A 288,358-nucleotide genomic window follows, 5' to 3' on the forward strand; every position below is an offset into this window, starting at 1 on the left:
TATGAGACCACTAAATCTGGCCCCTTGCCACATTTCCCCATACCTCTGGGAGAAATATTTCTCTGCAAGCAACGAGACTGTAAATGCCGTTTCCTTTATTGATAATTTAACAAATCTTCCCACTTGGCCACCTGTAACCCAAAAAGAAATTATTGATTTGATTGCTAGCTTGAAATCCGGCAAAGCTCCTGGACCTGATAATATACTCTCTGAAATGTTGAAAGCGCACCAAGCTTGGTGGGCCCCTCTTCTAGCAAATTTCTTTACTCTGATCAATAACTCTGGATGGTTTCCTGAGTCTTGGCTCGAATCCATAGTTATCCCTATATTTAAAAAAGGGAACAATGAGGACCCAGCAAATTACCACCCAATTAGCCTCCTCTCCATTATTGGCAAACTATATGCCTGCTACTTAAAAGAGAGACTCTCATCTTGGTTGGAGGAGGATAATATCCTTGGGAGGGAGCAGGCAGCTTTCCGGAAAGGTAGGTCTGGGATAGAGCACTGTGTGATTTTAAATCACTTAGCTGAAAAATACAAGAACCGCTGGGGTAACGGCCTGTTTGTTGCCTTTGTCGACTTGAAATCGGCTTTTGATTCCATCCCTAGGGAGATACTATGGGCGAAATTTGCAAAATCTACGATTGACAAGAGGCTCCTCTTCTTAATTAGCCGTCTGCACCACCACACATCCTTTCGTGTTAGATGTAGTCGTGAAGGACATCTCACAAACCCCATTACTACAACAAAAGGAGTCAGACAAGGCTGCATACTAGCCCCACTTCTATTTAATTTTTTCATGAATGATCTGTCCCTTTATTGTCAATCCCCGGACTTCCACCCTCCTAAGTTAGCGAACCTGCATTGTCCTCTGTTATTGTATGCAGATGACGCTGTTCTCCTTTCTGTTTCTAAAGTAGGACTCAAACGCCTAACAAAAGCTTTTATGAGCTTCTGTCATGATAACAAACTATCTATAAACTTTTCCAAAACTAAGATCTTAGCTTTTGCCAAGCACTCTCCTGCTCACGTATGGACAATCAATACCCATAAAATAGAACAGGTTTCTCATTTCAAATACCTTGGTATACTATTTCATTCCTCTCTGTCCTGGACTCCCCATATCCGAGGGGCTATTTCTACTGCTCGCAACTCAGCCAGTGGTATTCGAAGGTTCTTCTTTACTAAAGGAGGACAATACATTCCGGCAGCCCTAAAGGTTTTTAGATCCAAAACTATTTCTCAACTTCTCTACGGGGTACCTTTATGGATTGGCGCCTTCAACTCTTCTGTGGAGGCAGTTCTCTCTTTGTTTCTCAGACAAATTTTTGGTGTTCCCAGGTGCGTTCCTGCGGCGGTCCTTAGGTTAGAATCCGGCCTAGTCTCACTTGAGTCTCAAGCGTGGATGGCCGCCCTGAATTTCTGGCTTAAAATGTCTTATGAAAAATCCACTGGCTATCTCCCTTTACTCTGGGAAGACTCTTTTACCTCGAAATGGGCCCTAACATTTACAAACTACCTCGCAAGTATTGGCCTCTCAATTGAACATCTGATGTCCCACGCTCCAGAGACAGTTAAACTTTCTATCCGGACTCCTATCAGCGATATGGACTTCCAACGCTCCATTACCGCAGCCACCTCGACCTGTTCTCCTATTCACTTTGGTCTGAGCTTTGCGCCTATGCTCAGTGCCCCTTATCTGGAAACTCTCACGATCCCCAAATATCGTCTAGCCTTCACAAAGGCTAGATTTAACTGTCTTACCTCTGCCTTACTTGAAGGGAGATTTAAACGTATCCCGTATGCAAACCGATTATGCCTTTGCGGTGTCAGTGCCATAGAAACTCTCACGTCATCTTTGAGTGCGCCCTATATGATGATATTCGCTTCAAATTCATAACCCCCATCATAAATAAATACCCCTACAAACCGCTTGACTGTTTACTTTTCCATCTTTTGTCAGCGGCTAATAAGGATACTATCTTGCCAGTCGCTAAATACATTTCCGCGGCCCAATCAATACGGAGGGCATCTATCCCTTCAGAAGCTTCCGTTACCTTATTGTAACTGTTTCCCTTGTTGTTCTATTGTTTTATTGTTTTAACATGACTGCATCTTTGTAACCTTTTGTTATAAATGTACGTAGTTTTATTTACAAATGTTTTTGGTCTATGACTGTATCAATAAAGATTGATTGATTGATCAATATAGCAGGAGTAAGGTGGCCATGTGTCCTGCTTCTACAGAGGACAGTCCTCTGTTTGAAGGTGTCCTCTATTTGTAGGGCTGTCCAAAGATAAAGAACCCTAATGTGCCTAGTGGTAGTTAGCATTAGGCCAGCAGACTGAGCAAGTACACAGATAATCTGATCAGTTTTCCCCACTATGGACAGATGACTTGTATTTTTGTTTAATTATAGTAATTCTAAATTTGCTATATAAATTAGCATGTGCAAATTTAACGCAAATCTGCTGTCCTCTTTTTTGCATTTCCTCTTGTTTGTCAATGCATTATTAGCCATGCTAAACGGGAGATAAAGTAGGAAGAACAGGAAATGTGAAGGAAGGAGAACTACCTGGGCCTAGTTGATGTGGGTAAAGGAGCTTTGATGTGGAAACGGTCTCAGACTGAGAAACTGTGTGTGAGAATACATTTCAAATTCCATGCAAAATAGGATGGATTTCAACCTTGTAACTTACAAAATAGACAGAAGGTATCGGGGTGGGAGAGGTGGCACTTTGGGGGTATCTGATTTGAATAAGCTTCACTAAAATTGTGCCAAATCATATATTTTGGCTGCAGTCCAGTACATGTCTAGAAATAAGCTACATTGGGCTCAATGGGACTTACTCCCAGGAAAGTGTTTATTGGATTGCAGCCTTTGTGTGTTGGGACACATTTCTTCACAAAATGGCACAGGTTTTAAACACAGGTTTTAAAGTCTCCAAGTTGCTTAATAAGACTCTTGCTTTCTTGAATACACATACAAAAGCCTATTAAATGTTACCCTATACAAAGAGTATAGATTATATCTTGCACTCTTTTTCTGCCTCCTGTCAGTGTGGATAAAAAGCAGTGATTTAAAAAACAGTCAGCAAAACTATTTTTTTAAAAGTCAGATTTGTCTTGGTTCCCCCTTCCCCGCTTAGTTTAAGCTATAATAATTTGTCTTTTAAAAGTATTATCATTTAAAATGAATTTAATGCAAACATAATTCCATCTAATCTAGGCTGTGAATGACATCGCTTAGGTAGTCAAAATGGTACAACTCCCCACAAGAGGGAGATACTGCAAACCTTCGGGTTTCTTCAAACCTGCAGAAGTACAAAAGATTTTAAGAGAAAAAACCCGTAAGAGGTGACCTCCACCCCCCAAAAAAACCTAGCCCAGTGAGGACTGAATATGTGCAATGGGGAGGGGGAACAGAATGGACTATCCTGTAAAGGAGCATGATTACAACCCTGAAAAGAGTATTCCATACTGCACCATTTTATTGCAGGTCCCAATTGAAATCTCACAAAACTGAATTCATGAAGCACTGATTTTCTTTGTGTTAAAAAAAATCTATGGGAAAACAAGCAAATAGTTCATACTTAAATTATGTCTTGAAACTGTGGCCAAGGACTTAACAAGTCAACATGGATGCTATCATCCAGGTGATTCCATTCTCTGCCTCGACAAATGATTGTTCACTGAGGCGATGTGGATGCTCTTACATAGAGAATAGGGAATATATTGGCTCGCTTCAAACTTTAATGAGAATCCATCTAATTTGCACTTTCTGAACCAATATGGGGACTGAAACACAAATATCCTTTGAAATTTGCACTTTTCTTAATTGTATAATGCAATTTTTTAACCAAAATGCATACAAAAAGTGTATTTTAGGAGGAAGTGTATACAAATATGCATATACTTCTGAAAATAACAGAAAATGCATTATATTTGGGGAAATAATATATGCATTTGTAGATAATTTTGCTCTAAAATTTGTATAGGGTAAAATTGTGTGTGCATTTTCATTTAGACTTTAAAAAAAATCAAACTCATGAGAAATGGGACGATCTGAGTTTAAGAGTGGAAAAATGAGAAATGAAAATTCACAGATTCAACCATCCCTGCTTTTGCTCTCCTATTTTCTGTCCAACCATCTGAGCTCTGTAGTGTGTTCAGTTCTGAAATTAATGTTTATGTTCCATTAATAGACAGCATGAACAATTACTTTCCAGTTGATGGATGGAAATCACTGCCATTCTTAGTTTCTGAAAAGTTCTGGAGACTTGAAACAGTCTTATGCATGTTTAGCTGAAAGTCCCACTGAGCAAAATATCTTTTTTTTCCCCAAATAAAGGTTGCATAGGACGGAAGCCTTAGCTTTCCGATAAATGATCTTGCTTAATATCTTTGCATGTGCACCCACCAGGTAGCCCAGAATCTGAGCTTTTTTATATATATATTTAAGTAAGTCTGTAGCTCTCCTAGAAAGAAAGTTATGGAGCAAAATATGCAGATACCCTTCTAAGCTATTAATGTGAAATAAGCCAGCCTGGTTGCTCCTGCCTGTCAGTGTTATTAGCCTGTGAGAGAAGCCAGAGCTGTGACTGATAAGTGAGTTGTTTGGACACTAGGCAATAAGTATTTCTGCGGTCCTAAACAGCTGCTGTTTTGACCTCCTCATAGTGTACTTTTCCTGCCTTGGTCTTATTTTATAGTAGTCCTTAGAATCTCCACCGTTTGCCCTTCCTTTTTTCCTGGCAACCAGGACGCATCTTTCCTGTGGTGGGTTTGTCTGAGATGAGGTACTCCCCTTTCGTTATTTTCTATAACTACTACACAATAAGTGCAGGTGGATGTCGAAGAATCCCCTCCCCAAATGGCAAATGCAAAATGTGAAAACTTTGCAAAGAGGCTTAGGCATGTCTCTTGCTGTGCAGGAGAGATGTCCAAGTACTCATTAAGAACTCACTGTATAGTTAACTTATAATACAGTGATATACATGTCTATTTCAGAAGTAAGTCTCCTTATGTTTAATGGGACTTACTCCTAGCTAACTAGGTACAAGATGGCAGCCTAAGCTTTGGTTTATGATTGGCATTGGGGAAAACATGGATCTTGTGCCTTTAACAGTTGTATTCCCCCAGTCAGAACCAACAGGACATAGCTGCTGCTGTTGGAGTGGGGTGGGACGGGAAGCAGCAGCTATGTACACTCTCTAATTTTGTGTTATGCCATGCCTATAGATGTGAAGGGCCAGAAAAAAACCAGAAAAAATAAGGAAAAGAACTGGTTTTTTTCCATTTTTTTCCTGAAGCCTTTTTTCTTTTGTTTTTGTGAAAAATTGGGGGGAAAATTGAGAAAAATGGATTATGGAATGTTTTATTTTAGCATGATGAATACAGTGTTTCATTGAATCTTGGTCCCCCCTTTTTCTCAGTTCTTTTTATGGGAATGGATGCTTTATGTCTGCTTGACACTGTCGAGGACTAGCGGAGACATAAATAATTTTCTTTGTTATTAATGTTGATGGTTTCTTCTGTTTTTTTAAATTGTCTTTTGCCTGCTCCTCAGAAACTGGCAAAGTGAAAGAAGTTCCTTACAGTTCAGGTGTTCCTTACAGTACAGGATCTTGTAGATCCATTTGTTACAAAAAAAAGTAAAAATTTAAAAAAGTAAATTTAATTTGTAATAATAATAATAATAAAAATAAAATGTACTTTTAATATACCAAAATGTGATAATTTTCTGCCAAACCAACTTGTACATAATGACATTTTATGTTCCTGAAGTAACAAAGTGACTTTCAATCTGTAAAAAAGTGCTAATATTGCCTTTTTTCATTTTTTCATTTTTTCCAAAAATTTCCATTTTTTCCAGAAAAAAAGGAAAAAAAACATTTTCCCCCCAGGGCTTCAAAATTTCCAGAAATTTTACATCTCTAGCTATGCCCCCATGGCAGCCATTTTGTGTTATGCCATCCTCTCATGGCAGCCATATTATGACTGGCATCCTCACTCTCTCAAAACTCTGCCCTCTGAACCAAAAAAGGTTGGTGACCCCTGCTTTACATAGTGACTTCTGGCAGACTGGATATATTACTGGTGACTTACATAACTATTTTTGTGTGTATGTGCGCGTTTTCTTCACTGACAAGATTTGGTATAGTTCCTCATAGCAGAGTTGAGTGATTGCGTTACTCTGACTGAATGCTGCCATCATCAGAAAACACAGGTATACATTTTGAACAATATAAACAAGCCAAACTATTACTGTGAACATATAGTATACATTCAATCAAACATACATAAGAATAAGAGATCATGAGCAATAATTCATTCTGTCTGAGAATTGTTCCATGTAGTTCATGTAATAGCATAAGAAGAGGCTGTGGAACAGACCAAATGTTTACCTAATCCAGCATTCAGTTCTCACAGCAGCCAACCAAATGCTTATGGGAAGCCCAGAAACAGGACATGAGCACAGTAAATCTCTGAAATACTGTAATCCATATATCCTGTTGACTCTGTAAAACTGATACAGCAGCTCCATGCACATGCTATAGGAAACTTAATTCAGTGGGGCCGGGTTAAGTGTTGCCATCAACTTTTCTTCTGAAGACCCATCTGAGAATGTTAATATTTTCCAGCTATTGCTTTCAATCCCTGCTTAAACTTCACTGCCATCTCTTGTGAAATCAGTTGAAAGTGTGTGCCGTTTAGTTGGATAATTGATTAAGAAGCAATGGTGAAAGTGGGAGAGAAGCAACAGATGTGGAGTCACAGGATAACATTTCATTCATATTCACCCTGGATTTATCACTATCTTATGTAGTGGTTAAGGTGTTGGGACTATGACCTGGGAGACCAGGGTTCGAATCCCCACACAGCCATGAAGCTCACTGGGTGACCTTGGGCCAGTCTCTGCCTCTCAGCCTCAGAGGAAGGCAATGGTAAACCACCTCTGAATACCACTTACCATGAAAACCCTATTCATAGGGTCCTGGTAAGTCGAAATCGACTTGAAGGTAGTCCATTTCCATTTGAGTTCTACAAAAACAGGTAATGCCACCTTATCAGTGCTGACAGGTAAGGTTGGGCTCTTCTTGCAGTGACACCCTTCAGCTCTTTCCTGTAATCTTAGAAAAGCACTCACTTATGGATCTTGTGTGCATAAGGCATGTGTCATGTGATGTTTGTTTAAAGTGTTTGTGCACAGGAAAAACCCATATATCTCTATTTTTGGAGAAAAAGTTATTATAATCTGATACGCAGAGCATCATGACTTTCTGGTATGCAGATATGAACAACTGAAAGGGACTATACCAGTAATATAACATGTGAAGTGTCTCACTGAAGGTTTAAATCAAAATCAAACCCTTAAGAACACTGAGGGGGAAAATAGGGAAAGGTTGGGCTCAGCACAAAATATATTGCTCAAGTCAAGATGCTCCCTTTTTAATGGGACACGAAAGTGACATGAGTCACTAGTTGTATGACAGATGTGGAGGTGGGTGGAAAATGTAGAAAGATGGATTAAGTAATCCCATAGTAAATCAGTGTCTGATGTGAGAGGAGTTTTAAGGAGAAGACACAGAAAACTCCTCCCCCACTCCCTATACCAGCTGTAGCTGTCAGCAATTTGTCATATCTACATGTCAAATGCAATGAATAAATAAAACATATAACAAATAGAGCACCTAGACGAGGAGGTACATCCCTAATGTGACCCAGACACTGTAGGTTTAGGATAAACATAGTGATGCAGTTGGGAATTTGCATTCAGTAAATGGAAGCTGTTTTGCATGTTGATATCTTTTGCTTGATTTGGGCATCTCTTGGTCTTTTTTAAATTGCACCTATACTATTAGAAAGACATTCAGTGTATGGAATGTTCCAGGACATTGTGTTAAATGCATCAGTCTAGAATGGGGTGAAGAACCTTTTTAAAAAAAAAAAAAAAACTTTTTTCTCAAGGCCCTCATTCCTGTATTCCTTTGGGACCAATCTACAGAGGCCAGCATGCTAGCAATGGGCAGGGCCACAGCCCAAAGTGGGTGAGGTCGCCATAAGTCGTAATCGACTTGAAGGCTCATAAAAACAATTCAATTTTTCCATTGTGGCTCTTGTTTAACCTTTTTTTAATAATTCAGAGTCTTGAGACATTTTATGCATGACATATTTTATTATGGCATAATCTTTTCTCAACTAGAAACCACTTTCTCAGATGCATGAAGCTCTGTCCTCAGTTGGCAGGTATATTGTCCAGACATTGTAAACGGCAGGGTCAAATGGCTGTGCAATGCAAACTGTCCAATTAAAAAAAGATTTCTCCAAAGGATATATGTAAATAAACTCCACACTGAAATGATCAAGTGCAGACTTGTGACTGCATTTAGCCATATTTTTTCTTTTCCCCACCCCCACCCTTTAGTTAACATCAAGGCTGAAGAAGAGTTCTGGATAACTCGAAAGCTTGCTCCCTCTTTTGACATTTTGCTCGGTCCTAACAAAGTTATTGTCTTACTGGGTTTTTCTCCCCTAAAGAACCGATGCGCTTTGTCTTTTTGTTTGCGCGTCATATGGTGTCCTATAGGAACAGGACTGTCGTACTGAAGGAGGACTGTCACTTTTAAGTTCAAACTTGAATAAATTAATGACCTTCCCGCCTCCTTATGCATATTCAAACTTAGAAGGCGGACTCGGAGGGAGGAGATTGCCCCGCATGCTAATGAAAGCTGCTGATCGCTGATGCACCATCACACCACGAGCCGCTCTGTCAGCTGATTGGTCGGCGGGGACCTGGTCTCATTGACAACAAGCCCAGGCCGTGGTTCCTCACAGGTGGATGGGCGGAGTAAATGAAGGCTAGTTCAAGATGGCGCCGCCTGGGGCTGCGAGTGTTGGGAGGCTGAGCTGAGGCAGCGCAGTCTGGTTGGGAAAGGGTTAATGCGCTGGGTGTCGCCCTCCGCCGCTCCCTCTGACGGGCTGACTCGCGGTGGTGGAGCCGGGTGCGCCTCGCCGGCAATGGAGAGCGGCGAGGTGAGCAGCATGGAGACCATGGAGACCTTGACGGAGCTCGGCGACGAGCTCACGTTGGGCGACATCGATGGTGAGTGCGCGCAGCGCAGGCGCTCGGCTGTGCCCACTACCGCCCCCCACAGATACAGCATTCGCGGAGGAAAGGGAAAGGCGCACCGTGTCGCAGATGCTCCTGGCCTGTCGAGGGGCGTAAGAGCCGCCTCGTATACTTGCCTCTCTGCCACTGAAAAGGGGTACAGTATATAGCAACAGTGGTGCCACTTCCTCCTCAGAGTTGAACCGGGAAGCGTCTGGACAACAGGATAATCCTCGGGCTAATTCAGCGGGATGAATTGGCAGATGTCGCACAAGATGCGGGGCTACACCGTAGTTGCCCCCCCCCCGACTCAGAATGAGGGAAATACTCATTTGTAGAATACACACAGGAAATTTTTGATAAAATTACTGTGCATCCTTTGCATGTTTACTTGTAAGGCCCGCAATATAATAAACACTTAAATTCAGGATTGCAGCCTGGCATACACAGTTACCTGGGAGAAAACCTTCTTGAATTTAGTTGGCCTTACGTCTGAGTAGACATGGCCACGATTGCCCTGTTAAATCTGTGCCACCCATAGACACAGCGGACTGAGTGAGAGTCTGTTACTTGCATATTGCACTTACGATGCGGTCTAGATCCGGGTTGGGCGGAAGGTAGATCTGGATCTGCTAGAGGGACTCTCCGCGATTTGGACAAATTCCTTGCCTCGGAATTCTTTTAAGTCTGCGTTGCCTGTCTTTTTCACTTGGCCCTAGTTGGTGGATCTTGGGGTTCTAGCAAAAAAACAAAACAGACCCAGCAAGCCTGAAGTCTCTTCATCCCTCATCTAGGTGATGTCTGTCTGAAGCCCCTGCTCCTTCTCTCATGTATCATTATAATCCAGAAGGTACTGATACAAGTTCATTCATATTCATTGGCAGATGGCGTTGACATCTATGTAAATAGTGTATCCATCTGATATGTGGCAAAACATTGTGTGTGGGTGCCTGGATTTGGAGAGTGTTAAGGAGAAGAAAGTCATACAGAGGTATCACTTTTTCTGGAATTTGGCATTTTAGGAACGCAGTCTTGCACAGTGTGTGGAATTCTTTTGGTTTTGGTGCCAACAGAGTTGAGACTTGCCTTGATTTGATATGGTAAGTGTGTGACAAATGGGAGGCAGTTTCTGGCTCTTGTTGTCACTTGAGTACAGTTTCTGTAAGTAAAATTTTTTTTTAGTTCATGCCTTGCTGTCAAATGAGGCCACGGAGTGTTCTGATCTTAAACACATTTACTTACTCTCCTTGCCCCCCCAAAAGCTTAATGATCTAGATTTGTAGTTCAGTCCACAGAACAGTGAAAAACTTTAAAATATTCTGCAGCCAGATTTACAGTAATTTATATGTTCAGAAACGTTGAAAGCTGTGAAAAGATCTGATAGTACAATTCCCCTTGTCAGAAGATTGTCAGGGTCCTAATGCCCACTGGGCGATATATCCAGTTCAGAGATGACACTATCAGGGACCCAACAAAATGGTAGCCAGGTTTGTCTGAACTGGAAAAATTACTCTCTGCTTGAGCATCTTGCAAAGAAAGAGGGGAGTAACAGTGGGATAGGGAATTGGCATCAAAATCATGATTATTGAGGTGTAGTTGAGTGACCATAGATTTCTGTTAAGCAAAAACCTGCTCTCTGAGGTAGTGAGAAGCTAGTGTTCTGAAGGCATGTTTCAGCAGAGGACTCCTAAATCCTTCCCTGAAATGTAAATAAAGGGATGTTATTTAAAAGCAGCTGGACACTACAGAGTTGTAGAATGCCTGCATTTGAATTGTTCTACTATTTACTATGTACTACTTGCCAGTGCTTAAGAACTTCAAAAATTAGTTAGCTGTGTTGGCCCATATGAAAATAAAATCATATTTTTTTACTTAGAAAGGATGGTTTTCCCCCCACTGTGATAGGCCACTGAGGAATAATCCTGCTTTACAATCCTGGTTATATCACTAACCATTACTTGCTAATATAAGTAATTCTGGCTCAAGATGTGTCCAAACACCAGGTTCCACTTCTCCTGCTTTGCTGTTGTAGTGCATAGTTGGAAGCAGAAGAAGAGGGCACCGCTCAGAGTAGAATACATGCTTTGCGTACAGAAGGTCCTTTATTCACTCTTCCAAATTATTGCTTTGAGAGACCTCTGCCTGAGATGTTGAAGAGTTGCTGTTATTTGGAATAGAACTATGCTGTGTTAGATGGGCAAATGGTATGACACAATATGGCAGCTTTATGTTATCAAGTGTCCTGTGGCAAAGTAGGTAGCTTTCCCCTAGAACCACTGCAGTTAGTGTGGACTGCAGAGCCTGCAGGTACTTCTCATGCTGATCTGGTCAGCTTTTCTGACTTCGTGTGTACAGCTTCCTGGAATGAGAGTCAGGTGGAGATGCCTTTTGTCTGATTAAAATCATTTATACAGGTATCTCATCTTGAACTTGAGTGTTTGTCTGTTCAACTCCCATGTTTCTGCTTTTTATACCTTACATTTTCCCACCAACATTGTAGATATTAAAAATAGTTAATGGGGAAATTACTGCAGTCCCTCTTGCCCCACCTTTTAAAAATGCATTCCCTTTTCCTGTCTCTTTTTAACATGACTCAAAATAATTAAGTCTTTCAGCATATGCCTGGAAAAGATACATTATACAGTACCTCACTGTTGGGAAATACTGGTCAGCATTTCAAATTTCCTTTACTCAATACACGCCTTATACACACTGATTCACCTTTGCACATTTTGAACATTCTAGTTTCACTTCATGTAATTATCCTGATTGGGAAAACATTTTGTTTGCCAGAAAAAATGCTTTCTTTGAGATTTATCTCTTAAAAATCAGAGTGTTTGAAATAACTGTCTGAATAGAAGTGGTATTTAAAGAGTAGATATGTCAGACAAGTTATTCAAGGTTGCACAGTATGTTCTGCAAGCTGTCGAGATTAGGAAATAATTTGTAAATTATAATTCAATGGCAAGAGTGATAAATTGGCTTGATTTTGATTATTGTGTTCTTAAGTTTTTAGTCAAGTCTATAATATTGGGATGGTTTTGGTTGCAGAATAAATTTGAATGATTGAAGATTTGCCATTCAAGAGGCAGCTGGACAGTCATATGTCGGGGATGCTTTGATTTGGATTCCTGCATTGAGCAGGGGGTTGGACTTGATGACCTTATAGGCCCTTTCCAGCTCTACTATTCTATGATTCTATGCCATTATTGTCTGGTATCATTGTATATATTTTGTTACTGCCAACCAGTAACTTTGCAAGCACTTTTACTAAGAATCCTAAGGTGTAATTTTTGTCTTGTTCTGGTACTACCTTTTAGAGTAGCTTCATGCTTTATTTGGCAAACATGATTGCTGTGTATACACAGCCATTAGTAGGCAATCTGTTGAAGATACACAGCTGTGTGCAGGCACTTTTAAACACCTATGCAGGAACTCTGGGCTAGGGTTGCCTTGTGTGTGGATATAGTGTTTAAAGAAGCATGCATGTGGATGTTTGTCTTCCACACTTATGTAGCTCTAGTGGTCAGGCAGAAATTATATTGCTGCATGAAGTATGGAACTGTCCTTTAGTCCTATTATCTTACTGGCAAGCCTCTGTCCATACTTAATACTTCTTGTGCAGCAGCATTGTTCCAATAATGATTATGAGTAAACTAGTGACTGCTTCTACAAAGTGATAATGGGCTCTCTTGTCCACAATAGTACTCAACGTCTGGGAACTTTGAGGAAATACTTGGATAAACTAGAGAGGATTCAGAAGAGCAAGAGAGATGTAGGATGAAATGTGGTCTAGAAAAAGTATTTCAGATGTCTACCATACAACATAAATATTTTAGGCACTAGCCTCTGTTCTTAGTTGAATTAAATTCCTAGGTGTTGCTGTTAGATCCTTATTACTTCTAGTGCCTGAGATCTTTCAGCTCTGATAAAGCCTTTGAAATGGAGAGAGATCCTTAAGCAATAATTGCTGCCCAAGGCATCCTTTCCTAACCTTTGGGTCCCCAGCTGCCATTGTACTACAACTCCCATCAGGCCCAGCCATCATGGCCAGTGGCCAAGAATGATGGGAATTGTAATCCAGCAACTTCTGGGGACCCAAAGGTTGGCAAAGGCTGGCTAGAAGAAAAGTTTTAAACCGCAAGGTTTAATTTAGGTTATACCTTAAGAGATGTTTCTTCACAGTAAAGAACAAGTTGCCCAGAGAAAATGTGGGATTTCCTCCATTGAAGGATGATTTAGATCTAGTGACTTGTGGCACAGAGTGGAGGCATCACTTAAGATACAGGCTGTACTTAGGGTGCACTGGAGTCTGGCAAGGTATTGTAAGCTTTCCATTTAATCTGTTGGGTGTTCTGGTTCCTCCATCCCCCTCCCAACATGTCTGTGGAAAGGAGGGCCATATGGAAGGACTGAAGTTTGTGCATGGGCCTCATTTCTATCAATGTTGAATTTGATTGCCCCATTCCTTCATAAAACATGAAGCAGTGTTGAAGATTGGAGAACTGAGAACCAGCATCGATGAAAATTTGATTTTTCCTTAAGTAATGTTTAAAAATTCAGTTATATGAAGTGTCCCTTAATTTATTTATTTTATTTTATTTAATTAAGCTTATATACCGCCCGACTAGCAACAGCTCTCTGGGCGGTGAACATTAAACATTAAAAATACAATAAAAATAACACAAAACTGTACACAAAACTGTACAGTCTAAAATCAAAATATAATAATTTACAATTAACAGGAATTAAAATGCCTCAGAGAAGAGAAAGGTTTTAACCTGGCGCCAAAAAGATGATAGTGTCGGCGCCAGGCGCACCTCCTCGGGGAGACCATTCCATAGTTCGGGGGCCACCACTGAGAAGGCCCTAGATCTTGTCACCACTCTCCGGGCTTCCCTATGAGTCGGAACCCGGAGGAGGGCCTTTGTAGTAGACTGTAGTGTACGGGCCGGTTCATATCGGGAGAGGCGTTCCGACAGATATCGTGGTCCCGCGCCGTATAAGGCTTTATAGGTAAGTACCAACACTTTGAATCTGGCCCGGAAGCATATTGGAAGCCAGTGCAAACGGGCTAGCACAGGTGTTATATGCTCAGACCGCTTAGTTCTTGTTAGCAGTCTGGCTGCCGCATTTTGCACTAGCTGTAGCTTCCGAATCGTCTTCAAAGGTAGCCCTACGTAAAGCGCATTGCAGTAGTCCAGACGCGAGGTTACCATAGCATGTACCACTGATGAGAGGTCCTCCTTACTCAGATAGGGACGTAGCTGGGCTACCAACCAAAGTTGGTAGAACGCATTCCGGGCCACCGAGGCTACATGAGCCTCAAGTGTGAGGGAAGAGTCTAAGATGACTCCCAGACTACGCACCTGTTCCTTTAGGGGGAGTGTAACCCCATCCAGGACAGGGTATATATCCACCGTCCGATCAGAGAAACCATCCACCAACAGCATCTCAGTCTTGTCAGGATTGAGTCTCAGTTTGTTAGTTCTCATCCAATCCATTGTTGCAGCCAGGCAACGGTTCAGCACGTCGACTGCCTCACCTGAAGAAGATGTAAAGGAGAAGTAGAGCTGCGTGTCATCAGCATACTGATGACAACGCACTCCAAAACTCCTGATGACCGCCCCCAGCGGCTTCATATAAATGTTAAAAAGCATGGGAGACAGAACCGAACCCTGCGGGACCCCACATTGGAGAACCCACGGTGTCGAGCAATGTTCCCCAAGCACTATCTTCTGGAGACGACCCGCTAAGTAGGAGCGGAACCACTGCCAAGCAGTGCCTCCAACTCCCAATTCCGCAAGCCTCTCCAGAAGATTACCATGGTCAATGGTATCAAAAGCCGCTGAGAGGTCAAGGAGAATCAACAGAGTTACACTCCCTCTGTCTCTCTCCCGACATAGGTCATCAAACAGGGCGACCAAGGCAGTCTCAGTGCCAAAACCAGGCCTGAACCCCGATTGAAATGGATCTAGTCTGGCTTGAAAAAGTATGAAAAGAAGCACATTTAAGAGATAACTCTAGTACAAAATCATCTCTCATATTTAATTAATTAATTAATATATTCTTTCTCCCATGAGGAGCCTGCTTTTCTGTGTAAATAAATGGAACCGGGGAACAAACTTGACTTTGAAGTCATTATAAATATGACAGAGTATGTTGTGATTTATTGCTATTCAAATTATGAATATTTACAACCAAACAACATGGAACATTTACATGTGCATGTTCCTTTCTTAAGGGTTGGTTTACATAAGATGCCAAATTATGGTTTGGTGTAACATTCTGAGCTCTGTGATTGCAAAGCTCCTCCTTGCCCTTTCCTTATGTGCGCTACTTTAATGAATTGTTTTCTGCTTTAATGAGTTGTTTTCAAACTCTGATTTGTACAAGCCTTTCAAATCAGGATTGTAAAGCAGAATCAAAGCATGTGCATTTTCATTTGGAAGGCTTATGCAAATCACAGCTTGCTGGTTTGGATGTAATGAAAAACTATTGTTTCCACAAAAGTGGAAGTAACTCAATAAAGTAGTGGTATGGAAGAAATGGTAATATCAAAAATCAGAGTAAAGCTAAAGAAGAACAACAAAGCAATCATAATGCCAAAATACAATTTAAATAACATCCCAGAAGAATATAAAGATCAAATAAGGAACAGATTTGAGGCTTTAAACTTAGTTGACAGAGAACCAGGAGAACTATGGAGTGAAGTCAGAGACGTGATCAGGGAAGAATGCAAAAAGACAATACCTCTAGTTAAAAAGCGAGAAAGACCTCAATGGATGACTGAAGAAACTCTTAAAATGGTTAAAGAGAGAAGGAAAGCAAAAGCAAAAGGAGATAGAAACACGATTAGAACCCTAAATGCAACAATACAGCAACTATTACGTAGGGACAAAGAGAACTATTACAATAGTTACTGTATAGAAATAGAAGAGGACAACAAAAAGGGTGGAACAAGAGCCCTATTCCAAAATATTAGAGAAATGAAAAGGAAATTTAAACCAAGACTAGGGATGTTGAATAATCAACGGGGGAACACACTGACTGACCGAGATGAAATAAAAGGAAGATGGAAGCAATACACTGAAGAACTCTATAAAAGAGAAGCCAGGATGACAGATTCATTCACAGAGGAACCGCATGATGAAGAACCAGAAATTTTAGAATGTGAGGTGAAAGCTGCTCTTAAAATACTGGGAAGAAACAAATCACCAGGAACAGATGGCATACCGATAGAGTTGCTACAAGCTACTGAGACTGAATCTATCCAAATTTTGACAAAAATCTGTTAAGAAATATGGAAAACTATACAATGGCCCACAGACTGGAAGTGTTCCATATACATTCCATTGCCAAAGAAAGGGGTTCCCGGGGAATTCAGTAATTATCGAACTATTGCCTTAATATCCCATGCAAGTAAACTAATGCTCAAGAGTTTACAACAAAGGCTCTTGCCATATATGGAGCGAGAAATGCCAGACATCCAAGCTGGATTTAGAAAGGGAAGAGGCACCAGAGATCATATTGCAAACATACGTTGCATAATGGAACGAACCAAAGAATTTCAGATTAAAATCACCCTGTGCTTTATAGATTACAGCAAAGCCTTTGATTGTGTGGATCTTGAAAACCTATGGAATGCTTTAAAAGAAATGGGGGTGCCACAGCATCTGATTGTCCTGATGTGCAACCTATATTCTGGACAAGAGGCTACTGTAAGGACAGAATATGGAGAAACCGATTGGTTCCCCATCAGAAAGGGTGTGAGACAGGGGTGTATTTTATCACCCTATTTGTTTAATCTATATGCAGAACATATCATACAGAAAGCGGGATTGGACCAAGATGAAGGTGTGACAACTGGAGGGAGAAATATCAATAATCTAAGATATTCAGACGATACCATACTACTAGCAGAAACCAGTAACGATTTGAAACGGAAGTTGATGAAAGTTAAAGAGGAAAGCACAAAAGCAGGACTATAGCTGAACGTCAAGAAGACTAAATTAATGACAACAGAAGATTTATGTAACTTTAAAGTTGACAATGAGGACATTGAACTTGTCAAGGATTATCAATATGTTGGCACAATCATTAACCAAAATGGAGACAATAGTCAAGAAATCAGAAGAAGGCTAGGACTGGGGAGGGCAGCTGTGAGAGAACTAGAAAAGGTCCTCAAATGTAAAGATGTATCATTGAACACTACAGTCAGGATCATTCAGACCATGGTATTCCCGATCTCTGTGTATGGATGTGAAAGTTGGACAGTGAAAAAAGCTGATAAGAGAAAAATCAACTCATTTGAAATGTGGTGTTGGAGAAGAGCTTTGCGGATACCATGGACTGCGAAAAAGACTAATAATTGGGTGTTAGAACAAATTAATCCAGGACTGTCACTAGAAGCTAAAATGATGAAACTGAGGCTATCGTACTTTGGACACATAATGAGAAGACATGATTCACTAGAAAAGACCATAATGCTGGGAAAAACAGAAGGGAGTAGAAAAAGAGGAAGGCCAAACAAGAGATGGATTGATTCCATACAGGAAGCCACAGACCTGAACTTACAAGATCTGAACAGGGTGGTTTATGACAGATGCTCTTGGAGGTCACTGATTCATAGGGTCGCCATAAGTCGTAGTCGACTTGGAGGCACATAACAACAACAAAATATATTTATTTGATTAAAATTTCTGAACAAGAAAATTTTTCTAAATTCCTATTAAAGTTTGTACTTTGAAGTCGGAGTCAGTACATGTCTACCGACTCCGACTCCACCCAAAATTGCTTATGACTCCGACTCCACAGCCCTGGTTGAAGCAGAAACAAAGAAATATGGTAACGAGTTAAGAGTAGTGCATTTCTTTCTGAAAAGGAAGGAGATGTGATGAAATATGAAGAATCTCCTTCTACCCTATCAGACCAGTGGTCCATTTTGTAGCCCACTGCTGTCCATCCAGAAGGGTAGTTAGTGGCTTTCCAAGGTTTCAGGAAAATATCTTTTCCATGCCAGTCATTATACCTGGATCTTTCTGTGCAAAGCATGTGAGCTATATATAGTACCTTAATATTTTGGTTACTTAATTTTCCTAGGGTCTTGGGGCCAAAGTGCACATGTTTAAGCAAGCGTGCTTAACTAGGCCACTTTCATTTTGAGGAAAAGAGCAGTCATGGAACCTGTCTGGAACGTGCTCCTGACCCAGACCAGGGCCCTACACTGCTGAAAATCACTCTCTACCTTACTTCTTTCAGGGCAGAAGGCAGCCAGGAGGGAACCATTTTCAGCAGATAACCAGAGTGGGGCCCTAATTAGAGAATATTCTGGATTGGGGTCCCTTGGCTGCTTTTTCTCCAAAATAAAAGCAGCCATGGAAAGCACACTTGTATGAGTCCTCAGATGCCTTTGTTAATGAGAGCTGTATCAGAAATGAAGGGATTCAGTTTCACAACATTCTAGTCTTCTCCTTGTGATGAGTTGACTATGCCACTGCTTTGTACTAATTGTGTCTTGGTCCTTGTCTGCCTCCCAAGAGTGTTCAGGTGCATGTGATACAAGGTTTTTATCATTCAGTTGCCACCTACTGGCAGCCTTCCATATTCCTGATAAAGTGTGTGTATGTGGTGTTTTTGTTAGACCAAAAGCGAGGTGTGATATAGACCCCCTCCCATGACCATTAAAAATGGGTTTTAGAAGGAATGTGGGTTATCTGTCTTTTGTGCTTTTATTGTATGTGATTTTATTTTTGCATTTAATTCTTCATTTTGTTTCTACCTGTAAATCTTTACAATTCTGGCTTAAGTTTATTGTGTCTCCTTTCCTGAAGTTCACTGCTTGATTTTTAGCATAAGGAAACGCCAGGTGGTGGGACTAGGCTTTGTTTACATTTGATTATTTTAACTTTAAAAGCTGTATTTACATACTGGGTTATAATTCTTATATACAATTTTAAAATAAGATATCTGCGGATTTCTTTTTTATTCAGGAGCTACAATATAGGGAATAGGAGATTTGGTGGTGTTGATCTGCTGGCCATTTGCTCTGTTATAATCTGTTGACTAGCGGTCAGTAAACCTTCTTTGTCTTCAGATTTCTATTCTACTTCCAATAAATGCACTTGTCAGATGTTTCTAAAATAGGTTGAAGAGTTTGTTTGTATTTTGCTGAATAGTTAGGTCAAATGCAAGGATCATAGGCAGATACCAGTGTATTTCAAACATTGTGGTGTCAAAGGAAAATGGCTCTAGGGTTAGAGAGAGGAGCAACAATTAAGGTTTAATTGTGACCCAAGGGCTGTGAGATGGAAATTGTAACCTATCATATGGGCTCCCTCAGGCACTAGCCTCTATACAGCTTCCCAGGCTTGGCTGGTGAGATCACTCAGCAAGGGAGCTCAGTAGCTCTGAGATCATTATTCTATATTTGCCCTTGCTAAAGTAGACCAGAAAATCTGGTGAATTCTTTTTTTTACTAGGTTTTATTTACACACAAGCATGCACACACACAAATTTTTGAAGTATTAAAATAAAAATGAAATAATAAATCCTACCACCAGCCACTTAAGTTGTGGTTCTTGGGCTTAATACAATAACATATATTCTTTAAATGGGAATAATTTTATTTACAAAGTTTATAGCTAAAAATATCTGTACTCCTTGAATTCTTTTGAAAAAAATGTTAGTTAAGTATGGTAGGCTTGCAGAGACAATTATTGTGGATCAACTTTTGCCAACCTGGTATCCTCCAGATGTTTTGGACTACAAATCACATCAGCACCATCCAGCATGACTGGTGCCAGTGTGGTGTAGTGGTTAAGGTGTTGGACTACGACTTGGGAGACCAGGGTTTGAATCCCCACATAGCCATGAAGCTCACTGGGTGATCTTGGGCCAGTCATTGCCTCTCAGCCTTAGAGGAAGGCAATGGTAAACCACCTCTGAATACCGCTTACCATGAAAACCCTATTCATAGGGTCACCATAAGTCAGAATCGACTTGAAGGCAGTCCATTTCCATTTTTTCATCAGGCTGGCAAAGATTGTTGTAGAGGTTTTTCTTAAAGAGGATTACTTGTAAAGTGAGATGGATCTTTGTAAGAGGCAGGCCCGATGCCAGGGTGGGCCCTGGCTGAGGGCCCTGAGGGCTCCCTCCTTAGGGTGTGGGTGTGGGGGTGGAGCCTGCTCCATGATCTGCAGCAGCGCCAGATCATGCAGATCACAGAGCTGGAGCTCTCGGGCACCCCCCCGAGACAGGTGGCATGGGCTTAAATAAGCCCACCTGCCTCACCTACCTGACATGTTAGCTCATCAGTATGTGCGCCTTGTGTGATGCATGCGCATGCCTGCCATCACCAACGATGGCGGTGGGGGTGTCCGTAAGGGGTTGATGCTCCCACCGCCATCTTGGGTGATGGCAGGCATTGTGTGCAAACTGAAGGCAGAGGTAGGTGGGGCAGGTGGGCCTATATAAGCCCTGCGCTGCCTCTATCAGGATGGGATGTCGGGGTGAATGGCGCTGTGGCCCCGAGCAGGCTAATGCCCAGGGGCCCAGGCACACCTTGTGCCGGCCCTGGTAAGAGACATGGGAACTTGTTGGGAAGGTATGAGCTTTTCTTTGACCCTCTTTTAGTGAATAACTTTAATTTTGGGAGCATTTCAACCTATTGCTATTTTCTATCTGAACTATTTCTGACCCCAGTATAGATTATAATTGGAGGTTAGCATCTTCACTTTTCCAGATGTGTACAGCCTCTTGTTCCTCAAAAGAATCCTTAAACCTTTCTTTGGATGTAAGTGGTCCCATCCTTTTTTATCCCTTCACCTTTCACCTGAGCTCTGCCAAATGAGTATAGTATTTCCTTGTTTTTAGAAGTCTGACCAGTTTTCCTTGCCAAACAGGTTTCTGTACATACCAAATCCTGAAAGGGGTCTTACCCCTTATATACCCAGTCAGTCACTGTACTCTGCAGGTGATGGCCGCCTGCAGATATCTTATCAGGAGGTCCGTTCCACACAACATACAGAGCGGACCTCTACTGTTGTAGCACTTAACCTATGGAATTCCCTCTCCTTAAATATTAGACGGGTGCCATCTCTGTTACCTTTCCAGTGCCTGCTAAAGACCTTCCTCTTTCAACAAGCCCTTTAAGTAGAAACCTTATCCCAGTCTGTGTCTTTTTTGGAAATTCTTTTAAAGATGTTTTTAAAGATGTTTTTAAAATATGTTTTTAAGATGTTTCAGTTTTAAGATGCTTTTAGTGTTTTGTTTGCTGCCCTGGGCTCCTTCTGGGAGGAACAGCGGGATAGAAATGTATTAAATAAATAAATAATAAATCCTGTGCCCCACCACTGTTCAGCTGGACTGCCCACTGTAGCCCTAATCTTGGGAGTAGCTCATCAGCCACTAACTTGATGGAGGCTGCAGAATAAAAAGGAAACAAAGAGGCAGAGCTTCTTGCTTGTGCTATAAATAGTTTATTTATTTATTTATTTGATTTGATTTCTATCCCGCCCTTCCTCCCAGCAGTAGCCCAGGGCGGCAAACAGAAATGCTAAAAACTAAAACATCATAAAAACAGACCTTAAAATACATTAAAACAAAACAACGTTAAAAACATTTTTTAAAAAAGCTTTAAAAACATCTTTTAAAAAAGGGTTAAAAACATTTAAAAACATATTAAAAAGCAATTCTAACACAGACTGTTCTTAGTTTTCTACAGGCTTTTGGGTTTGATTACTGCTTTCTAAGCTTCCTGCTTGGAAAATTGGAAAGTGCTCGTGCTCTCTGCAGAATTCCAAGCTCACCTGCCCCCAAGCTGGAAAGAAAACTTTGAGTATGTTAAGAATGGTACTCTTTTTAACATTAGTGTGCCTCTTTGATAGCATGTGGTTGCAGAAATGTCGTGCTGTTACATAGGAGTGTAGCGAGACAATTTTCATTGGGTGGGCAGAGAGAAAAACTGGGGAGGCAAAAGGATCGGGGCATTGGTCACTATAAAAGAGGTTTTGGGGGGAAGTGTTCATAGGTAATGACAAAAATAAACTCCAATTTATGCATTTTAATTAGGAATTGACTTATGAAACTTGCCAAAAAACCCACAAGAAATCAATTTTCCACATGCATAGTAGTTGTGTAAACTAAATATCAGTGACTAGGAAGTAAATGTATATTGTGCAAGTCATCCTATCATGATGATCCAAACTGTTAATAAAGTCTAATTCACCATGATTTCTCTGCAAACTTGCAGAGGAACTGTTCACTTGAAATTCCTTCAAATAAGTTACTTTCAAAAGCCATGATTACTAAGTTTGTTTTTCTCTGACGAAGCATTGAACACCTGTATCGCGTCAGCACATGTGCCAAAGTTAAGAATGAATTTTCACACACAGCTATAGATGCACCAAAGGTGAGTCCTTCAGCATACAAAGTGTACATGCATGGAAAGGCTTCCTTGTACAGGTACAATGTTTTAATAAGCTTCCAAACTGTGAATTCAGTTCTTCTGAGACAGCTGCTCCCCAGAACTAACTACCTTGGTCTCCTTTGCCATGCCAAGGAAGCAATTAAGAGATGTTTCACTTTCAAAATTAAATTAATACCTATAAACATCGCTTCTTAATTTTATTAGGCAACCTGATATCAAGAGACAAGCCCTGAGAAATCTCATTCGGTTTGAAGTATTGTTATTTAATGTGGAAGACTTGGATAGTGGTTTGGTGTCCTGAATATATGCCCTCCTTTTACAGAGGGACATGGGTTCTGCAGATAGCTTAAGGTGAATGTGGGAAATGGAGTGGGAAATGAAAATTGAGGAGGCAGAGTGGAAATCTACATGCACTAAATTTCCATATAACACTATATCTGCAGTGACAAAAGAATTGATGTTAAAGGTGGTTCAAAAATTGTATCTAACCCCTGTAAAATTATCCTATATCTCTAAGACTGCCTCCTCTCTTTGTTGGAGGGGTTGCACAGATAAAGGCTCTTTCATGCATATGTGGTGGACCTGTAGTGAGGTTATGAAGTTCTGGGATATAGTGTTTTCAGAAATAGAAAAGATTACAAATATATATATATATAGAGCTCCCAAATTGGCTCTACTAAATTTGCTTCTAAATGAAAATTTGGCCCTAAAGGATAAGCAAGTAATTAAGTTTATGTTAGTGGCAGCCCGGTCTCTTATGCTTGATTTTGGAAGGACTTGAAGGGCATCTCCATCCTCTTGTGGTACAAACTTTTTTGGCAGTTAGCATTAATAGAAAAACTTACACAAAAGATAAAGATTGAAAAAGGCAGAAAACGAAAGGACACATTTGTCGCAGAATGGTGGAGTTTTATTTCCTACACTAATGAGGCAAACAGCAATATAAAAGTTCCCAAGGTTTTCTACAACCTATGGATTTTGTAAAGGTGATTTTTTTGGTCTGTACTATATCCTTTTTCTTTGTATCTAGGTGCATAAAAATTGTATTCTCTCTCTCTCTCTCTCTCTGTCTCTCTCTCTGTCTCTCTCTCTCTCTCTCTCTCTCTCCCTCTCTCTCTCTCTCTCTCCCTCTCTCCCTCTCTCCCTCTCTCTCTCCCTCTCTCTGTGCAGTCAATATATTTTTAATTTCCTGTTTGTGTACCCAGCTGTTTGGGTTGTACAATAATAATACATAAAAGAAAAAATCAATATCTATAAACATCACTTTTCATAAAGAAATACTTGACAGCATGTTACATAGGAACTGTATGTCTCTCCAAACTACAGGTGCTAGAATTAACAGTACAAGCACACAACCTATGTTCTATAGAAAGGCCCTGGGCTAGCCTGCTAATATGGCTTCTAATGGCTCTACCAGCAAATCTCACACACCCTATTTTGGTAGTATAAGTTCACATGAGAAAAGTTAAACAAGGTGAATTATTTATAATGATCTTTCACACAATTGGGTGGAGGTCTAAGACTCTATAGCAACCTTACACTCTTCAAAACCATTTTGAAATGGAAGCAGCTTAAAAGGATTGAAAGGATATATTTTTCAACTTTTTTAACAAACTAGGGAAGAAATGCCCCCCCCCCCAATATTCCAGCTCCCCATTGTCTGGGCTAAATTAGTAAGATCCCATTAGGCTTCCTGGACCTTGGACAGCCAGCTCACTCAGCTCTCTGCTTCTTCTCATATCCTCCCCTGGACTAGACTAGGTTAGGCTGCTGCTCAATCTATGCCCAAAAGGCTAGGCACACCCACCAGATGCACTAAAAACACCCACCACCTACAGAAGCTGGCTGAGCGCTACAGGGGATGGGGAGATGCATTGCAGTGCATAACAGTACTGTCCTTCCCACCTTTCCTTCCTCCAATTGCAAATTCTTAGGTTTGCCAACTCCCTCCCCTGTTCATCAAGATTTGTGTTCACTTCATTCACACTTTTAACTCTTATATTTGCGGTGTTCACATTCCCTAGGTAACTTTGCCCTGCCCCTCTCTTAGGCTGCCTAAACAGTATTTGTAAAAGCTCTACTGAAGTTTTAACCTATTACAATGCTAGAAATTTGGGGACTGAAAGAAAATTTAATTGCGGGGGCAGAATTATCATTGGGGGTAACACCCTCATTTCCCACCCACCCCTGATTGCTACACCCCTGCTGTTGCATTTTGGCTGATCTGTCTGTACGTGCTGGGGGAATGGCCTGCTCATAAATTGGATTCTGAATTGGATAATATAATATGGATCTTGGTCTGTACCAAACTGCCGATGTTGCCTGACTTAAGTTCTAAGGACCTTTTCTCAGTTGCTTTGATAACATAGCAGTTGTAATGCTGTCCTAGCTAGAGCTTTTCATGAAAGCAACACTCGTCAGCCAAGACAAATGTATCCACTATTAAATGGAGCCTTGTAGAAGGAATCACCAGTACAATGCCAGTTTACTACTTAGTGAAAAATTGCAGATAGCTGCAATCCAGAAGTAACTACAGTAGGGCCTCACTCATACGGCAGGTTACGTTCCAGGCCTCCGCCAAAAAGTGAAAACCACCGGAAAGTGGGGCCCTACTGTATTCCACCCATTGCACTCCAGCTGACAGCGATCAGCTGGAGCATGTGAGCTCCCTGTGCTACAGCTGATTGCGTGCTACAGCTGTAGCATGGGGAGCTCCAGCCGCTGCACTACAGCTGACAGCAATCAGCTGTAGCGCAGAGAGCTCTTGCCACCACGCTCCAGCTGACAGCAATCAGTTGTAGCACGTGAGCGCTACACTGATTGCGTGCTACAGCTTATCAGCTGTAGTGCTGGGAGCTCGCGCGCTACAGCTAGTTGCTGTCAGCTGGAGCACGGTGGCTGGAGCTCCCCGTGCTGCAGCTGATTGCCCTGCTGAATAGTAGAGTTGGAAGGGGCCTATAAGGCCATCAAGTCCAACCCCCTGCTCAACCTCCTACTGGTGCTGCCGTATTAGCGAAACGCCAAAAAGCAGGGCTCGGGGGTATATGTTAATATCTTTTATTTTTTATCTTTTGTTAGCATCACCTAAAATAGAGTAGTGGGTTGTATCCCCCTACTGTTGCTTCTTAATGGAGTAAACCATGCCTTTGTTCTTCAATCTTAGAATGAAATTACCATCACACTTTGGATGTGTCTTGCTTTAAGCATGCACTACTAAAGTCTGTCAAATTGTTTGTATAAATATTGTGTGTCCATAGGGCACATACTGTACATGTTCTGGGTGCTCGTTAAATTATACTGGAATGCTAATAGGTGATTACTATCTGATGTCTGTGTCTGCTAAAAAGTAGCAATTTTATTACTGCTTCCATTTTTAATGTTTAGTGCCATCTCTGTGCAGGTACCAACTGAACATATTTACACAGTCTCTGCCCTGATTGCTGATTTTTGTTTCCTTAGCTAATTCATATCACTGATAAGAATTGTAGAACTTGTTATAGTGGTGCAAGGAGAAACTGAAGCAGGCTCCTGTTGTGGAACTCTTGCAACCTGATTCTGTGCTTGTTTACTCGATAGTGTTCAGGATCAAGCTACATGCTATACAGGATCTCTCAACATTTTTCTTTTTTAATGAAAGCTCACTTGAGCAGCATTGCTGGGGAGAGCAAATTTGAACTCTTCCCTCCTCCATTGCTGTTTTCCCAATCAGCATCACCTCCCCCCCCCCCCCGGTGCCCAGCTGCTGCTTCACATTGAGGGGAGATAATACCGTTAACCATGTTTTTTGCTATTGTGAAGCAAGCAGCATCTGGTGCATGGGTGTCGTTTTTATAGTGGAAGATAGGAGGGGGAAAGGGTTCAACTGGTGTTATCAACATTGAGGCAGTGCTCCCCCCCCCATTATTGCATTACATTAAAAGAGAAAATATTGAACTATCTGACCACTGATGTCCTGTGTAGCCTGTAATTTAGTCCATAGTGCAGTGCTTATTCCCAAATACAAATATATCTCTGGCTTAAGCTTTATTGGAGCTAAAACACCAATGTTATGTAGTCTTTTGCACTTTGACCAGGTATTATCTGTAAAATATTTATATTTATCGACCCTGTCAGGGTGTTCAGGGCAACTTACAAGATGACAAAATAAAAAATCTAATGTAAAAACAACACAGATGGAATGCAAACAACATGGAACAATTCAAATGACAGTAAAAACAAAAGATACCATCAGTCTTCAAGAACAAACAAAACTATGGGTTTCTGTTTAAATATTTATAAACCACACTTTGTAAAAATACATGGCAGCATACGCCAAACAAAAATTACAGCAATAAAAACGTAAGTAAAAACATCCATAAATACTGGTTGATTAAAAGAAAATTCACGTTTCAGAGACCTGTCTAAATAACACCATTTTTAGGCAATATCTAAAAGATGGCAGGGATGATTCTTTATGAACTTCTACTGCCAGGAAGTTCCACAGGGCAGAGCCTGCCACACTAAAGGCTTCATCCCTAGTAAAGGCTGACTGAATCTCAGGAGTGTGGGGACCCACAAGATTCAGCGATTAAAGTGGAACACAAGGGTTGTATCTAGTGCTAGTCCTACTCAAGAGTAGACCCATTGAAATTAATTGCCATGGTAGATTTCATTCCATAAATATCAGTGGGCCTACTCTGAGTAAAACCTAGTCGGATGCAACTCAGTATTTTTCAAATCTTAAACACTGGGTGCCGAAGGCTTGGCTGAATGTCAAAGACAAAACTAGCAGTCAAAAACTTAGATGCCTGGGAAGTAACTTGGGCTGTGTGAAGAGTTCCAAAGTGTGAGTGTACTACAACAGAAAAGGCCTTGTTTCAAGTAACTAGCCACGTCACTCCTTCAGGAGGGAACCTGAAGTGGCGCCTCCGTGGATAATCATGTAGGAGCTTCAGGAGCTGTTCTGTTTAAGGCTATAAAGTTTAAAATGAACATTTTGAATTGTGTTTGGAAACAAACTAGTGGAGATTTTTATTGTTTGGCATACTTGTGCACCACCTACTAATCAAAGTTCTCGAGGTAGCATACAGTATATTTAAATACAAAGAAATAAACAAGAGTTACAGTGGAGAGGCAAAAGTGTATATCAGTTTTGCCCTAAGCTGTTCTAGCTGCTGTTCTGCTTCTGAATATCTGTGCTATGGCAGATCTTGAAGTACATGGTTGCTGTAGCAGCCTCACACAGGGTGGGGCTTCTTCATCTGGCGGCTGCTGTCTCTTGCAGTTTTGGCCCTGGTGGTAGATGCAAGAAGCTCTGGGGGAACAAAGATGCTTACAAACCTCCCAAGCCTTTAGATGTTCCAGCTGCTGCTGTGCTTTGCTTTTAAGCACTGGGCTGAATATGACCAAATTTTCAAGCCCAGATGAATAACCAGGCAGCCATGTTTTGAGCCATTTGAAGTTTGCAAACAGTCTTCAAACGCAGGCACACATATAGCATGTTGCAGTAATCTAACTGGGATGTAGCTAAGGCATGGGTAGCTGTGGCAAGATCTGGTTTTCTCTGGAATGGCTGCAGCTGACCAAAGTTGATGAAAGACACTTTGAGCTACAGACTCCACTCTAAAGGTATCCTCAAGCTGAGGACCTGATATATCAGAAGGGAGTGTGTCTGCATCTAAAACGGACCCATGTGCATATTATATCTTTAGTTCTATTCCTAGGATTACCTGAGTTGGCTGTTTCGTCAGTCTACATGCTTGTTACTTCAAGGATGTTAATGATAAATCATACCATTTCACTTGTTTTCCTTGTCTTTTTGCAGAGATGCTACAGTTTGTCAGCAACCAGGTCGGAGAGTTTCCAGATCTGTTTTCTGAACAGTTGTGTGGATCCTTCCAGAGCAACAGTGTATGTAATGGTGGAACGTCAGATCCTTCATCACAAAGGCCCTACAGCCAGGGTCAGCTACAGTCCTTCTCACCTAATGCAGCTTCTCCCCAGCTTCAGACTGTGCAAGTGAAGGTGTCTCAGACAACTGCTGCAGCACCTCCTCCTCAGCGAACTGCACCTGCTCTTCAGCCTCGTCCTCAGGTTCAGCCTCAGCTCCATCAACAGACTGTGATGATTGCTCCAACTTTCAGCTCTGCTCCACAGACCCGGATCATTCAGCAGCCTCTAATATATCAAAACGCAGCCACAAGTTTTCAAGGTAACTTGTAAGGGCATCATAGTATCAAGCAGTATTATGTGTAGGTAGCCATTAATTGCTTGCCGTCATCTTCAAGCAAAGCTAAGAGCGTCTGGATAAACAGCAGTATTTAAAGACATTGCTCCTTAGCGGAAGGAGCATTAGAGAAGTTTCTAATAATGCTTGAAATGTTTCTAAACGTGTGTGAGTTTGCTAGGATCTCACTGGCAAATTGGAGAAGCTTGGCATTTGAGAAGATGAAGGGCATTGGGGGACGGCAACACCAGGGAGTAGGGATTGATCTTAAATAGGGTGGAGTAACGCATAGGAAGCACTCAGAATAACTATGTGAAATATATAATTGCAAAGTAATGTGTAATTACACAATTTGTCATTTACCTTTATCACTTCAAGTGTTGGAAGTATGAGAAAATAAACACGTGGAGGAGACAGTAGGGACCCCACCATCACTACCCCTTCCTGTTGCAGAGTTCTAAAATGCGTGGGGAGCCTCCATGGATATAAAAGGCCTCCATGCTTCAGGCAGTCACCTTTCATGAGCTGGAAGGCGATAAACAATGATGGGGGGCAGGACTAGCACACTTGTCCCACTCACTCCTCCCCCCCCCAGGGCTTATGTGTTTACATTCCTGATTTTTTAACGTCTAAAGAAGGCTTATGAGTGATCCCTGGGCTCTTCTGTAAGAGTGTGACAGTTTCTCATTCTTGGCTGTCTCTCCAATATTCTCATCTTCTTTATTTGTTTATAAAAGTATTTATAAAAACTTTTTAAAATAAAGAATATCTTCCTCTTGTTCTATTTAAAATATTCTGTATTGGTTTTGTGGCTTTCTAATCTTTATCATATTAATGATACGTAGAATTCTCTAAGAATAATCAATTAATTTAGTTCATAAATTCTGATTTTATTTGTATCTTGTACTCCATGTTGCCTCTTTGCAGCAGAACATCCAGCTGGTGTCTTCCTGTGCTTCTGGTTCAGTCCTGTATTACATGTCTGGGACTGTGGAATATTTTATTTATGTTTGAAATATATCTCCTGCCAGCACATCTTTAATCAATGAAACATCATAATAGTAAGCTATCATGGGTGGATCCAGACCTTACATATACAGAGCTCAGCTAGAGGGATGCTGTGCTGGTGGAATGATGGAGTTAATTTTTTGTCAATTCCTCCTTATCCCTGCAGACCCTTGTGTTCCCTGGCAATCTGCTCTGGAGGATTGGGAGACTCCTGGTACAGCACAGGAGACAGTCCTAGGGGCTGTAGGGGGAAGAGGGAACTGGTAAATATTGCCTTCCCCTCCCTCCCTTTCTCCAGCAGTTGCCATAGAAGGACATGTCTTGAGCCAACCCCGTATATTTAAAAACGTCCCAAACTAGAACAGTAAAAATTACTTTTAAGAACATGTAACAGCTGCAGAAATGTTCACTGACACTTCAGTAAGATTTGGGCAGTTACAAGACATTTCCATCTGTTCACTGGAACAGAACTGCGTCCACTAACTTCATGAAGGCCAGCACTTTCAGAAAATGCTCTGACCCTTGTGCCATCCATCCTTATTTGAAGTGTTGCAAGTGCTATGAGTGTGGTCCCCTCTGATCTCCCCATTGCATCAGGAGGCTCTCTGAAGCTACTAGAAAAGACTAGGAAACTCTTGCAAGGAACATGGGAAGCCCCTGTTAACCAAATGGACCGGACAAGTTTGGGTTGAACTACCATGCGTGACTAGACTGGGAACTAGAAATGCTGAAGCAGTATTCTTGATCTCCAAAATGAGAATCATCTGGATGAACCCTTTTTTTAATCTTTAAATGTATATCCAAGGATAGAAAACTTTACAAGGGAGTGGGTTGAGTGTTCAATGAGAGTTAAAGTATTGAACGTAGTCTTTATTTCTTTATTGTGAGCAACATCCCTTTCAAGGAAGTTTATTTAGGGAATGATTGATGTGAATTTATTGTAGACTTTTTTTCATTGTCTTGTGAACTTGCAACAGAAACTAAATTTATGATTGACAGTAAGCACATCTACTGGGAAGTAAATTTACAGTGCCTTGCAAACGTACTCAGACCCCTGACCAATGCTCTCATATTACTGAATTGCAAATAGTACATTGTAATTTCGTTCTGTATAATATTTTATTTTGAAACACTGAAACTTAAAATCAATTACTGTAAGGTGGCATTGGTTTTATGTTGGGAAATGTTTGTAAGAAACATAAAAAAACTGAAACGTGTTGCTTGCATAAATATTCAACCCCTGTGCTGTGGAAGCTCCCAGTTTACACAGATGAAAGAAATTGCCCTATTGAGGACACAGTTACCTTACCATTGGCCTCCACCTGTGAACCATTAAAGTTGCTGTCACATTGTCAGGATAAAACCCCCACTGTTGAAGGATCATTGGTCAGGCTGTGGATCTGAAGGAAAATGGAAACCAAAGAGCATTCTACAGAAGTGAGAGATTATGTAATACAAATGCATAGATTAGGAAAAGGGTACAAAATAATATCCAAGTGTTTGGATATCCCAGGGAGCACAGTGGGATCAATAATCAGGAAGTGGAAGCTGCATCCCACCACCCAGGCACAGCCAAGAAAAGGCCGTCCCTCAAAACTCAGCACGCAGAACAGGAAGAAGACTTGTGAGAGAAGCCACAAGAGAGGCCAACAATCACTTTGAAGGAGCTACAGAGTTCAGTGGATGGGAGTGGAGTAATGGTGCACCAGTCAACCATATCAGGAGCTCTGCATAAAACTGGCCTGTATGGGAAGGTGGCAAGAAAGAAGCCGTTACTCCAAAAGTACCATCTGAAAGCACGTCTGGAGTTTGCCAGAAAGCATGAGAGTGCCCCAGGTGCGATGTGGGAAAAGGTTTTGTGATCAGATGAGACCAAGGTAGTTTTTTGGCAAAACTCAAAGCGCTGTGTGTGGTGAAAACCTAACACTGCCTATGCCTCAAGCCACACCATCCCTACAGTGAAGTATGGTGGTGGAAGCATCATGCTGGGGGGATGCTTCTCATCAGCAGGGACTGGGCATCTTGTTACAATTGAAGAAAGAATGGATGGAGCAAAATAAAGGGTAATACTTCAAGAGAACCTGCTTCAGTGCACTAAAAAACTGAAGCTTGGGAGAAAATTCACTTTTCAGCAGGACAATGATCCCAAGCACAAGGCCAAAGCAATGATGGAGAGGCTCAAGAACAAAAAGGTGAATGTCCTACAGTGGCCCAGTCAAAGTCCTGATCTCAATCTCATTGAGAATCTGTGGTGCTCTTTGAAAATTGTGGTCCACAAGTGACATCCAACCAACCTGAACAACCTGGAGCGAATCTGCCAAGAAGAGTGGACCAAAATTCCTCCGACACTGTGTACAAAGCTGATACATACCTGCCCCCAAAAAATCAAAGCTCTTATTGCAGCGAAAGGTGGCTCTACCAAATATTAATGTGTGAGGGTTGAATACTTACGCAAAAAACGTGTTTCAGCTTTTTTGTTTCTTACAACATTTCCCAACATTCCCAACCAATGTCACCTTACTATAATTGATTTTGGTTTCAGTGTTTCAAAGTAAAATATCATACAGAACGAAATTACAATGTACCATTTGTAGTTCAGTAATATGAGAGCAACAGCTGCTTTAGCACAGTGGGGAGGAGAGCCTGGTGGGAGTCCAGAGTCTGTGAGTTCAAATCCCCGCTTGTGTCTCCTGGGTGTCAAGGGTCAGCTAAAGATCACCCCATAGGGAGTGGCTCAGGGGTTACATGCCCTGCTTACCTGTGCAGCCGTGGGCAAGCTGCATAGTCCCAAGGAGCCCAGTTGCCCCCCAGCTAGCAGTTGCGGACAAGGAAGGGGCTGGCTTGTGCAGCTGTGGCAAGCTGAGCAGGCCGTAGCCAGCTGGGGAGGACTAGCCTCAGAGGGAGGCAATGGTAACCCCCCTCTGAATACCGCTTACCATGAAATCCCTATTCATAGGGTCGCCATAAGTCAGGATCAACTTGAAGGCAGTCCATTTCCATTTCAATATGAGAGCATTGGTCAGGGGTCTGATTACTTTTGCAAGGCACTGTGATTGAAATCAATAGGACTGGTTCTATGTAAGTGTGTCTAGAATTGGGTTGTAAGCTAAAATGAGATGCTGATGCTAGCAGTGTTTAAAAACCCCCACAACAGCTGGTCCAAATAAATGTGACTGGGGCTAGACAATATTTCTGGATCTGTTTTCCTGTGACTGTTCCACTTGCAGCTGGTTTTTAAGTTCTTCACAGATTGCTTTGCTGGATCTGTTGTTGCTAAGAGGAAGTATCGGTGAAAAACTTACAGCAGCTTATGGATAGGGACCTGGTAGAACACTGGCCATGAATGAGAGATCAGGGATTGCAATTTAGCATTGTGAGAACTGTGGCCTTCCTTCAGCATAAGCCTGTTTAGGCAGTTTCTCAGATTTTTCTTGTTTTCCTTTTAGTGCTGCAGCCCCAGGTTCAGAGTCTGGTAACTTCCTCCCAAGTTCAGCCAGTCACCTTCCAGCAGCAGGTGCAGACCATGCAAGCTCAGAGGGTATTGACACAGACTGCCAATGGCACCATCCAGACATTGACCCCGGCCACAGTCCAGGCAGTAGCTGCCCCTCAGGTCCAGCAGGTTCCAGTGAGTAGTTTTATTTTGCACTGTTCTTTGGGAAGGATTAGTTTTGTGCATGTCAGAGACATGTATGTTTATGTAGGAACTTTCCTTTCTTTTCCAAGTCAGGAAGTAACACTTGAGATTAGGAGGCCATACTATTGGTGAAGTCCCTTAGGTTTAGATCAGTGATGGCTAAATTGTGGGATAATATAGCCATAGAAAAATGAAGAGCAGTGAACTGATATCAAAAGAAGGTCAGTGAAGGATTTGGGGGGGGGGAATAGCCAACTTTTTCAAACTACGAGATGTAAAGCTGTACTTATAAAACGTTGGGTTTTGAAAATTTTGTTACGTGCCAGCTACAGTTAAATGGAAGGGGAAAGAATTTGAGACAATAGGATATCCCTTGTTTCACTTCTAGCAGATGCACTTTTTAGAACTGTCTCCATGACCTCAGGTGTTAGAACTTGCTCTTTGTACAGAAAGAAAGAAGGGATCAGATTGATGCACCGGGTGCCACAGTGGAATCCAGACTCATTATTGATGGCACAGCTGTTGCCATACAGTTACTAATGTTCTCAAGGTCTCCCATAATGTACTGGATCGGCTCATTGGCAAGTTCATCTTGGCCTTGGCATTTGCAGAAAGGAGTATGGGGTGGAGATATATTGAAGTAATAGTTACAGATACATTGAAACTTGCAAACTGGGACTCCATGCAGTCACACAGAAGTCTGTTATAAATTTCCCCCCCAGTTGCTTCAGTGTTTCAGTAGTGCTTTTTTTGCTGTGCTAAATTTTAACTGTCTCTTCTGCTAGGTCCTTGTCCAGCCACAGATAATCAAGACAGATTCTCTTGTCTTAACAACACTGAAAGCTGATGGCAGTCCTGTTATGACTACTGTTCAAAATCCAGCCCTCACAGCACTGACGACGCCTATTCAGACAACAGCCCTGCAGGTGTTGTGGGATTCTTTGCTTTACCTTCCCTAATATGCTCCTTCCTTTTAGGGTTCCTTTCCATAGGGCCTTTTTAAAAGTACATGTAAGGATTACAGTAGGCATGCCCATCTTGGAAAGAAGACTGTTGTATGACAGAGATCTTTAAGTGGCTGTCAACTTCATGAGTTCTTTGTCCTTTCATTGCTCAATAAAGATCCTTTTTACTTCCCAAGGTCTTTTAAATCATGTTATCGTTTTTAATTCAGTTTTTGCTTCGTGCTACCCAGGTTATCTCTAAATAACTTCTGTAAGTGAAATTCTATTACATGTAGTAATGTCTGGAGAGGTCCATCATATTTCATGGTAACAGCAGATCCTCATAACAAGGGAATGACCTCCTGTAATGGATGTAGAAATGCGCAGTGTGGTGTGCTTCTCATATGGACATTTTTTGGCTTTGATTTGCCCCCCACATAGTGATTAGTTTAGGGGCTCTTTCCAATATTCAGTGCAGATGTTTTTGTGGTGTGTGCTATGTTTGTTCCTCTTCAGATTCTGAAACAATTCTATTTGCTTAGTGTGACAGAGAGGACAAGAAGTTTGACACCACTAAGAAGAGTTATTTGGGCCAGAGGAGGCTTGGTCTCTTGACTCTTTTTTTTTTTTTTACCTTAAAAACAGACTTGATACACTTGAATGGTTTCATGGCTTACAGTCCTACAAATGGAAGCCCTTGTCAGTCCCTGTAATGTCTATGGGTGACTGTTGGGGCAAGAGCAATGCACTGCCAGATATTTGTACCTAGTGGTGGTGTTACTCCAGGAAATTGTCCAGAAATGCTAATGAATTCTTAAGAACATATGAAGGTGCTTTTGTAATGAATTAGATGCTTGGTTCATCTAGTCTAGGACTGGAGAATCTGTGACCCTCCTGATGTTGCTGGATTATGTCTTACATCATCCCTGACCATTGGCCATGCTGGCTGTAGCTGATGGGAGTTGGAGTCCAATAGCGTCTGGAAGGTCAAAGGTTCCCCACCCTGATCTAGCCCCAGATTGTCTACCCTGACAGAGAATGGATTTCCAAGGTCTCGAGTAGCTTAGATATCTCCATGTGAGTTTAGCTCCCCCTATTGTTCAAAGGCAGGAAACTCTTTTGGAAGCATCACCCTCTCCTGATTGAGATGGAATATGAGCTGAGAGTTATTGGCATGTTGAGGACACCATGGCCTAAATCCCTGAATGACAGTTCCCAGTGACTTCATATGATGTAAAACATCAAATCAAATCTTTATTTACAGTCGATAGACCCATAGGAGAGGATGATACAAAAGAAAGATAGTACATAATGATGAGCATATAATATAACTTTAGGAAGGCTGTTGTTAACAGAATTTGAAGATTAGTGCTGGGAGAGGCCCTTACGTTTCTGTTGGATTGAATAAATATATTTAGCAACTTGCATGGTGTTTTGTTTATCAGTACCAGATAGTAGGTATGCAACTGATACTTCTGGAGACTTATGGGAAATTTTTAGCAGTAGATCTTTGAGATATTTGGATCGAAGTTGTGAATACAGGGGGCAAGCAAAAAGACTATGGGAGAGAGTTTCTATATCTATACCACAAGGGCATATGCGTTGTTCATATGAGATCCCCTTGAACCTCCCTTCGAGAATCGCTGAGTATAGAACATTGAATCTTGCTTTTGAAAACGCTTGTCGAAATTTGGGGATTGTGAGGTGATCTAAGTATATACTTAATTTTTCAGGGGGGAGATTCAAATTCAGATATAGTGGAGAACATCTTTTAGACGCTTGGGTAAATGTTATCTGATAATCGATGTCCTTGATTCTTGAGCGGATTATTGTTAATGCGTCTTTAGGAAGTTGAGATCTTAAATACTCTTTTGAGAGGCCTATATGGCGTAATTTCGATTCCAGTTTGGAATTCCATTTGGAATGGCAATTGTCATTCCAGAGTAGAGTTATTAAATTGGGCGTGGATTCGGATGAAATTCTAACCCAGTAGTTAACGGTTATCAGCCAAGCCTGACATTCCATTGATAGAAAACCGCATTCCAATCTGAGAGCTGCCGAGGGCACGCATCTGGGAACTCCTAATAAACGTCTTAAGAAGAAAGATAGAATTACTTCAATTGAGGGGTCCCAGGAGTGAATCCAAATTGGGGCTCCGTATAGAATTTGTGGGATAATTTTACTTTTAAATATTTGCAAAATCGCAGGGATAAATTGCCCTCCTTTATAATAGAAAAATCGAATCAAACTATTTAGGGAATACTTTATTTGCCTTAAGGTTGTTTTTATATGGAAAGCCCAATTCTTTGAGGAATGGAAATTTATTCCAAGATATTTGTAATGTGAGACTTGTTCTATAGAATGATTATTTACAATCCAAAGTGGAGTACTTATTCGCTTGGAGAAAACCATAATTTTTGTTTTGTCAAAGTTGATTTTTAGATGATTCACTGCACAGTACGACATAAAAGCCTTTAAAGTGCGTTTTAAACCTACTTTTGACAATGAAAGGAGCACGGCGTCGTCAGCATAAAGTAAGAGGGGACATCGCACATCTGCTAGCTTAGGGGAATGAAAATCGTGGGAAAGGCAGCTTTCGTTCAGATCATTTAGGAACAGGTTAAAAAGGAACGGCGCGAGTATGCAACCTTGTCTGACCCCTTTTTCAGTGGGAATAGAATTTGATAGCCCTCCCTCTTTTCCACAACGGATACGCAAGGAAGTTTGTTGGTGAAGCTGGAAAATCAGAAACAAAAGTCTTTTATCAATTGAAGAGTTGGATAATTTTGCCCAAAGAATATCGCGGGGGATTGAATCAAATGCCGCCTTTAAGTCTATAAAGGCAACAAATAGTCCATTTCCCTTTTGTTTACTATATTTTTCAGCTAGGTGTTGTAGAATCAAGCAGTGGTCCAGGCTCGAAGAGCCTTTTCTGAATCCTACTTGTTCCTTGCCAAGTATATTTTGTTCGTTCATCCATTGCTGGAGCTTTTCTTTCAGATATGACGCGTAGAGCTTGGCTATTACTGGTAGGAGGCTTATTGGTCGATAGTTAGATGGATCCTCTCTATCGCCTTTTTTAAAAATAGGGATAACAATAGCCTCCTGCCATGAAGATGGAAAAATGCCTGAGTCATTGAGGCTGGTGAAGAATTTTGCTAGTAAAGGGGCCCACCAATCTGGAAAATTTGTTAAGAGTTCGGGGAGAATGTTGTCAGACCCAGGGGCTTTGCCAGATTTTAATCCAGCGATTAAGGTCTTGATTTCAATTGGGTCAACTGGTGGCCAGGATGTGAGTGACTGCATATCTAGGGAAAAGGAAATGTTAGGTACTCTGGGGGGGGCGTTTTTAAATAAGGTCGAGAAATAGCTTTCCCATGTATACGAGGAGATATTACAGAATACTGGACGGGAGGGTCTGAAAGCTTTCGTAACTATAGACCAAAACTTTTTGGAATTTTTTGTCCTTGATGCTCTAATTAGATTATTCCATTCCTCTCTCTTTGCATTGTTTTTTTTTTAATTTTTAACATCATAGGGGACAGAATAGAACCCTGCTCGGCCCACAACACAAATGCCAAGGGGCCGAGCAGGAGTCTCCTAATGCTGCGTTCTGGTGGTAACCTGCAAGTTAGAACAGAACCACTGTAATGCAGTGCCCACAGCTCACAGAGCCAAATTTATTTTTAACTTGGTTATTGCTGTCTTTTTAGACTTTAGTTGGTGGTAATGGTACCATCTTGACCACAATGCCTATGATGATGGGAGGGCAGGAGAAGATGCCCATCAAACAGGTACCTGGTGGTGCCAAGCAAGCAGAACCACCGAAGGAAGGAGAGAGGCGAACAACTCATAATATCATTGAGAAGCGATATCGATCATCTATAAATGACAAAATCATAGAACTGAAGGATCTGGTCATGGGAACAGATGCCAAGGTAAGAGTTGCCTAGTGGCTGAAATCAAGAAGACTGCTGTGATTTCAAACCCGGTTGACAATATGCTTGTAGTTGGCAAGTGATAATTCTTTGCTTCTTAGTGAGATCAGCTGTTGCTGAGTCAGTATGAACATAAGAAGAGCCTGCTGGATAAGGCCAGTGACCCATGTAGTCCAGTATCCTGTTATCACAGTAGCCATTTAGATGCCTATGGAAAGCCTGCAAGCAGAATTTGAGCGTAACAGCACTCTCTTCTCTTTCAGTTTCCAGCAACTGGTATTCAGAAGCATACCGCCTCTGACTGTGGAGATAGAGCATAGCCATTGTTGCTAGTAACCATTGATATTCTTATCCTCCATGAATTTGTTTAATCCTATTTTAAAGCCATCCAAAATTCATATGGAATGTTGGTCTCCTGTGATAGATGCCAGATGCATTTGAATCTAATCACTTGGGTTTTCTTCCCCATAATTGGGTAAATCACCACAAATTTGATTTATAAACGTGCTGAAAGAGCATTTGATGGCACTATTAATAAAAATATTTATTACATTATTCTCTTTAAAGTGTGCAAATTCTTTGCAGATGCACAAGTCTGGCGTACTGAGAAAGGCCATTGACTATATTAAATACCTGCAGCAAGTTAATCAGAAGCTGCGACAAGAGAACATGGTCCTGAAGCTGGCTAACCAGAAAAACAGTAAGTGGTTAGAACAGAAGATAATGCGGCTATTTAAGTGCTGTTTGATCCCCAGCTTCACCATTTGATAATGTGTATTATTGGTTGCCCAGTTTTGTGTGGACAGGTGAACTGAGCAAGGGAAAGCATGTGGTAGAAGAGTGAATGACAGGCAGCATTGTGAATGTGAGTAGTTAATCTTTGCAATCTCTGGTCTTTACAGAGCTGTTGAAGGGGTTTGACCTAAGCAGTCTGGTGGACAATGACGTGGATCTGAAGATAGATGACTTCAACCAAAATCCTCTGTTGATGTCTCCTCCAGCCTCTGATTCAGGGTCACAAGCAGGCTTTTCTCCTTACTCAATTGATTCAGAACCAGGAAGCCCATTGCTGGATGATGCAAAGGTAGTTAACATTCTAAAGCATAATACAAAGGGAATCGCATATAAGGGTTGTGTGTTACTTTTGGACAAAGGACCCATTGGTGGTATGCATGCTGGCTGAGATTCTGATCATGTGCTTGACATGAAAAAGCTGTAATTAACTATGATTTTGGAAGAAGACATGATTCAGAAGACAAAGATTAATCAGCTCCATTACATTATCATTACCTGCCAGACTAGGCTATCAAAAAGCCTAATAAAAGACTTAGTCTCACAGATGTTTTACTAAAAAGGTTGAATTAACTCTATCTTTTCTCCTCTTTTCTCTTAACAGAATACAAAAAATAAATATTACACACAATTCATAAGCATGCAACAGTAACACGAGCTTGCCATCTGATTCATCACCACTCAAAAACATATTTAGACATGATAGCAGAGATTAATCTCATGACAGTATTTGAAATAAGAGGTGATAATGATAAAATGTGAACATTTAAATGATTAATTGTTATAAAAACATACTATGTGGAGAAATAAAAATACAACCACAGTGCAATTTTCATGCACTGAAAAATTGGCAGTGCTTTTTCCTCTCATCTGTGAGGATGCGTTAATAAAGGCAAATCTGGCAGAATAATTTTTCACTCTTTGGATCAGTTCACTGTAAAAAAGATATCTAAGATCAGCCTTGTGAGGGTGGGAACAATTATCTTCACTGTTTCACAATTCTCTCTCTCAAACCAATCTCCCTCCCATCCTCTACTACCCTACTACCATGGTCTAGGTTAAAGATGAACCTGACTCTCCCCCTGCTGCTCTTGGAATGGTTGATCGCTCGCGGATGCTGCTTTGTGCTCTTACGTTCCTCTGTCTCTCCTTCAATCCTCTAACATCTCTCCTCGAGGGTCAAAGGACATCTGACTCTGATAGCTCTGTACAACATGGCCTTGGGAGGAATATGCTGACAATAGATTCAGGTACTGTCAGAAACCCAGACTTTCAGTATATTTACCTACATCTCCAGAGATATTTGTTTGAAGTGTTTGGAGTTCCATTGTTTTTAAGGGACTCCCAAGCAAATTTCCATAGGGTTGAAGCCATAATCTGTTCTGAGCTTTATTAGTTCATTTTACAACCCCATCTTTATAACACTTCTGCAAGCCATGGGAATTACAAAATAGGAATCCTACAAGAATTGCAAAGTGTAGCTACGTTGTGAAGTCATTTTTATGTCTGAGCAAAGTTCTCAATCTGGTTGAGCCAATATGGACTGAGTTGTTCATTTTGAACATATGCTATATATGTAATACACACAAACATGGGAACCTTGCTACAGTACTGAATTGTGTGCAGCCTTGATATTGCTTAGCTTTTAAATTGTATTTTATTTAAAACATTTCTATACTGCACGTCAATTAAAAAATTCCAGAGTGGTTTAAAAAAGGTAAAGGTGTCCCTGCACTTATAGTGCAGGTTGTTTCCGACTCTTAGGGTGACGTCTTGCAACATTTACTAGGCAGACTGTATATATGGGGTGGGATTGCCAGTTCCTTCCCCGGCCTTTCTTTAGCCCACAGCATATGCCGGGTACTCATTTTACCGACCATGGATGAATGGAAGGCTGAGTGGACCTCGACTCCTTTTACCGGAGATTCGACTTCCTCCTTCCGTTGGAATTGAACTCCAGCCGTGAGCAGAGCTTCGGCTGCATTACTGCCGCTTACCACTCTGCGCCACGGAGGGTCCTCCAGAGTGGTTTACAGTAACTCGAAAAACACAGAGGCAGTTATAGTGGAGCAGAAATACATGGGAATTTAAGAGCCTGGAAAAATAAATGTCTTTTCCTGGCAGCTAAAAGACAGTACCGAAGGGAAACATAAGAGCCTGCTGGATCAGGCCCCATGTCATCTAGTCCAGCATCATGTTTTCATAGCGGCCAACCAGTTATCCATGGGAAACCTGCAAGCAGGCGCTGAGTGCAAAGAGCACTCTCCCCTTCTGTCCCCTTCTGTGGTTTCCAGCAACTGGTGTTTGGAAGCCCACTGCCTCCACCTATGGAGGCAAAGCATAGCCATAATGGCTAGTAGCCTTTAATAGCTTTTTCCTCCATAAATTTGTCTAATCTTTTAAATCCAGAGTCGCCCTTGAGCGAGAAATCCACAAGCAGGATGCCACATCTGAAAAGGCCCTCCCTCCCATGGACATCCGTAGTGTGCAGGCAGATTTGTGCTTTTATTGGCTCCCTTGTGCCAACTAAGCATGACTTTTCTAGTTTGCACTTGTACAGTTCCTCAGGCCAAAGCCGGAAAAATTCAGACAACATTCTCTAAATGTTTGCTTACTGTAAAATAGACTGAATGAAGAGAGAAATTTATAATCCCAATGTAGTTCCTTTTGGAGTCAGGGCTAGTACACCCACCTTTTTATTGCACACTTTTTTTTTTTCACAGTCAAGATTCACCGCCGGTTTTATTAGCCTAAAATGTTAACTTTCATTTGTCTTTTCTTGTCTGATTCATATCTCTCTTGGCACCATCAATTCTTCCCTCTCCCATTAGGCTCTGGTGGCTGGTTTGGCTGGATGATGCCCACTCTGATCCTATGGCTTGTGAATGGTGTTATTGTCCTGAGTGTGTTTATAAAACTTCTAGTGCATGGAGAGCCAGTGACCCGATTGCACTCCCGCTCTTCTGTTACCTTCTGGCGGCATCGGAAACAGGCAGACCTGGACTTGGCTAAGGTAAATCAGTTCCTTGCTTCAGAAAGCCAATTTTATTACCTTCCCAATGCATTTTCTTGAGCAATAGTGAATTCAACCAAATATGTGTGTGCTAAAAAGCCAGCACCACATAATGCAGAGCAACTCCCTAGAAATGCTCTGCTTTTGAGATTACACACAGTTGTCCTACTGTTGGAACACTGGCATGGTAAAGATCCTGGAGCTCTTTAGTTCTCTACTCTTCCCCTTTCAGAAATCCCTAATAAAATCTTTTTGGATCATCACTATCAACTTTAGCTCTCAACTTTCAAGCAAACTTCGTTTTTGCTGTTGGTCTGGGATAAGTTTGAATTTTGCAAAAGTTAGAGGTAATTCCACCAGTAATTTTTTTTTCTTTTTTCTTTTCATTAGATTTTATTTATACACACAAACAAAAATAAAACCAAAACAAAAATAAATTATTGAAGTATTAAAATGTTTATAATTCCCAATAAAATATTTTTTAGGGTATAGCTTATGACACTGAGGCCGCCTCCGTGGGGGAGATGTGGGAAGCAATGCTTATTCCATCAGCAATGCTGGAAGACCACATCCATCAGACCTCTTCTCCCTCAGCTGTCAACTGGCAGCAGCCATTCCACCAGGCTGCCTCTGAGGGAGAGATGGGAAGCAGTGATACAAATACACACATACATACATACAGTAGGGCCCCACTCATACAGCAGGTTACGTTCCAGGCCCCCGCCGAAAAGTGAAAACCACTGGAAAGTGGGGCCCTACTATATTCCAGGTGCTGTGCTCCAGCTGACAGCTATCGGCTGGAGTACGCAAGCTCCCCGCGCTACAGCTGATCGCTGTCAGCTAGAGCACGGCTGCTGGAGCTCCCTGCGCCATAGCTGATCGCCCTGCTGGCGCCGCTGTATTAGCGGAACACCAAAAAGCAGGGCGCCGAAAGGCGGGGCCCTACTGTACATATTTGAAGATGATAGAGGGGGAAAAAGACACTATGAAAGTTACTGTCAATTTGTAAAAATAAATAGTTATAAGTGGCGATCAATAGACTCTCTTGAGATCAAATCTTTGGATCCAAGACACTGGGTGTTTAAGGCTAGGCTGAGGTGACTGATTGATGGTGCAATTTTCCACCATACACACTCTTGAAGAATCTTTGAAGTCACTATACTCTCAAAAGTCTTCTCTGCAACTTCAGCTTTTTTGTTTTCTTTTTTTGTCTGCAGGAAGATTTTGCTGCTGCTGCATCAAACTTGCAGACCTGTCTGTCTGCCCTGGGCCGAGCCCTGCCTGCCTCTCGTTTGGATTTGGCCTGCAGCCTGTCCTGGAATGTTATCCGCTACAGTCTCCAAAAGTTGGGACTAGTGCGTTGGTTGCTGAAGAGGACGTCACGGCAGAGACGAGCGACAGAAGCCCCTGCTGGCTTTGAAGAAGAAGCCAAAACTAGTGCACGTGATGCAGCTCTAGCATATCATAAGCTCCATCAGCTCCATATCACAGGTCAGTGAAAAGGGGAGGAGGAGGCTGCTTCTGTGAGCTCCTGGTGTAATTACCAAGACCAGGGGTTCTCAAAGGGTGGTCTGCAGCATATCTGTGGATTTGTGTGGAAGATGGGAGACAGCACACCCATCGCATTAAATAATGTTATTGTTTTAAATTGTATTTTCATTGCTGCTTTAATTTCTTACATTGTATTTTATTGTATTATAATTTCAATTCAATTACAATTTTATTGTAATACAATATAATACAGTATGAGAAAGAAACAAATAAAATACAATTAAAAGTCATACAGTATCTAGCACAGTGCATTGCAATTGCTACCAGAGGTCTGCTCAGATGCTCAGCAATTTTCAAGTTGTCTTGGGGGGGAGTGAGTTTGGGAACTACTGACCTAGACTTACCTGCTTATTTTGACTATGTTCAGTGAAGTATCTTAAAAACCTAGACCTGCAGAGAGTGCTTCATTCTAGCTTGATGATACAAGTAGTGAAATGAAGATTAGTTTTTTTACCTGGCCTAGATGACAGAAGATGATATATAGCTCTTGGAATCTGCTTAGTTGAATTCCAAAGTTCAAAGATAAAATTGTTGATATAAATCAAAGATTTGCATGGCAGGACATTATGATGCCTTAACTATAATGTTTGAATAGAACAGAATATTAGAAGGTGAAATGGCTAACCTTTGAGGTGCTGCAAGACTCTCTGTCTTTATTGCGTCTACCATGGCTACCCCTCTGGAAATTGTTATAAGGGAGATGACTCTCTTTGTCCTCTGCTTTGTGATACAGGTAAGTTACCATCCAGCTCTGCCTACTCAGGATTACACATGGCTCTGTGTGCTGTGAATCTAGCTGAATGTGCAGAGGAAAAGATTTCACCAAGCACGCTGGCAGAGATTCATCTGACTGCTGCGGTTGGCCTGAAGACTCGCTGTGGTGGCAAGCTGGGCTTCCTGGCAGTGAGTAGACCTCTTTCAAGTGTCCCATCAGAATTTAGAGCAAGTGTGTATTGTGGTTTCTGGTGTCTTGGAGAAGTTGACCACTAAAGTGTGACTGTTTGGCTCCAGTCCTTCCCTGCAGTGGTGGTGATCAGATTAAGATGGACAGCCCTAGGAGACTAATGGAATCCACTGGATTCCTGAATGCCTTGGGGAGTTCCCCGTACATAGAGCAGGTGACCCTGTTGAAGCCTTTGTCATGCTGTGGAATAAAGAGGCTCATCGGGATATTAACACAGTTGCCCCTGAGCGCCCTCTCCAGCATTGTGGAGCCCAGTTTGCACTTTGATACACCAGTGAAGTAAGGACAATGAAACAGACTGGACGATGGCTAGAGAGCAAGTGGCAATATTGTGAGGCTGATCAGGCATGAGCAAAACATCATAACCGTGCCTACTTTATGGCGGTGAGGGCTGCAAAGAAGGCCCACTTCTCTGCCACCATTGCATCCTCAGGTAGCTATCCAGTGGAGCTTTTCCATCAACTGCAGGAAATGGAGTTTTGGACTCTTCAGAGGTCCAGTGTGAATTGTTTGCAAAGCACTTTGAGGGTAAAGTTGCTCGCCTCCATAGCAATCTTGATGCCCCATCCACATCTACTGTAGTCCCCAGTGAGGTGTCCAGTGCAACGTCTGCTGCAACTTCTTGGGATCAGTTTCAGCTGATGCGGTCTGATGACATGAACAAGGTGCATGTGACGGTGTGGCCAGCAACATGCCCTCTCAACCTATTAAAAGCTTGCCCAGGGGGGTTGACCAAGTGGATCCAGGATGTGGTCAACACATCATTGTGGGAGGGAGTGGTTCCAGCCACCCTAAAAGAGGCAGTGATCTGATCTCTCCTGAAAAAGCCCACCCTCGACCCATTGGTTCATGACAACTACCGCCAGGTCGCAAACCCCCTCTTTTTAGGGAATGTGACTGAGAGTGTTGTGGCACAGTAATTGCAAGTGCTCTTGGATGAAACAGATTATCTTGATCATTTCAATCTGTGTTCAGGCCTGGTTATGGGTCTGACTCAGCCTTGGTCGCCCTGATGGATGACCTTTATCAGGAGAAGGATGGGGAGTGTGACCTTATTAATTCTTACTTGATTGCTTGGCAGCTTTTGTTACTATTGACCATGGTAACATTCTGAGCTGACTTAGTGAGATGGGTTTTGGAGGCACTGTTTTATAGTGGTTCTGATCCTACATCCAGGGTCATTTTCAGAGAATAGCATTGGATGATTGTCTTCTGGCTCCCTGGCAGTTGTGCTGTGGGCTGCCACAGGGTACTTTCTTGTCCCCATGCTGTTTAACATCTATATCAAGCCCTTGAGAGCGGTCATCAGGAGATTTGGGGCAAGGTGTCAGCAGTATGCTGATGATACCCAGCTCTATTTCTCTATAACATCTGAATCAGGAGAGGCCATACAAGCCCTGGACCGCTGCCTGGACTCGGTGGTGGGCTGTGGATGAGGTTCAGTAAACTGAGTCTGAATCCTAGCAAGATGGAGGCGCTGTGGGTTGGTGGTTCCCAAGTTCTGATAATTGGTCAGTTGCCTGCTTTGGATGGGGTTGTACTCCTGTAGTCTAGGGGTGCTTCTGGATCCATCTTTGTTGCTAGAGGCCCAGGTGTGGCTAGGAGTGCCTTTTACCAGCTTTGTCTGGTAAGACAGCTGCAGCCGTTTCTGAACCAGGATAGCCTGACCACTGTTGTCCATGCGCTGGTAACCTCCAGGCTGGATTAGTGTAATGCGCTCTATGTGGGGCTACTCTTGAGGTTGGTCCGGCAGCTGCAGCTGGTGCAAAATGCAGCGGCGAGACCGCTCACTGGGGCAGGGTATTGCTAACATGTCACCCCACTGCTGAAAGAATTGCACTGGCTACCCATTAGCTATCAGGCTAAGTTCAAGGTTCTACTTTTGGTATACAGCTTGAGACCAGGATATCTGAAAGACTGTCTTATCCCTTATATACCCAGTCGATCACTGAGCTCTGCAGGTGAGGGCCTCCTGCAGTACCATCTTATCAAGAGATCCGTTCCATACAACATAGGAAATGGACTTCTAGTGTAGTGGCACCTACCCTTTGGAATTCCCTCCCTTTAGAATATTATACAGGTACCATCTCTGTTATCTTTTTGGCGCCTACTGAAGACCTTTCTCTTAAAACAAGCCTCATTTATTTATTTATTTATTTATATCCCACCCTTCCTCCCAGTAGGAGTCCAGGGCGGCAAACAAAAGCACTAAAAACACTTTAAAACATAATCAAGACAGACTTTAAAATATATTAAAACAAAACATCTTTAAAATCATTTTTTAAAAAAGCCTTAAGAACATCTTTTTTAAGAAAGAAAAGGTTTAAAAACATATTAAAAAGCAACAGACACAGACTGGGATAAGGTCTCAACTTAAGGCTTGTTGAAAGAGGAAGGTCTTCAGTAGGTGCCGAAAAGATAACAGAGATGGCTCCTGTCTAATATTTAAGGGGAAGGAATTCCAAAGTGTAGGTGCCACTACACTAAAGGTCCATTTCCTATGTTGTGCAGAATGGACCTCCTGATAAGATGGCTGCGGCCAAAGCTGGTAGCGCTCCTAGCCACTGAGGTCACCTGGGCCTCTAGAGACAGAGATGGATCCAGGAGCACCCCCAGAGCACTTGAGACCTTATCCCAGTCTGCGTCTGTGTTGGAATTTGTTTTTTAAGATGTTTTTAAAGCTTTTTTAAAATGATGTTTTTGAAGATGTTTTGTTATAATATATTTTAAAGTCTGTTTTTATGATGTTTTAGAGTGCTTTTAGTGCTTTTGTTTGCTACCCTGGCTCCTACTGGGAGGAAGGGCTGGATATTAATTTAATAAATAAACATTCGGGGGACAAATAAAAAAGACAAATTTTAGACCATTTGGTTTTACTTTATTGAACAGATAGGAAGATTGGGAGATCCCAGTAGAATAGCAGCATGGTATGGACTTGTATGGAACTAACAAGTCTTCAGAGTCCACATACATTTAATGGACACAATAAGTCATGATTTAGGAGACATTCTCGGGAAGCAACAGAGAGATAACGATTCTGTATTTCCTTTTTTGTTTAATTAACATTTGTTGTTGTGATGATTATCTTATGTATTGTGAAAAGTGGTCCTGGAAAATGTTTCTTCTAGTTGTCTGTAATCATACTTTTTTTGGGGTGGGTGGGGTGGGTGGGGTTAAAAGTATTGAATGAAATGAAACAAATGTGTTTATGGCATATTTAAATTACCTCATGGTTTTGCATGTGAATGTTGGAGTAGCTTTTATGTTGGCTTACAGTTAATTTTATCCAGAATTACTATCCTTGAGCCAAACACTTGCATATATTTCCTTCAGCACCGTATCTTACCTTAGCACTTTTTTCCTTCCCAGAGTTATTTCTTAAGTCAAGCCCAGAGCTTGTGTAGTTCAGAGCGCAGTGCCATCCCTGACTCCTTACGCTGGCTGTGTCACCCATTGGGACAAAAGTTTTTTGTGGAGCGGAACTGGACAGTGAAAACTGCTGCCAAGGAGAGTCTGTATTGCACTCAGAGGAACCCAGGTGAGAGCCAGAAGGCTTGTGGATGAGTTGACTTTAAGTCTCTCGTCTGTATTACAGGACAGTATTGTGCATGTGCATGCTCACTCTTTCCAGCCAGTTTCTTGTTTGAAAGGTGTTGGAACTTTCAGTAACTTGTGTAACGTTGAGTAGACCACCAGGAGGACAATTTCCTATATGATGGGATTCTTTCTGCAAAGTAGTTCTCTGCCTAAACACATAACATGGGAAGGGTTTGTGTATGATTTGTTTCTGATGGATACCTGCATATTACCAAATGTGGAGAAGCAGCCCTGAATCATTTGTAACTTCTAACTTTGTGATGTGCCATGTTGCCAGAGAAAGCAAGCTGATTGTTTTGTCATCTGCAGCTGATCCCATTGCACAGGTGCACCAGGCATTCTGTGAGAACCTGCTTGAGAGAGCTGTTGAATCCCTTGTGAAACCTCAGGTCCCAAAGGGGGCTGCAAGCCACGATGATGAAGAGCCCTGGTAAGCTGCAATTCTATCTGTCTATTGGCATTTTTGCTCAGATGTGAGCAGGCAATTCTGACTGTCAGTTCCTGTAACCTAGCATGTGGGAAGAAGGGTGGCAACATAGATTTCACCTCTTCAGTAGTAGCAGTTGTTTCTTAGACTTGTTAATTTCTTGTTACCCAAAGGTCTCCAAGCAATTTACAACATATTTAAAAACCATTAAAAGAATTCATACAAACACCTGCAATTCATTTACACATACTTGCACACAAAACCTTTGCTCGCCCAGTTGGAAGCAATGCATATAACATTCTTGACGTAATGCAGACACTTGGATTAAATCCCTGCAGTGCTGATTGGATATGTGCTAAAGCACAGTTTCTCCTAGCAATTTGTAGCTGAATTGCAATTAAAGGATTAGTGCAGGCACAGCCTGAAGTATTAAGATAAGAACTCATACCTGTCATTGGAGACCTTCATTTTCAGCACTTGTGCCCAACAAGGTCCATCAGTAAATTATTTCTGTTCCGGTGAAAGGAGCACAGAGAAGTACTGTGTATGATGCTGGATTGGTGAGAGTTCTGTGATAAAACACAGTTCCCCAACAGAACTTGAATGAATATCATAGCAATTCTCAAAGCAAGGAGAGGGCTGATAGCAAACCAGTGAAATCTGAACCAAGACACCTTTATTGAGTAATTTAAGTTACACACATTAAACTGAGTAATTGTAGAAACATGTTGCATTATCTTAACAGTAAAAGTCTGATTTCTGCTTGTGCTTGCAGTGAATTATCTAATGCTTTGGAATACTTGAAGTTACTTAATTCTTTTGTGGACTCTTTGGGAATTGGAACACCACCTTTCACTGGAAATTCTGTGTTGAGATCTGCCCTGGGTAAGTGAAAGGTGCTTTTTGGTTTCCCATATGATTCAATTTCATCCTGGAGATCTGCAAACATTCACTACTGAGCTACTGTTGTGTTAATTTCCTTTTTTTAAAAAAAATGCAAGTCTTTTCCCCTACATAAATATGTAAACGTAGTTTAACTGTAACGTTAAGAAATGTAATCCAACGAACACACCATTTCACCAGACACCATCATTGATCAAAAGTGTATCAGTCAGTGATATTTCTCTTAAGTGCATCCTTTTCCAGTGCTTAGCACTGATTATCTCCCTCTATCCCTTGTGTTGTTTTTAAAAACATATATGTAGTAAACTTCAGCAGGTGCATGGAATGTGTTGTAGTTGTTACTATATTGCTGTAATGTTCAAACGGATATTAAATGTTGTCCAGATAAGAACTGGTAATACAAAGAGATAAAAATGTAATTAGTAGAACTTTCCTGATATCCTGTGACAAGTCTCTGTCACATGTCTTGCAGAGAGAGGGGAATTCTGCCTTTTAGGACAAAGACTGCCATTGCATTTCAGTGGGCCAGGATAGTATTTTACCTTAAACACGGTTAGATCTGAGCAGCAGTTAAATAGAGACCTCTAGGAGAACGTTCCGGGATTCTGTTGATTTTATTTTCTCCTCAAAAGATGGCATCTTAACAGATAGTCTTCTCAGCTGAGATCTCAAAGTGGATATTTTTGATCGCTTGTCACCTTTAGAACACATTGCGAGAGTTGGTAACTCAGCCAAGAGGTTGATGAGTTTTGTAAAATCTGGTTAGTGACTCCATTCCCAAGACTGAACCATTGTAAATGAGATGTTTATGATGGCAGTGTGGTATTTAGCAGCTTACCTCTGATCATTGTTGTCGTTCCCTACTACTTCAGTGAATGGGATTCTCTGGCAAGATGCTTGCTTTTGCCCTCTTTCATCAGTTGGCCAAACAGCCAACCTGTGTATCAGTAGTGGCAGCAGGTGTATGGAACCTTACTCTGCAGGTTGAGATTTGCTAATGTGCCCTAGTCTGAGCAAACAAGGGAGTTTAATCACTGTATTCTTGTCCCAAACTTCACACATTTTCAACCCCAAATGTAGTCTCATTTGGCTCCTTCTGTACCCACAGTTTATCCCAGTAATCAGATCCTATACCTTTTGAACATCACAGCCTGGAAGTCTTGCGAGACTTGGGACAGGTTTACTTCAAGGAAGGGTGCATACAGAAGTGTTACTCTGGTGGTATCATGCTGCTAACCTCTTTTCCCTGCCCGTTTTCCCAAGTCAGACACTGACCCTTCCACAGGAGCTGCTTAAATCACATCTGGGCAGGTTTAAGCGACCAGTGGCAGGAAACTGTTCTGCTCAGTATTGTCCCTCTTGCAAGAGTCCTCCTATCAGCAAGCAGCCTCCCACCGTTCTAGTTCCTTGTAAGCTCATTCTCATTATATAGAAACGTATACAACTGTAACTGAGACCTGATGCCGTTTTTCAAAATGAAAAGACTATTGAAGAGGGAAATTTGAAACAGAGAAGAGATGGTGTGTGTGTGTGTTTATAATTTTTCTCTGCCTACCATTTCCTTACTCGAAGTTGCTCTTCTCCAGTGGCTCCCCTTCCCAGCAGCAGCGTTTCAGCATGTTTGATTGAATGCACTTTTGTAACTTTTCAGAAGTGATATGGTGGGAGGGGAGGAGCTTGAAGTAAAGAAATGGGGTGGGGAGGATTAAGTGCACCTTTCTCCACCATCAGTCACCTCTCTGCTCTAAATTCCCTTGTCCCAAAGCTGCTGTCATTCAAACAGAACCTTTTGGGATTTGCATGAGTGAGAAACATGCAGTTGTCCTAAGAGGGCCTCTCTTTTTTTTGTCTTTGCATACCTAGGACCTGATGTGGCGTGCAGGTGGTGGACATCTGCAATCACAGTGACAATCAGCTGGCTCAGGGGTGACGATGCAGCTGTGAGAACCCAGTATACCAGTGTGGAGCGAATTCCTAAATGCTTTGAGATGATGGAGTATGTGGCCTTTTTACATTATCCTCCCAGCTATTACTTTCTGGATCTGAATTTTAAGATGCATGAAAAAGTGGGAAGTTTCCTGAGCGTGGTGCTCATTCATGATGGTCGTAGACAGAGAACAGAACTATGTCTAGTGCTGTGGAATTGAATAGCAGTTTATCCCTTCAATCAGCTTTCAAGCTGGAGCTTTTCAACATTATATGGTCCAAAAGGACCTGTTACGGGGCATTGGGATGGTGGATGAAAAGACTCTTTTACATATTAAATACTTGTTAAAGCCACAATACCTGCTCTTGATAGAGGTGTACCCTTATATGTTTCATTTCCCAATAAAGCATGTTAGTATTTTATGGTAGTGCTAGAAACAGCTGTAGCACTTACCGCTGTGGTAACCACATAGTTATTATGTGCAAGGTAGAGTAGAAAAAGCCATGTTACTCTTCAATACCCAGAATCCAAGTGCTGCTTAAAAGTGTGCATACAGCAAACCACTTTTTTAGCAATGTGGATTGGTTGTGATTCCTCCCCATGTGTTTGCTGCCACATAAGTTATAGAATGACTCTTTGCCTTTGGTATTCTGCAGTTGATATTCCCCACCCACTGTCTGTCTGTGCAGAACCTTCTCTTTCAGCTGCAGGTTTCTACCAGCTAGAACCCTTATTCCAGGTTTAGGTGACATGCTTGGGTCTTTGGGAAGGGGCTGGAGAAGAAGTCAACTGATTTGGGTTCCTCAGTAATATTTTTAGGGCTTAGTAAGTGAAAGGCTTTATGCACGCAGCATCTGGAGGTGCTTTCTCTTTAAAGCAGTGTTGGTCTGCACCCCCAGTGCATTAAAGGCACTGACCTTGTTCCTGGCTTGCTTTCTGTCTCTTCTGCCCCCCCCTTTCAAGGAATGCCCTTGTGAAGGCTGTTGTCCATGTGTGCAAAGCCATGAATGCCTCATTGTCAAGCAAAGCAGATGGGCAGCAGAGCTCCTTTGGCCATTGTGAAAGAGCCAGCACTCATCTTTGGAACAGCCTCAACATGAGTAGCGGACTCTCAAGCACAGGTCTCAATAACGTAAGTATAACTGGCGGTTATGCCTTTTCCATCCTTTCTTGAATCAAGGCATGTGAGTAAATGTTTCATCATCGGTCCACGTGGATCTGAGGTCAAATAGGTTCTTAGTTAATCTCTTTCCTTAATTCATGGTTGGAGAGAAAGAGAACATGCCTTCTCCTCTGACCTGTCTGTGTGTGTTAACTAGAGCTGCAGTGTTCCTTTTCCCAAAGTAGTTCTTGAGGAGTGCATGTGTTTCCAATCCGTTGGCCAGGATGAGTTCTTGTTTGGTCTTTTTCCTTGTTCTTTTTAATTATGCCTTCTGGGTGAATTGTTCCCACAGAAGACACCATGTCTAGTCTCCTGTGTGTGAGAACTATGCTAAATCCTTGCATCAGGGAGTCAGCACCTTCATGTTCTTGTTTCTTTGTGAAGCTGGGGCCTTCCAACTTCTAGCATGACAAGATACTGAGTTCAAGCCTCTTGTTCATCACTGCTGGGCGGCAGCTGTAGTGCATTGTAGTTGCATTGCATGTTCTGACAGTACTCGTGCAATGTTTCCGCAGTGCAGTACAGAGGTACACCCCATCTCTCTGTTACAGGTGGAATCTCCTGAGCTTGACTGGATTGAACACTATTCTTTCAGATTCAGTGATTTAAGTGACATGGTAGTAACTTCTTAGGGATATTGAATTTGAATTGGAAGGGACCAAGAGGCCATTTTATTCAACCCTCTGCCCAAAGGCAGGACTAGTAGTTTACCAGCCCCATATAGATTAATCTGCACAATCAAGACCAAATTGTGTTGCAAGCAGAAAGTAAGCATGAGAGATTTCTACGGAGCACATAGGTGGAAAGGGGTCAAAGAAGCTATACATGGAAATGTAAAGCAAACAAAGTAAAAATGTGCCCACCATGGGTTTCTGTTTTGCTTAGGGTTTGTATTTTGCATAAGCAGAGTGAGTTAACAAAATGTGTTTTTCTATAGTTTGAATAGATAATGGAGCAGAGTTTTGTTTTGTTTTTTTGCCACCAGAGGGCACACCAAAATCATATTCTGTAGATGTTGATTTGTTATGCTCCTTTTTATCCCCAGGGTGCATTTTCAAGATTACATTGCTTTATTTTACTTCTGGGTAATTGTTGGGTCCCTGCCCCCCTTTAGGTCATATTTTCAAGGTCACCTTCCTAGTCAGAGTCCCACTGTCATTGTTCTGTTCCTTGGGTGCTTAAGTGTCTAGTTGGGGTGGCTAAGGTTGTGTCATGGATAGCAAGGTCAGGTTACACAAGTGAAGTCCAGTCAAGATAAGTAAAGGCATGTAAAAAAGCTCTTTTATGCAGAGGGCAGACAAAACGGTCTTGGACAGCTCCAAAAGCCCTCTGTTGGCTGAAGCTCTTCTACAAAGGTAGCTATAGAAAGATGCTGTCCCAGCAGGTTGCTAAAGCCAATTGAAGCCTTCTGTAGGTTGATAAGACCTGTACTGTAATTGGCTCTGCCTCCCTGGCTGTGAGCTAGTCGGGTTGTTAAAGGACCTTTGCCTGATTTTGCAGTCTCATTTCTGCAAGGGTGGGAATATTGAAGTAATGCAGCAAACTCATCCTCTTGAGTCTGCAGATGGTAACAGGGCTGTGTCCTCCAGTTGGGAGATCTCTGAATGAGGTACAGATTGTCTCCCAGAAGTGGTCTGAGCCTCGTACTAATAAGTCTGCCACCATGCACTGAAAGGTCCTACGGTTAGGGGTCATGATGGTCATGGTGGCTAAAATCAGAATGGATGTGTATCTTCCCCCTTCCCATCTTGTAACAGAGTCTTCTGTGAGGGGATCTTCAATTCCAGGTTGATACAATGTGGTGGTCTCAGTATTACTTCATATGGCTTAAATTTCCATTTTAAATGATTAGAATTCACACATAAAGCACATAGTAAGCAAAAAGATGAATAAAGTGTATGACCCTCCGTGGCGCAGAGTGGTAAGCAGTGGTAACACAGCCAAAGCTCTGCTTATGGCTGGAGTTCGATTCAAACGGAAGGAGGAAGTTGAATCTCCGGTAAAAGGGGTCGAGGTCCACTCAGCCTTCCATTCATCTGTGGTTGGTAAAATGAGTTCCCGGCATATGCTGGGGGGTAAAGAAAGGCCGGGGAAGGAACTGGCAATCCCACCCCATATATATGGTCTGCCTAGTAAACGTTGCAAGACATCACCCTAAGAGTCAGAAACGACTCACACTACAAGTGCGGGACACCTTTACCTTTTTACCTTTTAGGGTTAACCAGTTCTTGTTAGGTGATTCTTTAAATATGCACTGTGTTTGATGTTGTTGTGTCAGTGACTTGACAGTGGTAGGTTATTCTGACCCACTGCACAAGGATCTGTGATGATTCTGTCATGATTCTGTCGAGTTTTCTGAACACAATTATAGGTGCTAGTTTTGACCTATAAAGGGGAACAAGATACTTAAGGGGTACCAATGCTATACTCTCCACATGTTAGTGGACTACAGCTCCCACACTGGCTACCTGTGAATTACCTGATTGGCCTCTCTGTCTTGGTGTCGTGCCCTTCACAGAGAATACACTCTTGGTTTCACCACTGGACAGCAAGTAATTGAGTGTTCATGCTGGGTGACCTTTTGAGAAGAAATGGAATTTGGTCAGAGAGCTGTCAGTCTGATACCTTTCAGCAATGTGAGATCTCTTCTTAAAAGATTTTATAAAAACAAATGTCTAGTTCTGCTAGTGTTGTTGGATAAGCCCAAGAAGCTTTTCGCCATCTGCATGCTGCTTCATCCAGTTATTGATGATGATGGTGGGATACTCTTGTAACTGACTGGAGCTGTCTCCTTGCAGATGATACAGCTGCTAGCCTGTGACCTACTGTTGTCTCTACGCACCACTCTGTGGCAGAAACAGATGAACTCCAGCCAAGCTTTGGGAGAGACATACCATGCTTCCGCTTCTGAGCTGACTGGATTCCAGCGTGACCTTGGCAGCCTGCGAAAACTGGCCCATAGTTTCAGGCCTGCTTATCGAAAGGTAAGACCCTGCCACTTGTGCTGGGTGAGGAGATATGGCTTCCTGCACCTGTCCATTGAGTTCCTGCATGCTGTTGTAGGCCAAAGGAACAAATGGCCCAGGGGCTAGACCAGAACATGCTGTGATTCAAATTTCTAGCAGTGTATTTACATTTCTGATTTCCTGCCAGATAAGTCCTTACTATTGCAGGTTTTGCACTTAAGCAGCATTAGGTGGATGTTGCTGTTTCCCTTGGATTTGAAGTAATGTGGCATTTCTTGAGTGTTCAAAGCACCATATAGATTATTTTAGTAATCCTTAAAACAACCCTGTAATATATGTCAGTCATACATGGACAGATATCTGCCTGATTCCAACCCCCCTGTGGTCTCAATTGAGATATTTTTTGCCTGCCCCAGTCTACAGCCTATCTCTTGCCCTGTGGTGTGGCACCTCCTCTTCCTGTTCCTCCACTGCAGTTTGGCCCTGCTTGGAGAAGGTGTTACAGAGGCATCTGCTGTATTGTTCAGCCGGGGGGGGGGCTCCTCTCCTGCCTCCTTCTCCTTGGTGGTGACAGATTGGAGGGGGCCGCCTGTATAAAAACTAATGGGACAGTGTCCCACCAGGAAGACACACCTGCATATGGGGGGTAGAACTGAGAAAAGACAAGGTTGCCTATACCACATTGTTTTTATGGTGCCTGTGAGATTTGACCTGAGTCTCACAGTCTTAATCACTGATCTTCACTGGTTTGTACAAACAGAGCAAAGAGGATTCTGTGGCAGAGTATAAATACATCTGCTTTGCTAGTCAGAAATTGTTTGCTGGCATGCCCCCTTTTTAAAGGGCACATTCTCTGCACACTGTGGTTCAGCAGAAGGAAACAGGAAAGTGTCTCAATGCCAAGGGATGGAAAAGAGTGGCTAATAAGCTTATCCAATAAAGGCATGTGCCCAAATCCACAGCACAAGGTGGTGAAAGGATACTGAAAGGTGAGAGGGTATTCCTTGTCCCCTGCTCTTTGCTAGATAGTGCTGGAGGACATTCCTCAGTAGGGATGACTCCTCCTACTGGTCGTGACAGGCAGGGTCTCTAAGCTTCTTTGTATCCTCTCCTGGGGGAGGAGTCGTCCCTCTCTCCAGACCAGCCCTGCCTGCGGTCAGTGAAGGTCTGGAGTTAATCTCTCCTCTCTATCTAGAGCTTCTTTCTTTCGTTTTCTGCTTCTCCCTCTTAGCGTCTTTTCTTATGCTAATCTTCTCCTCTCCTTACGTTTGTTTTATTTCCTCCCTGCCTGTTTCCTTCTCCTCCCCTACCTTCACTCCATGGGTGTGGGGTTTGTGAGGCTAGGCTGAACCCGGCTGGGTTGACAGGCGTCGGAAAGGAGGCCGAAGAAGGGCGGAGTGCGGCTAGCTGCAGCGTACCAGCAGAGCAGCAGCCGCCCAGACGGGAGTCTCTCGCCTCGCTCCGCGGAGCCGCGTTTCTGCAACCCTCGCGTTCAGCGGGATCACGGCTCCTGGTTCCCCCCCCCCTTCACCAAAGGCTTGCCTCGTCACGGGAGAACGTCTCAGCAGGGTGTTGAGCGGCGCCCGCTAACACGGCTTGCCTGTAAAGTGACTTCCCGCGCCTTTCCCTCAGCGTCAGGGAGTCAAGGCCGCCATATTATGGCCTCATCCGCTTCCTCTCCGCCTTCCCGCCAAGAGCCCTGCCATGTGGGGGAGGCAAGGGACCTAGAGGACTCACAGCAATCAGTCTTCTCTGCGTCCCAGAGCGTAGACAGCAGGGGGATGAATCTCCTAGATGAAGGTATGGATGTTTTTCCCCCCCACTCGCAGTTTCTCAAATTTATGACCTGGGTTAAAGAGCTCATTGCTTCTGAAGTCAGTGGCTCTCTCTCACACGCACGTAAAAGTAAGAAGCGCAAACATTCGAGGAAGCGTTCCCACAGGGCAAAGCGGAGGCGCTTATCCTCCTCCACAAGCTCCAGCAGGGAGGACGGGCATGGCAGCTCACCTTTGAGAGACAGCCATTCCAGGTCCTCTTCCCTTTCCAATCAAGCCATGAGGCGGGGGGGCTCGCCCCCACCCTCCTGCATTTTACACAGTGAGCCGGCTAAGGATGCACCAAGGGGTGACAAGGAGCCCCCTGGTCATAGCGCGTTGGGGGGGGTAGCAAGGCGATCGTCCTCACAGACTCATGCAGGTCCCTCATCCTCTATGGCTCGGACTCGGCAGGCGCAGGCACAGTCGCCCAGGCAGGCTCCTGTTCCACAGGTGGTACTGTCAGATTCTGAAGACCTACTCGAGCAGGACAGGGAAGAGGGGGAGCTTTCTGGTGAGGAAATAGAGGTCACCCAGATGCAACCCAGACTCTTTGCTCCAGAGGTTTTTCAGCCGCTCCTTTCCAAGGCCCGCAGAGTGCTGCAACTGCCAGAGGCTGAGGCGGGAGGCGATGCACCCACTTAGTCAGCCTCGGCAGGTGCAAAAAAGGCCTTCCCCTCCATGGACACTAAGCAGGTTTCAGTTCCCTTTCCCCAGGCGTTTGATGACGTGTGGGATGCTGAATGGTCATCACCATGCAAACCAAAGCCACCTGCCAAGTGGGCAAAGAAACATTACGTCTTTGCCGACAGGATCATGGCAAGACTGCGTTTTCCCACAGTGGACCTGCCTATTGCTGCTTGTACGGATGGGGGGCTCACCTGGACCACAATTAGCCCAGGGGACATGGTCTGCAATGGAGGCGGAGCTCAATATAAATACACTGGAGTTATGGGCCATCAGACTGGGCCTACAGGCCTTCGCCCCAGAGATCAAGGGGAAGCATCTCATACACACCGACAACTCATCGGCGAAATCTTATGTCAACAGACAAGGGGGCACGAGATCGAAGGGCCTAATGCTCGAGGCGGAGCGCTTGTTCAAATGGGCGGAGAGGCATCTTGCCTCTCTGAAGGCCGAACACCTGGCGGTCACAAACAACTTTGTAGCCGTCTGTCTCAGCAGGACAGCCATCAAGGAGGCAGAATGGCAACTGAACCCAGAAGTTTTCCAACAGGTGGTGCGCAGGTGGGGAGAACCAGTAGTGGATCTCTTTGCCACACCCGCAAACACACAGCTAGACAGGTTCTTCACAAGAAATCCGTGTCACCAGGCTCAGGGCACAAATGCACTAGTCACACCGTGGCCACAAGGCCTCCTGTACACCTTTCCTCCGTTTGGGCTGATACAACGCACGATCCAGCGGGTTTGGACATTGAAGGCGGAAATTATTATAGTGACACCCTATTGGCCTCGACGTCCCTGGTTTCCAGACCTACTAAACATGTCAGTCGAGACACCCTGGCAGGTACCCTCTCGAACGGATCTTCTGATTCAGGAACTAGTCTGCCATCCTCGACCAGAGCTGTTCCGGCTAACAGCTTGGAGACTGAGCGGTTGTGGTTGAGCGGTAAGGGCTTTAAGGGGAAAGTGCTCGACACGCTACTGGCCTCGTGTAGACAGTCCACGAACCGGGTTTACTCGCCCATGTGGAAGGTTTTCTTGTCCTGGTGCTCTGCAAATACAGTGGAACCTTGGTCTCGAGACGTTAGGGGTCCCCTAGGGTTCCTCCAATCAGGCCTAGATAAGGGTCTGAGCACAGCCGCAATCGAGAGACAAGCTGCAGCTCTTAGTAGCATTTTGTTATGCCTGGGGCGCCCCCCGCTTTCCTCCAACCCATTCCTTAAACGTTTTTTAAGAGGGGTGACGCTGGTTTCCCCACCAATGATTCACAGGTTTCCAAACTGGAACCTTACCTGGGTGCTGATGGCGTTGACAGGACCGCCATTTGAACCGATGGCTACCTGCCCCCTGAACCTCTTGACATTCAAAACAGTTTTTCTGGTTTCCATTACATCGGCACGCAGAGTTTCCGAGTTGGGGGAATTATCTTCGGACCCTCAACTGTACGTGTTCCACCAGGACAAGGTTGTCCTCCGACCAGACCCGGCGTTCCTACCTAAAATCAATTCTGTTTTCCATAGGTCGCAGGAAGTGGTTCTCCCTTCATTCTGCCATGCTCCCTCCTGTGCCCAGGAGCGTAGGTGGCACTCACTTGATGTGAGGAGGGCCCTTCATTTCTACCTGGATCGTACCTTAGAGTTCAGGAGGTCTGAGGCCCTCTTTGTGGGCTTCTCTGGGAAATCAAAGGGGTGTAAGGTGACAACCTACTCTATCTCACGCTGGCTCAGAGCGGCTATAGCACGTGCATATGAAGCTCTGGGTAAGGAACCTCCATTCGGTACCACAGCACACTCAATTAGGGGGGCAGCGGCTTCAGCAGCGTTTAAGGGGGGGTTCCCCGTAATGGATATCTGTAGAGCGCTACATGGGCTTCTCCACACACTTTTATCAGGCACTATAAAATAGACTCATTCTCATCAGCCGATGCTGCATTTGGCAGGAAGGTGCTCCAGAAGGTGTTGCCTCCTAGCTAGAGGAATCCCACCCGGAGTCCTAGTACACTGCTCTGTCATATCCCTACTGAGGAATGTCCTCCAGCACTATCTAGCAAAAATGGAAATTTTACTCACTGTGAATTTCTATTTGTAGATAGTGCTGGAGGACATTCCACCCACCTCTCATTCCTCTGCTTCAACCTTCTGGAGCGGGAGGGGGAGTGGGGGAGTTAGGGCTTCTGCCAGTGCCTTACATTTGCACACGTTGTTTAGTATTGTGTGTCTTCCTTCATGTGTGACCTGTCCTCCAGCACGTTGGTTCTGTGTTGGTCTGTCACTTTTCTTCAGCTATCTCCTGGTATAGGCTTCCACTTTAGGGACGTCTGAAAAGCTGTGGATATGGGGCCTGAGGAGTGTTCCTGGCTCTGTCAGTTCGGTCTGGAGAGAGGGACGACTCCTCCCCCAGGAGAGGATACAAAGAAGCTTAGAGACCCTGCCTGTCATGACCAGTAGGAGGAGTCATCCCTACTGAGGAATGTCCTCCAGCACTATATACAAATAGAAATTCACGGTGAGTAAAATTTCCATTTTTTCTTCCATCCAGGTGTTCCTGCATGAGGCCACTGTGCGCTTGATGGCAGGAGCCAGCCCCACACGCACTCATCAGCTGCTGGAGCACAGTCTGAGGCGTCGAACACCCCAGAGTACCAAGCAAGGTCAGTAAGCTCATGTGTCCTTTCCTTCACTGCCCTGAACTGGGTCACCACCACCTATGTATGTTAATCCCACAGTTCTGGAGACCTCTGGAATCCTAAATAATCGTAAGCATGGCACACATGGTTTTGCTGTGATGAGGACTTGTTAAGCTTTCCTACCTACCTTATTTATTCTACTTCCACCCGCCAAATCAGATGATCTCAAGCAGGGCACGATAAAACTAACGAAGTTTGGCAAAGCTGCTGTGCAATTCTGATTTTGAAATACAAAATCTTGCAAAGCTTTGTGAACCTTACTCTACAATATTTGTACCATATTATAGACTGCAAATTGTAGTGCATTAAATAAATCAAGAGACTTCTTTCAGACTCTGAATTTAATTAAAAACCTGCAAGCCTCCAAATTGTAGACTTGTTTAAGTGTTCAGTTATCTGAAGGGTAAACCTTCAACATTTCATTCAAACTTCATTTTATTTATGTAATACATCAGAATTAATAAATTAGAATAATAAATAGAAACTGTTTGAAATGTGATGGTTAGAAAACAACCTCTGAATAATCAAAAGGCCTTTCCCCTTCCCTCTGTTATGGTCCCATACTGTATGAACAGTTTCATTATGAACATGGCCAGTTTCTTTGATGGATGAAACTAGGGATAGCTAGGGTTGTAAAAATAAAAGCTAATGTTGCGAATCAAAAAACATCTAATGGCTTGGATCATAAGATCTGTGAACGGAAGGAAGCTTTGACTCTGGAGGGTCAAAGGATCCCTCCTGAGCACAGTGGAATAGGACATCGTGAACTGATTGAGGAAGAGTGAATTGCATGAAATCAGGCAGAGGGAAAACTTTTTTCCATCTGTGAACATTCTTCTGTTCATAAATCGTAGTATCTTAGCCAGTATGTTTCAGAAGCAATGGTATAAAGAAGTTCACTAGCTGACATTTGAAGCTGCTAATTTGAGGAAAACAAAGGCTTGTAATGAAGAGAGCAGGCCTTGCCCTCCTGTGGAAATGTCATATTTATTACCAGGATAAGGCTGCTAAGTCTGGGATGCTGGCCAGGTCTCAGCTTGGGACATCTCTGCCTCCAGATTAAATTACTGCTTAGAGTTTCAGTGGGAGTTCATTGGTTTGTTTCTTGCATGCATCTGGATAGCAAACATTGTAAAACAGTCCTTGCTCACCCCACTGTAGTATCTGTTTCATTGATTTATGTGATGCAGTCATGGCCATCATCAATGTGGCCTTTATTGTGATGCCTCCTCTTTTCATACTTAGGTGAACTGGATGCTCTTCCTGGCCAGAGAGAGAGAGCTACAGCAATTCTCTTAGCCTGTCGACACCTCCCCCTCTCCTTTCTATCATCCCCAGGCCAGCGAGCTGTCCTGCTGGCAGAAGCAGCCCGCACGCTGGAGAAAGTTGGGGACAAGCGTTCCTGCAATGATTGTCAGCAGATGATTGTGAAGCTGAGTGGGGGCACAGCAATTGCCGCTTCCTAACCCTGGAGGATTGAAGCCTTATCACCCATTGAACTGGATTCTTTCCCCCTTCATGTCCCCCTCCTCCCTTCTTGAACACTGTCCCAGGTTAGGACCATTATGCTAGCCAGGGTAGGATCATCTTGTAAACCAGCTTTTGTGGCTGGTGATTTGCCTTGAGGTAAAAAGGATGCCCACACTAGAGCTAGAGAGTGGTTTTGTTTCCCCCCCCCCACTGACAAGAGTCTGCAATATCTTGGACAAGCCCCTTTGAGGAGGAGGGGTTGGGTTCAGGAAGATTGGTTTTTCCCCTCTTTACAAAACAATCTATAACAAGAATATCTTTTGAGGAGGAGGTTTGCTAGAGAGTGAGAAGACCTGCCCTAAATCTTTTTACTAGCATCTGTGATTACTTGATCTGTCCATCAAGTGCCGTATATTTTGGGCAGTCCCAGAGAGAATCTGGCTGTGGTTAAAGTCTGGTTCTCAGTAGATTGCATAGAAGCCTTTCTATAGATCCTGCATTCTCTGAGAGCCTTTGAAGGTTAGGCCACCTCTCCTAAGACAGTGCATCACAGTTTTTTATGCAGTTTGGTTTTTTTATAGTGATTTATGGATTTACAAGCTCTAGAGGCAACACTTAGGACTCTCTTCCCTCTCCTGTCTTCCATCTCTCACTTGTGTCTCTCCCTCCTGGCAGCCTGCAGAGCCACATTATCATTAACCTAGGAGTTTTCTTTCCATGTCCTGGCTGATGGATAACAGAAAAGAGGGGCAAGGATGAACTAAGGGCTGAACAAGATGCGGATTTAAGCTTGTGATTCAAAAATGTGTTTAGACAGGCCACATCTCTTTGCTTATTAAAAAAACAACCTGCTGGAGCCCCAGTCTGGATGAGCATCACAGGGAGGGGCTTAAGTGTTACTTCTAGGAGTGTGTTGCTACTGAAAAGCTGCTTTGCCTTCAAAGCTGCTATTTTCTGTGTTTTGTTAAAAAAATGGGACAAACCACAGGTTGGGGAAAAGTTTCAGCGGGAAAAAATAGCACTGGGAGGAAGGGTTAAAAACTCCCCTCCCCTCCTATCAGGGCCCCTGCTGCTGCTTTTTGTACATAAAGAGACAGTCTAAGCACATTTTTTAAAATTACATGCTTAAAGTCAACATTGAGTTTTACCTTAAAAACATGTTTGGTTTTTTTGGTAGCTGCATCCATAGAAGTACATTTAGGATAGCAGTTATCAGAGAGAGTCTTATGACACTAGCAATAGCTATCTTCTGTCTTTCCCAGGATTCTTTGGAGAAGCTCTGATGGTCAAACAGGTTTTTCACATGGTTTACATATGTAGTATTGTAGATGTAGCTGTAGGCCTTGGAGAAAGAGGAGTCACTGTAACTGGGCCTTCTTGTTGGAAGAATAGGTTTTAAGAAAAGAGGTTTTATATTACATAATTCAGAGTCTCACAAATCACATTTGTCTTCTCTTTTGCCTTTGCACTATCTCTGTTCTAGCTATGTCTCACATTTCATATCCAAATATATAGCAATTCCTATCCGACACACATGTACATCCCAAATAAATAAATTTGGGAACACTTACTTCTCTGGGAAAGCCCACACAACTGTGCATTGCATTGGCGCTTGAAACTATTCTGCCTGCCATTGGTTAACCCTTTATTATACAGCTGAACATGATTGCAGAACTAGGACTCTCCATTTAAAAACAACTATAATTTCTACTCTAAACCTCTCGTTGACAACTTTCAGTTCAAACGAAGGTATGTGTGTCCCAAGGTGCATGCAGTCCTGGGTGAGGGGATTTTCAAACACTGCAACAATTACCTATTTATAGGAATGTGGTCCAAAACTGCACAGATAACAGATGCATATCATATAATCACATTTTTAAAACCATCCACAGAGTGATCCCACAATAAAGCTTTGGTTAACTTCCATTTTGAAGACCTTTTCACAATCTTAGTGAATATCTTGGAACTAATAAAAAGTGTAATTTCATAAAAATTCCAAATTTTCCATTGGAACATGTGAATGGATGTGCGCAAAGGTTCCATTTGAGTATCCTGCCTCGTTTTGACTCCAGAAGCACACAGTGAAAATGAAAGTACTGTGGGATACTTGGAAGTTGCTTTGTTAAGGACCAGTTCATAGGGGTGAGGTAGGGAATCTCTATATTTCATATCACGTGATCATATGGATCCTCTTGGTTGTTTCTCCTGTAACCCTAGATAGCTACCATAGTATAAAGTCATGCATTGCTGATCCATAGGCGGTCATTTGAATGGGCAGGCTGAAATCTGAGTACCATTTTGTTTTTTTAAGGGTGCTTCCTAATGGCAGCTTTTCCAGTGATGGTAGCAGCAAAACAGAAAGGGTAACCAACTACCTCAGTGGAACGGTATCTGCTAGCAGGATGGTGGAGTGTTTGATGCTACCATTGCTGGTTTAGTTCCACAATTGTTCTGCCACCCATGCAAATTGTTCTGGTCTGTTTGGAGTGGCAGCAGTCAGCTTTGAATTAACACAAGGGCCTGTGTGAATTGTGAATGCAAACTGATTAAGCATGCCTGACACAAACCTTTCCACCTGGAAGCTGTCATTCTGTGTGATTAACTTTTGAAGTTTAGTTAGTGTAGATCAGAATGCATCTCTTACTGACACTGTGGAACACTGGGAATCTCACAGTTCTATGGATTTGAAGCCATGAAAGCCGTTCATACTGTCAGGCAGGAGGAAATACTACAGCCAAGAATGGGCATTGCAGTCAAGGGTAAAAGCCTCATATTGTACAGCAGTAAGAGGCATTGAGGGTGGGACTGCTAGCTTGTGGAATGATGTTTGTGTAGATGGGACCACCACAAGAGAACCACCCTGACTTTCCATGTACTTTGAGCATTTTTTTAAGTACACTTCATTTATTTATGGGTTTGTTTATCACCCAGGCTATCCCTATATTATTTTTGTGTATATAGTGTAACTTTGTTTTTTTATATATGATGTGAAAAGTGTATTTATCCCAATAAAATTAGGCATAGGGATGCTTTGCTGTAAGATGTGGCAATTATGTGACAGGGTGAGCATTTCTGGTATTTGTCCCAATTGTGACCCTCTCTTGGGGTTCATTGTGCGACTTATCTAATAAAAACAAATTGTACACAATGTCTGGTATTTTAAAGAAGCTTCATTAAGAAGAATGTTTTGTCCTGGGTCAAAAGTAATGAATATCTAAACCTTTCTCCCACAAAATGTTCTTGTACACAGATGGTACTATAATAATAAAAAATGATAGGTGCTAAAGGATTGTCAGAATGCTACAGTGCCCAGTGGCTGAAGAGAATTGTTTAGGTTTTGTTCTAGGCTAAATTGTCAAATGTTTCCTTTGGCACACAAGTTTATTAAAGAATAAGGTAAGAGTGATTCAAGGGGAGCTTAGAAGAGATTAGAAGCCTTATAAAATTATTTATTATTTGATTTATATCCCGCCCTTCCTCCCACCAGGAGCCCAAACAAACGCTAAAAACACTTTAAAACATCATAAAAAAACCTTAAAATACATTAAAACAAAACATTAAAAACATCTTTAAAAAGCTTTAAAAAGAACTTTTAAAACAATAAAAGGGTTAAAAACATTATTAAAGAAAACATTAAAAGCAGTTATAACACAGACACAGAAAATGAAACTTGGGGGCTAACTGAATATAATAAAAGTAACTGAAATGATTGAAAGTAGAGAAAAATATATATGGAAATTATAAGGAGTTGGAATTTGGCCACATGATACGTAAACGAGTTAGAAATCTCAGGACAAGCAGTAGATGGTTTGCTTCTTTGAAATTAGCAGAAGCAGTACTCTCGCTCTGGATTATTACTTGTAAGTTAATATTCAGTACAGTAGGGCCCCACTCATACGGCGTGTTACATTCCAGACCTCCGCCTAAAAGTGAAAGCTGCCGAAAAGCAGAACTCCATCAATAAAATGGCGCCCGATGCCCGAAAAATGCCTTAAAAGCGGAACAAGCGCTGTATGAGTGGGGTCTTACTCTAGTTGAAAGCCACCGTATTAGCAGAATGCCGAAAAGCAGGGCCCTACTGTATTTTATATTTATACATATTAAGGCATTGTTAATCTTAATGTGTACATTAATAGCACATATCAATACTAATAGTTATATATATGAAATCATATATATTCACCTTGTTATATGCCCTTTAAAAAAACCAAGTTGTAATTATTTAAGAAGCAATATTTGTATAAAATGAAATTTCACAAATAAAGCAATGTAAAAATTATTAGTAACAGTGGCAAGTAGTAGCGAGATTGTACAAGCTTCAGGTCCAGTGGTGGCTTTGCCTTAACAGACAGAACTTGTGTTCATGCAGGTTAGGGAGTCTTGATTTTCATGGGGGGCCAACCTCTAAAAAGCTGCTGCTGAGAAAATACGGTGCAGAGGTCTGCAGTAGGTAGGTGGCATCAGCAAAAGTCAGAGGTGTCCTGACTTGCGCAAGCAGAAATGCTTTCCACTAAGGCAGTATTTCTTAAAGTGGCCTGGGATCCATCAGTAGGTTTGGGGCCACTTTCGCATGGGCTTCAGTGCCTCAACGTCTCTGGTGCCTCCTCACTTGCATGCTGTGCCCCTAATCATGCGCTAGCCTTTTGGTTGCACTAATGCTAGCACCAGGAACTCCTTGCATGCTATGCAGAGGTGGCCTGGAGACAGAAGTTTTGGGAGTGGAGGAGGAGGGAAGAAAGGAAAGTCTCTCTGAGGGGAAAGGACCCAGGGAGGTGTTGAAGGCAATTAGAAAGCAAAGGGAAAGAGTAATACTAAAAACAAAAATAAACAAACTGGAAATGGAATATGATTGGGAAGCTGTTATAGAAGGAAGACGTGAATGTAAAAGGGCCAGGAAAGAGGGATGAAAGAAGCTGGTGGTTTACAGGGTGGCAAGGAATACAGTACATGTTGAGTGTGAAAGAAGAACAGGAGATTGGCAAAAATACTTTGAGAGGTGAGATGGAAAGGGGAAAAAGAAAAGAAAAGGCTTCCAGTTAGAGCCTCTGGATCAGAACTGAACTATGCAACTCCTTGCCACAGGGAAAAGGCTGTGGCAAAGAATTCAGCCCTTTCCAAAGATAGATGAGATGTCGGTAGAAAGTGATATCAGTAATTACTAGCTGATCAGGCCAAACTCTGCCTCCATATGCCTCATCTGCCTCAATTTCATGACTGGCTCTGTCCCTGCACCACCATTTTGTGACTGGCAGACCTCAGTAATTTTCAGCCATCTCAAGTGGCCCTGGGGGTAGAAAGTGTGTGAACCCTGCACTAAGGCAAAGTTATCCATGGATACAACCCTTCATGTTTACCTTCCAAGTGCTATCTCCAATGTGTAACTCTGTTGAAAAGGTAGCATTGTTGTGGCTCCTTAAACATAAAAAACCCTTCATTGGCGCATGAGCTTTTATTGGAAGCAGCCTCCATTAATGCATTGTGAACTTTAAAAAGCGCTTAATATATAGATAGATATAGATATACCACACAACACACTGGAAGCGCAAGATGAAAACAAAATGTATGCAGAATCTGCTAGAATACAGGACATGAATATTAAATGTAAGCTGAACTGGAACATCAAATATGAACAGTTGCATGGAACGTTAATACAATGCATCACCAACCCAGACACTGTCTATTAAGCTTAATACATCCCAACCCACCCTAGAGCCTGTTCTTTAAATAGTTTTAAGTCTCTTGTTTTCAACATATAATTGCAGCCATGAAAGTAGCTATATAGTAGTATTTCTGACTTTTTCAGTGATCTAACATAATAGGACAAAATTCTATTTATAAAAAAAATCAAGGTGTTGTGTTTTGTCAGTCTGACATTTGGTATGGAGACTTTGGTCAACTTTCAGAAAAGATGAGACTGGTTCACTGACAGGACGTCATCACAAGTGATTCCCAGTATGTCCAGATTTTTATCACAGAACTTCTTCAGCCAGGTTGCCTTCTTACTGTTTGAAGCAATGTAGAGGGCTCTGGAATGGTCACACCATATTTCTTGTTTAAGGCACATAGTCTATCCACCAACAAAATGTACAGCTAGTTGGTCCTTTTGCTTCCATCAAGGTTGTGAGCCTGAAGGTTCATGAAATCCATTGAGTTTCTTCAGGATGGCTGTGGCAAGGAGTGCAGTACCAACATGCGTAATGGCAATTCCCTATTTTTTTTTTACAGGGGGGTATATATCACATCTCTGTATTTGTAAGTTTTAGAAGGAAGTGTCCACTTACTTGGGACTTAAATGCAATGTTTACAAGCCTTGACTCAGGCCATCCTTTGAACTCAAATTACCCTCAAGGGTAATTTCTTGATGGTTGGAACAATTCCCAGTGATGCTGGGGTGGAGCAAGTCAATCCCTTCCCCATTATATATACATAAAATGGCATGCTGAGGAACCTTGTAAATGCCAGTGGTGGATGTAGATCTTGGATGATGAACCTGTGGTTTTCCAGATACTGAGATTCCAACTCCCATCAACATCAGCCACCATGGCCCATGGACAGGAATGATGGGAGTTATAGACTATACACAGCATACATTTAAATCACATGCTTCCCCCCCAAACATTCCTGGGAACTGTAGTTTACCCCTCACAGAACTACAATTCCCAGCACTCTTAACAAACGGCACTTCCCAGAATTCGGGGGCAGGATGTGCTTTAAATGTACGCTGTGTACACAGCCCCAGTCTAACAATATCTGAAAGGCCACAATTTCCATATCTCTAGATAGTTTGAGTCTTGTAGGACATCCTTCTTTCCAGTTACTCTAGTTGTCTCATTGATGGTTCATGTTTCTGTTGATTTTTGGTCATGTTTATTATTATTATTATTATTATTATTATTATTATTATTATTATTATTATTATTATTATTATTATTATTATTTTATTTTATTTTATTTTATTATTGTTGTTATTATTTTATTATTGTTGTTATTATTTTATTGTTGTTGTTATTATTATTGTTGTCTTTATTTATACCCCGCCATCCTTCCAAAACTGGAACTCGCGGCGGCTTCCAGATAAAAAGCACATAATTAAAACATACTGAGTCTAGATTAAAATAAAAATAAACTAATTCCAATATTAAAACCATTCACACTTATAGCTAAAAGAGAATAAAAAAACCAGATTAAAAATGGAGGAATTAGGCATTAGCAATGCAGTTCCCGTCAAGCCTTATCTTTAGCAGCCGTCAATACCAAAGGTTTGTTGGAATAGAAAGGTCTTTGCTTGATGCCGGAAGGACTGCAAGGAGGAGGTCATTCTTACATCCCTAGGAAGGGAATTCCAAAGCCTAGGGGCAGCCACCGAGAAGGCCCTATCACGGGACTTCCGGGAAGGGTGACTTAGCCTGTGCCTGCTTTTGAGACGGGCTCCTGCCTCAAAAGAAGCTTATTCAGATATATCAGTCAGTTTTTTCTTTTTTTTTTGACTGATTAAACTTCTCCCGGGTAGGGAGAAACGAAGAGATTAACCTCAAAGCCTATTTTTGTTGGGACGACCAGATCTCATTAATTTATGGGACGAGGTCCAGCCGACGAAGGTGGGACGGATTTTCAACAGCAAGCTCTATCTGTTAAAGCGAACGTTCATCTTATCTTCTAAGAGAGAACGCACTAACAGGCAAGCACCCTTCTTTCTATATTTTTCTTTTACTTGACTTAAATTGTTGCTGTTTAAAAGAGATTTGCCAGATTGATCAGTTTTTGACATTTCACTGGGGAGCCGTAACTTCTCTCTGCTACGCACTAATTAATAGCTTATCTCTGTTTTTGTTGCAAAAAGCTGTCCTGGATTTGCATTCTAAAGATATACACAGAAGAGGGATTTCTATTCCAGATTTTTATTTTGAAAAATATTATACTGTTTTGAGACTACTCTCTTTTTGGTCTATTTTATTTTGACGAATCTGTTTCTTGACGATTGCCATTAATTGTTTCGATCCTGGGAACTGCATTTTGTTTACTTAACTATTGGAGAGATAAGGCTGTCTGCTCTGTTTATACTGTGATGTCACCAAGTTTGGAGTATTAACCCAATTGTTGCTGAAATAAGAAGTGGTTTTCCTATATTTTTCTTTTAAAATGGCAATTAAGAAAGTGGCTGAAAATCTGGAAATAACTATGTTTCAGAAAATAATGGATGAGATTGAGATAATGAAAATTGAATTGAGTAAAATGAAGCAGGAGATTAAAGATATAAGGGTCCCTGTGAGAGAGGTGACCCTGGAGACTGGAATAGGGGTCCCTGTGAGAGAGGAGATCCCGGAGATTGGAACCAACGTGGAACAGGAACAAGATTTGGAGTCTATGGACTTTAGAAATAAAATCTATTGTTTGGAACTCAATGTTATCTCTGAAGAAATGAATGAAGATTCTAGAGATAAAGTTATCAATGGCATGGATAATCTTTTGGACTGGAATGATGTGATGGAGCCCAATATAGAGAAAATCTATGGAATTAACTGCAGCCATGTGACAATGGAAAAACTTTTAAGAGATGACCCAGTGTATTTTGAAAAAAAGAACAGAGATATGATTTTACAGCAGTATTTCAGCAACCTATTCAGAATGGATGGCAAGAAAATATTTGGGATAGAGGTAATCCCCATCAGACTCTTACTATATGACTATGGCTTTGACAGCAAGATTATTATGGAATACTGATAATGGAAGATTGGATATTGAAATTACTGGACTTAACAAGACTACTGAAGATGGAAGATGGAAAATGGAACTAATAGAGATAATAGAACAATGGCTACTGAAATTATTGAACCTAACAGATTCTGATGTGATGGATTAATTGAAATGTTTATTTTGACTATGGTTATGACAATAAGATTATCATAATTAGTAATGAGATGGATTAATCGATATGCTTATCTGGAAAAAAAAATTGATAGATATATTTCTTAAAGAATTGAAACCTCTCTTTGACTTTTTGTGGAAAGAATAAAGTAATGTTTATGAGATTTGATGATTAAGTAAGATAACTACTGGAGGAAAGTGATTTTATAATATGACTTAAGAGACAGGATTGTTATATATTATAGACTTATAACTGATTTGATCTTTGACAAATGGGAAGTCAATATTTTACTCTTTATTTTTTATTTTTGTTTTTTTTTTCTTTTTTTCTTTTTGTTTAACTATTTTTGATTTTGTTTTTTGTCTTTGAATGTTTTATGATTTTGTCTTGTATGTTTTATGAAACTCTGAATAAAAATTATTGAAAAAAAAAAAAAAGAGAAGGCCCTATCACGCGTCCACACCAGTCGTACTTGAGAGGGAGTGGGTATTGAGAGAAGGGCCTCTCCTGAAGATCTCAGGGCCCGGGCAGGTTCATACAGGGAGATACGGTCTGATAGATAGCCTGGACCTAAGCCGTATATGTTCTGTGTTTGAGATCGGTTTCCAATTTTCTTGATACGGCTAGTGGAATTCAGGGCTTTCTCCAGGCTCTAGCTATGGTCTGGAAGCTGAGGAGAAGCTTTTCCTCCTCTTGGTGCCATTCTGCAACATGCCTAAGAGGAGGTGAGTACCAGTCAATGGAGTCTGACACATCCCAGGAGAGGAATTCACAGGTAAAACCAACTTTCCTTATTTCCATTATTCACATACTGACCAGCGCACCACAGCAGGGACAGGCTGTTTTGTTTTTTACTTTTTTATTGGCCAGGAGAGGGCAGAAGTAACTCAGTAAAATAGTAATGCTATTAAATTCAGTTGACCCGCATTTTCAACATTCCCATACTGGATCATTCTATGATTCTATGAGTTCTTGGATGGAGATAGGTTGGGTTCATAGCACCCCAATTTGAATGTATGTCACTAATGTGTAACCTGAAAGAGTGCCTGTATAGAAAATGGGAGTCTATTTTGGGTTGGCTGCCATCTTTAGCTGCACAAATAATACCCCTGCCTGCAATTCTTATGTCCCGGTGCTCTGTTTTTTGCCTTTCCCATATAGATGCATTTTCTACTCCCTCAATTGTGGCTGATGTTCTTTTGATAGATTAAAGAAAACAAAGGCATATCCAGGACATGTGCATTTAATTGGGCAAAAACAACAACCCCAAAAAAGGGCACAGGGAGAGGTTAAAGCATCAAAAGGATCTCCCTTGGATAGCATCATGATACCAGTTGGCAAAGTTAATAAGTAATCCACACCCATAAAAAAGAAGGAACTATTCAGTGCTACTCATACTCAGGGCTTATCCAAACGGAGCGGGATAATCCACGGTTTCCATGTTCGGTTTGTCATCTGATAGTCCTTACTTTGCCTTTTAGTTCGCTCTTTCCCAATTAAAAAAAAGGTTTTTTGCACCCGCACACACAGTGGTAAGATCCCTACATTCTTTTTGCTTTTTCCAAGCTCCGCTTCTAAAACCTCCCTCTATCAACCAATTGGTCAGCAAAAAAATGACGTATGCTCCTCTCCCCCTTTGCAACGAAGCACAATATGGCTGTAAAGGAGTTCTCGCCTTTGGAAGGAAAGGGAGAAGGAGGGGGGTGGTCGGTTTCAGCCTGCCTCCAGAAAGCTTTGTCAATTTCATTCTACTTGCTGGAGTTTTTGTTTCAAATCATTTTGTGGTAGGAAGGAAAGGGAGAAGGAGGGTGTGTGTGATACGTTTCTTGCTTTTTTGGAGAAATAAGTGCAATTGCCAGTGTGTGTATCTCGCACTTATTTCTCCAAAAAAGCAAGAAAGGTGTCACACACCCCTCCTTCTCCCTTTGCTTCCCCCAGCGAAATGATTTGAAACAAAAACCCCAGCCAGTAGAATGAAATTGACAAAGCTTTTGGAGGCAGGCGTGAAACCGACCAGCAGCCCCTTTCTCCCTTGCTGTGCATTGCAGATCTCACCCAGAGCGGCCGCCCAGTTTGCAGGCTGGCAAAAAATACAATGCATCTGCGCAGTAGTTGCAGAACCCCCCCCAACACCCCACCACTGCGATGATTGGTTCAATTTTCCCGGGCTTATTCTCGCACATGCGCAAAAGTGCAGATACGTGATTGGCTGGAATGAGGAGAAGGGGCAAGGGGAAACACCCAAGAACCACCCATCAGCTGTAAAGTCTGCGGTATTGCATCCTACCTCCTGAAGGCACAGCGGATGATTCCCGATTTTAAACAGCAAATCTCATTTTTGCCAGTATTGCAAGGAGTGGATTTAACCCGCAAAAATGCGTAACAGCGCGAGACATCATTTGGACGACCGAAAAATAATGAACACACATAGCGGGCGTGTCACACATTTTGCAGTCATCTGGATGAGCCCTCAGAGTAGACATGTTGAAGTTAATGGACATGACTGATTTAAGTTCATTCATTTCAATGGGTCTACTCTGAGTAGAACTTAGTTGAATACAACCCAGTATATTAAGAGGGTTTATTGTACAGGTAGATGCATGCAAAATCTGTTACACATTTTAAATAAGAAAAAACAACTGCAATGGAAGATATATTAAAGTAATACTAATAATAAAGTAATAGAGATATTACTTAAACTGCAAGATAACTTGTGTGTATATATGCTAATGAGAGCCAGTGTGGCATAGTGGTTAAGGTGTTGGACTACGACCTGGGAGACCAGGGTTTGAATCCCCACATAGCCATGAAGCTCACTGGGTGACCTTGGGCCAGTCACTGCCTCTCAGCCTCAGAGGGGGGCAATGGTAAACCCCCTCTGAATACCGCTTATCATTAAAACCCTATTCATGGGGTCACCCATAAGTCGGGATCGACTTGAAGGCAGTCCATTTTCCATATATGCTACTACTGGGTTTAACGTAAGTCCTACTCAGAGTAGACTGGAAATAGCTGTCTATTAACTTCAGTGGTTCTACTCTGAGTAGGATTAACATTAAATATATCTCCATTGACATCTTTCTTATGTTTTAGAATACATTTTTGTCTGCCTACCTTATGCAAATATGATATGTATTTAAAGCAAATACAGTTTATTTTAAAAAAAACCCTCTTGGGAGTTTAAAGCTTGCCAGTTCAACATGACTTGAAACCTTCGGCCCCAAAGATGACTGCAGTTCTGTGACAGATGAGGGACACCCACCTCCATGCTGCATTCTCCACAAACTGCTCTGGAATGCAATATGCTTTGAATGGTCCCTGCCATCCCATCTTTCTTTTTCCCTCCCCACGCACCCCTCTCTAGAAGCAAAACCAAGTTGGCAGAGTCTTGGAGGTGGGCCTGTTCCTGTTCTGCTATTCAAGATTAATCCTCTGGTGGGATTCCCAACATAGGATGCTAGAATAAGGTCATTCTGCTCTGGGCATCAGCCATGTTCTCTCTTTGTCTTCTCATCGTGTCAGAGTGTTATGTGAAGGCAGAATAATTTTGTCTTGGAAAGTGGCAACAAAGACAGGACGTCTGAGCAATAAAATGGAAGGCAGAGGTGATATTGCCTTTAAGGAAACCCCTGCTGCTGGTAGACATAAAGTGTGTCATGGCCCTGTCAGAGGACTCCTCAGATGAGGACGACTCGGGAGTAACAGCAGCAGACCCAGGAGCAGCAGGAGACACGGAGGAGCCTCCTGAGAATCCAGCTCCTTCTGCCCCTCAGCTGCAGAGCACCCCAGGGACAGCAGAGGCCCTGCAGCCAGACACAGACAGTGAACAGGATACTCCCCCCTCGCCTGCAGAACGTAGACAGCAGAAGGTCAGGCAGAAGAGAGGCAGGCCTGTCTCCTTAAGGCCCAAACGCTGAGGGCTCACACCTGCTGTCCATCCTGCTCTTTATAAGGCACACCTTGGCTGCAGCTTGTTGCTGACTGCAACATCAGGCGTGGCTTTGTGTAGACCTAGTTTCCCTGCAGCATCTCTTTGACTGACCTCCTTGGCAATTGATCCCGGACCTCCACTGACCTCGCTTCTAGACTTCTGACTCGGCAAGTACGCTTCGGATAGGCCTGGCAGATTTACAACCTGACTGCTGGCTAAGGACTTTCCTTCCCTGCCAAAGACCCAGGAATTTCCAGCCCCCCCCTGACACTGCTGCTGCAGTGTAGAGCTGACAAAGTGTATGTTGTTAAAGCTTTAGAACTGCGCCAGTGAAGTTATGTGTCAGTGCACCTGATTGACAGATTATTTTCTAAAGCCAAATAGTTTTCACTCTCCTTACCTCTTTAGGGTTGCCAGGTTCCTGGCCTGAGACTGATCCTGTATCTTTAGGAGAAGAGAAAGTCAGCCAAGTGCAGGTGTTCTTGCAACCCTGTAATGAGAAAAACCACAAGGTGGAATTCTCCCTCCCCCCTGCACAACTTTTAAAGATACAGAAGACCTCTTGGTTGCCAGGCTCAAGGTTGCCATGCCTGCCTCACCCACCCATAACAGAGTCCCCTTGTTAGTTTCCTGCTCAGGAAAGAAGGCATGAAGAGCTGCTTAGGGAGTTGTCATTCCAGCAAAGGCGCAGGCGACTGGGAGGTTTATATCCTCTTAGGCAGCAGCTCCTCCCTCTTTCTGGTCATCTGCTGGGTCCCAATGCACACTTGGCCCTTGTCTGGCTTCTCCCTCCTCCTGAGTAGACCCTTGTGGTTGCCAGGCAAGCACTCTTCTACCAGCTCTGGATTTCTTGCTGGGCCTGATGCTGTGTCTGCTCTGAGGGGACGGGGGTGAAGGAAGAGTCTGGGTTTGAGAGAGACGGGTTCAGGTGTGGTATGAGGAGTTGTTGGGGGGGCAGGCAAAGTGTCACTAGGTCTGGATATCCTGGGCTGTTTTTGACAATGGCATTTTCAGGGTCCCCAGTGGCACTGGAGGTCTGTGCAGTCTCATTCTTCTCCCTGGAAGGAGATCTCTCCGTCAAGTCATGGTTGGGCTGGATGCTGGTGTGTGCACACACAAGCGTATTCTGCACACAGCCCAGCTCTAAAGGACTCCTCTGTCTATTCTGTGTGGTCTCAAAATAAGAGGCAAGAAGAGCAAAGGGTGTGCGGGCATCGTTTAATTATTTGATTGTGATATGGAGAGTGGGTGAGAGCCCTGCTTTGCCTCCATGATTCTCAAGCTGGATCTGCTCTCAGTACCAAAGCGTAGTCCAAAAATATGTAGATGCCTAATATAGAAGAGGATGCTTGTGAAACACACAATATGTTTACCAACAGAGGCTGCAACCAAGCGTCATGCATCTCCGATTAGAGGAGGGGTGGGGAAGCTGTTCCCCCTAGATCTTGTTGAACTATAGCTTCCATCATTCCTAGCTAGCATAGTCCAACAGCATTTGGAAGTCAACATCTTCCTCAGCCCTGGATTAGAAGCAGCAGCAGAGAAGGGATGGCTTCCTAAGAAAGTTTTAAAGCAGGTCTCTTGTGCCTTTTAACAACTGCATAACAGGCAAAAGTTGAACTGCTGGAACTCTTCCCTGCACTGCATCTCTGTGATAAGACTTTACCTGAGGAATTTCTCCCTCAACTCAGTTGTTATAGCAGGAGTGCTAAGGGGGAAAAACACACCATGTTTCCAGAGGGGAGCCATCTTTGTTTGCTGCAGTTCAAAAGAACAAAGAATTATTGTAGCACCTTAAAGACTAACCAGTTTATTATGGTATTTGCTTTCCTGAACTAGAATCCACTTCAGATTTCCGTACGCAAATGTGAACAAAAGCAAAATTTAGGAACATAGGAAGCTGCCTTATACTGAGTCAGACCATCCATCTAGCTCAGAATTGTCTACATTGTCAGCGGGTCTCCAGGGTTTCAGACCAAGACACACCCACAAGCCCTACCTGGAGAGGCTGGGGATTGAACCTGGGACTTTCTGCATGCAATGCAGATGCTGTATCACTGAGCTATGGCCCTTCAAGTTTCATAAAATAAACCCAGCCCATGCCTGACACAACTGAATGTCTCCAACCCATTGACGTAATAAACCTTAAACAAAACTATGCAGGTAAGAAACCAGCAGGGGTGTGGGGGCTTTCCAGTGTTTTGCACCACCTGCAGCATGTACGACTATCTGCCTGTTGGACAGAAGTCGTGGGTGTGCTCTCGGTGCAATGAGCTTCTGGCTCTCCGGGAGTGACTTCGTTTCCTTGAGGCCAAGGTGGTGGACCTGGAAAAGCTGAGAGAGGCAGAGAGGTGTGTGGAGGAGGCCTTCAGGGACGTTATAGCTGTGTCCACTCCAACGATGATAGCTCTCCTGCTATCATGGACAACGATGGTCTCGGGGAAGGAGAGCATCCAGCTGAGGAAGAGGGAAACGATCCCTTAGAAGGGACCCATTCCTTGGGGGATGAGCAGCTATCCTCTCGTGCCGAGGATATATCTCCAGGGGGTGGAGGGATCCTTGTAGTGGGTGATTCGATCATTAGGAACATAGACAGTGGGGTGTGTGATGGGCGTGTAGACCGCAAGGTGTTTTGCCTGCCTGGTGCGAAGGTTGCGGATATCGCCCGTCGTTTAGATAGTTTGGTAGACAGTGCTGGGAAGGAGTCAGTGGTCGTGGTGCACGTTGGCACCAACGACATGGGGAAATGCAGCCGTGAGGTCCTGGAAGCAAAATTTAGGTTGCTAGGTAGGATGCTGAAAGCCAGGACCTCCAAGGTGGCTTTCTCTGAAATGCTACCGGTTCCACGCGCAGGACCAGCCAGACAGGTCCAGCTTCGCAGTCTCAATGCGCGGATGAGACGATGGTGTCGGGTGGAAGGGTTTGGATTTGTTAGGCACTGGGGAACATTTTGGGACAAGCCGGGCCTGTACAAAAGGGACGGGCTCCACTTGAACCAGAATGGAACCAGACTGCTGGCACTTAAAATTAAAAAGGTAGCAGAGCAGCTTTTAAACTGACTGAGGGGGGAAACCCGACAGGAGCTGAGAAAGGTCCGGTTCGGAATAAACCTCCCCCCTGGGATAAAGACCAAAGAAATGATGAAATTTTAAAAGGGGTAGGAGTAGAAGTAGGCATTGCGAGAGCAGGGGCACAGCATATAAATTCAGAAGAGCAAAATTACTACAGGCCAAACCACAAGTGCCAAAGACACTTGAAGAGAGACACTGCTTACAAGTGCCTGTACGCTAATGCTAGGAGCCTCCAAACCAAGATGGGAGAACTGGAGTGCTTGGTCTTAGAGGAGAGCATTGATATAGTGAGCATAACCGAGACCTGGTGGAATGGAGAAAACCAGTGGGATACGGTTATCCCTGGATATAAACTATATTGGAAGGACAGGGAAGGACGTATTGGTGGCGGAGTCGCTCTATACGTGAAAGAAGGCATTGAATCCAGCAAGCTCGAAACCCCAAAAGAGGCGGACTCCTCCACAGAATCGTTGTGGGTGGTGATACCATGCCCCAGGAGGGACCTAATACTGGGAACGATCTATCGTCCCCCTGATCAAAATGCTCAGGGAGACCTTGAGATGAGATATGAAATTGAGGAAGCATCCAAACTAGGAAATGTGGTAGTAATGGGTGACTTCAACTACCCGGACATAGACTGGCCGCATATGTGTTCCAGTCATGACAAAGAAGCAAAGTTTCTAGATATTCTAAATGACTATTCCCTAGACCAGTTGGTCATGGAACCGACCAGAGGGACGGCAACCCTGGACTTAATCCTCAGTGGGGACCGGGACCTGGTGCGAGATGTAAGTGTTGTTGAACCGATTGGGAGCAGTGACCACAGTGCTATTAAATTAAACATACATGTAACTGGCCAATTGCCAAGAAAATCCAACACGGTCACATTTGACTTCAAAAGAGGAAACTTCACAAAAATGAGGGGATTGGTAAAAAGAAAGCTGAAAAACAAAGTCCAGAGGGCCACATCACTCGAAAATGCTTGGAAGTTGTTTAAAAACACTATATTAGAAGCTCAACTGGAGTGCATACCGCAGATCAGAAAAGGTACCGCCAGGGCCAAGAAGATGCCAGCATGGTTAACGAGCAAAGTCAAGGAAGCTCTTAGAGGCAAAAAGTCTTCCTTCAGAAAATGGAAGTCTTTTCCGAATGAAGAAAATAAAAAAGAACATAAACTCTGGCAAAAGAAATGCAAGAAGACAATAAGGGATGCTAAAAAAGAATTTGAGGAGCACATTGCTAAGAACATAAAAACCAACAACAAAAAATGCTATAAATACATTCAAAGCAGGAGACCATCTAGGGAGACAATTGGACCCTTGGATGATAAGGGAGTCAAAGGTGTACTAAAGAACGATAAGGAGATTGCAGAGAAGCTAAATGAATTCTTTGCATCTGTCTTCACAGTGGAAGATATAGGGCAGATCCCTGAACCTGAACTAACATTTGCAGGAAGGGATTCTGAGGAACTGAGACAAATAGTGGTAACGAGAGAGGAAGTTCTAAGCTTAATGGACAATATAAAAACTGACAAATCACCGGGCCCGGATGGCATCCACCCGAGAGTTCTCAAAGAACTCAAAGGTGAAATTGCTGATCTGCTAACTAAAATATGTAACTTGTCCCTTGGGTCCTCCTCCGTGCCTGAGGACTGGAAAGTGGCAAATGTAACGCCAATCTTCAAAAAGGGATCCAGAGGGGATCCCGGAAATTACAGGCCAGTTAGCTTAACTTCTGTCCCTGGAAAACTGGTAGAAAGTATTATTAAAGCTAGATTAACTAAGCACATAGAAGAACAAGCCTTGCTGAAGCAGAGCCAGCATGGCTTCTGCAAGGGAAAGTCCTCTCTCAGTAACCTATTAGAATTCTTTGAGAGTGTCAACAAGCATATAGATAGAGGTGATCCAGTGGACATAGTGTACTTAGACTTTCAAAAAGCGTTTGACAAGGTACCTCACCAAAGGCTTCTGAGGAAGCTTAGCAGTCATGGAATAAGAGGAGAGGTCCTCTTGTGGATAAGGAATTGGTTAAGAAGCAGAAAGCAGAGAGTAGGAATAAACGGACAGTTCTCCCAATGGAGGGCTGTAGAAAGTGGAGTCCCTCAAGGATCGGTATTGGGACCTGTACTTTTCAACTTGTTCATTAATGACCTAGAATTAGGAGTGAGCAGTGAAGTGGCCAAGTTTGCTGACGACACTAAATTGTTCAGGGTTGTTAAAACAAAAAGGGATTGCGAAGAGCTCCAAAAAGACCTCTCCAAACTGAGTGAATGGGCAGAAAAATGGCAAATGCAATTCAATATAAACAAGTGTAAAATTATGCATATTGGAGCAAAAAATCTGAATTTCACATATACGCTCATGGGGTCTGAACTGGCGGTGACCGACCAGGAGAGAGACCTCGGGGTTGTAGTGGACAGCACGATGAAAATGTCGACCCAGTGTGCGGCAGCTGTGAAAAAGGCAAATTCCATGCTAGGGATAATTAGGAAAGGTATTGAAAATAAAACAGCCGATATCATAATGCCGTTGTATAAATCTATGGTGCGGCCGCATTTGGAATACTGTGTACAGTTCTGGTCGCCTCATCTCAAAAAGGATATTATAGAGTTGGAAAAGGTTCAGAAGAGGGCAACCAGAATGATCAAGGGGATGGAGCGACTCCCTTACAAGGAAAGGTTGCAGCATTTGGGGCTTTTTAGTTTAGAGAAAAGGCGGGTCAGAGGAGACATGATAGAAGTGTATAAAATTATGCATGGCATTGAGAAAGTGGATAGAGAAAAGTTCTTCTCCCTCTCTCATAATACTAGAACTCGTGGACATTCAATGAAGCTGAATGTTGGAAGATTCAGGACAGACAAAAGGAAGTACTTCTTTACTCAGCGCATAGTTAAACTATGGAATTTGCTCCCACAAGATGCAGTAATGGCCACCAGCTTGGATGGCTTTAAAAGAAGATTAGACAAATTCATGGAGGACAGGGCTATCAATGGCTACTAGCCATGATGGCTGTGCTCTGCCACACTAGTCAGAGGCAGCATGCTTCTGAAAACCAGTTGCTGGAAGCCTCAGGAGGGGAGAGTGTTCTTGCACTCGGGTCCTGCTTGTGGGCTTCCCCCAGGCACCTGGTTGGCCACTGTGAGAACAGGATGCTGGACTAGATGGGCCACTGGCCTGATCCAGCAGGCTCTTCTTATGTTCTTATGTTCTTAGAGAGTAGGAGGCTGGTCCACAAAAGCAAACACCACTGTAAACTTGCTAGTTTTAGAGGTGTTACAAAACTCTGTTGGTTTTGGCTGCCACAGACTAACGTGGCTACCTCTCTGGAAGCTGTTGCCTCATTTCAAGGTAGGTTTCAGCTTAGGCATCTTTTTTCTTAAAAATGAAGCAATTGCTGAAAGAAACACTGTGGAAATGTCTGTGAAGAAACCCAGCTCTCACACTTCATATGAATGGTCAGAAAAATATGGTTCAGGCTCCTTAAGTGTAGCCATGACATCTGTTTGCAGTCAAAGCCTATTCTTGTCCAAGGCTAAGCAGGAATATGTGATGACAGGGACCAGAAAACAGGGTCATTCTGATCTGTGCTATTCTTTCAAGTCCTCCGTGAAGGTTGCATGACAGGAAACTGTGGCTAGATACTGAAATTGCATTGTACAGTGCAGAGATGGTAATGAATTTCATAAACCTGCCCCTTGTCACCACCGCACTGTTTCAGTTCCTGTAGGCATCTCAACTGCTGTAAAGCCTTAAAATGTTTAATAGTCATTTAATCTGAAAATATCCAATCCTTGAGGGAACGTTGTATTTGCTGCTGCTTCCCCAAGGACCACATTCATTTATTTTCCTAAAAGTGGAAGTTGTTATTGTTTAACTGTGCTGAGGAAATTGAGATGTGTGTGCTGTTATGTGGTCCCCTTCAGCACCTAGTGTGCGAAGAACTGAAATCCTCTTGATAGAAGTTACTATTTTATCTCAGCTAGTGGTGGTGCTTGTATGAAAGGGCTACCAACCCTACCTGCACATCCCACCAGCAGCTGGGGTGGACTTCAGTACCACAGCTCCATCTGATTCACCTGGCGTGGAATTGCCATTGCACAAATGGCAGTGTGTTTTGTTTTGTTTTAACCAGCTAGCAAATGCAACTACAAATATATGCACTTTGATAATAACAAATATGACCCGAACAGATAAGACAGATGTCATTAGATACCTTTGTGTCACACACAGATGGTGCATGCACAACTGCATGGTACAAACTAAGCCCTCATGAAAAGGGATGGGCCCTTGGCAGGAAAGGACAAAAACACTTGAATGTGTTTGCCTTCAAAGTGCAATAGAAAAGCCAGAAAGAGAGGGATGTTATTAGAGGAAATCATTTCCATGGGTTGCATTCAGCTAAGTCATTGTGCAAGTGGGATGGCTTCTGCTCACACAATGGAACGTCCCCTCCCCCTCCTGCACCCTCAAATTTGTTCCGGAGGGTTTGGAGAAAACCCAGAGCAGATGAGAGAGGATACGGTGGAGGAGAGGGAGGGAAGGTTCTATTGCATGATCAGAAGTCGTTCTGCTTGTGCAATGCCTTTGCTGGATGCAAACTAATGTGACAGGTTCAAAGGAAAATAGCTTACCTCTTCCTGCAGCTGAATGTTGTCCCACCTCCTCTCTTACCCATAATTATGTATTTTTCCTGCATCAGCCATAGTAATTGAGATTAGGTAAAGAGCCTGCCCTGAGCTTCAGGCATCAGCACCACTTCCACAGATGATATTATTTGACAGAGAAGGCCCTGGTGACTTGCTGTCACACACTAGCCTATTTGCTTGTGATCCATTCATTCTCCAACAAAAGCTGCACACTCTGTGTGAACCAGGCTCTGTTAATTCTTGTGTCATTATCTATGCACTTGTAAGGTTGTGTTTTGTTTGGAAACAGAATGGGAATCTGTGATGATACATTTTCTGTGTTGGGCAATCTCCTACTATGATGGATGAAGTAAGAAGCCTAACAATGTGTAGCCTGTTTGCTATAGGAGCATGGAACAGCATTTGGATATGCAGAACAGGGAATAAGCAGTGGCCTGTTCTTCAAACTCACATGCTGGTGCTTTGGCTGGTTGGCCTCTGAAACAACCATTCTAGCTGGCTCTCTAATTGCCCCATATGAAAAAGTCAGTATTTGTATGTGCCTGCTGTTCTCTAAATGTTGTGGACTACATCTCCCTGTGCTGGCTGGCTTTCCCCAAAGAATCCCGGGAAATGTAGCTTGTGAAGGGTATTGAGTGTTATTAGGAGACTCCTATTTCCCTGACAGAGCTCCAATGGCCAGAGTGGTTTAACAGTCAGACACTCTTCCCTGAGAATTCTGGGAACTGGGGCTCTGTGAGGGGAATAACGGGCTCCTAACAACTCCCAGCACCCTACACATATTACACTTCCCAAGATTCTTTGGGGAAAGCCATGTTTGTTTAAAGTGGAATGTGTGGATGTGGCCATATACTAACAGCTAGGGCTAGAAGAGTTCAAAAAGTAGAGGATTTGTTTCCACGGTGAGAGAAGATGCATCAGAGCATGACCCCAAAGCACCGTAAGTTGCATGTGCATGTAACAATAAGCCAGACTTTCCGGCCTACAGTAGTTTATATGAATGAGCAACATGCTGGTGCATACTGCCCAATTGCTCCCACTTTGCTCCTCTCCTGGCATGAGGCGGGATAAGCAAACCAGGAAGACCTAGCTTCCCATTATATCTGAGCCAGGGGATTGCGGTTTGTTGCTCGCTAATTTGGCACAACTGCCAGCCAGCCTTTGGCCATGATTTGTTGTTGGCCTGCTGTGACTGTGGCTTGTTAGGGATCAACAAATCACAATCCCTAGTTTGGATGGAATGGGAGGCCAAGGCTTCCTGGCTTGTCCCACTCATGCTGGGGAGAAGCAAAGAGGGAGTGTATACCAGCATGCTGCTTGCTCACCATAAATCATGGTAAGTTAGAAAATCTGGCTAATTGTTGTGTGTGAACACAACCTCTGTGACTGACTGAGTGCTGGAACCCTTAAAGAGCTAGTGCGTTTTTTTCCTACTGAAATGGAAATGGATTGCCTTCAAGTCGATCCCGACTTATGGTGACACTAGGAATAGGGCTTTCATGGTAGACGGTATTCAGAGGTGGTTTTACCATTGCCTTCCTCTGAGGCTGAGAGGCAGTGACTGGCCCAAGGTCACCCAGTGCGCTTCATGGCTCTGCGGAGATTCGAACCCTGGTCTCCCAGGGCGTAGTCTGACACTCTAACCACTATGCCACACTGGCTTTCTATTTCCTATTAAGGTGTGTGAAATAACTCTGGCTTCCTTTTGTTGTGTGGAAGCACCAACACCACTTGCATCGGGTTTTTTTCTTTTTCTTTTAGACTAAGCCCTCAACAAGAAGTTGACTTACCATCCTCCGGCTGAAGTTTTTACAAAGCTACATGCAGAATGTCACTAGTGAGGGGTGCAAGCTGTACATACTATCCTCTCCCTGCAGTTGCACTCTTGCACGCTATTCACAGCACTGTTCTTCCATTACTTTCACGGTGGGCAGTCAGCACGGTTTGGTGGGAAACATCCCCAGGAAGGAATACCCCACTCTTTCTCAGCCCACTGTTAAGGACCCACAATAGTGGCACCCTGACCAGTGGAAGGGGAAACATGTCAGCAGTACAGAGGATTTATATGCAACAAGAAATATTAACAAATGGCCTCAAGCCGATAGGTTTGATGGACAAGAGCAAGAATCAAGCTAAGAATGAAGGGAACTGTGTAAAATTTTCTTCCAGCCTTTGGCAGTTCCTTTTTTGACGCTTGTTTCTGCTTTCATTGTTGTATTCTCTTTTTTTTGCATCTGTTTAACCACAGGGAAAAGCAGAAGAGGAATGTTGTATTGGACAAATGTTCAAACACAATGTTCTGGTTAATTATTGCAGCAGTTTGTTTTGTGTTTTGATTCACCACTGATGGTCTTCTTTGTCAGGGGAAAGGAATGATATTTTTTATTCCCCACCCCCGCCTGATGCATCTCCATGCAGAACAGTAGTGGAGTCCTCAGGTTTCCTATTGATGCTGACCATTCTGGTCTGTGCAATGTGATGAAGAGATGAGCTAGAAAAAACAATCTTACATCAAATCATGGAGCAACATGCATGCCGATTTCACCATGCATGGTGGCCAGGTTCTGTCAGGATGCAGAAAACAGAGGACCACCCCAAATGGGCAAGTTCTGTTAGGAGCTGTGGATCAACCCTCAGTACTGGTGGCCACTCTTCCTTTCTAATTTCCCTGCTCTCTCTCTCTCTCTCTCTCTCTCATTCTCTCTCTCTCTCTCTCTCACACACACACACACAAAACGTAGCAGTGCCAGATGAGTGGGGAGGGGAGCAACTCTGCCAAATCATCACGAGATGTTCTAGCTTGGCAAAGCAGTCCACACCTCACAGGCTGTTTGACTATTTCAAAGAGAGGGGAGAATGGGAAGGAGGTCCATTCTAGACAGTGACTTCTGTCTTGCTGTTGGTGGAAAAGGGGCGTTGCTGCTGGGGATAGTGGGTGGGTGTCTGGTTGAAGACCTCGGGTAGCTTCTCGATGCTGAACTGACGCTTGGTGGCGTAGGCCTGTCGTCGGAAATCAGGATGGCTGGGATCCCAACCCCCTTTGAAGGCTGGGCTGCCTGCCAGGGTATGGGCACTGGCTTTCATCACTTTGGCTTTCTGTCCTGGCGTTGCCAAGCCAATCAGGGCACAGCCGTCCTGAAAAGGCGGAATGTCTTTCTGATGTAGCGTCAAGGGAGGGAAGGACAGAGTGCCTGACGGCGGCATGTCCACCACAGGAAATCTCTTGTAGAATTCCTCAGGAGCACTTTCTAGGAGGGGAACATATGGAACAGGGCAGAAAATAAAAGATAAGCATTGGTAACTCATAGACTGCAGTAGTTCTCTTGACACCTAGCTGCTCTGTAACAGTTTAATTATCCTGCTTGCGAATATCGCAAGAAGGTTAAATATAACTAACAGCACCAGAATGAAAGGGGAGGAGCAAAGCAGTCATGATTGCCTCTTGGAAAAGTTACTTTTTTGAACTATAACTCCCATCAGCTCAATCCAGTGGCCATGCTGGCTGGGGCTGATGGGAGTTGTAGTTCAAAAAAGTAACTTTTCCAAGCTCCATAACTTGGACTTCAATGTTAAGCCATGGTTTGGCTTAGTATGTGGTCTGAACTTGTGGTCTAGCTGTTCTGGACAAACTACAAACTTTGGTTACAATTTTTGCTTAGTCTGGAGGGGGCAAAGTGTGAGCCCAAGCCATGGCTTAGCACAGCAGGAGAATGCGTGGGGAGCAGGAAAGCAGCCACTTTCTCCTTTCCTGGAGCTCATATATTTGCGCTGAGCCATGGCTTGACTTAGCATGATATACAAACCAGGCCGTAGTCAACAAAAGTGCTGATTTTGTACAATTTGTACAAAAAGCCACAATTGCACTAAACATTTTTCTTCGCCCCTGAGTACAGCTAGACAGGCTTTAACTTTTTGTATAGGCTTTTCATTTAAATGACAAGGTTTTTTTGTGGTTACCATAGCGATACGGCCTTCTTGAGTTACTTCAAAACTGACAAAATGGCCTTCAGAGTGATTTGTGGTGTTCATCCCATCTCTGTGCCACAGTCAGGCCCAAAGAGGCTCCCTGCTTCTGTCCAGGAATGTGACACCTACCTGTTGCCTGTGCTATTTGTGGCATTTATTTATTTATTTTATTTATTTTATTTTATTTATATACCGCCCTAAGCCCAAGGGCTCTCTGGGCGGTGTACATAAAATAAAACAGTCAGGAATATATAAATACAATAATACAATAAAATCAAGCCTACAAAGGTAAACAAAAATAATCAAACAGCAGCAAAATACAATACATATAATAAAACGCATTAAAATGCCTGGGAATATAAAAAGGTTTTCACCTGGCGCCGAAAAGATAGCAGCGTCGGCGCCAGGCGCACCTCATCGGAGAGACCATTCCATAGTTCGGGAGCCACAACCGAAAAGGCCCTATTTCTAGTCACCACCCTCCGAGCTTCTCGATGGGATGGTACTCGGAGGAGGGCCTTAGATGTTGAGCGCAGTGTACGGGTAGTTTCATATTGGGAGAGGCACTCCACCAGGTATTGCGGTCCCATGCCGTGTAAGGCTTTATAGGTCAAAACCAGCACTTTGAATTTAGCCCGGAAACAAATAGGAAGCCAGGGCATCCGTGTAATGGGTTAAGCACCCACAGCTTAAGCCATCCTTTGCCAACCTGGTGTCCTCCAGATGTTTAGGACTACGACTCCCCTCAGCCTCACCATGATACAGCCGTGCTGGCTGAAACGGATGGGGACTGTAGTCCAAAATGTCTGGAAGACACCAGGTTGGCAAAGGCTGGCTTAAGGCTTTTAAAACTCTTCCAAAGAGTGAGGAAAAACCCACTCCTATAATTGCATAAAGGGGTGATTAATACGTGTTAAAGGGCGACTGATCCACGTTAAATTATTTTTGTCATCAGCTGTTAGTCACCTGCTCTATATTCAACGCCCCCACTGTAGCTGGGCTAAGAGGCTCACTGTGTTTGCCTCCCGTTCATGCCTTATTCATCTCTCTCCAAGGCTGCTCCCTCTTGAGTCCTAGCTGGTGCGTTTCTTTTCCTGTAATTGCTCTTGTCCCCTTTCTTTCCCACCTCATTCACTCCCCTCTGGTATTGGCGCAATCAGCAGCTGCAGTATGGATGGGCAAATCTGTCAATTTCAGGTTCTTTTCAGTTTCTCCTTTTCTAGTCTCCAGTTCAGTTCTCCACATCATTTAATTTTTTTTTAAGTCCTCATGAAAATGTAGTGTGAATTTCTCCTAAGGTACGCAATCTTGTCTAATATACACATTTTACAAAGCTATTTTCCCTAATATAATGTGTTTTATATGTTATTTTCACAAGCATATGCTTTGTAATGCACACGTTACCCTAGTATATGCATTTTTGTACATGTTACTTGGTTGGAAAACTGCTTTGCACAACTTAGAGAAGTGTGAATTTCAAAGACTGGCTGTGTTTCAGTTTGCCTGGGGTTTTGAAAAGTGTGGATGAAGTAGGTTCACCTTTTAATGCAAACTGAATCGAATTTCTGCCCCATCCCCAGCTACTACCCAGCAGAGTGGAACGTCCACAACAGGCGTGGGGGACCTTTGGAAGCCAAAGGGTTGCATGCCTTTGTGGGCAGCCTTCTGGAGGGAGGAGGGCGGCATAGTGGTGGGTGGGGACAGAGACAGAGACAACAGTGGGTGGAGCAACAGAAGTGACGTTAACCTCTGTACGGTAGGCTACGTTCTGTGCACACCCCCATGCATGCAACTCTCCATCCTACATCAGGCAAGGCAAGGAAGAGGCATTCTCAGAGTTCAATAACACATTCCAGGCAGGCAAAAGCACTTGAGGAGAGTGGAGCATGGCCGGTGAGAAGTCTAGCCTAGGGAAGGGGCTGTGGCTGGATAGCGTTCCAAGGGCCAGATATGGAGGCTTGAAGGGCCAGACTTGCCCCCAGGCCTGAGATTCCCCACCACTGGTCAACTACAATGCAATGCTGATGTCACCCTGCAGCCTGGGATACTGGGTGCGAGTACGAGGAGATCTAGCACAGGACATTGAGGCCATCCTGTTCCCACAGCATTCCACCAGCACATTCCAAGCTTTCTTTGTCCAGCAGGGCATGCAGCACCTACCTACAGCCTTGAGAGTTGCATACTTGGCATAGTCTGGTGCCTGGTGTGGCATAGTGCTTGTCATTTGCAGCCGATGGTTGTGTGAATGTGACAGCCCAATCTGTGGGACGGTGGAGGGGTTGACCACAGCATTGTTCAAGTGGTTCTTGTCTGGAAGCATAAAGAGGTGGCAAGAGAAGATTTTATCGCAACCAGCTCAACATTCTAGGACCTCCAAAGGGAGGGGGGCTCCTGACTAAAACACAGGCAATTTGTTAAAAAGTGCGTGTCTCTTTCCCCCCCGCACACACTTTTACAAACTGACAAGTCAGAGAGTGGTTTGAGAAAATCCATCATGGTTAAACTAGCTTAACCTGGAAGTGCAAATGTGCTCTTGGAACTGAAACCATTTGGTTCCTCTACCCAAAAAGAGCTGTCTTGGAGGGAAAGGAATTGAGTGAGCCCAAGAGATGAAATACTGAGCACTGTCAGAAAAATATCTATTTGGACAAGGTTAAGGTGGATTTAGATGAGCAAAAATCATAGGCCTCGTTCTTGCAGAAGCGATAAACGGTCCAATGAAAAAACTGCACATGCAAGGCCAATGATTTATGCTCTTACTGGTCAAAACATTTAATTAGGGGCAAGGTTCCAGTTAGAAACTGCTGTGTTGTAATGGCTGTCTCCAAAGAACTGGGTTTAAAATGGTGCACTATACCCTGGACCTTTAAAATCAGAAATAATTACTAGTATTACACATGCACAAGAAGGTTTGGAGTGTATGCATGCACACTGGTTTCCCAGGCAAGGGGATGGCTGTAGTGCTTACTGATTGCCGGGCCACGCATGTGCTTTTATGTGGTAGCCGTTGCACTGAATGGAGCAGCAATGTGCTGCTTGGCTGGTGCCCTGCTTATGCGGTGAGTTCTGGAAGGCTCCATTCTCTCAAACTGGCTTTGGCATTTGCTCTCTCTGAGTGGTATCAAGGTAAGTACGCAGGGGTTTGATTGTTGTGCATGGGGGAGACTTGAAATGCTGCTGGCTAGCAAAGCCAAACTCTTATGCCCTCATTGTACCAGGTGCAACTTAAAGGGTTGGCTCATGATGTGATCTGTGTGATACTCCTTCCAAGACCAGAGGTTAAAACCTTTGTGTATAGGCTATACTGTGTGTCTGTGTGCATTCAGTGTAGTTTCCATAATTCTTTTGCCTCTTCCACCCCTCCTGTCCAACTCTACCAGATTTCCCCTGGGTCAAAAAGTTTCTCCCACATTTTGTTTGACCATTCTCCTTAATGAGAAAATAAATTACACTAGAAGTGATCAAAGGGGAGAGAAGATTTTGGTGAAATTCTCATGGAAAAGTTACAAAATTGTTGTCCCACTTCCTTTGCTGTTGAGGTTGCCAAGGGGTGTTTGTGTCTTCTTTCATTCTACACATCATCTCACCAGTGGCCTGCACTCTCCAGCCTTCCCAGGTGCCCGCACTTCAGTTAAAGCCCAGGGAAACGCATCATGATGTAACCAATCAGGAAGTGCAGGAAGTTGAGGAGGCTGCAGAATTTTCAAGAAATATTTACTTGAAAGAAAAACTCATAGCCACTTTTGCCCTCTTAGCACAACCCATTCTCCCAAAAGAGAAAGAGACAGAAAAATAGATGCTCCATTCAGCAGAAGAACAACACTTCTGAGAAATTGGAGAACAGATTTTTGGCATTAGGAATGTGCATCGCCTCTGTGTGCACACTGAATAGTGAGGTGAATCAGAGCGATTTGAGGCACACTCACACGTTGCTGAGTTGGATTGCACCATTAAGGCACGATCAGGGAGTCCGCAACCTTCTGAATAGCTCTGTTGCCTTGGCTTTCCAAAAAGTTAAACGCATAACCTTTTTTTCCTTTTCTTTTCTGAGAAATGAATTCTAAGTGACTGGGGAAATATCCAGAGCTCAACAGGGGAGGGGTTGTAGAGGACAGGTTGACAGATCTTTTGTGTTGATGGACAGGTCTAGCTTTTAATCACAGTTAATTATTATCACAGTGATTTGCGGAGGAATAAACAGAGTTGTTCTTCATGTGGGTTGTGATTCTCTTAAGTTTCCTCTGTTAGAGCAAGGCGTAAGCAGCAGAGCTAAATTATCAGGGTGGCCTGCTTCTTTCCCAATCATTATTTTTCCTAGAAAACAGTTTAAAAATAATCTCTCTCTCTCTCTTCACAGAAGGTAATTCCAGGAAGGGATGTGTAAGAGAAAAAACAGTAACTTTTCCCCATTTTTATAACAAATGTGAAATCGCTTACTACAATAACCCCTGGACCTATTTGTCTGAACTTGTCAGTTCATTGCCATGGGGCACTTCCCTCATGTCCCCAGTTTCCAAACAAAACAAAATTAGGGGAGAGAATGTAATTTCTATTTTATTACCTCAAAACAGTAAAGTCTGTCCTTTCAGGAGAACTACTGTACCTATCTTTCTGAAATTTGGCAAGCTTCATTCCCTCAGCAGGGGTGGCCTTGTCTGCAATTTGCATCCAATTCTGGCACAAAATAAGAGACATTTTATTTTTTCAATGTTGCCTGCACGAAACCCCCTGGATGGATCTGCCTGAAATGTAATCCACTGGGGGGGGGGGAGGGACTCCTTTCCCTGCAACTTTCATCCACTTATGCAAAAAGGACAAACAGTTTGTAGCTGCTTTTAGAGTCCTCATTATAGTCGACGGGGGCAAAAGAGAGCTTTGGATGTAACAGATCAGATTTGGAGCAAAATAACAAATTAAATTGGAACATAGAGCAGATTGTTGCTCTGGACTCCTTCCGGAAGGAAGGCTGGGATATAAATTTAGTAAATAAAAAAAAAATCAGCTCAGCTGTTTCTCAATGGTACAGATACAAGGTGAATCCTGTGATCATTGCACACCCCTAGTATATACATATACAGTCACCCTAATGTTCATTTCATGCATCTGATGTCATAAGCCAGCCTCCTCCAACCTGGTGCCCTCTAGATGTTTTGGACTACAATTCCTATCATTCCCAACTGTTGTTTATGCTGGCTGGGGTCGATGGGACTTATAGTCCAAAATATATGGAGGGCAACAGGTAGAGGAAGGCTGATGTAATTCTTGCCCACAAATCCTCATGGAACCAATTACCTAGGGAGGCGGTGGGCTCTCCAACACTAGAGGCATTCAAGAGGTGGCTGGACAGCCACCTGTCTGGTATGTTTTAAATAGGATTCCTGCATTGAGCAGGGAGTTGGACTCGATGGCTTTATAGCCCCCTGCCAACTCTACTATTCTTTGAGTCTTTGAAACAGTAACCTGCCCTCCACAAGCAGAATTTAAGCATTCAGTACATGCTAGCAAAACTGCAAAGTCTGTTTCCTGAGAAAGATTTACCCTGTGCCAGACAGGCAGTGAGATAAAGCTGGCAGATACATCTGGAGAGACGGCAGCTGAAGAAGGCGGACAAACATCTAAAACCCTCTTCCAAAGATGCCGCCACCACCCACACTGAGCTGCCCAGAGGAAAGAGACCTACCCCAGAAACAGGTAACTCAATCTTGGCTGTCATGCTTTTTGGCATCTATATCAAACTACAGGGAAAGTGTTGCCCAGAGATATGTATTGTCATCAGTATGCTGATTTTACTCAGAAATATTCTTTTCAGTGGTACCTGAGGACAGTGCTGGACTGGGGAAGGCTAAATAAAACAAAGCACAATCTAGACAAGGTGGAGAGGCTAATGGTGGGGGATCCTAACTTACTTCCTGGAAATGTTTCCATTTCATCACACATTTGGTGGGTGAGGGTGATTGCTCTCTCTCTCTCTGTGGGTAGGTTTGCAAGATTTTTTAACTGCTACTCTGTTTTTTATATCCTTGAATGTAATTGGTCATTATCTAATTTGATTTTAATAGTAAAACATTTCGATCCTGAATTTTAGATGTATTGCTCTTTTTGTTTATGTTTTATTGTAAACTACCACGAGGGCCTGTTAGGCTCTGGGGTGGGAAGGATAGATAGATGGATGGATAGACAGAATAAAATAAATGCCGGTGATCAGTAACAGCTTCAAAGTGTTCCTAAGATGTTGGGGTTTAGCAAAATACCACTACTACTACTACTACCACCACCAATAATGATGATGCAGCATTGCTATTCTGGAAATTTTTGTGCAGCTGAAATGTAATATAGCGGTCTTTTGAATGCAGGACAGGAGGTTTTCCATATTCTGTTGATTTGCTTGCATTGTATAGCTTGGCCCTTCACCAGCTGCCGGTTAATCTCTTGACAGCAAAACCTAGGGTAGAAACACATTCACTGTTGTGTCAGTTCCAGAACGTCTCTATCTCTCTCTTCTGAAAACAGGGACACATAGTGTTAGTCAAACCCTGCCCCTTTTTGCTGTAAAACCTGCTGGGAGCAGCTTGAGTGCATTTTTTTAAAAAAAATCCAGTTTCAAAGACATTTTGCAACTAATCGGTGGATCAACCCTTTTCCCCTCCAGGTGTAGCTAATGGAAATGCTTTGCTCTGGCGACTCATCTGTTTACAGCTCTATAGGGTAGGGTTTGCATCTTTTAAAGCGTGTAGGGGATAAGGAATTCGAGCCTTACCTAAGGATTTGGGGCACCACAGTATTAGGAGATGATAATGATGGTAATAATAATAATAAGAATATTCCTGGAAGTGGCTGCCAATGTGGTTATAGCTCAGTTCTCACTTCAGTTAAGCAATGTTCAAAGGTGATGGGGAGGGGGGAGTAGAGAGAGGAGGGAGGAAATCTGTATTTAAACTGGGACCAGTGTCATGGGCAAATGAGAGAGGAGAAGACAGAGCTCTCTTTCTGCTCAAGGCAGACCTGAGTCACAACACAAAGGAAACAGGAGAAGCAGCAGCAAAGCATCTCCTTCCATCAGATACAAGTAAATCAGAGCTGTGATGGCCCTTTGCCTGCCCCTGCCCCACATTGCTAGCAAGGCAGAGATTTTGTGCATAAAATATTTGGGGGAAGTGTGAGTGTATGTGGGTATGTGTTGCTGGAGGAATCCTGTCCTCATCTAGTCACAGCTACACCGAGCTTGTTGTCAAGCTGTTCCCCTTGCAAAATGTGGGGACTGACCTTGCTAGAGGCCACCTGTCTCCATCATGGATGGATCTCTCCATAGCTGTGTCTCTCTGTAGGGGAAATCCCACAGCCCCCACCCCCCTATGCACAAAAGTAGGGAGAGGCTGAAAAGCTACAGGGAAAGGATTAGTGCCAAGTGTTCAGTTTACAAAATGCTCATTAACACATAAGTCAGAAACCTATCTGAATAATAATATTAATCAGCAGCAGCAGCAACTAATGATCTCTGGGTGATAAACATTTGCCAATTTCCCCTGCCCAGGGCTCCTATGTGTTTCCAAAAAGATATGCAATGGGCAGAACTGCAACAGGCACCATCCCCCCCCATGGAGTCAGAGTAACAGGAAAGCGTCATATGTTGTATTTCTGCCTCTGACACAGTTTTGGAAGACTCAGGAGCTCTGCAGGAAACATTTAATAGGGCAGTGCCTCTGCGTTACTGTTTGTATACATTTGCATCCGTTATGTAGATATTTCTGGATTTGATAAGTTTGTTGTACCGTAGATATTGACCTGGATGCATTTATTGTTTTTGTTTTGTTCTTAGCCGCCTTGGGCTGCCTTTGGGGAAGAAAGGTAGGTTATAAATATGGAATGGCATGCAACATGAACCAAAAAGAGGGGAAATATATTGTCTTCCTTTACTAACATCAAGCAGTGCTTAGACTAGAGTGCATGCCAGCTTGGCATATTGGGGGCCAAGGACAGGCATTATATAAGTCCTCCTCCAGCCACATGTGATCAGGCTTCAGGAGTGCCTCTTTCTCTAGCCTACATATGTGCTGTCATCCCTCACAATAAAAGCTGCTGATGCCTAGCTTTGAAGGGTGTTCCTGTGCCTTTAAGAGTCAGGCAGCAAAAAAGCTTTCAGTAGGTGCAGCATTTTTCATCTCTGCCATGCTGAAAGAGGAGAAACCTGAGGTGTTAAACTTTTTCCTGGCACGTAGCTATTCAGTGCACAGAATTCCACTTCTGAGTCATCTGACCCAGATGATGTTGCCCAAATCCAGTTGGTTGTGTGAATTGTCATTGAACTCTCTGTTGCAGAGATGAGCAACCCGTGACCTTCCATCTGTTGCTAGGCTACAATTCCCATAATCCCTGATCAGGGACCATACTGGCTGGGACTGGCAAGAGTCTGAGTCCAGCAACTTTCCTCTTTCAACAAGCCTTTTAAGCTGAGACCTATCCCAGTCTGCATCTGTGTCAGAATTGTTTAATATGTTTTTAATAATGTTTTTAACCCTTTTTTAAGGTTGTTTTAAAAATGTTTTTAATGCTGTTTTGTTTTAAGTGTTTTAGTGCTTTGGTTGTTGCCCTGGGCTCCTGCCGAGAGGAAGGGCGGGATACAAATTAAATAAATAAATAAACATCTGGAGGGCTACAGATTTAGGAACAGGAAGCTGCCTTATACTACGTCAGACCATGAGCCCATCAAGCTTTTTATTATCTACACTGACAGGCAGTGGCTCCCCAGAATTTCAGGCACGCTCTATCTGAAGATTGAATCTGGGACCTTCTGCATTATGCAAAGAAGAGGCTCTGCCACTGAGCTTCCCCTAATGTCTCTAGCCCAGAGGAGAGTGGGACTGTGTGTGGGGGCATTATCTTACCTGTGCTATTCCTGGGAGATCGAGAAAAACCATCGCCAATCTGGACCTGCACACTGCCAACATGGCCATCAGGCAAGAGGTCAGATGGGCTGTGTCCTGGCTGCTTCAGTAGATCGGTGAGCGTTCTAGAAAAGGTAGGAAGGGAAGTTAAACAACACCATTATGAGCAAAGATCCTCACCCTACATTGCTTGCTGTGGGTGGAGTTCTAACCCTTTTGTCATGTCTCGTGTAATTTTGGTTTACACTTTGCTTACCCTTTGTATTTGCTTCCCTTTCCAGGCATCCCGTTTGCAGTGCTTATGTGCACTTGTTACTCACTTGTTGCACAAGCCTCTCTGCTGAGGAATGTGCTTTTTTTTCAAGGATGCCTCCCTTGCTCAGAACTGAAAACTGCCATGTGGACAGTTTTGTTCTTTCCCCAGCTAGGGATGGAAAGATTTGTCAGCTTTGGTTCTCTCAGTTTCTCATTTTTGCAATCTTAAATTCAGCCCTCCCCATTTCTGCAGCAATTTGCATTTTTTAAAAAAACAAATCCTTATGAAAATTCTCCAACATTTTAGTGTGAATTTCTCCTAATAAGCCCATTTTTGTAAGCAGTTTTAACAAAGGTACACATTTTTACGAGCCATTTCTCATTATCTAATGCATTTTTGCATCTTATTTTCACTCATATATTTGTTTTTATGCACACTTTCCCCTCGTATATGAATTTTTCTAAATACTGTTTAGTTGGCAAACTGCACCCCAAAATTCTAATAAACGCAAATTTTGAAGGATGGCTATGTTTTGGTTCTCATACTGATTCGGAAAGTGCGAATGTGATAAATTCTGCTTAAAATGTGAACTGTATCGAAATTGTCACCCATCCCTAGCCCCATTGCACAACATATAATCTTGGAGGAATCAAAATCCTTTTGTATGTTAAGGTTAGTGACTCACAGCCTGCCATGCTCTTTGTGGACATATCCTTTGGGTATATGTTAAAAAGCTTCCTTGCGCTGAGGCAGATTCTTGGCCCATCTGTTTTAGTACAGTCTACTCTGACGGCAGCAACTTAATTGGTAATGCCAAGGATTGGACCTGGGACCTTATACATTAGGGGCGGGGAAACTTCTTCCGCTTGGGGGGGTGCATTCTCTCCTCTGCAATCTTACAGGGGCCATGTGCAAGAGGCAAAAAAGTGTGTGTGTGTGGGATCAGAGGCAAATGTGAGGAGAGCAACAGATGTGACGCTGATTTTTGTTCTGCAGGCGGCATTCCAGCCAGGCAGAAGTCAGAGATGTCTACACTGACATCCTCTTCGTCTTCCCATCCAGGCAAGCAAGCGACATTAGCGCAGTTGAAGGACGTGTTCCAGCCCAGTCAAAAGCATTGGGGGGAGGGTGTGGCCTTTGGGAGAAGGAATGTTGCGCAGGGAGGGGAAGAGGAGAGGGCCTACCCTCGGAGAGCCTGGAGGGCGGGATAGAGAAGCCTGTGGAGGGCAGCATTCTACTGCAGGATTCTTCACCTTGTAATATATGCAAAGCATGTGTGCTTTCTTAGTAAAAAAAAAAAAAAATGAAGCCAGCTGCAAAATAACCTCCCCAGAAAAATTATGGCAAGTCACATGATAACTTTAAGAATAGGTATAAGGTAAAGCCCTGGAAAATATCACAGGGGATGCTTCTGCATTGGATAGTGGATCAAAGTAGCCTAAATCCAATGGTTCCTGAATCCTCATAACTTTTCACAATCCCTTTTTATAACTACAGCATGAAATGTCAAGTTACTTCATGTAAGGAACATCTGTTTCACATTTGCATTTGAAGTGCTAGGAGCATTTCCCCACTTCCCAGGGTTTCCTGGGCCAGGGCCTGTGAGTTTATGATTGCGCGGTTCCAGCGTCTGTTACACCAAATGGTTCTGCCATCATCATGCAAATTAGCACAGAAGCAAGCTGGATGGCATTAGCTTCCTGGTATGTGATTCTTGAGGAAAGTGGACAATTTCCTGACGCAAATTATTGCAAAATGCAAAGTTAGAGCAATCAAGGACTTCTTGGCTTATCATTTTGAACAAAAGGTGGCAATTGATACGGTTTCAATGGTATACTTTCATACTTGTTGAAGGATATTTCTCACTCTTGCTGTAATGACTACATCCACACCATACATTTAAAGCACATGACTTCCCCCAAAGAATATTGTGAACGCAGTTTGTTAAGGATGCTGGGAATTGTAGCTCTGTGAGGGGTAAACCACAGTTCCCAGTTTTTTTGGGGGGGCAGCCATGTGTGTTAAGTGTATGGTGTGGATGTGACCAGAGATCGAGCTGAATGAAACCTCATCCATGACGCTCAGAGTGTGATGTGTTTTCCTAAAAAAGGGATGAGTCATTGCTATTAAGTAGTAAGTTTCACTGTGATCTTACTTAAAACCCACTTTGCATATGCCTCTTGGTGAGTTAAAGCAGGGGCTGATGAGAGTCAGAGTCCAACAACATCTGGAGGTCCGTAGATTTCCCATCTCTTAAATTAAATGGAAGGAATAGCAACTTGCTATCTCTGAGCTCAACCCTTGTGTAGGCTGGTGAGATGAAGGCGAGAGAGGCCTGGTCCCTGTTTTTAATGGACTCTTATTGTAAACCCATATAAACCCTTTCCTTTCTGCATTTAGAAACTGCAATTGTATTACAGTTATTTTGATAATGATGATGATGGGAATACGCAAAACCAGTTTTTTCATTGGTATTACTGAGGATCAGTATGACAAAGTTATAGAAAAGACCCTGCAGTGTGGGACTGGAAACTTGCAACCCAAAATGGTCCAGAATTAAGGGGTAAATTAAGAGAATGTGCATTACATTTGCTTTTGCTAGTCATGAGACAGGGCAAAGGACCAGGCTAGACACCGAAGCCCCACCCACTTGCCTGGAAACACAACTCAGCTTTTCTGGTGGTTTTTAGGACCTTGCCCGCATGTTAAAGCCTACGTTCAGCTACTGGGGCTAGAAAATAGCTTGGGGAGGGGGGAAAGAAAAGAAAAGTTATCATTATAATTTATTACTAATTACATTCTACCGCCATAGCATGTAAACCAAGGAGGCAGCTGTAGCTCTTTTTGCAAGCTTCCAATAGTGCCACACACCGAGATGAATGAGAAAAAGGATATAGGAATAGGATGCACATTCTGCATCCAGTTCTCAATCCTGTTCTTAGGTACAATCACAAAAGGGGCACCCAACCACTGTAGCTACGGGATTTCCAGTTAGGGTGGCCAGATCCAAAAGAGGACTCTTTTGTCTGAAACTGAGATTTCCAGCAGGTTCTCATGCACCCAACATCCCACACTTTCTACACCACCTGTCCACTCAAATGGAAAGGCATGTAATGATGTTCCACCAACTGCCTGTTGGCGTGTGTACATTGTTGTGTGAAACAGCATACATTATGTTGGAGTTAAGTTGAGCAAGAAACTTCTTCAGAGCATGTTAAGAGTCTTTATTGAAAGACATTAAGGCCAGAGGCTTAAGAGTAAATACATGTAGAGATTCTTCAGTCACCCCCCTTCTGGTACATCTCTCTCCATAGATAAACACAAAAGACAGCCTCTCAGCTCAGAGGCATAATTCAGAAGAGCACAACACATAGTCTCTGTTAGAACTTTCCCAGTCGTTATCAGATGGCTACCATAGCAACGACCCTGGCAGTCCGTTCCCAGACAGATCATAGACATAACTCCCCCTTAACCACAGTTACGTCTTCACACTTGCAGGCTTCATGGAAAACTACTAGAGACAGTAATGCCAACTGGTCACCAGCCCAACAGCTCCCCTTTTTTCCATAAAGACTGCAAAATACACATGAAATACATCTCCATAATACATAGTCATACTGTCATACATTTCTACAATACCTCTTGCAATACATTTCAGTACATTGCAAACTTACATCTCAGTACAGTTCAAAACTTTATTTCTCAGTACATTGCAGTACATTTCAGAACATCTCTGTACATTTAGCTAAAACTTTATTCAATCAAACTTTGGTTCATTCCAAGCCTTGTCACCAGTTTGCCAAATTTCTCCTCACACAAAGGCTTGGTCATTATGTCAGCCACCATGTTGTTAGTGTCACAAAATGTTAGGTTAACAAACCCCTGCTGCACACAATCCCTTACGTGAAAGTATCTGACACTAATATGTTTTGTTCTCTTGGTATGAGCTTCTGATCTCTCAGCCCCCCCCCCCATCTGTGCTTGTGCTTGGCACAGCCTGCGCTGGAGATTCCATTTCCTCAGCCTTATGTTTAAATGTTTGCGGTTGTGTGTCACTTGACCCTGTGAGAATGACTGTTTGCCTTTGATCCCAAGGCTTTTCTGCAACTTTAATGCTTCTGCTTAGAATTAACTGCTGTGTTTCTGGACACCAAACTTTGAAATATGCATTCTCTTGTGCTCTTGGTGCACGTTTGCCACGTCTCTTACCCTGTGACTTGTAAACTCGGCTGCGATACACTCTTTCAAGCATCAGCCTTACTGCATTACATGAATACTGTGGCTGTGTGCTTTTAACAGCTGTCTTCTTACAGCTCTGGCGGTCATTCCCTTTCCGCCCCATTAAACTCAAGGCATTAGCACACTTCACACCCACGGTCATTTTAAACTGTGAGTCATCAAGACTTCCCTGCAAACACACTTGATCTCCCCTCATTACAAAACATTGGTCTTGGTGGAACAAAATTGAATAATTACAACTTACCAGTTTGCTAACTGATAAAACATTATGAGCCAATTCCGGAACAAACAAACAGTTTGACATTATGCCAAGTTTGTCAAACTTAATCAGACCTTTAGCTTTTACGGATTTCCGTGATCCATCAGCAAGTAAAACAAAGTCCTGCTCATCTGTAGACGTGTAAAACAGACTCCTGTCTTTGATTAGTATATGGCTTGCTCCGCTGTCGACAATAAAGTTAATTTGTTCCAAGTCTTTAGACTTCTGTTTACAAACAAAGTTCACACGTCCCTGCTTCAAGCCTCCGTCCCTGGAGTTTCGCTTGACTGGACAATCTTTACGGAGATGCCCACAGGCCCCACAGGCAAAACAAGACTTCAGTCGCTGCTGCTCCCGCTTGTTTTCCTGTCTGCTTTCGGCAGCCTGCTCCGGTTCGGCACATTTCTCCACCTTGTTTTCGACAGCTTCCACTGGCTGGGCTCTCTGCGCCTCCTGCCTCCGCTGCCATTCCTGGGACATATCCTGCAACGCGTCCCACATCTTTTTAGCTGACGGCTCATCTCTCACACACATCAGTTGAGAATCCGATAGAGCCAAGATTATAAACGCCTGCGCCCTCTGGTCTCGACGCTTCCAGGCCGCGGTCAGTACCGCCGGGGTTTTTTCTTTAATCACGTCCCATAAATCCTCTGTTATCAGCAAAGCCCTCATCCTTGGCTTCCAGCTGGCAAAATTCTTTTCATTAAGTCGTTCCATCAGCAAGCCTCCCCCAGACAGGTTTACAGCCATGTTGCTCACCTCCGTCTGGTTCAATCAATCAAGCTGCCCTCTCTGGAACTCCGTCTGCCTTTCAGACCAGCAACTTACTCCCGTGTAATGAGCTGTGGAGTGTAACCATCCTCTGCTACCACTGTTGGCGTGTGTGCGTTGTTGTGTGAAACAGCATACATTACGTTGGAGTTAAGTTGAGCAAGAAACTTCTTCAGAGCATGTTAAGAGTCTTTATTGAAAGACATTAAGGCCAGAGGCTTAAGAGTAAATACATGTAGAGATTCTTCAGTCACCCCCCTTCTGGTACATCTCTCTCCATAGATAAACACAAAAGACAGCCTCTCAGCTCAGAGGCATAATTCAGAAGAGCACAACACATAGTCTCTGTTAGAACTTTCCCAGTCGTTATTAGATGGCTACCATAGCAATGACCCTGGCAGTCCGTTCCCAGACAGATCATAGACATAACTCCCCCTTAACCACAGTTACGTCTTCACACTTGCAGGCTTCATGGAAAACTACTAGAGACAGTAATGCCAACTGGCCACCAGCCCAACACTGCCAAGGTGATGGGATGAGTTGAATCCTCTGTAGCCTGGCTACATATTGTGAGGCAAAAGTGAGGTTCCCATCTCTGTGTTTGCTAATGCAAGAGGGGCATTTGCAGGGGAGGACCAGTCATTGAAGAGTGGCAACCCTTCCACACCCACACTGCTAATACCCTGACATGGCCTGCCCTTGCACCAGGCTGGTTTTAACCCAGTTTCCCCCCACCTGGGTTCAGAGACTGGAAAGAAGCCCAATTGGGTTGAAAATGGCCAGGGTGGAGGAGTGGTGGTGGTGCATGACCCCCTTGCCGCTGCTTTCTCATTAATTTGGCAAATGTCGATTTGGAGACACGCTATGGGCGCCCCACTTGCAATGAGTACTCTGGGTGTGGAGCATGTACTCAGGCTCTGTTTCCTTTGAATGGGGTAACTGGAGAGTGATTGGCATTTGGTGGTACATGGTTGTTTCCACAAGGAGTAGGAAACCCACTTTGGTCCAAGGGCTGCAATCCCTCCAGGGGCTACATGCAAATAGTGGGTGTGGTGACCCTACACACAAACACCATGCACACTCACATGCATGTAGCACATGCGCACACGCACGCATGCACGCACACACACACAGAGCCAGAGGGAAGGAAATTTCAAGTGTATTTGCCAGAGGGGCTGATCATCCCAGAGACTGCAGCTGGGGAGGGCATCCCCCTTCCCTCCCCAGCTGCTCTCCACCCTTGCAGCAATTAGGCTCAAAAAAAGCCTTCTATTGTGGAGCAAATAAAAGGCTCTTTTCGTGCCTAAGTGAGCACGGGAGCATTTTCCAGGTTGGGAAAGGGCTTGCAGTGTATGGGGAGAGGAGGGTTAGCCCTCACCTCTTAAGTTGTGACTCTGCCCCCTAGAAAACACAGCCACTTTGCAATTATGTTTTCCCCCCAAGTCTAATTATGATTCACTAGAAAAGACAATAATGCTGGGAAAAATAGAAGGGAGTAGAAAAAGAGGAAGACCAAACAAGAGATGGATTGATTCCATAAAGGAAGCCACAGACCTGAACTTACAAGTTCTGAACATGGAAGTGGACTGCCTTCAAGTCACCGTACAAATAGGGTTTTCATGGTAAGCTGTATTCAGAGGTGGTTTACCATTGCCTTCCTCTGAGGCTAAAAGGCAGTGACTGGCCCAAGGTCACTCAGTGAGCTTCATGGCTGTGTGGAGATGCGAACCCTGGTCTCCCAGGTCGTAGTCCAACACTCTAACCACTACGCCACACTGACTCTCACAAGATCTGAACAGGGTGGTTTATAACAGATGCTCTTGGAGGTCACTGATTCATAGGGTCACCATAAGTCGTAACTGACTTGAAGGCACATAACAACAACAATAATTAATTGTGGCGAGGAGAGGTGGGGATGATGCAGGGCAGATGGAAAGGGACAGTTTCCCCACTCCTGACTTACAAATATCTACAGGCTGAATATGCAGGGAGATTTACAGCATTAACAGCTCAAGAGATACTGATCTCACCTCCTCCCAGGGCTTGATTTCCCTCTTTGACCTCCAGCCTGACTTTTGTCTGAGTCTTTTCCTGCTGGCACCGCTTTTTTGTTCACACCTTACACAGACCAAATTAGCAAATTAGAGGGGAAGGTAAACTCTCTTCCCTAAAGACTCTCTTCTTCTGGAAGAGTTTATATTTCAATGTTTTAATGAGATTATTTTATGGTGTATTTGAATTATGTATGTTTAAATTTTAATGTTGGGGGAACTGGTTTTTATACTTGTAAATCATTTAGAAGCCTATTTTGGCCTTAAGCACCATGAAAATAAATAAATAATAACGAACAGTTCTTTATCATTTGTCAGAGCCACCAAGATCATGTCTAGCAGCCCTACAGCTTCAATAAGAATGTGACAGACTCTGCTATTACAATCAAGAAGTACAGGACTGAATGGAAGGAACATTGAGGTCATCCAGCTCCACCCCCAATCTACATTTTGAGAGGTAGTGTGTAGCTTTTTCCTCAGATAGCAGTCAACCTGGAAGGTGTATGTCCTGTTTATGGGGGAAGAATGTTTTGTCTCTCCCTTGGCAATCACTTGTGCCACCTGAAGAAGACTGCTTCACGTTTTGATAGTCTTGGCTTTATAGCAATATTTTCCCATTAAAATAGCTCAAGCAACTACCTCCCGGTTTTCTTTTGCCAATTAGTAAAGAAATGTTTATTCCAGCAGATTTATATGCCCACTGAGGTCATTTTTTAAAAAAGCCTCTGGTCGCTTCCATTGTTGATTTTAAATGGATCTTTAATGTTATGTATTTTACGTATTTATGTTATGTTTTTGTTGTCTCTGTTAATGTATTTTTTGGTTGTGTTTGCATTTTAATATATTTATTGTATTGTAATTTTCAATGGTTGTAAGCTGCCCTGAGTGGTGCATGATTACTAGGAGGGCAGGAGAGAAATATTTATACAAATAAAAAAGTGCATATGAGTGCTGCTAGATCTGCAAACCAGCTTATTACTTGTAAGTAACCCCACAGCCATGGATGCTCCAGCCAACATCAGCAAAGGCTGTTACCATAAAGAAAAATCTAACGTGGAGAAGCTATTTGTTGACCAATAACCAAATACAAATGAGCACATGAAGTCAAGGTCTAATAAAATATGATGTATTTCTGAAAGATATGCAGAAATCAATAGTGGAAAATATGGTCTATGGCTGATAGGCCAACAGCTTGCAAAATAATGACCAATTACTAATGCACATGCAATTTACTCCCACAAATTGTGATGCAAACTGCTTGCTGGGCTGACCAGAAATACATGCACTCCCAATGATAACACTGCAGTACATTTAAAAAGTATTCTAATACAGAAGTATAAAATGCAAAGATAAAACACACCTCATATCTCAGATAATTTGCCAGATGCGTTTCGACTTGAGACAAGTCTTCAGAACTTTCCAAAGCTCTCCGGATAGCTGCCACCGAAGAAGACTTGTCTCAAGTCAAAATGTGTCTTACTGTAAAGAGCCACTGTGCACAGATTAAGCTACACCTTATGAGCTCTAGGGAATCGAGCCAATGAGGACAGGTGAAGGGCCAAACAATCAGAAACATCTCTCCAAGGCAAAGCTAGTGTGAGCAGAGCTTGCAAAAGCAAACCAGGACATGTACGGCTCAATGCCAGTACAGGGCCCTGCAGCAAAAATGCAGCCTGGCTGGCACATCACAGCCCTGTCACCCCCTGGACACAGGCAAAAGAAGGGACCGATGTTAGGAAGGATTGCACTTCAGGGAACCTGAAGAGCCAAACTAAACCCATCCTCCATAGCCTGTAACCCTGCTACATTTCAAGGGAAGCTGACTTTTTCACACACTGTTGCCACTCAGTGACTTTGAAAGTTAAGGGGAGAGAGATTCCGTGTGCGTGCGCATGCATACCCCCTTTTAAAAAATGTACATGCAAGCAATAGGTTCAATAGGGAGCTTTCTCCCCTCACCTGACTCCTGCCACCTGGTTTTTGCTTCCCTGTACTGACCAATCAGGAGCAGAAGGGGCATCTCTTCTTTTCACCTGCAGGAATGAAAGGGGAAGGGGAAGTATGCAAGAAGCAGTTTTTGCTGCTTTTGGAGGGCTATGTGGGGCGTGGAGATCAGGTACCTGCTTTTGCTGTGCCACACACTGACAAGAAATCTCTCCCGTTTCAGTGAGATTTACTCACCTCCAAAAGTTCAGCTGAGAGATGTGTTACATAAAATAAAGGTTACATGGAAATATCCAGGTGAAAGGATATATTTTGAAGGCTTCTCACTCATACTCCCCTCTGTCATGTTGTAAACAAGCATATCTAATAGAGGAAAGTGCTCTCCTTCAGATATGTTCCTTCTGTACACTACACACAAGCAGTTTTTTTAAAATATGTGGGGGAGCATTCAAAGAATTCTTGCACACACCCCAATCTTCTCATGGTGAGAGATTTTCAGGGGTTCCGGAGCTTACTCAGGGTTACCAGGGGGTGGCGGGGGGGGGAGAGGCCTATGCCAGTTGTTCCTATGGCAACATATCTTCTCTTGACCAAGTTGTTAGACATGTACAGTGGATTGGGTATTGACAGACTTGGCCAGAACCCATTACTGTAACAAAGGAACTGGTCTGACCAGTTTAGCAGATTCCTTTACTACAAACTGCATCTCTACAGACTGCAGAATTACAGGTTTGGATGGTATCCATACCACCAATCCTATAACAGTATTTCCTACTCCATATACTGCCTTTTTGCCAACAATCTAAGAAATGGGACACAACATGTAAAGGAAACAGGGAGAGAAGAAGAAAAATAAGCAAATTAATGTACCAAGCTTTTCATAAAGTTTTGTCATCAGTAATTATACTTCTGTATTCTAGAGATGAAGAGCCTACAATCCTACCACTTCATTCTGCATAATAGGTAGATCAGCTCTGGAGAGGGGCTTGGCCTGACTGCTGGATTTATGGGCAGGGAGCTGATGCACTGGAATCCCAGCTGGTCAAACCCCAAAATGTGTCTATGGAGCTCAAACATATCGCTGGAAAGAGTAACAGAAACTGGGTTAGAAGAAATTAGGCAAAGTCAACAGAGTGGCTATCAAATGGAAAAGACTAGTCTATATAACTAACAGCAGGAATCCTTTTGCCTTTATGCTTAGAGATGAAGCTGGTCACAGGCTGCTAGTGAATCATTGCCAGATGAGCGGAGGGCTGTTGGCAGGGAAAGGTACCAGGAAGAGCATAATCAGAGCTGCCACAACCCCTAGCACATTGCGTATTGAAGTTTACACAATGGCATTTGGATTATTAACTTTGACAGCATGTTGTATGTAGAACAAGGGGGCATTCTGAAGTGCAGAGAATATGGGTTAAGTAAAAAGAGTGACTGGCTTGTAGAATTTATATAGCTTCCTAGCGCAGAAGTGAGCAAATGGCTCACCACATGTTGCTGGACTATAACTCTCATTGTGCCTGACAACAGGGGTTGATGGAAGCTGGCATCCAACAACATCTGGAGGACCACAGGTTCCTCATCCCTGCTTTAGCGCAAGCACAATCTACATTTTCGACCTTTCTTTTTCACACACCCCAACCAACCTGCTTCCGTTTATATTTGGCTTTTAATATCTTTTCAAGGTAAATCCTTTTGGGTGGGAGGGTGGGGATCTCTATCATTTTCTGCATCTTTGCTAAACTAAGTGTGATAGGTGCCTTCCTCTGTCTCAGCTTGATGTTGCTCTAAATATTTGTGATGTTTCCTAATGTGGAGCCTTTCCCAACTTATGGCCCTCCCAACATTCTGTGAACCTCTTTGTCAGAGAAATGGAGCTTCTACAATAGATGTTGCTCCACCAGCCACTCAAGCCTGTTCCCTGGGGCAGCTGTACATCTAACTTACATACAAGCATAACATTAGGGCAGATATAAGAAGACAAGATGAAAATTAGTTAATGTGATGGGGGAAGGGCTCCTAGCTCTCTCCTGGTGCTTGAAGGTTCCTTTCTCAAATATAGCACTGTTTTCTTCATTCACACGGTGGGTGAGAAGAGTACATTTATTTTGACTGTGATTCTAAACTTGCACAGATCTACTATGCTCCTATGGATACTACCTCCATATAAATGCACTAAGGATCAAAATGTTAGCCTGTGGTGCTACTGATACAATGATAATGTCTCAATCTTATACCCATATAGTTGGAAGCAGTAGAGGCTGGTGGCTCCCATGTTAGTGGGGTCATGAATCCAATGAGAGCACCTTGGACAGCTCCTTGAAAGTGCAGACTAAAACCTGGAGCGGATTCACTCAGACTCTGCTGTTTGGAAGTAAGTTCCATTGAAGTCAGAAGTGCTTGCTTCCCTTATATATTTATTTACAGGAGTCAACACATGCCCAGCCCTTTTGGCCATCACAGAATGACAAAACTAATTTAATTCTGATGACTGCAGTTGAACAGAGTATGTGTTGGACTTTCTTCACAAGATCGTGTACATCAATCTATGGATCATTGGGGCTTATAGTGCTCTCTGTGTGGACTTTCCATGTGGGCAAAAATGGGTAATCTGACATCATTATGATGCCAGGTGATTGACAGGTGGGCAGGGCTGTCAAAGTTGGCCCACAGAGGGTGGGGGAGATAATGATCTGGCTCACTAGCTGGCTCCATTTCTCCACTCTGCAATATACAGACTTACTGGGCAGGATGTATATTTTGCGAGCCAACATTTCTATGCTAAGCCTTAAGTGTAAACTGAGATCTCAGTTAATTGATAAACTTCCTAATGAACTGCCACTTCTAGTGTTACACCAGAAACTGCATGGACAGCATTGGAGAAGAAGTGTTACATGTCTATTGGGGCCAATTCACACAACCTGTTTCCCCAGCATATGGTCCTTGTTGCATTTACTGTAATCAACAGATTGTTTTAAAATGCTTTCCCAGAGCCAGTTCTTTGCCTACCTTTATTTTTAAACAAACAGAAATCCCGTTGTTCACATGCTCCCTCGCTTCCTTCTTTTGCCTCTCTTATTCTACCAAGATCTACCTACATACATTTTTTTAACCTTCAAAAAATATTTAATTTTTTCTAATATCTCCTGATTGTCAGTTTTATTGAATGATTGAGAGTTTTTTAAAGTCTTTTATTTGTGGTCTATATTTCTTACATACATTTGTTATTAAAATGGCTATATATACATCTTTGTATTAGAGGGTGACATCCAGTATCATGCATGCAGATATTGCTTCTCCCCCTGCAGCCCCCCCCCCCTACTCTGGAGGATCCTCATGAGGAGAGTTGCTTTATGCAGCAGAGTTCATTGGAGATATGAAAGAATAAGAAAGAGAGTGGTGTTTATATTAAACAAAATAAACTCATTTTATTAAGAAAGTACATGAGGATAGGAAAGCCTAATCATCTAGACTAGCTGAATTCTAAAGGTAGGGAGAGAGAGAACTGTGGGAAGAAGGAAGAACTAGAAGTAATGTTGTTGTTATATGCCTTCAAGTTGATTACGACTTATGGCAACCCTATGAATCAGTGACCTCCAATGGCATCTATCATGAACCACCCTGTTCAGATCTTGTAAGTTCAGGTCTGTAGCTTCCTTTATGGAATCAGTCCATCTCTTGTTTGGCCTTCCTCTTTTTCTATTCCCTTCTGTTTTTCCTAGCATTATTGTCTTTTCTAGTGAGTCATGTCTTCTCATTATGTGTCCTGAGAATATCAGTCTAACCAATCAGAGGCATGCTTGAGGAAAGTAACAAGGAGAGACTTCAAGCAGGGGCCTTTCAACTGACTAAGCATATCTATTGCCTCTAACGGTCAATAGATTCAGAGCACACAGCAAGACAATGCATTGATTGAAGTGAAACTTCCAACACCTCATACCTGCCAGAGTAGATTTGGGGGGGGGAGCAGGGGAAGAGTTCTGCCAATGGTGTCCATTCTGTTAATGAATGGTGGACAGGGTAGGCACCTTCAGATTTCACCCATAGTCATTTTAAATAATGATGCAGAGTTGTTCTTAATGATGGCCCAGGAACAGGCTGGAATGAGCTTAACTGACCTCTTTTCTGTTTGCAATCTCAGTAAGGCAGCAAGTGTGTGTAAAGCAGCAAGTGTGTTTCTATTTCTTTTTTGTTAAACTGAACAGGAGCTGATATGAATAGAGTAACTGCTGAATTTGGGGGGAAATGCTTTCAGCACAGATTAAAATACACAAGCTTCCACCAGTCATTCTATCAACTGCCAATCTCACAAGCATGAAAGCAGACCTTCAAAGGAAAATAATTATCAACGGAATGAATAGGATAAATAAACTGAAGCTGAGATGCTGTTGGTGGAAGTGGTTCCTCTGCCTGGATGAGTGGGGTACAGCCTGTCCTACATGGGATCGCATTCCCTCTGAAGGAGTAGGATTATAGCTTGAGGGTTCTCCTAGATCCACACAGTCATAGTGACCTCAGTGGTGCAGAGTGGCTTCTACCAGCTTCAGCTGATGGCCCAGTTGTGTCCTTATGAGGAGAGAGATAACTCAGCTTTGGTGATCTATGCTCTGGTAACTTCTAGGCTAGATTACTACAATGTGCTGTACATGGTGCTGTCTTTGAAGGTGGTTTGGAAACTACAGCTGGTATAAAATGCCATAGCCAGGCTGCTGACAGGGAGAAGGGACGTATAATACCAAACTTGGCACAACTGCACTGGCTACCTATACGTTTCTGGGTCCAATTCAAAGTGCTGGTTTTAACCTATAAAAACTTATGCAGCTCAGGAATCCAATATCTTGTGGAACACCTCTCCCATTATGAATCTATCTGGACCCTAAGATAATCTCTGGGATCCTTCTCCAAATGTCCCCTCAGAAAGGCTCGGACAGTTGCAAAAAAGGAGAGGGTCTTTCTGGTTGTGATTCCATCTCTGAGGGATGCTCTCCCCAGTGATGCTGGCCTGGTGCTGACACTGACATCATTCTAGTGACAGGCTAAGACTTTCCTCTTCTCCCAGGCATTTGACAGAATATGATCCAGGTGCGTCAAGGCTTTATGTTAGTGCAACTCTAGGTTGCTGTTATATCTTTTGTTTTGTTTTTCTCTGTGGAGGCTGGTGTTTTATGTTTTATGTATTGATTTGTTACATTTTGATTGTGTCTTTAACAGTTTTGTATGTTTTAAAACTTGGTTGTAAGGTGTCTAGAGACTGCCCTGTGTTAGGCAACTAACAAATCAGTAATTTCAATCAATACATTAATAATTTGGTGTGATATTTTATTTAAATCATTTTTCATTTATTTTAACATCCCAGTTTTCTTCATCAAAGACATACCTAAATGAAAATCAACCAAAACACCACATAAAAATTAATATTAATATTATCTCATATACTGATTTTCAGTCACTCCTATACTATATAGGTTTGGGAAATTCTGATGTTTTGCAGTAGAACTAACAAGGGGCAGTTCATACACACAATTCCCACTTATTTTCTTCATGTCATTGCATATAGGCTATATAAAGTATAGTGCATTCTAGGCATGTCTACTCATAAGTAACTTCTGTTGAGTTCAGTAGGATTTACAGCCTCAGTCATTCCTCAGTAGGCATAATCTGCTGTGTCCAAGTGTGCAGATGCCAAGCCCCAAACATAAATTAAAGTATGGGCTGTTCATGCTGTAATTTATGGCAGCTTCCTGGATCATTCTCTCTGTCCTAATAAACAATTTCTTGAAGCTTTATTATTTCGTTCACTTCACCCTCAAGACCCCACCCACCCACAAATGTAACATGGATTTATTGCCAAATTGGGTTTCCTAGCGCTGACAATCTGCAAACCAGAGCAGGCACCTCACTGATTAGAAACTCACTGAAGCAACAGAGTTACCATGTTTCCAGTGCTTCAACAGTATCCTGTGCATTCCAACAGCCTTATTATTCTTCGAGCGTGCTCATAAATAATATCTGGGCAGGACCAGAGGTGTAGTCATCTGAGGGCTTGTGTGGGGCTTAAACCCTTTACTTTTTAGGAGCAGGGTCCCAGCAGAGTCCCTATATCTCCAGCATGCTATAAGCCAATCAGCATGAAAGGAGGTGAGTCAGCCACCTAGAAGACTCTTTTCAGGAGCTAACGCTCACCTCTTTCCTGCTTATTGGCTCCTAGGAGTATCTGTTGTTGTGGGAGAAGGCATTCACAAGGATCTCATTGCATTGAATGTGAAGGAACCCTGCACTTCTGAATTTGCTACTACTCTACTGGGCAGGACTCAGTGGTAGAGCACTTGCCTTATATCGGGGGGTGGTGAGGAACCTCTGGATCAGGGCCCAAATGTGCTCCTCCAAGCTTCTCTATCTGCCCCTCTGAACTTTCCTCAGGCTACACCTCTGGCTACCAGGCCATGTCCCTCACTGGCCCAGCTTGGTACCCTCTCCTTGAGTGTTTTTGCTTGGCTAGACTTTGTCCTTGAACTCTGATAATGCTGGATAGAAAGGGGTGTGTGTGTGTGTGTGTGTAGAAACTAGCCTATTGTATAAAAGTAAAATTTGCATTCATTGCTCCATCAACTATTGCCTCTGACCTCACCCACTACTGGCATGTTGCCTCCGGAAGGTTGCCCAGAAGGGAATGTGGCCCTCAAAGTGAAAAAGGTTCCCCACCCCTGCTTTATATGAAGAAGGTCTCAGTTTCAGCCTATGGTATCTCCAAGTGAAAGGATTTGGGGGCTGGTGATGTGAAAGACATATGTCTGAGACCTTGGAGACCTGCTTACTGTCAGAATAGAGAATGCTAGACTAGATGCACATGTGGCCTGATACAAGGCAGCTTCTTATGACCTAAAGTATCGGGGTGAGCCGTGGGTGTTTGTATCTGAATCCAGATCTGGAGAGTGTTTTTTCTAGTTCAGGGGAAGCCGATGTGGTACCCTCCAGATGTTGTTGGACAACAACTCCCATCAGCCCCAACCAGCATAATCAGTGGTCAGGGAGAGTAGCAGTTGGCATGGTGGGGCAGAGCCATGGCGCCACCTTCCTGATACAGGCATCACTACAGCTGATCTGAATGGGGTTGGGGAGGGGCTGTGTGGATGCACCAGGGGAGCCAATCCAGTGCTCACAATGGTGTGTCAGTGTAGCTCCAACCTTGCCTCCACCCTGACCCACCCATCCCACTTCAACTGCAATGATGCTAGTGTTCAGAGGAGGGCTCCATGGCTCTTCCCCACTACACCAGCTGCTACTGGTCAGGGATTATGTGAACTGTAGTCCATCAACATCTGGAGGGTTCCATGCTGGCTATCAGCGTTCTAGCTTATGGGCTCCTGAGGTCTGTGGTTTGAGCTGCATGTTGCAGCAGGCGGAAGGCATTGCTCTGTTGGCCAAGCAAAGTCAAAGTATTAAGTCAGGCCTGGCCAATCAAGAATTCTCATGCTGCCCATCAATCACAGTGAACAATGTTGCACACCCCTCTTCTCTTCAGCCCCCTCTGCATTTGCACAGTCCAAGGGAATTCACTAGATGGAGGTTCGAAGCCTTAGGTTCCCTAAAGTTCAGCACTGACTATGGACACTTAACTTTTATTGTGTTAGCCTCTACTAAAAGATCTACACCAAGTTGGTTTATTTATTTATTACATTTATACCCTGCCTTTCTTTTCATGATAGAAACCCAAGTTTAGCAAAGTTAGGGGTAGGGTAAAGCAGGGGAAAGTTAGATTCAAGTTAGAAAATGTTGCCTGTATAATTGCTATACTGTGGAGGATAGCGGGGTCATTGAAGGTCAGAAATAAGAGGCAAAGGTAGGGCAGCATCTAGGAAGCTTGCATAGGATGTGTTTCCAAATTTTCTCACTCTAGCAGGAATTATTAGCACCTCACTCCAGGAAATACTACCCTTCATACACTTGACTTAATGAACGATTAAAACAAGATGTTCAGCTTAAGCAAGATAATCAGTTAAAGAAATGATGCCGTTGTCCATCGTGATTATGCTGTTTCTGTCCTCCTTTCTCTTGCCTTCCCGCCACCTCTGCCAATATGCCTGGCTTGTAGGTAGGGTTCATCCCTAGCATTTGTCTCTACAGAAACTGAAAACTGTCTCTCCCTCTTTTGATTGTGGCTTCCCTAGATTTGTTCCAATCCACAGCTCCTACAACCGCTGTAGATTCCAGGAGTAGCTTAATAGCAGCATCCATCATTTCCTTTGGGCTAGAGGATGCTTGTATGCTTAATCCCTTGTTTTGTTTCCTCTGCACCAGAGTAAGTCACAGGACCACTCCCCTCATTGGTAATTGAGAGCTTATACATGCACTTATGTATTCTTTAGATTTATGCCCCACCCTTCAAATACATTGGCTTGCATTTTTTTAAAAACACACACACATAAAATAGCGATCAAATTAATAATGGTGAGGGCCGCCGTGAGTTGCACCCCATGCCTCCCAGGAAGAACGTCATGGCCAGGGGAAGACCAGCCTGGCCCTGGCCTCAGCCATCCATTGGACAGAGAAGGAAACAGCTGGGGGGAATAGAGCTCTTGTAGAGTTGCACTGTAGGCTGGAGAAAGCAGTCCTCAGGAATAGTCAAATTAGTTTTTTTTTCTAAAACAGGTGGCACAAGCAAAATGTTCTGGTGTATTGATTGCAGTCCCTGTTAGGAGTATTCCTGCTCAGTACTCTAGGCAACCTGGAATGAGAGCTTTGTATGGCATTGTTTGGGGCTTTCAGAGGGTTAAGGAGACTTCAAGGAGAGGGAGAGGGAAGAAGAAATGAGAGCTTTTGGAAAAGTATTCTCTTTGCTGTCCTTCCTGCTGAAACATTCCTGTAGAGTACAAGGAGGGGAGCTTTTAATTTTAAGGCACTCTTACCCCCAACCCTACAACCCCCCTCTGCTTCCAGGATTCTTAATATAAATTGCTAGGGGCTTGAACACAAGCTAGAGGGAGCCCCAGCTGATGAAGCGTCAAGGCCCCAGCTGACAAAGCGTCAAGGTGAGTTAAGCAGCAGAGCGAAAAGAGGGTAAGTAGCTTCCATTTATTCCATTATTTAATTGAAGTAAAACAGCTCAGAGCAATAAGTAATAAGGGCAGCCCAAGGTCACCCTGAGCTAGGAGCCAAATCCTGAAAGAACCTATATCTTAGGAGACAGATCCTAGGAGAAGGAAGCCTATAGAAAGCTAGTTTTCAACACCACCCTAGCAGGAAAGCTTCAGGGGACACTGTAAACAAGGCTAAATTCCAGTCGGAGAGAAGGGGGAAAAGGAAACTCCACCGACACATACAGGGAGAGAGTCAACTCAGTCCTTGCTAAAAAGGGCAGCTTCAGCCTTCCTGAAACACAACCACAAGCTCTGTGTCCCTAGGTTAAAGAAAGGTCAGGCTGTTCTAGGTGGGAAAACAACAAACACAAAAGACTTGCCTGGAAGGCGCAGCCCCTTGATTAGATTAAAAGCAGCCAAAAGCTTAAACAGCCCCGCCCCTTGCTCAGGAAAGAAGGAAGCCTGCCTTCCTGCCTTCAAAGGAAGGAAGCCTGAGAGAATACTAAAGAGTTAAGCCCCAGCTGATAGCCATCAGCCTCAAGTAACACATCATTGGCTGGCAGCAGTAGCTGGGAGGAACCAGCCACACATATAAAGTCAGAGCACCCTAGCGAGGGAGCCCGCTCCACGAGCTAGAGGGAGCCCCAGCTGACAAAGCGTCAAGGCCCCAGCTGACAAAGCGTCAAGGCGAGTTAAGCAGCAGAGCGAGTTCGGCAGCAGGGCGAGGAGGCCAGGGCCCCCCACTCTGCCCGTCTGTTCCCTGACCTCAACTAAACCGCAGTCTCCAACCCATTGACGTAATAAACCTTAAACAAAACTATGCAGGTAAGAAGCCAGCAGGGGTGTGGGGGCTTTCCAGTGTTTTGCACCGCCTGCAGCATGTACGACTATCTGCCTGTTGGACAGAAGTCGTGGGTGTGCTCTCGGTGCAATGAGCTCCTGGCTCTCCGGGAACGACTTCATTTCCTTGAGGCCAAGGTGGCGGACCTGGAAAAGCTGAGAGAGGCAGAGGTGTGTGGAGGAGGCTTTCAGGGACGTTATAGCTGTGTCCCACTCCAACGATGATAGCTCTCCTGCTATCATGGACAACGATGGTCTCGGGGAAGGAGAGCATCCAGCTGAGGAAGAGGGAAACGATCCCTTAGAAGGGACCCATTCCTTGGGGGATGAGCAGCTATCCTCTCGTGCCGAGGATATATCTCCAGGGGGTGGAGGGATCCTTGTAGTGGGTGATTCGATCATTAGGAACATAGACAGTGGGGTGTGTGATGGGCGTGTAGACCGCAAGGTGTTTTGCCTGCCTGGTGCGAAGGTTGCGGATATCGCCCGTCGTTTAGATAGTTTGGTAGACAGTGCTGGGAAGGAGTCAGTGGTCGTGGTGCACGTTGGCACCAACGACATGGGGAAATGCAGCCGTGAGGTCCTGGAAGCAAAATTTAGGTTGCTAGGTAGGATGCTGAAAGCCAGGACCTCCAAGGTGGCTTTCTCTGAAATGCTACCGGTTCCACGCGCAGGACCAGCCAGACAGGCCCAGCTTCACAGTCTCAATGCGTGGATGAGACGATGGTGTCGGGTGGAAGGGTTCGGATTTGTTAGGCACTGGGGAACATTTTGGGACAAGCCGGGTCTGTACAAAAGGGACGGGCTCCACTTGAACCAGAATGGAACCAAACTGCTGGCACTTAAAATTAAAAAGGTAGCAGAGCAGCTTTTAAACTGACTGAGGGGGGAAACCCGACAGGAGCTGAGAAAGGTCCGGTTCGGAATAAACCTCCCCCCTGGGATAAAGACCAAAGAAATGATGAAATTTTAAAAGGGGTAGGCCTAGAAGTAGGCATTATGAGAGCAGGGGCACAGGATATAAATTCAGAAGAGCAAAATTACCACAGGCCTAACCACAAGTGCCAAAGACACTTGAAGAGAGACACTGCTTACAAGTGCCTGTACGCTAATGCTAGGAGCCTCCGAACCAAGATGGGAGAACTGGAGTGCTTGGTCTTAGAGGAGAGCATTGATATAGTGAGCTTAACCGACTTCCCAGGAGGATCCCTACGCCTGTGCAGCCTCCGAGACGGGCTCCCGCCTTGGATGAAACTTATCCAGGTTAAATCCAGTCAGAAGGCTCTTTTCTGACTGGGAATAATTTCTTCCGGTTAAAGAAGAAACGTGAGATTTCCCACTTTAGCTTTGTTTTGATTGTTGGAGTCTGGAATTCGTCAGAATTGTCTGTCTTCCAGCAGCTCAGACAGAGCGAGGATTTTTATGCTAGCTCAGCTGGATAAGTGACCCTTTTTTTTAATACGGATTAACAGGCAAACATCCTCCTTTCTACATTCATCATTTTCTTATCTATACAGCTAAAGAGATTTGTCAAAGTAACAGCAATTGAGATAACCTAGGTGAGGTAAGACTTTCCTTTTTTTGTTCGCGGAGCTAGGGGGGAAGAAAATATAAATAGCTTATCTTTTTTTTTTATTGCAAAAAGCTGACATGGAAAATGGCATTCTAAAGATTACAACGGGCGAGAGATTTCTGATTGAAGGAGATAAGAAATCTTTTTGATCTATGGTTGGGATTATTTTTCCTGATCTACTTTTTTTTTGACGAATCTGCTCATTCTCTCTGCTACTAGCTATTTCGACGCTGTGAACTAAAGCTGTTCTTACACTTTCAGGCAGATAAGAGATAAGGGCTGTCTAGCATGTGACGTTAGTTTGTTGGAAAAATTAACTCCTTTGTAACTGGTTAAAGAAATAAGCTGCTCTTTGTTTGGGACATTGAAAATTGAAGGAGTTTTGTTCCTTTGGCTTTAAGAATGACAATTAAGAAGACCATGGATGTACAAGAAGGGACTTTATCTCTAGACATGTTTCAGAAAATAATGAATGGGATTAACTCAATAAAACAAGAACTGAGAAATAATAGACAAGCGTGGAGAATTGAATTTTACAAAATGAGACAGGAGCTGAAAGAAACTCAGGATTCTATGAGAAAGGAGAATAAAGATAGATCTGGAAAACAAAAAAAAGATGAAAGAGAAATTAAAGGCAAGGTTCAAACTAAGGAGACTGGCTTAATTATGGACATGAAAAAAGATTTGGATTTCCTGGCTGTGATGGATCCTGGAGACAAATATTACAGTTTGGAATTCAGCGCTGTCCCTGAAGGAATTGAAGAGATTGGAGATAAAGATATTATCGGTTCAAAAAAATTCTTGGACTGGAAGGATTTGATGGAACTTGAAATGGAGAAAGTTAACAGAATTAATCCCTGTCTTGTGTCAATGGAAAAACCTTCAAGAGATGTACTAGTGTATCATGTGGAAAAGAGGAACAGAGATGCGGCTTTGCAACAATACTTCAGTGATATGTTTGGATTTGATGGCAAGAAAATATCTGTGATGGAGGAAATTCCTACCAGACTTTTATTATATGACTATGACAGCAAGATTTTCGGGTGCGTAAAGATGGAAGATGGAAGATGGACCCAATATGGATAATGACAGAAGAGCGATTTAAAATCACTGGACTTAGTAGATTTGATGAGTTGGATTAATTGGCATGTTTATTTAGAAAAAAAAATGATTGACATATATCTCAAGGATTGGAAACTTCTCTTTGACTTCTTGTGGAAGATTAAAATGATATGATGTTAATGAGATTTGAAACCAACTAAGATAACTGTTGGAGGAAGGTGATTTTATAATCTATTAAGAGATAGGTCTGTTACATATTATAGATTTATAGTTGAATTATAGTGTTTTGAAATTACTGGATTTAGTAGATTTGATGAGCCGGATTAAATGGCATGTTTATTTAGAAAAAAATTGATTGATATATATCTCAAGGATTGGAAACTTCTCTTTGACTTTTTGTGGAATATTAAAATGATATGATGTTAATGAGATTTGAAACCAACTAAGATAACCGCTGGAGGAAGGTGATTTTATAATCTATTAAGAGATAGGTTTGTTATATATTATAGATTTATAGCTGAACTATGACAAATCGGAAGTCAATATTTTTATATATATGTATTTTTTTTTTAGTATTGTATTAGTTATTGATTTGTGTTGTTTTCTTTTTGTATTATTTTGGTTTTGAAAATTAGAATAAAAATTAATTGAAAAAAAAAAGATATAGTGAGCATAACCGAGACCTGGTGGAATGGAGAAAACCAGTGGGATACGGTTATCCCTGGATATAAACTATATCGGAAGGACAGGGAAGGACGTATTGGTGGCGGAGTCGCTCTATACGTGAAAGAAGGCATTGAATCCAGCAAGCTCGAAACCCCAAAAGAGGCAGACTCCTCCACAGAATCGTTGTGGGTGGTGATACCATGCCCCAGGAGGGACTTAATACTGGGAACGATCTATTGTCCCCCTGATCAAAATGCTCAGGGAGACCTTGAGATGAGATATGAAATTGAGGAAGCATCCAAACTAGGAAATGTGGTAGTAATGGGTGACTTCAACTACCCGGACATAGACTGGCCGCATATGTGTTCCAGTCATGACAAAGAAGCAAAGTTTCTAGATATTCTAAATGACTATTCCCTAGATCAGTTGGTCATGGAACCGACCAGAGGGATGGCAACCCTGGACTTAATCCTCAGTGGGGACCGGGACCTGGTGCGAGATGTAAGTGTTGTTGAACCGATTGGGAGCAGTGACCACAGTGCTATTAAATTAAACATACATGTAAATGGCCAATTGCCAAGAAAATCCAACACGGTCACATTTGACTTCAAAAGAGGAAACGTCACAAAAATGAGGGGATTGGTAAAAAGAAAGCTGAAAAACAAAGTCCAGAGGGTCACATCACTCGAAAATGCTTGGAAGTTGTTTAAAAACACTATATTAGAAGCTCAACTGGAGTGCATACCGCAGATCAGAAAAGGTACCGCCAGGGCCAAGAAGATGCCAGCATGGTTAACGAGCAAAGTCAAGGAAGCTCTTAGAGGCAAAAAGTCTTCCTTCAGAAAATGGAAGACTTTTCCGAATGAAGAAAATAAAAAAGAACATAAACTCTGGCAAAAGAAATGCAAGAAGACAATAAGGGATGCTAAAAAAGAATTTGAGGAGCACATTGCTAAGAACATAAAAACCAACAACAAAAAATGCTATAAATACATTCAAAGCAGGAGACCATCTAGGGAGACAATTGGACCCTTGGATGATAAGGGAGTCAAAGGTGTACTAAAGAACGATAAGGAGATTGCAGAGAAGCTAAATGAATTCTTTGCATCTGTCTTCACAGTGGAAGATATAGGGCAGATCCCTGAACCTGAACTAACATTTGCAGGAAGGGATTCTGAGGAACTGAGACAAATAGTGGTAACGAGAGAGGAAGTTCTAAGCTTAATGGACAATATAAAAACTGACAAATCACCGGGCCCGGATGGCATCCACCCGAGAGTTCTCAAAGAACTCAAAGGTGAAATTGCTGATCTGCTAACTAAAATATGTAACTTGTCCCTTGGGTCCTCCTCCGTGCCTGAGGACTGGAAAGTGGCAAATGTAACACCAATCTTCAAAAAGGGATCCAGAGGGGATCCCGGAAATTACAGGCCAGTTAGCTTAACTTCTGTCCCTGGAAAACTGGTAGAAAGTATTATTAAAGCTAGATTAACTAAGCACATAGAAGAACAAGCCTTGCTGAAGCAGAGCCAGCATGGCTTCTGCAAGGGAAAGTCCTGTCTCAGTAACCTATTAGAATTCTTTGAGAGTGTCAACAAGCATATAGATAGAGGTGATCCAGTGGACATAGTGTACTTAGACTTTCAAAAAGCGTTTGACAAGGTACCTCACCAAAGGCTTCTGAGGAAGCTTAGCAGTCATGGAATAAGAGGAGAGGTCCTCTTGTGGATAAGGAATTGGTTAAGAAGCAGAAAGCAGAGAGTAGGAATAAACGGACAGTTCTCCCAATGGAGGGCTGTAGAAAGTGGAGTCCCTCAAGGATCGGTATTGGGACCTGTACTTTTCAACTTGTTCATTAATGACCTAGAATTAGGAGTGAGCAGTGAAGTGGCCAAGTTTGCTGACGACACTAAATTGTTCAGGGTTGTTAAAACAAAAAGGGATTGCGAAGAGCTCCAAAAAGACCTCTCCAAACTGAGTGAATGGGCAGAAAAATGGCAAATGCAATTCAATATAAACAAGTGTAAAATTATGCATATTGGAGCAAAAAATCTGAATTTCACATATACGCTCATGGGGTCTGAACTGGCGGTGACCGACCAGGAGAGAGACCTCGGGGTTGTAGTGGACAGCACGATGAAAATGTCGACCCAGTGTGCGGCAGCTGTGAAAAAGGCAAATTCCATGCTAGCGATAATTAGGAAAGGTATTGAAAATAAAACAGCCGATATCATAATGCCGTTGTATAAATCTATGGTGCGGCCGCATTTGGAATACTGTGTACAGTTCTGGTCGCCTCATCTCAAAAAGGATATTATAGAGTTGGAAAAGGTTCAGAAGAGGGCAACCAGAATGATCAAGGGGATGGAGCGACTCCCTTACGAGGAAAGGTTGCAGCATTTGGGGCTTTTTAGTTTAGAGAAAAGGTGGGTCAGAGGAGACATGATAGAAGTGTATAAAATTATGCATGGCATTGAGAAAGTGGATAGAGAAATGTTCTTCTCCCTCTCTCATAATACTAGAACTCGTGGACATTCAAAGAAGCTGAATGTTAGAAGATTCAGGACAGACAAAAGGAAGTACTTCTTTACTCAGCGCATAGTTAAACTATGGAACTTGCTCCCACAAGATGCAGTAATGGCCACCAGCTTGGATGGCTTTAAAAGAAGATTAGACAAATTCATGGAGGACAGGGCTATCAATGGCTACTAGCCATGATGGCTGTGCTCTGCCACCCTAGTCAGAGGCAGCATGCTTCTGAAAACCAGTTGCCGGAAGCCTCAGGAGGGAAGAGTGTTCTTGCACTCGGGTCCTGCTTACGGGCTTTCCCCAGGCACCTGGTTGGCCACTGTGAGAACAGGATGCTGGACTAGATGGGCCACTGGCCTGATCCAGCAGGCTCTTCTTATGTTCTTATGTTCTTATGTTCTTATGTTCTTAACAGGCCAATTTCCTCTCTGCTTTTGTTGTGCCTTCAAGTTGATTTCAACTTACGGCGACCCTATGAATTAGCGACCTCCAATAGCATCTGTTATAAACAACCATCCCCGAGTTCAGTATTAGTGGGAATGATGTTATACTTCAGGATCTGTCCAGAAGGAAGGCATTCAACTCTCTTGTTCGCATGTAAAATGTGTAAGATTCTGAGTTTGAAAGTGAGTTTCCCTGGATAGTTCCTTTGTAGCCAATAGGATTGTTCCAGAATGAATGGTCAAGGACCGCAGTAATGTGTTCTTTAAAAATTGGGGTATGGCTGTTTTTTTAGGGGAAATCTAGTATTAAGGATGGAGCTAAATACATCTCCAAACTGCATTTAACCCTATTTTAACTGGCTGAAATGATAATTAGTACCAAAAAGTAATAAATTAAACCACATATACAGTGACCAGAGACAAGGTGGGCAACCCCCCTGTACCTATAGGAGCTGTGCTGAAGTTTGGGTCTTTGCGTCTTTCCCCATCCCTGCATGGCAAGCTGTGCTATCCTCTTTCATCCAACTGTTAAACAGGAGACTTCTCCTTTTCATCTGGCTACCCTAACCACATAGAGGAAAAGTACAAGAGACACTCATGGAAAGCAATGGCTCCTCCATCAAAAGTTCTGCTTGAGAGCTGAACAAGCAGAAAATTGCATGGCAGTGGCTGCTCAACAAAGATCCCAATTTTCTGCCATATTTAAAGTTGATATCCATCTTAGAACTTATAGCAGTAAATTCAGTAAATTCTGCCTGCATTTAAAGTAGAGAAACTGTATCCAAAATCAATGCTTTTTATTTGCTATCAAGGGCACAGTAGAACAACTGCATCAGAATGCACTAATTCTGTCAAGCATAGAAATATCTATATTCTTTATTCCCAGTTTTGGATGCTCATCCAAATCAAAACCAATTTGTCCTTGTCCATAATTTAAAATTAAGTTACACATGCTAATTAAAACCATTGAAACCAAGGCCTGTTTGCAGTATCTGACTGTATTGACCCTAGTACTACAAAATTCTGTGTGGCCAAATGGAGCTGGACTGGTAAAATGTAATTCATTTTGTTTGCCTTTACTTAAATGACAAAGCCAGTTGCTCTTTTTAGGTGATGTGCAGTATAATGCTATATGTTAGCACTGTGCCCTTTACAGTTTAATACCATATTGGTTCAATTCTCCCTTGTTCCCAAATAATCTCTGAAGTCTGTTGCTTCAGAGGGCAAGACTAGAACCAATGAATGGAAATATGCAGAGAAGCAGATTTCAGCTAAGCGTTAGAAGAAACCTTCTAGTGGGAAGAGTGGTTCAACAATGGAACACAATGCCTTCAGAGCTGATAGTCTTTTATTTGCTGAAAGTATTTAAGCAGAGGCTGGACAGTCAACCATCAAGGATGCTGTAGTTATATCCTGCACTGCAGATCCTCCACTGAAGAGGGAGCTTGACTAGAGGATTTGTAAGATCCCTTCCATCTTTATGGTCTATGATATCCACAGTTTAAATCAGTTTTCCCCTACTAGATGCCTTACACATTGACATGAGTTGTAAAGTGATCTGAAGCTCAGCTCTGGTACATGCAATGTGCAGAAATGGATAAGAATTGCCAAGACAAAAGGCCAACTACCTTTGTCAAACCCCTCAGCAGGAAATCTAATTACCTGTGGTAGGTGATATTCTCTCTCACCAAAGACAGAACCCAATAATGATGCAGATCAAGGCTTAGCTTATGACATATCTGTCTAAACAGGACAATACTCTTGACCCTATACTTTCCGAGAAACCAGGAACTACATAATTGTGGTCCTGGGGCCTCAGCAGAATTTTTAACTCTTTCACTTGTAGTGAGAAGACCCCACTTCTAGAAGGGTGGAAAAACTCCACTTTACTTCTTTTCATGTATTTGTATGAAACCAGATTCTTACAAAAAAGGAACAGACTCTGGACCATACACATATTCTCTGTCACTTTTTCCTTGTGCCGTTCCTGCAAGGAACACATCTTCATAATTAATGTCAGAATATGGATAGTGAGAAGCAACACTGGGAAGAGCACCTTTCCATAATGAACCAAGATCTCAATCATTCCAGAGTGCAGGACACAGAATAATGGGCTCAAGTTACAGGAAGCCAGTTTTTGGCTGAACATCCGGATAAACTTTCTGTTAGAGTGGCCTAATAGTGGAACCAATTACCTAGGAAGGTGGTGGACTCTCCAACACTGGAGGCATTCAAAAGGCAACTGGACATCCACCTGTGGGGTATGCTTTAACTTGGATTCCTGCACTGAACAGGGACTTGGACTCGATGGCCTTCTGGCACCTTCCATTTTATGTTTCTATGATTCTGTCTCAGTGCAGCACATCAGACCAGGATGCTCTAATTCTATTGCCTGATTTTCTCTCACTGCGCTCTTAGCCAAAGCAACTGCAGGGAAAATCCTGTCTAAAGCTCCTGGTTCTGACTTCAACAGACAGACAGACAGACAGTCAGACAGACACATGCACACATACCACATCACCATCAATTTATAGCTGCAAGAGCTCCTTGGAGGACTGGACAGGAAAACCTTTAATCACTTTCCTATCTTCTGGAGTTTCACACCAAATTGATGTGTTCTTGCCCCTTTTTCTTTCACCTTTTAGCATAAGTTTGTGCTTTCTTTTTCTTCTAAGAATTTATTCTTTATTTTAGGGTTATGAATGTAGTAGGGTATTAGGTGAACACAAGTGAATTTATATATTATATACAGCACCAGACTGTTTAAGGTGTAACCAAATTCCTTTTTCCACCTTGTTTTAATAAACGGATGGTCCAGCATTCAATCTAAAGTCTTGGTGTGAATGAGAATTTCTGGATGCTGAATTCCCTTAGAAACATTTTTAGGGCAGTGCACAGCTGATCCATTTAAAAGATCCCTCTCCTTCACAAGCATGTTTAAGGGTCATGTTTGAAATACACATACATGACGTTCCCAGAGACACATGTAACACGGTGGGCCAGGAAGAAACAGTAAAGATAAGCTTGGCAGTCTTTAATTTAGCAGAGCCAGGGATAAATTTGGATGAAAGATGCCCATTGTTGTCATCATGGCACAATTGCATTAGTGTTGCATGTACTTGTGCAGCAAATGGGTTTATGCTGTTGTGTCAGTAATGTACACCATTGCCAGGTGTGGTATACTGGTGAGCTACAAAGCTCACAGTGGGATTGCAATTGACAGGCACCAAAAGACAGCCACGCCCTATCAGTCTTATGTAGAATGTCACTTGTGACCACACTGCTGTACTATCATAGACTGAGGGGATATTTTAAGGTGGGCATGCATAAAACTATATTTAGTTACAATGTTAACCTGTTAGAATGTGATGTGTGTGTGTTTTTAAACTATTTATTATTTTTAAACTACTTATTTAAACCACACAGCCATCATACACACATTGGAACACTGGAAGGGCTTTAGAGAATTTCAGTCAGGTTGAAATTATATGAAGTTAAGGTGTCAATGGATTCAAAGACTATATGTAATGGGAAAACCCTTCCTTAATCCATTCTTGATACCATCAGTTATCTATGAATGCAACCGGCATAAGTTAGAAGTACTTCTTCACACAGTGCACCATTAAGCTAAATTTGCTCCCAAAGAGGCAGTGACAACCACCCACTTGAATGGCTTTAAAAGAGAATTAGATGAACACATGGAGGATCAGGCTATCAATGGCTGCTAGCCATGATGCCTGTGCTCTGCCTCCACAGATGGAGGCAGTATGCTTCTGAGCAGTGGTTGCTGGAAACTGCAGGAGGGAAGAGTGCTGTTGTGTTCAGGTCCTGCTTGTATACTTCCCATAGACATCTAGTTGGCCGCTGTGAGAATGGGATGCTGGACTAGATGGGTCACTGGCCTGATCCAGCAGGCTCTTCTTTTGTCCTTAACTGCAGACTGATAGAGTCATATATACAGTGCCTTTATTTGGTTAAAATGCCCTGTTCTACCTCAAAGCTAGGAATCATGCATTCTTCAGTAGTTACCAACCTTTCCTTTGGTCTGGAACTCAATTGTCTGAGGTGTTTATCAAAAGCAAATAAATTTCCTTTCCCTTATCTTAATGTCTGGTTCTTTTGAAGTGGTAAACTCTAAAGCAGGCTTTCCCAACCAGTGTGCCTCCTGATGTTGTTGGACCACAACTCCCATCTTTCCTGACCATTGGCTATGCTGGGTTAGGCTGATGGGAGTTGAGGTCCAACAACATCTGGAGGCACACTGGTTGGGAAAGGCTGCTCTAAAGTCTAAAGTCTTTCAGCTGCAATGTATGCAATTTACCAGGGTGAAAGCTCCACTGAAGAGAGCTCATTTTAAATTGAAGACAGTGGGGCTTATTTCTGTGTAAGTTTGCATAGGATTGCACTGTTAATCTTAGAAGAATCTGGAGACACTTTTTAAACCCATTATTAAGATATGGTAGGAATTCTCTCAATGGGCATAGACTGAAGCTACATGATGCAGCCACCTTGCTGAACCTAAGCAGGTCTAGGTCTGGTCAGTGCCTGGATGAGAGGCTCCCACTTGGGAACCATATGTATGCCACCTTGGATTCCACAATGGAGGAAAGGTGGGATATAAATATCATAAATAAACTTTGCTAGTGTCCACTTGGCCATGAAAGTCTTGGTAATGCTGTTTGATTCTTAATCAGCTTCTGTATTATTGGTAGAAGTGTGTAAGAAATGGTCATAACCAAATTAGTAGCTCTTAAGGCTTAGCAGTGTTTCAGTGTAGAACAGTGGCTTCCCACCTTCCCCTCCCTCACAGCCCACTTGAAAATTGTTGAGGGTCTGCTTGTTGTAGCAGTTGTAATGCATTGTGCTAGATGCTGACTGATTTTTAATTGTATTTCAATATCAGTCATAAAAGAACCAATAAAAACACAATTTTTAAAAATCAATAATATTTAATGTGGACACACTGCAGACCACCTGAATGAAACTTGCAGACCACTGGTAGTCTACAGACTACAGTTTAGGAACCCCTGATGTGGAGTTAGAAGTATCTTTACCTCTTTGTTTTCTTTGAGCCTCTCTGTTTTGTTATCAATTAAAAATACCTTTCCGGTATCCCTGCTCTAGAGCTGGTGCGATATTGTGAGTTCAGACCAAAACTGTGTGCCTAACTCTTTTGAAACATGATGGACTTTGAGAGGTGTAAGTACAGGGAGGGCTGGAAGGATCCAGTAGTCATCTTCAAATGGCCCTGTAAGGGGGTCTTTCTTCTTTGGATTGGTTGTGGAGAGAATTAGAAACCCCATATAACAGAATGAAACTCACTGACTATAGAGCAGTCACTACCGCTCCGCCTAACCTAACTCACAGGGTTGCTATGAGAATGAAATGGCAGGGGGAGGACTATGTATATCACCTTGAGCAGCTTAGAAGAAAGGCAAGATGATGATGATGATGATATTCATCTTCTGGGTATCTGGAGCCCTGCTTCATATCCCTTGACCTCTGGAAATGGGGATGGGATATGCCCTTTCTGCTGTAGCACCTTCCTCCTGAAATGCCGTGATGAGTGAGGTCCATCACTGTACTGCATCAGGCAGTTAGTGAAGACTGGCTTCTTAAACTGGCCTTTAGTTAATTGTGTAATTTTTTGTGAATTGTGTAATTTTTCTGTGTTATTTTTATGTTGCTGCAGTTTGTTAAATGGATACTACTAACTTACAGTATTAATATAAATATACATTGGGTTTTTTAGAGGATTAAGTTTGGTTTGCTCTATTACCATTTGTGAGCTACCTTCAGCCTCTTTGGAGAAATAGCCAAGACAGAATCTTTTTAAAAAAACATTATACTATAACAGGCTAATGGCAGCTTGTGAAACCCTGATGTGCAGTCTAGGGAAGTTAAATTTGGTGGAACGTGTGAGGCCTTGTCTAAACGTTGGTGAGTAAATATCCACAGTTGAGTGGCTCCATGACAGATTGATGCCAAAATATGTTTCCTTGGATGTGGCAGGGTAATTTATGGAGCAATCTGATTTTGTACTTATTTTAATATGCCCCAAAACTTTGGGGGAAGACTTGGGCAGCAAACACCTCAATGAATAAATAGCAATTTGTTTTTACTAATTTCCTTGAGATGTTACCTGGGAAAAAAGCAACCTTTTAATTCTCCCCAGTGACAGAAGGCCTCCCTGCAGCAATAGCAGCAACTGCCGTTTTCCCCTCATTGGTGTCTCAAATAACCCACTGCTGTCACTGTTTGGAGACTCTGCACTAGGGTTGCCAGCTCAGAAGCATTCCAAACCCTGAGATTTCAGGGGTGGGCCCTAGAGATGTCATGGGGTAGGCCCTAGTGATATCCGAGGGGCAGGCCCTAGTGATGTAATCAAGCATGATACATTAAGCATCAACCACAGTTGCTTGGAGCATACCACTCAATCAAAAAACAACAACTTTGATTGGAAATTAAGATAGAAATCTTAGCTAACTGAAGGTGTTCCTGGGTCCAGCTGAAGTGATGGGATCATTCCTTCTCACCTGCTTAGGGAGCCTGGGTAGGGAACATTTAATCTAGCCTACTTGCTTCTGGCAAGAAGGGTTTAAGGGCCCTCAGGCCAGGCCAGTCACCAGAAAGCCATTGTAGGAAAAAGGGGAGCCTAGTGTTGTGGAGATATTAGATGGGAGAACTCAGGAGTAAAGCCATGAAGGCTGCAATTCTAAGCACACTTATTAAGGGACTAAGCCCCATAGAACTCAACATGACTTACTTCTGAGTAGATATGGTTAGGATTGTGCTGCAAAGATATCCATATCAAAGCAGGGTTGGCAAACCCCAGCCTGGAAGGTCCTACCTGCTTTTTAACATGGCTGCTCCAAACTTCTTTACAGACCTGACCCTTCACTTCAGAAAGAGGTTTGAGAAATAAGTAAGAGTTAAGAAGGTTATCCATCCTTTTCTGCTTACTCCGTGGGCTGCTATAAACTCACTTTGATAGCCAACCCAATTCCAGTGAGTAATAATTGACATGGTTTGGATTACCTTCACAGTCAGCAGCTTGGGAACAACAGGAGTTGAAGCCACATTTCCCAGTATGTGAATTCTCTTTTACTGCTATTGGGCAAACAACAAACCGTCATGCAACCAACAGGGTGCATCATCAATGCATTTAAGAGGTTGTGCATGGAACCACTGTTGTTGCTTCTATGGATGTAAGGGAGTGAGGGCAGAGGTAAATGAAATGCAAATAGAAAAACAAAAGACAGTTATGAATTCCTAAATGCAATACCACACCAACCACAACAAGATTCCTATGAGTAAGGCAGAAAACTCAGCATCCCATAACCAGTCAGGGTTCCTAACCAAAACTAAAAAAGTCCTGGCATCCAGTCAGCCAAGGTCACAGAAATCCCCACACAACACAACCTGACCTGGGGGCTGCAGTTAATGTGGAATGCTGTGGCATGACTGCTGATATGAGTGAAACCCTATCAGCAGCACATAATAACTATATTCTGAAACCTGCTGATTTGCTACCAGGCCAAGTTCAAGGTGTGCTTTCCATGTTATGGGTGCCACATAGTACTTGTTCTGCTCTTGGAAGAAATCGATCCTTTAGTGTGGCAGCATCTACATTTTGGAACTCCCTGCCTATTCATTGTACTCTTTTTAGCACCTGCTAAAAACATTTTTGTTTAGGCAAGCCTACCCAGGCAGGTAGAAGCTATTGTGTTTTTTATCTGTTTTTAACTTATTGTTGGTTTTATTATTTTGAATGTTTTAAAATACCTGTCTTTAACTGTTTTTGCCAATAGTTTCATTGTTTTAATTCCTTCGGTAAACTGCTTTGAGGTTTTTTACAATAAAGCAGTATATAAATGATGTAAATATAATACATAAACAAATTTTGGAGTCATTGTGGTCCTTGGGTCTCTTTCCTCTTTCAGGAACAAAAGAATCTACCTTATACCAACCCAGGCCATTTGGTACCATCTAGCTCAGTATTGGTGACATGGACTAGCATTGGCTCTCCAGGATTCCAGACAATAGTCTTTTCCAGAGATTGGAGTTTGGACCTTTGCATGCAAAGTATGTGCCCTACCACTGAGCTTTGGCCCTTCCCTTGTTTAAAAAAGTATCTTTTTAAAAAATCAGTTCACTACTGAATGCACAGCACACCTAGGACAGATCCACACCATTTATTTTAAAGCACATTCAACACACATTTGAAGTACATGAATCCCACCATGGAATCATGGGAACTGTAGTTTGTTAACGGTGGTGGAACTATAACTGTGAGGGGGAAAATATACTTCCCAGGGTTCTTTTGGGGAAGTCATGCATGTTGAATGTGCTTTAAATGTATTGTGTGGACCTACTTAATAAACTTTGCTTGCATGTAAATCCTTTTGATGAATTTTTCAAAATTGCAATCAGCTACAAAGTTTACTGAGTGACCATGGGCTATTCATCATCTCTCAGCCTAATTTGCCCTTCAGGATGAAAACAGAGGGGAACCATGACCACCCCAAGGAAGAAGAGCACTCTTAAAATGTAGAGGAAATAATAATGTATAGCCATGGTGTGAAATCAGATACTTATTGGGACATAGTATGAAGAAATATATATATAAGCATGACTGTCAAGATGTGTATTATTTACACAACCTGTAAAGATATTTATAGTGCAATCCTATGCATGTTTACTCAGAAGCAAGTTCCAATGTATTCAGTGGGGCTTACTCAAACAGGGAAGAGTGCACAGGATTGCAACCTCAAGTGTTAAGGAACGTCACTCACCCAACCCAAAATTCAAAATCATGCCACTTTAAGTTGTTTTGCAACTGTTTCATACTTGTTTTATGGTTAAAGGATTTTAAATGGATTTAGTTCTTTTTGTGAGTTGCCTTGGTTTCCAACCCTACCTCAAAGGGTTGTTGGAAAGATTCCATATACACACACTGGAGATGTAAAAATCCATACACCCCATATAACAGTTTATTGTAAAAACCAGTTGGTCATTGCACAACATTTTTTAAAAAATAAAATCAATATTAGTTTCCTCCAAAATAAAAGCTGTGACACCTAGGTAAGCCCTGCCTAATTGCTTTAAAAAGTAGGATTGGAGGGGAAGAAAAAGATTTACAACACAAACACAGTCCTTTGCTATGATCACTCAAAAGTCCCATTGATTTACAGCACAATCCTAACCGTGTCTACTCAAAACTCCTTTTTAATTCAATGGGGTTTACTCCGGGTATGTGGGATTAGCATTGCAGGTTCACTCCTAGAAAAGTGAGTATAGGATTAACGCTTCATATTGGGAAGGTTTTCAAAACAGGCTATGAATTAGACAAATAAACAGCCCAGGAAAATTTAAACAAGTTACATGTACACTTCTTTTAAATTTCTGTTCAAAAATTATTTGAAAGAAAAAATATATATTATGCTATTTTTGCAAGTAATTAAAAAAACCCATATACACACTTTTATTATAACTGAAATTGTCTACAGTAAGCTATTGCCTACCAAGATCCTGCTGTGATTGTTTTGTTCTACATCTTCTGACCTGCACACACAGAGAAAGCTATAAACCAGGAAAAAGACAACAGTTTTCTGGCCTTGCAATGGGTTCTAGCTATTGCCTGGAGGTCAAGAAATCCCTTGCCAATCATAACCCTGAATTCACTTATTGGCTACAAATCTGAAAGGGCAGGGTTAGAGCAACCTTGCTATGAGGTCATTTAACAGAAGTTGGGGGGCTGACGTTTTGGTGTATATCTCTTGAACCAGACCACCTCAAAACTTTCTTTTTTAAAAAATGAAAGCCGAGAGTCCAGAGATTCGGGTGACTCACCAGAGACCTGGAGAGGACCCCAAAAATCCAGAGTCTCCAGGCAAAAACTGGAGACCTGGCACTCTACTCTGCACCCCTCTCTCCCCATCCTCTCCTCCTCCCAGGATCCTTCAATCACTCATAGTATGTGTTTAAGAGACCTAAGGAAGGGGTAAGACTTTATTGCTCGTCCGGCATATATGCATATTCACTCAGAGTCCTATGGAAAAAGTCTGATTCTATTCCCTGGTGTCTTGAGCTTCCCAGGAGTGGCACATGGCTCAAAAGCTGCAGTTTCATGACCTCAGCTGGAGAGGATCCTTTCTTAATGTGGGCAAATCATTTCAGCCCAAAGGCCATATTCCCTTCTGGACAGCCTTCCAGGGGCCACATTCCATTGGTGGGAAGGGACAAAGGCAGAAGTGTCTGGAGCAATGAACGTAACTTTTACCTTTGTACGTGGGGCTAGTTTCTACATACACTCTCACACACCCCTCTCTATCCTCCATCCAGGCAAGCAAAAGGCATGATCAGAGTTCAACATTTCAGCCAGAACAAAACACTCAAGGAGTGTGTAAAGCAGGGATGGGAGTGGCATGGCCTGGGGAAAGAAGGTGGGCTTAGGGAGAGATCTAACATAGGGAGTGTACGGAAGGTTAGATAGAGAAGCTTAGATGGACCACATTTGTCCTGCGGGCCTGAGGCTCCCCACCCATATACTAGGGCCACCTCCAGGTAAGGCCCTTAAGAACGGTCATTCTGCTTAACTGCAATGCACAAAACATGCTCCTCCTTCATATCTTAGGTGGGCGATATCCTACTTTTTGTCTACAGATTTGTTGATGAAATCTTCTTAAAAACCTCACCAGCACAATAAGGTGGTGTGCCGGATAAATCTATTCTTATGGAAATCACTGCTATAAGATGTTGTGGTGATGGCCATTGACTTAGATGGTTTTTTAATTGATGAGATAAATATTTGGAGGAACTAGCTATCAATGGCTGTTACATAGAGTAAGGAGGAACCTCTATGTTCAGCAGCACTATCAGAATTTAGGGAAAAAAGAGGGCAGGCTATATTGCTTTCATGAGTTATTTGTAAACTCCCCAGAAACTTCTGGCTGTCCACTGTTGGAAACAAAATGGATGGTTTTTGGTCTGATCCAGAAGGCTTCCTAGACTTTTTGTATACTTCCGGTGTCATTAAAAACACCTCAAAATTATGCACTGACAACATTACCCAAAATAAAGAGACACCTAGGGAAATGAAATCTTGCAAGATAAAATCAGGGACTCCCCCCCATCTAACATGAAGCCCAAAGCTCAGTTTCTCTGGATCCTTGATCTAGAACCTGATCCTTTGAATGGGCTACAGCAGTGAGGGGATCTTGCATCCAAAGTCACACACCTGCCTGGAAGTGGTTCACAGCACAGCCACTAGATAATCAGCCAGAATGACTTTTGTAACTGTGCTTCGTGCAGGCAGTTTGGTGCCCTTGAAGGAGACCTTTTCTGTGGCACTACAGTGGATGGCCCATTATCCCTAACAGTCTGGTGAGCTGGCTTGAGCCAGTGGAGTAGCTGGTCAGAGGATTCAACCTGAGTTCAGTGCTCCACAGCCATCTGCATAGGATGCTTTAGCAGTCTTATTAAGCCTATCAGAGGGTGATACACAGTCGCCTTGACACCTCCCTCCATGCCAAATTACAGACAGCCTGTGACTGGGCATATAGCCCTCTAGGCTGGGAGCCATTTTCTTCTCTGCTGTTGCCACAAATCATGCAAAAATATAGTACACCCCAATCCTGGCATAGGAGCAGATTGTGTGCTAGCTTTACAAAGAGCTGGCACCCAGAGTGGCAGGGCAGGGCTTCCCTACACCCTCCTCCCCCCAGCCCTTCCACACTGCATTTAATCATGTCTGAACCCCCACATTCCCTTCAACTACTGAGCATGTTGCTATGTGTGTTGTAAGACCCATCGCTCGTGACCTACAAGTGCTACATAGCCTTGGGAGGTACAACAACTTTGCTTTTGACAAAAGACTTAGTCCTTCTGCTCCTGGGGATGGGTGAAGAGACATAGCCCGCTGATGGGGGGGGGATAGGGGAAAGCCACAGGAGTTGAAGGGAATGGAAAGAAGACAACCCACAACTGGGTTTGTAATGCAGAAGGAGAGAATGAAATGCAAAAGAAAGGGATGGCACAGAAAAACTCAACTAGAGAGGAGAAGGAGAGCAAAACAATTGACTACATGTGATGAGAGAAAGAGAGAGAGAGCACACACGAGATGCAAACAGGAAACACCAGAAAACCAATAAGTAATTTCCAAGTTCAGTTGCTTTGGTTCAGAGATGGCAGATGCAAAGTGAGAGAAGGCAAAGGTGTGATCCCAACAGCAGACACTTCACCTGAAATTCCATCTTCCACCCTCCTCATCAGTTCCCCCTTCCATTGCTTTTAACCTGCTTTCATTGCACACACCACAGTGGCATTGAGGGCTGCCTTTCCTTGAGTGGTGACAGAGTTGGGAAGGTGTCCTTTTTGGATATTCTCTCCCCTGCCAGCTGATCCCACTAAATACAGCTTTTATAGTGTTGCTTGCAGCTTGCTTTTTATTCTTCTGCAATGTGCTGGCAAGGGGGTGAGAAGGGCACCTGCAAGCATACATGTTATCACCCCCTCCTCAAACATTCAAACACATAGCTCTATATACAGTTCCATAGAGTTCCATAGGCTTGCTTTTAAAAGATACTGTTTGGAGAAAAGAAACAACACATTCCAAGGTACTGAAATCCAATATGCACCCCTCCCCCCTTTGAACACATGGTGAAAATCACCAACTTTACTTTCAGTCTAGTAAGTATCTACACTGAATACTTCATGCATCAAGCATGGAGTGTGCCTGTCTTGACTGAGCTGATCTTAATCCCCAGACTGTTGCCTTCACACTTTCCATTTATCTATCTAGAGATGCATTTTGTAGCAGCCCAGGTTTTCCTTTGAAATCAGCCTGTTACTTTTTCTTAGGGACTGGAAGAGTTCTCATACTCAAGAAACATTATTTGCTAAGTTTCATCTCCTTCGACTCAGTATTGCCCGTTTGCACGATTCCTTTATTCTTCAGAAGGACCACATTTATTATCCTCTCTCTTGTCTTGTCTTGTCTTCTCTTCTGAGGATTTAGACCTGAAGACAAAGCAGGCGGTATGTGTGTGTGTTTGGGTGGGGGCAGGGGAGGGAGATGAGGAGCAAAAGAGATGCTGGTTCAGTTGTAAGACTTTGATGTCAGCCTCAAAGGAGAAAATATAACTATGGGAGGGAGTTTGGACATATTTATTGGAATTCACTGCAAAGAAAAAATGTTAGAGGAGAGACAGAAGGAATAAAGGAGGAAGATGTGTTTGGTTTTTGTTTTTTTTACCTGGACATGGTCATCTCTGCCTGAGGGCTCTGCGATTTCTCCAGTCCCAACTTCGTAAAGATGCCCACCAGCACCATAATGGCCACCACACCACAGATAATGTATACAATCATATTGGTCTTGTCTCTTGTGGGATTCTCAGGAGTCTCATCCACTTGTGGTGGTGGTTGGCCTGTGTTGATCCATTCCGGTCTGTCATAATTGGAGCAGCCACTTTGGTCCAGCCGCCTAGGTGTGAACTGGCAACAGAAGCGATACCCACAGGTCCCACAACAAAATTTGTAGATCCCTGAATTGCAGTTAAATGGAGGGTCCCACTGTCCCATAACATCATAATAACCAAGGCACCGATCACCCCCAAGTATGGCCTCAGTGGGGGCCAGAGCAGTATCCTCCAAAGTAGGACCTAAGCTAGTGTTGCTGCTGATTTCCATTTGCACTTTCATCTCAGGCTTCTGGGTATTGGGATTTCCAGTCCAAACCTGTCCTGGATCCAACAGAACTAGGCAACAGAATCCAAAAATATAACCCCGTTCCATCTGTATGCCACCCCAACTCATCATTAAAATAGTCTCTTCTCTCTCTCAGACTCTGACTTCCTCAAAGGAGAAAAATCTTCTTTTGTCCAGAGATGACAATTCAAAGGGGGGAATTCAAAAATTCCCAATAAAAAGCTAGAATAAACAACAACACAAATCTTCACCTGCCAGTGGAAAAGAGACAGCTGAGCCCCTCATCCTCATTAAATAGTTTTCTTGAGTTCAAATCCCACAGTCAAAGCAAATCCTCTAGCCAAGGAAGAGAATCAGGATGGGGTGAAATAAAGATGGGAGTTGGAAGTTAAAAAGAGAGAGGGAGAGGGTGGGATGGGGGGGAAATGAGGGTAAGGAGAAATATCAAAACAATGTGCGGCACCGTCTAAGTAAAAAAACAACCTCACAATCCCAGGAGGTAGAAGATGTTCAGTTCTCCTTCTCTTCCTTGCCTTTGTGAAACAAATATTCTATGTTCCTAATTTCATTTGAGAAGCTGTGCTGATAAAATATCATGGACTACATTCCCAGCTTGGCGCGAACAGAATCCTGGAGGCAGCCCGTCTCTCTCTCTCTCTCTCTCTCTCTCTCTCTCTCCCTTCCACACAGACACTCTGCTTTCTGGAAAAAAAAAATCCTTTGCACCACTGAGAAAGGGAGGGATTGTCAAGAGGGAAAGAAAGAAAGAAAGGGGGGAGGGAGAGGGAGAATAGGAGGAGTGAAAACCGTCCTTATTTCTTCTTAAAGCCAGATCCACAATTGCCTGACAATTTCCAAAGCAGACCAAAGAGGAACCTTCGCCAACTCCCCCAGTACACTCAGTGTCCTCTGAGGAAAGTCCTGGCTAACAGCCACAGGTTGTCATTAGGCCAGGGGTGAAGCAAGAGGACACCAAGAGCTCCTTATTGACTGTATCCACAGGCACTAGGGTGCAAGTGGCAAGAGTGAGGCAAGTGCGCGACTTGCGAGAGGGAGGAAGTAGCAGAGAAGAAACTGGATGTCCACTGGTTTCTTCTGTCTCCCTTTTTACATTTATGCCTCTCTAGAGAAGTAGAGCTGCTTTTTAGTAAACACACACACACATATGCAGAGATAGCTTAAATCTGGCAGTATCACTACCGCAATGTCATGCTTGAGAGCATTAATGTAAAATCACAGCCATCTAGAGCAAATAATAATTATTGTTAATATTTAACAATAATTCCCAATCTATGATGGCAAAACCAACTTTGGATATCCTTTTAAGACACATACTGTAGTTGTAGAGGTAGGGAAGGAGAGAGGGAGAGAGAGTGTGTGTAATGAGGTACAGAATATGAACTTTTGCAGAAAAAACCTGCTTTACTAATTTACTGTCCCCTCCAAATCTCTAACAAAAGAAAAAGAAAGATTAATGCAAGCTGCAGTGTCTCAACCCTCTGTACTATAGGGTCTATAGTGACTGGTTGTAAGAACATTAGCTTCTTTTATTGGAATGAGTCGCCACCCCACCCTACCCTTAGTCATTGGCACAGCTGCTGAGGTGTCATGGAATGTTTATAAACATTCACACAACTCATGTGTTTATCTTGTCAGCCCACAATGTCTATGGACAGATGGGGTTGTGTGCTGTTTGTGGGAAGGGGTTCCGTGGAGAAAGGAATGGGCAATGCTATTGAAGTGTTGGTAAACTGACTGTAAAATGCTACTTGTTTATGAGAGCTATATTGAATGGTGTGTGAGAGAAGAGTGTGTGTAGCTGTGAGTGGCATGAATACATAAATGAAAGAGTGAAAGGGGAATAGACAAAGAGAAGTTATTGCATTCAGACACTCACACCCTCCCCTCTCCATTTGTGAATTTGATGCAGTTGTCTACTTGTTTGTGCTTCTAGCTTTAGGGTTAACTAAACAGGGTAGCTTTGTAGTAGAGGCTGAGGTCATGACAGGAGGAGCTGCTTTTATTGAATTCTTCTCTGAAATTTATCCATGAATTTCAATTATTTCAAGGCCACTTTTCCAACTTTCAAAGCAACACAGAAGCATTTATGAAAGCTACAGAATGCTCTTTCAGGCTGGGAGATGAAAACACTAACACCCTTATGCATTTTGGAAAGATTTTGGAGTGCAAGTCTAGAAAAACATACATAGAGAATCCCGTTGTAGTTCAGAAAGGACACAGGCTAATCCTTATTCTGCTTCTTTTTCAGCTGGAGAACTTTTTGCAGGTCACTTGAGAGAAAAATAAACCAAGTCTGAGGAGAAATGTCCAGTGTTTCGTACTGTCATACTTATTCTGGCAAGGTTGCCTATTAATTTTCGAAGGGAAGCTTTGCCTGCATACAAAATGACGGATAAGTTAGAGCCAGGAATAAAGGCTTTGGACAAAGAAGATGAAAGCACTTATTCACACAACAAATAATTAACTTACACAATTAATTGCCATGAGATGTTGTGATGGGTCTAGGAAAGGCGTGCAGGACCATGAGGAAGGAGGTTCAATTATACTCTTGGGCTGTCACGCTGACAAGCCCTTAGCTGGTGTTAAAATATGCAGCTAAAAATAATTCCATTTGTTTTTATTCAGTGGCAAGCTTAACCGCGGAAATGCCCCCTAAACAACCTCTGTCTTAAGGAAGAGAAAACAGATTGAATGACTGCTTGTAAAATTAGTGGTAATATTACGTTATGTTTTAGTGAAGAGGTAGAGCCCAGGTCAGGGCACCGTTGGCTTCTGAAGTGGCCAGCCTGAGAGAGCTTTTGGGGCAGCCCCTCCCCTAACTTTCCTTGGAGATAGTTAAGAAAGTGTGTGTGTGTGTATGTGCCCTAAGGGAAAAAACTCAAGTCATCAGCTCCTGGAGGGACAGTGATCTGCCCTGAGAGAATTCTGTTCTATATTTTACATCAGGTTTGCTTTAACAGTTCGAAATGGCAAACTGCCTTGGGCGCCTTGCCAGAATGGTGGCATATAAATGAAGTAAATTAATAAATGTGTGGTATAGAAATATTTTCTGTCCTTCAAGAAACCGCATCTTGTTGATGGCAGCTGGCACAATCCAACTTCCTCCTCGTGGGATAATGGAAATCAACAACAATCAACAAACTGTGGGACCTACCCTAGCCTGAAATGAAGGGACTATGTGAGCCAGTTTCAGCACCTGGAAAGCATATTTGACAGGGAAATGTCAGGACGTTGCTCTCAGGAAAAGGGGCAGAAGAATCTGCAAGATTCTCCTTATTCCTGTTTTCCTTCAGTCAAGGAACCTGTGTGCTTTGCCTAAGGATGAGGACAGACCTGGGTAATAGAGGGTTTTGTAATTCTAGAGAATCAGTCATTGTTATGTTTTTTTCTACCTAGTAGGCCTTGGGGCAACCTGATACCTGCAGAGCACCCAAAAGAGCCTCATTTGTACATCTGCCACCTCCCACATTCCATCTTCAGATTCTTACTAGATGCAGACTCATGGCATTACCACCAGCCAAGCCCCCCTCCTCCTCCACCTGACTTTCTTTACCCTCTAGTCTGAAGAAGAGTTCTGGAGAATTTGAAAGTTTTTGCACTGTTTTGTGATATTGTCTTAATTTGTCTTAATTTGGATTTTGGCATTTTTCTAATGGGCCAACACAGCTGCCTTTACATTTTACAAGAAAGAGGTATTCCATCAGCTTACAAGCTGCCATCTGCCCAGTGGCCACAAATCACAACACAACAGGGCAACTAGTACATACCCATCCCACACATCTCAAACTGCGACAGATTCCCTAGCCAGGGAGCTGTCCAGCTGCTGTATTTCAAAGTAACCTACAGTGGCATTTTCCTCAAGATGACCCCTTTCAGGGCCAGGTCACAGCACTGCTTGCTCTCAAAGGGACAAAATATTTTATTAAGATTTCTTCGGCTATGTCCCTATGGCTGGTAAAAGCATTTTTGGTGTCCTTTACATGCTTATGTTTAGAGGACTGTCTATATGACAAAGTGCTTAATCGGTGCGTATCCCACATTAAATCTCGATTTAATCTGCCCCCCCCCTTTTGGGGAAAAATCCAACTTTACTGTTTAATTTAATATTTCTCTGCTATCTGCTTTTTCTGTCCATGTGGATATATTACAGTGGAGGCAATTCTGATGATATGCTGAGAAGTATCCTCTTTTGCAACTCCCTCTCACTTCTCTTTCTTGCTTTGACATACCTGTGTCATTTCTTGCTGCTTCCTAGCCATGCTTTATTATAGTGGAGAAGGAATCTTCTTCCAATGGTAGTGAAATCTCCTGGTGATCCCAAGAGACCTTGGATCTCTTGGACATTTGGGCTGAGCAAACAATCCAGGAACAATGAAGCAGCAGCCACAAGAACATGGACACTTTGGAGCATATTGCTCTGGAAATGGCTGCTTGGGGTTCTATAATGGGGTAACTCAACTGCCAGAAAGCTTGTCAGAAGGTTGCTGGTAGGAATCCACGTTCCCGCTTTGCAGACTCCATTTTCTACGCTGAGTACTCCACAGCTATGTGGACAAAAAGCACTGAAGTATCCGTAATCTGGCAGAAGAATTTGAAGTCTCCTCAGTTGTCCAGTCAGCCAATGTTCATGACACTATGATCAGGAGAAGGTAGAGGAAACAACAAAATGTAATTGCTAGATGTTGCTCAGTGCAGTGTGTCTCAAATGGTATGAACTTGGGCATGCTCCTCCTTCCTTGGGCTCTCAGGGAGTCCCTGTGTCAACCATCTGTTTAATGGCAGGGGACCAACTCTGTGATGAGAAACACAAATAAATAAAAGGAAACAAAGTACCATGCCCTTGAGTCTATTCGTTTTCCCTGGCAGGCCCAGCATTCAAACAAATGAACACACACACCTCTTTTCTTACATGAGATGGGAGAAAGGAGAAGGGGAGAAGAAATACCAGTAGAGACTGTCCCCACTTTCCTAAAGAAGTGAGAAATTCTAGAGGCAGCACCATGGATGTCATTTCTTTTGGATGAGATAGCACTGGATGGAGATTTATGGCGCCTTTCTAATATTTGCCTTGTTTACAGATATAGAAGGAGAGCAAAATCAGGGAAAAACGTACATGCCCTCTGCAGGGTGGAGAGTTGGAGTTGAGAGCACCCTGGGCAGATTGTACCCCACAGTTTAAGGTAATTAGAAATAAAAAGCAGAGCTCTCCCTTCCTCTCCCCTTCCAATTGCAAGCTGCAGTTTTTCCACACACACGCTCCCCCAAGTACTCATACCAAACCCCCACTCCTGCAAGTGAACTTACTGCCAATTCAGTTGAACATCAACAGCTGTTAAAAGGAACATTAACATTCATTTGTCAAATAGCTCATTCTAAGAAGTCAATTTTGTAAGGCGAAACCCATAATCATAGACCAATTCAGAAAAAACAGAGAGCAAATTCACAACAAAGTACAAAAGAGTCAAGCAGCAGTCTGCTCTAAGAAGCAGCCGAAATCACTCTGCTCACCCCCAAACTTAGACTGATCCCAAGAAGGGATGCTTCCTGAGATTCTCTTCCTCTCTCCAATGCTATGGAGACATTCCCAAGGTATGGCCGGCCTATGCCCTTTCTTTTGCCAAGAACACAAGTTATGCCCAGAAGACCTCTCAGCTTATACAAGCAGTCAGGTGGTAAGTAAGGTATTTCTTATACAGCACCCCCTTTCAGGCATGCTGGAGAAAAGGGGGCCTATGCCTAGCCTTCTCCTTGATATATATTATTTTCCTATGTGCATGGAATATGTGTGTACATGCAATATACTCAAACATACATTCTCCTCCTCCCTATTAAGAGTTTTTGGTAGATATATATTTCAGCAGAGTGCAGAAATAACTGGTCTGTTAAGACTGGTAGGTACTTAGAGAGCTATTACTAACTAATTGAGAACAAAGACAGGAGGAGAAGGGAGGAATGGGAGGAGCAAAGCCAGAGAAAACAACAAACACTTTAGAGGAGGAATCAGGAGAGGAAAGCATAGATTGCCTTTCTGTCTATCCCCCAACTGATTCATGTCACATTATTATTATTATTATTATTATTATTATTATTATTTCCATTTATAGACCACTTACTATCTAAAAGATCTCAAAGTGGTTTACAATAGAATACACAAGGTACAATAAAAACATATCAAATTAATTTACAAAGCAAAATACATAAACAATATCCATATCCATAAACACAGTATAAAAATCAGAATTCACCAAGGGAATTTTACTCTCCTATAGGAATTAATAAAAGTCAGACATGCTTAACTTTGGCCATATTGTGCCCTTACTTTCCATCTCATTGAGAAACATTGTTCTGCCCAACAACTACCAGCCCCTCTAGAAATTCTAGGCATTTAATATTTTGAGCAAGTGATCTTGTTAAAAACACCAAGGTCTTTATATTTTGTTTGGCAACTAATGCTGATTCTAACAAATGAATATATTAATCACTTGGTAAATGTTATTGCCAAGGCCAATTATTGACAGTCTAGAAAAGTATACCTGGACCACCTGTGAATCATTGTTAAGTCCTGACCCATCTGCTGGGAATTACTGCTCTATGCTTGAATATCCTGGAAGAAGGAAGATGATTTCAGATCAGAGCATCTGCCAACCCTTGGTTTCAGAGGCCAGTTTATAACTAATCAAAAACTGCAGAGACTGACAGTTTATTGCATAATGCCCAAAATGCATTATGTTATATAAACACATTTTAGTTCATTCATGTTTTGTTGCAGTCATCAGAAAGCAACCTAGGAAACCTGTTTCTCATTCATCTCATTATCACCAGGCTTTAAAAAAATCAAGCTAAGCCTTCAGCATGCTTCACTCAACTAGTGAAGGTCCATTCCCTCCCCCCATGAGGCTAGGGGAGTAGTGACAAGGGAGAGAGCCTGTTCAGTTGTGGCTCCCAATCTGTAGAATATGCTCCCTAGTGAGATCTGCCTGGCACCTTCCTTGACAGCTTTTCAGTGTCAGATAAAGACTTATTTTTCCCAGGCATTTGATAGACTGAGATGGTGTTATCTGTTATTAGCATATTGCAAAACCCTGTGGATGTATGGGTGTGTTCTTGCTTTATTGTTTTACTGTTTTGTTTTTATAGCATTATATAATTGTTTTTGTTTTTATTAATGTTGTAAGTCACTTGGAGATCTTCAGATAACAAACAACTAATAAATCTAATTAACAATAACAACAACAAACATAAAAGAGTATCACAACAGCTTCTAAGATTGCAGAACCAGCAGCCCTCTCTCTGAAACATATCTATCTCGATCTTCAGGCTGCAATATAAACAATTACCTATAAGGGGGGAAACCCTGTTAAAATCAATGGACACAGACACCGTTATTCTGCTAAAAGTCTCAGACAACATAGAGAAAACCATTTAGTAGGATATGGGTAAAGCAATTAAAAAGTTCCTTCTTCAGTTCCGCAGTGCTCTGAGATGCAGAGAGCCCTCATCTTGGTCATCTGTTTCAACTCCGAGGCTTTCTCTGGAGGCAGAGCCCTGATTAGCAACTAATACAGTTTCTGCCTGTGTTCTTTCCCAGCCTTCGCAGAGCTTCCATTGGCTCAATCTTCAGCCAACCAGAAGCTGATGCTCCACCTACAGCCGAGAACCAATGTTCCAGCCCAACCGCCTTTCAAAATGGCTCTACTGGAAGGCTGTCTTTGGTAATTGCCTGATTGGAAACCATGAATTGGTCCTTTACTCTTTGTAACATGCATTGGTCCTTTATGCCAATACTCACAACCTAAATCTTAAAGTGGTAAACACTGGGACAGACCTTATTTCTATACCGACTGTGTATACTGGCCAATAGCCCACCCCAGAGTTGCAGCAAAACAAAGCACCTAGCTTGTGGGCAGTTGTGAGAGTTCACTCCCTCTTACTTCCATTTTCTGGCAAGTTTCATCCTCCATCCCAAAAATCCCTAATGTGGCCAGACCACGCCAGGCATTGGAGTGCAAGAGGTGATTTCCTCCCAAAGGGTGCCCTCCCCTCCTGGCCTGGAAGCTTCAGTGCAAGAGAATCTCATTTGACCCACATCTCCCTAGCCTGAGGAGGCACTGTGCCTGTCCTGTGACCTCGAGGACTCTAACCTAGAAGTCCCAGAGGAATCATGATCTTCCCCGAACTGTTGGAGTCAATGACTGTGAAAGCAGGCCAGGCCCTTTTGCTGAAGAGACTTTGCTCATGAGGTGGTGGTGGTTGATCTCAGCACCCAGATAGAGCTACAACTCTGTTTAAAGTTCAGTTGAGTTTTGCTTGCTGTTGAAGCAACATTATTTGATGCTTTAGCCAGAATGCCATACAGAACTGTCCAGGATGCTATTGGTTTGCCAGGGCCCTACAGAATGTGTTTTTTTGGGGGGGGGGTTATTCTGCAACATGTGATTGATGCAATAATAGCATATTGGTAGCTTTATAATGAACCTTCCACACAGTATTTCACATTGTTAGTTCTGCGATGCTTCCCCAATGTTACTGGATTATTTCCATCTGGAGGGGTGCTCTAGTGCTATAGCACAACAAAAGTGGAACACCCCCTCTTGGGAACATTTGCATATGAAAACTTACATGATTTTAGAAGGAAACTATGGGATGAAGTAATATGACCATCCTGAAGATTTTGTAGGTACAAATGATATTGAAAGTGCAATTGTATAACCACACCAATAACATCATGAGCTCAAATCATGACGAACACTCCATATAAAAGGATCTGTGGAGGGATCCTCATTCTCATCTTATTGGAGCATAAGCTCTGCTTTGCCAGACTTACCTCAGGTGCCTCCAGATTGTCATTATTTTGTGAAAGGGATTCAACTGAATATTGTAAATTTAGATTTACACAATTAAGTGGATTCAAGTGCTCCATCACCCTAGAAGAACAAATCCACTTTTTTTAAAAAAGAAGAAGACTTTTTGCAGTTAGGAAAGTGACAGGGAAACGCCCTGAGAAGTGTGGGATTAATAGAAAGGTCTGTAAACATTCTGCAAACAAATCAGGATAAATGCTCATCGTATAACCACCCCATAAACAAATCAGAATGAATGCTCAAATAAAGCCCACAAATAGTCTCACCACCATGTAAACTTTGTGCAAGCAAATCAGGATGAATGCTGAATAAACATATCATCTGGAGGGGACCCTTACTGGAACCTGGCATTTGCTTTGCTTGATGTTGCCTTGTTTGCTTTACCAGAACCTGAACCTCCACCTCCCACCTCCCTGCTCGAGCTCTGTCTGGCTGAGACCATTGCTTAGGACAGGACATCACCTTTCCCTTGTAAGTGTCTCACATTACATTGTTTTAATTTTAATCTAGTTTTGTTTTAATGGCATGTGCAAGTTATCTCTTTGCCCAAAGTCACCCAATGCAACATGCAACAGTGAAACCCAGCAGTACAATTTACACACTACAGTCACTAAAATATCTTTCTATAGGGGTACAGGTCACATTTGGATGACTTAGGGCTTTGTGTACTTCACCATTATTCCTAACATGGAATACAATTCCCCCAGACTGGTAATTTCCAGACTGGATTATTGCAATGCGCCCTATGTGGGGCTGCCCTTGAAGACGACTTGGAAACTTCAACTGGTCCAAAATACAGCAGCCAGATTACTGGAGGTGGTTCCCTTTAGAACTCATATAACCCCTGTTTTAAAACAGCTGCATTGGTTGCCAGTTGGTTTCCAGGTCCAGTTCAAGGTGTTCACGTTAGTGTTCAAAGCCCTAAACAACTTAGATCCCAAATATCTGAAAGACTACCTCCTTCCCTACAGATCCGCTCAGGTGTTGAGATCAGCAGAGGGGGACCCTTTTGGTAGTTCCATCACCTTCTGAAGCTCAGGGTGGTGGCCTGGGAGAGGGTATTCTTTGTGGCAGCCCCTAAGCTGTGGAACTGCCTCCCCACTGAGGTGCGTCTGGCAACTTCATCGTACAACTTGCGGTGAATGCTACAAATGCACCTCTTTACCCTGTATGTTTTTAGGACCTACCTTATTTTCTGATGTTGTTTAGGTTGTTTTTAACTGTTTTAATTATGTGTTTTAAAACCATTGTAACCCACCCTGGGACCTCTGGGTGAAGGTTGGGTGGTAATAATAACAACAACAACAACAACAACAACAACAACAACAACAACAACAACAACAATAATAATAATAATAATAATAATAATAATAATAATAATAATAATAATAATAATAATAATAATAATAAAAATAACCCTACCCCTCCCTCCAATTTGTGGCTGGATAGACAAATTCTGAAACTTTTTTATAGTTAGCACTTATCATTGAGCTTTTAGCAATAACAGCAAGACTCATTCTCTCTATCTATTGCAGAAGGAACTTTCTAACTGTTAGTATATCATGCCAAGCCAAATGGGAAGCCACTGGCTCCCAAGGAGGAGATTGGAGCCATGTTGCTCCTCCCTGGGTTTATTTAGTGGTGCAGCAGCTACATCAAGGTTTGCCTTGTCCAAATACAGGACTGTGGTTGAGGTCTTTTCCCCTCAACCAAGCTCTGTAGCCGAGGGTTGTCCTATGGTTAAAGGCTGTGGTTAAGGAGGAGAAACCTTAACCATGATCCAGGGTTCAGATAACACACTAACCCAAACCTTGGCTTAGCTGTCATCCTACACTTACCTAAAAAGCCTGGTGAAGAGCAAAGTGGGGGAGACCTCCTCACCAAGAGCCAGCACATTTGCATAGTCACGTCAATCATACTCTGGCTTATTGTGATGTGTAAATCAAGCCAATATCTCTCCAAAATGATACGTGTTTCAATTGATTGTCTCCCTACATCAATTATATATCTCAATATATTTACACTTAGATTAACACATTGCAGTGTGCTCTTTTTGTCCTGTATGGGAGATGGATAGAATACTCAGCAGCCACAGTGATGTCTATCCAGGGAAAGTAATTACCAGGCTGTGGACATTTTCAAGTAGCAGTTAGTATGTTTGGTATAAATGGGATGTCCTGTATTAAACAGGAGATCCTATGTTCATTTATTGTGAAGATTGTTTTGAGATATTTGGAAGTCAGGAAATGCAAAATTCAGTCTTTTCTGGGAGTCCAAATGTAGATCTGAGTTACTTCCGCACAACCAGAGAGCTACTCCAGTGGAACTGTGAAAATTACTCTGGATTTACATCACTGTGTGTCAGATCAGAATTTTGCTTTAGTAGCTACCTTAACACTGGAAATGTAGGAGCACATCTTGCCTGCAGATACATCTGTTTGCAGCTCCACAGCTGGAATTTATTGTGCTGATTCCAGAAGGCAGAATGTGACTTGCTCCACATTGACTTAATCTTTAATGGCGCAATCAAAATTCTAAGTATTTCAAAGGTGGATGACAGGAAAGGATCAGGGATACTCTGGTGTTAAATACAACAGTCTTTAAGGGGGGGAGTGCCTCCAGAGGGCAACCTTCCCATTTGTTGATTGCTGAACTGCCATATGCATCCAATTTCAAGTCACTAGAGGAGAATCAGTATTGGTATAGTCTGAAAATGAATGAACACAAATAGGTTCACCGCTTTGGGCACTGACCTTTAAACTTATGCTGCAGCAGCACACCAGCACCTAAAGGTGAGTTGCAGAAATATGTCTCTTCCTTCCACCACTCCCATTGCTTGGAACAGTATCCTAGTGCTCAAAAGCAAGAAAATGGAAAGTTCCCAACCAGCTTAATACTTATGGATCCCATCTGATGCAATATTCTTTAAAAAAAAAAACCCAAATACCATTGCCATTTTATTTTCAGTGTTTTTTAAAAAATGTTCCATGAAATAAAGATCTGTAAAACCTCTGGGGGCAGACAGCAGAACCTGGCATGGTTGGGCATCTGCTGAGGGTCCAGTGCTTCAGCAGGGGGTCCACTGGCATGAGTGCCTGAGCTCACTCTGCCTTCCCGTATCCTTGGCTCCAATTTATTGAGTGGTGGGTGGCTAGAAAGCTGCAATTTTAACATTTTCACAATGCTCTCAGTGACACTACTTGGGGGCCATTGGAGGAATGTCAAGATGGCAGGCAGCTCACAGGTATCCCCAGGGGATCATGGTGGTGGTAGTGTTGCTGCCGTCCACTGTGGCTGTGCCGTCATCTGTAAGCCTGCTGTGGTACCCATGCTGGGGTGCCCTCTAACCTGGAGCCACTCTAATTAGAAGGTGCTCACAATACTCAGAGAGAGCCCACAGAAGACAAGTGGATTCTCCTACCTGGACAAGGCCCTGGAAGCCTCCTTCCTTTTCACAGGTTGAACTTTGGTCCTTCTACTGACTCAGCAGATGTGCCAAGTGATCAATTTGGAATCCTCATCTCATATCCTCAAATTCTCAGTTGTATGCTCAGAACAAGGGAGTGAGAGGAGGTGCCAGCTGTAGTCACCTTCCATACCCTCCCCTTGCCCTCTGAGCAGCACTACGAGAGGGGGATGGGTCCTGCTCACTCCATGCTGCTCTTCAGATTGCCTTCACTTCTAGAACATAGAAAATGGTCTTATACTGAGTCAGACCATTGGTCAATCTAGCTTAGTATTGTCTTCTCTGAGTGGCAGTGGCTCTCCAGGGTTTCAGGGCCAGTGCCAGGCATGACTGGGTCCTTGGGCACCAGTCTGCCCCAGGCCCATGGGGCCTGCCCAAGACACCGCCCGCCTACTTCTCCCATCGCTTCATGTGAATGCCATGTACACTGCGCAAGCATGCATACCATCAACCAAGATGGCGGCAGGGGAATCAGCCTCTTAGGGAAGCCTCCACTGCCATCTTGGTTGATGACATACATGTGTACACAACACACACAGAAAGGCGTGTGTGCAGGTTTTTGAAGCCTGTGAGATCTGTATGGGTGGGGTGCCTGGGAGCTCCCTCTCTGCGATCTGCAGCAGGGTTGGGAGTCGACACTGCCACATATTGCGGAATGGAAGTGCTACCCTCCCACCCTAAGAAGGGGGCCTTCAGGGACCCCTCTGGCCCCTAGGGATCCTCGGCTAGAGCCCAACCTGGCCACCCTCTGGCCCTGGCCCTGCTGGCCGGGGCTGATGGGAGTTGGAGTCCAGCAACATTTGGAGGGCCACAGGTTTCTCACTCCTGGAATATGTTATTGGAACTCTCCTTTGAAGAGCAAGTATCCCTGGTTAGGTCAACACCTGCTGTAAAGCAAAGAGAAACTGGACCCTCCCCAACCATTTGCATAACTCCCCATTTGTACTCTTGCTTGCGACACACACTAGAACTGTTTCCTTAAGAACATAAGAAGAACCTCCTGGAATAGGTCAATCCAGCATCTGGTCCAGCATCTTGTTCTCACAGTGGCCAACCAGTTGCCCATGAGAAGCCTGAAAGCAGAACCTGAGTGCAAAGAGCACTCTCCCCTCCTGCAGTTTCCAGCAACTGGTATTCAGAAGCATACTGCCTCCCATGATGGAGGCAGAGCATAGTCACTGGTAGTCTTATCCTCCATGAATTTGTCTAATCCTCTTTTAAGACCATCCAAGTTGGCGGCCATCACTGCCTCCCGTGGGAACAAATTCCAGAGGTTAACTATGCGCTGTGTGAAGAAGTACTTTCTTTTGTCCTTCCTCAATCTTCCAACATTCAGCTTCACTGGATCTCCATGAATTCTAGAGCTGCTGCACCAAGCATCCTTGAACTCTTACATATTGGTGTATGACACAGCACAAAAAAATCTTGCACCTTGTATGGAGAGGAGGCCCAATATTCTTGTACCTGTATGAGAATCCTTTCTCGACCTCGCCTCAGTTGTTCATGCTCTGGTAACTTCGAGATTGGATTACTGTAATGCGCTCTACATAGGGCTGCCCTTGAAGACAGTTCGGAAGCTTCAGCTAGTGCAGAATGCGGCAGCTAGACTATTGACGAGGACCAGTCGGTCTTCGCACATAACTCCTGTTCTGGCTCGCCTGCACTGGCTACCTATTTGCTTTTGGGCGAGATTCAAGGTGCTGGTTATGACCTATAAAGCCTTACATGGCGTGGGACCGCAATACCTGGTGGAACGCCTCTCCTGCTATGAACCTACCCGCTCACTTCGTTCAGCATCTAAGGCCCTCCTCCGGGTACCAACCCATCGTGAAGCCCGGAGGGTGGTTACTAGATCTAGGGCCTTTTCTGTGGTGGCCCCCGAGTTGTGGAATAGCCTCCCCGAAGAGGTACGCCTAGCGCCTACATTATTATCTTTCCGGCGCCAGGTAAAGACCTTCTTATGCTCCCAGGCATTTTAATCATTTTAATCTTTTTATCTTTTTAATCTTGTAATACTAATCCTTTTATCATCTTATATTTTGTTTAATTGTATTTTGTTTTCATTGTGTCTTATATGTTTTGTGATTTTATTATGATGATGTATGTATTTTATCCTATTATGTTTACCGCCCTGAGAGCTACTTGCTATGGGCGGTATATAAATGCAACAAAATAAATAAATAAATAAATAAATAAATAAATAAATAAATAAATAAATAAATAAATTCACAATTGGCCATACTGCTCTCCATGGAACTGCCACAACTGTGTGGAAAACATGGGTTGTTTCTGGAGAGTCTCTCCACAACCTTAGGAGTTCTGGCCTGGGGTCCCTGTTATTCTCTGCATGCATCTTCTTTTTTTAAGCTGAGGAAACCAGCACTTTCAATTAAGCAATAAGGAGAAACTCCCAGTCTCCTTACACTGTAGTTATTTACATACCAAGGAGAGGCAGAAGAAAACTGCCTACCATTAACAACCTCTTGCTATACCCCACCATAGATCAGATGGGAATTTTAACATTGCAAAGGCTTTCCCTCTCTGGGCAGCAGGGAAATGATTCGCTGACCGATGCTCTCTACTAAGCAGTGAAAACCAAGGTATAACTTGTTTTCAGATTGGTGGAATCATTTACATCAGCACATTTCACATCAGGAAATAAGCCCCTCCTCTGAGCTTTTGTATTCCCTTGGATCAAAAAGATACCAGAACCCTCAGGGGGACTGGATTTGTTTACCCTGTGCAAGTGGCATCTCCTGTCACATCTAACTAAATGGGTGGACGGAATTTGCTCAGACATTCAAGAAAATGAATTTAGGAACATAAACCAATTGGGGGGGGGGAGAGACACTTGCAAAGGATTTGACAAGTATGTGCTTGTTTGTCTGTAAGAAATGTTGATAAAGATGGAATGTGGTGAACTGAAAATGTACCTAAAGTCTTCTATATGCAGGCGTAGAATAGTGACCAATGAGCTCAGTTCAATGAAACACTGCAGCCATTCAGTGGTGACCAGGGGTGCTGTTCTGAGTGTATATTCTGTTTCTCAGGGAGTGGTGGAGTATACCTCAGCAGACTACTCTGGTCAAGACACTCTGCAGATAAAATTGATAAAGTTGTTCCAACTTGGACTCTACATTCATTGTGGTAGAAATGGTTCTGGATGCTTTCTTGATCTCTGCTTGATATGCTGGTATTGATAAGTTTTCAGTTTGTGCAGCCTAAGAATGTGGGCGGTATCCTTAGAGAGGTGAGGCCTACTACTTCCATGTCAAATCCTCACCTTTCTTGGCTAATTAAAGCAGCCCGAGTGGGCACAAGATGAAGTGTGTGGTGCTAGGGCCTGTGAAAGGGCCTTTTCAGTGGTGGCTCCACATCTATGCAACACGTTCCCCATTTAGGTGTGTCTAGTCACTTCATTGTTTTCTTTTAGGAAATAGGTGAAGATGCAGCTCTTCCTAGAGGCTTACAGATGAGGGTATCAGGGACTGAAATGATTTATGAATAATTTGACGTTGCTGTTTGTAATGAATTATATTGATATAACTGTTTTTAACTTTCACATTTTATGGATATTATGCATGTATGTTACGTTGTTCATTATGCTGTAAATCACTGGGTGGCCTTTGGATGAGAGGAGGTATATACATTTCATAATAAACAAATAAAACATAAGAGAAGGTATATTTCCAGGAACCTTAAAAGAGCCATGCAATTGATCAGGGCCGAAGTGAGGGTACAGGGACTCTTAACTTATAAAACTTGTATACTGCCTTGATATGCTTTTATGCAAGAATGGATTATAAATATTTCAATAAATAAATAAATAAATAGATAAATATCACACCAGAACCCTAAAATGAGTGTCAGCTGCAGTATGGTGACTGAGAGACTAAGGGCTCATCCATACCTACATACAAAATCCACACTTTCACTACTTGATTTGTCACCTTTGTGTCCATCCCTATGTTTTATGCTCAGATTTGGTTTTTGAAAATTCATTTTTTCCCATCCCTACCCATGGGTGTCGAAATTTTTTAATTAATTTGTTTTTTCTAGCTCGCGTCCCCACCCGTTCCTCTATCACATATCATCTGCACAAGTGCATTTGTACATTTTCTATTGCATGTTTTGCTTTCTCTCCACTCCCCCAAGTGTGCAAAATCGCAACTTAAAGTTATTGGATGCACACACATGCACCCAGTAACATTTTTGTTGCTCGCCATGCATACAGTCTTCCAAGGGGAGGATCCCCCCCCTTGCCCCAGGAAGTGCACAAAAATTAAATTTCCATGCAGAGGCTAAGAGAACCATTGCAATGCAGTATTGTTCTCCTGCCACCCTTTTAACTGCATGCATTGGAGTAGCAGACTACCTCAATTACTGGTTCAATTTCATTTAAACTTGCTAATGTCCTGTCTTTCTAGATGAATGACTTTTGCAGGAACTATCTGTGGGCTGTAAGAGAAGGTGCTGAGAATCAGAGGCACCTAGTCATCTCTAAAATACTATAAAAATAAAGCTGTGTGTTGTTTTTTCAAAGTAAACATACATGGGTAAATGAAGCCAGAAAATAGAGAATTGCATAGATAGATAGGGGTGGTATAAAGTCCTTCCCCCCATAACAGAGGTATCAAAGGAGGGCTTTCATGATGTAATCATTTCTGCACTAACCAAACAATATGATGTTGTTTGAATGCTCATTTAAATGTTTTCAGTTCCCCCAAAATTTAAAAAAGTAAATTTTAATGGGCACAAAGCCCACCCAAAAACAGAACATGAAAGAGTATAGATGACAGTATTTTTATTTTTATTTACAGTTGTTTGTTGTGCTGTAAAATAAAGCAGAGAGGCGTGTTTGAGAATCATTTTGTTGCTTGATTGCAGAATCTCTCTTTAAAAAAAATGATGGCTTCAGTGTTATTGTTTAATAATAATAGTGGCCAGAAGGAAGTTGCTGAAGTCACTGCCAGAAACACAAATGGGATGTAAGAAGCAAGAAGAGGGCGTGGATGCAGGATGGGAGTTATACCTACAGATTGTCCACATTGCAAAAGCTGGCACAAGTCATCTATGGAACCTTACATAAAAGTGGTTGATAATCAGTGTAGGATTCATTTCTGGATTTTTGATGGGTAAGGAAACTCCAGATTTAGCTACGAGAAAATCTGTTAGGGCAGCAGTTTGTGGGGACTGTCATATAGATGATGGTGAATTAATGGAGACAGAAGTAGTTTACATTACAGATTAAACAGAGCTATGGATGAGCCCTAAGCTGCAAATCAGGATGCCCTCAGTCAGAATCTCACCTTTTGACATAAACGTACTAGGTGGCCTCTTTCTTTCTCTCAGTCTCCTCTGCCTGATCCCCCCTCCCCCCAGCAAAATGGGAGATAATAATATTGATTTATCTTACAGGATTACAGCTAGATAATGCACATGAAGCAATCTGAACAATTGAAAGCAGTATACAAATGTTACAATGGGGTATTATTGGTGCACAATCTCTTATATGAGAACCAAATGGAACTCCCCAAAAATACCAGTATGGTAGTGTTTTGACCTTAATTGTTGATTTTCATTTGGCTTTGGTCAGAATATGTATGATCTTATTATCATGTGGTAGCTGCTTATAAATTTACCACAAGGTGCATGCACCCACATGAGAAGGCAGGTGGCCACCTGATAGCCATGTTTTAAGGCAACATTTCCTTACCTGAGCACAGAACCACAAAACACACAGACTATTTCTGCAGAAAGTGCTAAAACGCTTCTGTGAATCTCAGCAGTTGCCACGGCTAAAAAACACTGAATAATGTAGAGCAAAAGAATTCAATCTGAGATGGCTTAGAGATGAAATACAGTGCTTCACCTCAAGCCTCAGGACAGCAGAAGAAAGAAGGAAGGGGAATGGCATTTGCTGCAGCAGCCTGGCTATGGCCAGCATTGGCTGGACCTCTTCATGATGCCCCCTTCTCTTCAGTGAGTGTAAGTGTGCTGTCCCAATTCAGGGATAGAGGAATACTACCCATGGCTCAGTTAAGAGGTGCAAACCACAGGTGAGTGAACCCACCACCAGACCAGAACAACATGTGGATTTTAATTTCCACTAGGAAATCTACCTCTGCTACAGCTAGTGTGCAGTACTACTATTCACAAGCTATATGTGCTTTCTCCATTTCAGACTATGCTACCTGCAGCTGATGGTGGCCAAAGCACACTCCACCTCCATGTACATATTCCAGATGCTGGCTCATACTGCCCTGCAATTGGTCTGGATGCATCTGACAGGTATCCTCCTAGCCTGACCCACCAGGATTTCCTTTACTCCTTAGCCCTGCTCTAGGGGGAAACTGGTCAAGGGAGCGGGGAGTATTGTCAGTTTTGGTTGCTATACATACTCCCCCTCCTCTGTTTGGATCAGAATCAGCAATTGTGGCAGGAAAGAAAGAAAGCTTCTAAATAGGTGTTTACTGTGGTATCAGTGCTCCTCATGCATGCAGATTTCTTGCAGCTTCCACACAACATCATCAAAATGCCAGTCCATATCCCCCCTCTCTCAATTTTTATCCAGATACATTTTTTTAAAAAAACCCTATGTCAACAACCCATTTCTCAACAATCCGCTTCTTTACAATATTAAGCCCCTGTCTGGAAGCCCCCCTGAAGCAAAAGGGTGTCATTTTCTCCACATCAGTGAAACTGGCACGAATTTCCTCCAGCCATTAGTTTCACTACATCCTAGGGGTAGAGCCATCTGTCCTGCATGCACAATGCCAGAGGATCAATGCTCAGCACTTCTAGGTAGGACTGGGTATGTCCCCTGTCTGAAAGCCTGGAGAGCCACTGCCAGTCAGAGTAGACAATACTGAGCTAGACGGACCAATGGCCTGACTCAGTACGGCAGCTTTCAAAATTTTACCAGAGGGTGTGTTGGGGGAGTGAAGGATATCTTGGGAATGTGCAAGGCTTTCCAACAATCTTGTCAGTTTCACCATATACCCAAGAAAGAGAATAGTGAAGGAAATCTAAACTGATGAATCTGACAAGGTTTCCCACTGTTTCTGTAAGGGATGGGAGGAAAGTTAAAATGAGAAAAAGCTGTGTATACCTGCCTAGGAGGAAACCCTCCTAAAAGGGCTAAAAATGGGCTTCAGGTAGAATAGACACGTTCACAGGTGACACCAAGCATGAATACGGTTGCAATGTGCTTGTAACTCCATCTTCCTGCATGACCATAAAATGATTTTTAGTCCTCTAACCAATCATTTTAAAAACCTGATACCAGCACATTTTAAAATTGCATCTCTGTTTTCCACATATACACAGCGAAAGCAGGAGAAATGCTTGAGAGAGCTTTAAGAAGCAGGCATGAAATTAGTCTTATTCAGCTGTTTTCTACAATTCTGCGTGCTTTCAGTAAAAACATTTATTTTCCATTCAACAGATAGAAAATATATTTGCATCATTATTTTAACTTCTCAATACAATCATGTAATCTCCCTTGCTGCCGGACCCTTTTTCCTGGTCAAACCAAGAAAACAAATTCTTAATTCTTCCTCAGGAATATCTAGGCAGCTGCTTTATACTGAGTCAGACCATTGGTCCATCTAGCCCTGTATCATCCACACTGACTAGCAGTAGCTCTCTATGTTTTCAGACTTGTGTATTTCCCAGCCCCACCTGGAGATGCCAGGGATTGAACCTGGGATGTTCTGCATGCAAAGCAGATTCTTTACCACTGAGCTACAGCCCTTCCCCATCCTCTTTCTATCATTATCATTCATGTGTGTGCCGCTTTCCCACATTTGTATCCAAACCTGCTCACAGCTGAAGAAATAAAGATATTAACACATATTAACACTATTATAATAACAAACCTATAGCAGTTCAAATTACAGCAATTCATAAAGACAAGGATAAATAGATATAATGGAAATGGACTGCCTTTAAGTCGATCCTGACTTATGGCAACCCTACGAATAGGGTTTTCATGGTAAGCGGTATTCAGAGAGGGTTTACCATTGCCTTCTATATCAAAAACACTACAAAACCACCCACCGTAATTCATTTCATATTATATCAACAGGAATGCATTTCAAGATAAAACAGCCTCAAATGAACCTAGTTTGGGAGCACTTCTCATACCCTTTCTCACAAATGGAGCATGCAGATCATTCCCTCAGTAGGCCATTTCTTTTTATCTGTCCTTAATACATCAAGATCATGCTAAGGAATCATCTGTCAAATGAGATCCGCAGCTCGTTAAAGATATCAAGGTGTTCTCCCATCCTCACAAGGATACATATGCCCTTCCCTGTGTCCTTGCCAAATTCCAGTAGGACTATTTAAATATAAGGTCAAGAGAGGTCCATGGATCACTGGTCCATTGGTTTTGTTATCCTGTCTCTTTCTATGGTTAGTTCCTGAAGGCTCAATGGAACAAGCTTCACATCCTGCATTTCACTGTACAATACTACACTATTGGGGCACATTTCTTTCTGATTCCAGCTGGTAATCAGTTTATACCCTGAAGCGTGGGGATTAATAGCTCTTGTTTCATTACATTCTGCTGACCTAACATTCCCCAGCCAGTTTCAAGTAGTAGATGTCATTCTTCACTTCCCCTCCTTAAGAACGCTGCTGTGTAGCACTGATGGTGCAATGCAGAATATTGGTTGATGAATATTCCTACTAATCTGTATCTTGTGTCAAGACCAGGATAAGCTCAGATTTCTCAGTTTAGTGATACTTTCTTCATTTTCCCACTCTTGTCCTCCAAAACGTGGGAGTTAGCTAGATAAATATTTGGCAGATGGAAGCTTCCTTTCATGCCCTCTCTTTTTCCCTCCAGGCCCAGGAGTTATGTCCATAGTGCACCACTGATACAACGGGGCCTGTACATTTTCCTCTTTCAGTCCCATCAGATTGTCTTGTCAAACCTCAAAATCTTTTGGTAAAAACACTGTATGAATATGTGGGCCTATTATCATTATCAGGAAGCTTTTTAGCCCAACAGTCTGATTTTGCTGAGATTGGGCTTTGGCTAGTTCTAACAAAAATATAGTTTTTAAAAAAAAGAACTGGTTTTTTAAAGGCATTTTAACAGTAAGATTTGTGCTTTATGTGCAGAGCTTTGTTTGTTAAATCTTTCTATTAAACAAAACAAAACAAAACAAAACAGCATGCTTCCTCCTCATTCCCAAAACTGTTATTTCAGTCAGTTTTAAGTCAGAATGTTTTGGCATTTCCAAATTAGGAACATTTAGGTATCTTTTACTCAGTCATTTGAGTGTGTGACATTTTAATATTTTGCTCCATTTTAGGACAGGAATTAAAGCCAAAATATTGGCAGCTCCTATGAAGTGAACATGCAGTTGTCCAAATAATAATTAATTAATTATTATTAATTATTAATTAATTAATTAATTAAAGCTGTAAGCTTTAATTGGTTTAACTGGCAGCTTAATTAGCTTGGTGGAATAATCCGTGAAGGCCTATTTTAATCAGTCAGGGCAAATTTAGACAAGTGGGGCTGAAAATTAAAGGCACACTTTCTTATTTTTTACTTGGTTTTGCTTCTGGTGTGTTCCCATAACATGGAATGAAAAATAAACAGAGCTTGGAAGATTACTTTTAAAAAGTAATAAATTACAGTTATAATTACATGGCAAAAACTACTAATTACTGTTACAATTGCAATTGCTCTGAAAGTAACTTATTACTTTGCTTTTTTCAAAAGTAATCACTACAATTACTTTTCAGTTACTTAAAAAAAACACCTACAAGGTGCTGGCTTGGGCTGCTGCACATCTAAGTAGCCTATAACAACATTAAAAATAAACACACACATACAGTAGAATAATTATTTTTATTCATAAGATAGCAATGGTGGTCTCTCCGCTGGTAAGGGAGGTGGGGAGGGAGGCAGAGACCACTACTCAGAACTTTGCACTTCAAACCAAGCACAACCCCCCCTCAGCCAGCAAGCATAATCTCTCTCACTTAACCACCTCCTGAACCCTGCCCTGCCCCCAACTAAGGGGCACTCACCCAAGCAAACATTTTCCCCTGAGATGCAAAAAAAAGTTAAAATTCTGCAAATGCAGCACAGTAGCCAGAGAAGATGGTGGACACAGTATCTCTCTCTCTCTCTCTCTCTCTCTCTCTCTCACACACACACACACACACACTCATTGTCATCTTTCACCTCCACAGTTCTTTATCTCCATTCTGCTGCTGCCTCCTTCTACCCATGTTCTTGTCCTCCGGCTCCTTTTCCCCTCCACTCCATTCTTCACCACCACCATCCATTTTTTCAAACAATTGTTTTCTCCATTCCATCCTGTCTCACTCTCCACCTCCTCCCTCATCACCTCCTACCCACCCACAGATCATGAGGGAAGAGTGACACGGCACAGAAGCCCAGTTGGAGGCACATGATATTCATTCACAAATCAGAGGAGCAGAAGACTTCCCCTGCTCCTCCCCCAAGTAATGCCCAAAAGAAATGCTGGAAACATTACAATTACTCCTCAAAAGTAATAAAATTACTCCTCATTCTATTACAATCAAAATGTAAATACCCACTTGTTCCTCAAAAAAGTAATGAATTACAAGTAATTCGTTACTTGTAACAAATTACTTCCAAGCTCTGAAAATAAAACACTAATACTGAGTTTTCCTTCTAACAGTGAATAACATATTTTGTTTATTTCATTGTAAGCTCTCATGCTTACTTCATTATCACTAATAGGTGTCTTTATTGAGGTTCTGTTAATATGCAAATATTATTGAATTAACCCAAACAACCCATTCATGAGTTAAACAGTAGCTGATCAATCAACTAAATGTTCTTCAATCAGTGGACAGTATTAGTAATTAAAAATAATAACCTTCTTTCCTGCTCTGAGGCAATCGGAGGAAGACAGAGCCCTTCTGCTCCTAATGAAATACATTTATCTTGACAGCATCCTCACCCCCACTCCTTTTACCTTAAATCTATGGAAGAGTCTCTGTTTCTGGGAGTAAGGATCACTTCTTAACAGTATGGATGTATTTTCAGTGGGTTTGTTTGTTACCGTTAACAAGGAAATGTATACGCCACACATATTCCAGGCTTCAGGAATGACAAAGCTTAATATGTGAATGTGTGCGTGCTTCTAGGAAATGTCTTTGCATGCTTTTGTCTAAGTGAATAGGGCTGTTAAGAGAGGGACATATGCCTTGGAACAGTATGTGGTCTGCCATCCCTGTGGCAGGACAGCAGCCACAAGTGTGGCATCTCTTCAGGAGAAGAAGCTGTGCCAAATGCATTTGGCTCTAGCATGTTCATATGGCCACAGTTTCATGGACTTGTGTAGCACGTTTTCTAGCTCTGTGTTATTTTTTCATGCAGAGATGTACAATAAGCAAGAGAGGAGAGTTTTTCTTGTTGCTTAGTTCATGGGGAGGAAGGGAGGCAAGACCTTAACCCACAATCCCTAGCCCTCTCCAGATTTCCCCCAATTTTAGTCACATTACAGCCTCCCAGTAGCTTTCTCAAAACAGCAGTTGGTAAAAGAAAAATAGCCAGGGACCCCTCTGGCCTTTCTGTAATTTGGGCTGGGCACTGTCTTAGACCAGTTCTGTTAGCGCAGAAGTACTGAGGAGTTTTAACTTTTACAGACCACTTCAAAAGGCAGAACAGGAAGACAGTAGTTCATTCTCATCTAGAAAAGATAAGGCAACACAAGCCCTTTGATGTTCTCAAACTGCATGCTGGGCACACTAGCGTGTTAGTGTGCAATGAGGAGGGAGTTAAATTAGGGCTGGAGAGCCTGTTTCAGCCACATTCCTTTGTGAAGAACTTTCCAGGGGCTGCAACAGTGGGCAGAGCAGTGGATGTGACTCTTCCCTTTGTACAGTAGGTTGCATTCCAGCCATGTAAAAGTTGGAGGTTTCTGTTCTGTCCCTCTGCACATTTCTCCACCCAGTTAAGAGTTCAAGGATATACATTTCAGCCAGATAAAAGCACTCAAGGGCTGTGAATACACTAGTCGCCTGCAGCAAAGTATTTCCATTGGCCACACCTGGAGGGGAAACGGGTTGATCTGCCGATCAGTTGCAAAATCTCTTTGAAGCTGAATTAAAAACAACAACACTTAAGGCTGCTCCCCCCACGTTTTACAATAAAAAGGGCCAGGGTTTGACTAGTGTCATGTCCACCCATTCTCAGAAAAGTTCCAGACATATGCACAGTTACCCCATCACATCTAGTCTGGCCCTTGGTTTGTGATCTTCTGCAAGTCACTTGTCTCTCAGGTTCTCTAGTTTGCATTCTGTAAAATGGATTTTGAAGTGTCAAAGGAGCGGTTTAATGTCTGGAGATCAGGCCCCATCTCTGCCTTGTACCCTCAGTCTATGTGCTCAGTCTTGTACTCAGTTTGTGATCTTGAGCATATCCCTTGTCTCTATCTAGTCCTGCACATTTGGTGGCATGCCAAATGCCTCTGAGAAGCTTACCAGCAGGGCCTGAAGTCACCAGCTTTCCTCTCCACAGCACATGGTATTCAGAGATATACTGCCTCTAAACACGGTGTTTTCATGGGTGGAACTGGGATGGAGCAGGCAGGGGGAGCTTTAGGTAGGCAGAGCCAAGAGAAGATGTGATTGTGCATGACTTGACAGTGTTGGTTGAGCCCAGACTCTTGTATTACTTCCAGCAAGGCTGGCTCTGAAAATAAACTGAGAGTATGTCCCAGAATCATTTGTTTTATCACTATGAGGCTTGGGGGGGGCAGATTTCCAATTTATGCAGAGACACCCCCATCTGTCACTATCCAGTCTAGGGTTGCAATGCAAAACACCTTAAGTCTGACCACATTATGAGATACCGTTCTAAAGCAAGAACCCAGTTGTTTGATGCCCCAAAGGCCCAATCGCACTACTTGCAAATAGAGCATCATTAGCACTAGTGTTCCAGCCAAATTCCAATTGGGGGGGGACTCTATTAAGGTTCTTTAAAGTCTCCATGCAGTTCTAATTGGAGGCAGTATTCTTCTTCATTTCAGCAGCTCAAGCTGTTGCATATTGTTTGGTTGCACTGTATTAACCAGTGAGTGCCTGGGTGAAATTATGGTACTATTCAGGACATGCTATCTTATGAACTAAAGTCCATTAGAGTCATAAAGCTAGTTCAGACATAATGAACTTGGCTTAATAAGTTTCAAACCTAGTTTCATATAATAATTTAAAAGCCATGATTAATTAAACCACAGTTTTGTGGTGCAGATCACATAAAATATGATTCAAGTGCAGAAGCTGGTGCACAGGGGGAAGGGGGACAGAGGAGGAGTATGTGGGCGTGTTTTTTAAGCTGAGTTCAGTATATGACTCAACTGGCACCCTTGTCTTTATAGAATCTTTAGGATCAAGAATATTTTTAGGTGGTAAAAGCACTAAAATTGATCAAGTGGATTTAAATTCAAACCTTCAAAACTAAAATAAAACAAAAATACATTTCAACACAATATGTCAGCTTATTGAATTTATTGCTAAAAAACATGAAGAGCAGAAGTTACACAAAACAGAACTTGATTGATTCCATTGGGTAAGAGAAGGGTATAGATGAATGAGGTACACTGTGTGTATATCTCCCTCCAGATGTGCACATATCTACATCTGCAAACCTGTATACGTATCTGGTTTTAAATATGCATGCAGAAGAAACAGGAGAAAAGAGGATCTCTGCAGGTGAAAAAAAATTGTATGAGGATAACTTGCTGCTAATGAGTCTAGGAAACAGTAGAAATAATGAGACAAAATTGGGAAGTTATCTCTGAATAACAGTTTCTATCCAAAACATGTTGAGCTACAGCATTTCATCACAACAAACTGTTTTCTAGGACTTTATGAGGTCTTTCCCTCTCCTGTTCTTTTCTGTTGAGGTCTTCTCCTCTTCTGTTTCATGAGGAAGGGCTATGATTCAGTGGTAGAGCACATACTTTGCACCCAAAAGTTCCCAGGTTCAATCGCTTGCATCTACGGGTAGGGCTGAGAATGTCCCTTATCTGAAACCATCTAGAGCTGTTGCCAGTCAGTGTAGACAGTACTGACATAGATGGATCAATGGTCTGGCTTGCTATAAGGCAGTGTCCTATGTTTCTTGCTCATTAGTGCTGTGCTACTTTCAATTTATTCTTATATTGATTTATAATTCTGATTAAGCTTGGTTGGACAGGTTTGTTTCCGTTTTAACTGGGCCAAGGTTGGTCATTTGGGATTTTTTTGAAGTACAAAATGCCTTTTATTTTCTTAATACGTAAATCTAATTTTGTCTGGTGGGAAGAACTCTGCCAAAAAAATTCTAGCTGCTTTTTCACATAGTTATCCCCACTCCCATAATCTTCCAAGTCTAAACATGCAGATGAATACTGATTTCCACCACATAAGGTCAACATCTGGCTGCATTCCAGACACTCCTGAAAAGGGATGTCAATTTGGGGGCTAACCAAATATGAAACTTGAGGACTGGGCTGGGACAAGGTATTGCACTGCCTGAGCCAGCTGGCTTTCCTGCTACCTCCGTCCGCTCCTCCTCTCTGCCTCTTCTTCCTGCTTTTTTCAAAGTTGTATTGCCACCTCCAATGTGGCAGCTGTGCTGGCACTCCCTCTTCTCACTATGAGGAAGGGAGTCCTTCCTCAGTGTGAGGCATTCTAGGGGAGGTGACCCAGAATAGTGCTGGTGCTGGTGCTTTGCTATGGTTGCTACAAATTCTTTTAAAAAAATAGTAAAAAATTACTTTGGTAAATATAAACGTTTCAACTATTTTTTAAGAGTATCTAGCCACTGCAGTAAAGCAGCTGCGGCAGCACAGGGACTCTTCTGGGTCCTCATGCCTCGAATGCCTTGCACCAAGGAAGGCTCCACTTTCTCAGGGCAAAGTAGAGGGATGGGGTGGTAACTCTAAGGTGTCCTGTGATGACCAGAAGTCTCACCAAGTGAGAGGGTAGCAGGAGGAGCACTCCTCCCTGAGCCCTGCCACCTGAGGCCATTGCCCCATTTTGCTTCATGAAAGCATGTAAGGCAGTGGTGTAGTTAGGTAATTCTAAACTCTGGACTAAATGGTCTTATGAGGACTCTCCTATTTATGTGGTAATAATGTGTCTTACATATTCCAAAATGTGCTAAGCCAGCCTTGCTGCTTTTGCGGGCCCTCCTCCGCATTCCTGCTGAGTGGGGACCTGGACTTACTAACATTCATTTTTCTCTGTATTTTTATAACCTCCTGTTCCTCCAGTCTGGAGCATAGGGTGGTGAGCAGCAATAATAATAAAACAATCTTATGTCAGTAAAACATCATTAAAACCACAGAATCAAATAAAATACAATAATAAGCAGTGATGGTCTCCAAAGGATATTTATCCATCACTGTCTGAACAAGTGGTCAAAGAAAAATGACATCACCCTTTTCTTAAATATTGCTACAATGCGGTCAGACATCTGCATCATAGTCCTGCCCTGATGGTACCACAGCCCAGAGGCTAGTATTTGCATTTGTGGATCTTCGGACACCTAGGATCACCCGCCAACACTGTATTCCCTGCCCTCCCTTGGGACTACCCCCTACCTCTTTGCCAGGCTGACACACAAACCTCCACACACACCCTTCCCCTCCTTCCTGCCTCTTGTTTCCTTTTTATCTTTTGTCGTCTTCTTTATCTTCCTACTCACCTGACTGAAAACAGAAGAATGGATATTCAGTAATTCTACAGAGGCCAAAGACATTATCAGGGACACAATTTAATTATTTAGAGGCCTTTTTTTATTCCTGAAAGAAAGCTCCTGTCCCAATGGAGTGATATGTCTGGGTTGTTCCCTTGAAACATTAACATTTTTATCTACTTTTAGTTAGAATCCTTTTCCTTCAATTCTGTTGCTGTTACGGGTATTGAAAAAATTAAGACTTTTTTCAATCACTTGTTTAAATTATTGGAGGTAGACAGTTTATTCAGCTGATAAACAGCCCAATCTCAACATAATAAAAGTGTAATTCTGTTGTCTATTCTGTAAGTCCTATTGAGTTCAATGGGACTTAATCTCAGGTAAGAGTGTATAGGAATGACATGCTGGAGGACGTAAATGGGTATGCCTTTAACAGGTTTAATGGAATATGGTTAAAACACAGATTGCACTGTCCTTGACTATTGCCTAGGAGGACACTGGAGAGATATCTATGAAGAAGACATTCACATCTCAAGCACTCTACCAGCAGACTGACCCATAATAGACCCCAGTCCACTATAGTCACTGACATCCTGTGGATGTGTGGTCTGAACAGCCTTCCAGTATGTAGCACATTATTAGTCAAGAACACTTTGATCTCAGTAGTAAAGCCTAGAATGGCCCAAATAGACTTGACCAGCAATTGACACTGCCAGGTGTAAACAATGTCAACAAAATAAGTAATTCTGTATTATCTGGCTGGACTTTAGGCTAGAGTAGCCTACTCCATGTACAATTCTAGGCCAAAGGTCTAATTGAGTATATCTGTTCTATATTTGAGTCGCATCCAAGTGACAACTTAGAAGGAAGAATAAACAATCAAAGTTGCAAATGCTCAAGGTAATAAGGAGTCAGAATACTTTGCAAACTTAACCTTGCAAATGTTTAAGTTAATATAAACCCCCCCCCAGGGTGCACACTTTAACGTGGTGAGGGGGTTTGAGAGTGTTGAAGAAGCTGAGAGCAATGCCGTCAGGAGTCTAGACCGAGAGGCTAGGCTTCTAGCAGGGGCACCCAAGGCGGAATGGTCAAAGCTGAGACACCGACTAAGATGCATCCGAACTCAGAGGAAGGTAATGGTAAACCATCTCTGAATACCTCTTACCATGAAAACCCAGAGGCTGATGCACACAGAGGCGAAAGGAGAGTCAAAGTCGTACGACGCACACAATAGGAACATGGAATGTGAGAAGCATGAAACAGGGAAAGTTAGAAATTGTCAAGCAAGAAATGGAATGTATCAAGATTACAATACTTGGTGTGAGTGAATTAAAATGGTCAGGAATGGGACATTTTCAATCAGGCAATTACAAAATATTTTTTGAAGGAAATGAGAAATTAAGAAGAAATGGAGTTGCTTTAATAGTGATAAATGATGTAGCAAAAGCAATTAGGAGCTATGATGCAAGGTCTGAGTGAGTGATATCAATGCGATTAAATGGGAAACCTATTAATATAACCAACATCCAAGTCTATGCTCCAATGGCAAACACAGAAGAAGAGGAATTCGAGAGATTTTACGCAGAAGCACAGGAAGCAATTGATCACACACCAAATCAAGATGTGCTGATAATCATGGTGGACTGGAATGCAAAAGCAGGGAAAGAGAAGAACTAGGAATTGTGGGAAAATGGGGCTTAGGAGATAGAAATGAAGCAGGAGAAAGACTTATTGAATTCTGTGAAGCCAATAATTTGTTTCTTGCAAACACATTTTTTGAGTAACCGAAAAGATGACTGTACACGTGGACATCACCAAATGGTCAATATAGGAATCAAATTGGGTATATAATTAGTAGCAGAAGATGGAGATGTTCCATACTTTTTGCCAAAACAAGACCAGGAGCAGACTGCGGTACAGATCATGAACTGGTCATATTGAAAATCAGAGTAAAGCTAAAGAAGAATAAAGCAATCATAATGCCAAAATACAATTTAAATAACATCCCAGAAGAATATAAAGATCAGATAAGGAACAAATTTAAGGCTTTAAACTTAGTTGACAGAGAACCAGAAGAACTATGAAGTCAGAGACATTATCAGGGAAGAATGCAAGAAGACAATACCTCTAGTTAAAAAGAGAGAAAGACCTCAATGGATGACTGAAGAAACTCTTAAAATGGTTAGAGAGAGAAGGAAAGCAAAAGCAGAAGGAGATAGAAATACGGTCAGAACTCTAAATGCAACAATACAGCAACTAGTACATAGGGACAAAGAGAACTATTACAATAGTTATTGTATAGAAATAGAAGAGGACAACAAAAAGGGTAGAACAAGAACCCTATTCCAAAATATTAAAGAAATTAAAGGGAAATTTAAACAGTAGAGATGCTGAGCCCAACAAAAAAAATATATTTTTTTAGTTGCCAAGGCTGTTTGAATGACTTTAGGGTATTTTGGGGGTGCTAAATCCAAAAATGACATTAGTTTTGCCAAATTGGCTCTAGTTTTTGAGATAATGGATACCCCTCAAATGACGATTGTACCCCAATACGACCTGTAGCTGCTGACATATGCAGCAGGGTTTGGTCTGTCTTTTTACTCTTGAACATTGTTTTGCAAGTTTATCCATTGCATATAATATCATATTGATACTTTTTTTTTTTTAAAGAGGAATATGAGTTCGTCACGAAGAGGCTGCTTAAATGCATTCTGCTACATTTGTGGCAAATATACTCTCCAAAAACAAAGAAAAACATCACTGACTTTGTAAAACAAGCATATCTTGCTTATTTTGGAGTGAAGCTTGGAGATCAGTCTTGGGCTCCCCATAAGGTTTGCAAAACCTGTGTACAGTGCCTACGACAGTGGAAAAATGGAGAAAGGAAAAGTTTAAACTTTGGTGTGCCTATGGTGTGGAGAGAGCCACAAAATCACGATGATTGTTATTTTTGTGTTGTGAATGTGAAAGGCTTCAATTGCTACAAGAAACATAAGTGGGAGTATCCTGATTTGGACTCAGCAAGGCGACCTGTGCCACACAGCGAAGACGTTCCCATACCAGTGTTTACCTCACTGCCTGACCTTCCATTGTCAGATGTTGAAGAAATGCTGGACGTGGAGTGTAGCACAGGTGGTAGCCCTGGAAGTGGATATGAAGAAAGCTTTTCAGCACCTGAGCAGTTCTCCCAAAAAGAACTCAATGATCTGATACGAGACCTCAGTCTGTCAAAGCAAGCATCTGAACTTTTAGCATCCGGGCTAATGGAAAAGAACTGTCTACGGCCGGAAGCTAACATAACAGCTTATCAGACAAGAGAGGAGGGACTTCTTCCATACTTCAGCCAAGATGAAGAACTTGTATACTGCAATAACATTCCTGGACTTCTTCTCCAAATGGGACTACCGGAATATCGACCAGAAGATTGGCGGCTTTTTATAGACAGCTCCACCAGAAGCTTGAAATGTGTTTTATTGCACAATGGTAACCACTATGCATCTCTTCCAATTGCTCACTCAACAAAACTTAAAGAAGAATATGAAAATATCAGAATGGTCTTGCAGAAGCTCTGCTATCATGAGCACCAGTGGTCTATTTGTGTTTATCTAAAGATGGTGAACTTCTTGCTTGGGCAGCAGAGTGGATACACGGAGTACCCTTGTTTCATCTGCTTGTGGGATAGTAGGGCAAAGCGAGATCATTGGAAAAAAGTGACATGGCCTTCAAGGGAACACATGACTGTAGGTGCAGCGAACATCATTAACAAGCCATTGGTTGACAGAGAAAAAATCATTCTCCCACCACTCCATATCAAGCTTGGACTGATGAAGCAATTTGTTAAGGCCTTGGACAAAGATGGTGATTGCTTCAAATACATTTGTAGATCGTTCCTTGGACTGACTATGGAAAAACTAAAAGCAGGAATCTTTGATGGTCCTAAAATTCATAAACTCATCAATGATCACTAACTTATGAATGATGTTGAAGCTTCTGCCTGGTGCAGTTATGTCTCAGTTGTCAGGAACTTCTTGGGTAACCACAAAGCAGACGATTATGAAGAATTGGTGCAAAACATGCTTGCTAACTTTAAACATTTGAGTACTAATATGAGCATAAAGGTACACTATCTCCATAGCCACTTAGACAGATTTCCGGATAATCTTGGTGATTTTAGTGAGGAACAAGGGGAGAGGTTCCATCAGGATATAAAGGTGATGGAGGAAAGGTATCAAGGCAGATGGGACAGACACATGATGGCAGACTACTGCTGGAGCCTCCAACGTGATTGTCCTGATGCCCCACATAAAAGAAAATCGTACACACAGCGTTTTTCTATGCATTAATTGTGATTATCTGAATCAGCTTACTTTGTTTTAATGTTATTGTACTGAATACAACGCCATTAGGTATTTCATGTGTTTACTTTTGTATGATTTGAGACAGTTTCCATGTCATTTGTGGGTAGGATATGCCTGACCATTAAACTTTTTGAATTTATGTTTTTCAATGGGGGTATCCATTATCTCAAAAATTAGCGCCAATCTAGCAAAACCGATGCCATATTCAGAATCAGCAACACAAAGTTACCCTAAAATCGATCAAACATCATTGGCAATAAAATTAGTGTTAACCAGAACAGGGTAACACATTGAGTGACCGAGATGAAATAAAAGGAAGATGGAAGCAATACACTGAAAAACTCTATAAAAGAGATGCAAGGATGACAGATTCATTCATGGAGGAACCGTATGATGAAGAACCAGAAATTTTAGAATGTGAGGTGAAAGCTGCTCTTAAAACACTTGGAAGAAACAATTCACCAGGAACCGATGGCATACCAATAGAGTTGCCACGAGCTACTGAGACTTAATCTGTCCAAATTTTGACAAAAATCTGTCAAGAAATATGGAAAACTAAACAATGGCCCACAGACTGGAAGCGTTTAATATACGTCCCAATTCCAAAGAAAGGGGATCCCAGGCAATGCAGTAATTATCGAACTATCACCTTAATATCCCATGCAAATAAAGCAATGCTCAAGATTCTACAACAAAGGCTCTTGCCATATATGGAGCAAGAAATGCCAGACGTCCAAGCTGGATTTAGAAAGGGAAGAGGCATCAGAGATCATAATGCAAACATATGTTGAATAACGGAACAGATCAAGGAATTTCAGAAGAAAATCACCCTGTGCTTTATAGATTACAGCAAAGCCTTTGACTGTGTAGATCATGAAAAACTATGGAATGCTTTAAAAGAAAAGGGGGTACCACAGCATCTGATTGTCCTGATGCGCAACCTATACAAGAGGCTACTGTAAGGACAGAATATGGAAAAACTAATTGGTTCCCAATTGGAAAGGGTGTGAGACAGGGGTGTATTTTATCACCCTATTTGTTTAATCTATACGCAGAACATATCATACGGAAAGTGGGATTGGACCACAATGAAGGAGGTGTGAAAATTGGAGTGAGAAATATCAGTAATTTAAGATATGCAGACGAAACCATACTACTAGCAGAAACCAGTAATGATCCGAAAGGAATGCTGATAAAAGTTAAAAAGGAAAGCACAAAAGCAGGACTACAGCTGAACGTCAAAACTAAAGTAATGACAACAGAAGATTTCTGTAACTTTAAAGTTGACAACGAGGACATTGAACTTCTCAAGGATTATCAATACCTTTCCACAGTCATTAACCAAAATGGAGACAATAGTCAAGAAATAGTCACAACAGTAATTTTAGTTCTGGGTGTTGTTGCAATACGCAAAATAAATGTAAACTGGTGGGGAGAGTTTTAAGCTGCCAACTTAGCAGTTAGATATTACTTATTACTCCATTCTTGTGTGTAGAAAACCTTTGTGCATTCGTAGCATGTGATAGGACTTTATGCAGCACAACCCACTATTTCTTTTCATGGATAATAGTGGAGGATTTTTAGTAGGATAACTTTAGGACCTCAAGAGGAAAGAGTTTTCTAAACAGTTTTTTTGTATATATTTGTTGGGAGGAATGGATAATGAGGGTTTTCATTACTGTTATTTGGGTTGTTGTTGAGTTAAATTCAGTTTTTTTATTTGTCAATTTGTATTGCTGTGAACTCTCATGAAAATTGGATAAGGATTTCCCTTTGGAATTTTACTGTTTATGTAAAGGTTTTTTGGGATCCTTTACAGCATTCAATAAAAATTTTAAAAATTAAAAACAAAACATATTTTTGTACATCCAAGCTATATCCTTATCCTTTTTGGTCTCAGTGTGGTGGCGGCAGCCAGCCTGTGCAGCTCTGCTCACCTTTCCCCCCTGCCCCTTCTTCCAGTTAGTGCTGCCCTATAGAAGCTAGAGAGACTGGCTTATGAAAAAAAAGATTTAAAACAGTGAACTATATGAAAAGTGATTCCAACTAATGGGGGATATCACAGTCTAGAAATATCTGCAGGATGCAAACATCAAAAAAGGAGCATGATTCTTTAGTGTGCTACTTGTGGGTATAATCAAGAAGAACTGGTAAATTGTCAGAGAAATATTAAAGGAAGAATGGCTGTAAACATTTCCTGACAATGAGATGAGGGCTTTAGAATAGGTTGAAATAAGACTCAGTCAAACAGTGTAAAAACGTATATGGTTTATGCATCCCCTCCACAACCTTATCGTATATAAGAAAGTCAACATTTCCCAATAGTGCTTCTCTGGTGCCTTTAAGAGCAGCTTGACCTGCAGAGATTAAACAACTGAAGCATAGATTGGCATGGAAACACAGTGGCAGGGAAATTTCTGTGTCAGACTGTTGATTAAGACACAAAAGCAGTGTGAATGAAAACGCTGGCAACCAACATAGAAGAAGCAATGGTCTGAACTTCTGAAGCAAAATGTCAGTTCATCAGTTCAGTAGGCAGGTGGAGCTGCAGTGAATTGCCTAAAATACCCCCACGCCCCCCCATACAGGATTTGAACACAATACAACTAGCACTTTCCTTTCATTCTGTTGGGTTTAAAACAGGACTTGCTTATCTTTTTTTCTATACAGAAACCGCAAAAATGCTTGACATAAGCCCCAGAATGCTTTGCCTCTCTATATCTGTAAAGACCATCATGAATTTTGATTGAACTTAGTATTTGTTCATTCATCTATGAAGATTATGATAAAATATGATCTTTGGTTAAGAATGAAAACTAATGATTGCTCATCAACTGAGAGCATTAGCCAAAAACTAATAAATCAAAGGCCTGTGTGTATTTTTTTAGGTTTGGACATGAAGAAAGGATTTAACTGATGGAAAGTCATTTAAGAAAGGAACTTCCTCATGTAGTAGATATTGGCAAAATGATTCTCTTGTTCCTTTTGTAAATTATACTATATAGACACTAGAATTATTTCAAGAATTGCTATGAGGCACTTCTATGTATTTGACTCTTTCAACAGGATAAAGATGTGTATGTGCAGTGCAGTCTTATGAATTACTTGGATGTACGTTCTGTGTTCAACAGACCTTACTCATGAGTAAATGCACATAAGATTGCAACTTTAGTTTAGTCTTGCAGAACTGTAGCAGTTAATCTGTGGTACTATTTCATTGCTGATTAATAAACAATGCTGAGCTTGCTTACTTGTTTTAATCTTTTTTTTAAGAAGGATCTGTCCCTAGAGCTAAAATTTTAGCCTTAAATATAAATCTGTTTCTTTACTAGTGCTTTTAAAAAAGTCAGACATGAATATGAAATCAAAGGCTCATTTGCCTGCACACATGTGATTGTCTCATATGCTGACACTTGTCAGCAAGGTCCTTGACCAGTTTACTAAGTCCAGAACAAACAAGATGACAACCACAATGTATTTAGATTTTTTACCTGATTCTCATAAGGTTCTGGGACGGATTACAAAAATGTAGAAATACAATATTATAATCAGTTGAAAACAATTTACAATTAGAAGAGTAGGGTGGGTCCATGTGTGTGTGTGTGATAGAAACACACTCACTGTTCTGCCGGTTCCAGTGCATCTCCACCTCTCTCTTCTGAAAACAGCATTTATTTCCATTAGCCACACCTGCACTGACTTGATGTATGTTGATGTGAATACTGAATACACAATGTGTGTTCTTATATAATACTGGTTAACATTAGTATTAACCAAGGGATGAGGAAGCATGGTGCTTCATGTAGCAAAAGATACATCTGTGGGTTATGTCAGGGCTGGCCCTTACAACATAGAAAACCAATCCTTTGTTTAGTTCATTGAAGCAATGAGTTCTGTTCCTTTCGGAAACTGTCTTCCACGGTCTAATAAACTTCTCGCTCTGGAAAAGTTTTCTGATGTTCAGCCTGAGTTTCACCCCATTACTCCTAATTACCTCCTGGTGGATCCTCCTGAACAACTCCTCTCCCTTTTCTCATGTGCATTCCACAGATAGGAGGTGGTAGTCAGATATATATTAAAAACCTAGCTTTGGGGTGGGGGTGGGGAGCAGAGAGAATGAGAAGACATGTTAGTAGTTGAGTGAGAAGTGGATAGTTAATGGAACTTTCAGTAGCAACACACTTTGGTTAATGTAATACGATTCTCCCAAGATCATACTCTGTTTCCTCTAGGCTCTTTCCCCTGCCTAGAGAGGGTTGAGAGTTGAAGAGAGCAAGAGACACTCTGGAAATTTGGGATAAACCTCCCCCAATTCCCTCCTTTCCTTCTCATATTCTCCCATCCATGGGAACTTTCCATTCCTCTAAGACAGGGCCGCAGTAGGGAACCTTTGGCCCTCCAGATGTTGCTGAACTACTACTCCCATCAGCCCCAGAAAGCATGGCCAATGGCCAGGAATGAAGCCTTCTTGCGCTTCCTGCTCAGTTCCTGTTTGCACTAGCTCAGTTTCTCCTACATTGAACATGCCCCCTTAATCATGCCCACGTTTCATTGGATGCCAGGATTGCACACCCACCCTCCCATCTGTTCTGAACAGAGAAAAGGTGCAAAGAGCTTTTCTCTGTGAGCAAGCCTGTTGGCGACTGATGTAGGTGCCTTTTCCCCATTGTTGGGGCAGCTGATGGAGGGGCATACCTACACCTTTTTGTGGTTTTCTTTCTTTTTCTGTGATTTTAGATGTGGTAGCCGTTATGCTATGCCCCCACAGCAGCCATTTAATGCTATGCTGCACACCTCATGGCAGCCATTTTGTAAATGGAGCCCATGGACACTTTCTTAAAATACTGTTATGAGCATAGGGGTTGGGGTGGATGATTCCTTTGGGCAGTGGCGTCACTAGGGTTGGTGTCACCCGGTGCGGTAACTCATGGTGTCACCCCCATGGACCTCCTCCCGTACCAGACCATGCTGAACTACAGCTCCCATCAGCCCCAGCAAGCGTGCCCAATGGCCATGGATAACGACGGGATTTGTAGTGCAGCAACATCTGGAGGGCCAAAGGCTCCCCACACCTGGACTCAACAGACCTGCTGGGTTTGTCTTTTCTTTCTCTCGTTTTGAAATTCCACCTCAGGATAGAAAGATCCGAAACACACATCTTTGCTTTGCTAGTGAAGTACAAGGTGTACCTCTTTGGACTTGCAAGGCCAATGCAAACTATGCCACAACCCTCCATCGCCAGAACAAAATGTACCGATGGTATCTTAAAGACAAAAGCATTTGAAAAACATAACCTCTGGTCCTGCCCCTGCCATGCGGCTCCTGCCTCTGTGGGATCTTCCCCCTTCAGCCTGCAGGGGTGGGGGAGGGCAGGGGGCTCCTTCCCCTAGGCAGGAGGGAGAGTTGCTTGACCTGTCTCAAGAGACAATAAAGCCACATCCCTGACAAACCGCTTGAGGCCACCTGCAGAGAATTCTTGGGATGGGCCCCCAAAGTTGCGCAGAGCCACTTTTATGCTCGCACAGCTTCTGCTGTGGCCAGTCGCCAAACACGGGTGCAAGTCAGTCTGGGAGTGCACAGGCATCTGCCCAGTCTGCTCTTCCTTTTGTTCCAGTCCATCATTGCACCACTTCTGAAGTCGCTTCCAGACAACCTGTTTTACTGAGCATGCATCCTGATTTGTTTGCACAAGGTTTGTGGGGAGGCGTCTGCTTCAGCAGGTGCACAGAATGGTGGAAAGAGTCTGCGCCTGTCTGCATGGGTTGACAGAGATGGAACGAGGCGTGCCAATGTCTCTCAGCTGTCAGAGAGCAAAACAGAAACCACCTCTGCAAAATCATAGTTTAGGGCTGATCCCAAACATTGGTGCCTTGCGTGGAAAATCCAAATAGCACCTTCCCCTTCCACTAATTAATCCACCAGGGCCACAATCCACTGGGCTTGGCGCTTTTACCCAGCCTCCCATTCATTTCAACGACGCTTGCAGAGAATAAATTCCTGGTAGATTTTGTACCCCACCCCCATTCTCAAACCCACCACTCTCTTTCTCAGCAGCCATTCATTTCTTTAGACAATTTAAACTTCAAAGCAGACTAAGTGGTTTATATCACAAAATCAACACAAAAAATACAAATTAAAATTCCACATTTTAAAGCTGCACAAAACAATTAGATAAGACCCCCCACACACACACACATCAATATAAACTAAAACAGCTAACCTGTTGGGATCGCAGTAACAACAAGAGACTAAATCGATCCTTTGCCTTAAAGCGGGAACCCTGAACAGTCTCTGTGGCCCCAGGTGGAAGGCGGCAGCTTTTCGCAGAGAGGCAGCCATGGATTGCTTAGCGCGGGGCAGGAGCAGGGTAGCTCTCCGCCTGTTAGCTTCCTTCCTGCTCTTTCCCCTGCGCCTTCCATGGCTGCGCGGGCTTCCTGTTCTTCCCCCGCGCACCGCACCAACGCCTTCCACATGTTATTAGCGCGGGCAGGGCAGCTCTCCGCCTGCCACTTCCTGGCGGCGGTGCCTGGGGGGGGCGGCTCTGGGTGTCACCCCCATCTCGTGGTGTCACCCAGTGTGGCCTACACCTGCCGCACCACCCTAGTGACGCCCCTGCCTTTGGGTCACCTTTCCAGCCTCTGATTTGGAATCCTGTGCCTTGGAATGAGGAATTCTCTGCTGGTCAAATGAATCCTTTGTTAACCAAATAGATTGGCCAGGTAAGATAATGGGCCGACCAGTTGCCTAGCAATGGTGAATGGGCCAGGGAAACCCTTTTGTCATTGAAACTCTTCAGGAGAGCCTCCCCACCCCACTGCTGGCAGCTAGCAGAAGTTGTGCTTGTGTTTTAGTGTATCTAGAGATTTGCTAGGAACTGGAAGGCAGGCAGAGAGACTGGCTCTCTGCACCATGACCTTTGGGGTGCCTCCTGCAACCCAGATGAAAAAACTGGATATTGGACAGCCGATGCATTGAACCCCTCCATCCTTGAGCTCAGGTTGGAATGTGTGTAAATAAACAAACCATATTTCATAAAGACACTGCAGTCTCCGCTGACCTTCTTCCCAAAGGAAACCAAACCCTGGATGGGTGCAGAGACTCCGGAAATCTCACCGCTCGGAGATTGGGGGAGGCGCGCAACAATACTAAATATGCCCACTGGCCCCAGAAGGTTGGTGACCCCTGCTAGTCTAACAGCAGCCGACCACGGAGAAGTCCATTGTGAGAGAAGAAGCTACGCACATTGAATGTCTCTCTTCTGTGCAGCCAGGACTGGCCCTATCATTAGGTAGAGTGAGGCAACCACCTTAAGTGGCAGATGCTGCAGAGCAGGAACAGTGAGTGGATGAGGATCTCATAAGTATGGTCAGGTATTTATGGAGACAGTTAAAATGTCAGATATCCTGGCCCTCAGTTGCAAAGGTCTTAAAAAGTCAAGACATAAGAACATAAGATGAACCCTGAATCAGACCAAAGGCCTATATAGTCCAGCATCCTGTTCCCACAGTGGCCAACCAGATGCCTCTGAGAAGCTCACAAGCAGGACTTGAGGGCATTAGCCCTCTCCCATTGTTATCACCTAATGGCAACAACATGCTGCCTTGGACCCAGGAGTAGTACACAGCCATCATAACTATTGTCCATTGACAGCCTTATTCTCCATGAATTTGTCTACTCTTTTAAAGCTGGCCAGACTGGTGGCCATCATTTCATCTTGTGGTAGAGAATTCCATTGTTTAACTATGGGCTGTGTGATGAAGTACTTCTTTTTCTGTCCCAAATCCCCATCATTCAGTATTATGTGAGAAAGAGAGAGAAAAAGTATATCTCTACATCAGGAGTGGGGAACCTGCTGTAAACTGCCCACAGAGCTTTGGCTATGGGGTGGTATATAAATGTAATAAATAAATAAATAAACCTTTGGCCCTCCAAAGGTTGCTGAACTACAATTCCCATCAACCCTAGCAAGTATGACCAATGGCCAGGAATGATGAGAGCTGTAGTTTAGCAACATCTGAAGGGCCAAAGGTTCCCCACACCTCCTCTACATTTCCTCCACACCATGCACAATTTTATACAACATCTCTCATGGTCCTCTTTCTTGTCTTTTTCTAAAAGACCAACATTTTGAATTGGGTCTGAAAATGGACCAAGAGCAAGTGCAGTTTGTGAAGTACTGGTGTAGTATACTCATGATGCCTGGTACCAATTAGCAGTTTAGCAGTTGTATTGTGAACTAACTGCAGCTTTCAGAAGTAGCCCCATCTATGCCGCATGACAGCAGTCAAAGGGTAGAAACACACTCACTGTTCTGACAGTTCCAGTGTGTTTCCACCCCTCTCTTCTGAAAATGGGGGCACATAACGCTAGTCAAACTCCACTCCTTTTAACTGTAAAACCTGATGGGATTGTGTGTTTTTTAAATTCAGCTTCAAAGAGATTTTGCAACTGTTTGGCGCTCAACCTGTTCCCCCTCCACGTATGGCTAATGGAAACCCTTTGCTCTGGCAACTAGTGTGTTTACAGTCTAATCTGAGGTTACCAGAGTTGGCTACACACAGGCACAAAACTCTCTTGCCAAAATGGGTCAACTGGCCACAGGCCAAAGCCCAATGGAGTTGTCATGGGTAGCCACTTTATGGCTGGAAAACTTACCTTGTTCTTAGGGGAATGGCCTGCATCAATCTTTATGTGAGTTACTGAACTGGAGGCTCATCTACACAGTGGTTTACTGTGTGTTTGGTACTACTCACATCTTTTAATTTGCATGGTTCACATGATGTTACTGGCAAACAGAAGCTATAACACAGTTTTCCCCATGTAAATCAGTACTAACCCAATCTGCTGATAATACAAAAAGTGGTGGAAAAACCATCTCCACTGTGCTGTGCTCCTCCTTGCAGACATTTTGCTCTGATGCTTTTAGGTGGGTGTGTCAATCATTCCCCTTTCCATGCCTACTATCTCCTCCTCCCTTCTTTCATTTCATTTCCTGTGGGCTGACAAGCAACTTCCAGCTGCTCTCCTCTGTTCTGCTGGCCTTTTTTATGTTGCTGCAAATAGTGCCTTATTTTTCTTTTCCCCCTAACTTGTGCGCAAAAGCATAACATTGCTCAAACAGATTTGTATTTCAGTTGTATCATACCAGTGAAAATACAAATAATCACACTTCTGTGTTGTTTTTGTTTTGTTTTGTTTTTTAAATGGAACCTACTGCAGCTGGTAGAACAAACTGAGCATGCTTGGTTGCCAAGCAACCAGAGGGAGTGGAAATTTATTTATTTATTTATTTATTGCATTTGTATACCGCCCCATAGCCAAAGCTCTCTGGGCGGTTTACAGCAACCAAAAACATTAAAACAAATATACAATTTAAAACACATATTTTAAAAACAATTTAAAACACAATTTAAAAATTTAAAACAATTTAAAACACATGCTAAAATGCCTGGGAGAAGAGGAAAGTCTTGACCTGGCACCGAAAAGATAACAGTGTTGGCTCCAGGCGCACCTTGTCAAGAAGATCATTCCATAATTTGGGGGCCACCACTGAGAAGGCCCTCTCGCTTGTTGCCACCCTCCAAGCTTTCCTTGGAGTAGACACCCAGAGGAGGGCCTTTGATCTTGAACGTAGTGTACGGGTGGGTTCGTATAGGGAGAGACGTTCCATCAGGTTTTGTGGTCCCAAGCCGTGTAAGGCTTTATAGGTCAAAACCAGCACCTTGAATCGAGCTTGGAAACATACAGGCAGCCAGTGCAAGCGGGCCAGAATCGGTTTTATATGTTCAGACCGTCTGGTCCCTGTTACCAATCTGGCTGCTGCATTTTGCACAAGCTGCAGTTTCCATACTGTCTTCAAAGGCAGCCCCATGTAGAGTGCATTGCAGTAATCTAATTTGGAGGTTACCAGCAGAGCTTGGAAAAGTTACTTTTTTGAACTACAACTCCCATCAGCCCCAGCCAGCATGGCCACTGGATTGGGCTGATGGGAGTAATAGTTCAAAAAAGTAACTTTTCCAAGCTCTGGTTACCCGAGCATGGACAACTGAAGCCAGGTTATCCCTGTCCAGATAGGGACGTAGTTGGGCCACCAACCGAAGTTGGTAGAAGGCACTCCGTGCCACCGAGGCTACCTGAGCCTCAAGTGACAGAGATAGTTCTAGGAGAACCCCCAAGCTACGAACCTGCTCCTTCAGGGGGAGTGCAACCCCATCCAGGACAGGTTGGACATCCACCATCTGGTCAGAAGAACCACCCACTAGCAGCATCTTAGTCTTGTCTGGATTGAGCCTCAGTTTATTAGCCCTCATCCAGTCCATTGTCGCAGCCAGGCACTGGTTCAGCACATTGACAGTCTCATCTGAAGAAGATGAAAAGGAGAAATAGAACTGTGTGTCATCAGCATACTGATGGCAACGCACTCAAAAGCTCTGGATGACCGCACCCAACGGTTTCATGTAGATGTTGAACAGCATGGGGAACAGAACTGACCCCTGCGGAACCCCATACTGGAGAGTCCAGGGTGCCGAGTAATGTTCCCCAAGCACCACCTTCTGAAGGCGACCTGCCAAGTAGGAGCGGAACCACCTCAGTGCAGTACCTCCCACTCCCAACTCAGCCAGTCTCCCCAGAAGGATACCATGGTCGATGGTATCGAAAGCTGCTGAGAGATCAAGGAGAATCAACAGAGTCACACTCCCCCTGTCTCTCTCCCGACGAAGGTCATCATACAGGGCGACCAAGGCTGTTTTCATGCCAAAACCAGGCCTGAAACCCGACTGAAATGGATCCAGATAATCGGTCTCATCCAAGAGTGTCTGGAGCTGGCCTGCAACCACTCATTCCAGGACCTTGCCCAGGAATGGAACATTTGCTACCGGCCTATGGTTATTAAGTTTTTCTGGGTCCAGGGAGGGCCTCTTCAGGAGTGGTCTCACTACTGCCTCTTTCAGGCAGCCAGGGACCACCCCCTCTCGAAGAGAGGCATTAATCACTTCCCTGGCCCAGCCGGCTGTTCCATTCCTGCTAGCTTTTATTAGCCAAGAAGGGCAAGGATCCAGCACAGAAGTGGTTGCACGAACCTGTCCAAGCACCTTGTCAACGTCCTCAAGCTGCACCAACTGAAATTCATCCAAGAAATTGGGACAAGGCTGTGGTCTGGATACCTCGCTTGATTCACCTGCTATAACTGTTGTTAAATTAGAGGGCTTGGTCATTAGAAAACTGCATGATTGAACCTTACCTTCAGTGTGAATATAAAACACCGAGTTTGCAGCTGGCAATGAGCCCTTACTGTGGAAGGTGCAAATAGAAAACAGAGGTAAAAACAGCATCTTTAGTAGGAAGTAATGCTCCCGTGTGAATAAGCCCTGGGTATTCTACTGCTCTATAAGGAACTAGGGCACAGAAAAATCTCAACTACATCATGTTTGCAATACTGAAGCAGATCTTGAGATTTGCAATATTTTTGAGTTTTTAGTTGCAAACATCTTTAGTTTACCAGGGTGTTTTTTTTAGGGTGGGGTGGGTGGGACGTTGTAGACCAGACACTTGGGGTGGTATTCAACACTAGTCAGACACAGACTAAACCCATTGAAGTTGATGGACATGACTAATGTAGGTGTATTAATTTAAATGGGTTTACTCTAAATAAGATTTAATTGAAGAGTTTCCTGCACTGAGCAGGCGGTTGGACTCTCGATGGCCTCATAGGCCCTTTCCAACTCTACCGTTCTATGTTTCTATGAATACATCTCTGTGGCTCTATGTTGTATATGGCATTCCTGTGTAGTTGTCTGCTTTGGCTAACATGCTCAAACGTTGGGAAGAACTGGGGGGGGTAAGGAGGAAGCACCATGGGCATGTACTGTGGGGAGAGGGTAAAGACAAAGAGCTGTGCCAAAGGGGAGAGAGCAGCTGAGATGGCACTGACTGGTGGCAGGGAGGGGGAAGGTCATGCTTCAGTGAACAGAGTTTATTCCTCAGCAGCCTTAGTAAAGGAATACTAAAAAAAATATAGTAACACCTGACCTGCCTTTCTGCCATTTTCCACATCATTGCAGGACACATTTTCTTGTTTCATTCCTCTCCCAATCCTGTTACCTTGTGGGAACGAGGCAGCACAATGGGCTGCAGTGAACTCTTTCTAATACTCTGTTTAATACAGACCCCTCCTGTTCTGTTCTTCCCCAACCTCCTCTCTCCCTGCGATAGACTCTGCTGCTATTGAACAAAAAAAGGCTGAATTAACTGGAATTACTCTATGGGTCTGGAACACTTTCCTCAATGCTGTGTGCAACTGGTACCTACAAAAACCCAAATTCTAAACACAGAATTCCATACATTTTCATCCACTTACTACTTTTGTATTATTTAGAGCCAATTAACTCTACATGTTTGGTCTCCTTTTTTTAGCACAATATATTGGATTTTTTTGGGGGTACATTAATTCTTTGTTCCTTTTTACAAGTAGGGTTGACAGCTCAGGGGCATAGGTGTGGGACAGTCCTTGGCATCTCTCTCTAAAACAGGGGTCACCAACCTTTTTGGACCAGCAGGCACATTTTGAATTTTGAGAAGGTGCTGTGGGTGCCAGTCACAAAATAGCTGCCATGGGGACAAGACATAACACAAAGCTGCCATGGGGACAAGACATAACACAAAATGGCTGCCATGGGGACAAGACATAACACAGAATGGCTGCCATGGGTGACATGGCCTAACAGAAAATTAGTACAGATTTCTGCTCACTGACAGCAGGATCTGAGAGACCTGATGGGAGTTGGCGTCCAATAGCATGTGGAGGGCCACAAGTTCTCCATCCATGATCAGAAGGAACAATCTACCCATAGTACTATTTTGTGGTATACAATAACAAATCCAACCACACAGATGTTAAATACTTTTAGGTAGCCTTTTCCAATATGCACTAGGTTAGAAACAAAGGCCAGTGCTTGGTAATAATGGAGGCATGTAGGACCGGCAACTAGGGATGGGGGAGAAATCTGATTCAGTTTGGATTTAAAGGCAAATCTATCTAATTCACTGTTTCCAAAACAGTATGTGAAATGCAGCCATCCTTTGAAATTAGCATTTCTCCACATTTTGCAGTGCAGTTCTCCAGCCAAGGAATGTGTTCAAAAATAAAGTGGCCAAATAAATGCATATATCAGTGAAAACATCATACAAAAATTCATTATATTAGAGGAAATGGCTTTGCAAAAATAACTGAGACCAAAACTGACAGATTCACCCAACCTTACCTGCAACCAAAAGTTGCAGCGTGGACTATTCCTGTTCAGGCTTTTGGCCCCCTATGCCTTTTTCCAGGATACTCCATCTCATTCCTCCCTCTCTTTTCTATATCTGCCCCCCTCCTATCAGTCACCAGCTCAGTCCTCTTTGGGGGTTGTTTTGGGCATTCCCCATCCCACTCCCAGGATTATTTGCAAACCTTGCAGGTTCCCTGAGCCTGATTATCCTCTCATGTGTGGGTGCTGCTGCTTTGGCTACAAGAGGCTCCATGATGTGAGTATTTATTTATTCAATTTATATACCGCTTGTATTTAAATGAAACTCTAAGCAGTGAATGTAATAGGATTGCCACTGAGCTGTAGCCAAGATGAAGGTAAACATATGGATGGTGGCAAACCATGACTAGCAATGTGAACAGACGGCAGGGGAGGGGAGAGGTTTTAGCAGCTTGCTGAATTCCTCCTTCCCAGTGGCAGCCTGGATCTTCCAGGGTTCTAAACTGCATGGTGAGCCTCCATGAGTATGAAAGACAGATGTTACAGGTGAACCCATCAGCAGTCTGCACAGCAGCCTAATGACTAGGGGTGGTGCTAATAGCATGACCTGCCTCACTTTCCCTCTTCACATGACCAACAACTGCTGTGGGCTTTTGAGTCTCCATCATCAGGAGTCCCAGGAGGTTTTTAATCTCAGGGTTATCAGCTTGTGGACCTTGATTCTGTATTCAAGTGGCTCATGTAGCATGAGGGGTGAACTCTCATCCTGCAGGCTGGATGTAGTCTGCTAAGCCATTGTAAGTGGCCTTCCAACCCTGGGCAATGTCAGCACCATTACTAGGGGGGCCTAGCAATGGTGCTATGGGAGAGGAGGAAGAGGCGACTTTGGAAGGTAGGCAGATGGGACTTTCTTGTCCATCACAGTGCTGGGCTAGAAGGAGAGAAATCTCACCCCTCAGTACAGCACAGCACTGCAGTGGGGAAGAAAATAGTCCCTAAAGTGCAGAGAAAGTGTTTTCACTCCCCATCACATTCCTGGGCTAGGAGGAGAGAAATCTCCCAGCATAGTGCTATTCAGCTAAAAAAAGGGCCAAAAATGTTAGCCACCTCTGTCATGCAGCCTAATTTAGGGCTCATACATATGACTGTATAATCTGCAATGTTATTGCTTTGCGCCCTCATTAATTCACCATCATCCATATGATGTTGCAAGGTAGTACGGATTTTTGCGTTCACAAATCTGCATTAGAAATAGTTACCACCGAAAACCCAATATGCTTTCCTATATCCATAATCAATTGCATTAATGTCTGTGCACTCGGATGCAATGCCGTGGACTTTCCTGAAATAAACAGTCCATGGGCGTTACTTTGTCATATGCCAAGCCCTCTGTCTGCTTCCCACTTAATAGCACATCCACAAACCTACGCATGAGTGGGAAAAAGCGCATGAAAAGCAAACAACCGTTATGGACCAATCACTGAAAAGGGGTGGACTTAGGGGTGTGGCCAATGCTAAAGCAATTTAGGCACCAATAAAGCCCACACATATGGATGTTTGATAACTGGGTTTTCACAAAAATTCGACCACAAACAGGACTTGTATGGATCTTGAGGCCAGCAACCGAATATGGAAAATGTGGATTTTGCGGTAAGGTATGGGTGGGCCCTTAGTCCCACACTACTCTTCTCAGTAGAAAATCATGCAGGAGTGCAAGTTATGTTGATGGTGCAGTTCACAACTGCCAGGGCCTCTGGACCCCCTCTCAACATGGGGCGACGTAACAAATAGTTTATTGTTCAGAAAGGCCTACAAGAATCTCATGGCTACTTAGTATTCATGGAACAAGAGCTGGGAGAGTGCTCATAGTTCCTTCCCGTCTCGCCTGCCGCAGCAGGATGGAGCCGCTGCAAGGGCTTTAAATTCCCATAATCGCTTTTTATATAATAATCTTTCCATGGTGGTTAGAAGCAGCCTGAGCAGTATAATTAACCTGCAAATTAACTCACAAAGTCTATTGCTCTAAATTATTCTGAATATGTGTTGCTGCACAGAGGACCATGTCACACATTTGTTCTTTCGGTTTTAGCACCAAAGTTATTTTCTCAGGAAACACAGACGTGACACAGACAGACAGACAAAAGGAAGAGGGAAGTGAGAGAGCTAGGTAGAGAAAATAAACTGCTTCTCTCTCTCTTTCTCTGACTTTACATGAAAACCCAGATTCTGATCTTAACTTGCAGCCAGCTACTCACTGGAGTCACTGCCAGTGTTTCTCTGTGCAATCTTGCATCATAGAGCTGAAATGTTTGCAAGGATTCAAAGTTTGCCACAATTTTGAATTTTGTCATCTTAAGTGCTGAATATGGAATCTGAAACTTGAATAGTCACCAAATATTCAAACTATCAGAGAATAACTGGCGAACAGTCAACATCAAAATTCAGGAAGAGAGTTGTTGAGAGTGTGCATGCAGTTTCTTTTAACGTCCCATAAGGCTCATATTTGCTTTTTCTGAATTTTCCTGTATGCCTGGTGTAGGGAACCAATGGATTTGCTTTGTAGAGCAAATAGCAACTCGTGGGGAGAGACATAACTCTCTTTAAAAAATGGAAGATCCAGTTTTTGATCACTTCTAGTTTGATCCCCTGAGAAATGTGAGGTTGGGAGAGAGATCTTTTTCTCAGAGAAATCTTTGGAAGTCTGCATGTGTTCTCATGACTTGTCTTCTACCTGCAATCAAGGAGAGGAATACGCTGTGACACCATCTGCCAAGAACAAAAGAAAATATGCTCTGAACAGGAGTTACCCCACAGCAGATGTCAGACCTGGCTGCCTCCTCATGGCTGCCTTGTCCAAGAGTTTTACAGTACTTTTCACAGCAGTGCACCATCCAAAAGGAAGTCACTTCCAAGGTGTGTGGATTCAGAGAGGGACCGCCTGACAGGCATGAATGATGGGTATGGACTGTAAATGTGTGCACTGAACTCACTTTTGAATTTTCAATCAAAGCCTCCTTTTGTTGTCCTTGACACAACAGACACAATTCAAAGTCTATACCAGTCACGCATTTGTGTTTGGATGATGAAGACTGATCAATCTGCATAATTCCATCCATAGTTCAATTATATTCATTTACTTGAAACATACACAGCAAAAATTGCAACACAATCAGTATGACACTACAGTATATGCTTACAAACCAAGAACTGTGGATATAATAACAAAGGTACAGTGAAAAGTATTGACTTTTGGGTTACACATTATTTTGTAGCTCTCTGAATTACCTTTAAACTGAGACCTTAAAAATTAAAACCCATCCACTAGTTATGGAGATACTGATGATTTTGTGAACTTTGATGGTGGCCATCTTGATGTAGAGTTGCCATATTCCAGTTCCACAAATCCGGGCAGGCTAATTTGCATATTATGCAAAATATTTGCTAATTATGCTCATTAAGCCTATTAATTGTTGCATTGTCCAGCTGTTTTATTTTTGTGCCTAGTAATTATCATCAAAAACTGAGGGAAGGTTTGAGGATTTTTTTTAAACTTACATTTTCAGCTTTAAATGCCTAGACTCTAGTTTCCAACACTATGGAAGATTTATTTATTTATTTAAGAGGGTTTATATCCTGCCTTTCCACTGTTAAAAACAGAGCTCAGCGCAGCTTACAAACATAATAAAAACAATAAAAATACGCAATCAATGTAAAAACATAATAAAAACACAAAATAGAAACAAACATAAAACAAGCCAGTGCAGCAGTATAAAAACCCAGCATAAAACAAAAAGCCAGAACATCAATTAAAACCGCTACAACTTGCAATGCAGATAGAAATCAAGATTTCAGTATTATCAGTTCAATCAGTCATCTTATCTAAAGAAAGTAGGTTCTGAGTATGTGAGAAATGTTAAGTAGACTGATTTTCATATACTAGATCAGGGAGAGGGGAAAAACAGCCTTCTGTCATAAAGGCTGGAACTTGATGGAGATGAGTGCTGGCACTTCTTTTATAAATAAATAAATAAATGCAGTGAATTCTAGAGACCTGGTAAGCTGTACTAGGATTAGCCAGGGCAGCTGTTCCATTCTTATTGTACTTAAAGGGGGGAAAGGTTGAAACCCCCCCTGCACTGAAGAGAGAGAGAGAGAGAGAGAGAGAGAGAGAGAGATTCTGACTGACTTCCTTCTGTTGCTAGACTGTGACACCTTTAGGGAAGCTTACCTGCCCCTCCTCCTTCTGCCCTTTCCCATTTCTCCTTTGTCCTCTGGCTGACCAGGAGAGAGGAGACATCCCTTTGTCTCTACCTTCTCTCCGAGCATGGGGCTGACTCCTACACCTGGGAGTTATGCCTCCAACTTAGCTAGTTAGTTAGAACTAGGTTTGCCTTTTCTATCTACTATGTATTTCTATAAATAAAGTAGCTTTTCTTATTTGTCTAAGTCTCCAGTCTCAGTGATGCTGATGCAGGGTAAAAGCCTGCTTTCTTAGGCAAACGCATGCACACGCTGGCACACTCGCATTTCAACATCTGCTGTTACTCTCTGCTGCTGTGGTGCTACTTTTAAACGAAATTAAGCAACACAACTACACACAGCGCAACACCCCATTGGCTAAGAACAATGGAAGGCGGAAGTAGGTTTATTTTTCACAAAATGGCCAGAAAACTGCCACATTTTACCTTGTATCTCTGATCCACAAGAGCTAGAGAGACTTGCTTTTTAAAAAAATGAACGTTGGGAATCTGGGCCACCTAATGGGCTAAGCAGGCACTGGGTAGCGTGGCTAGAATCCAAGTAAAACCCGGCTAACCGGGCAATATGGCAACTCTATTTTGATAACATCATCAATATTACGTGTCAGACACCTGTTACACCATGAAAATGATGGTTTTTCTGTAGCTGTCTGATTTATATTTAAATTGAGATGTTATCAATTAAAATCCATTCTCTATTTACAAAGATATTCATGATTTTGTGAATTTTGATGGCGGTGATCTTGATGATGTCATCAAAACTATATGCCATACATGGTAGAGTTAATTCTGCCACTGGGCATGATTTTTCTACATATGCTCCTGAACTAACTGGGATGTAGCAATGATGATGTTTCATTTTTAAAAAATATGCTATGCTATTTCAGTGAAGAATGAGGACTTGGGGAGTCATAGCGTGGGGTCTGTATCCCAAACTGCAGGCATGTTATGTGCATGTGCCCAGCAGCTGAGCATAACTTTCATGCCATTTCTGTGTCACTTCTCAAAGCAAAGCTCCTCTTGTGGACATTGCCCAACCAGCCAATTGAGTCTCATCTTCCCTGGGGCATCTGTACTGCTGGCTGACATGAACACACAACATTAGGGCAGATTTATGGAGACCAGATGAAAATGAACTCCCTTTAAATGTGGAGAGGAAGGATGCCAAGTTATGCATCTCCCGCTTCCAGTCAGTCTCCATCAACTCCGGTTTATCCCTCTGCTCTTACTGTTTATTTCTTCTCTCGGGGCAGGAAATGTCATGTTTATTACCAACCAACTTTTCTTTTGATCTCTATAGCACCCTCCCATCTCTCAAGGTCATTCTTCAGCTTGCCTTTGTTCCCCTTCAAAACTGGGTGTCATCTGCAAGATGGATCACATCTGAGGAATGCCAGACAAAGTCTAATCCTCATGCGGGCAGAAAAGGGATGTTATTTTTAGCCATCATACCCTAAATATGTCCTAGTTGGGGTAACAAAAAATGGCATTTACAATGTCTGAAGGACAAACTGATTCCTCAGGTTTTGAGTAGAAACTCATCAAAGCAAAATGAGAAGGGGGAGTTCAAGAGACACAGGCTGATCTGTAGCTAAATGGTGACCCTTCTGTGAAATCCTATAATGCTGGTCAGAAGAACTGAGAAGGTGGGCCAGGACTGATAGAAGGGACAGCTGATAACCTCAGAATCTCTCATGATCATGTGTGGTGTGAGAAGAAGGGCACCACAGTGATTGTGGACTCGGTATTTCTTATACATGCAAGTTTTGCACGGTGTTCACATGACATCATCATCATTATCAAAAAGCTGTCTCATTTCACCATATAATGGTAATCTGGATTTACCATTTCTGCAGAAGATCTGATAAGTAAAACACACACACACAGAGAGAGAAAAGGTACATCCAGATTCAGTGTAATGGTGGAGGGATGTGGGATAGCATTTTGATGATGTGTAGATGCTACAAAAAGCTGCATGTAAGAGCAGCACCAAATCCACAATCACAAGCCGTGTGGAGGTGCCCAAGCCCCGGGTGGTTCATTAGGTGCAGTAAGTGGCTATCAATGATTTTGCAGCTGTTCAGAATGTACAGCAAAAATCAAGCAAACAGAAAACAACCCCTTAATCTGAGGATAGAGGCATCAAACACATACTGGCCCCAGAACATGCACATACCACAACACATGTGTATTGTATGGACTTGGAGGGGGGCATAATCTGTTAGGATAATAGGCTATGGATTAATCTATGACTTACCCTTGAAGAAGCCAGGGCCACTGTTTGTTCAAGGGGTCTGATCCTTAGCAGGCACAGGCAGTAGAAGAGAGAACAATAGCTATTACTGGTTCTTAATGAAGTCCATTTTATTTGCGTGCTCCACCATTAAACAGCATATACTCTGAACGCTGTGGGGCAAAGGTGTGGACACCAGTTTCTCCCCTTCAGCCCGGTGGGAGTGGTAGGTTCTCCTTCATTGAGCTGTCCCGTGAGCAGAAGTGATCTTGTTCCCAAGGGGATGGCCTACTTCAGATGAACAGGTGAGTTTCTGGGAATGGGTCAGGGGCAGTAGGCTACTGACACCAGGTCTTTGTGGTCTGCTGGCCACAAAGGAGGAGCAGTAGACAGGTCCTTTCCATTCTGTAAAACTGCACACAATGGGTGGCAGTCCCATGGTTTTAATGGGGAACTGCCCTAGTCATGGAGGAAAAACAGTGGCGACAGGAAATCAATAGCAAAAGGGGTGCACAGATGAGGAGAGCCAAACTCTTCTAGCTTCCAAGGCTTACCTCTTAGGAGCCTGTCATCCCAACCTTTTTTCCCTCAGCAGTATCACTTCTGGTACTGGAGCCTTAACTGGGAAAAAAGAGGGAGGCTGCAGGGAGGCAAGCCATGGGGATGGGAGGTTTTGCACTCCACACCCACATGCCTCTTTTGCTTTAAAAAACAACAAAGCTTTCCCTCCCACCAGCTATGTGATAGTGCAATTGCATCCCTAAACATATAGAACTACCACTTTCACATCTAGGGTCAAATGTTCAGGTTCAAATCCTCACTCAGTCATGAAGGTCACGTGGTGACCTCTAGCCAGTCACTTTCTCACTATCTCAACATAGCGATGGGGTTCGTTGCCTGATTCCAATCTGCTTGCATTCTGACAGTCTGTCGTTTCATCCCGATCCGCCATTTTTTTTGTTCCCACTTGCTCTCGCACTTGCCAATTCGATCTGCTGTGCACATTTTTGGTGATTCGATCAGCGTTTTTTCTTCGATGGCCAAAATTTAGCAGTTATCAACGTCAGGTGTCATGTTGGTCTCAAGGTATTATAATGTATGTTGAATGTCTGTATATGTGTTTGATCATCTGTTCTTTACCAAAGTCGGTTACCTCTAAAGGGCTCTGGTAATTGCAACAAGTGCTTTCTGGATTCCAAGACAAAAGCCTTGGAGGTTACCCGATTGGAACCAAATGGTGTCAGATTTATGAATGGGTTACCCTTTACCCTTAGGACGATCTAGATTCAAAACTGGCTTCATTGGGAACATCTCTGTAAAATATTAAGGTTTCTAAAATTTGGGGAAGTGAGGGGGTGTGAGAGCAAGGAAAAATGGGGCTAAAGAATCAATCCAGGAGGCTTCATGGCATGGATATTTGGAAGTACAATGAAACGTGGTTTTAAATTGGCTAATTGAAATTTCTTTTCTTTGTTAGCAATGCCTGGGGCTTGGCAAGTGGTTGACTGACAAGTGACCGAGGTCACAAGGCCGTGAAATGCTGGCTTCTTAATGGAAATGTACCATTTACTGAGTGTTACGAAAATAACTCAATGTAAAATAGGGGGGAAAGTTTGAAAGAATAAATTCTTGACGATTTGCAGCCTCAGCTTCAAAATCCATGCCGATTACAGCCGTGGCCCGAAGCAAGAAATAGATGCCAGTCTGAAAAGATGACAAACTATCGAATTCAGCTCAAATATGGTGCCAGGTCTGATTTGGTGGATATTCTCCCTCATCCCTATCTCAACAACCTTATAGGATTGTTGTGAGGATAAAATAGCGGGATGGGTGGAGATGACAGAAGAAGACCAATATGCGCTGCCTTGAGCTTCTTTGAGAAAAGGAGAGCAATAAATAAGTAAATCTAGTTTAGCTCTCAATCTTATGTTTGCTCAGTAGAGTTTCACTGCATCCAGTAGGACTTCCTTTCTAATCAGTGGGAGCTTCCAGATGCCCAGTTTATTAAGCATTCATCCTGATTTGTTTGCAGGGAGGTTAGATGATGCTGTGTCAAAGCAAGTGTTATCCCACACTTTTCAGTACATTTCCTTATTGAAAAAAGTGACCTTTTGGGGGTAGCAAGTTTGTTGCACAAGACCTTCCAATCAACTATAATTGCACACCCTGAATTTTCCAGTATGTGATTGAATCCCACCTGGGAATAGCGACAGTCTGGAAGTGCCCAGTGTCCTTAGGCCTGTTATTTTAGAGGCTATCTCCTTGTCAGTGCCTCATCTCAATATTTAATTGACCATCTGGAAGAGCATTTATATATCTCTGACCATTCTTCAGATGTTCTTTTAATGAGAAGTTAATTGCCACCAACATTACCCAGCCAAAGGAGGTGTTTGCTAAGCATGTGTGAGAGCTTGGGACCACAGCAGCACTAGAACAAATCAGTTATGACAAAGCAGAAGAGGAGCTAAAAAATCAATACCTCTGGTGGTGAGTGGTGTATATATAGAAAGGGGATACATATTGTTGCACGCTACCCCTGAGTCTCTGAGTGGTGCAAGATTTCCAGGGGTTTCTGTGTTTAACCAGGTTTGGTTTCCTTGGAAGGAAGGTCAGAGGAGACTGTGGTGTCCTATCCTATAACAATATACCACATGGGGCTTTGTGTATAGCTGATCCTTGGAAGCCCTATGTATTCCTTAAGCCCTAAGCTAAAATTACACTGATCCCTGCCAAAATGCACAGGATAACGCAGTGGTCTTTAACTTGCCAAGATATAGGATATACCTGGAACCCCAACCTGCAAGGTGGGACTTGAAAGACCTCATGCTTTGGGAGGGGGAGGGGAAATAGAGCCTAGCAGTGAAAAGGCGGCACCATTAAGAGTAATAGTGTGGCACTCTGTGCATGCCTAGAGGCACTAAGGGTGACACATTAGTGCCTCTGAGCATGAGCAGAGTGTCACACTCTGCCCTGCAGCAAACACTTGGGCTTGACAAAGAAAGAAGAATGCAGTTCAGGGCCAACACATGAATTCAGGGCTCTATTGAAGCCAAAAGGCAATGGCTGCTTTGTGCTCCTCTTCTCCGTGAGCATAATGGAGACCTGGTGGAATGGAGAAAACCAGTGGGACACGGTTATCCCTGGATATAAACTATATCGGAAGGACAGGGAAGGACGTATTGGTGGCGGTGTCGCTCTATACGTGAAAGAAGGCATTGAATCCAGCAAGCTCAAAACCCCAAAAGAGGCAGACTCCTCCACAGAATCGTTGTGGGTGGTGATACCATGCCCCAGGAGGAACTTAATAATGGGAACGCTCTATCGTCCCCCTGATCAAAATGCTCAGGGAGACCTTGAGATGAGATATGAAATTGAGGAAGCATCCAAACTAGAAATGTGGTAGTAATGGGTGACTTCAACTACCCGGACATAGACTGGCCGCATATGTGTTCCAGTCATGACAAAGAAGCAAAGTTTCTAGATATTCTAAATGACTATTCCCTAGACCAGTTGGTCATGGAACCGACCAGAGGGACGGCAACCCTGGACTTAATCCTCAGTGGGGACCGGGACCTGGTGCGAGATGTAAGTGTTGTTGAACCAATTGGGAGCAGTGACCACAGTGCTATTAAATTAAACATACATGTAACTGGCCAATTGCCAAGAAAATCCAACACGGTCACATTTGACTTCAAAAGAGGAAACTTCACAAAAATGAGGGGATTGGTAAAAAGAAAGCTGAAAAACAAAGTCCAGAGGGTCACATCACTCAAAAATGCTTGGAAGTTGTTTAAAAACACTATATTAGAAGCTCAACTGGAGTGCATACCACAGATCAGAAAAGGTACCTCCAGGGCCAAGAAGATGCCAGCATGGTTAACGAGCAAAGTCAAGGAAGCTCTTAGAGGCAAAAAGTCTTCCTTCAGAAAATGGAAGTCTTTTCCGAATGAAGAAAATAAAAAAGAACACAAACTCTGGCAAAAGAAATGCAAGAAGACAATAAGGGATGCTAAAAAAGAATTTGAGGAGCACATTGCTAAGAACATAAAAACCAACAACAAAAAATTCTATAAATACATTCAAAGCAGGAGACCATCTAGGGAGACAATTGGACCCTTGGATGATAAGGGAGTCAAAGGTGTACTAAAGAACGATAAGGAGATTGCAGAGAAGCTAAATGAATTCTTTGCATCTGTCTTCACAGTGGAAGATATAGGGCAGATCCCTGAACCTGAACTAACATTTGCAGGAAGGGATTCTGAGGAACTGAGACAAATAGTGGTAACGAGAGAGGAAGTTCTAGGCTTAATGGACAATATAAAAACTGACAAATCACCGGGCCCGGATGGCATCCACCCGAGAGTTATCAAAGACTACATGAAAACATGGCCGCCGTAGGGAGAGGAGTGTTTGTTTCATCCTCTCCTCTTCTCAGTAATTAGTGGGACTATACTGGACTATTCTTACCCACCCCCCCGAGTGACGGTGCTGGGTCATTACTACAGCATTGAGGATATCCCAGCTGTGGACGAGGGTGAGGACGGGGTGTCATGAACCTCTTGGACCAGTCTGTGATCAAGAAGGGGCAGGTAGAAGAGCTTTACTGCCGGATTCTCAGTCTGTGTCGCTTCCTCTGTTCCCCTTGTTCCCTTTGCAGCAGCTGCTGCTGTTTTTTTCTCCTTAGACTACGTCGCTCAACTAACTTACCATCTAGCTTGCTGTTTGATGTCCGTTGTCATCTATTGCGGTGCTGCAGGTCGTGGGGAGAGGGTGGCCGTGTGTGCCTGGCCGCTTCCCTGTGCCTTTTTGCGGTTGCTGCTCATGCGCTTTGCCCACTTTGTTTTTCTGGCTTGCTGGGGGCGCGCTGTGGGGGAGATTTTTAGGAGGAAGGAGGTGCTGCTGTTGCTGCTGTCATTTGCTGGAGGAGAAAGCTGTTGCTGCTGTCCGTGACTGTGCTGCCGCTCTTTCAGAGTTGTTACCATCGTTGTCTTCCCCGGTTGGACTGCTGTAGTTTGGCTGGTGCCGTGCTTTGCAGGACTGGGTCCTGGATGCTAGCCCAGCTGTGACTAACTTTTTCCACCTGCCTGTCGGGAAGGGCGCCACTGCCGCTCGAGGAGGAAGAGGAAGAGCCGCGATTGCTGCTAGTTGCTGCTGTTACTGTCCCTCTGGCTATTACCATCGCTACCCAATTTTTTATCTTTGGAAGGAGAGCTGCTAATACTGTTGCGTTAACACGTATTTGCAGCTTTTGTTTTTTGTTCTTATGAAGACATGTGGCGGTGTGTGATGAGAGTGAATGTGTTTGTGAATTGCGTGTGTAAGTCCTAGGTTATATTATGTGCCTGGGTGAGAGGATTCAGAGTCGAGTGGGAAGATTTGAGGGGGCCCCAATTGGCGTGGTGACAGGCAAGGGGAGATATGGCGTTGTGAGGAAGACTTGCCAGGTAAGGGGAACTCGGCCCAGGCAGCTAATGGCTGTGCCTTGTTCCGGTCTTCCTCACACCCACAGGTCTTTTGGTTGTCCTATCAGCCAGCCCTCAGATCTCCGGATGCTGCTTCTAAATGCCAGATTGGTACACAATAAGATCTCCCTCATCCACGATTTAATTGTGGATGAGGTAGCCGATCTGGCATGTATAACTGAGACCTGGGTGGGTGAGCAGGGAGGAGTTAGTCTCTCCCAGCTGTGTCCACAGGGGTATCTGGTTCAGCATCAGGGTAGATCTGAGGGTCGGGGAGGGGGGGTGGCTGTGGTCTATAGGAGTTCCATCTCCCTCTCCAGGCACCCTGTCCATGTGGTCACTGGTCTGGAGTGTTTGCATTTTATGTTGGGCCAACGAGACAGATTGAGGATTCTGTTGGTGTACCGTCCACCCAGCTGCCCAACGGACTCCCTAACTGAGCTGACGGAGGTGGTCTCGTATGTACTGCTGAGATCCCTCAAACTGTTGGCGCTGGGGGATGTCAACATTCATGCCGAGGCCGCCTTATCTGGGGTGGCTCAGGACTTCATGGTCTCCATGACAACCATGGGGCTGTCACAATATGCTGTTGGCCCAACACATATAAGAACATAAGAACATAAGAAGAGCCTGCTGGATCAGGCCAGTGGCCCATCTAGTCCAGCATCCTGTTCTCACAGTGGCCAACCAGGTGCTTGGGGGAAGCCCGCAAGCAGGACCCGAGTGCAAGAACACTCTCACCTCCTGAGGCTTCCGGCAACTGGTTTTCAGAAGCATGCTGCCTCTGACTAGGGTGGCACAGCACAGCCATCATGGCTAGTAGCCATTGATAGCCCTGTCCTCCATGAATTTGTCTAATCTTCTTTTAAAGCCGTCCAAGCTGGTGGCTATTACTGCATCTTGTGGGAGCAAATTCCATAGTTTAACTATGCGCTGAGTAAAGAAGTACTTCCTTTTGTCTGTCCTGAATCTTCTAACATTCAGCTTCTTTGAATGTCCACGAGTTCTAGTATTATGAGAGAGGGAGAAGAACTTTTCTCTATCCACTTTCTCAATGCCATGCATAATTTTATACACTTCTATCATGTCTCCTCTGACCCGCCTTTTCTCTAAACTAAAAAGCCCCAAATGCTGCAACCTTTCCTCGTAAGGGAGTCGCTCCATCCCCTTGATCATTCTGGTTGCCCTCTTCTGAACCTTTTCCAACTCTATAATATCCTTTTGGAGATGAGGTGACCAGAACTGTACACAGTATTCCAAATGTGGCCGCACCATAGATTTATACAATGGCATTATGATATCGGCTGTTTTATTTTCAATACCTTTCCTAATTATCGCTAGCATGGAATTTGCCTTTTTCACAGCTGCCGCACACTGGGTCGACATTTTCATCGTGCTGTCCACTACAACCCCGAGGTCTCTCTCCTGGTCGGTCACCGCCAGTTCAGACCCCATGAGCGTATATGTGAAATTAAGATTTTTTGCTCCAATATGCATAATTTTACACTTGTTTATATTGAATTGCATTTGCCATTTTTCTGCCCATTCACTCAGTTTGGAGAGGTCTTTTTGGAGCTCTTGGCAATCCCTTTTTGTTTTAACAACCCTGAACAATTTAGTGTCGTCAGCAAACTTGGCCACTTCACTGCTCACTCCTAATTCTAGGTCATTAATGAACAAGTTGAAAAGTACAGGTCCCAATACCGATCCTTGAGGGACTCCACTTTCTACAGCCCTCCATTGGGAGAACTGTCCGTTTATTCCTACTCTCTGCTTTCTGCTTCTTAACCAATTTCTTATCCACAAGAGGACCTCTCCTCTTATTCCATGACTGCTAAGCTTCCTCAGAAGCCTTTGGTGAGGTACCTTGTCAAACACTTTTTGAAAGTCTAAGTACACTATGTCCACTGGATCACCTCTATCTATATGCTTGTTGACACTCTCAAAGAATTCTAATAGGTTACTGAGACAGGACTTTCCCTTGCAGAAGCCATGGTGGCTCTGCTTCAGCAAGGCTTGTTCTTCTATGTGCTTAGTTAATCTAGCTTTAATAATACTTTCTACCAGTTTTCCAGGGACAGAAGTTAAGCTAACTGGCCTGTAATTTCCGGGATCCCCTCTGGATCCCTTTTTGAAGATTGGCGTTACATTTGCCACTTTCCAGTCCTCAGGCACGGAGGAGGACCCAAGGGACATATAGCAGGACATACTCTAGATTTAATTTTTGCCACTGGACAGGGAGATGGTGATCTGAATATAGGGAATTTTACGTCAGTCCCTTTGTCATGGACAGATCACCACTTGCTGAGGTTTAGACTTACAGCGACTTTTCCCCTCTGCAAGGGTGGGGGATCCATTAAGATGGTCCGCCCCCGGAGACTAATGACTTCTGATGATTTTCAAAGAGCTCTGGGGAGTTTTCTGGCTGATAGGGCTGGAGCTCCTGTCGAAGCCCTGGTGGAACTGTGGAATGCAGAAATGACCCGGGCAGTTGACATGATCGCCCCTGTGCGCCCTCTCCTGTGTAGAGCTCATGCAGCTCCATGGTATACTTTGGAGCTGAGAGCGATGAAACAGTATAGGAGACGGCTTGAGTGCAGATGGAGGCGAACTCCTGATGGATGCAATCATGCACTGGTGAGTGCCTATACTAAGTTGTATTTAGGGGCAGTGAGGGCAGCAAAAAAGCAACATTTTGCTGCCACTATTAAATAATCTATCTGCCACCCAGCGGAGCTTTTTAAAATTGTCCGAGGGCTACTGCATTCTGGCCCTACGGACATGGTGGAGTCATCTGAGGCGTGCTGTAATGAATTTGCTAGGCACTTCCAGGATAAAATCTCTTGCATCCACCAGGACTTGGACTGTTATAGCAGTTGAATCGAATGAGGTGTCCAGAGCACAGTCTTGTCCCGATTCCTTGGATGAGTTTCAGTTGGTACAGCTTGAGGATGTTGACAAGGTGCTTGGACTGGTGCGTGCAACCACTTCTAGGTTGGATCCTTGCCTTTCTTGGCTAATAAAAGCTAGCAGGACCGGAACAGCTGGCTGGGCCAGGGAAGTGATTAATGCCTCATTGTGAGAGGGAGTGGTCCCTGGCCACCTGAAAGAGGCAGCAGTAAGACCACTTCTGAAGAAACCGTCCCTGGACCCGGAAAATTTTAACAATTATAGGCCGGTAGCTAATGTCCCATTCCTGGGCAAGGTCCTGGAATGAGTGGTTGCCAGCCAGCTCCAGACACTCTTGGATGAAACTGATTATCTGGATCCATTTCAGTCGGGCTTTAGACCCGGTTTTGGCACGGAGACAGCCTTGGTCGTCCTGTACGATGACCTTTGTCAGGAGACAGACAGGGGGAGTGTGACCCTGCTGATCCTCCTTGACCTCTCAGTGGCTTTTGATTCCATCGACCATGGTATCCTTCTGGGACGACTCACTGATCTAGGAGTAGGCGGTACTGCTTGGCAGTGGTTCTGCTCCTACTTGGCGGGCGTCTCCAGAGGGTAGTGCTTGGGGAGCATTGCTCGGCACCCTGGGACCTCCAGTATGGAGTTCCGCAGGGGTCAGTTCTGTCCCCCATGCTTTTTAATATCTATATGAAGCCGCTGGGTGCCGTCATCAGGAGCTTTGGAGTGCGTTGCCATCAGTATGCTGATGACATGCAGCTCTATTTCTCCTTTTCATCTTTTTCAGGTGAGTCTGTCGACGTGCTGAACCGATGCCTGGCTGCAACACTGGACTGGATGAGAGCTAACAAACTGAGGCTTAATCCAGACAAGACTGAGATGCTGCTGGTGGGTGGTTCTCCTGACCGGATGGTGGATGTTCGACCTGTTCTGGATGGGGTTGCACTCCCCCTGAAAGAGCAGGTCCGTAGCTTGGGAGTCCTTTTAGAACCATCCCTATCACTTGAGGCTCAGGTAGCCTCGGTGGCATGGAGTGCTTTTTACCAACTTCAGCTGGTGGCTCAGCTACGCCCCTATCTGGACAGAGAGAGCCTCGCTTCAGTAGTTCATGCCCTGGTAACCTCTAAACTAGATTACTGCAATGCGCTCTACGTGGGGCTGCCTTTGAAGATGGTTTGGAAACTGCAGCTTGTGCAGAATGCAGTGGCCAGATTGTTAACGGGGACCAGACGGTCCGAACATATAACACCGGTTCTGGTCCACTTGCATTGGCTGCCTATATGTTTCTGGGACTGGTTCAAAGTGCTGGTTCTAACCTACAAAGCCTTACACGGCACAGGACCACAATACCTGATGGAACGCCTCCCCCGATATGAACCTACCCGTACACTACGCTCAACATCAAAGACCATCCTCCGAGTGCCTACTCATAGGGAAGCTCGGAGGGTGGCAACAAGAAAAAGGGCTTTTTCAGTGGTGGCCCCCAATTTATGGAACAATCTCCCTGAGGAGATACGCCTGGTGCCAACACTTCTATCTTTCTGGCGCCAGGTTAAAACTTTCCTCTTCGCCCAGGCATTTTAATATGTTTTCGCATGTGTTGGAACTGTTTTACCTTTTTAAAATTTTTTAAACTTTTTAATGTGTTTTAAATTGTTAATATGTGTTTATTGTATTTTGATGTTGGTCTTGTGAACCGCCCAGAGAGCTTCGGCTATGGGGCGGTATATAAGTTTAATAAATAAATAAAGAAAGAACTCAGATGTGAAATTGCTGATCTGCTAACTAAAATATGTAACTTGTCCCTCGGGTCCTCCTCCGTGCCTGAGGACTGGAAAGTGGCAAATGTAACGCCAATATTCAAAAAGGGATCCAGAGGGGATCCCAGAAATTATAGGCCAGTTAGCTTAACTTCTGTCCCTGGAAAACTGGTAGAAAGTATTATTAAAGCTAGATTAACTAAGCACATAGAAGAACAAGCCTTGCTGAAGCAGAGCCACCATGGCTTCTGCAAGGGAAAGTCCTGTCTCAGTAACCTATTAGAATTCTTTGAGAGTGTCAACAAGCATATAGATAGAGGTGATCCAGTGGACATAGTGTACTTAGACTTTCAAAAAGCTTTTGACAAGGTACCTCACCAAAGACTTCTGAGGAAGCTTAGCAGTCATGGAATAAGAGGAGAGGTCCTCTTGTGGATAAGGAATTGGTTGAGAAGCAGAAAGCAGAGAGTAGAAATAAACGGACAGTTCTCCCAATGGAGGGCTGTAGAAAGTGGAGTCCCTCAAGGATCGGTATTGGGACCTGTACTTTTCAACTTGTTCATTAATGACCTATCATCATCATCATCATCATTTATTACGGTCATAGACCAGATAGTACAAGAATACAAAATACAAAATACAATATCACCATAGAATAAAAATAGAAATAAAATATTAATTAGTATTTTCTAAAATTTATTTTAAATTATTTAAAACTAAACTGATTGGCCCGTATGAAGCTCCTTATCAAAAATCACTTAACCATTATTTTCCTACAGAGAATAGCGGCTGCACAAAATTTAGCGACTTTCTCCATAACTAGTTGCTGTTGATCTCCAAGTAAGTACTCCAAGCAGTTTTCCTCACTTCTACCCGGTATGTGATCAAGAATGGGTTTAATTATCTGTTTTCTAAGATCATAGTAGTAGGGACAACGTAACAACACATGAGCAATTGTTTCAACCTCGTCATCACCGCAAGGACATTTCCTATCACAGTATGGAATTTTATTAAATCTACCATCTAAAAGCGCTGATGGTAGGATGTTCATCTTGCGAGGGTAAATGCCTTGCGGTATCTGGGAATAGTAAGTTGAGACAAATATGGCATTGGAATTAGTAGTCTTGGGTTATGCCTATGTTTTCTAACTTGCATTAAATGTTGTTGGTAGTCAATATCTTTAATTCTTTGTAAAATGTTCATCTTAGCTTTTAAGTAGCCCATTTCTTGGATCACAGAGATAGAAAAACCCATTTTTAGAATTTTATCCATTATCAGCTTCTCCCAGGGGGATTGAAAATTATCTCCCAAAATGTGTGGAGAAAGCCCAATGGGGTCAAATTTCATTTTTAACCAGGTGGTGATTCGCATCGCCCAAATCTTAGATTCTATAGTTGGTAGACCTGCCTCAAGTCTAAGAATAAAACTAGGGATACAATTAGGGACTGCGAAAATAGTTCTCAAAAAGGAATTTTGTATCGATTCCAAGGCAGAAAAATTCTCATACGTACTGGCTTGTGCCCCATAGAGTAATTGTGGGATTACCTTTGCAGTAAATACTTTGATTACTGCAATAAAAAGTTGGCCGCCTTTGTTATAAAAGTACGATAGCAGCGCTTTCAACGTTTTTTTTGCATTCCAAACCGTTGCCTTTATCTGCATTTGCCATGATCCAGTCGATTGGAATGTTAGACCTAAGTACTTGACGATATTTACTTGTTCGATTAAGTGTCCATTAATTTGCCAACGATGTTTTGGTCTTTTTTAAAAAAATACTAAAACCTTAGTTTTCTCATAGTTGATTGATAAACACTCCCTCGAACAGAATGCGGCTAAAGTTGCTAAAAGACGTCTGAGACCAATTGGGGTTCTTGCCAATAGAACTATATCGTCGGCATACAAAAGTATGGATCTAGGATTACCAGCTAATATCGGGGCACGGGAGGAGATGGGGGCCAAGCAATCTACTATCCCATTAATATATATATTAAATAGTAGTGGAGCTAAAACACATCCCTGTTTGACCCCTTTAAACGTGGGGATGGGATTTGATAAATGGCCCTTGTTGTTACACCTAACCCGCAGGGATGTGTCCATATATAATCCCTGTATCAGTAATAGCAACCTTTTGTCAATATCCATAGTGCTTAGTTTCTCCCAAAGTCTCTCTCGGGAGATAGAGTCAAACGCTGTTTTTAAATCAATGAAAGCTGTATACATCGCAGTATCTGTCTTGGCCAAATATTTAGTTATTAGATGGTGAAGAACCAGGACCTGGTCAATAGTTGAGCGTCCGGTCCTAAAACCTGCTTGTTCGTGGGCCAAAAAATCCCTTTGCTCCACCCAGGCGTTCAATTTATCATACAGATGGGTCGCATAGAGTTTACTAATTATATTCAATAGACTTATTGGTCTATAATTGGCTGGATCAGTATGAGAACCTTTTTTATATATCGGTATGATTATTGCAAGGCCCCACTCTTTAGGTATTTGCATTGAGTTGTTAATATAAGTAAAAAGGGCAGCTAGCAGGGGGGCCCACCATTCTGGGTTTGATTTGAACACTTCCGCAGGAATGTTGTCACTACCAGGGGCTTTCCTCAACTTAAGTTTGGCTAATAGGTCAAGGACCTCTGCTATAGAAACCGGAGCCCATTCGGGGATTTCATTTTCCATATATTGTATTATAGTACTTTTATCAATGTCTTTTTGATATCACCTGGCAAAGTAATTTTCCCAAGTAGCTGGAGGAATATGGCAGTCTAGGTTGAGTGAAGACTTTGGCCAGTTATACGATACAAGTCTCCAGAATAAAGTAGAATTTTTTAACTTGGAAGCATGTAATAAATGTAGCCAAGTTTTATTCAATTCTATTTTCTTTTTCCTGTTAAGCACATCCTTATATTGCTTCCTTGCCGCACAATAAATTGATAGATGTTCAGTTAATCTATTTGCTTTATAAGCTTTGTATGTTGATATTAAATGGTTTTTATTGTCACGGCATTCTTGGTCAAACCATGATTTTGAATTTTTGGGGGCACTTTTCCTGTTAGGATTGGAAGTTACTAGGAGTGAATTTTGAAGAGAAATTACTAGTTGATGGAAGTAGGGAAGTGGATCCTCAGTATAAGCTGCTGCAATAATTGATTCTTTTAACACTAGAGTATCTGGAGAGTTTAACCATACATTTATTTCTTTTTCTACTTTAGGTATCCATTTCACCCTTCCCGGTCGAATGTCTACATCTATTTTGGTAAAGGTCTGATATCCTAGTAGTAAGGGGCAGAGCTTGGAAAAGTTACTTTTTTGAACTACAACTCCCATCAGCCCAATCCAGTGGCCATGCCGGCTGGAGCTGATGGGAGTTGTAGTTTAAAAAAGTAACTTTTCCAAGCTCTGGTAAGGGGATTACGCTACAGTTTAAAACTATGTTTAGAGGACGATGGTCACTCTCCGGGCGATCTTCCACCTTAAAACTATCCACTAATTGAAACAGCTCCTGTGATACAAAGGCTAGGTCGATTTGAGATGCTCCTCTTGATGAAAGGTAAGTAAATTTCCCTTCTAAATCCCCCCAAGTACGACCATTTAAAAGTAATAAATTTAATTTAGTTAGCCCTTGCATCAAGGAAATGCCAGTGTAGTTTAGGCCACTATCTCTCGATTGTCTTGTGGGGATATTGAGAAGACCTTCTATTGGGGGAACGATCATTTGATATTTAGTATATAAAGCTGCGTCAGACGAGCCTAATCTAGCGTTAAAATCTCCGGCAACTATCAATGAGGCTTCCGGATATATTGCAGTTAGGTTCTCTAAATATCCTTCCAAACTTAGTACTTTATCAATGGCAGCTTTTTTATCTTGACTCGGGGGTAAATATACATTGACAAGTAGTAAGGAGTAAGAAGGAGGTTTTATAATTATAGCTACTGCTAGATTTGGCAAGGAGTCAAGCTTTACGATTTCAGCGTTGATTTTAGTTGATACAAATATACAATTACCACCTTTTAGACAACCACCTCTGGTACTTTGACTAGCATCTAAATGGAAAGGAGCGTAACCATCTAGGTATAACTCACCCATTACCCAGGTTTCTTGTAAAAAAATGATATCAAATTGTGCTAGAAAAGCATTGGTATAAGGATCTAAGTCTTTGTTCCTCCACCCTGCAAAATTCCAAGAGGCGATCTTTAGTTGTTGTAAGTTTGGGGAGGGTCTTTGTCAAATTTTGACAGAATGAAGATCAGGTAGATCCCCAGGTGATATTTCTTCCCCGGTCTTCGATTGCAGGGAATGCATATTGCAAGGTTGTTCCAAGGAGCTAGTCATTAATAAGACTTGCGTGCTTGTTTTTTGTCTGGGGTTCCCCTCTGTTAATATTTCACAAGTATCCTTGATCTCCTTTTCAGTGTAGTACGGGACAAGTGGCTTCATTATATCTGTAGGCTCTACTTTTGCTCGTCCGCTCGAGCTGCTGATGCAGGAATCATCGGTTTGCCCCCTTTTTTTTTCTTTTAGAGTAGTCAATAATTTTTCGAGACTAGTCAAAATTCCCATTTGTGCTTCTATTGAAAGCGCAGTATATGATTCCAGTAGGTGTTGTTCTTCTGGGATGTAAAACATTTCTTCCTCATTTGGAGCGGACATGGAGTTATTTCTTTCATGGGTTTCTTGTGTCTTCTCAGTGTATATAGTTACATCCCTGGAAGTTACCATCTGAGAGTCCTGTTTCCTTGTCTCCACCATCATTTCTAGAGGTCGCGATTTAATTCCATTTGGTACAGATGCTAATAAACTTTGTATTGGAGCAACATTTTCAAAAACCCTATGGAGCGTTAGGTTCTGCGGTAGGAGTAGATTTCTATTTCCATACAGAAGACTAGCTATTTTTTTATCGTGGAATGTGACTATTGCTCTTGCTTCCACATAATTATAAAAAAGATATTCTATCGAAGCGACTTCCATACACCAATCTATTCCAGGTATAATATGTTCAATTATGGATTGGAGGTGGCTCCTCCTTTGAAGTTGAGTTAAAGCTCCTTTAGGCTTAGGATAGTTTATTATAGCCACTTTCACATTGCTTAAGACCAATTCCCATGCTCTAATTTTGTGAGCCTCAGCCAATTTGAAATTATCCGAGTTCTTTTTTAATTGTTGTGGTTGAAATTTAATATAGTTGGATGTAGAAGGATGTGAAGTTAGGATATTGTTCTCCTGCTTTGAAAGATCTTGCTCAGTGGATTTATTATCTCACCTCATTTGCTCCGAAGTGGTTGAGTTTTTCTTCTTTTTCGTCTTTGTTCTCCTAGATTTTCTCTTTCTCCTCTCTTTTCCTTTGCTGAATGTCTTCGGAGTATCCATTAACTTGAAAAGTTTATCAAATCTCATACAAGGTTTATGTCGAACTCTACAAGTTTTAATATTTTTACTCTTCTTAAGTTGCTTGGCTGCCTGTAGACTCTTCTTTTTGACTGCCAGAGTAGGGGGGAGTTTCAAGTGGGAAGTTTGGCAAGCTTGCGAATTTGTGTTTAAGCATGCTATCACTTCTTTATGGTAGCATTCTTCCTTAATAATTATATCTGTTAGTGTAGAAAGTAACTTCAGTGTAGAAAGTAAATTCAGCAACGAATTTAGAAATTTGGGTTAGGGATTGTGTCACCACTTGACACCAATTTTCATTGATCACATTAGGTTGATGTTTATTCGAGTCGAAGTCTTTTGTCTCTTCCTGGAATTGCCTAAATTCTGAGGGATTGGTTTTGAGCTCTTCATAGATAAATGAGGATTCAAGGGGGGGCATTGAACTGAAGTCACTTAAAACTGAGACATTAATTTCCTTCCCCTGTACCACTGACTCGAAGATCGCACCTTCCTCTACAGCTGCTGTTAGTTCCTGAGCCAAATTTGGCCCTATCGGGTCCTTGGCATTTAACATCCATGTCAGGGAGTTATTTAACGTCCAATCATTATTACAGTTCTCATATATTATTGTAGCTTCTGCCCTCTTCCTAGGCCTTGCTTCCTTTGTTGTCTCTTTTGGACTATAATAATGTGTTATCTTAGTCTGCATTCCTTTATTTTGGGAGACATCTATATCAGTACACAGTTCTATCCCAAGTTCTTTGTATTTTTTTCTAGTGAAAACCATCCTGTTAGATTGATGTTTGGGTTTCAATTGTAGCTGTCTTGGCGCTTTAACACCTCCTAAAGATAACGCAGCCTAGGCGGAGGCAAGCTTCAAAGGGTAAGAGCAGCAATTTGTTTAAGTTTGTAGTCGACAGATTTAACAGAATAAATAACTGATATAGCTCCCCGCTCGCTTTGTTAGTTATTTGTCACTTATCTATTCATTAGGTCCACTTATTTACAAGCAAGTCTTTACCTCCATGGGCGTTCTAAATCACCAAACATATCTTCCTCTTTATATAGAGTACTTGGTTTAAAACTTGACTTTCCTGACGTTCTTTAAAGTTCTTTGAAGTTTGAGAGTTAGGAAGGTTTTTCTCTTGGCAAGCCTTGAGTTCGGTGCGAAGGGAAGTTGTTTATTATTAAATTTCTTCCAAATACAACTCCGGCTCCAGCAGACACGTCTTTGCTAATCGGCGGCCATTCCCCCCCCCCCCAATTTAATTAGTAAATAGCTGGGGGGAAATCCTTGGATATTCTATTAAAACAAGAGTTCATTCTGGTCTGGTGATGTCTGGTATTCCTATTTAAATCATAGTATTTCTAAATTTGCACCTATGCAAATCTGTGTCCTCTTTTGTGGTTGATGTATAAGTGGGCCACCCTAACTGTTACAAAGGGTTCAGAAGGCCAGTGCACTACCTATGCATGCCTGGGGCACAAATACCTTTGCTTAGAGAGAGAGAAAAGGTGGCTATTTGATAACACCAATCAATTATATGTATATCACCCCTTCCTCTGAGAGGACAGAACACAAGGTTCTTCCCCCTTATTCTCCCTCCCATTTTATTCTGAGTGACACCAATCTTATAAAGTAGGTTAGGTTGAGAGATAGTAACTGGCCCAAGGTTGTTCACAGTTTCATTGATAAAGCGATTATGAGGTCTATAAAAAGTAACTGCAAGTATACTCTTAACATTTACTGATCTGGGAAAAAAAATTATGACTAATTTCCACTTAAAGCAGTGAAATTTAGTTAGTCACAATGAACTGGTTTCATCGATTTCAGTGGGACTAGCAGCCTAATCCTAGCCATGTTTACTTTGAAAGTAAAGTCCCCTAGTGTTTAATGGGGCTTACTCCTGGGTAAATGTGCATAGGAGTGCAGCCTTAGGTTACTGCATTTCACAACTAGAGATGCGGGAGAAATGCATAACGACCTAAATTTGCCTTTCTCAAATCAATACATGAACTGAAATGTTGCTGCAGTTCAAAACATGTACTTTTCTGAATTTTACAATGCAATTCTTCAACCAAAAATGCTACAAAAAGTGTATATTAGGGGGCAATTAACACAAAAGTGTGTGCATTATTAAAAAAGGTACAAAATGCATTATGTTAGGAATGGTTTATGAATTGCTTCCGATAAAACATCTTGAAGCAATTTCACACTAAAAACACCAGCAATTAATTTCACTTATAAAAGCAATGGCAGCAATGACAAAAAACTATTAAAACTCATATATATATATAAATTAAAACAATTCCATATGTAAAAACAATTTCAAATCCAATACAGATACAGACTGGGATAAAGATCTCAATTTAAAAGGGTTGTTGAAAAAAGGCTGCTAAAACGCAATAGAAATGGCACCTGTTTGACAACACCAAACAGTCAATTACATGTCCAAAAGGAAGTGTCGTATCCAGGTTGGGACTCAGGAACCAGACCAGTTGGTGAAAGCAATTCAGTTTTTATTAAGGTAATATCCAGACAAAGACTACGCCTTCTCATGAAGTTTCACTACGAAACATAACCTGCGACTTTGAAGAGAGTTGACAGAACAAGGAATCACTATTCCCCCTGTCCCTTAAGAAGGGGGCAATCGGGTGCGAATTCTCTCACTCCGCCTCAAAGTACTCACATCCACACCCCTCCTTTCCCTCTTCTTTTGTTGTCTCTTTTGCTGTCTCCTGGTACGTGGTGAAGGAGGTGCCCCCTCCCCTTCTGAGGGCTCTGATTCAGTATTGGGGAGAGCGGGGGGACCAGGCCTAAATCATCGGGCTGTTTCTCTTTGCTTTTCCCTGAGTCAGGAGGAGGCTGGATTCCCCCTTGCCCTCCCTCTTTCTCTAACTGCTCTGAGCTCGAAGGGAGAGGGGGTGTGGGAAGCTCCTGGGAAGGATATGTGTCTGTGGGAACTTCAAGGTCTTCTCTGCCTGACAGTTCTATCTCTGAGACTCCCTCCCCCTCCTCTGCGTTTTCTTCACACGGCCCTGGCCAAATGACCCCCTCCCTCTCTTCGTCCTCAGAAACATCAGGGTCCCAATCCTGCATCCTGACACCATCCCCCCTCCCATGCTGTGCTTCCCCCCAACTTGTCGGCTTGGGACGCAGAGGGAACCGTTGATGAAAGTTTTTTACTAAGTCCGGGGCATGGACATCGCTCTCATTTTCCCATGACCTGTTGGCTGGTCCATAACCCTTCCAGTGAATCAAATATTGTAGTTTATTCCGCCTTCTCCTGGAGTCCAGGATTTCTCCTACTTCAAACTCAGATTGTTCATTCACTATTAACGGCGCCCCTGGAGATTCCACTGGCCTTAACTCACTGGGAGCGGCTGCTCTCGTTAACAAGGAGCGATGGAACACAGGGTGTATTTTAAAAGTATCTGGCAATTTCAGACGATAAGCCACTGGATTGATTTGCGCCTCTATTTCAAAGGACCCCACTCTCTTGTTCTGTAGCTTCCTGCATTTGCCCAGCATCTAGAGGAAGCAGGTAGACAACCATACTTTGTCTCCTATTTGAAGGGGGGGCCCTCCTGTCGATGTTGATCAGCAATTCGTTTATACTCCGTTTTGGCCTCACCTAGTTGTTTTTTCAGGACTTGCTGCACCGCCTGAAGTTCCTGCAGAAATTCCCCTGCAGCCAGTACAGGCATGCTCTCTGTACTGCTAGGGAAAGCTTTGGGGTGGAATCCATAATTAGCAAAAAAAGGTGTCTGCCCAGTACTGGTATGCAAAGAGTTATTATAAGCAAATTCTGCAAAATGCAAATATGAGACCCACATTACTCCAACTTGGCATACAAGTGATTCTCTCTCAGTCTTTTCAACACAGTTTTCACGTGTTGATCATACTCTTCCTGGTTCTTTGAAAACACCAGAATATCATCCAGATAACAAATCACGTATTGATCCAAGAGGTCTCTAAACACTTTGTTCATAAACTTCTGAAACACTCCTGAGCTTCCACATAGCCCAAAAGGCATCACTAGGTATTCGAATTGACCATAAGAGGTGTTGAACCCAGTTTTCCATTCATCCCCCTCCTTCATTCAAATTAGATTATACGCCCCTCTTAAGTCCAATTTTGTGAAGATTGTTGCAGAACGCAGTCGGTCTAACAACTCCGGAATTAAGGGCAAGGGGTAACTGTTAGGTATGGTCCAAAGGGTAAATGCCACCATGCTAAAGATGCAATTCCTTTTTGTATGGAAAGGGCCTCCTTATGAGATATCTGCAAGAGGCTCTTTTCTACACAGCACATTAGTTAGTTGTATTGGAACATACTGTACATTTTGGAACGTGCAAATTTGATGGTTTTGGCTTTAAATGCTAATGGGATCAAATTTCTCCCCCATCCCTAATCAGCACCCTCATCCATGATCAGATCATAAATGACTGAGGTCTTATAATGTGCTGATCTGGCATTAAACAGCAGCATGCATAGGTTGGTGGGCACATCAGAGAAGCAACAAAGAGTTCTGCCATGTGGGGGATGGAAGTGAGGAACTGTTTTTGCAAGGAAACATGCAAGTTTGCCTATTCCAACAGGAACAAGGTGTAAATAGTCTCTCCCTCACCTCCGCATGCCCATGTCTTGCCATGATCACTGAAACGGGGATGGCAACACTCATGTCTCTCCTCCTGAAACAACTCATCCCCAAAACATAACATAAAACCAGAACAACCCAGTAATATAATCAATGTCAGTTATCCCACAAGGTATTGGGCTGATCAGAAAGTTAACGACCTAGAATTAGGAGTGAGCAGTGAAGTGGCCAAATTTGCTGACGACACTAAATTGTTCAGGGTTGTTGAAACAAAAAGGGATTGCGAAGAGCTCCAAAAAGACCTCTCCAAACTGAGTGAATGGGCGGAAAAATGGCAAATGCAATTCAATATAAACAAGTGTAAAATTATGCATATTGGAGCAAAAAATCTTAATTTCACATATACACTCATGGGGTCTGAACTGGCGGTGACTGACCAGGAGAGAGACCTCGGGGTTGTAGTGGACAGCACGATGAAAATGTCGACCCAGTGCGCGGCAGCTGTGAAAAAGGCAAATTCCATGCTAGCGATAATTAGGGAAGGTATTGAAAATAAAACAGCCGATATCATAATGCCGTTGTATAAATCTATGGTGCGGCTGCATTTGGAATACTGTGTACAGTTCTGGTCGCCTCATCTCAAAAAGGATATTATAGAGTTGGAAAAGGTTCAGAAGAGGGCAACCAGAATGATCAAGGGGATGGAGCGACTCCCTTACGAGGAAAGGTTGCAGCATTTGGGGCTTTTTAGTTTAGAGGAAAGGCGGGTCAGAGGAGACATGATAGAAGTGTATAAAATTATGTATGGCATTGAGAAAGTGGATAGAGAAAAATTCTTCTCCCTCTATCATAATACTAGAACTCGTGGACATTCAAAGAAGCTGAATGTTGGAAGATTCAGGACAGACAAAAGGAAGTACTTCTTTACTCAGCGCATAGTCAAACTATGGAATTTGCTCCCACAAGATGCAGTAATGGCCACCAGCTTGGAAGGCTTTAAAAGAAGATTAGACAAATTCATGGAGGACAGGGCTATCAATGGCTACTAGGTGTGATGGCTGTGCTGTGCCAATCTAGTCAGAGGCAGCATACTTCTGAAAACCAGTTGCCGGAAGCCTCAGGAGGGAAGAGTGTTCTTGCACTCGGGTCCTGCTTGCGGGCTTCCCCCAGGCACCTAGTTGGCCACTGTGAGAACAGGATGCTGGACTAGATGGGCCACTGGCCTGATCCAGCAGGCTCTTCTTATGTTCTTATGTTCTCCTTCTGTGCGTGGGATGATCCATCCCACCATTTTCCCTCTATGACATGAATAGGAGGTGGCAAAACAGTGCACAAGCAGCACATACTCAGTTTTCAAGTTAGAAGGGGAGGAGGTGGAGGCCTCTCTTCTTTAGGAGGCAAATGTTGGTGGCAGCACTGTTGTTGCTACCCACCCAAGCTTGGGCCATGGGCCACTTGTGGGTCCTGGCCCAGTTGTTGAAAACCAATGGCATCAGGGAACCACAGCCAAGTGAGCAAGGGCCAAAAATATCATCTTAGTGAAGGCTTCTTCCACATCACACCTGCTTTTTCAGGGGAACATCCTCTGACTTATTGTTACAATGCTGCACTGGATTAGAAGAAGCACCTGTGCCAATATATACCAAGGCTTGCATAGCTTTAAGCATCATTCAGCATTTCTTTCCCTTATAATAAAGGGATTTTATTTTCTATCAAAGCCAAAATCCACAGCAGCACGTTACTACAGGAAATTTATCATACATATTCTGTGAATTGATTGTTCCTTTGGACCAATTTAGGTTTTATTAGTTCACATGATGTGTTAAGTGGTTATAAATACCTAAGGCAGGCAATGATTTCCTGAAAGGTGTAATAACATACTTGCTATTTCCAGAGCACCCAAGCTCCTTAAGGCACTGAGCTTATAAGCAGGGAAGCAAGCACTGTAATTTCTTTTATCTGTTTAACAGGCAGGAAAACTAAAGCTCAGAGTTAAGTTAAGACCAGAGGGTGATTTTCTGGAAGTATGAGGATTATAACAACATGAGAGCCATCTTGCCTATGATCAGCTCAAGAGACATTGACACGTCTTGGGCCAGCCCAACCATAGGGCAAACTGAGCATTTGTTCTTGGGTTTCAGCCCTGAAGTAGGTATGTAACAAGCAGGCAGTTTCCAGGCATCTTCATGCTGCCTCTGTATAATATTGCCTTGGCGGGTCATGGCAAGACAATCAGAAGGGGTTAAATCCAATGCCTGAGAGGAAGCATTGTAGTGCTGTCCATAATTGAGGTTTTGGGGGAAGGAGGGAAGAGGGCACAGGAAGGGCACAGACTTAGACATCTTCACAACCAAAAGTCAAAATAGTGCATGCCTTTGGACAGGATCTTTTAATAATAAGAACACAGGGAGATGGAACATCGGGGGAATAAAATGACATGATCTGTAGAATCTGATGCTCCAGACAACTGTTTCCTGTTGGTATATGGTAGGTTGTTTGTGTTGGTACCACTTCCAAGATGTTCCTGTGATTATTGCAGACCTTGCCCATTATTCCAGTAGAAGCTACTCAGTTTAAGAACATAAAAATATAAGAAGATTCCTGATGGATCAGACCAAAGGTTCCCCTAGCCCAGGGACCTGTGGTTTTCAGCCCCAGACAACATGGCCAATGCTCAGGAATGATGGGAGCTGTACTCCAGTGAGGGCCACAGCTTCCCCATCCCTGACCTAACCTAATGTCCTGTTTCCAGTGGCCAACTAGATGCCACCACAGAGTCCACAAACAGAGCTTGAAGGCAGTACACCCTCCCACTGTTGTTCCCCAATAACTGGTATTCAGTGGCATGGTTCCTCTGAATCCAGAAGTTCTATATTAGTCACCACTGGTAATAGCTACTGATAGGCCTATATATCCTCCATGAACTTGTTTCATTGTCTTTTAAAGTCAGCTAAGTGAATGGCCACCCCTCCACATCTTGTGGCAATGAATTCTACGCATTGATTATGGAGTGCATGAAGTACTTTCTTTTGTCTGGCTAGAATCTACTTCCAATCAATTTCATTGGATGACCTGCCTGACCTCTAGTTTGTGCGAAAGGTAGAACAGCATTTTTTTTACCTTTGATCTGCTTTCAAGACATAGCTCCTGAAGTTGCTGAGATAATATTATGTAGCCTGGTATGCAGGATAGTTTGTCTTGCCCGCTTCAAAGCCAATACTTTCTAGATGGGACACTTAAGAGAAAAGGATATAGTGGCTCCTGCTTTCCCATTGGCTGCTGTGACCCCACTGCTGTTACTAAGCAACTGGATATCTCTTCTAAGTGATCTGTCATAATAGCCAGTTAGATGCAGGCAGAAAGCCAGGGTTTCTGAGAGGGGCGCTTTTTTCTACTTGACATTCTGGATCTTGTATCTGCTCCTGGTTTGGACAAGAGCTTGGGCAGGCAGGCCAGAGAAAATTAAGAAGGAGAGACTGAAGAAACAGAGACAGAGCTGCCTGGCTCCCTAAGAAATCCTCCCAGAGGATGTGTGACTTCTTTCCAAGTCACTGGAGACTGTTTTCAACATCGCCTCTGGCAGGAGGGACGTGCGCACAGGCTGTGTGCATAAAATCACAGACCCAACCCATAGGCATGTGGGAGGCCATGCGGGTAGAATCAGCCAGCCAGAAAGAGCAATCACCCAGGGTGCTTAGTACCTGCTTGCTCTTGTGACACCTACAAGGAAGGATGCTCCTGCTCATTAAAATGTATAAGAGTCCAACAACACATTATATTAATCATGCCAGGGGACTTTCAAAAGTGAATACTAAGTGCAGGGCCCCCAATTTTCATCAGGACAACTGTGTGATGGGAGGGGAGATTCAACCCTTTGCTTCAAGAGAGCCAGTGGGGTGTAGTGGTTAGAGTGTTGGACTGTGACCTGGGAGACCAGGGTTCGAATCCCCACACAGCCACGAAGCTCCCTGGTTGAGCTTGGGCCAGTCACTGCGTCTCAGCCTCACAGGAAGGCAGTGGTAAACCACCTCTGCATATCGCTTACCATGACAACCCTATTCATAGGGTCGCCATACGTTGGGATCGACTTGAAGGTAGACCATTTCTATTTTCCCCAGTAACTACCTTGATGAAGATTCCCTAACCCTTGGTATGGCAATTAGTTTTTTTGGGGGGGAAGCTCCCATTGGCACCAAGCACAACATTTTTCAAAAATCCCCCTGACTTGGTGAAGGAAAGGGCCATAGCTCAGTAGCAGAGCATGGGTATTACATGCAGAAGGTCCCAGGTTCAATCTCCAGGTAGGGATGGAAGATGCCCCTGACTGAAACCCTGGAGAGGTGCTGCCAATCATCTGGCTCAGTGCAAGACAGCGTCCTGTGGTTCCTTTAGTTGTTAGCCATATGATTAATGCATCATACTGTCTGGAATCACAGTCTGAGACTGGTTGAGAGAGAGCACTTTAATGGAGGCTACAATTTATTTATTAATTGTGTTTGTATAAAAGCATTTGTAAAGAAAATTAAAAGATTGTGCTCCTGCCTCACATACCCTGCTTGATGTGACTCATGATAATATAAACATAAAAGCAACAAAATAATAACCCATGTAAAAATGGACCAATGTGTAATAGCCCCAGCATGAATACCCAACAGCAATGAAAAACAACAGTAACCATAAGTCATCACATAACACCAACTATAGCATCATCAGAGACACTTGCAGACTTTTTGAGATAAACATTGTTCAGCATCCTTTTCTCCACAGTGGCCACCCAAATACCTAGAGGAAGCCCAAAAGCTGGACATGAAGACAATGGCCTTTCCCTTTTGTTGTTCCCCAGCTACTGGTATTCAGGTACGCTGCCTCATCAATATCTTTCCACCATGAGTGACTCTGAGGAACTCAATGGAGGACAGCTACAGTAGACTACTACATTAGGTAGGAAGGAAGACTCTCAACTTTCAAAGACAGAGGTGACTGTACCACCCCCCACAGAAAAAGGAGGAGGAAGGTGGTAATGATTAGGGACTCCCTACTGAGAGAAATGGAGGCAGGTGTGTGCTGACTGAACCCATTAGCTTGTGAAGTATGTTGCCTCCGTGGTAAATGGATCCAGGATTATTTATTTTATTTTATTTATTACATTTATATACTGCCCCATAGCCAAAGCTCTCTGGGTGGTTGTGAGGGAAATGTTGCCAAAGACAGTTCAAGCCCACAGATCATTCTCCCTTCTTGCTCATTCACATGAGAATGAATGATACCATCAGGCACAACTGTAAACTTATTGCACCTGACTTCAAAGCTCTAAGGGTGAAGGGGAAGAATCTTGGAGCTCAGGTAGTGTTCTTTTCAATTCTTCCTAAAAATTGTAGGGGAATACAAAAACAAAGAAGACTAGTCCAGGAGAATGTCTGGTTATGCAGATAGTGTCACTGTCAATGAGAGGCTTTGTTTTTTGGAATTGCTGTCAAAACTTCTCAACAAAGGACCACTGTCAGAGGTGGGTTACATGTCACAAAGAGTGTGAAAAATGCATTTGGCAGAAACAAGGTGAACCTTATCCGGAGGATTTAAACTGGATCCGGGGGGTGGGGTGGGTGGAAACAAAAGCCCAAAAGTCAGCAGACTCAGCACTAAAGAAAGGGACTTGGATACTACAGGAGAAACTGGGAGATGTGGGGGTGCCTAGCAGACCTCACAATAAAACATGAGGAAAGCCTTTAAATCAAAGACGTATGATGTCTATACACTAATGTGTAGAGCATGAGAAATAAACAAGGTGAGCTTGAACTTCCAATACAGGTAGAAGTATTAGAATAACTCCTATGACTCCTACGAGTGGAATGTAGCAACTGAAGGATATAATTTGTTCAAAAAATCCCAGGTGCAACAGAAAGAGAGGGGGAGTAGCATTATATGTCAAAAATGTGTAGATTTGCACAGAAATTCAAGAGCTTGGAGAAAGTGGACCTGTGGAGTGCATCTCAGGAAAATATATGGGGAGTAATAAAAACTGCATTGCAGTTGCAGTCTACTAAATATCGCCATCCTAAGCAGAGGATGATACTTTCCTGAAACAAATCAGTTATTTTAGGAGAGCAAGAATTCATAATGATGGCAGACTTCAGTTACCCTAGAAGAGAAATTCTGCTAAGCATGGGTTGGGCTAGATGGCCTACAAGGACCTTTCCAGCTCTAAGGCAATGATTATGCCTGTCATATCAGTGACGCCACTTCACCTGATCATGCCAGTAGAAATGAAGGGAAGGTATGCAATGTGTGTCTCCTTGGCCTCTTCAAATTCCAAATAACCCTGGAGAACAGGGGTGGGGAACCTTTGGCCAGATATTACTGGACTCTGACTCCCAACAAACCCAGCAAGGGTGGCCAGCAATGAAGGATGATGGGAGTTGTAGCCCAACAACATCCACAGGGCCACTGGTTTCCCATCCTGCTGAAGAAGAACCCCACTGTGGTCCAGAACCTCCCTTTCCTGGTGTCCTCCTCCATGTCTTGCTGCTTCCAGAGCTGTTGTGCTGCCCAAGCTCTACAATCCTATGTGCTACTCTTCTTCCTCCCACCTCCTATTTATTTTTAAAGTATTTTGCGGCTGCTAATACAGCAACAGCACTGGTGGTTTCTTTACTTCCTCCCCACCCCCTCCTCTCAGGTAGGATACTTAAACTAATTTTAAAAGAGAATTTCCAGCAGCTGAAGAACAGTGGCAGTGGTGCAGGCATTCACCCAGGCCACCTTGTATAGAATGCCTTGCTCTGAGGAAGGAGCCCCTTCTTCAAAGCAAGGCATAGGAATAGAACGGGCACTCTGTAGATCCCTGCAAGAGCTGAGTGGCATCAGCAGCTGGATGGGTGAGCTGTTTGGCCAGCCAGCCAAGCAAGTGAGAGGAGCTGCGGGTGTTTGCCACAGAAACAATGTGGGAGCTGTCACCATTGAGCTCCCAGTGGGGGCCTCTCCTTGCCCTCACCTGCCACCATAGGAGCTCCTGAAGAATCCATCTTACCCTGAGGAGAGCAGAGGAGAAAAGGAAGCAGTGTGGGAGTTGCCACCATCCAGCTCACAACAGTGACCCCTTCCCGCACCTGCCATCACAGGGGTTTCTGAAGAACCATCTTACCCTGAGAGGATCAGACAAGAAAGAGAAGCATCTAGGGAACTGCCATCATAGAGCTTTAATAATTTAAGTACTGGTGCATGAAATTGCTTTTTTCCTTTACCCTTCCTGCCCCTTTCCCCCTGTGTGTTGTGTCTTTTAGATTGTAAGCTTGCGGGCAGGGACTGTCCTGTATTAATTGATTTATGTAAGCCACTCTAGGAGCCTTTTTGGCTGAAGAGTGGTGCACAACAACTACAACTACTGCTACTAATAAGAATGAAAGCACCAGCTCAGGATATTCCACATAATAAAAGGTGGTCACTATATGCAGGTTACTCTTTTTTTATACGTAGTTCAGAAGTGTCCCCCTCCCCCTCCTCCATTTGTTCTTTTTACAGTTGTGGATTTTGATCGTAAATACTGCATATCATGCATTTGTGGCAGCCTTATTGTAGGCCAAATTATTCTATCCTACCCATTTCCCTCCCATCTTCCTACTCCACTTTTGCTGTTATTCCCTTATACTTTTTAAAAGAACAATACAAAATCGATTGTGATGCCCTTCTTCCCCTTTCCAAGTTCACACACCAATCCTGGCAGCCTCCTACTCCATGCCTTGTTACTGAAAACAAGGCCTTGCCCAAGGCATTGATTGAGGCTTAAAATAGTTTCAGGGATTCAAGAACATCCATTCAATGGCTGCTAGTAAACACTGGAGCTGGCAGAATAAGGCCATTCCCTTGCTGCCAGTATGAAGGACAATGCCTGCCACTTCCTACCTAATGTGAACTTTTTCTCTTTTTGTTTTCATACAATAGGATTGTGTGCAATAAACATGTGCAGATGATATTAATTGGCACATGCCGTGCAGCATTTTGCCCTTCAAGGTAGGGGCTTGTGTTGCAGGAATTTCACATTTTCCTTGTGCTCAAACTACACTACTTTGTCATGGGTGAAATTAAATTATTTGCCCAATGAGTATAACATTGGTATTAAAAGTGCTGGTTAGAATGTGCCATCAGCCCCTATTGGATAGTGCCCATGGCATAATTTGTGATGAGGGCTACAACTTCTCCCAGCAGTTGTATAATTAGATAATTTAGTGTAGAGACACATTTACTGTTGCGCTGGTTCCAGTATGTCTCTACCTCCATTTTCTCAAAACAGGGGCACATTGATGCTAGCCCCTGTTTCAGCTTCAGGGAGGTTTTGTAACCGATGGTAGATCAATCCTCTTGTCTTATAGGTGTGGCCAATGGAAATGATTTCCTGCAGGCTCAGGCAGAGACAGTGATTGGCCCAATGCTTTGCTGTGGGTGGTCCTGACAGTTCTGAAGGCAACAGTGGGGAAGGGAGGTGTGGCCAGCAGAGGACAGTGTTGCTTTAAAAAGCAGCCAGAAAAACCATTCTGGTTGCTTTTGAAATGACTAGTGTGCCCATAGCCGAAGAGTCAATTAAAGTGGAGTAAAGTGGTCCATTGCCCTAATGCAAAAAATCCCCCTTTTTTTGCACTTAGGAGAGTGATGAGGAAGCACTGAAAAGTGTGGGATGAACAAAGTATTAATGGGAAAAAGGGTAAACACCCCACAAGTGCATCAGGAGGAATGCTCATAGTCATAACCTCACCGCAAACAAATCAGAGTCAATGCTCAATAAAGACTGGACATAGTTTAGCCTCTGCGTAGGTTTTGTGCAAGCAAATTGGGATGAATGTTCAATAAACTGCTTGCCTAGAGGAACTGTGGATGATTCTTTTAGGTCTCGGTTAAGCTACACAAAACTGATCCAAATGGCTCTTCCTTTTGAAGCAGCCAATAATTAGACTTTCCCTCCTACAGTAAATTGCTGCTTCAGGTGGGAGGAATTTTCACCAGAACTGGGATGCACAGATGAAGGATTAGAATACCCATCCCTGAGTGGTGTGGACTCAGTGCTGATCAGGGCTCCCTGCCATTCCTTTTGAGAAAACAAGATGTATGAAATGTATAATTTCTCATATCTTCTCATTTCACTCTGGTGGAAAATACTAAGTCTCTGTCTCTTATCAACACTACCTGTCTTCTGCTAAAAACTTTTCAAGGAGGCCATCATTTATTTTTACTGCTCTTTAATGTCCAAAAGTATATATCTGAAATGGAAATGGACTGCCTTCAAGTCGATCCCGACTTATGGTGACCCTATAAATAGGGTTTCATGGTAAGCGGTATTCAGAGGGGATTTACCATTGCCTCCCTCTAAAGTATATATCTACATAACGTTATAAGCTCAGCTCCTTTGGACAAAACTTAAAAGGTGTTAATATTTTAAAAAATATAATTATTTGATCACACAGATGTTAAGAGCTCAAATTAAAAAGGATCAAACACACTTTGAGAATCTTTCAGCTACCTGATGTTCCAAAAAAAAATTTCTGTAATTTATAAAATACTAACTGATGTTTCTTACAGTGCCACATTAAGATACATCTGTGCTTGGGAAGCAGATACAGTAGGGCCCCACTCATACGGCGGGTTACGTTCCAGACCTCCGCCTAAAAGCGAAACCTGTCGAAAAGCAGAACTCCATCAATAAAATGGCACCCGACACCCGAAAAACGCCGTAATTGTGGAACAAGCGCCGTATGAGTGGGGCCTTACTCCCGTATTAGCGGAATGCCGAAAAGTGGGCTGCCGAAAAGCAGGGCCCTACTGTATATGAGTTTAGATAATTTGGGTACGTTAGTTTCCACTTGAGCAAAAGTATAGCCCAGTTCACACACACTGTTAAACCATAGCTCAAAAGTAAATAATGGTTTAATATGCATGAGTACTTTGTTCCTTCCCTGCTCCTGATCAGAAAGAAGCCAGAGTCTATCTTGTTGTGACATGTAAGCCTGGGCTCGTACAAACTAATCACAAAGAAGAAGCCAAGGTTTGCTCTTAGCTTACTGTTTGTGGTTTTTTATTAACTGCAGCCAAATTCCAACTGGCAAAAGAGCGGAATCAGTGATTTATATACTTGTCTAGACAAGGCTTTTGCAGGGTGAAAGATATTGGTGGCAGAAACATATCAAATGAGGCACTCTCTAGGATGAACCAAACTAGGTAATTTTCTTATTTCCTGCTCTCCTTGTTTTGCTTTCTGCAGGGGAAAAGGTGTCTCTGGGATGATGGGGGAGGAGGGACATTAAAAAGCACATAAGAAAGCCTGCTGGATGCATCCAGCCCTTTCGGTCTGATTCCGCAGGGCTCTTCTTACGTTCTTACATTCTTTGCAAAGACAAATTGGTATATGGGGGTGGATGCAGTGGCAAGTTCCCCTCATTTTCCCTCTGAAGGAAAAAATGTGAGGTGAGTGAAGATCATGATGCTATGTGTAGTTTTCTTTAAACCTTCAAATGCTGCAACCTTTTGTCATAGAGGAGTTGCTCCATCCCCATGATTAGGATGGGGTGGCAAAAGTTTATTTATTTATTTATTTATTTAATTAAATGTATATCATGCCTTCCTCCTAGAAGGAGCCAAGGGCAGCAAACAAAAACACTAAAACACTCTAAAACATCTTAAAAACAAAAGACTTTAAAACATATTAAAACAAAACAACTTTTAAAACATATTAAAACCAAGCATCTTGAAAAAATTTAAACAAAACATCTTTAAAAACATCTTTGAAAGCAAGCTTTTAAAAAATCTAAAAAAAGTAATTTCAACGCAGGTGCAAAAGCAAACTTGTTTATAGATGGTGAAGATGAGGTTTCTCTTCTTTAGAAATAACTCTAGTTTGCACAGACAAGAAAAAAATAACAGGCAATGATCACCCCAACTCTTGTTCTGCATCCCTGGACTCAGTTTCTAAAAAAACACATATAAACCTAGTGACTGCCTTGCTAAAAGAGACCAGTGGTGTGTACTGCCTAGTGACATGCCTCCCAGTCCATCTAGTTCAATATTCTGTCACCCATGGCAGGGACCTTCAGCCCTTAGACTCTAAGGCCAAGTCCACACAGTTATTCCACTTTAAACAGTAATGGCTTCTCCCAAAGAATCCTGGGAAGTGTAGTTTGTGAAGGGTGCTGAGAGATGTTAGGAGACTCCTATTCACCTGACAGAACTCCAGTAGCCAGAGCGGTTTAACAGTCAGCCCCTCTTCTGGAGATTGTAGCTCTCTGCAGGGAACAGGGTGTCTTGAAGGGTGTATCCCTTCAAGACCTTCCTGTTTTGTGACCCCACCAACACCACACACATTTTTTCTCCACATTTACTTTAGGGAAAGCTACACTCAATACTTAGCTTGTTTCATCTCTTCTTGCCAAGTCACCCCTAGACAACCAATTAAGGGACTCTTTCTTCTAGCCTCAATGCTCCTATAATTAGTTCTCACTCCTTTGTTCACTGTCTGCTTAAATTCAACCTTTCCCTCCCACCACTCCACTGGCAGCTGGTACTCTGTTCTGCCAGGACTTTTGCTGTCACTTAGAACAATACCCACAGTTCTTCCTGCTTCTGCCAAGGGAGACAATGGGATGGATCCTTAAAATAGGCAGCTTTCACCTTTGATTCCAGCAGACATGGCTTCTCCTGTCATTATAGCAGCACACTGGTGGGAAAAGAGAGCCAGCGTGGTGTAGTGAAGTGCTCCTCACCCTAGCGTCCCTAGATTTTGTTGAATGACAACTCCCATCATCCCTAACTTTTGGCTAAGGTGGCTGGAGAAGATGGGAATTGCGTCCAACAACGTATGGGAACCCAAGGTTGAAGAACACTTGTATAAGGGTTAGAGTGTTGGACTAAGAGCCAGAATTCAAATCCCCACTCATTCATGAGGCTCACTGGGTGACCTTGGGCCAGTCACAAACCCTAGCTTAGTTTGCTCCTCTCTAAACTTTTTAGGTCAGTGCAGCTTGGCAGCTAAGTCAATAATATATATATATAAGTAATAAATAAAGAAATAATAATTGTCACACCTGACAAAACATGCCCCACTCTGCAATTCATAAAGTCCAGGAGTTCCTTGGTAACCCTACCTGGCTACTTCTCACAGGCATTCACTGAGTGTTGCCTCCAGCTGATGGGTGTTTGTGCACATGCATATGCACATGTGGTTTGTAGGTAAAGATGCTGGAGAATTCAGATGGAAATGGGAGTGGAAATTGCTGATGTTCACGTATCTGTCCCATGTCTGGAATGGAAATCAAGCCAGTTAATATGATCAGTATTTTTATTTTTTTATTTATTAGATATATATCCCGCCCTTCCTCCCAGTAGGAGCCTAGGGCAGCAGTATTCACAGTTGTTGCTTTCAGTACACAAATGATATGTGATTAAGTCCTCCCCCCTTTATACTGTGTTTTCTTTGCATCAAAATGAATGGGATGAAATAAAGTAACAATGTAATTTACATAATTAATTATATAAATTGCATAAGTTACATAATTTCTCCACAGTGTACTATAAGATGAATAATAATGTGATCTTTGGTGGAAGATGACCTGCAGTGGATTAGAAATGGTGCTGCATGTGATGAATACAGCTCATAACAGAAAACTAAGCCATCTTACATCCCTATTTGTAGGTTTGGGCTGTTAGAAAGACCGACATATTAGACCTATGAATTGTAACCAATAACAAATGAAGCTCTGGTAATAATCAACCATGGATTCAAATTGGTCTAGATAGACAATGTCACAGAATTATTGACAGGGTTTCAATGTAACCGGCAGAATCTTCCAGAAGTCTTCCTTGCTACCTGGTGTAAGCAACCCACTGGAGGTATTTCTTACTCTTGCAGTATTTTTGAACCATCTAGTAGCTTGACAAAGCAGGACTCAGAAGCAGGAGATGCAGTGATGGACTAACTGTCAAGTTCAAAGCCTAGACAAAATACATGCTCCCACATTAATGGTCACAAGGATGGTTTGACTTTTGCTGGCTTGTTGGCTTAAATTTTACCACCATTCTCATCCTGAACAAACATTATGGAGCAATCCAAATGTTAAAAGAAGACACAGATCTGTTATATGGCAAAGTTGGGCTGAACAGGGGATATTCTGTTACATCAGCTTATTACAACAGACTCTCACTTCAAATCCTTCCAAACATTCCAGGAGGAATGTGTTCCTGCCTGCTGCTGTATGGCAACACCTACAGTAGAAGCTATGATTAACAGCCTCTTCTGGACCAGACCTGCAGGTTTAGAGCTTAACTCTCTCAGACACAGAAGTTCTGACTTTGGGCCCTGGTCTTATTTCATCTGACGACTTAAGGATGGCTCTATCAAGGGCTAGGATAGGTAACTTTGCTTCTACCATTTTCTTTAAGTTATCATAACAATATGTTGTGCTTGCCCTCTTTTTTCACTTTATAGATTAAAGTTTCTTATTTCTTTAGCTTCAAGAGTGTTAATGTGGTGATTAAAATTTCTGCACCCGCATATCTTGCATATACACTTGCTTTGCATTAATTACTTTGCATTTAGTCAAAGTATGCTTTCTTTTTTGTAGTAAGCCATCCTTTTTTAATAGTCTTGTGTGAGAGTATGTTTTTTAATAAAAGAGATTAGTTAGGCACACATTTAGAGTAGTCCACAGTTTCTCACCCGTCTGGGGAACAGGTTCTATGGGTCGTATGTCGGGTGGACATGCATACAGATCCCGACGTATATGTGTAACAACAGGTAGTCTATCCACAGCATGCTGGATCTCAAAGGCAAGAGGAGGGTAGCGATGGCTAACAGAGGACAATTTGTTTACTTATTTACTACATTTATATACCACCTTTCCTCCAGGGAAAGTGGTATACATAGCTCTCCCCCTCTCCATTTCATCCTCACGACAACTCCATGAGGTAGGTTAGGCTGAGAGACAGTGACTGGCCCAAGGTCACCCAGTGAGCTTCATGGCTGAGTGGGGATTCAAACCCTGGTCTCCCAGGTCATAATCCAACACTCTAATCATTACACCACACATGTGTCTTAGAGCACTGTAACACTCCAGCACTTAATCCCAAATTCAGCACTATAATTGTCCAACCGGGGCGTGAGAACTCAAAGCTCAATTCTTCCTGATGACCTTTCAAAAGAGCTTTCTCATTTGCTGTTACTATTCCTAGTTCAATTACAGAACTAATTACATGAAAATGAGCATTAATGTAAGATAGCATTTGCTTGATGCCTTTCACCTAAAAAGAAATTTCCTCACTAATTTCTCTGTCAATAAACAGTATGTAGATAACCTCTCCTAAGAGTGATTTTCTTCTCTTACAGTTAAATTAGCTAAAGGAGATTCGTTTGCATTATCCAATAGATCTGAACCCTGTGTCTGTTCAGTCTGTGGTTCTAAGGGAGAATCAAATTAAGCTCACACTGGATCAATGGACCAATTATCCTCTCTATCTGATTGAACAGTTTCCAAGAAGATTTGAAATAAATGTTTGTTTAATATTAGAAGGGAATTAAACAACCTGCACCTTCAGATCTTTACATTTCTTCTCTCCTAATATGAACAATTTTCTCTCTTTTATAATAAATGCCAAAATACATACAGCCCTATTCCCCTCATAGAGCTACAGTTTTCAGAGTTCCCTCGGAAAAGAGACTAACTGTTAAACCACTCTAGAAATTGTAACTTTGTGAGGAGAATAGGGTCTCCAAGCAACTCTCAGCACCCTTCACAAGCTGCTCCAGGATTCTTTGGGGGAAGCCATGATTGTTTAAAGTGGAATGGAAGAAATGTATGGTGTGAACATGGCCTTATTCAGAAGTTTTTGGTGAGGTACCTTGTTAAAAGCTTTTTGGAAGCTGACACTATGTCAACTGGATCACCTCTGTCTGAATGCTTGCTGGCACATAAGAGGGAGTCCATGATCTTTCTAACTAGAATCTTATTTCACACCCTCCCTCAAATATGATCCCCCTGAGTTTGTGAACTTTCCCCCCCAAATAACTCTGGCATTGACAATGCAGATCAATCCTATCATTATTAATCTGTTCCAGGTGCCCCAGTCTCAGAGCAGTGACAGGCTTCAGGGCCCCTAGCACATACCATGGACTTTCTTGGAATGAAGGTCATTGGAGATTTGTGGTGTTTCTATAACATAAGGTTTTATTTACACATATATAGAATAAGCATAGGATAATATTAACACAGTATTCATACTCCAGCACAGGGATAGCTAATGTGGTACCTTCTGGATGTTGCTGGACTGCAACTCTCATCATCCCTCATCATTGATTATGCTAGTTCGAGCTGATAGGAGTTGTTGTCCAACATCTACAGGAAACAGGGAAGCATTGAAAACCACAGAACCCAGGAGAGGAAAAACCTCAGGGTGCTAAACTTATTTCATATTGGTTTGAATGTAGACCTAGAATTTGCACCTTTGCTGTAGTCCAGCCTTTCCCAACCTTTGGATCTCAAGATGTTGCTGAACTACAACTCCCATCAGGCCCAGCCAACATGGCCAATGGTCAGGAATGATGGGAATTGTAGTCCAGCAACATCTGGGGACCCAAAGTTTGGGAAAGGCTGCATGCAGATCTTGGAAAAGTTACTTTTTTAAACTACAACTCCCATCAGCCCCAGCCAGCATGGCCACTGGATTGGGCTGATGGGAGTTGTAGTTCAAAAAAGTAACTTAAGAACATAAGAAGAGCCTGCTGGATCAGGCCAGTGGCCCATCTAGTCCAGCATCCTGTTCTCACAGTGGCCAACCAGGTGCCTGGGGGAAGCCCGCAAGCAGGACCCAAGTGCAAGAACACTCTCACCTCCTGAGGCTTCTGGCAACTGGTTTTCAGAAGCATGCTGCCTCTGACTAGGGTGGCACAGCACAGCCATCATGGCTAGTAGCCATTGATAGCCCTGTCCTCCATGAATTTGTCTAATCTTCTTTTAAAGCCATCCAAGCTGGTGGCCATTACTGCATCTTGTGGGAGCAAATTCCATAGTTTAACTATGCGCTGAGTAAAGAAGTACTTCCTTTTGTCTGTCCTGAATCTTCCAACATTCAGCTTCTTTGAATGTCCACGAGTTCTAGTATTATGAGAGAGGGAGAACTTTTCTCTATCCACTTTCTCAATGCCATGCATAATTTTATACACTTCTATCATGTCTCCTCTGACCCGCCTTTTCTCTAAACTAAAAAGCCCCAAATGCTGCAACCTTTCCTCGTAAGGGAGTCGCTCCATCCCCTTGATCATTCTGGTTGCCCTCTTCTGAACCTTTTCCAACTCTATAATATCCTTTTTGAGATGAGGCGACCAGAATTGTACACAGTATTCCAAATGCGGCCGCACCATAGATTTATACAACGGCATTATGATATCGGCTGTTTTATTTTCAATACCTTTCCTAATTATCCCTAGCATGGAATTTGCCTTTTTCACAGCTGCCGCACACTGGGTCAACATTTTCATCGTGCTGTCCACTACAACCCCGAGGTCTCTCTCCTGGTCGGTCACCACCAGTTCAGACCCCATGAGCGTATATGTGAAATTCAGATTTTTTGCTCCAATATGCATAATTTTACACTTGTTTATATTGAACTGCATTTGCCATTTTTCCGCCCATTCACTCAGTTTGGAGAGGTCTTTTTGGAGCTCTTCGCAATCCCTTTTTGTTTTAACAACCCTGAACAATTTAGTGTCGTCAGCAAACTTGGCCACTTCACTGCTCACTCCTAATTCTAGGTCATTAATGAACAAGTTGAAAAGTACAGGTCCCAATACTGATCCTTGAGGGACTCCACTTTCTACAGCCCTCCATTGGGAGAACTGTCCGTTTATTCCTACTCTCTGCTTTCTGAGCAAACACTTTTAATAGTTATGCTAATAGGGCAATATTATAATCAATTTGGGTATGACTTCAGAGTAAGCGTATCTTGAATGCGCTACATTTTTATTCATGAGTAAATCTTACCTTTGGGTCCAAACTGGCTGTGGCTGTCTTTCAGCATTACCAAAGTTGAGCCACCTGTGTTAGCTTTTATGCATTATAAGGAAGAATATCTTTCCATAGACCATGAAGCTGGAAGTTTGTTTGGGCTTTGCCTGATTTGTTTTAAAAAGCGTGTATGTCTTTTCAGATAAATTATGTTGACAATATTCTTTTTGAAAAAACCTTTTTGGGTTGTTCCCTCTGTGTTGTATTATTTTTGTGGTTAGTGTTCTCTGTATATTTATATATAAGGTGTCTCTAACAATATATGTTGTTGGTTTTGTAGTTATCTAAACTTTACAGGATTTGTTTTATGGTGTCTAATTTAGCTTTTAATTTATTATAGATTGCCCTTGAGAAGGGTCCTGTTTACCTGAAATGCATCAGGCCTGAATAAATATTTGAACAGCTTATATCCATGCTGCATTCTCTTTTTGTTTCATCTTGGCCCCTTGAGGCTTTCCCCCTACTGGTTTGGTCCAACAACATCTGCAGGCAACCACATTGGCTACCCTTGCTCCAACAGATCCTGCCTACTAGGTTTCTAGAGCCACCAATGCCATAGTACTGGATTCATCACAGAGAGCAAGCCAAGTGTCTGTCCCTCTTTCAGGCTGCCAGTTTCAAGACTGCTAATTTGTTGTTCTCTTTCATGCACCAAACCTTGATGACAAATAGAGTGCGGGGGAGACATGCCCCATTCCAGGAGAATCTGCACTTAGCCATCTCTTTAGTTATGCAAAGGATATCTGCCAGGCTAAGCCTGTCCAACTGGTTTGGTCTCTTTTTACAACTGGAGTCACGGGGATGGGGGTGAGGTACGCTAAAAACCGATTTCATTCAACTCCAGTCTCGCTACAATATAAATACTTCAGGAGCTGTGATTGAGACACCATGGGGTGTACCCGCCTTACAAGGTAATGCAGTGTCATATACCCATTTTGCTGATGGAAGTGGGGAGGCAGAGCAGTGTATGGCAACCATGACGTGTAGTCCAGGGTTTTTTTATCCTTTCTTAAATGAAAATGCAGTGTGAGGTGGGAGAGGAAGACTGTGAAGTTGATTATGGCAGCAGTGCAATTCATTAAGGGCTGGAAGGAGTGAAAGGAGAAATAGTAGACCAGTTCTCTGAGGGTGTGTGTGTGTGTGAGTGTGTGTGTCTGTGTGTGTGTGTGAGAGAGAGAGAGAAAGAGAGGTGTGTTGCTTACTCTCACCCCAAAATTCCTGTGGATATTCACTGCTGCACTGGCACAAGCACAATCCTAATGTTTTTCTACCCTGTTCTGTGTGGATATGCTCCAGGATTCAAGAGTGATGGGCTGAAAGATTGGACTCAGTACCTACCTGCCTCTAGCCAAGTCTAATATTCTGAGCAACAGACCAATGGTGGAAGCAACCAAACGGAAGCTTCAAGGTTTCCGAAGCTAGATCAACGCTTGCTTGTAGCTGGAGCCTTGAAAATCCTCCTTGCAGCCAAGTGGAGCAAAATGCCTGTGGCACCCGCTCTGCCAACTGCAATCTTTTTTTCACAGAGACTGTGGCACATGATAACGTAGCCAATTGCAGTCTCTTTCCCTCATCTTTTGCATTGCCCAATAGCATCATTGTGGTGGGTTCGGTTGCATGATATGCTATAGTTCCCCAACAATGATTTTCTGAGTAATAATAACAATGTAAGGAGCAGTCTTTTCTTACACAGGAGTCAAATGACACAGCCAGTTAATTATGGGTCTTGGATGACAGTCTAGCTCCACCCATCCCAGTGAACCAGCCAGCCAATCTCTTCCTGACCTATCTCTGCTATTGTTCTCTAGGTCTCTTTTGAATACCTTGCAAGTTCCAGACACGTTAAGTAGGCAAGATATTTATATCTCAAAGAAAAAGAGAGATTATCAATTCCATATTCCCTTGAGAGCCCAGGATGTATTACACAAAGAGCTGTAATTCAGGGGTACAGCACCTGCTCTGTATGTGGAAGGTCCAGGTTCAGTTTTCAGCATCATCAGGTAGGGCTGGGAAAGACCCCTGTTTGAAACCCTGGAGAACTGCTGCCAGCCAGTGTTGGCAATACTGGGCTAGATGGACCAATGGTCTATGTAAGGCAGCTTCCTATGGACCTTGTGTTATAAGGATGATTGGTGCTCACACATTGGCCATTCTCCATGAATTAGCCACTGGGGCAACAAGAGGGAGAACGGTGGGATAGTGGGAAATGATTTTATGTTCACCTAGAAGGGCCACACATAAAAGCCCTACCCAGGTGTTACTAGCTCCCATTTTCAATAATGGGAGGAAGAAGAAGCAGGGCCACACAGAATAGCCCTGACCTGCACATTGCATGCTCCTTCCCTGGCATTCACACGTACTTCTGTAGGATGGGGGCCTTCCCCAGGATCTAGAGCCCTGTACAACTCGGGTTCCAGATACCAAGGAAGACTTTGCATGTACAACTAGATGTGCAATGGTCTTGTTTTGTGCATGCCCCCTATCCTAGGATGTGGCGTGGCTAAAATGCTGTTGTATTAAAACAAACAATAACCCTAAATGTATCTGTGCAGGGAAAAAGATAACCCATTCCACCTTTTTTCACATGCATGTGCTAATGCATTTAAAGGTATTCAAATATAAATGTATCATAATTGGACTACTGCAATGCGCTTTACGTGGGGCTACCTTTAAAGACGGTTCGGAAACTGCTGCTCGTGCAAAACGCTGCGGCCCGATTGTTGACTAGGACCAAACGATCCGAACATATAACACCTGTTCTGGCCCGTTTGCACTGGCTGCCTATATGTTTCCGGGCCAGATTCAAAGTGTTGGTTTTGACCTATAAAGCCTTACACGGCGCGGGCCCGCAATACCTGATGGAACGCTGTGATGTTCCTATATTAATGTATATATGGTAAGTGTTGTTGTTTTAGAAGATACATGGTAAGTGGAGTGAAAGAGGAGGGGGAGTGAATGGGCAGTAGAATGCGAGATGATTGGCTGAGTGTTTAAAATGGCTGAATGTATAAAAGGAAGAGTGAGAGTGGAATCGAGGGGGGGAGAAGAGAACTGAGTGGGTTGCTTGGTGGGGTTTAGAGAGTTGTTTACCAGGAGGAAGGTGGAGTTCGGATTAGTATTGAGTAAAATCATATGCTTATGTGCCTTAAGAAGAAATCTTGTTAATCTTGTTAGCTTTGTTATCTGTAATAAATACTTAATTTGGTTTACCAAAGGCCTGATCCTTGGCTGGGGTTTCACAGACCAGAAGGGAGGGTAAGGTAATGACCAAGGCTGAAGGGGAACTGTAACAAATGGTGGCAGCGGTGAAGAGAATAACAATACCAGTATTCAGAGTCTCTGGGAATACTAGTATTGGGACGTTACTGGTGGTTGCCTAGCAGGGGGATCTGTTGAGATCTGTGCTAGAGCGGATAGGTAAACCATAAGAGAATGCGGTCCGGACTGGTGGAGTCCCTGGTGGTGCCTAGAGACAGGCAGTAACCACAAGCAGGTAGGAACCTGACAGGGAGAGCCAGGGAAGGACGTATCACATGTAGTGGCAGTAGCGGTGGGATACGAACAACAGAGAATCCAGATACAAACCAAAGAGAGTCCCAAAGACACGTGGTGACAAAGGAGACTACGTCACAGGTGTTGGCTGTAGCAGTGAGATACGAATACTAGACAATCCCTAATAGTTGTGTGGCAAACAGAAATAACAAAACAAGATTACTTGTGAGAGTGACTGGCAAAGAGTGTGTGGCAAAGAGTGAGTGAACTCAAACACCATGGCTGAATACATAAAAATGAAAAGAGAGGAGCTGGTGGAGAAGTGCATAACATTCAATTTACCTCACGAGGGTAAAGGGGTAGATGAATTGAGGGTAGCACTTATAGGATTTGCTACTGTCCAGCAAAAACAACCTGTCAGAGAAGAGACCCCAAAAATATATTTAAGCAATCCCGCTTATATAGAGTACTTGAGAGAGAAGTTAAGATGGGAGGCTGAGGAAAAAGACAAGCAGAGGGAGTTGGAAGCTGAGAGATTGAGGATGGAAGCTGATGGGAAAGACAAGCAGAGGGAGTTGGAAGCTAAGAGACTGAGGAGGGAGGCTGATGAGAAAGAAAAGCAGCGGGTCTTTGAGGCTGAGGAAAAAGATAAACAGCGAGAGTTGGAAACTGAGAGATTGCGGATGGAAACTGAGCGAATGAGAGTGGATGCGGAATTACAGGCAGAAAAGTTAAAATTTGAAAGAGAGAAGTTTCATTCTGATGAAACAAGAAAGGACAGAGATGGAGCAAAAATAAAAATTACTCCAAAGGACTTTGCTGTCTATGAGCCTGGTCAAGATCCTCAAATTTACCTCAGCACCTTTGAAAAAGCAGCTCAGTTGTGGGGGCTACCTGAAGATAAATACATGCAGTATTTATCAAACCTGATTAAAGGGGAATTGGCTGAGGTATACCAATATTTCCCCTCAGACAGGCCCATCACCTATGCTGAATTCAAAGAAGCAGTGTTTAAAAGATTCAGACTGGGGCCTGATTATTTTAGAAAGCTTTTCAGAAATTGCCAGATACAGACAGGGAGGTCTTTCGTGGAGCTGGGGGCAAAACTGATGGACATATTTGGGAAATGGCTGACAAGTGCAAAAGCTCAGTCTGTGGAGGAGGTGAAAAACCTCATGATATTGGATCAATTATACCATCAGTTACCACCAGAAATAAGGCTCCTGGTCAAAGACCGTTCCCCTACATCGGTGCAGGAGGCCGCAGAGATGGCGGATCACTTCGCCTCCAACAGAACTGGCTGGGTGGGGAAAACATCAAGAGATTTTAAACCCAGACCATATAATGCTGGCAGAAGGGATGTGGTACCACAGCGAGTGAGTCCTCCAGTAAAATCTGAAGGGCACAGGACACCCCAGAGTGGATCTGTGTACCCTAAAAGTGAGGAGAAATTATGCTACAAATGTGGTAGACCGGGGCACCTATGTTTTCAATGTGAGGTTGCCAACCCCATTAGTAATCCTGCTCAGACAAGGGCAGTGAAAACAGAGCCCAAGGCTTTAGAAACAGCGAAAAAGGTTCAGTTCTGCCAGATAAACTGGACAGAAGTAACAGACCTTGATTCAAGTCTGAGAGAGGAAGTGAGTGTACAAGGGGCAACTTATTGGGCATTGCTTGATACTGGTGCCGCTCAGACATTACTGAGGCCAGATTTAATAAAATCTGAGTTAATATTACCTCAGGAAACTGTGACTATCCAAGGAGTGAGGGGTCAACCAGAAAGTTTGCCTGTGGCCCTGGTGGATATGACTTGGAGAGGCCAAGATGGCCGATATAAAGTAGGCATTAATGCCCAGCAACAAGAACCAGTAATACTGGGAAGGGATGTAATGGGCGCCCAAGGAAAGATCTATGTAGTGACCAGACAGCAAATTGGCAGAGAAAAAGAAGCCATATTAAGGGGGGCTGAAACAAACAGGGTGGAATCTGTTAACCAGCCTCAGGTCACCATAGCAACCACTAGCAGGCCTGCTGAAGGAGACAAACTGTATCAAGTGGTCTATGGGGAAGAAGCAGATCAATTCAGGGAAGAGCTGCATAAAGATATAAGTTTGAAGCAGATAAAGGAACAAGCCCTGACCCAACAGATTCCTTTCACAGACAAACTGAGGAAAGTTGTGTGTGAAAATGGGATTTTATATAGACTGTGGATGCCTGCTGAGAGAAAGGGTGAATGTGAACCAGTGAAACAAATGATGGAGGTGGTGGAAAAGAATTTGAGTCAAGCACAGGAGAAGCAACGTTACTGGTATGACAGAACAGCCAGGGAACGTGTGTATGATGTGGGAGATATGGTTATGGCGTTCATACCCAGGAAACATGACAAATTACAGGCTAACTGGGAAGGACCATATACCATCAGAGAAAGGCTTGACACAGTGATGTATGTAATTACCACAGACCAATTAAACAAAAGCAAAGTGGTTCATGTAAATATGTTGAAGCCTTACCATACCAGGGATGCACAGGTGTTGCAAGTTACCTTATTCCCTGAGGGAAGTGGGCCTGAACTTCCAGATTTGGTACAGGAAAGCAAAGACAAAGGAGGGGTAGATCAAGTGGAATGGTCAGAGGAGGTGAAGGAGGAAGTAAAAGAGGAGATTCTGAGAGTTTTGAAAACCTATAGGAATCTCTTTAGCAACAAACCTGGCCGAACCAGTATAGTTATACATTCCATTGATACTGGAGATCATGCCCCAATCAGATCTGTTCCGTACCGTGTGAATGGGAAAGTTTTGAATGAGATCAAAAAGGAGGTGGAAGATATGCTGGAATTAGGAGTGATCAGGGAATCCATCAGTCCCTGGGCCTCAAGTATTGTCCTGGTTCCGAAAAAAGATGGAACGACAAGGTTTTGCATTGATTATCGGCTAATCAATAAAATTACTGTCCCAGATGCATATCCTATGCCTAGGGTAGACGCAATGTTAGAGTTATTGGGGGCAGCAACCATTTTCTCTACACTAGATCTCTGTAAAGGATTTTGGCAAATGGAACTAGACGAGCAATCCAGAGCCAAAACTGCCTTCAGTACACCAGATGGGTTATATGAGTTTGTGACCTTACCCATGGGACTAAGGAACTCACCAAGTTCATTTCAGAGGCTAATCAATACTGTGTTGCGAGGCATGTCAGATTTTGCAGTGGCCTATATCGATGACGTGGCCATTTTTAGCAAGTCGGTGCCTGAGCATGTCCAACACCTGACAACAGTATTGGAGGCCTTAAGAAAAGCAGGCCTCACAATAAAAGCTAAGAAATGCCAGTTTGGACTAAAGGAAGTAATCTATTTAGGACATAAGGTGGGGAGTGGGAAAATCACCCCCTTATGGAGCAAGGTGGAGGCAATACAAGCGTGGCCGATCCCCTTAACCAAAAAACAAGTAAGGGCATTTCTGGGTGTGGCTGGATTTTATAGGAAGTTTGTGAGAAATTTTGGGGAAATAGCAACCCCCTTGCATGAATTAACAAAGAAGAAGTGTTCTGAGCGTGTGGTATGGACGGATGAATGTCAGAAGGCTTTTGATCTACTGAAGCAAGCCTTGTGCCAAGGACCCATATTAATAGCACCAGACTATGAGAAACCATTCATCGTGGCTACAGATGCGTCGGACCTGGCGCTGGGAGTCGTCTTGCTACAGGAGAGAGAAGGCACCAGACATCCAGTGGCATACCTGAGTCGCAAGCTGACGCCGAGGGAGAAAAACTATTCGTCGGTCCAGAAGGAGTGCCTAGCGGTTGTGTGGGGACTGAACAAGTGGCGCCCATACGTGTGGGGACGAAGATTCACAGTGACTACAGATCATCGGGCCTTGTTATGGTTGCAGACTATGAAAAACCATAACACTATGCTGCAGAGGTGGTCCTGGGCCCTACAGGACTATCAAGTGGACTTCCAGTTCATAAAAAGCAAGGACAATGTACTGGCCGATGGACTTTCCAGGCAAGTGGCTGGGACTGCAGTGACGTGACCAGACAGAGGAACAAAGAAAGACATTTTCCCCATAGAGACTTTTATTTGTTAACGCGACGTATAAATCCTGGAACAGGAATAATACTCTGCTGTTGTTTAAGGGGGGGGAATGTGATGTTCCTATATTAATGTATATATGGTAAGTGTTGTTGTTTTAGAAGATACATGGTAAGTGGAGTGAAAGAGGAGGGGGAGTGAATGGGCAGTAGAATGCGAGATGATTGGCTGAGTGTTTAAAATGGCTGAATGTATAAAAGGAAGAGTGAGAGTGGAATCGGGGGGGGGAGAAGAGAACTGAGTGGGTTGCTTGGTGGGGTTTAGAGAGTTGTTTACCAGGAGGGAGGTGGAGTTCGGATTAGTATTGAGTAAAACCATATGCTTATGTGCCTTAAGAAGAAATCTTGTTAATCTTGTTAGCTTTGTTATCTGTAATAAATACTTAATTTGGTTTACCAAAGGCCTGATCCTTGGCTGGGGTTTCACAGACCAGAAGGGAGGGTAAGGTAATGACCAAGGCTGAAGGGGAACTGTAACAAATGGTGGCAGCGGTGAAGAGAATAACAATACCAGTATTCAGAGTCTCTGGGAATACTAGTATTGGGACGTTACTGGTGGTTGCCTAGCAGGGGGATCTGTTGAGATCTGTGCTAGAGCGGATAGGTAAACCATAAGAGAGTGCGGTCCGGACTGGTGGAGTCCCTGGTGGTGCCTAGAGACAGGCAGTAACCACGAGCAGGTAGGAACCTGACAGGGAGAGCCAGGGAAGGACGCCTCACAAACGCCTCTCCCGATATGAAACTACCCGTACACTGCGTGCAACATCGAAGGCCCTCCTCCGGGTACCGACTCATAAAGAGGCCTGGAGGATGACGACAAGATCTAGGGCCTTCTCAGTGGTGGCCCCCAAACTATGGAATAGTCTCCCTGACGAGGTGCGCCTGGCGCCAACTTTGCTCTTCTTTCAGCGCCAGGTTAAAACGTACCTCTTTTCCCAGGCATTTTAATATTTTAATATTCTTAGTATATTTATTACATCTTAGTATACTAGAACAATTATGTAATATGTTTTTAGTCCTTGAATTTTGTTATGTGTGTGGTATTGATATGTGATTTTATTATATTGTATTTTAAATTTATGCTGTTCACCGCCCAGAGAGACGTTGGCTGTGGGCGGTATAAAAATTGAATATAATAATAATAATAATAACAACAACAACAACAACAACAACAACAACAACAACAATAATAATAATAATAATAATAATTCCTTTTAATATACAAAATGTGGGTGATTTGGGTGCCAATGTGCCTGGATGCAAAATGCTACCATTGAAAAGTAAGGTAGTGATTTTGGGATCCACGGGATATGGAAATATATTAGGATGTAAATGGGCTAATGGGCCAAATCAGTGAGCCACAGAATTTTGAAGGTGTCTGTTTAGAAAGTGAAGGGGAAAATGGAGTGAGTAAAGAGAGGGCATTAGCCTGCTTGAGCATCCTGGAAGGGATAATGGTTTGGGGGGAAATGGGAAGTTTCGGGGAGGGGGGAGGAAGGGAAGGAAAAGGGAGATGTTTTTGGACATTGAGAAAAAGTTAATATTTCCCTGATATATACCAAATAAAGCACTCAGGTTCAGGACTGGCTGCTGTTCCAAAGGAACAGGAATTGCAGCTTGTAATATTTGCTGGGTTTGCGTGTTCCCTGCTTTGTTAGAAATATTTTTAACACAACATGGCAAAAATTCCATATTTAAAATATCTGTAGATAACAGATCTACATCTGTAGATGTGCTGCAAATTAAATGGCCATTTCTCGCCCCACCTCTCTTTGTCATAAGGGTGTTGTGCGGAGGAACAGGAAACTGCTGTTATGAAATTTGGAGTTGGTCTAAATGACCTTTCAGGATGTCCTTTCTGCATAGTGACTCTGATTGTACAAGGTCCTGGATTAGTGAGGCAAGAGGTTTGGTAAGACCTTTGCTCAGATATGTTCCTATGTTAGCTGACAGTTATCAGCTTGAACTTCTGCCTTTGGGAATAGACCAGAAAAGCTGGAAGATGATTCCTTTTTTTGCATGGTTAGGGAAGGGAGACTAAGAAAAAGACACAGTGGGTCGAGTTGTGCTCTGCAAAAATCTGATGATGCTGGTGGCTCCCCTAGAAATGTGATGGAGAGCAGAGTGCTTTTGGACAACTATTAAGGCATTTAATGCCGTGAACCACCACCTATGCCTCACCTGTTTATTTGTAAATAAATGCAAACAGTACAAAATGTCATAAGCCCTGTTACCTCCTTTTAAAGGTAACCGAACCTGAGTCTACACTGCACTCCTGGAGTTCTCACTGCTTGGAGAATTGGGTCGTGTGTAATAACAATATTGATAGCTTCTGCTACACTACCTGCTCAACTTTAGGTAACTTTAGGTGCCCAGGTGAACAATGTCTTTCTCATGCCCTGTCCCCAGCCTGTGAACCACTAACTGAGCACAGTGGCTCATAGGAATGGGCTGCATGATTATCAACCACAGTGTCGATGTTTATTAGACTTCTGCATCAACCAGACATGCTGTGCATTGACCTGCAGAACCTGCCAAGTCCTTTTGTACTCTCTGAACAACCAAACCAACTGTGACACAACATGAAGGAAACGAGAGCTGAGATTTTTTTTATTTTTTGCGCAATCCTTCTTTAAGTGCAAACACCATCTGGCTCTGTCATCTCTTCCAGTCCTGAGGCATTTTTGCTCTTCCTAATTACTGTCATTATGCAGTGGGTAGTGATTACGAGGGATGCTGATGAGAGATATCAGGAAGGCCTTGTCCCCCCATAGACTCGACACACACAGAACCAGCCAGCCTCTTCCCTGAAGCCATTTTAAGGAGAAAGGGGCGATAGAGATGGTAATTTAAAAATTATGAATTCTTAGTGATGTGAATTGGGAATTATACAATGTCAGAAATGGTGGGGACCAAATAAATCTAGGCAAGAGGAGCTGGGACAATGAAATCCATGAAAAGACAGCTTCGTAAGGGAAAAAACCACTGGCTTTTCAATTTACGGTTACACTGTGGTGAGGCCAAGAGGAAACAAACTGGAACTCTTAACATTTCTAAGTAATTAGAAACTTCAGATTAATTGACAGAGTCATATATCCATAAACAGGGAAGGTTAAAGAATTATTTCTAGGAATGAAGTCATCTGCCCCCAAAATACATGACACTGAATAAAATGAAGCATCCTTACAAGCTAAAAAAAATGTTGCAGAAAATACATCATTCCATTTCTTGAACTGTGCTTTTACAAGCTTGCTATTTAAGGAGTCCCAGTAAGGAGCATATGACTCTAAGGTTGTGATGTAATGTACCCTCCTACAGCACAAGCATGTGCTATCTGTAAATACATGTAACAAAATCCTAAAGACCATTTCTTCCAGAGAAAAGGTATGCACATGACAGTTTAAAGTGGATTCACTGTATCCTTTGTGTGCATGTTTTTTGTGACATCCATGCAATGTTGTCCTCATCCAAGTGGCAGTCCATACTTTCCCCCCATTTAGTTAGAAATCTGCGCATAATACATTAAAGGGGAGAAAATCCAACATAAAATTGCATGCCATCCAGGTGTGGGCACACTGAAGCATATTGTGCAGAAAGGTTTTTTCCCCATTGCATTTGTAGTGACATTTTCTTGAGTGCTGTCTAACACCACCTACTTCCACTTGCTCCTCACCTGAGCACATCCTAGCCTGTTTGTTTCCATCAGCCCAAAGGAAAGGATGCAGTGTGCCTACTTCCACTGGTTGTTGCAGAAGGTACATTTGCAGGTTTTTTAAAAATGTTTGAAGCAACTGTTTTGTGTAGAACTGCTCTTGCACAAATCAGCTGTATTAAAAATAAAATTGATCCTGGCAAGTACAGGAGGTGGGAAAGGAGAAAGGGAGAGAAAAAGAAAATCACTGCCTCCAAATCCCTCTTCCCTAAATTGCTCTCCCTGCCCTCCTTGGTCACGTGTGTAATGTACTGTTTATGTTCTTCTCTGAGCTGCATCGTGGACACACCCTATTCCTATGATTGTAATTTGTTTTAATATTTAATACTGAATTTTAAACTGATGTAACCTACTGTGGGACTCGCTGCTGAAGAGCAGCAATGATGATGATGATGATGATGTTGTTTGTGGGGAAAGTCTGGAGATTGGAGGGCACTGTGTCTTTGCCTGCCCAGCTATTGTTTCCCCTGGCAAGGTGGTCCTCAGTGGGCAGCTGGCTCTCTACAGGGCAGGGCTGGATGTGACACATAAGTATACTTTGGTTTTTGAATGTAATTTTTTGCACAAATCTGGTAAACTGAAAAAAAATTATTTTTATGTATTTAATGGCCCTTTTGCCCACTGTGAAACATGTTTGAAACTTTGGCTTTGGTAATAGTTCATCATTGTGTATGTTCTATGGACAAAACAATGGTCCTCAGGTTTCTGGAACTTCTGGAGGGTGGGGAAGCAGTAATTGAGGGGAGGGGGCAACAACACACAATGCAAATCTATCCCCTCAAGCACTGCTCACTAGTGTGTGCAGGAAACATTCAGACAGATTTAAAAGGAAAGTGTGCATGTGTAGACAAAATTGCACCAAAAGCACACACAGAAAAATCAGACCTGTGTGGCTCACATGCACATTAATGCCCTGATATCTACACAGCCAAAATCAACTATGGGAGGGAGTAATTTGAAGCTGTGAAGTGATGGAGGAGGAATGTTCCTAACTCCCGCCTCCATGTTCTTTTCATTTGGTAGTAGGTCCTATTGACTCATTTACCTCTGGATGAATATAGACTGGACTAAGCAGTAAAAGTTGGTGCAACCAAATTTACTCCCCTCCCCTAAATAACATCTGTAGTGAATGAATAGCCCAAGTTGGTATTATCAGTAACTACTCAGGAGTTATAGGGATTAATAATGGTGATAATTAAGTAACTACTCAGGAGTTATAGGATTAATAATGGTGATAATTAAGTAACTAAGGAGTTATAGGGATTAGTAATGGTGATAATTAAGCCCATTGGCTGCAAAATAAATATATAGAATGGAAGTTATCTCAGCTTTGCTAAATTCGAGACTTTGGGGCAGAAGCACTTGCAAAACCATAGCACTTATGGTTCCTGCTAATTTTTCTTGGATGTTCAGTCTGTAAATGCAAGGTTTGTGTCTGGCCGCTCCCCACCTGCAGTGGATTGTATATGTGCACTGTTGAAATTTGTAAATGAAGTGGTTGGATGGCACTTTGACTTTGCTAGTTGGACAGCTCTGTTGGGAATGCAAATTGCTACTGTTAGAACAGTTGCTAATCCTGTTAAAGAGCTAATTATAATATTGTTTTTAGACACTCGAGATAGGCACATCATATAACTAGCAGCTCCTAAGGCTATTGCTCCTCAGTAGGCTACTATGCCCCAGTTCTGCTGCTTTTCTCCTTCTTCTGGCAATCCTCTTCTCAGTAGCTTCTCCTTTAATGATCACCAGCTGTTGGACAAGTGATGGGTGCACAAATTATACCTTTAAATGAAGGTGTTGCATGGATTGAATTGGCATCAACCTCACTAATCAAGTCATGTGTATGCAGTGTCTGTACCAGTCTGCAGTTCAGATACCACTACCAAGCATTTTGGGATGTGGGTAGTAAGTGTTGAGGTGGCAAGAGAAAACTCCATCCAAAGACCATCTAGTCCAGGATCCTGTTCTCACAGTCGCCAATCAGATCCCTATGGGAAGCCCATAAGGATGACCTGAGTGCAACAGCACTCTCCCCACTTGTGATTCTGAGCAATTGGTATTCAGAGGCTTACTGCCTTCAACAGTGGAGGTAAAACATAGCTGTTGTGGCTACCAGTCTTTGATTGTCTTATTCTCCATCAATTTGTCTAATCCTGTTTTAAAGCCATCCAAGTTGTTGGCCATCACTACCACATACAGGAGAAAATTCCGTAGTTCAACCACGCACTGTGTCAAGAAGTACTTTCTTTTATCTGTCCCAAATCTTCCAAGTTCTAATATTATGGGAGAGGGAGAAAAAATTCTCTCTAGCCACTTTCTCCACACCATGCATGATTTTATACACCTCTACCATATCCCTTCTTACTTGCCTTTTCTCTAAACTAACAAACTGAAAATGTTTGTTTGTTTGTTTATATCCCACCCTTCCTCCTAGCAAGGGCTGCAAACAAAAAGCACTGAAAACGTTTAAAACATCATAAAAACAGACTTTAAAACATATCAAAACAAAACCTCTTTAAAAACCTTTTTTTTAAAAGCTTAAAAATATATATAAAAAAAGCTTTTTAAAAATCTTGAAACCTTTCCTCATAGGAGAGTTGCTCCATCCCCTTGATTATATCGGTTGCCTTTCTGAACCTTTTCCAACTCTACGGTATCCTTGTTGATGAAATGGAAATGGACTGCCTTCAAGTCGATCCCGACTTGTGGCTACCCTATGAATAGGGATTTCATGGTAAGCGGTATTCAGAGGGGGTTTACCATTGCCTCCCTCTGAGGCTAGTCCTCCCCAGCCGGCTAGGGCCTGCTCAGCTTGCCACAGCTCCACAAGCCAGCCCCTTCCTTGTCCACAACTGCCAGCTGGGGGGCAACTGGGCTCTTTGGGACTATGGAATCTGCCCACGGCTGCACAGATGGCAGAGCACGTAACCCCTGAGCTGCTCACTGTGGGGTGGGATTTGAAGTCATAGACTGTAGACTCCCAGCCAGGCTCTCCTCCTATACCAGCTCGTATAACAGTATCCTTTTAAAATTACTCTGTTCCAGATGAAGTTTCCACTGCACAAGATCACCATCTTTCATTCCAAAGTATTTCATTAACATAGGACAACCTCTTCTCCCCAATTCCATACTCATAATTTGTTTATATTAATATTTCTATGCCATTTTTCCACCTTCAAAGTGGCTTACAGTTGAAAACACAGTGAAATATAAAATCACAATCCTGAAACAAATGAATAACATAGCAAATGCAAGCAGCAATGAAACCCCCTTGAGCAGTAGGCGTCAGGCCTGGAAAAATCAGCCCTATTCAGGCATTCAGCCTGGAAGCATAAAAGCACAAAGTATGTGTGTGTGGGGGGGGGAACAGGGGCATATGTAGCACCCCACCCTTAATATCCCTGTGTGCATATTTATTTATTTATTTTATTTATTTGTTCCACCTGCAACCTTACCATGTTAGAGAGGGAAGGTTGGAAGGGGCTTTCTAATCGCATTCAACTGAACATGCTTAGAAGCCTCCCCAAGATTGGGAACCCTACCTTATCAGCAAAACATGCTTAGAAACCCCCTTTGGACATTTCTTTTAAATATGGGAAGGTTGTGGTTTGTACACTCAATGCATGTGCCTGTGTCCCTAAATACTTTGCACTCTCATGCTTTCAAAATGAACACTTGAATAGGGCTATAGCCTTTGTAGCAAGCAGAACCAATATGGTGCCCTCCAGATGTTACTGGACTATAGTAATCATCCCTGACCAATGATCATGCTGGTTGATGCTGATGGATGTTGGGAGTCCAACACCATTTGGAGGGTACCGCATTTACTAAAGGCAAAGGTGTCCCCGCACTTGTAGTGCGAGTCGTTTCCGACTCTTAGGGTGACGTTTTGCAACGTTTACTAGGCAGACCATATATATGGGGTGGGATTGCCAGTTCCTTCCCCGGCCTTTCTTTACCCCCCAGCATATGCCGGGTACTCATTTTACCGACCACGGATGGATGGAAGGCTGAGTGGACCTCGACCCCTTTTACCGGAGATTCGACTTCCTCCTTCCGTTGGAATCGAACTCCGGCCGTGAGCAGAGCTTTCGGCTGCATTACCGCCACTTACCACTCTGCGCCACGGAGGATCCTACCGCATTTACTACCCCTGCTTTATACCATGTCTAATGGTCTGTAGTTTGGGGGCCAGATGAGCCTCCAAGGGGGTGTGTTCCACAACCTAGACACCATCACTGAAAAGGCCCTGCCCTGTGTCCCCATCAAACATGCTTCTGAAACTAGTGGCCCATGAAGGAAGGCCTCTGTGGAAGATCTTAACAAGCACGCAGGTTCATATGGGAGAAGATGGACCAACTGAGATTAAATCCCAGCTTCACAAAGAGGTATGCATTGAGAAAATAATTCTACTTATTGTCTGTCTTTTATCATCCTGATTATGCTACTCATGCAGTAATAAATCGGTCTTTATTTTGGGTATGCACTCCTACAGACTGGGAACAAAGGTACAGATAGAGTTGGAAAGGTAATGAGTTAAGTTTGGTTATTCACAGAAACCACTTTACCTAGGAGTCAAGGCCCTCCCTATAAATTCTGAAAACTTACTTCAATGAAGTTTCAAGGAGGCTCCAAGAGGCATCCTTCCCCATTTTAACCTTTTCCAGCATTCCTTGGGTTGATTTGTCAACATCACTCATTTGGAATTGCATGCTCCTTCGTTACTACTGCAGTATTCAAACCAAGTGCCTCTACTCCCCCCACTTGATAGGCAAGATCAGACTCCAGGTTCTATTTTATTTACAATTCTGACCATTTGGATTTTTTAGGGCTAGGCACCCAGATTCAGTTTAACATGTCCGTGCTGTCATTCACTCAGCTAATTGAATTCTGTATAGCCTGGAAAATGTCAGTGCTGTCATTCACTGAGCTAACTGGCTTCTCTATAGCCTGGGATAGTAGCCAATCTGGGCACTAAAAAAACAAAATAAACTAGTCAAAAACCAGCCAGGTAGTAATCACAGTATTATGTGTCTCTGCCTGAGGCACTCTTTTTAGATAGGCACGAAGTGAAAGAGTGCCACCTGGTGGCAGGAGGACACCTTCTATTCAAGAACTTCTGAGAGCATAGGAGTCATGCTAGATCAGGCCAAAGGCCCATCTAGTCCAGCATCTTGGTCTCACAGTGACTAACCAGATGTCTGTGGGATTGAAACTGGCAAGCAGGACCCGAGCACAACAGTGCCCTCCCCACCTGTGATTTCCAGCAAGTGTTGTAAAGCAGCATTGTGGTTCTGTAACCACATTTGTTCTCCATTCTTCCACCGTGGTGTGCATTTGTGCTGTTTCTGTAATGAGCCACAGAGAGAAAATTAAGAAAGAGGCACATTCCATCTGTTGCTGCCTGGTTAGTGAGCAGCCACCACAAAGGAGTTTTCATGGGCTACCAAACTGTCATGTTAACATTTCTGGACCATCAGAATGAGGAGCCTCTATTATGATTTTATTCTTATTCATTAAATTTGCATCCTGCCCTTCCTCCCAGAGGAGCCCAAGGTGGCAAGCAACAATGCAATAAAAACAATGCATTTTTAAAGAAACAAACCAACAAACCAGATATCCTCACAGCTAATTATTTTAAAGTTGCTAAAAACAATGTCTTTCAGCTACCAAATGCCTGAACAGGAATCTTTTAAAATTCTGCCTAACCATTAATAATGGAGGGGTCAGACAAAAAAAACACCCTACTGTGCTTTACTTACTAAACCCTGGGACAACTTCAGGCTTGTGGAATCTACTTTGTTTTTTAGTAGAAAAGGGCAGTGGTGCTGGAGTATCTGCTTTACATGCAGAAGGTTCCAGGTTTGATCTCCATCATCTTCAGGAAGGGCTAGGAGAGATCCCCTTCTAGACTCTTGGACAGCTACTGCCAGTCAGTGTAGACAATACTGAGCTTGATGGACCATTGGTCTCACTTAGTGTAAGGCAGCTGCCTTGTGTTCTTATGTTCCTAGCCCTGAGATTCACCAACTAGAGGCAGAGGTGTGTGTGTGAGTGTGTTGGAGGTGGGGTGGGGGATACATTATTAAAATTAAGGTACAGGATACCTCTGATCTCATGCTGAGCCCAGGAATTTGTTTCCAGCACCTCAGTTGAGCTCACAGTCCTTCCACACACAAATCCACACCTAGTTTCCCTCCAAATTCTTTATGCCAGCAGTCTAATTTAAAGGATTTCCTTGCTGCTGCTGTTAAGCCATTGGGAATCAGAAACAAATTGCCCAGAGATCTACCAGAAGATCCCAGTCTACCTTCTGTTGGCCACTGCACTAAAGCAATCTATAACTTACCCCTACCAAACGGGGAATCTGTTTGGACCCAGATTTGGAAAAAGCAAATTGCTCTGTTCATGGTGTGGATTTTTACTGATGTTCTTAGGGGTTTTCTTTTGCAGTGAAAAGAGACTGTCTCCCTCCTGTCCCTGTCCCGCAATGTGTCATTGTGATTTTCTCAGACTTTCCTTGGCTGCAAATCAGCTGCCTGCACAAGCCAGGTGAAGGCTTCTGGAATCTGTCTCTAAGTAGAGATCTGAATAATGTATTCAAACAAACAATAGAGGCTCTGCTTGAAAAGGGACGGGTACAGAGATCTTTGTCTAGTTCATGAAAGGGAACTGAAAAAAATGCCTGTGGAAACTCACACAGATGAGAGCAGCTGTCACCACGCTCACCTCTCCTCCCCTCTGAACAGAGAGAGAGAGAGAAAGAATAAGGTGCTCAGAGCCATATTAGCAAACACTTACTGGGAGGATAGTGAGGAAACAATAGAGGTTTCTGATGGGTTATTAACACATCTGGGACAGAACTAGCAGACTTCCAAGCATAAAGATCCATTTTGTGTGCAGCAGACACTCAAAGACAAACATTCCAATGGGGCCCAATTCACATGTATTTATTAAGTATTTATTTTGTTAATTCACAGAATTGCCTTTCACATGAGTCTAGTAAAAATATTAAAAAATAACTAAGAAGAACTTTCAAAAAGTACAAAAATGACAATTAAAACAATGCAGAATAAACACAATTCAGAGGCCTTTTCTTCTGTTGTTTCCAGTAAGTACAGATAGTGGGTGCCTGTCTTATCTCAGTAGGGATGCTATTCTATAAAACGGGCAGCCACACTGAAAGCCCTGCTCTAAGTTACCATGGAGTGGGCTTCTGATATTTTAGGGACTTCAATGAGAAAACCATCTGCAGAATGCAGTGACCTTCTGGGTATGTAGAGGTAAGGCAGTCTCTCAAATAACCTGCTCCTGAGCTGTACAGGGCCTTGAACTTGGCCCAGTAGCAGATTGGCACTCAATGCAGTGCAGATCCTACAGGCAAGATATTATATGCTTAGCACCCACTAACAGCCTCACAGCATTTGCATGCCCTGGCACTGGGGTCATGCCCTCCCATTCCAGTCTCTCACTGCCTTTGCCTCAACAGAGTCAATGAAGATTGACATGGGAAGTGAGAGGGTTAGGAAAGAGACAAAATAACCCTGCCAAGAGAGATGTGCATGATTGCAACTGATGGGTGTCCACCAATGGAAAGAGAATGCTAGGCTAGATCAATTCAGTCTAGCAAAGCAATGCTGGTGTTCTCAGATATTTGCATATCTACACATAAACTTCCCCTTTGAATGTAGTGAGTTTGGCCACAGGATATACATTTATAAAAAAAACTATTTAGAAGCTCAACACATCTCCTCTCTGTACCTGGTCACACCATCTGCATCTTGTTAAACTGAGTTGTGAAATATGCAACTTTTTAATGTATATGTAACAGATATTAGCAAATGAATATATATATATATATATATATATATATATAATACATGCCATGTTACAGCAATGAGCCCCAATCTCTGTCCATGGTCCTGTATGACTTCAGTTCCAGCTGATCACACCTAATTACGTCCCTTTTGTGCTCTACCATTCTGCCCTTTGGGTTTCTTTATCCTGGCTGAGGAATGGTCAACGATGCCAAGTATGGCAAGAACTAAAAGTTATTGGAAATTACAGATCATTTATGTAGCCCATAAGTCACTTTCTTGCACAGCTCACAAGCTTTTATTACATTTTGAGAAAATCAGCTTTAAAAACTACCCCTATGAAATAAACCATCACAGGTATTTCTTATGGCTAAAAACATAATTGAAATGGGTCTTAAAGGTTTGGAAGTTGGAAGGGGGGAAGAAGAAGAAGTGGCAGCAGCCCTAATTCACCAAGCTCTTACATGCTGAAGGACAAAAATATTGCAGATTGAGGACCACTTCCCATTGAATGTATGTACGCCACATTCAAATGGTTTCATATTGCTTCTAATGAAAATATGCAGCCTTTTGTGTCATGCTAAAATATCTCCATTATGCTCCTTAGTGATGGAATACCTCATTTTCTCCTTTTAAACTCTCACTCAGTATTTGTCCTATTTCATTTATCATTTTTCCTTCCCACCTGCAGCATTAATCACATTCCAGAACCCTCTATTATCTTGCCAGATGAGTTTCAGGATGCAGAAACTAAGGCAAATGCAAATGCAACCATTTCATTCCCTTGCTTCTACAACGCCATAATGTGGGGGTGGAGAGGCCCCCATATGCCATTGGGGGGTATGGCTAGAGACATAAGTGTGTGTGGAAATTGAAAGGATTCATGTCTGTGCAACAGGCTGCATTTTGTGCTGCACAAAGAAACAGAAACGGACACATGCTCATCTTTCCATCCTTCATCCAGGCAAGCAACAGGCATTATCACAGTTCAAGGACACATTCAAACCAGACAAAAACACTTGAGGAGAGCACTGAGCAGGGCCCTCGAGGGAAACCTGGGGAAAAGGGGTGTCACCTGGAAGTCTGTGTTTGACACTCGGCCTGAGGTTTCCTACCCCCACTATAACATACCCCAGTTCCTTCCTTTTCTTAGAGCCAAACTGGGACTCTTTGGCAGCTGCTTCAACATCGCTACAATGTGGGAAATAACAAACTTACTCCCAGTTACAATGAGGCAACCCTTGGTATCTTTGTCCATCTGCTGTTCTTCTTGTATGATGAAGGGATTTTTTTTAAATCGAGCTTGAGGGACAGCCTGCTGGTTTCAGCCCTTTGAAACTTGTTGCTATGATGACTCCTCACTGATGAAGTGCACCTGGGTAGTCTTGGTGGTCACCAACACGGTTGCCCCAAGTTCAGTTGCTGGCAGCGGAAAGGTGGGGTTGCACTTTTTATCACAGGAAGTCAGGGAAACTGCCTCTGTGGTGTCACTTTCTTCCATAGGAATATACTGCATTGACCTGCTTAAGATGTCATCTCTGGCAGGGTTTGAAGTACCGTTTGAATGTGGGCATTTCAGCAGTCCAGGATCGTCATCTCCTGGACTGCAGTCGTGGCCTCTTTGAGGTTCATTTTCAAAGGAAATGATGCACTTCTCATTTTCTAAAAGAAAAAACAACTTAATGAGTAATGCTGAAGCAGTGAAGAGGTGTAGGCTAAGAGAGTTAGGATACAAAAGATACCTCTCTGCCCCTTTTCCTTTTTAGAAGAGGAAAACAAAAAGTGTCCCCGAGGGCAGGGGTGGGGAACCTCAGGCCTGAAAGGAAGAGCAAATGTTGCCTCCAAGCCTCTCTGTCTGACCCTTGGGACTCTCCCCAGCCACACCCGCTAGTGATCCTGCTTCACACCCTCCATGAGTGTTTTTGCTTGGCTGTCCTTGAACTCTGATAATGCCTGAATGGAGGACAGAGGGGGGTATGAGTGTATGTAGAAATTACAGTAACCTCCTGTACAAAGGTAACATTTACATTAATTACTCCATCCACTTTTGCCACTGGCATGTGGCCCCTGGAAGGTTGTCCAGAAGGGAATGCGGCCCTTGGTTTGGACAAAAGGTCCCCCAGGCTTTGCCCTAAGCTGTGTCCTCATGAAAAAGATCTCCATGCTCAACTTTAGTACATCCCTCTCCACGGCATCTGAAATCATCAGAGACATCTTGCGTAACGTGACAAGAAGAAACTCATGACTCAGTTTAAGCTGTATACGAGATGAAAAAAGCAAAATGGGCTGCGATATATAGGACTGCCATTGGCATTACTCCCTGAGTAGCCCAGGCAGTTGCCTTGAACCTGGACACAGATGAGAATCCTTAGCTAATCCCTCTCTTGTACTACTTCTCCAGCCCTTCTATAATGTTCTGGAGCTTGTCCAGGGAGAACATTCTCTTGTCTGTCGCCAAGTTATTTGCCTTTCTAACCCCACCCACCCACCCACTCCCAGGCAGATCACGGGCTGGCATGGGTTTCAGCTGCATGGGCTGAAACAGGGAGAGAGTAAATCCAAAGCACAACTCTAAAGTCAGCCCCCTTGAGACAGGCTGATTGATGGAAGGGGTCAAGGTCTCCCACCCAGACCCTTTAAATATCCAGGGAGAGATCATGGAAGAAAGATCATTTTTTATATTGGAAACAAAATACTGCGGACATGTGAGCCCAGCCAGAGAAAAGACATAGCGACATGTCAAATGCCATTTATACCTTCAGGGGTTACATGCCCTGCCACCTGTGCAGCCGTGGACAAGCTGCATAGTCCCAAGGAGCCCAGTTGCCCCCCAGCTGGCAGATGCAGACAAGGAAGGGGCTGGCTTGTGCAGATGTGGCAAGCAGAGCAGGCACTAGCCAGCTGGGGAGGACTAGCCTCAGAGGGAGGCAATGGTAAACCCCCTCTGAATACCGCTTACCATGAAATCCCTATTCATAGGGTAGCCATAAGTCGGGATCGACTTGAAGGCAGTCCAAACTTGCATGACTTCTCCCTCCAAATCCTGGGAATTGTAGTTTGTAGAGGTGCTGGGAATGCTTGTTAAATATCTGTATCATGGACAGAACTACATTTCTCAGGATGACTTGGGAAGAATGAATGACAGATATCCAATTTAAACCTGTAAATGCAAGTAGGCCCCAAGAATACAAGGCTGACAAACTAAAGGAGTGTACCATGTGACAACATGAAAGCCATTCCATCTGGACCTGTGTAAGTTAACCACATGTGCCTGCAAGGATATATAAATAAATCATGTGTGGATGGTCACCATAATAAAAGATGCTAAATACTGATGAGCTCAGTCAGTGGTGGAACAATTGGCACTTACAAACCATGAGTGATGTGTAACATCAGATAATTAGATAGGGCAAATCAATTCTGCTTTCAGATCTTTGCATTCAATAACCAGGAATCGTATGACCTGTCGTGTGTATGACATTGGACTAGATGGTAGATCCCAAAATGGATTAAAATCTCTTGTTGGAAAGATTGGAAATGCATACCTTTGGAATCCTCCTTTTCAGCTTCTCTCATCCTTTTCCTTCTCTTTTGTTTCAGGAATACTACGCACAGCATTGCCACCATGGCCAGGACTAGTCCCACAAAAACATAAATTCCAAAGAGTAAAGGTGGGCAAGTCTGGTCTGCTGCTGTAACAGATGCTGGCACTTGAGTGATAGTGGAGGTCACTTGGAGGGCAGTAGCTGTGGAGGAAAACAGAGGTGGTAGTGGTTAGCGGTTTTGTCCCACTCTTCAGCTGAAAAAGGCTTCCAGAGCAGTTTACAGATCTAACTGAGAGGACGGTCCCTGTCCTCAGGCTCACCATCTAAGTAAAATGACACAAAAGGAAAAAGGACTGGGAGGAAGGAGAAAAAACAAGATCAAGTACTAATTCCTAATTACAATGATCTTGTAGTGAACAGCAAGAATGGAAGAATTTGGAGAGGAGTAAAAAGTTACTGGTCTTTTAGCAATGCCAATGGAGAGGCCCTGTAGTCCTCTCTCTCTCTCACTCCTGATCTGCTGCTGCCCAGCCGTCATACATTGTGGGCTGACTGTGGGTCACATCAACAGAGTTTGGAATGAGGCTTTTCGGGCAACTGTTCCATCTGGAACACTTAGGTTTATCTCAGCATTAGGATAGAAATGGTCAGCAGTATTCTTTTGTTTGTTTACTTGGCCCACTATCCCTCCAAGATGCTCAGGGAGGGGTACAAGGTTTCTTTCCTAGGCCTATGTTATCTCTCACAACAGCCCTGTGAGGTATATTAGGCTGTGAAGATATGACTGGTCCAAGGTTGCCCAGTGAACGACAAGGCAGAGTGGGGGATTTGAACCTGAGTTTTCCCAGTCCTAATTTGACCTCTAACTACAAACAAAGTGTGTCCCCTCTCCACTTTAAACTCATCCTAGGAAGCCCTTTTTGTGAATACCCCATAGGGATGTGCTAGAATTCCACCCAATTTGGATTTGGTACTGAATTTTCCATTGATTCGCTTATTCTCGATTGCTGAGGATCAGATTTTAATGTAGCGAATTTCCATGGCTATTTTTGAAAATGGACTTTTCTTACCAAAAAAATCTGCCTCTAAAATATTGATTGTAAGAATGATAATTTACGGATATTTCCTTTTAAAATATTGATATTTCCTTCAAAATATTTTCCTTTAAAATATTGATATTAATATTGATATTTTTTCCAATCAGAAAAAGACACGGATTGGTCAAAGCAGCAGCTAGGGGATACAGAATGAACTCGAATTGATGCCAGCCTGTTAGATCAATGGAATGCTTTCAAACTGGCACTGGCCAATGGATCCCATCCCTAGTACCCCACCATCTGAAGTATGACAAGTAGCTAGTAAACTGAGGGCTTTCTTTATTGTGGGTGCCACCTCTGGGAGTCTCTGCCCTAACCTCTAAAATCCACAGTTGGGCAATACTTTTATTAGCACTAACCAAAATGTCACAAAATAGTGAGCAAACTTTTGAACTCTCTAGAACTCTTAGTCGGGTCAGATGTTACACAAAGCACATAGTTGGGGGAGGGGGAATGACAAGAGGGGAAAGATACAAAACAAAAAAGTACAAAAATTAAGCTGGGTGTTGTACTGTTCCTCCCATTTTCTTCTTCCTTGAAATACAGTGTGGTAAAAAATGGGTTTATATGCACCCAGTTCTACCCTGTGAGGGAAATTCCTGACATGATGAAATTCCAGGTTACTAGATCTCAATAAGGAGAATTTTCTTCTTTAACCTTGTTCTGTACCCTCACTACTAACAAAATACTGGTACTCTCATTTGCAGAGTCATTGTTGGGGAGGGCCGGGGGCTCAAGCCTCAGGGCTCACGTGCCAGGCACCAGATCTCCTGCCCCCTTTCCTTTTTTTAAAAACATTGTCCCCCTACCCTTTGCTTACAGGGCAGCTAAGACACTGAGCCACCTGCCTTCTTAATTTACCTAGAGGTACTTGTTTCAGTTTTAATACGTACACAAGCTGCAATTCTTGCCAATAAATTGTGGGTGGGGTGGAAAGCCCAATCCACATGCAGTATACCGGGCCCAGAAAATCCTTTTGAACAAGCCTTGACAGCCAGAGTTTGCCCTCTCCCAAAAACATTAGTCTAAATTTGCATCAATATATATAAATTAGCATATTAGAGGTTGTGTTATGGGCCTGGTCCTAGTCTTTTAAGTACCTAGCCTTTAAGTTGAGACCTTTATTCCAGTCTGTGTATGTACTGGAATTGGTTTTTTTATTTTTTTTATTTTTTTATCACTTGTTTGTTGCCCTGGGATTCTTTTGGGAAGAAGAGTGGGATATAATAATAATACCAATCAGCAGTGCCCCTGCTCTCTGCCCCCCCCCCGGAGGCAAAAGAAATGAGAATATTTCCACTAAATGATTCTTTTCATTTAAACTGCCCTTCATGAGACTATGGAGCCTCCAGTGCCTGGGGTCGCTCCCCTGATATTTGGTCAGCAGTTTTTACCATGAATGAAATATTGAATGGAGCGACTCCCTTACGAGGAAAGGTTGCAGCATTTGGGGCTTTTTAGTTTAGAGAAAAGGCGGGTCAGAGGAGACATGATAGAAGTGTATAAAATTATGCATGGCATTGAGAAAGTGGATAGAGAAAAGTTCTTCTCCCTCTCTCATAATACTAGAACTCGTGGACATTCAAAGAAGCTGAATGTTGGAAGATTCAGGACAGACAAAAGGAAGTACTTCTTTACTCAGCGCATAGTTAAACTATGGAATTTGCTCCCACAAGATGCAGTAATGGCCACCAGCTTGGATGGCTTTAAAAGAAGATTAGACAAATTCATGGAGGACAGGGCTATCAATGGCTACTAGCCATGATGGCTGTGCTGTGCCACCCTAGTCAGAGGCAGCATGCTTCTGAAAACCAGTTGCCGGAAGCCTCGGCAGGGGAGAGTGTTCTTCCTGCTTGTGGGCTTCCCCCAGGCACCTGGTTGGCCACTGTGAGAACAGGATGCTGGACTAGATGGGCCACTGGCCTGATCCAGCAGGCTCTTCTTATGTTCTTATGTTCTTATCCAGCTTCAGGAAATCTTATGTTCAAGTAGCAGAAACCAATACCTCCTCCAATACATCCATTGTCTTTTAAAAGTATCCTCTTTTACTGAATACATGCTTGTGTTAAAAACTAAAAGATAATTAAGGAGAAGATGGGAATATGTTTCTTTCTAAACATTATGGTAAAACCAGAAGAGGCAATTTTTTCTTGAATTGCAGAGAATGTCTTGTTCTGGATCATGTCGTCTTACTTTGGGGTGTCTGATCAGCCACCCGCATGTCTGTGCTTCTGTGTGGCACATGAGGTTCTTCCCAGGAAGAACTGGTGCTTATCTTTCCACTAAAAGGAGCCAATTTTATTGATTGATTGATTGATTGATATCCCGCCCTTACTCCCAGGAGAAGCCCAGGGCAGTGTAGCAATTAGAGTGTTGAACTAGGACCTGGGAGTTCAAATCCTGACTCAGCCATGGAACTCACTAGGTGACCTTGGGCCAGACACTGTATCCAGGCCTAACTTACCTCAAAGGGTTGTGAGGACAAAATGGGAGGAGGAAAGCATGTATTACCACCTTGAGCTACTTTGAGGTGGGTATAAATGTAATGAATGAATGTTCCTTGCTATTTAACTCTTATTTTGACTCTATCTATTTTATTGTAGAATATAAGAAGAGCCTGGCTGACTCAGGCCAAAGACCCATCTAGTCCAGCACTCTGTTCTCACATGCCCATAGGAAGCCCGGAAGCAGAATATATGCACAACAGCACTCTCTCCATCTGCCATTCCCAGCAACTGGTGTTCAGAGGCATACTGCCTCCAACAGTGGAGATAGAATATAGCCATCATAGCTAGTAGTCATGATAACCTTTTCCTCCATTAATTTGTCTAATCCCCTTTTAAAACCATCTAAGTTTGTGGCCATCACCATATCTTGTGGGAGCAAATGGCATAGTTTATGCACTGTTCTAGACAGAGCTTGGAACAGTTACTTTTTAAAACTACAACTCCCATCAGCCTCAGCCAGCATGGCCACTGGATTGGGCTGATGGGAGTTGTAATTCAAAAAGTAATTTTTCCAAGCTCTGGTTCTAGACTATTCTAGCATATTCCTTCCCCAGAGGTTTCTAGATTGGGGCCTGCCATTATTTAAATGCTTTCAGTCAGGTACACACTTGATAATGACAGAAGACCAAGATATTTACATTTGAAGAGTTTTCCTGTCTGTGCCCCTTGCTGAAATGATACTTCCTAAATATAACCTCGGAGGCAGCGTGAACTAGCTCCTGAGCACAAACCAAACATTTATAGACAGCAATCGGGGGGGGGAAATCCTTGATTATGTGGGGATGAAATATATTTTACCATTTTATCAGTGCTTCCAACACCACCTGGTACTCATGGTCTCATCCTGCTCTATCTATTAATCCAAAGCCCCAGGTACAACTTCTTGTTCCTGTTCCATCCAGTCCATATCTGTCCTTCCTATGTCATCTTTACTCTTCAGTTTCCAGTTACCGTTCTGGGTTAAAATGATCTGTTATCTCTCTGGGTAGGACAGACCTCCATGTTTTCAAATAACTTTTGTTCCATGTTCTTTTATTATGGAGTCCTCCTCTTCTCCCCATCTCCTTCTCATAATAACTTATTATAAAGCATTTCCAACTGTATAGTTTAAAAGTGTTAAGCCCTGTGCTTTACAGTGGCTAGAGTGTTTCCACAGGGAGGTTGCTGGGCACGTAGGAAGTTGTTTGTCCATCCAGCCTAGTAAGGTCTGCTCTAACTGGCAGCAGCTTTCCAAGGTCTCTGGAAGAGGTTTCCCCAGATCTTTTTAAGTGAAGATGCTTGGGAGTGCACCTGGGAACTTCAGAAGGCCAAGCATGTGCTCTGCCACTGAGCTATAGTCCCTCCCTATGAGGCCTTCAAACTTGTGTAGCATAATGGTTAAACAAATGAGCTACTGTGAACCGTGAAGTTTCAGGATGAATTACCCCCTAGCCATGAACTCACTAAAGGTCCCGCTGCCTCTTAGCTTCAACATGTCCTTCCCCCCTTCCCCATAGGAAGGCATCAAATCAAACCATTGGTACCCCTAGCTCAGTATTGTCTGTGCTCGTTGACAGTGGCTCTCTCTTTCGTCTCCCATTGAAGATGCTGGGGACTGAACCTGGGGCATTTTTCATCCAAATATGTGCTCTACCATGCAGCTATGGCCTTTCCCTCATGTGAAATGAATCATAGTGGCCTCCCTATATGTAAACTGCTTGAGAGATTTCTGTTGAATTATTATTATTATTATTTAGATTTATATTCCACCCTTTTTCTCAATAGGAGCCCAGGGCAGCAAACAAAAACACTAAAAACACCTTAACACGTCATAAAAACAGACTTTAAATAATATTAAAACAAAACAACCATTAAAAACATTTTTTTAAAAAAAGAAGCAGTATATAAGTTAACTAGCTATCTTATAGGTCTGTTATAAGCTTTACTAAATTATGCATGCAAAGTACTTTGGGTGCTTTAACAATGCTGTAGATACATCCAGAGATTCAGGACATCTAGGAGCTGGAAGCTGCATGGCACCCAGTTAGTGGCCCCCACCTATTTGCAGAGCAAATACAATAATCCCAGGCTCTGCATAGGTGCCACAGTTCACACACACACAAATGTGGTGCTGGGCAGAGAGACTCCACTACATCGCTCCTCATTTTCTCTGGGACAGTTTCCCACACATTCACTTCTGTATAAAATATCAAATCATGGGTATGAGAAATACCCTCATGGATGCACCTTCACTGCTCTTGTTGGCCTGCACAATAGCTCTGTAATGTTTTACCTGTTTCCTTCACCATGATTCCTATTTTATAGATATGAAACTGAGAGCAAATTGCTATAGCAGTGATTTGAAACTAGGCCTCTTAAGAAGAGCATTGGAACCCATTGGTGCTCTTCCTTTAGAGTGTAAGAAGAGCCCTGTTGGACCAGAGCAAAGATCCATCTAGTCAAACCTCCTGTTTCCCACAGTGCTCAAGCAGATGCCTCTGGTAAACCCACTATCAGGATTTTTGGGCAATAGCCCTCTGCCACTGTGGCTCTTTGAAATGGAAATGGACTGCCTTCAAGTTGATCCCGACTTATGGTGACCCTATGAATAGGGATTTCATGGTAAGCGGTATTACCATTGCCTCCCTCTGAGGCTAGTCCTCCCCAGCTGGCTAGAGCCTGTTCAGGTTGCCACAGCTGCACAAGCCAGCCCCTTCCTTGTCCGCAACTGCCAGCTGGGGGGGCAACTGGGCTCCTTGGACTATGCAGCAACTGGCATTTAGAGCCATGCTGCCTCTGATCCTGCAAGTAGCATATAGCCATGTAGATGGCCAATGACATCACTGGATGAGAATATTCTCCTCTGTTCTTTTCCTGCTCTCATTCATCTGTCTCAGCTACTAGAATCTCTTCCTACTGGGATACGATTTGATGCCAACCTACCCAATGTCTGGAAGGGGTAATCCCATTCTCCCAAAAGCCAAAGAGGTCATTTTTATTGCTTACTTGTCTCCTTCTCAGTGCTCCTGTGCATCTTTTCGCAGCTCACACATTGTTCGATCAGACGGTCATAGCAGAGGCCAGGGCGATGGCAGGTGATATCAGTACTGGAACCAGCCTGCCTACTTCTGTCCACACAAGGTAGGCATTGTCTGATCAGGTGGTCGTAGCAGAGGCCAGAGTGAGAGCAAGTGCTGTCACTGCTGGAGTGCCCGGTCCTGTCCACACAAGGTAGGCATTGTTTGATCAGGCGGTCATAGCAGAGGCCAGAATGGGAGCAAGGATTGTCACTAGTGGAGTGCTTGGTTCTGTCCACACACGGTGCGCATTGGTTGATCAAGAGGTCGTAACAGAGGCCAGAGTGAGAGCAGGGGGTGCCCGTACCTGAGTAGCTGCTTCTGTTCTTCATCATGGTTCAGTCTTTAAAAAAAGAAAAGGAAGGGAAACCCCAGGTTAGCAAAGCTTAACAAGACAGCAAGTTGCGCACAAATGACGTCCAAATAAGAAATCATTGAACCTTGAGGCCTGAGCAGATTCAGCAGCTCTCCCTTGAGATCTCACTTCCCCCAGGAGGCCCTTTATCAAGGGGAAAAGGGAGGAACCTGCCGAAGCAACTCCTCCTCATCCTGTTACTCCCCTCTGATGCTTGTGGTGTAAAAGTCATGTAAACATGATGCCATGCATGCAAATGGCAAAAGTGCCTATTGGATGGTGCCATACCAGCAGCCCAGCAGTGGTTCCTGGGTAGAAATATCATCTGACATCTAGAGCACAGAGAACAGATCTCTGGAGTTCCATTACCAGCCCTGATTCTTATTGGCTGGATGACTTTGGACAGCTCTTGCAAGTTCCATGCCTGTTAGTCCAGTTCTGGATACTGCACTTTAAGAAGGATGCAGACAAACTGGAACAGGTGCAGAGGAGGGTCATTAAGATGGTCAGGGGATTGGAAACAAAGGAGAGAGGCTGAAGAACTGGACATGATTAGCCTTGAGAAGAGAAGACTGATGGCACTCTTCAAGTACTTGAAAAGTTGTCACATAGAGGAGAGCCAGGACATCTTTTCGATCAAGTTGCAGGAAGCCAGATTTTGACTGAACATCAGAAAAAACTTCCTAACTGTTAGAGCAGTACAGCAGTAGAACCAATTACCTAGGGAGGCTGTGCATCACTGGAGGCATTCAGGAGGCAGCTGGACAGCCATCTGTTGAGTATGCTTTTAGTTGGATTCCTGTATTGAACAGGGGGTTGGACTTGATGGCCTTATAGGCCCCTTTCAACTTTACTATTCTATGGTTCTGTGATGTTGCCAGCTTTAGTCCTGAGTATCTCCCATTAGAAGGATTTTGGGCTGGGGAAAGGCCACTGCTTGAGCCTCAGTGCCACTACTGGTCGGAACAGACTATCCTGGGCTAAATGGACCAATGGTCTGATTCAGTATATGCAGGCCCAGCGCCAGTGGGTGGCAAGGTTGGGCACTGACTAAGGGCCCCTGGTGCTGAGAGAGGCCCCTGCAGTCTGGTGCCTGAGGACCACCTGCAGTCTGGTGCTGGCCCTTAGCATATGCTTCATGTACTGAAGCCCACAGTGAGACAGGTGGAACTACCACACATTTCAAAAGGTTGTCCTCTTATCTGTCACATTTAGAGAGCAGTGATGCTTGTTAAAAGGAGGCTAAATTCATCTGACAGGTTTAAAGCCCTCTCTCAGTCAGTGCCCACCAACTCTCTGATATTTTCTGCTTTCTTTTCCTATTGTCCTTAAACTCTTTCCCTTTTAAGGCAAGCTTGGTTTCATGGAAGATGTCAGCAACACTGCACTCTGCATTTCTCTCTTTCTCCCTCCCCCTCCCCCCTGCTTCACCCTTTGGTATGTCACATACATGGTCTTTCTTTCCACACCAGCATGTATATTTATTTGCCTATCTGGGCAGAGCTGGTTATGACTCAGTTATTCCATGTAACTGTTGAAGCTTCTCAAAAAGTGAATCATATCGTACAAACTCCTCTCACATGTTATCAACCCTTTCTCCTCCACCCCACCCATACTCCAAGGCTAGTTCTTGGATAAGTTTGGGTTGGGCCAGAAAGCAATGCACTGGCCTGCTCTCTTGGTTCCCCATCATGTGCTGTGCAGAAGGTATCTTTCCCCAGTTGTGTTGATTAAAGCCAGGTAGTTATGTGCTCTTGTAGTATGTGTACAATTCCTGGGCACATTCCATGCACATCCAGCCTGAGCAGTATTGCAAATGCATCACTTCCCTCTGCACTGTCAGCATAACAGGCACAGAGCTGCAGCTATGAGCGGTGATGGGCTGGACTTGTGATGCAACGCACTGTTCCTATTTAAGCAGGAATCATTCATTATATTCCTTCCATCACTTCATTGACAGCCTGCATTGACAGGAAGCAACACAGCAAGTTACAATGGCTCAACCCACCCACCCCTTTGCTGGGATTCCTCTGTAAGGAAAGGTTACAACATTTGTGGCTTTTTTACTTTAGGAAAAAGGGGAGAGGGCACATGATAGAGATGTATAAGATTATGCATGGTGTGAAAAAAGTGAATAGAGAGAAGTCGTCCCCTCCCCAATGCTGGAAGCCCGGGCCATCCAATGAAACTGCACATTAGAAGATGAAAAGAGGAACTTCACCCAGCATGTAGTTAAACCATGGCATTTATTCCCACAAGATGCAGTGATGGCCACAAACTTTAAAAGATGATTAGACAAATTCATGGAGGATACAGCTATCAATAGCCAACAGCAATGATGGCTGCATACGACCTCCAATGTCAGAAGCAGTAAGCTGGGAATCATAAGCAGGGAGAGTGCTGTTGTGCTCGTGTCCTGCTTGCAGGTTTCCCATAGGCATTTGGTTGGCCACTGTAAGATCAGGACACTAGACTAGACACATAGGCCTGAACCCACAGTGTTTTTCTTATGTTCTCCCCTGATGATGCTTTGGAGACATCACAGTTCCACCTGATCTGACACTGCTTCCTCCTCTTTGCATTATGAAGGAGAGAGTGGCCGGTTGATCTGTTTGTGCTTGACTGCCTTCGCATGAACAAAGGTAAAACAGAATTAGGTACTTTTGTATCAATGGCTAGTAGCCATGATGGCTATGTTCTAGGGTAGCCAAATTGCTGGATTTCACCTGGACACTGATTTTGGGAGTCCTCTCTGGGTCTCCAGGTGAGTCACCCCGATCTCCAGACTCTTAGCTTTCATTTTTTTAAAAAGTAAGTTTCTAGATGGTCTGGTTCAAGAGGTATACACCAAAATGTCAGCCTCCCAACTTCTGTTAGTACAAGCTGCTCTAATCCCCTCCCTTTAAGAACATAAGAACATAAGAAGAGCCTGCTGGATCAGGCCACTGGCCCATCTAGTCCAGCATCCTGTTCTCACAGTGGCCAACCAGGTGCCTGGGGAAAGCCTGCAAGCAGGACCCGAGTGCAAGAACACTCTCCCCTCCTGAGGCTTCTGGCAACTGGTTTTCAGAAGCATGCTGCCTCTGTCTATTGATGAGAGATTTGCTGACCTCCAGGCAATAGATAGAATCTATTGCAAATCCTCATGAAAAACAGTTTCCTTTTCCTGCTTGTGTGCACATCAGAAGCTGAGTGAATGTATAACTTGCAGCAGCAGCAGGATTGCCATTCTACAATAATATAGCAGGTAATCTAGAACTGAAGACCACAGAAGGATCGTGATAGGCCTGCACAGAAAACAATTCCAGTTATCAATTTCTTACAAAAGCAGAACAAGTAGTATGTGGCACCCATAACATTGAAAGCACACCTTGAACTTGGCCTAGTAGCAAATTGACAACCAATGCAGATTTCAGAGCAGAGGTATTATGTGCTGATTTGGTCTCACTAATGTCAGCAATTGAGCCACATCATTCTGCATTAACTGCAGCCCCTGGGTCAGGTTGTGCTGCATGCGGATTTCTGTGACCTTGGCTTACTGGCTGCCATTTTTTTCAGTTTTGATTTTGGTTAGGAACCCTGACTGTGTGGCTTCAATTGCTGTTGTTCCCAAGCTACTGACTGTGAAGGTAGACCAAACCATGTGTGTTTTCTCTCTGTCAGTTATTACTCACTGGAAATGGGTTGACTGTCAAAGTGAGTTTATAGCAGCCCACAGGGTAGGCGGGAAAGGGTAGAGAATCTTCTTAATTCTTACTCATTTCTCGGACTTCCGGGAAGGGTGACTTAGCCTGTGCCTGCTTTTGAGACGGGCTCCTGCCTCAAAAGAAGCTTATTCAGATATATCAGTCAGTTTTTTCTTTTTTTTTGACTGATTAAACTTCTCCCGGGTAGGGAGAAACGAAGAGATTAACCTCAAAGCCTATTTTTGTTGGGACGACCAGATCTCATTAATTTATGGGACGAGGTCCAGCCGACGAAGGTGGGACGGATTTTCAACAGCAAGCTCTATCTGATAAAGCGAACGTTCACCTTATCTTCTAAGAGAGAACGCACTAACAGGCAAGCACCCTTCTTTCTATATTTTTCTTTTATTTGACTTAAATTGTTGCTGTTTAAAAGAGATTTGCCAGATTGATCGGTTTTTGACATCTCACTGGGGAGCCATAACTTCTCTCTGCTACGCACTAATTAATAGCTTATCTCTGTTTTTGTTGCAAAAAGCTGTCCTGGATTTGCATTCTAAAGATATACACAGAAGAGGGATTTCTATTCCAGATTTTTATTTTGAAGAATATTATATTGTCTGAGACTACTCTCTTTTTGGTCTATTTTTTTTTGACGAATCTGTTTCCTGACGACTGCCATTAATTGTTTCGATCCTGGGAATTGCATTTTGTTTACTTAACTATGGAGAGATAAGGCTGTCTGCTCTGTTTATACTGTGATGTCACCAAGTTTGGAGTATTAACCCAATTGTTGCTGAAATAAGAAGTGGTTTTCCTATATTTTTCTTTTAAAATGGCAATTAAGAAAGTGGCTGAGAATCTGGAAATAACTATGTTTCAGAAAATAATGGATGAGATTGAGATAACGAAACAAAACCTGCGACAGGGTTGTAAGGAGCTGAAAATTGAATTGAGTAAAATGACGCAGGAGATTAAAGATATAGGGGTCCCTGTGAGAGAGGTGACCCTGGAAGGGGTCCCTGTGAGAGAGGAGACCCCGGAGATTGGAACAAACGTGGAACAGGAAAAAGATTTGGAGTCTATGGACTTTAGAAATAAAATCTATTGTTTGGAGACACAGGAGATTAAAGACATAGGGGTCCTTGTGAGAGAGGAGACCCTGGAGACTGGAACAGGGGTCCCTGTGAGAGAGGAGACCCTGGAGACTGGAACAGGGGTCCCTGTGAGAGAGGAGACCCCGGAGATTGGAACAAACGTGGAACAGGAAAAAGATTTGGAGTCTATGGACTTTAGAAATAAAATCTATTGTTTGGAACTCAATGTTATCTCTGAAGAAATTAATGAAGATTCTAGAGATAAAGTTATCAATGGCATGGATAATCTTCTGGACTGGAATGACGTGATGGAGCCCAATATAGAGAAAATCTATGGAATTAACTGCAGCCATGTGACAATGGAAAAACTTTCAAGAGATGACCCAGTGTATTTTGAAAAAAAGAACAGAGATATGATTTTACAGCAGTATTTCAGCAACCTATTCAGAATGGATGGCAAGAAAATATTTGGGATAGAGGTAATTCCCATCAGACTCTTACTATATGACTATGGCTTTGACAGCAAGATTATTATGGAATACTGATAATGGAAGATTGGATACCGAAATTACTGGACTTAACAAGACTACTGAAGATGGAAGATGGAAAATGGAACTAATAGGGATAATAGAATAATGGCTACTGAAATTACTGAACCTAACAGATTCTGATGTGATGGATTAATTGAAATGTTTATTTTTACTATGGTTATGACAATAAGATTATCATAATTAGTAATGAGATGGATTAATCGATATGCTTATCTGGAAAAAAAAATTGATAGATATATTTCTTAAAGAATTGAAACCTCTCTTTGACTTTTTGTGGAAAGAATAAAGTAATGTTTATGAGATTTGATGATTAAGTAAGATAACTATTGGAGGAAAGTGATTTTATAATATGACTTAAGAGACAGGATTGTTATATATTATAGACTTATAACTGATCTGATCTTTGACAAATGGGAAGTCAATATTTTACTCTTTATTTTTTATTTTTTATTTTTATTTTTTTTTTTTTGTTTTTTTTTTGTTTAACTATTTTTGATTTTGTTTTTTGTCTTTGAATGTTTTATGATTTCGTCTTGTATGTTTTATGAAAATTTGAATAAAAATTATTGAAAAAAAAAAATTCTTACTCATTTCTCAAGCCTCTCTCTGCAGTGAAGGGCAAGTCTGTCAAGAAGCCTGGAGCAGCCACGTTAAAAGGCAGGCAGGACATCCCAGGCAAGGAGTTGCCAACCCTACTTTGATATGGATATCTTTGCAGAGGATCCCTAGTCAAGCCTTACCAGCAGCACAATCCTAACCATATCTACTCAGAAGTAAATCCTGTTGAGGTCTATGCAGCTAGTGCCTTAGTAAGTGTGCTTAGAATTGCAGCCTTCAGAGGCATCCATCTTTACTCCTGAGTGCTCCCATCTAACATCTCCACAATACTAGGCTCCTTTCTTCCTACAATGGCCTTCTGATGACTGGCCTGGCCTGAGGACACTTAAACCCTTCTTGCCAGAAGCAAGTAGGCTAGATTAAATGTTCCCTACTCAGGCTCCCTAAGCAGGTGAGATGGAATGATCCCATCACTTCAGCTGGACCCGGAAACACCTTCAGTTAGCTAAGATTTCTATCTTAATTTCCAATCAGAGAATTTTTGTGGTTTATGCTTAATGTATTGGGCTTAATGATGTCATCAATGACATAACTAGGGCATGCCCCTGAAATCTCAGGGTTTGGGATGCTTCTGACCTGGCAACCCTAGTATGCTCTGCCTCCATGGTTGGAGGCAGTATGCTTCTGAATATCAGTTGCTTAAACCTGCAACAGGGAAGAGTGTTGTTGCACTTAGGTCCTGCTTGCAGGTTTCCCATAGGCAGCTGGTTGGCCACTGCGAGAAGAGGATGCTGGACTAGACGTGTCATTGGCCTGATTCAGCAAGCTCTTCTTATGTTGTATGTGTAGGCCATACTTTGGAGCTGTATATATATTGTGTTTTGACATACACTTCCTGCTTTTACTTTACAAGAACCACCATCTTAATTAAAGTAATGCAAGAATCTCCCAGAATTCAGTACTCTGAGCAATACAAGCAAAATGGCCATTCTGTCTGGAGGCAGTGAGATATCCTAGGATAGGATACAAAATTTGTCTTGATCTGTGAAAACATTACTAGAGCAGATGTATACTCTTCATATACACCCACTTTTTCACTACAATTCCAGCTGGTTAATAACAGAGTTTATTGAGGTAGATGAAGGGCATGCAGAGGAGAGGAATGGAACAGGCTTTTTATCCCAGAGCACAGCTAATTGCACATGGAATGGAATGGAACAACTGGGTACGGGGACATGGTCCCATTTGTTCAATAGCATCAAGTCAAAAAGACAAAGCTTCTGCTGCAGGTATTGTTCAGAATACTGCTAATAACATTCCAGCCGTGGTAACTTGCTGTTCCAGAACATGGAGCCAACTAGGTCAGCTGCCTTCCACCTTCTCTCCAACTGTCTCCTTTCATCTCTTGGGTACTAGTTCTGTGATCTGAACCTTCTCTACATGCTCCTTGAAGGCAGGAGCCAAGGTAATGGTTTGGCCTGGCCCATCACCCTCACTGCCATTTTCAAAGTGATGCAGCTCAGTAGCAGAGCATGCTGTTCCTTAGTCAATGTGCTCCCAAAGTACTTGTGGTTCAGAATGCCATCATGAGTCAGATCAGTAGCCAGTGGCCCTCACACAATTATCAGCCATAATACTTTTCACAGAAAGGATATCTGGAAATGTGTGTGTCATAGGGGAGGTGGAGCCATTTTTAATTGTCTCACATGTACTTCAGTACAGACAGACAGACAGATAGACAGATTTCCCAAGTTTTCCTTCTATAAAGTGATGACCAATTCCACATTTTTTGGAAATGAAACAGGTATCTGGGAGAACGGGATGATAATGTGAAGATCATTATTTTGACCAGGGACCAAATTAGCATAGATCTCTGACTGCCTTGTGTTCTGCTCTTCTAGGACTCACATTCTCACAAATGACCTTCACAACCAGGATAAGCATCAATAGGAGTGCTTGAGAAATTTGGCCTTCGTGAATTCTGATGTGAACTTGCCGATTAATGTGCAGATCAGAATCTAGTTATCATTCAGATTTTGCAATTCTCCAAATTTTGCAAAGTACTTCTTGGCTCAAAAAATGTACCAAAACATGTATAAAAATGCATAGAGTACATTACTTTAGAAATGCGCCTGTTGTGAGAAACATCATTCAAATGTAAGTATTTAAATATTTAAATATTTAACTACAAATTTTGTTTGGATTTTTTAAAAACATTGTAGATTACTGTGGGAATGAATTCTAAATGATTAATTACGAACACATGCAAAAGAGACTGATCTGTCTATCCCTTTAAGTATGCATCCTCTGTCCTAGCCGGATCTGATTTCTTGTACACACCCAAATATCCTTGTGCATTGGCAGGAGATGGTAGTAGAAAATGTCCTAAAAAGGAAAACACACACAAGCCTGAGGTGCATTTTGACACCAGAGGCTTATCAGGCTTGTAATGCAGATGTGAAACCTATAATATCTAGAATGTTTATTTGCATTACTGATGACCACTCTGCTTTCTCTTCTGTATCAACAATGATCAGACATCAACATAAATTAAGTGAGAGAGGCTCAAAGGCAATTTCAGGCTGCAATCTTATTTCACATTTATCCAGGAACAAGCCCCACCGAACGCAACGAAATGTCTGAGCAAATATGCAGAGGATTCCTTTGTAAACCTTGCATATGAAAATGCTCAAAATCTCTGACATTTCAAGAACATTTTTATACAGGAGATTTACACTGTTGTGTAATGCAAATGTACATTAGACTTTCATCTGCTTTCTATTCCACATCAGCAGTGTCTATACCAGAGCTTGGAAGTAATTTGTTACAGGTAACAAATCACTTGTAATTCATTACTTTTTTGAGGAACAAGTGGGTAATTCCTTTACATTTTGACTGTAATAGGAGTAGTTTTATTACTTTTGTGGAGTAATTGTAATGTTTCCAGCATTACTTTTGAGCATTAATTGGGGGGGGAAGCAGGGGAAGTCTTCCGCTCCTCTGATTTGGGGATGAAAATCATGTGCCTCAAACTGGGCTTCTGTGTAGCGTCGCTCTTCCATCGTGCTCTGTGTGTGGGTAGGAGGTGACGAGGGAGGAGGTGGAGAGTGAGATGGGGTGGAGTGGAGAAAACAATCATTTTAAAAAATGGATGGTGCTGGTGAAGAATGGAGTGGAGGGGAAAAGGAGCTGAAAGGCAAGAACATGGATAGAGCAGAAAGAGGCAGCAGCAGAATGGAGAAAAGGAACTGTGGAGGTGAAAGATGACAGTGTGTGTGTGTGTGTGTGTGTGTGTGTGTGTGTGAGTGAGTGAGTGAGTGAGAGAGAGAGAGAGAGAGAGAGAGAGAGAGAGAGAGAGAGAGAATACTGTGTTTGCACTTGGCACACAAAGTGGCCTCCACCACCCTCTCTGGCTACTGTGCTGCATTTGCAGTATTTTAACTTTTTTGCATCTCAGGGGAAAATGTTTGCTTGAGTGAGTGTCCCTTAGTTGTTGGCAGGGCAGGGTCTGGGAGGTGGTTAAGTGAGAGAGATTATGCTGGCTGAGGGGGGGTGTACTTGGTTTGACGTGCAAAGATCTGAGCAGTGGCCTAAGCCTCCCTCCCCCTCCCTTACCAGCGGAGAGACCACCATTGCTATCTTATGGATAAAAAGAATTATTCTACTCAGGGCCGGTTTGAAAGGGCAGCCAGGTAGGGCACTGGTTAGAGGGCCCCAGAGCTACAGGAGCCCCTGAGGGGACCCTAAGGGGCCCTTCGCTCCCCTTCCACGATCCATGGCATCATCCGTGGATCGCAGGGCAGGAGCTTCTGCCTGCCCGCCATTCCCTTGCCCCACCTACCTGTCTCCTGCCTTTTAGCATTGCTGTTAATGAAGATGGCGGCCACAGCTTCCCTAAGGTACTGAAGCCGCTGCCACCATTTTAGTTGATGGCAGAGATGCGCATGCATAGCATGCACGTGTGTCGCGGAGGCTTCATCCCCTTAGGGAAACTGCAGCCACCATCTTTATTAAGGGCAATGGTAAAAGACAGGAGACAGATAGGTGGGGCAAGGGAACACATGTGCACACATGCTGGGGCCCAGGGCAAGCTGATGCCCAAGGGCTCTGGCATGCCTGGAGCGGACCCTGATTCTACTACCTCTGTATGTATGTGTTTATTTTTAATGTTGTTTTAGGCTACTTAGATGTGCAGTAGCCAAGGCCAGCACTTTGTAGGCGTTTTTTAAAAAGCAACTGAAATGTAATTGTAGTGATTACTTTTACATTTCATTACTTTTGAGAAAAAGAAATCAGTTACTTTCAGAGCAATTGCAATTGTAACAGTAATAACTACTTTTTGGGCCATGTAATTGTAACTGTAATTTATTACTTTTAAAAAGTAATCTTCCAAGCTCTGGTCCATACATAACACAAATAGGGGAAGAAAGCTGACAAATGTCTTTTTAATGTCACATGTGAAATCATCTAAAAGCATTTTTATACTTTACAAGTGGCTATAGGGAACACAGTTGTTGCCTGCACCACATAAATGCATGCACATGCTTCTGAGAACAGTGACCTAATCAATGTTTCAGATTCATGGACATCATTGTTTAGGGGTGCATATCACATACATGTCTCATGTTTGTTGCAGGAGCCACCAGGGTTTCCCATAGCATTTGTAATGGACAACTGTCCCAAGTCAAATCTGAAAGGAGGTACAAGTTGGTGGCAAACTCATCATACCAGTTGACTTAGCTTCTATGTACAAACAGTGTACACTCGGCCATTCAGCATGCAGAATAATTCAGCAATATTGCACCTCCATCTTTGCCACAGCATGTGCGCTATGGGCATTGGGCAAAGGCCCTTCTCTGAAAGAAGTAGCCCCAGGACATAGACAGATTGCAAAATATGTGGTTGATGTGGCTGTAGATGATACATATTTTGCATTTATGCCCCAGCTGTGAGCTTTCCAAGAGTATCTAACTGGCCACTGGTGGAGACAGAATGCTGGACTAGATTATCCTTTGGCTTCAGCCAACAATACAATTCGTACATTCCAAGGGACAGACTAATCCAGCCGGCCCAACATCCTGAGAAGGTAATGGAGGACACAGAGATATGCATCTTCAAACAGTAATGATCATCTTATTTTCAACAAGGGGCTTCTGTCTAGGGAGTGTTTTGGTGAAAATGCACCCCCCAGAACTGTTATATAACTGACAAGTATTAGCATGACTAAAACAAATTAAAACAAATTTGGTGCATTCCGTAAAGAAACTCACATTTCTCATCTGCTTTATAAGGAGATGGAAACCCCAGGAGCTCTGGGTCTACTTAGCTAAGTGGGTTTTATTAAACAAATAAAACAGCACGCATACAAAAGCAGCAAGGTTAGAGAAATGCTTCAAAATAATTCTCTCAAGTATTTGCTTGAATAAATGAAACAAAACCAGGATTTTCTGCAACTGTAGTTGTGTCACATTGGACCTCCTTGCCAGAAAGAATGCTGGTCCACTGAAGAGTTAACAGGAGGAGGAGAGGCTTGCGCTCTCTCTCTCTCTCTCTCTCACACACGCACACACACACACACACACACACACACACACACTCAAAATGCAAGACAATAAGCGCTAGAAATGTCAAATCAAGAGCTACTGTGGTGTAATTATGAACAAAGCATTGGCCTTGGATCTTGAAAAGAGAAATGGGTTTAAAATTCAAACATCAGGATCGGGCCAAAAGATTTAAACCTGAAACAATCAGGGCCAGCCTAAGACATTTTGCTGTTTGAAGCAGAGCAGCAAATGCCCCACCCCCTCCCCTGCTTCCACAAGTAAAGGTGCATAATATTCAAGCCTGTATAATATTCAGGGCTATTTTGTTGTTGTTATTATTATTATTAATAAACATAATTTTTATTGAATATTTGAATATCTGTAAGAAAGTAAGACACAAAAAGAAGACAAGGAATAAGATCAATGATAAAGATATACTGTACAGGAACTATAGAATGGAAAGCATGGGCAAGTTGGGATAGAGAATGGGTGGTTGTAATGAGAGGCATAGTCTAATGTTCATGACCCTTAATTTTCTAGGCTGTCCGGAAATGACAGCAAAAGCCAGCCATCAAGAGAAGAGTTGTCTACATGGGGGGGGGCTAAGTTTTGAGACAGAAAATCTCATAAGTGTCTCTCCCTGGAAATGGCCCCCGAATTGTGGAACAGTCTCCCCGATGAGGTGTGCTTGGCGCCAACATTGTTATCCTTTCGGCGCCAAGTTAAAACCTTCCTCTTTTCCAAGGCTTTTAATTTAATTTAATTTAGTTTTAAAACCCGCTGTAATTGTTTTCAGATTTTTTATCTTTTGTATTTTTCATTGGATGTTATTGGATTTTATTGTATATACCTGTTTGCTTTCTTGTTCACCGCCCAGAGAGCTATGCTAGTCGGGCGGTATAGAAATTTAATAAATAAATAAATAAATAAATAAATAAAACTAGCAATTTGCTATGTTTTCATCACACCTCAAAGCAGCTGCCTGAGACAGTTGCCTCACTCTAATGGTAGGACTAGCCCTGCCTCATCTCAAGAAACACTGATTTCATGCTTGCTAAACTACCCAAATCTCACTTTACCTACTAATACCACCTGACTCTTGTATCTTTATTCAGGATAAATCAGCCTTCCCTACCTTGGTGTTCTCCAGATGTTTTGGACTACAATTTCCATTAGCCCCAGCCAGCACAGCCAATGGTTAGGGATGATGGGAGTTGCCCAAAACATTTGGAGAAAACCAAGCAGGGAAGGCTGGCATAAATTCTTGACTTTATCCCACCCCTGTTATATCCTTCTAATATAGCTTGAAATTAGAACATAGTCATTACAAAGCTTGATACAGTGGCTAGCCCCTCCAGCAGGGGTGGGTGGCCTTATTTGAATAATCTGCCCCAGAAAGTTATGGAATCTGAGGGATTGTTGAAGGCTGTAGGGGATTTTCCAGTTGAAGCCTTGGTCTCCATCAGGAATTAGGTGATATGATGAGCGATTGCCAGAGTGCAGGTGGTTCCAAGACACATTCCGCCATGAATTAGAGGACATAATCATGCCTACTGCATGGCAGTTGGGGGGAGAGTCCTCTCTTGCTTTCTCCATTGCATCCTCAAGCAGTTGCGCAGTGGAGCTTTCTAATGTGGTCAGAGGGCTATTATCACCTGCCCTGTGTGTGGAACTTAAGTCTGCATACACTCATTTTACTCTAGAACCAATGGAAGCTGAGTTCTTATTTTTTTTCTACCAACTCCACACACAATCTAGACCAGGGGTTGCCAACCCATCATTGGTGCCATGATACCCATGAATGCCTTCAGTGGCACCCCCAGCAGGTTTCTATGGTCCATTTCCATTTTCATCTTACTGGACAGTTGTAACGACTGCAACAAAATAATGTGTATGAAGCACTTTGACCACTGTAAAATGCTATGTAGATGCTAAGTATTATTATTAGGCATGTAATCTAGGAAGGTTGTAGGAATTAGGGAGTACACTTGAACATTGCACTGTTCTGGAGCTAGAGTGTTGTGTATAGTACATACCCAAATCCCCATAGTGAGTAGAGGATTGTGCAAGTGATGAGTATGTGAACCAACCATAATACTTATCTCCAAAAACACCTTTCAAGAGCCACTAGAACATAAGAGCTTGCTGGATAAGGCCAGTGGCCCATCTAGTCCAGTATCTTGTTCCTACAGTGGCCAACCAGTTACACTTTGGATTGATGCATTACACTGATGCCTACGTTCAGGCATTAGATTTATGCTCAGAAAGACCCGAAGATGGTCCGCAGCTCAAGTCCCATCCAGTAACATCTATAAAGTTTCATGGGAATCCAGCCAGACCAAGGAACAGGAAAGACTCTCACTGTCACCCTGTGAGTTAGATCAAAACCAACCAGCTATCACACTTTGCATTTCGCAGAAGTATTTGCAAGGGCTCCCTTGCAGGTGAACAACAGCCTGAGGATTATTCATAAGACTTGTTTGAATTATTCTAAAAAATGAGTAAATCTGAAAACATGGCAAAGTTTGCATAGACCACAGTGCCCCAAGAGACAATTGTGACATGGGAGACAACTCTTGCTTCCTCACCTCTGCTCAGTTCACTGTCTCTATGCAGATGAGGGCCTCCTGCAGATACCAACTCATCAGGAGGTTTCTTCCACACAACATAGGAAGCGGGCCTTGAGTGCTGTGGCATCTACCATAGAATTCCCTCTCCTTAAATATTAGACAGATGACATCTCTCTTGTGTTTTTGGCATCTGTTGAACTCCTCCAACAAGCTGTTGAGATCTTTCTCAGTCTGCATCTGTGTTGGTGTTGTTTCAAAGATGTTTTTATTGTTTTATTGCTTATTGTTTGCTACCCTGGGCTCCTTTGGGAGGAAGGGCAGGATATAAATTTAACAATAAGTAATAAGTATTAAGCAAAATAAATTATCTGCACTTGGATTTTAAGGGGCAAACCATACTATAAAGAAATGCAACAAAGGGAAACAGTTTCAATACAAAGAACTGCAACAGGCTAACATACAGCAACAGCTGTATTTTCTCTCCTTTCTCTCCTGGTGCTTACTGTGATGTCCCATACTTTGGTGATATATTGTTTCATGCTGTTACAATATATATAGTACCATGTTATATTAGAACGTTTAAGGTAAGTGGTGAATGTTGGGAGGGGGGAATGAGTGAGTAGAATGTTGGAGAGCACAGGATAATGAGTAACTGAGACTGAGAGGTTTATATATGAGTGGGTGGTACTTTGGCAGTTACATTGTATTGTTGTGGAGTTTGGGTTGGAGTAGAATTGTATGGTGTGGGGAGAGTGGTAGATAGTGTAGGTTCAATGTTGGTTTATTATTTTGGATTAAGTCGGTGAAAGGGTGGAGATAATGTAGGTCTATTAGTGTGGGTAGGCCAGGTGGGATTTTAAGTGTTGAAAGAACAACTAAAAGTAACTCAAGTGAAAGACCTAAAGACAATTAATGATTATGAACCTAAAGTGAACTTGTGCTTATTAAATATATCTGTTCTCAAATAAATATTCTTTTGTTCCACACAGACATGCCTCATCATTTGGCTAAGCTAAGGTCAAATCAGATACATATTATCTGTGGTGGCAGCAAGTACCTGAAGGAAGGAAACAGTAACAAGTTTCAGGGGCTCACCTCATAGCTGTGAGCTTTAAAGAGACAAAGTGTCACAGGGGAGTTTGAGGCTTGTCTTGTTACCTGAGCCATTATAGTAACAGGGCTGGGGGGTAAATAGAAAGGAATCCCTACCATAGCATTGCTATAGTTGGTGGTGTAAAAGCAGTAAACCATGTCCACCTCTGCTAACAACTAAAAGGGAATTAGCAAGGAGTGGGGCATGATACTTGCATACAGTTCCTGTAAGAGTCATTCACCATAACACAAAGAGGTAATTTCTAGTCAAGCACTCCTTTGGAATGTTATATGCATTGACTATCCAAGATAGCTTTCCTCAACCTGGCACCCTTCAGCTGGTTTGGACTAATACAACTCCAACCCCAACCAGCATGATCATTCTGGTTTGGGCTGATGGAAGTTGTCATTGAAAACAGGTTGGGGAAGGTTAGTGAAAGACATCTACTCTCATTTAGGGCCCTCAGCATCCAATGTATGTGTCAGATGGAAAAATACAATTGCCCCAATATCAGTAAACATTTGTAGCACATCTGTTCAGTTTAAGACACACTAGAGCAGCCTTTCCCAACCGGTGTGCCTCCAGATGTTGTTGGACCACAACTCCCATCAACCTCAGCCATTGGCAATGCTGGCTGAGGCTGATGGGAGTTGTGGTCCAACAATATCTGGAGGCACACTGGTTGGGAAAGGCTGCACTAGAGCATCAAAATGTTATTGGAACAATTTTTGGGGGAAGGCCTACAGAAACTGAGGAGGGTCCTGTTTGGAACTAATCTCTCTGCTAGGATAAAGACATAAAAATGACAACAATTTAAATGTGGTAGGCCTAGAACTAGGCATTGTGAGTGCAGGGGCACAGGATAGCAATTCAGAAAGGCCAAAGGACCCCAAGCCAAACCAAAAGTGCCACTTGAAGAGAGACAGTGTATATCAGTGTTTATATGGTAATGCTAGACACCTCCAAGCCAAGATGGGAGAACTGGAGTGCTTGGTCTTAGAGAACAGCATTGATATAGTGAGCATAATTGAAACCTAGTGGAATGGAGAAAACCAGTGGGACATGGTTATGCCTGGATATAAACTATATTGGAAGAACAGGGAAGGATGCATTAGAGGTGGTGCCACTCTATATGTGAAAGAGGGCACTGAATCCAGCAAGCTAGAAACCCCCAAAGAGGCAGAGTTGTTGTGGGTGGTGATAGTGGGCCACAAGAATAATTTAGTACTAGGAGTATTCTATCCCTAGATCAAAGTGCTGAGGGATATCTTGAGATGAAAAATGAAATCAAGGAAGTATCCAGACTAGGAAATGTAGTAATGGATGACTTCAACTACCCTGAGATAGACTGGCTACATATGTGTTCCAGTCATGACAAAGAGGTAAAATTTCTAGATAACCTAAATGATTGTGCTATAGAACAATTGGTCATGGAACTGATCAAGGGATAGTGACCCTGGACTTTTTTTGGGAGGGGGGAAATATATTTTCATTGAATTTTATAACATCTCATACAAACCAGAATAATTACAAGAATAGAATAAAACACTAACAAATATCCAGGGTGGGGGGAGAAGAGGAGAAAATAAAAAAGTAAAAAAGGAGAAGAGGGACACCACAAAAATTGAGTAACAAAGTGCCCAAAAGACACAGCACATCATCAGTTTAACACCAGAGCCTAGTGGCATCAATATGGGAACCTGGACTTAATCTTAAGTGACACCCAGGACCTGGTGCAATATGTAAGCATTGTCAAACAGACTGGGAGCAGTGACCATAGTGCCATTAAACTAAGGATACATGTAAATGGCCAATTGCCAAGAAAATCCAACATGATCAGTTTTGACTTCAAAAGAGAAAATGTCCCCAAAATGAGGGGATTGTAAAAAAGAAAGTTGAAAGCCAAAGTCCAGAGGGTCACATTACTCCAAAATGCTTGGGAACTGTTTAAAAATACAATATTAAAAGCTCAACTGGAATGTATACCACAGATCAGAAAAGGTACCACCAGGGCCAAGAGGATGCCGGCGTACGAACGAGCAGAGCCAAAGAAGCTATCAGAGACAAGAAGTCTTCCTTCAAAAAATGGAAATCTTGTCTGAATGAGGAGAACAAAAAGAAACACAACTGGCAGTAGAAATGCAAGAAGACAATAATGGATGCCAAAAAAGAATTTGAGGGAAACATTGCTAAGAACATAAAAACCACCAACAAAAATTTATTTAAATACATTCAAAGCAGAAGACTGTCTAGGGAGGCAGCTGGACCCTTGGATGGCAAGAAAGTCAAAGGTGTGCTAAAGCAGGGTAAGGAGATTGCAGAGAAGCTAAATGAATTCTTTGCATCTGTCTTCACAGTGGAGGATATAGGCCAGATCCCTGTGTCTGAACTTACTTCTGCAGGAAGGGAGTCTGAGGAACTGAGGCAAATAGTGGTGACAAGAGATGAAGTTCTAGGCTTAATAGACAAAATAAAAACAGACAAATCACCAGGTCCAGATGGTATCCACCCAAGAGTTCTAAAGAACTCAGATGTGAAATTGCTGATCTTCTAATAAAAAAATGTAACTTGTTCCTCAGATCCACTTCCATACCTGAAGATTGGAAAGTGGCCAATGTAACACCTATCTTTAAGAAGGGATTCCTCCCCCTCCCGAAAGTACAGACCGGTTAGCTTAACATCTGTCCCAGGAAACTTGGTAAAAAGTATTGTTAAAGATAAAATAACCAAGCATGTAGAAGAAAAGCAAGCCTTGCTGAAACAGAACGAGCATGGTTTCTGCTACAGCAAGTTCTTCTCACTAACCTATTAGAGTTCTTTCAGAGTGTTAACAAGCATACAGATAAGAGCTTATCCAATGGACATAGTGTACTTGGAATTCCAAAAAGCTTTTGATAAACTACCTCACCAAAGACTCCTGAGTAAGCTTAGCAGTAATGGAATAAGAGGACAGGGCCAGTTCTAAAGGGTGGCCAGGTGGGGCACTGGCCCGAGGGCCCCTGGAGCTACAGGGGGCCCTTCACTCTCCTTCCACAATTCGCGGAAACATCCACGGACTGCCAACCCCCGGTATCCCCCTGCTTTACCTACCTTTCCACTGGTTTTTGCGGCCCGCAGATTAACCATCAACCAAGATGGCGGCAGAGGCTTCAGCCCCTTAGGGAAACCTTGGCCGCCATCTTGATTGATGGGGAGCGGAGGGGCCCAGGGCAGGTTGGTACCCATGGGCCCCAGCATGCCTGGGGCCGGCCGTGTATTTAATCCTCTTTTAGAGCTGTCCAAGTTGGTGGCCATCACTTCCTCTTGTGGGAGCAAATTCCATAGTTTAACTATGCACTACATGAAGAAGTACTTTCCTTTGTCTGCCCTGAATCTTCCAACATTCAGCTTTATTGGATGTCCATGAGTTCTAGTGTTATGAGAGAGAGAGAGAAACTTTTCTGTATCCACTTTCTTCATGACATGCATAACTCTGTACACGTCTATCATGTCATTTCTTACTTGCCTTTTCTCTAAACTAAAAAGCCCCAAATGCTGCAGCATTTCCTTATAGAGGCAGATGCTCCATCCCCTTGATCATTTTGGTTGCCTTTTTCTGAACCTTTTCTACAATACCCTTTTTGAGATGAGGCAACCAGAACTGTACACAGTATTCCAAATGCAGCCACACCATATGTTTGTATAAGGCATTATGATATCAGCAGTTTTATTTACAGTAACTTTCCTAATGAACCCTAGCATGGACTTTACTTTTTTCCCAGCCACCACACACTGAATCAACATCTTCATTGAGCTATCCGTTACGATCCGAAGGCCTCATTCCTGGTTGGTCACTGCCAGTTCAGACCTCATGAGTGTTTATATAAAAATTTTAAAAAATTGCTCCAATATGCATAACTTTACATTTGTTTATATTGAATCACATCTGCCATTGTACCAGCCATTCAATCAATTTAGAGAGGTTCTTTTGGAGCTCTTCGCACTCCCTTTTTGTTTTCACAACCCTGAATAATTTAGTATCATCAGCAAACTTAGCTACCTCACTGGTCACTCCTAACTCTAGATCATTTATGAACAAGTTAAAAAGCACAGGCCTCAATACCTATCCTTAGGGGGCTCCACTTTCTACAGTCCTCCACTGTGAGAACTGTCCATTTATTCTCCTCTCTGCTTTCTGTTTCCTAGCCTGATATGATTCACAAGAGGACCTCTCCTCTTACACGGCCAGCCCCAGACATGCTGGGGCCCTTGGGTACCAGCCTGCCCTGGGCCCCTCCGCTCCCCTTCCGTGATCCGCAAAAGCATCCGCAGACCACAAGACAGGAGCTTCCGCGCCGCCCGCCATCCCCCCGCTATCCCCCCGCTTCACCTACCTTTCTGTTGTTTTTTGCGGCATGTGCAGATTTGCCATCAATCAAGATGGCGGCCAAGGTTTCCCTAAGGGGCTGAAGCCTCTGCCACCATCTTGGTTGATGGCTAATCTGCGCGCCGCAAAAACCAACAGAAAGGTAGGTAAAGCAGGGGGATACCAGGGTATGGCAGTCCGCAGATGTTTCTGCGGATTGTGGAAGGAGAGTGAAGGGCCCCCTGTAGCTCCAGGGGCCCTCGGGCCAGTGCCCCACCTGGCCACCCTTTAGAACCGGCCCTGATTAAATATATTCATGGAGGTTGTGGCTACCAGTGGCTACTAGCTATGATGGCTATGTTCTGCCTCCTTAGTCAGAGGGGGTCTGCTTCCTAATACTAGTTGCTGAAAACTGTAGGAAGGGCTCTTGTGCTCCTGTTTGTGGGCTTCCCATGGGAACTGATTGGCCACTGTGAGAACAGGATGCTGGACTAGATGGGCCATTGCCCTGATCCAACAGGCTCTTTTTATTTTCTTAACAAATTCTGGGAAAATTGGCCTTCCTTTATACAATATTGTCAAGACAATTAATACCTCCTGAAATCTCAAATTGGTGGGCTGGATTATCCATTAGGCTTAGTAGGCTGAAGCCTACGGGCCTGGAGCTCTTGGGGGCCCATGGGGCACTGGCCTGAGGGTCTCTGGAGCTACAGGGGGTCCTCCACTCTCCTTTCACGATCCATGGAAGCATCCGCAGACCACCATCCCTGGCTATTCCCCCACTTTACCTACCTTTCCATTGTTTTTTGCAGCGTGCAGATTTGCCATCAATCAAAATGGCGGCCGAGGTTTCCTTAAGGGGCTGAAGCCTCTGAAGCCTCTGCCGCCATCTTCGTTGATGGCTAATCTGCGCGCCGCAAAAACCAACAGAAAGGTAGGTAAGATACCGGGGGATGGCAGTCCGTGGATGTTTCCGCGGATTGTGGAAGGAGAGTGAAGGGCCCCCTGTAGCTCCAGGGGCCCTCGGGCCAGTGCCCCACCTGGCCACCCTTTAGAACCGGCCCTGTCCTCTTATTCCATTACTGCTAAGCTTACTCAGGAATCTTTGGTGAGGTAGTTTATCAAAAGCTTTTTGGAATTTCAAGTACACTATGTCCATTGGATAAGCTCTATCTGTATGCTTGTAAACACTCTGAAAGAACTCTAATAGGTTAGTGAGAAGAACTTACTGTAGCAGAAGCCATGCTGGTTCTGTTTCAACAAGGCTTGCTCTTCTTCTACATGCTTGGTTATTTTATCTTTAACAATACTTTTTACCAGGTTTCCTGGGACAGATGTTAAGCTTACCGGTCTGTACTTTCGGGAGGGGGAGGAATCCCTTTTTAAAGATCGGTGTTACATTGGCCACTTTCCAATTTTCAGCTCCTTAGGGAAACCTCGGCCGCCATCTTTATTGATGGCAAACCTGCGCACGCCGCAAAAAACAACAGAAAGGTAGGTGAAGTGTGGGGATAGCGGCCCCCAAACACCAATCAACCTAGGGGCCCTCCTCAGCTTAATCCGGCCCTGGTTGTATCTATTTTATTTTACTTGACTGATATGTTAGAATGTAGACAAAATAAATGGAATAGTATTATAAATGTATAAGGCTTGCTTAATGTCTGTGATGAATGTTTCTTTATAATTAATGATACTTTCATACTTTAACTGCTTATTTTATTTTATTTTACTGTCAAGTTTATTTTGATGTTATCAACTTGAAAAGAAATTAATAAAATATATGAAAATAAAACTAAATTAAGATGCACTAGTTGAATAACTCAGTCTTTGGAATTTTAACTAGTAGTTCTTGAATCAGAAAATATGTTAGACGGCTATTTCAGAAGCAACCTTATTTGCGATTGCAAGATTCAAAATAATGAAGACTTAATTTTATTTCTTGATCATCTGGTCAAATACTTGCTCTGCTTTGCTGTGAAAAGCCCAACCATGATTCCCTGCATGAGTTGTTCTGGTTTTTCTTTTCAGGTTGTGCTTCTCATTATGTATCCATAAGAACCCAAGAAGGATTCCCACCCAGTTGAATCATAAGCCATTGTTCCTGACCTCAGTTACCTATGCCTCCAAAGACAAAAAGCTTCTTCTGCTTCTTCTTTTAAGATTCTGCAGTGTGGTGAGGACTAAGTGCCTGTTTGCTCACATATCCAAACTTACTGAAAGCGCTCCTTTTGAACAGATAGAAATCTATTAGTGGCATAGCAAGGATTCAGGGGCCAGTGAAGTTGGTTAGGAAACATATATTTCCCCCCCATGCCTTTGCTAGTTTGATAAGTTGACTTCCAGTTACAGTTACCTCACTGTGAAAGTACTGTTATGAGCCATAAATACCTTATGCAAAGTGGAGAAATCTCTCTCTCTCTCTCTCTCTCTCTCTCTCTCTCTCTCTTTCTAAGCTTGACATAGCCTAGAACCCTAGACATTAATAGGGAGCAATGGGTGCTAAAGTCTGCTGGGCTACTCTCAGGTTCCATTAGAATTTATCATGCCTCTCCTCCATCTGGGAGGTAGCCAAAACCAGTTTTGCTTTACAAAATGTACACAAGGATAGCCCAAAAGCAGACGCTTTGAGGTTTGGCCAGAGAGATTGTCGAAGAGAGGGATGGGGAACTTGTGCCACTCTAAAAACTGTTGGACCACAGCTTCCAGCATCCCTGGCCGCTGGCCAAGCTGGATGAAGCTGATGAGAGTTGGAGTCCAAAAACAATTGCAGGGCTGGGCCACAGGTTCCCCATCCCTGGTGTAGGATTTCACGGTGCTAGACTTACGTTGCCTTGGATGTAAGCCTGAGTGGTTGCTTCTGCAGCCCAAATGTATAATCTATACATGTGTAAATAAACAGATGATTACAAAACATAGTAACTTTCCTATGCTTTCTTCCTCCCCCCTCCTCACAAAGTACCATGTTAAGCAGGGATTGAAAACCTGTGGCCCTCCAGGGGTGTTGGACTACAACTCCCATAAGTCCCAACTTGCGTGGCCAGTGATCAGGAATAATGGGGATTGTAGTCCAACAACATCTGGAGGACCACAGGTTCTCCATACATGGTGTAAAGCCTGCCATGAACTTCAGCTTGGGGAAGCAGGAGTACAATACAATATTGCTATAGTTCACTTCTGAGTGATGAGACTTGTGTCTCTCTAAGATTTGTTTTTACTTACAAATATACTAGCAGTATAAGTGGAAGCAAAGAGACATTCCTAATGTACTGCTTTCAAGTTGATTCCGACTTATAGTGACCCTATGAATAGGGTTTTCATGAGGCTGAGAGGCAGTGACTGGCCCAAGGTCACCCAGTGAGCTTCATGGCTATGTGGGGATTTGAACCCTGGTTTCCCAGGTTGTAGTCCAACACCTTAACCACTACACCACACTGGCTCTACATTCCTAAAGCAGGCAGCATATCCCCAGAGAAACCTGACATACCCCAAGGTTCTTTATCTTCAGCCAGCTCAGTTTCCCCAGTTCACACACTGTCTCGTTCTCTCTAATCAAATTCAAACTGCTTTTAGCTCTTTTTCTGCCTTATCACATTCCAACCATTGAACAGAGATTTTCAGTTATCATCCTGTCATTAGCTCGCATTGATAAACCCGGCATCCTGGACTACTAGCTAGCTATCACATTAACAAAGGATGGTTAGCCAGCATCCATGACAGTATTTATGGATGATCAAGCATCTTTTAACCTTGTTTTAGAGAAGCTAAATACATCTAGATTCTTCAGCCTCTCAGCGAAAGGTGGGTTTTTGTAGACTCCAGATCACTTCCATAGCTCTCTTCCAACATCCTCAATGCCCTCTTCATATGCTGGGGCTGTATATGAATCCACTGCTTAATCAGGAATTGAGAGTAACGATAAGGAGACTCAGTGGATAGGATACCTTTATGAAGCCTGAAGCCTGAAGCTGTGCCTGGACAGATGTAGAATGTATTGTATCTACCTTGCCAGAGCCTCTTGGGATCTGCCTCATTCATTTAAAAGGTCAGCAGCACTGGTATGCCTTGGCAGTGGATAATAAAGCCCTTTGGATGTGAATCCAAGACGTAGGCTCCTTTCCAATTACAGCCAAAAGCCATCCCTGGAACTTCAGCAGGACCTATGCTACAAGGGCTGCTAAGAGCTTATTTGTTTCTTCAGTCCAATTAAGCAACAGCTCTTGATTATAAAAAGAAATAAATGAGACACATTCTTAACCGTGTGAGTTCTTGTCTTCGGTATCAGCTGACATGGGTATTCCATTTACCCAGGAATGGATTGATAGAAGAACATAACTGAGTATGTTGGAGATCAGATCTTCTGAGAATCTAATGTTCAATTTCTTCTCAATTGTTTAAGATGATTTTTATATTAATGTTGTGCTGGGCTGTGGAATGTTTTCAGACTGCTGTGTTAAATGCTTAGCTTTATTTGAATGAGATGTTTAGGGTTTTTTCCCCAAGATGTTTTAGTTTTTATATTTTATTTATTTGTGTGCCCCGCATGGTGGCATGGAATTTTTTGAAATAAATCAATAAAAATATTGCGGGGGGGGGGGAGGGAAAGAACATAAACATCTTAGGATCACTCTATTTAAGGAGGGAGTTTTTCAAAATTACACTAAATATGTATTTTGTCTCAAAAAGCATATCTGCATTAAACTGGGAGTGAACTAGATGACCCCCAGAGTCTCTTCCAGCTCTAACTTTCTAGGATTCTAATACTTTAAAAATACCCCCACCTTGTAAATATAGCAAATGCAACACATGCAGGGAGGGGGTGATAATGACTACAGCTTTGAAGGTTCAGGTGAAAGACAGTGACTGGGTTGAGCGAGAGAGCCCTAGGTTAGTTGATCACCATATTTTGGCTAGTTCATTGTGTAGTTAGCCTACTATCAGGTATTTTGTGATTTTGCTGTTTTACATTACTTTGATTTATATTGCTTTAATTTATAGTATTTTTATTGTGTCATTTGTTGTATCAATATGCTCCTCATCACTTTAGGGGCCTTGGAGCCTAAAAGTGGTATATAAACAAACTGTAACACAGCATAATGTAAGCTTTGAGACAGCCATTTCATAATATGTGTGTACTGAATATTGATCAATTTCTTCTACTTATGAACAGAAAATGGGCAGAAGATAGCCATTTGGGGGAGGGCAAGAGAAACATAGCACCGTCCTAGATTGTCTTCTGAAGGGCATGGTTTCTTCCTTACTGGAAAACAGGGTCATGCTGTGACAGTTAAAGTTTCAACTATTTCATTTCTGCATGTCGGGTTACTATCAAAGTAAGAGGAAAAAAGTGGCTGTATTATTGTACTTTGACTAGGATAGTACTTGGCATGAGACAGATAGCGTTTTCAACCATGCCTTGTTTTATGGGACCTGGCAATAAACAAAAAAATATTTCAATGCAACATAAAGGATACTTAACAAAACTGTTACAGCAATAAGGAAGCAACAAGGTTTGACAATTCCTTCATACGTGCTCCTCTACAGTTTAATTATCATCAACTATGCAAGAAGTTGTGTAAACTACATTTACCGATGGGGCAGGGCACAGCAGCAGCAACATCATCATCAATTTGCTTATTAGCGTTTAAAGTGTTAAAACTGCTTTCTTGTTCTTTTAAAGTGGCTGTGTGTGCTCAAGAATGGAAATAGCAAAATGGAAAAGATATTGTGGTCGGAGAAGTTACTCGTCATGCAACTGCTTTTGTGCTCTTGCCACAGGAATGCAGAAAAGGATTGGATAGTACCGGCTTCAAAATCTCTGGAGAGGTCCCTGGGCACTTTTCAAAAGGCGACTGATTAATTGCTCTTTTTACTTGATGACTCTCTGAGGTAGGCACTAACGCTGACTCCAACACACAGGGCAATGCAAGCCCTCCCTCCCACCATAGTTCTCTCTCTCTCTCTCTCTCTCACTTCCCTTTTCAGAATCACTCTGGAGTTTCCACTGCTCTTTTGTGACAACAAGCATGTCATTTTGAAGTTTGTCAATCGCAATTTAGTCAACAAGCTACCACATGTGAAGCTTCATTGATATCAGATCAGAATTTGCTTGCTGATTGTATCTCCATGGCAACTTGTCCCTGGCCCTGTGTAGACGTTCACATCAGGTGCAATATAATAATACAGCTGGGTTGTTTTCTTCTGATTCAAAGTGCAAGGCAACCTGCTGCAAATCTGCAAGAATTTGGAGATGATCCCTAGACTATGTGCTTAACGCCTTCCATATTTCAAAGCTTCCAGTCCTCCTGAATGGCATAGTTATCCTTTTCCATGTAGGTATGTTGTTATTGCACGGTAAGAGATCCAAAGTACAGATTGCTAAAACGAAAAGCAGCTGTCTCTTTCAGATGGATCTTCCATAGTATCTGACCCAGTCCAGGATACATTCCCCTCTTGGATGGGTATAGCCCCCAGTCCCTTGAGACGCACCACCAACTAGGGAATCAGGGTACCTTTTTTTTTACTGATCCTCCTCAAAGGCAGATTTATCATAGGGCAAGGTAAGCTGACTGCCACAAGCAGCATGTTTTGGGTGTTATTGGCAGCAGAACAGGAAAGAGCGAGATCTGGCCTATTAGGCCAATCCATAACAGTGCCATGCCTCTGTTCATTTCAATGAGGCTTGCACAGAATTTCCTAGTGGAATATATCCCATGTTAATTAGTGGAAAGAGGTGTCATTTTGGATTTTCTGCTTCACAGCTCTGAGCACTACTTATGGCTTTTAACAGCAACCTGCCACAGACTTTTGCTGACTGGCAATTGTCAGCAGCCCCATAAGGAGATACGTCTCACACTTGGAGAACCACTGAAGTAGGGGCTGCTGTGATATTTGTTATGGCTACTATATACAGTCATTTCATTGCAGAAGAACCTCCAAGATCTGTATCTTGGCTTACATTGCTAATGTATCCCCACAAGTATACATTCTCCTATGTACATTGGTATTCTTGACTGAACCCTCAATTATCTGAACATTTAAGATGACCTAACCCTTTCCTTTCTGGCCATCTGCCAACTGGATGATGCTGATTGCAGTGCTTGCTGTTTTCTTGTTTTCTTGCTTATGCTCTAAACTTGCAGTAGATCAAGCTTCACCAGCCTGGTGTAGTCCAAAACATCTGCAGGAGACCTGATTGGCAAAGGGTGCAGAAGATATGAAGCAGGAAGGGTACTCTCCATCCTGGGGTGTCCCCCTTATCATTTCAGGACTCTAAGAGCAGTAGACTCCAAGAGAGAGAGAGACATCTCACACACACTTATTTTACATAAGTTTTGGTGTGCAGGTGCAGTTGTGGTCTCAAACTAACACAGCTCTTTGGGACCGTAAGAAGAAAAGGTAGCAAACACTTGAAAAGAAATCAAAGGTGACCTTCGACAGGAGAACCCATCTTCCTCTTAAGGAAAGAAAAGCTTTCTGTGTCTTTTAATTGAAAGCTTGCTTATTCCAGGTATAGAGAATCCAGCAACATCTGGAGGACCATCACACCCATCACTCCTGACCACTGAGCATGTTGGCTGAAGCTTATGGGAATGGTAATCCAACAAGATGGGGAGGGCCAACAGGTTCCCCATCTCTGGGCTGCACCAGAAGTGTTTTGCTACTTTGGGTTCCATGATGGAAAAAAGATATAAGTGTAAGGGGGGGGGAGAAGAGGAGTTTTCTAAGACTCAGGACCCATTTTCAACCTAACTTGTAAGGTGAGACCTGCTTTATAAAAAGCCTGATTATGTCTTTCTTCCCCTTTTAGAAAAATGGCATTGGTGGTATAATTTCTGTTGCCAGCTTTAGAACAGGGGCTGACCCACCAGTTGAAGCCCAGTGGGTTAATCTAAGGTTGTTTTGAAGGCACTCTCATGAATTGATAATATCCTCTGCCACTCCATCCAACAGAGGATCCTAGAAAGAGGTATACAGCTACACCTCCTAGCTCATTATCTCAAAGTCACTTGGATCATCTTCTGTTTGCGCTAAATTCTGAATACAACTCATTTCGTGCCCAGGATAATTATTATTTGTTCTGATCTGAAACAGGCAAATCAAGAAATCCAAATTAACCAGGATTTTTCCTCTTAACTTGCATCTTAGTTTTCTTCCTACCCTCCTATTAATAACCCTTCAACTGCTAAGCACACTAGCTGAGGCTCCCAAGCAAATGTCCATGTCTAAGCACAAACAGTTGGCAAATGCCACAAAACACAAATGCAGAACGCCTTTTCCAGAACAGACTGCATGAGAGAAAGGGAAAAAGACCTTAATGTCCTATTGATCATTTGAACCCCAGGCTCCCTGGTTCTCTAGTTTGTCACTCTAATCACTATGTCACACATTCAGTAGTTGGAGTTTTCTCTGCATAAATGCACACTGAGAAAACAACAATCAAATCCTGAACTATATGCATCAACAGTGTGTACTTTACCATTGACAAACATCTAACCTTCTAAGATTCCCATCTGCACATATCTTCCAATATGGGTTTCCATCAAAGCAGCTCTCAGTAATAGCCACTACACATGACCACATGACATATGGATGCACATAAATTACTGTATGGAGAGCACTGCATCATGTACATGGAGAAACTAAACTGTGGCTTTCACACAACAGTGCCCAGCCTCCTCCCATTAGGAAGGTTCTTGAGGATCGCACTTCCCACTTGTAATATCAGTGGCTTTTCATGCCACAATATGAATTCAACAGTGGATGCATGATGGCACCTATGTTAAGCAGTGATGGTTGGTGCCTATTGGGATTGGTTGGGTGGAGGTCAGGGTGCCCAACAATAGGTGGAGTCCAAGCCGATGACTGACAGTCAACTAATTTTGGCTTTGTCCTCCTACCTGCTGAGTTCTGCAAGGGCAACACTGAGATTAAAGAGCAGGAGGTTGGCAAGCAGTGCTGCCTCTTAGATTGGTTGGAAATAAGAAGGTAGGGAGGCCAGGCAGAAGACTGGCAGGTGGGGGCTGGCTGAGGGCAGACTGAACTTGTGCCCAACTTGCCCTAATAGTCCAGCCTCCACTGATGTCAAGTGTGCAGCAATTCCCAGTTATAAACAGCACAAACAGACTGGGAAGAAAGGACCATCCATACACAGACAGCATGGGCTGATGTTTAGCCTGTCTAGGATCTAGAAGCCAAACCTGCCCTGAATTGAGATGCAGGTATTTAGTACTGACCTGGTTTTGAAACTATTTTTAGTTTAAGAGCAGCAAGCTTTTCACCTGTTTTGTCACGGATGCTTTCAGCAGACAATATAAAAACAGAGCAGAATTTTTAATTTTTTGAAAACGAATCTCAAAGATGCACCCCAACTGTCTAGATAAGGAACAATTGTTTCTGTGTTCTATCAAAGCTCTCTTTTTCCTACCATGAAAGTGCTTCTTCGTGAATAAGTAGGGATTCTCCCATCCCTTCCTCAGCTTACTTTAGGAAACTTAAAATACAATCCCAGGCATTGCTGCACATTATCTGTTTCTTTCTCTGGCTGGTGGATGCTCATGCCAGCCACATTATTCACTTCAGGAGACTCATGTCTGTCTCCTCCCTGATCATTCAGATGTCCCTCTTTGCAGCCTTTAGCACGTTATTAGTGTTCTAGCACAAATTGCAGGCTGGAGTGCTAAGTAACGAGCTGGATAGATATATGAAAGGCATCCATAGGCCTATCAGTGTAAGTAGATGGCCAGAGTGCAGCAGTGCATGAATACCAGAAAGCTAGCTGGTGGGAGGATGGGAAGAGGGCATTATTTGTTACAGTTATTTATATTGCACATTTCAGGATACAAATCCTTCCAAGGCATCTTATCGCTAACAATGATCTATATATTTTTTAAAACAACAGAACCTCAAATGTCAGCAGGACCTTTCCCACCAGAAGTTGGTGGTAGAAGGCTCTGTGGGGGTGGGTTGGGGAGGGAAAGTTCCGCCAGAGCAGGCTCTGAAGTTGCCTTTGCCTGCATCCTTCATTGAACTCTACACTGATCCCTTACCATGCGCACAGCTGAACTGGCAGGCAGTGCTCAAATGGCAAGGGGGCAACACCCTGAGGTACTTCCCCCAAGGTAAGGGTGGTAGGGACACAATTTGACTAGAATTGCTCAGAGTCAGATGTGGGTTTCTTTGAGGCCTCAGCCCCCACTTCCCAAAATGTACAAAGTGCTTGCAGGATGTGTGCCTTTAATCTTGATTGTGCTCTGACACTGGCATCCAGTATAGAGTGTGTGGATTTGACACAGTTGTATCATACAGTGTCTTTGCTTCTGCTTGATAAATGAACAGAACTCCCTATGCAGGATAATACTTACCCACACACAACCATCAATTAATTATGCCTTTAGTCTAATGCTTTCCTAGTCTAGCTGATGCCACTTATTTTTTTCCCTTCCTACTAGCATTTGAAATTCAGCATGCAAAACCTGAAAGAACAGAAGCACTTGGGACAGGCTTCCATCCTCCAGCAAGCTCAACAGAAAGAGCATTGCTTGCATCTAGCATTTTTCATCTACAAAGCATTGTATGGACATTGGCTAATTCATCTTCCCTGCACTCTTGGGAAGGAGGTGACTAAGTACCCCGTGCTATTATGTTGAGAGGGGCATAAAAATCAAGAAATGTAGAAAGACATGGTTTAGCAGAGTAGGTCACGTTTATTCCCCATGCACAACCATCTCTGACTAATGTACAGAATTAGTCTCTACATATTGTTCTCCAGGGCTCTTGTCGAGTCAAGTTTGAAACGACTTTAGCAACACGATTTCTATCCAGCTCCCCTAGGATGCTCTTCTCTAGTCTGTTGTATTGCTGTGGGAGAAATGCTGGCTGCTACTAAGCACAGGATTTGCTCATTTTGTTGCTCCCCCATCCCTGCTGGTTTTCATATAGAGCAGGGATGGCCAACTTTTTCAGCCTCAGAAGCCAGATACATCCCTGCATGAGGCTGTTTCCCTCCACCACTGGTGATCTCATTGCCCGTGCTGAGCAAGCTGACAGCAGAAGGCCTTTCCCTTCCTGGGCTGCATACAACATCCCAGTAAATTGCTTTCATTTGAATGTTGACTCTACCTGATGCCCAGAAATGTCCACCCACCTGGCAGCTCAGCTGTCCTGTGCTTTGGAAATATAAAGAGGGGTGGGAGAGAAGAGGGAGGATAGACTCAGCAGATGCCAATAGGCTGGCTTCGTCGCATACCGCCTTCCTAGACTATAACTTTCCCTCTGAGGCAACTTTATTGGGACAAGGCAAGACATGAGGTACATAGAAAGCTGCCTTCTACCAAGTCCATGTTGCTCAATGCTGTGTACGCTGCACTGACCGGCAGCATCCCCCAGGGTTTCAAGGGGTTTCCCAGCCATACCTGCAGATGCTGGAGATGGCACCTGGGCCTTTTCGCAATCAAAAACATGTGGTCCTTTCCCCAGCTATAAATCTGCTAGCAATCAACACTAGAGAAATTCATCACAGAAGTGGATTGCAATCTTCAACACATTCAGTTTCATCCCATACATATTTACTTCAAAGTAAATTCCAGTTGTAAGTATACATAGGAGTGTGGGCTTACTACGATGCAACTCCTACTAAATTCTGAGTGACTTACTTCTGAGTAAAGCTACTAGGAGTGGTCACTAAGTCTCCAATGAACTTCCTACCAAGCCATAAGTCTACAAGGAAGCCAACAGCTTAAAAAATTTAGCATATGTGGTCAAGGGTAGCCTTGTTCATGTACTCTTACCAGTAGCAATCGGGCTTTCGGCCGGGGTTTGGTACAGAAACGGCCTTGGTCGCCCTGTATGATGACCTCTGTCGGGAGAAAGACAGAGGGAGTGTAACTCTGTTGGTTCTCCTTGATCTCTCAGCAGCGTTTGATACCATCGACCATGGTATCCTTCTGGAGCGACTTACGGATTTAGGAGTGGGAGGCACTGCTTGGCGGTGGCTCTGCTCCTATCTCGGGAATCGTCTCCAGAAGGTGATGCTGGGGGAACATTACTCGAGTCCCTGGGTACTCCAATATGGGGTCCCGCAGGGTTCAGTTCTGTCCCCCATGCTTTTTAATATCTATATGAAGCCGCTGGGTGAGGTCATCAGGAGTTTTGGAGTGTGTTTCCAGCAATATGCTGATGATACGCAGCTCTACTACTCCTTTTCATCTTCGTCAGGTGAGGCTGTTGATGTACTAGACTGCTGCCTGGCCGCGATAATGGGCTGGATGAGAGCTAATAAACTGAAACTCAATCCTAACAAGACTGAGATGCTGATGGTGGGAGGACCCTCTGCCCAGATGGTTGACGTTCGACCTGTCCTAGATGGGGTTACACTCCCCCTAAAGGAACAGGTACGTAGTTTGGGGGTCTTATTAGATCCGCTCCTGTCACTTGAGGCTCAGGTAGCCTCGGTGGCACGGAATGCATTCTACCAGCTCCGGCTGGTAGCCCAACTACGACCCTATCTGAGCAAGGAGCATCTTGCCTCAGTTATCCATGCTATGGTAACCTCTAGATTGGACTACTGTAATGCACTCTACGTGGGGCTACCTATGAAGACGGTTCGGAAACTTCAGCTAGTGCAAAATGCTGCGGCCAGAGTTCTCACTGGGACAAAGAAATTTGACCATATAACACCTGTCCTGGCGCAGCTGCACTGGCTACCGATATGTTTCCGGGCCAGATTCAAAGTGTTGGTTCTTACCTATAAAGCCCTAAACGGCATTGGACCGCAATACCTGATTGCTCTCTCGCTATGTACCTACCCGTTCACTACGCTCGACCTCGAAGGCCCTTCTCCGGGTCCCAACCCATAAAGAGGCCCGGAGATCAACAACTAGATCTAGGGCCTTCTCGGTGGTGGCCCCCGAACTATGGAATGCCCTCCCAGACGAGATACGCCTGGCGCCTTCTCTGTTATCTTTTCGGCGCCAGGTAAAAACTTACCTTTTCGCCCAGGCTTTTTAAATTTTGTAAATTTTTAAATATTTTAATTTAACATTCTAAACTTAATATGATCTTAATTTATAAATCTCAATGGCAATTTTATTAATGTTTTATAATTGTACTATATATATATATATTTTTCCACACTTGCTCATATTTTAATTGTGATTTTATTTGTTGTACACCGCCCTGAGAGCTTTCTGCTATAGGGCGGTCTAGAAATGTAATTAAATAAATAAAATAAATAAATAAATAGCATCACAAAGTGCCTGCTCCAGCAATTACACCCATTTAAAAGAAAGTTAACCAGGATAACTGCTTCATGTAAACCCAGTCAAAAGAAAGCTTATAAACAGACACACACCACTCCTCTCTCTCTGTCCTTTTTTTTGTAGGGATCACAATCTCAATAGCTATACTATATCCAATAGTGCTCTAGGATAAAAAGTAGCAGTCATGTCAATAGTGAATAATTACCAACAGCATAGGTCACAAACACAATATGTAGGAGTGAAGCCAACAATTCTTGGCGATCACTCGTGACCAAGTAAGATTGTCTTCCAAAATATAGTCTTTAACGGACTTCCGGGAAGGGTGACTTAGCCTGTGCCTGCTTTTGAGACGGGCTCCTGCCTCAAAAGAAGCTTATTCAGATATATCAGTCAGTTTTTTCTTTTTTTTTTTTGACTGATTAAACTTCTCCCGGGTAGGGAGAAACGAAGAGATTAACCTCAAAGCCTATTTTTGTTGGGACGACCAGATCTCATTAATTTATGGGACGAGGTCCAGCCGACGAAGGTGGGACGGATTTTTAACAGCAAGCTCTATCTGATAAAGCGAACGTTCACCTTATCTTCTAAGAGAGAACGCACTAACAGGCAAGCACCCTTCTTTCTATATTTTTCTTTTACTTGACTTAAATTGTTGCTGTTTAAAAGAGATTTGCCAGATTGATCGGTTTTTGACATCTCACTGGGGAGCCATAACTTCTCTCTGCTACGCACTAATTAATAGCTTATCTCTGTTTTTGTTGCAAAAAGCTGTCCTGGATTTGCATTCTAAAGATATACACAGAAGAGGGATTTCCATTCCAGATTTTTATTTTGAAAAATATTATATTGTTTTGAGACTACTCTCTTTTTGGTCTATTTTATTTTGACGAATCTGTTTCTTGACGATTGCCATTAATTGTTTCGATCCTGGGAACTGCATTTTGTTTACTTAACTATTGGAGAGATAAGGCTGTCTGCTCTGTTTATACTGTGATGTCACCAAGTTTGGAGTATTAACCCAATTGTTGCTGAAATAAGAAGTGGTTTTCCTATATTTTTCTTTTAAAATGGCAATTAAGAAAGTGGCTGAAAATCTGGAAATAACTATGTTTCAGAAAATAATGGATGAGATTGAGATAATGAAAATTGAATTGAGTAAAATGAAGCAGGAGATTAAAGATATAAGGGTCCCTGTGAGAGAGGTGACCCTGGAAGGGGTCCCTGTGAGAGAGGAGACCCCGGAGATTGGAACAGGGGTCCCTGTGAGAGAGGTGACCCTGGAGACTGGAATAGGGGTCCCTGTGAGAGAGGAGATCCCGGAGATTGGAACCAACGTGGAACAGGAACAAGATTTGGAGTCTATGGACTTTAGAAATAAAATCTATTGTTTGGAACTCAATGTTATCTCTGAAGAAATGAATGAAGATTCTAGAGATAAAGTTATCAATGGCATGGATAATCTTCTGGACTGGAATGATGTGATGGAGCCCAATATAGAGAAAATCTATGGAATTAACTGCAGCCATGTGACAATGGAAAAACTTTTAAGAGATGACCCAGTGTATTTTGAAAAAAAGAACAGAGATATGATTTTACAGCAGTATTTCAGCAACCTATTCAGAATGGATGGCAAGAAAATATTTGGGATAGAGGTAATCCCCATCAGACTCTTACTATATGACTATGGCTTTGACAGCAAGATTATT

The 288,358-nt window shown here is 42.9% G+C and overlaps 2 protein-coding genes and 1 long non-coding RNA gene across 3 annotated transcripts; 2 read left to right on the plus strand and 1 right to left on the minus strand.

Annotated features, from left to right (window-relative positions):
* The first annotated feature begins 8,773 nt into the window (after positions 1 to 8,773).
* On the plus strand, positions 8,774 to 65,392 carry SREBF2 (sterol regulatory element binding transcription factor 2). Its single transcript, XM_061639305.1, has 19 exons — positions 8,774 to 9,106; positions 28,345 to 28,731; positions 33,201 to 33,382; positions 34,177 to 34,317; positions 38,049 to 38,273; positions 38,859 to 38,973; positions 39,176 to 39,357; positions 40,123 to 40,315; positions 41,897 to 42,078; positions 43,296 to 43,569; positions 44,363 to 44,532; positions 47,963 to 48,131; positions 48,500 to 48,620; positions 49,393 to 49,502; positions 51,384 to 51,516; positions 52,411 to 52,579; positions 55,408 to 55,593; positions 60,612 to 60,723; positions 62,005 to 65,392. Exons 1-19 carry the CDS (start codon positions 8,944 to 8,946, stop codon positions 62,223 to 62,225), a joined length of 3,435 nt encoding a protein of 1,144 aa, XP_061495289.1. The 5' UTR covers positions 8,774 to 8,943; the 3' UTR covers positions 62,226 to 65,392.
* Positions 65,393 to 74,945: 9,553 nt separating this feature from the next.
* On the plus strand, positions 74,946 to 103,984 carry LOC133363407 (uncharacterized). The gene is made up of 5 exons (XR_009757670.1): positions 74,946 to 75,197; positions 92,265 to 92,399; positions 94,525 to 94,553; positions 95,440 to 95,724; positions 103,485 to 103,984. It is a non-coding gene; the product is annotated as an uncharacterized LOC133363407 (long non-coding RNA).
* Positions 84,804 to 135,112, minus strand: SHISA8 (shisa family member 8). The gene is made up of 4 exons (XM_061582813.1): positions 134,550 to 135,112; positions 95,591 to 95,715; positions 88,869 to 89,018; positions 84,804 to 85,990 (listed from the first exon to the last, which is right to left on the minus strand). Exons 1-4 carry the CDS (start codon positions 135,110 to 135,112, stop codon positions 85,617 to 85,619), a joined length of 1,212 nt encoding a protein of 403 aa, XP_061438797.1. The 3' UTR covers positions 84,804 to 85,616.
* Between the last annotated feature and the right edge of the window lie 153,246 nt (positions 135,113 to 288,358).

Source organism: Rhineura floridana, chromosome 8 (assembly GCF_030035675.1).
Source record: "Rhineura floridana isolate rRhiFlo1 chromosome 8, rRhiFlo1.hap2, whole genome shotgun sequence".
In the NCBI taxonomy this organism is placed as follows: domain Eukaryota; kingdom Metazoa; phylum Chordata; class Lepidosauria; order Squamata; family Rhineuridae; genus Rhineura; species Rhineura floridana.

Bases quoted from the DNA above. Each gene is read 5' to 3' on its own strand.
- SREBF2 (XM_061639305.1), top strand. From the start codon at position 8,944: ATGCGCTGGGTGTCGCCCTCCGCCGCTCCCTCTGACGGGCTGACTCGC. The intron at 28,732-33,200 runs GTAACTTGTAAG...TTTTCCTTTTAG, and splicing joins CGCAGCCACAAGTTTTCAAG to TGCTGCAGCCCCAGGTTCAG. The intron at 55,594-60,611 runs GTAAGACCCTGC...TCTTCCATCCAG, and splicing joins TCAGGCCTGCTTATCGAAAG to GTGTTCCTGCATGAGGCCAC.
- SHISA8 (XM_061582813.1), bottom strand. From the start codon at position 135,112: ATGATGAGTTGGGGTGGCATACAGATGGAACGGGGTTATATTTTTGGA. The intron at 95,716-134,549 runs GTAAAAAAAACA...TACCTTTTCTAG, and splicing joins GCAGAGATGACCATGTCCAG to AACGCTCACCGATCTACTGA. The intron at 85,991-88,868 runs GTAGGTGCTGCA...TTCCCCTCCTAG, and splicing joins TGCAACTCTCAAGGCTGTAG to AAAGTGCTCCTGAGGAATTC.